Raw genomic sequence first — 221,830 nt, forward strand, 5'->3', positions numbered from 1 at the left:
GCTGAAGTGGGCCAGCCATATACTTCGGCGACAAGAGGTTAGAGCCTAGGAATTCTGCAGCAAGTAACTCACCTCCTGACTTCCCAAAGTCAATCCATCATCTATGAGACACAAGTCAGGAATGAAATGGAATATTCTACACTTGCCTGGAGGAGTGTCGCTCCAATAATACTCAAGCTTCACATCATCTAGAACAAAGTTGATTGTTTGTAGATGCAGTGCCATTCACTCCCTCCACCAATGCACAGGAGCAGCAAGATATACTGCAGCAATTCAGCAAGGCCCCCTCACCAGCATCTTCCAAACCCATGATCTCCACCACCTCAAAAAGGACAAAGGGAGTAAATAGGAATATACGAATTAGGTGCAGGAATAGGCCATTCAGCTCCTTGAGATACATGAGAAAACAATCTAAGTTCTCCCCCAAGTGAGAAACCATCCTGACTTGGAATTATATCGCCATTCCTTCACAGGCACTGGGTCAAATACCTGGAACTCCTTTCCTAACAGTACTGCAGTGTACCTGCATCACATGGACGGCAGCGGTTCAAGGCAGCAAATCACCACCTTCTCAAAGGCATTGGGGATGGGCAACAAATGCTAGCCTAGTCAGATATACCTACGCCCTGAGAACAAATAATAAGAATAAATTGATCAGTGTCTTCAAGTTGTATAAATCAATCTTTAAGCCTCAGACAGGGAAACCCACACATATTCAAAGCCATTAAATGATTAACTTGGCTGTATTAGAAATGCTCATTCTTAAGAACTTTGGTTAATCGTTTCAAACTTACATTTGACAGGTATAACCAGTTTATGCAAGGGAGAGAAATATGTGCATAACTGAAAACAGAGAACACATCTCATGACAATTAATAATGCTCGAAATTTCTCTCAAGTAACTTCAAAAATTTTCCAGCAGAGCAGTAACCACAAACCAAAACTACCAGGTTAATTTCCTAGGTTTGTTTCAATGCATTGGCTAGCAACGACCATCAGAATATTTAGTTTCTCGGAGGGGAGGTACTCGCCACTGGATTGCTAGACTCTGATCTGCTCTTGTAGCCACAGTATTTATATGGCTAGTCCAGTTCAGCTTCTGATCAATGGTAACCTCCCCCCCATATATTGATAGTGAGGGATTCAGCGATGATAATGCCATTGAATGTCATGGGGCGATGGTTAGATTCTCTCTTGTTGAGATGGTCATTGCCTGGAACTTGTGTGGCGTGAATGTTACTTGCCACTTGTCAGCCCAAGCCTGGATATTGTCCAGGTCTTTGCTGCATTTGGACATGGACTGCTTCAGTATCTGAGGAGTCTCAAATGCTGACAATTGTGCGATCAGCAGCAAACATCCCCACTTCTGACCTTATGATGGAAAGAAGGTCATTGATGAAGCAGCTGAAGTTGGTTTGGGACTAGGACACTACCTTGAGGGACTCCTGCAGTGATGTCCTGGAACTGAGATGATTGACCTCCAACAACAAAAAAAATCTTCCTTCATGCTAGGTATGACTCCAACCAGTGGAGAGTTTTCCCCGATTCCCATTGACTCCAGTTTTGCTAGGGCTCCTTGATGCCACACTCAGTCAAATGTGGCCTTGATGTCAAGGGCAGTCATTCTCACCTCACCTCTGAAGTTCAGTTATTTTGTCCATGTTTGAACCAAGGCTGTAATGAGGTCAGAAGCTGAGTGGCCCTGGCAGAACACAAACTAGGCATCAGCGAGCAGGTTATTGCTAAGCAAGTGCCGCTTGATAGTGCTGCTGGTGACCCCTTCCATCACTTTACTGATGATCAAGAATAGATTGAATGTCTGGATTGGATTTGTCCTGCTTTTGTGTATGGGGCATACCTGGGAAATTTTCCACATTGCCGGGTAGATGCCAGTGTTGTTGCAGTACTGGAATATCTTGGATAGGGGCGCGGCAAGTCCTGGAGCACAAGTCTTCAGTGCTATTGTCAGAATGCTGTCAGGGCCCATAGCCTTTGCAATATTCAGTGCCTTCAGCCGTTTCTTGATATCGTGTAGAGTGGATTGAATTGGCCAAAGACTGGTATCTGTGATGCTGGGGTCCTCCAAAGGAGACAGAGATGGATTGTCCACTCAGTACTTCTGGCTGAAGCGTATGCTGTTTGGCACAGAAATAGTCCAGTGTTGTAGCTTCATCAGGTAGACAGCTTATTTTTAGGCAAGCCCTCGTGCGCTCTTATTGAACCAGGGTTAATCTCCTGGCTTGATGGTAATGGTAGAGTGGGGGATATGCCAGGCCATGAGGTTAAAGATTGTGGTCGGGTAGAATTCTGTTGGTGCTGGTGGCCCACAGCACCTCATGGTTGCCCAATGAAGTTACTCTTGTTGGTTCCCTCACCACATGCTGTAGACCCAGTCTAGCAGCCATGCCCTTCAGGACTTGACCAACTCGGTCAGTCGTGGTGCTACCGAGCCACTCTTGATGGACATTCTGCACCCTTGCCGCCCTTAGTGATTCCTCCAAGTGGTGTTCAACATGGAGGAGTACTAACTCATCAGCTGAGGGAGGGTGTATGCAATAATCAGCATGTGGTTTCCTTGCCCATGTTTGACCTGATGCCATGAGACTTCAAGAGGTCCTGAGTCAACATTGAGGACTCCCAGGGCAACACCCTCCTGACTGTAATACTGTGCCGCCACCTCTGCTGTCTGTCCTGCTGGTGGGACAGGACATACCCAGGGATTATGATAGTGGTGTCTGGGACATTGTCCGTAAGGTGTCTTTCCATGAGTATGACTATGTCAGGCTGTTGCTTGGCTAGTCTGTGAGACAGCTCTCCCAATTTTGGCACTGGCCCCCAGATGTTAGGAGAGGAATCTGCTGGACGACAGGGCTGAATTTGCCATGCCTAGGTTGATGCCAGGTGGCCCATCCGATTCCAATCCTTTTTGACGTTTTAACAGATTAATAAAACTGATTGAAGTGGCCTCGCAAGCCAGAGGGCGGTTAAGAGTGAACCACAGTGCTTTAGGTCTGTAGTAACATGTATGCCAGACCAAGTAAGGATGGCAGATTTCCTTCCCTTGAGGACATTAGTGAACCAGATGACTTTTTACAACAAGCGACAATGTTTTCATGGTCATCATGAGACTTTTAATAGCAAATTTTTATTCAATTCAAATTTCACCATCTGCCATGGTAGGATTCGAACCCAGGTCCCAAGAGCATTACCCTGGGTCTCTGGATTACTAGTCCAGAGGCAATACCACTACGCAAACGCCTCCCCAGCTGGCCGAGAAGGCAGCCCAGAGAAAACAGAGGTTGATGAACTGTGCACCTTTTCAGGCCACTGTCTTCCTTTGCAGCAAATGAGGCAGAAGTTGTCATCCCAGAGTGGGGTTCCTGAGCCACACCTGGCAATGTTTAACCGAGTTGGCCACTGTGGTCCAAACCATTATCTTACGAGGCAGAAGGTTGTCATCAAGCAAATCAGAGCCAACAGTTTCTATGCATGTGACCAGAAACCAACTGCCCTGAATTTACAAAAGTTCAAAGGACACTCAACATTTCTTTTTTGGCAGAAAACAAATGCCAATGTTACTTTTATCAACTGCTTTCCTTAGCTATGTTAAAAGGAATCTAATCCTCAATAAAAATGCACCTAGCAAGTACCACAGCTCTTAAAGTCAGAATACAAAACAGGAAAGCATTTGGAATTGTAATTGAGGCTGCAATTCAATTAGAATTAGAACATTATAAATTGAATCTTGCTCACACTTAAGTGATGCCCAAACCTCTCATGTGTGATACAGCCCTGAAGTCACAGTAACCACATACATCTTTGTGTTTGTTACTTTCACAGTTTCCTGCATTACCAGGTTTATACTTTCCTAACCAACATATGAAATGACTGCTCGACCAATTCCACTTTAATTGGAACAACAGTGGATTAAGATGCAAATTATTTGTTTCTTCTTTCTCATAATACTAAAACAATAGCAAAACAGCAGTACACAGGTCAGCCAGCATCCATGAAGAGAAACGACTAAGCGTGATGGTTCAAGGTGCATGAGCTGCTTGAAAACTTACTTCAGATGTTGATTGGAGCAGCCCTAAAATAAGAGGCAAAAAGTTACCAAACTGGGGCTTCTGTGCAGGGATCAAATTTTCTTGACAACATAAGCAAAAATGCAACTCCTGAAGTCTACATATTGATTAAGCCAGCAACCAATTGAAAAATATTAAAATTCAGAAAAAATATTGTTACCATCAAATGCTACCAGGAAACCAACATATTTTTGGTGCACAATCCTAAAAGGGACTAGTGACTAGAAATTTCTTAATGACTTATATTATTTCATGGTAATCATGTACCTATGAAGACTATCCACAGAATAAATATAAAGCAAGAGAAATTTCTAGCTGTATGTACTTCAATTCTAACTCAAGGCCTTTTAAACATCCTAATACTTAAATACCATGCATTTGCATGATTCAGTTGCCAGTTCTATCTTCTAACAGTATTAAGGATTCAGATTTACCAAATTTGCAGGTTTCTTTTAAAAGACAGATTTATGATGCAAATTTAAAAAATGATGAGACAGCCTATTGTTTTGATTTGAGTTTTGACTACAATGAAAATGTTAGGAAATGATCAGATTATAAAGATACAGATTTATTAAACAAAAAGCTTCAGATTTTTAAATCATGCCTGGATATCAATTTGATTCCAGAGTAAAAAATACTGTGTTCTTGGAGTTCCCAAAGGAATAAGTGATGATTCATAGTAGATAGTTCCATATAGCAAAATTCTCAATAGTGCATACATTTTTCTAATATTAGAAATTAAGCAGCCGAATCAACTGCAGCAGTTTTAATGCTCAATTAGCTGCTGCCTCTGCCTTATCTGATGTCATATGCCAACTATGCATTAACTATTGTCCCAATTTGAAATGAGTATGCACCATGGTGGAAACGATAAATCTGTCTTTTTGAATATACTGATGACTTTAAAGACATTTGTCGATATTGTATTACTAAATATTTTACACTTAATACTTTCAATTCTGCAATTACCTAAATATAATGTAAAATTAAGATCACACTGCCAAAAGCAATTTCTAAAAGATACGTTTTCAGGAGTTTTTCTAACTTACTTATACAGAATTAAGCAAAATTTTTCCAGCATATTATTCATCAATTAGCTTTGTAGCACATTTATTATTTCAGCTTCAAATCAGTAGCGAAGTGCATCTCCAAATGAATTCTACAAACCTGAAAAACATCAGCTGCTCAATAAAGCCCTGTGCAAACAAGTTGCACTAGTTATTAGTGAGGCCTATAACCTCAAATTCTATTCTCACATTACTTACATGCTCTTCCTCATCATTTTGTTCAACAATTCAATTAATGTTTTTACTCTTGCATCTTCACCACTGTCCTATTATTTACTGAACAATAAAGTTACTTCTGTTCTTGTGTCCAAGTTTTGCATGTCAACAAGGCTCGGTTAACTGGCTGGCAATTAAAGGTTTCATGCCAAACCCACTTCAGAAAGTAATGCAAGTATTCTCATTCTTCCCTATGGGAATGAGCGTGAACTTCTACTCACTTTTTACACAAATAGCTGAGGTCACAGCCTTCAAATTGTGGAGATCATGATGAACCTCTGTCCTAACACTCCACTGCACATTACTTGAAGCTACCAGTTTAGTGCTGGGGAAAAAACTGCCAACTAAATTGAATTAGATTTAGTTTCCATCACCAATGCTAAAGGGCATTCCCAATCTTAATAGCCAGATTCTTGATCAGTGCTACAGATCTATCAAGATCCAAATGGATCAAGGTCCTTTCAACTTTAGTAACAAAGTGACCTACAAAGCTACAGAACCTTACAATGTACAATATGTTATGAAGAGCTTTAAAAGCAGCAAGTAAAAAGTTGCGGACAATTCCTTACACGGAATATTCTCTGATTCATCTGATAAATTCAAAATTTACACCCGGGGTCTCAATTACCTAAGTTTAACTGCGATTTGTTTAACATTTTCCCCACACGCTCCTACAATCTACTCAGTTTTAAAAGCATCACTTAACATTACCTAAATCACTAATACTTGATTTATGACCTCTTCACTTCTTTTCAACCTTGGTCCCTCATTTAATTTTCAGCAAAACAAGAAATAACATTTTTAAAATTCTAGGCTAGCCACATAGTGTATCTTAAAACTATTCTCAGGAGTTTGTCAAAATTAGTCTATACATTTTATAATAAGTACTGCAACAAACAAAACTCAGCTCAGAATACAGTGTAGTACCAGTTTTAACTGGCAATTCATCTCATTTCCAATTTTTGGGACCTTGCTGTGCAGACATTGGCTATCTCACTTGGCTATATTACAACTGAGACTGTACTTAAAATGTAGACCCTCAGTTGTGAAACACTAAGAAGTCTTAAGGCACCTGATAAGGTGTCATGCAAAGGCAATTTCTTTCTTCGTACTGAGCTATAGTACAATGACATTTTTCAAATTCGCTACTACATTCAAGCAAAAGACTATTTAAAACTTAACTTCCACTCCCTATATCTATTATCAAACAGAATCACACAAAAATAAATTGCACTCAGTCCGAAAAGCACATCCCACTATACCATACACTACATTAGAATATTCCAAATGCTCTCTTCAAATAATACCTCAAGCCTACAGCACAATAACTAAAAATGTTGCATCTCTCACACAACTACGTAACACAACTTCTACAAAAGCCAGAACTAACCTGAAGATTATCTGTACAAAAACACCCCAGTCAGCACGATCCTGTTTGACCAACCCCATCAACCATTTCCCCCCTCAGCCTCTGAGGAAGTAACAGCTGAAGTGAAACACATGGTATATCTAAACATCCAAAATCAAGTTCCACCTGAATGCCATTAGTTAAACTAAAAATTGTAGGGATTAAAAGTGAACCCTGGGAGTGGAATAGAAAGTAGTTTAAAGGTACACAAAGCTGACTCATTTTTTTGAATATCAGGTTGGGGGATCAATGAAGGACCTAGTAAGTGGGGTGCTCTAGTGCTTAGGTGTTGCAACTACATTTCCCAATTTACATAAATGACTTGGACTTTGATATTCAATGAAATTGATCAAGTTTGAAGATGATATCAAACTAGAATGGGAATCAACTCAAGAGGTTAGAAATTAGAGAATGACTTGTACAAATATGCAAGTAGGCAGCGTAACAATAGGTAAAATTTACCACAAATGTGAATTACAATTCAAGGGAGATAAAAAAAATATAAGCCTGTCCCACAAATGGTGAGAATTAGGTAAATAGAAATCCAAAAGGATATCTAGGAGTTTTAGTGGGCTCAGTGCTAAACACACCCAAACAATGTCAAGTAATAATTAACTAAGCCAAGAGATTACTAAACTAAGACGAATAGGTAGAAATCACGAAGAGGAAGCTGCGACCAAACTGTGCAGGATCCTGGTCAGACCGCATCTTCAATACTGTTTAAAGTTGTGGTCAAAATTACATAAGCAAACCATTCAAGCAAGGAGGAAGTGCAAAGACCCAAACGCTTATCCAAATTGCATGATCCTATAGTTATGATTTGACAATGATGTAGCACAGGAGAATATCATTCATCTCAACATGTCTGTGCCAACTCCTTCAAAGAACTATTCCTTTAGTCCCACTCCGCTGCTCTTTCCCAATAGCCTGACAATTTTGTTCCCTTTCAGTGGTTATGCAATTCCTTTTTGAAAGCTAATGAATCTGCTTCCACCACCCTTCAGGCAGTGCACTCCAGATCAAAACACCTGCATAAAAATAAAAGTCCAAGTTACAAGAAAACACTGGAGAAACCTTGGATTTGAGGGGTGAGCTTTTTAAGATATAAAGGTATATTGCAAGAATAGAACAAGGGGACATGAATTCAAACTAGCAAATGATAATGTTGGAACACAGTCCTGGAAATTCTTTTCCACAAGATGAATAGTCAATGTCAGGAATAGACTTTCAGTTATTGTATAACTTTTGTCATCACACAGTTGGGTGAACTGTGGTGGAGATTGAGGAAAAGAGAAAAAGCCATGCAAAGACTAGTCCAATCCAATCTCCACACACACATACTTTTTAATCTAAGTCTCCAATAATGTTTAGAAGCAGAAATCCTCAAATTATTCTCCTTCACCTCCATCAGTATGGCCAATTTGTTTATCTCATCATTGCCTCAATGATCACACAAAGAAAACAAAAAGTTGCATTGCACTCTCAAAGTGAGATGACATCCCCCTCTTGCCCATTAAGCTTCCTCACGTGGTAGCAATTTAAATAAAAAGCAAGTAAGTTTGTTGCAGCAAGTCTATCTAGCAGCTGACTTCAAAACAACAACTGGCCAGAAAGTATGAGATCTGGAGACACCAAAAAAACAAACATCTTTTATTTAGAAAAAAGAAAATCACATGATGGTTTTAAATGATAACACCATAATCTTTCAATATAATTACAGATACTATGTTTATAGCCATTATTTTTCAAAATAAACTAGAAGTGTCCACCTTATCCCAATATAGTACTCCACTGCAAAATGCAAATGTTATGTCCAAATTAAACTTTACAAGAGCAAGGAAAAAATTCAAACTCATTTTCTGACAGACCACACCCTCTTGGGACAGACCTCGACCTCCTCTTGGGAATTTCCCAAATTCCTACTTTCCCGATCTGAAATAAATCCATTCATATTCCTACTTTCCCGATCTGAAATAAATCCATTCATATTCCTACTTTCCCGATCTGAAATAAATCCATTCATAATATTCACTTTTATATTCTTCTCCAATAATTTATTCCAGAATTGTTTTATCCTTTCTGCAAAAAAAAGGTCCTGCGCATAGTGTTGAAAGTTAAGGGTTAGTAATTTATTCACTAGATTAGCTTGGGTCTGCAAGTCTACTGTTACTTTGTAACCAAGACCTTGTTGCAAATTTCAAAATGGATGATTAGATCACTTAATTTTGAGGAAAAATAATATTCTGGGATCAAATAGTTCATATTTTGAATCACAACATTAGTTACCCAGTATATTTACAAACATGTTCCATTATGTGTTTTTTCATTTTGTTCCCACAAAGACCACATTTATACACACAATTGCATATTTCAAGATAGCGAACAAGAATTCAGAGCAAAGAACACTGGAACCACTCTTGTGGATTACACGATGCCATTTGAATCGATCAGTGGGTTATTTACTTGCAACACATCCCTGGCATAAAGTGATGCATTTATCATCTGGCGATATTATGAGAAGACAATTATGGTCAATTAAGGCAAACTAATCAAGGCTTCAATGGCTAGAATGAACAGCAAAACTTGCCTCCATACCGTATCTGAAAAGAAGCAGCTCACTGACTTGCATGTGGGTCTGTGGTTAAAGTTTCAATATCTGGGTCAACATAAAGTTATGTTTAAAATGATGTTAGGACATAAAATGATCCTACTGGAAATCTTTCAGAAGGTTGTTGTGAACTCAACACCTAACCATAAAATCTTGGTTCTGGAGGTGGCTTTTTTTTAAAAAAGTAGTTAACTGAGGCAGGATTGCACACGGTATAACGTAGCTGCCAACAACAGCATCTTAGGACTTGTGAAACTCATTAAAATAAATGTTTGGAAGTAATTGGAGGCGGGGAAGAGGAAAGCAAAATTAAATGAATCGGATTGGGGGGGGGGGGGTGGAAAAAACGTATGAGATTTGCCTGGGGTTGGGGACTGGCAATGGAAAGCCGATATAAAAAAAATCTAACTTCTCCGATTAGAACATAAGGATTTTTTTTATATATAAGTAAAAATGTGTTAACATTATCGGAAGGGGACTTAGGTTCGTGCAGAAGAAGCTGGTTGAGGTTACGCAGGGCAATTCGGGAAAACATTATAATGTATTTTTAAAAAGATAGTTTGACTGACATTTGGCTCCTGCAACAATTCCCAAAGGCTCACCTGGCCTTTGGGCCTGGAATACTCCGCAAGCCATCCAGAGGCCCTGTCAGTGGCAGGATGCAAAATATATATATTTTTAAAAAAATCTCCTCCTCTTGCTCATACACGCCACGCCCGTCCACAAAAATCGTGGATTTTCCTCTCACTAAAAAAAAGGGGGAAAATATTCCATCAACAATTTATAAGCAAAGGAAACAAGGCGCCGCAATTACAGCCAAACTAAGAGCTACCGGTGAGAAATAAAACCTGGACACGCACAGTAAAACCCGCACTGAAATCGAGTGCTTTGATTTTCAACATTGACACAGAGATGGAGAAAAAAAAATGTTTACCCACTCACCGAGAAAATGCAGAGGAAAGGGAAGAGGATGTGGAGCGATGTTTATATTGTTTTTAAAAAAAAACCTGCGTCCACCTCTTCACTCGGTGTCTTCTTCTTCCCTCCTCCTTATTCAGTCGGTGGGTCGGGAGATTCTCCTAGGAGATGGCTTGCTTCTCCCTCCCTCCCTCAGCGGAAGGGCTCCTTCTTTCTTTCCTCTCCCTCCCCTGATCCGGGATCGATCGGACCGACCGACCGCCTCGCGCTCCGGCCTCCCCAACGGCTCCTCTCCCTCCCGGACCAACCGCCGCGCCTCGCGCTCCTCTCCCTCCCCGCGCTACCGCTCCGCCATGTTGCCTGAACCTCCTCTTCCCTCCCACTGATTTCACAAAACCTCCAGAGGAGGTGGCAAACAGAGAAATAGAGAGAGAGAGAGAGACGGCAAAACGCTTGCTTTCTTTTCAAAAAAAAGTCTCTTTTATTTCTACTGAGGTGTCCTTTTTTTTTCCTCCTTCCCCCCCCCCCCCCTCCTCTCTCTCTTTCTTTCCCTCCCTCTAATTTTAAACGCCACCGTCAGGATGCTCCAATTCACTGCAGGAATTTTTTTTCTCTCTTCTTTCCTCCCCCCCTCCTCCCACTTCCACTCTCCAAGATACTTTCAAGTCACAAGGATTGAATTGAGATGACTCAATGTGCCAAGAAGAGGAGATTCCGCCTCTTCCCCTCCCATCCCCACCTGGAAAAGTGGTGGGAACTGATTCCATCAATGAGCTTTAAAAGGGACTTGGACTGGGTGCCTGAGGATGGGAGACATACAGGGTTAAGGACAAAACAAAAAGAGATGTGGGACGGACCAAAACTGCTCCTTCAAAGAGCCAGCATCGGCACGATGGGCCAAATAGACTTCTCCGGGGCTGCGAGCGTCTGTAATTCTGTGACTATGCTGGGAGCGTAACCATGTAAAGGAGAAGATTCGTTCCTGATGAAAGGTCGTTGACCTGAAATAGGGATGAGAAATTTTTTTGCCGTTTGGCAGATTTCTAACTTTTCAAGTAATGGAAATCCGCCCTTGGAAATAATTTTCCAACCTCCACCTCTCCATTGTTGTTGATGATCTCGACCTCGATCTCGATGCCTGAAGTCTGGGATGTCCAGGACGCAATCACTGAACTCCAGCTCGCTGTTGCTGTAAGGCTGCTGGATCGGCCAGGCTGCCGAGTAAATGGGAGGGAAGGAAGATTGGGATGAGGGGGCTGCAGAGTGAGTGAGGGAGAGGGGAGGAGGAGGAGGAGGAGGAGGGGGGTTGCCCAAGTGTTTGGGAAGCGGGGCTACTGAGTGAGAGAGTTGGAGGGAAGAGGGTTGGCAAGAGTGGCGTGTGTGTCAGTGAGTGTGATGGTGTTTACAATGTGCGTGATGGGGCGCTGGGAAGAGGATCTTCAGAGTCTTCTGGCACTAGGCTGAAACCTACTTGAGCACACAAAATAACATTTTTACAAAGTACGTTGAAAGCACAGATTTTCATAAATAAAAGAACAAGATAGAAACAAGTGACAAGTCTTTGAACTCTGCACTTCAGACCATGAACTCCTCCATCACTCCTTTTTATCCATTTTAAAAATGTATTTTTTATTTTTCATGTTTTTATTTTTATTCATTTATTCGTTGTTTTATCCCCTTTTTTATCCTTCTTCCCCAACCACCGCCCCCTACCCCACCCCCAAAAGGGCCATCTGTCACTTGTTTCTATGTTGTTCTTTCACAGAGCTGACCCTTGTTCTGCTATCATACATTCTGCTTTCTTACCTTTATGCCACTATCAGCACCTTCTTCAGCCCTTAAAATTCCTTTTGCCGAGTGTCCGTGACATCTTTGTCAATCTCTCCTTAGCCCCCATCTATTGCTTACCTTCTATCCTACTTCACCCCCCTTAAACAGTATAAATTCCATCACTTTCTACTTCTCTTTAGCTCTGAAGATGAGTTATTCTGATTTGAAACGTTAACTCTGTTTCTCTCTCCACAGATGCTGTCAGACCTGCTGAGTTGTTCCAACATTTTCTGTTTTTATTTCAGGTTTCCAGCATCCGCAGTATTTTGCTTTTATCACAGATTTTAACACTTGTGATGTATATGTTGATCTATAATATGTAAAAAATTAATAAATATATACTGAATGTCACTATGCTGCTTTATTGCTGTTTTGTTTTTGCTGTCATCTGGGACCATGTTAATTTTCAAGAGTTTTTTTATATATTTGTTCATGGGATGTGGGCATCACTGCCAATGCCAGCATTTGGTCCCCATCCCTAATTGTAACTGATAAGGTGGTGGTGGTGAGTAAAAATGAGGTCACATTGGAAAATTTTCAAGCATTGCTATTTGCCTTTGCTCCACTTCACAGGTACATAATCCAGCAAGGTTTTGTTCTGTTGTTTGTATGGACTTCATCCTGTATTGCATGCACCAACTGCACTAAATGCTGAAATGTTTTTTTAGTTTTTCATTCATGGGATGTGAGCGTCACTGGCTAGGCTAGCATTTATTGTCCATCCCTAATTGCCCTTGAGAAGATGGTAGTCGCCACCTTCTTGAATCACTGCAGTCCACGTGGTGTAGGTACACCCAGAGTGCTGGCCTTTTTTTTAGACTTTGTAGCTGTTTGACACAACTGAAAGGCTTGTTCAGCTATTTCAGAGAGCATTTAATATTCAACCACATTGCTGTGGGTCTGGCGTCACATGTTGGCCAGACCAGGGAAAGACAACAGATTTCCTTCCCTAAGGGCTTTAAGAAGCAGATAGCTTTTTATGACAAAAAAAATGGTTTCATGGTCACCATTATTAAGACCAGCTTTTTAATTCCAGATTTGTTACTTGAAATTAAATTCCACCAGCTACAGTGGTGGGATTTAAACCCATGTCCAGAGTATTAATCAAGGCCTCTGGATGACTATTTCAGTAATATTACTACAATACCACCACCTGCCCTGGTCACTTTGCTAAGGTCACTTTGGTGATTTTGTACAAATGTATCGGTCCACAGTCTTGAAAGTAATAGAAGCTAATCAAAGGGAAAACTATTGTTTCTATCCACTTGAAGTCCAAAAATTCTACCTACTTGAAGTGGCCTCAAAACATTTGCATTTCACTACAGATTATAAAACAGTGCTAAAATTACATGGGCCAGGATTTTACCACCCCACCGCAGCGTGTCTTCCCTGCCTGCGCTGGCGATGCAGCGAGCTATTTAAATCTCCATTCCAGACAGGGGGCCATAAAATCCTGGCCATGATTCCTTGTCACAAAAAATGTTCAGACCTTTTTGTCTTTGGCCACTCTCACCTCTGCTTGTATAGAGTCTTGGTGAGACTACACCTGCAGTTTTGGTCTCCTTACCTAAGGAAGAATATACTGGTCATAGAGGGAGTACAACGAAGGTTCACCAGACTAATCCCTGGGATGGTGGGATTGTCCTATGAGGAGAGATTGAGGAGACTAGGCCTGTATTCTTTAACGTTTAGAAGAATGAGAGGTGGCCTCATTGAAGTGTACAAAATTCTTACAGGGCTCGACAGGGTAGATGTAGAAAGGACGTTTTCCCCGGCTGGGGTTGTCTGGAGCCAGGGGACACAGTCTCAGAATATGAGGTAGACCATTTAGGACTAAGATGAGGAGGAATTTCTTCACTCAGAGGGTAATGAATCTTTGGAACTCTCTACCCCAGAGGGCTGTGGAGGCTCAGTCATTGAGTATGTTCAAAGCAGAGGTCAATAGATTTCTAGATATCAATGGCATCAAGGGATATGCGGAAATATGGCGTTGAGGTGGATGGTCAGCTATGATCTAGTTAAATGGGGGGAGCAGGCTTGAGGGGCCAAATAACCTACTCCTGCTCCTAACTTTCTATGTTCCTATGAAAAATTAACTTTCTTTCTCCACAGATGCTGCCAGACCTTACCGAGTGTTTCCAGAATTTCGTGGTAGAACATGAAACCCCAAGGGGCATCACTTCCTGCTTTCTGCCACTTCAAGCAGCTTTGCTTGCTCAATTCCTATCCACTGCGATCTATTTTGATGTAAGTTCCTTTGGATCTAAATTGCTCATCCTCAGATACTTATCTAATTCCCTCTTTCAATCTACTCTGTTACCTGGCCCCCTATTTTTCCTGTCTGCATGGCAAGATAAAAAGCAATTGGTAGATGGATGCTTTCTAGGTTTCTTATTTCTTGGCATTCAACTTTTAGAGCAAGTGGGGATGGTTTGGAATTTCCTGACAGCATTGAATTCTTTATCAATTTACAAAATTGGATTTAGAAGCCCTTTAGAATTTGTTACTTTGAGCTCTTGGTCTGAAGAGCATATTTAGCCAATTATGACGTCCATCTAACTCTACTTATAAAACATTCAACACCCTCCCATATTGTTGGATCTGGAGAGTCAAGCTGATTTCACTCTGTATTCTTGGGAAGCCTGAGATAGCCATGAAGCCAGTGAATCTTGTAGCCTGACTATCTTCGTCCAGAGAAAACATCACATAGTGATGTGCCTTGCTGTAGAGGGCATCTGTGGCTTCCTTTGGGCATCTATGTGTTGTGGACTGCGAGATGCCACACAGGTTGCCTGTGCTTCCCTTGAGTAGCCCACAGACAAAGAAATTGAGCACAGTGATCACCTATAAAGCCACTGGCAGAGGATAACCCCCCCCCCCACCCCCCACTCCACAGGGCATCAGGTCTTCATGAAGAATGTGGCAGATGTGATCTACCATAGCTTGGGACAAGTGCAGGTGTGCGTGGCATTGTCACACTCATTTGTAAATAGGAGAGTCTTCTTCAACAAACTCTGTGTGGTGATTCGCCTCCGTAGTCTGTGTCTCTCCTCCTGAGCGTCTTGTTCTTGCTCTGATTCCCCTTGAGGTTGGACATCAGGTGGGGCCTCCTGGTGAAGCTGCACTCTGCATTGCCTCTCCATCCTTCGCCTCCTCCACTGCATTAGGACCCACAAAAAGGCAGCATTGACCCCTGGAGTCATTTCTGCTTTTGCCTTCTCTCTGAAATGCAACATTAAAGACCTTTATGAGTAATGGGTCCAGATACTGAACTGCACAATCTGTCACCGATAACAACTGTAGTAGTCTTAGTGGTTTCTGCCCTACTTGCATTGTTGCTGCTGCTGCCTTGCCTCTGAGGCACTACTACCCACATTGAAGTGACCAAGGGAGGTGGTGGCATAGTGGTATTATCACTGGGCTAGTATTTCAGAGACCCCCAAGTAATGCCCTGGGGATCCAAGTTCAAATCCCACCACAGCAGATGATAAAATTTGAATTCAATAAAAAATCTGGAATTAAAAATCTGATAATGACCACAAAACCATCACCAATTATTGTAAAAACCCATCTGGTTCACTAATGCCTTTTAGGGAAGGAAATCTGCTGTCTTTACCTGGCCTGATCTGGCTTACATATGACTCCAGACCCACAGCAATGTGGTTGACTCTTGAAAAAAATGCCTTACTTGCATTGAACAAGGGCAATTAGGGATGGGCAATAAATGCTGGCCCTAGCCAGCAATGCCCATATTCCATGAACAGATAAAAAAAAGATGCCATCCCAGAAACATTACACCTGAATCCCTCAATGCTATGAGAAGGTTTGAGCTACCTAACCTAGTTCAGTGCTTCAATCTCTGATCTGCCATTCTAATGAACAATAAGTTGCTGATGATTAATGATTGGATGTCCTTTGACTCATCAGGAATGCCAATTCCGGAGAGCACATGATGCCATATATGCTGCACCTGTGCCTCCTCCCTGATTGCGCGCAATCCCAAATTTTACATTCCGATGTGTTAATGTTAATATGCTTCAAATGTGACATGAAGCCATTGACTTATGAGTATCCCAGCTATGGTGCTGCTAAAGGTTTTGGCTTCCAATGACTTTTTTTAGCAAGGAGGTCTTCCTCCTTTCTCTGTAATAAAATTCCAGTTTACTCTGGCAGCACCAACAAGTTAGAAAGGGCCCCTTACTCAAGCAGTGCACTCCTCCCACACAGCCTCAGGCCCCTCCCATTCAGCTTCACTTCCACTTTCGAATTAAAGCTGTGCAATAACTCTGGTAGAGCAAGATGGTGGTTCTGCACTACTATTTCGAAATAAGCTTCACCGCTCCCTCACTGACTGTCTGTGTCCCCAACGTCTATCTGGAACCTCACAATGTGAAGGTAGAGCTTCTTCCTGTTATTCTCCACCCTCCCCCAGTAACACAGGATCCCATAGTTGTTGTGGTTGGCATCCCCTCCACACCCCACAAAACCTTCCCCCGAATCCATCACTACTGACGTGCCCATGCCCCATGTGGACCTGTACCCTCCCCATCTAAAGGCTGTGCGTACAGTCACTTACTGAGGTGGCCCCCAGGAAACCTTCACGTATCCCACCCCGCCCCCCACTCTATTATGTGCTCCTCAAATACAGGCTGCAGATGCTCCCATTACCATTACCATACCATCTGTAGCACAGTATAAAGACAGACAAGCCCAAGGCCAGCGACTATGAGACATCCCTGCGCATCAAGTTGTGTATTATTCCTACTGAGTACACAGCCCTTGCCTGTCCCAGGAACACGAGCACACCTAATGATTACTCCTGCAGCATGACTGCTGCACCCCACCACTGCCTCCACTCTCTGACTGCTGACTGTGAAGTCCAGAGAACCCCAGGACTATCTCCACTCTTTGACTGCTGACTGGGGTCCACTCAGTCCCAGGACTGTCTCTACTTTGACTCCTGACTGCAAGTCCCAGACAATGAATTTGCCTTTCACTGAGTTCCCCTTGCCCTCAGGAGTGAAGACTACACTACCAACTATTTTTTATTTGTTCTTGGTTTGTGAGCATTATTGGTGAGGCCAGCATTTATAGCCCATCTCTAATTACCCTTGAGCAGTGGTGGTGAGCCGCCTACAACCAAGTGGTTTGCTGGGCCACTGCAGAAGGCAGATAGGAAACAGCCAAATTGCTGTTGGTCGGGAGCTACAGGCAGGCCACATAGCAACTGCAGTTTTCCAGCCCTAAGGTACATTAACACTGGGCTTTCACAACAACCCAGTGATTTTATGGTCTTCATTGCTAATATGGGAATACAGTGCCGTAGTGGTAATGCCACTGGACCACATCTGAATCCAAATGCCCAGGCTAATTCTCTGGGGGCATGGGTTCAAATCCTACCATAGCAGCTGGTGGAATTTAAATTCAAATGAATAAGTCTGGAGTTGAAAGCTAGTCTCAATGATGGTGACCATGAAATGACTGTTGTAAAAACCCAACTGGTTCACTGATATCCTTTAGGGAAGGAAATCTTCTGTCCTTACCCTGTGTGGCCTACAGATCCACAGCAATGTGGTTGACTCTTAACTGCCCTCTGAAATGGCCAAGCAAGCCACTCAGTTCAAGGGCAATTAGGGATGGGCAACAAATGCTGGCCTTGCCTGTGATGCCCAAATCCCATGAAAGAATAAAGAAAAAAAACTAGCATTTTAATTTCAGATTAAGAATTAATTGAATTTGGGAACACCACCACCTGCAGGTTCTCCTTCAAGCCAGCTGCTATGGTGGGATTTGAACTCTTCCGGTCCCGCCAGAGGTGGGTGGGGGCACAAAAATTGGCGTGATAGCAAAAGTCAGTTTTCTGCCAGCAGGAAATTAAGTTGGTACTTTCCCCTCCCAATTTCATGTCAGTCTAATGGCAGGTCAACCTTCCGGCCAATCCATGTCAAGAACCATGTTTGCATGCATTTCCATCTCATGAATACTTATTTGGGAATACAGTGCCGTAGTGGTAATGCCACTGGACCACATCTGAATCCAAATGCCCAGGCTAATTCTCTGGGGGCATGGGTTCAAATCCTACCATAGCAGCTAACCCAGCCTAACAGAATCACATTCTCCCTCCAAATCTAATTGCCACGCCAGCAGATGATTTGGCCGGTCTGATTCATGAACGTATATAAGTGGCGCGCACTGGTGCTCTTCGCTTCACTCGCAACTTTGAGATTTGTATAAGCGGTGTTCGCCTACCTCTAACTGCGCTGCTGCCATGTAGCAGCTGATCCGATTCTGCGCCAAGCCTGCTCACCATCAGACAAAACCAGTGGGAGGGGAAGGGGTGCAAGGCAGAGGCATGACTGGTGGGCGGGGGAAGGGGGGGGGGGGGCGGTTGACCAAAGCCAGGGAGGGAAGGGGTGGACACAGACAGATGACTGGTGGTGGGAGGGATGCTGACTGGATCAAGGGAGGGAAGAGATGGACACAGACGCTTGACTTGGGTGGGGGGGGGGCGGGTGGTGGTATTTAAGTGAAGAGAGAGGAGCAGTGTGAGTCAGTCCTGGGGCTATGCGGACAACATTGTCGGGGGCAGAATGTTAAGGCAGTCCTAGGGCTGGGCGGACCATGCTACAGGGCTATGCCTGGCACACATGTCTTGGTCCCAGTCCAGGGAGGGGGAAGGACTGTCTGTGCACTGTCAATTGTGCACAGTTTTGGACGTGGTCAACCCTTCACACATTTGGGTACTGGGGATTGGTTGCTTGGTATTGGGCAGCAGATGGCACTGTCACAGTCAGGGGAGCCATCTGCAGCCTGTAAACGGGGGAACTGATAAGTTGGGGTGGGGGGTTTAGTTGATAGTCTCATGGAAGGGGGACCCTGTAGGTCACTGTGCACAGGGCCTCAAGATGGGGAGGAGTGAGGTCAAAATGAGTCATGGGGAAATCGACAGAAAACATTTTGAGGGGGAAACAGGAATATTGACAACAATGACGATGGGCTCTTGGGTTAAAGGGAGAGGCAAGAAAGTGATTGGAAGAATGGAAACTTGGACATGATGAGGATCAAGGAGGATAGGAGGGTCTTGGACAGTAACACCAGGAGGTTGGAAGCTAATCTCAAAGTTGAAACAAGGCAGTACCATTTCAACAGCCCCATGCAATGATGCAGTAGAAAAGTAACTTTGGAAAAGAATCACCAGGGGAGGAGTATGAGGGTGTTTGGGAGGAGTTGAGAACAGCAATTTTGGGCCAATTGAAGGGGCATCCTAATAATTACTGGCTGAAGACATGGAGATCAAGGTTCAGCTGAGACATGTTAACATGGGTCAAATGCCAGCTGAAGGATTTGGGCACATTAACTCAATGTGTACATTGTTCCAAGAATCCATTAAGGCTTGGGGCAACATTTGATTTGATGTCATTGGCCACTTGTCCAACACAGAGGAACACAGAAAGGTAATAAGAATCAAAATATTAGCACGGCACAGCCGCAGGACAAATGCAACATGCTCCAGATAACCCTACACATTGTAGTTGGGATGTTCATGGCCGAATGCTTGCAATCATTAAGTTAGTGCAAGTCTGGCTTGTAGTCTAATCAAAAGTAGGCAGCCTGACAGTAAAGTGACCAAGGTTAATAGCACATGCCTGTACTCACCCAGATCCAAGCTACTTTGTGAATGTGCTGTCATGTTGGGGACTTGGGGGGTTGCTCAGCTACCTGTGATCCTTCAGGATGTGCTTCAGCTGCAAGGGTGGATCTGGGGATGGCATGAATGGGATAAGGACAGCCCAACCACTTCACTTTCTTGCTTGGCGATGGAAGGTGATCATTGCAGGGTAAGGTGCAATCACGTCCCTAATCTATTTGCCCACAGAAACAAGGAAGGGTGCAGAATGCAGGCTGCAGCCAACTCTGCTTTCTTCATGGCTTGGATGCGATTAAGGAGGAGAAGTAGGGCCCGTCGCTGTCTGGTAGGGCTCAAGGAAAAGCCTTGCCCTAAGGAACCTGGGCTCACAGGGTAACATGAAGACCCAGATGTTGAGAAGGAGAGACAAATTCCATGGAGGCGTTTGACGCAACCCAGGGCATACAGAAGACACCTCCCATACTTGGAGATGAGCAGGAGACGGTGCTGCAGATGCCTTCACTTGTCAAGGGATGTGGTGGATCATATTTACCACTTTCTTCAACAGGATCTGAAGTTGCACGGTCTGGGAGGCCATCCATTGCCAATGACTCTAAAGGTGACTGCTGCCCTCAACTTTTTTGCAAGCGACTCGTTCCAGAGCCTCCACTGGGGATCCCTGTGGAATATCACAATCCTTGACTCATAAATAGATAAGGGAGGTCACGGGTAATCTGTGACCTGATTGGCTGGTAGGGAATCTACAGTGAATTTGAAACTAAAACATTGTTAAACTAATTAAAACAAATAAATTAATCACTTAACTAATAAGTAGAAGGTATCTTGATCAGAAGCAGGGGATTACTGTTCTTAGAACTTAGCATTTATAGTAGAAATCTAGCCCTAGGGAACATATAATTAATAAGGAGTCAATAAGCAGTTATTAGGTTTAAATTAATTTATTAAATAGTTCTAGAAATGGCAGTTGCTGGGGTGAAGTGCTTCACCTGTGGAATGTGGGAAATCTGTGACGCTTCAAGTGTCCCGGACAACCACATCTGCAGGAAGTGTACCCAATTGCAGCTCCTCACAGACCGCATGGATCAGTTGGAGCAACAGTTGGATGCACTTAGGAGCATTCAGGTGGCGGAAAGCGTCACTGACAGGTGTTTTACAGACATGGTCACACCCAAGGTACAGACAGATAGATGGGTGACCGCTAGAAGGGGCAGGCAGTGCAGAAATCCCCTGTGTCTGTCCCCCACTCTAACAGGTATACCATTTTGGATACTGTTGGGGGGAAATCAACAGCAGTAGCCAGAGCAGTGGAACCACGGCTGTCTCTGTTCTTCAGCGGTTGGGGGGGGGGTGGGGAGGGGGAACGACACCAGGATGGTATGTTGCCTCCCTGGTGCCAGGGTCCAGGATGTCTCTGATCGAGTACGGGACATTCTGAAGGGGGAGGGAGAACAGCCAGAGATTGCAATACATATTGGTCTAACGACATAGGCAGGAAGAGTGATGAGGTCCTGCAGCAGGAGTTCAGGGAGTTAGGTAGAAAGTTAAAAAATAGGACCTCTAGGGTTGTAATCTCAGGATAACTCCCTGTGCCACGTGCCAGTGAGGCTAGAAATAGGAAGATAGTGCAGCTAAACACATGGCTGAACAGGTGGTGTAGGAGGGAGGTTTCTGATATCTGGATCATTGGGATCTCTTCTGGGGCAGGTAGGACCTGTACAAGAAGGACGGATTGCATCTAAACTGGAGGGGCACCAATATCCTGGCTGCGAGGTTTGCTAATGTCACTCGGGAGGGTTTAAACTAGAATGGCAGGGGGGTGGGAACCAGAGCAATAGGTCAGTAGGTGAAATAAAGGACTGGGAACCAGTGAATATGGCCAGTAGGACTAAGAGGAAGGGCAGGCAGGGAGAAATTACTGAACACTGTGGGACTGGCGGTCTGAAATGCATTTGTTTCAATGTGAGATGTATAACAGGCAAGGCAGCTGAGCTTAGAGCTTGGATTAGTACTTGGGAATATGATGTTATTGCTATTACAGAGACTTGGTTGAAGGATGGACAGGATTGGCAGATAAACGTTCCAGGATTTAGATGTTTCAGGCAGGATAGAGAGGGATGTAGAAGAGGTGGGGGAGTTGCACTGCTGGTTAAGGGGAATATCAGAGCTGTATGACAGGAGGACACCTCGTTGGGCTCATGCAGCGAGGCAATATGGATAGAGATCCAGAATAGGAAGGGTGCAGTCACAATGTTGGGGGTTTACTATAGGCCTCCCAATTGCCGGCGGGAGATTGAGGAACAGTTATGCAGGCAGATTTTGGAAAGATGTAAAAGCAATAGGGTTGTTGTGGTGGGTGATTTTAACTTTCCCTATATTGACTGGGAATCACGTAGTGCTAGGGGGTTGGGTGGTGCAGAATTTGTAAGGTGCATCCAGGAGGGTTTCCTGAGACAATATGTAGATAGTCCAATTAGGGAAGGGGCAATACTGGACATGGTATTAGGGAATGAACCCGGCCAGGTGGTTGAAGTTTCAGTAGGAGAGCATTTTGGGAAAAGTGACCATAATTCAGTAAGTTTCAAGGTACTGGTGGATAAGGATAACAGGAGTCCTCAGGTTAAGGTGCTTAACTGGGGGTTGGCTAATTATAACAATATTAGGAACTGAGGAATCCAGACTGGAGGCGGATGTTTGAGGGCAAATCAACAACTGACATGTGGGGGGGCTTTCAAACGTCAGTTGGTAAGAATTCAGGACCAGCATGTTCCTGCTAGGATGAGGGATAAGCATGGCAAGTTTCAGGAACCTTGGATAACGAAAGATATTGTGAGATTAGTCAAAAAGAAAAGGGAAGCATTCGTAAGGGCTAGAAGGCTGGGAACAGATGAAGCCCATGGAGAATACAAAGAAAGTAGGAAGAAACTTAAGCAAGGAGTCAGGAGGGCTAAAAGGGGTCATGAAAAGTCACTGGCAACCAGGATTAAGGAAAATCCCAAGGCCTTTTAGACCTATGTAAAAAGCAAGAGGGTAGCCAGGGAAGGGGTAGGTCCACTCAGGGACAGAGGTGGGAATCTGTGTGTGGAACCAGAAGAAATGGGAGAGATACTAAATGAATACTTTTCATCAGTATTCACCAAAGAGAAGGAGTTAGCAGTCGACTCGTCTAGGGAAGAGTGTGTAGATAGCCTGGATCATGTTGAGATCAAAAAAGAGGAGGTGTTAGGCGTTTTGAAGGATATTAAGGTGGATAAGTCCCCAGGGTCAGATGGGATCTACCCCAGAGTGCTGAGGGAGGCAAGGGAGGAGATTGCTGGGGCCTTGACAGAAATCTTTATATCCTCATGGGTGAGGTCCCAGAGGACTGGAGAATGGCCAATGTTGTTCTATTGTTTAAGAAGGGTAGCAGACATAATCCAGGAAATTACAGGCCGGAGAGCCTTACATCAGTGGTAGGTAAATTATTGGAGAAGATTCTTTGTGACAGGATTTACTACCATTTGGAAGCAAATGGGTGTATTAGTGAGAGGCAGCATGGTTTTGTGAAGGGGAGGTTGTGTCTCACTAACTTGATCGAGTTTTTCGAGGAAGTGACAAAGATGATAGACGATGGAAGGACCGTGGATGTTATATACAGGGATTTCAGTAAGGCCTTTGACAAGGTCCCTCGTGGGAGACTGGTACAGAAGGTAAAGTTGCACGGGATCAGAGGTGAGCTGGCAAGATGGATACAGAATTGGCTTGGTCATAGAAGACAGAGGGTAGCAGTGGAAGGGTACTTTTCTGAATGGAGAGCTGTGACTAGTGGAGTTCCACAGGGATCAGTGCTGGGACATTTGCTGTTTGTGGTATACATAAATGATTTGGAGGAAAATGTAACTGGGCTAAATAGTAAGTTTGCAGATGACACTAAGGTTGAAGGAGTTGCAGATAGTGAAGAGAATTGTCAAAGGATACAATGGGATATAGATCAGTTGGAGACTTGGGCAGAGAAATGGCGGATGGAGTTTAATCCGGACAAATGCAAGCTAATGCATTTTGGAAGGTCTAATACAGGCAGGAATTATACAATAAATGGCAGAACCCTTAAGTGCATAGACGGGCAGAAGGATCTGGGTGTACAGGTCCACAGGTCACTGAAAGTGGCAACGCAGGTGGATAAGGTAGTCAGGAAGGCATATGGCATGCTTGCCTTGATTGGCAGGGGTATTGAGTATAAAAGCTGGGCAGTCATGCTGCAGCTGTATAGAACCTTGGTTAGGCCACACTTGGAATATTGCATGCAATTCTGGTCACCACATTACCAGAAGGATATGGAAGCATTGGAGAGGGTGCAGAGGAGGTTTACCAGGATGCTGCCTGGTCTGGAGGTTATTAGCTATGAGGAGAGGTTGGAGAAACTCAGATTGTTCTCACTAGAGTGACGGAGATTGAAGGGCGACTTGATAGAAGTTTACAAAATTATGAGTGGCATGGACAGAGTAGATAGTCAGAAGCTTTTTCCCAGGGTGGAAGAGTCAATTACTAGGGGACATAGATTTAAGGTGAGAGGAGAAAACTATAAAGGAGATGTGCAGAGCAAGTTTTTTTACGCAGAGGGTAGTGAGTGTCTGGAATTCGCTGCCAAAGGAGGTGGTGGAAGCAGGTACGATAGTGGTGTTTAAGAGGCAGCTTGACAAATACATGAATAGGATGGGAATAGAGGGATATGGACCCTGGAAGTGCAAAATGTTTTAGTTGACGGGCAATATGATCGGCGCAGGCTTGGAGGGCCGAAGGGCCTGTTCCTGTGCTGTACTTTTCTTTGTTCTTTGATGGCCTCCTTCATGGCTATCCTCACCCTCTTTCTATCCCCTCTTTTCAATATTCATTTTCATTTTCTAATTTTTATTTTTTAACTTTTTAGTTTTTATTTTATAACCATTTATTTTTATTTTTATTTATTTTCATTTTATTCATTGTTTTATATCCACCTTTTATCCTATTTTCAATCTTTATCCCACCACCGTCCCCTCCCCCCACCCCACTCCACAAGGGCCATCTGTCACTTGTTCATGTTGTTCTTTCCAGAGTGCTCACCCTGGTCCTGCTATTATCACATTCTGCTTTCTGATCTTAATGCCACCATCAGCACCTCCTTTAGCCCGTACCACTATCATTAACATCCCTTTATCTTTTTGTCCATGACATCTCTGGCAATCTCTCCTTTGCCCCCACCTATCACTGGCCTTTTATCCAGCTTCACCTGCTCCACCCCCCTTAAACAATATAAATTTCATCACATTTTTATTTCTCTTTAGCTCTGAAGAGTCATAAGGATTCAAAATATTAACTCTCTCCACAGATGCTGTTAGACCTGCTGAGTTTTTCCAGCATTTTCTGTTTTTGTTTCAGATCTCCAGCATCTGCAATATTTTGCTTTTATCTTAGTGTTTAATTCACTGCCACTTCTCTTCCAGGAAAGGCTACCTTGAAGAAATACTGCTCTTCTCTCCGACAGGATTTCCGTCTATCTCTTTTTCCTTGTTCACCTTCATTGCTTTCCATTTCTCTCCTGGTGTTTGACAAGGTGTTTACCAAAACTCGCTTTCACAGCCATGTTTCCTTCCTCAATGACTGTTTCCGTCTCTGACTTACCTCACGCGGATTCCAGCTGAAGTTCCATCTCTCATGTTTTGAATCCATCCAGGATTACAGGTATCTCCGGGACATACAACACTCCTCAGACTGCTATTCTCGCTGCACCCTGAGATCCACAGTGCCCTGCGCCGCCATATGAACACACTCGACCTCTACCTCCAGCAGCACCAAATCACCCTATCTTAAAGCTGTCCTTGTCCCCATTCTTCATCTCATCTGATGCCTTAACAGGAAACTTTGTCTTTTCCTTTCAAGTGCTAAGGAACACTAGCTCCAACAAGTCATTGATACCAACACCCAGCAAGGACCATCTATCCCTTCCCATCCCTCTGACCCCATCCCGTCTTCTAATACCAGCCCTTGCTGTGTATTCACCATATCCTCTGACCTTCCCCTCTCTGATGCTGAATGTTCAGTACTCAGCAAAGGACTCAGTTTCATACCCTTACGCCCTCACCTCAATGAATTCTGGGCTTAGCACGATGCTGAATGCTCCTTCCGCTGCCTTCGTCCCCATGCTCACTTCTTTGGGCAGGAGTCCTCCCTTCTTTCTACGGATCCTTTCACCCGCTTCCAGTATTCTCCCTCCACCTGGACCCCTCCCTCTGGCCTCTTACCTGCTCTTGATCTTTTCATTGAGAACTGTCGGTGTGACATCAGCTGTCTCAATTTCTCTACTCCTCTCAACCACTCTAACCTGTCTTCTCCTGAATTTGCTGTACTCCATTCCCTCAGGTCCAACCCTAACGTTGTTATCAAACCTGCTGACAAGGGTGGTGTTGTTGCTGTCTGGCGCACTGACCTCTACCTTGCGGAGGCTGAGCATCAACTCGCAGACACTTCCTCTAACCTCCCCCCAGCCCATGACCCCACCACCGAACAGCAAGCCATTGTTTCCAGGATTGTCACTGACCTCACCTGGTCTGGAGATCTTCCCTCCACAGCTTCCAACTTCAGTCTCCCCACCCTGGACAGCCTGCTTCTACCTCCTCCCCAAAATCCACAAGCAGAACTGTCCCGGTAGACCGATCGTGTCAGCCTGCTCCTTCCCCATGGAACTCATTTCTCCCTACCTTGACTCTGTTCTCTCTACCCTTGTCCAGTCTCTCTCCACCTACATCTGTGATTCCTCTGATGCCCTACATCATATCAACAATTTCCAGTTCCCTGGTCCTAACTGCCTCCTCTTCACCATGGACGTCCAATCCCTCTACACCACCATCCCCTACCTGGATGGTCTGAGGACTCTCAGCTTCTTCCTCGAACAGAGGCCCGAACAATTGCCATCCACCACTACTCTCTTCCGTCTGGCTGAACTTGTTCTCTCACTGAACAATTTCACCTTTAACTTGTCTCATTTCCTCCAAATAAAAAGTGTGGCAATGGGTACCCGCATGGGCCCTAGTTACACCTGTCTCTTTATGGGGTATGTGGAACATTCCTTGTTCCAGTCCTACTCAAGCCCCCTCCCACAAATCTTTTCTCAGTATAGCGATGACTGTTTTGGTGCTGCTTCATGCTCTCGTCTGGACCTGGAAAAATGTATCAATTTTGCTTCCAATTTCCACCCCTCCATCACCTTCACATGGTCCATCTCTGACACTTCCCTTCCCTTCCTTGAACTCTCTGTCTCAATTTCTGGTGATAGACTGTCCACCAATATCCATTACAAACCCACCAACTCCCATAGCAACCTCGACTACAGATCCTCACACTGTGCTTCCTGTAAGGACTCCATCCCATTCTCTCAGTTCCTTCGCCTCTGTTGCATCTGTTCCAATGATGCCTCTTTCCAAAACGACGCTTCTGATATGTCTTCCTTCTTCCTTAACCAAGGTTTCCCACCCACTGCGGCTGACAGGGCCCTCAACCGTGTCCGGCCCATCTCCCATGCATCCGCCCTCACACCTTCCTCTCCCTCCCAGAACCATGATAGGGTCCCCCTTGTCCTCACTTTTCATCCCACCAGCCTCTGCATTCAAAGGATCATCCTCCGCCATTTCCATGAACTCCAGCACGATGCCACTACCAAACACTACCTTCACCCCCTGTCGGCATTCTATAGGCACCCTTGTCCACTCTTCCATCACCCCCAATACCTCATCTCCCTCACACTGAATCTTCCCATGCAATTGCAGAAGGTGCAACACCTGTCCTTTTACCTCCTTCCTCCTCACTGTCCAAGGACCCAAACACTCCTTTCAGGTAAAGCAGCAGTTCACTTGCACCTCCCTCAATTTGGTCTACTGCATTCGCTGCTCCCAATGCAGTCTCCTCTACATTGGAGAGACCAAACGCAGAATGGGTGACCGCTTTGCGGAACATCTTCAGTCTGTCCGCAAGCATTACCCAGACCTTCCTGTCACTTGCTATTTCAACACACCATCCTGCTCTCATGGCCACATGTCCATCCTTGGCCTGCTGCAATGTTCCAGAATAGCCCAATGCAAACTGGAGGAACAGCACCTCATTTTCTGATTAGGCACTTAACAGCCTACCAGACTTAACATTGGGTTCAACAACTTCAGATCATGATCCTCCATTCTCACTCCCTTTATATCCCCTTTTTTCAATATACATTTTAATTTTCTAATTTTAATTTTTTTATTTTTATTTTTTATCCACTTATTTTTATTTATTTTCATTTTATTCATTGTTTTATCTCCACATTTTATGCTATTTTCAATCTTTTTTCCCACCATTGTCCCCTCCCCCCACCCCACCCCACAAGGGCCATCTGTCACTTGTTCATTTTGTTCTTTCTGGAGTGCTCACCCTGGTCCTGCTATTATCATATTCTGCTTTCTGACCTTAATGCCACCATCAGCACCTCCTTTAGCCAGTATCACTATCATTAACACCCCTTTGTCCATGACATCTCTGGCAATCTCTCCTTTGCCTCCAACTATCACTGGCCCTTTATCCAGCTTCACCTGCTCCACCACCCCTCAACCCGTATAAATTTCATTACATTTTTAATTCTCCTTAGCTCTGAAAAAGAGTCATAAGGACTCAAAATGTTAACTCTGTTTTTTTTTCTCTCCACAGATGCTTTTTGACCTGTTCAGTTTTCCCAGCATTTTCTGTTATTGTTTCAGATCTCCAGCATCCACAGTGTTTTGCTTTTATCACTGATGGCCTTTTCAATAAGGCACACAATTACGTCCAGTTCTCTATGGATGAAGCCAGGCAGGCTGCCAGATTAATGGGATTTGCAGCAACCTCCACCTTCCCACAAATGCAGGGTGCTATCAACTGCACACATTACAAAATCAGAGAATCACAGAATCTTTATAGTGCAGAAGGAGGCCATCCAGCTCATCAAGTCTGCACTGACTCCCTAAAAGAGTATTCCACCCAGTCTCACTCCCCTGCCTTATCCCCGTAACTCTGCACATTATTTCTTTTCAGCATGCAATCCAATTCCCTTTTGAATACCTCGATCGAATCTGCCTCCACCAACCTTTCAGAAAGTTTGTCCCAGACTCCAACCAACTTCTGGGTTAAAAAAGTTTCCCTCACATCACATTTATTCCTTTTGTCAATTATTTTGAATCTGTGCACTCTAGTTATTAATGCTCTCAGAGTTGAAACAGTTTCTTACTATTTACCCTGTCCATACCCTTCAGGATCTGGAATACTATATCAAGTTTCCTCTGAGCCTTCTTTTCTCCAAAGAAAAGAGTCTCAACCTCTCCAGTCTATCCTCGAGCTATTGTTTTTTATCCCTGGAATCATGTGGCCTTAAGAGCTCCTTGGTAGCAGTCACTAAGATTTTTCAATAAAAAAAAGGCTTCCACTCTCTCAATCTGCAGCTGATCTATGATGACTGAAAGCAGAAAATGCAGGTTTATGCGAGGTACCCTGGGAGCTCTCACAACTCTTACATCTTAAGTGACCCCTAGGTGCCACAGATCTTCAAGAGCCCTCAGTGCATTCAGGTTTGGTTCACTGGTGATAAAGGATATCCCCAAAAGATGTGGCTAATGCCACCTGCTCGGCTGCCACAAACTGCACCAAAAGAGAGGTACAATGCATCTCTACAACATGGTCCTTAATTGAGCAGACGCATTGTGAAGATGCATTTCAGATGTCAATTAGCTGGCACTCTGAAACGCTCTCCACAGAGCGTGTCCTGCATCATTGTGGTTTGCTGTGTCCTACACAACCTGGCACTGCAAAGGGGGATAGTTGCCACAAGAAGAGATGGAGGAGCTACAAGTCTCTTCGGATGAGGAGGACACAGAAAGCTATGACATCAAAGAGGGCAAGGATGATGACATCCCACAGGAAGAGGCCATTGCACAGGCAAGACATGGCAGCCATGCCCATGAGACCCTTATAGCATCAAGGTTCCAGGGTGATTAAGGTTAAACCTAACTCATACGAATGCATTTCACCTGTCCCTTCAATGCAGGATAGACATTAAAACCTTCTTGGTAATCCTCAAAGTCTCAAAGGAGGACACCAATCTCAGAATGAGTAGTCACAATCATGCATCACGCTGGCCTCATGTTTGGAAGGTAAAGCAGCCTATGGAGCATGAGCCATTCTGTGATGGGATAAGTACACGAGCACTCAATCTGAAGTGCCCAATCTGAAGCAAGTAGACATGTCATTTACCTTTCAAGCATTGCACCAACATTTCACTGGCTCTGGCAGCCTTCAAGATGCAGGAACTCCACTGCAAACCTCAATGCACTCATGGCAGAATTCCTGGAGCACTGCAAAGGCACCTCAAGAGGAAAATCATCAGTCACTGGTTCTCGCTTGACCATCTGAGGACGGATCTAAAGCTGGACAGTGCCATCTCTCCAAGTGCCATCTCTCGTACAGGGTTAATGTTCAGGCCTCATCTTGATACTGAGTCCCCAGGATGAGTCTGCTCTTTAGGACGTTGTGATCTGTCACTCTACAGCATGTAAGTGAGCCTGCGGGTCAGGTTACCTTTGTGTTTAGAGACAGAGCTTCAGCAAGACTATCGTGTGATCGTTGACAAGCACTAATGACCTTGCGTTTGTTAGGAGCTTCCCAAGTTCAGGTCCAGCATCGCCTTGGCATCTGGGAGGGACGTGACTCAGTCAATGATAACACAGCATTTAAGGATAACTTAGTATCCTCATAAATACTAAAGAGCACTCAGGAAATGCAGGAGCATTGCCCTCATCCCATTTGAATCCTCCACATTTTCATAATACCAGAGTGCGATGTGTATGAGGAAACCTAACACACTGATGGCACTATCATGTTCAGAGATCCATGTTGATTGGCCTTACAAGACCTAGCAGAGGCATTCCATAAAACCAAGCTAGCCAGACCTCCAGGTTGAAACTAGTATCCTCACATGTAATAGGCCGGCATTGTGAGGTTAGGCACACATCTTTAACATTGTATTCCCATTGCCGTCTAGCAGACATTCCAAATGCCAACAAGTACAAGCTACTTCCATTGACCTGCACCATGCATAGTGGAAACTAATATATGAGTAATTTTCAGGTGTAAAGGTGGCAATGAGTTAACACATCAGACAGACAAGAAAGGCTAAGGTCCTCAATGATTAATTAAACTGTAATCCTAACTGGCTGTCATTACATGGAGGCCATTGTAAAGGAAATATCATTTTTTCCCTAATATTACTGTAGGATTCTGAAGCATGCTTGTGGGGTCTGTGTGTTTGTGTTGTATGTGTGTGTGACTAATTTCATTAAACTGAAGACAGTCATACTGCAAGGTTTAAATCATCAAAGGGATCCGGTGCGAAAGCAGGCATTTTGAAACTGAAATGGATGAGCTAAAATTTGCATTTGTAGATAAGTTGAGAGATTTGAATCTCAAAGAGACATGACAGGAAGTTTTATAATTGGCAAAAATCATAAATAACTAAAGCAAAGTTAGTAAGTTTATTTTTCCCGAAAGTTCTGGCCATAAGGTAATTTCCAAAGAAAGTTTAGAACAATGGGTTTTAAAGATTAAAAGGGAAAAATATATTTAAGGAAATATTGAAAGCTGTATGGTGAGTGGCCATGTGAGATCTTGAAAGGCGGGCAACCCCTCAGCCTGACCTGCTGGAGTTGATGGGGTCACAGGCAGAGGGGATTTGGAGTGGCTGGACAACCTTGAAGTGCCCTGGGTGGAAGGCCCTGGGGTGTCCCTATGGGGGCCGACCAGTGCCTCCCTGAATCCTTGAGTAGAAAGGGCACCTGGAGGGAGGTCAAGGTACCCAGTCCTCATCTCTCCTAGCCACTGCTGGATCCCATTTATGGCTATAGCGATGTTACGTAGGCCCCAGTACATGTCTGGCAGAAACTGTTGGATCTGGGTCTCCAAGGTGGACACCACCCTTCCAATGTAGACTTCGATATGCTCACACTCCCAAGGCATGACATCAGACAGAACGTGGATGGTCTCCTTCATCCTCCTTTCTAATCTCTTTCAGCCTCTGACAACCCTGCCTGATGCTTCTCTGCCTGTTTTTGGAGCTCCAACATTTCTCTGAGCGTCGATTCCAGAGGCTCGTCATCGGATTCAGAATCAGCAGGGGCCGGGCCTCCGGCTTCTGAGTGCCACAGACCTTGGCTGTCTCTGCTTCCATCTGCTGTTGACCCGTGTCTGTGAGGTGCTCACCAGATAGTGACCCCGGCCCTACTCTAAAGTTAGGCCCCACTGAGGTGTTTTTATCTACGCTAGTGGAGGGTGCAGGTGAACGCAATGATGGGTCTTCCTTGGATGCTTTCTCATCCGAGGTGGTCTGTTGTCTTGGGCTGATGTGTTGGCTGACACCCTGCTGACTCTTTTCTTGCAGGTGGCTGGAATAGAGAAAAGAGATAATTCGTCATTGGCTAGACAGGCACCTACATTATAGGTCATTCACAGTCATTGTCCGCGTATGGCCAATGTATATTGGATAGACCCTCACTGGCTTGTTGGGGGAGACTGATCATGTCTTCTGTACAGGAATGGTCTCTGTCCTCACCAGCATGCTCCTCATAGGGGGAGAGCGGCCTCAATTCTGGTATCCCCCCTCCGGTCTGCAATCTCTCCCTCTTGTTGTGGGAGATCTTGTCCTGCATGCAATCAAAGATAATTGACTGTGAGTGGCACGGATGAAAGGGAAGATCAGAAGCATGCATGCCTGCTGTGCATGTGCTGAGTCCTCCCCAGTAAGGGCTGAAGTCGCCATTTGTGCAGGATCTTACAAGAGATGGTGATGTTAAAGTATCTGTCAGACAATTAGCACTGATGTTCCTTCTGCTGGCAGTGTGTGATATCCCTGTGGACTGTAACCCTTAGACTGCCTTATGACCTTATGAGTTTGGAGTGAGAAGGTTGACTTACACTGTCAAATTGGATGTGACCATTCATCCTCTTCCTGCACTGCAGGGTGATCCTCCTCTGAGGTCCACATGTGCTGACCTCCCTGGTGACCTCCTCCCAGGCCAGCATGGTGAGGATTGTGGACCTCCGGCTCCCTTCCCAAGGGTAGAGGGCCTCCCACAGTTCCTGGACTACCTGGAGGAACCTCTCCAGAGACTTGTTGCTGAACTTGGGGAAGGAGAGCTTGTTTCTTCTTGACAAGAAGACAACAAGTCCTGGGCTGCAGAGAGTGAATGTGTGAGTGGGTGCTGTTTAAATATTGCGTTAGGACATTCGACCTCATGAGGTAATGGTGGGCCGGATGAATCCCTGCCAGCTCTTCCCTGAGATTCGACAAGCTCCTTGCTGATGCATAACTAATGAGTTGAAAAGTGTACGATCTGGTGCAAGAACCCATCCCGCCATCCTGCAGGTATCATGCCCAGTTTCCTGCCCACCAACAGCCTTAGTATCCAGAACGGAAAATTCCACCCCATATCTGTGGAACTTTAGGCCAGGTCTTTGCATTACTAACCCAGTAACATTACCACTATGCTTTCATGCCCCTCTTTTTTCCACACATTCAAGTTTTTAAAATTTCAAGGCCTGGGCCTCTTTCAAAAGTCTCAACTTGGATTGATATTTTTGCTTGAAGCTATAGGAGAAATTATTTCATTCAAAAGGTTGTGAATCTTTGGAATTTTCTACCCCAGAAGGTTGTGAATGCTCCATTATTGAATACATTTAAGGCCAGCATAGACAGATTTTTGGTCTCTCGGGGAATTAAGGGAAATGAGGAGCGGGCGGGAAAATGGAGTTGAAGCCCAAAATCAGCCATGATCGTATTGAATAGTGGACTCGACAGACCATGTGGTTTACTTCTGCTCCTATTTCTTGTCTTCTTGTGAGCAGCCTGCTTCCACATCTGCTGCAGCCACACGGGGGGCACCATTTAGAAGCTTTGGTGGAAGGTGGAGAAGCAGCATTAATATCAAAAAGGGAGCATGTTAAAAAGGTTTTGTGGAATAAATTATTTTATTTTGAGTAAAAAGACTGGTGGAAAAGTGACATTTATTTGATGTTGGAGTTAGTGACATCATCACCAAGCCTTGACTGATGTGAGGGCTGACAGGGACATGTTGACCATGTGGTTTCAGAGAAGACACATGGTATTATAAGTGATGGTCCACAGCTGAAATGGATCTACCCTTGTATTCTGTAGAGAGGCCTCTATTTATGAAATGAATAATCGATGTAGACATTTCTATTGGAGGCTCTGCCTTGCTCAGGAGAAGTGTTCCTGGATCAGGGTGTCTTGGGCTTTCCTGCCATCATGGTCAGTGTGTCCCTGCATTGAGTCTGATCTCTGGGTTGTCTTGATGCACCTCCAGATGTTCATCCTTGAGATCCTCATCCTCTGATGAGGAGGCGTGTCCTTCCCATGGACCTTCTGCAGTTCCAGTCCTCTCTGGATAGTCATGTTGTGCAGAACGCATCAGACCACATAGGAATATAAGAAATAGGAGGAAGAATAGGCCATTTGGCCCTTCGTACCTCCTCTGTTATTCATGAAGATCATGGCTGATCTAATTATGGCCTTAACTCCACTTTCCTATCTGCCCCCCCAAAACCCTTGTCTCCCTTGTAGATCAAAAATCTACAACACTGGCAACCCTTGAGAAGGCAGAGTGCAACCATCTCTTTCACTGAATACCCGTTGTCCACCAGGAACCATCCACGGAGTCTGTGTGATGGGATGAATAGTTATAGCACCTGCAACTGCCTCAGAATGAATGAATTATGACAGCTGCCAAGAAACCTCCAGTACAAATCAGCCCGCTTGACCAGCACACCATACACCATCTTAAACATTCACTCCCATCACCAACAATGCACAGTGGAAACAATGTGTACCATTTACAAGATGCACTGCAGGAACTCTCCAAGGTTCTTTCAACAGCACCTTCCAAACAAGTGACCTCTACCACCTAGAAGGACAAGGGCAGCAGACACATAGGAAAATCACCACCTGCAAGTTCTTCTTCAAGCTACTCAACATCCTGACTTGGAACCAAATCATTGTCCTTCACTGTCACTGGGTCAAAATCCTGGAACTCCCTAACAGCACTGTGCGTGTACCTACGCCAACTGGACTGGCAGTGGTTCAAGAAGGCGGCTCACCACCAACTCAAGTGCAAATAGGGATGAGCAATTATGATGCTCAGATCCCATGGAAGAATAATAAAACCTAAAGGAACCAGTGAGGGTGGTCACAGACAAGCTGAATGTTTATTGATTGTAAATCCCTCCTGTTGATCAATGCTCCAGACTGAGATGATGGGGCTTTAATAACAACATGTGTGTATTTGACCACACCATGTATCTGAGGGAACCCTGCCATTGAGACAAAACCAATGGCCTGACTGGATGCATTGCAATGAAGGCGATGAAGGGAGCAAGTTGGGAGAGCGGAATTAATAACAAGTTAAGGATAAATTAAGTGCCAGCAGAGTGATGGGGAATACAGATGTTGAGCAGGTAGTTCAAAAGGAAAGAGGTAGTGATGACAGTGAGGGGAAAGGTAGCAGAAAGATGAAAGAATTGCAAATGCAACATGAGTGAGGGTGTGAGGGAAACATGAGTGATTAGAGATGTTTGGGAGGTGGACCACAATTCTTCCACAACCAACATCCTAAGTATAGCCCACAGCCACTGGTGCCTTTTTTCCTGCGACACCATACCATGCCAAGCAACACATTTCATCTGAAAGAATAGGATTCAGAAAGAAAGAGAAGAGGGGAGCGAATGATGTACGAAGAAGAGTTAGGGAAAGAGAAGCAGAAAGGAACTGAACTGACTTGTACCTAAAAAGCACATTTCGCGGCTTCACACCATCCCAAGACACTTTACAGCCAATGAAATGCTTTTGGCGTTTAGTCACTGTTGTAACATCAGAAACATTATTAGCTATTGCTTGCTAGCAAGGATGATTGTCTCCCTTAAGCCCGAAGATGGCTGACAAAGTTGATTCAGGATCTGTAGATTTTATGGCATGTATGGGCATTTGTTGTCATGTGGGATGTCTGGTTGTGTATTATCAGTTCAGGGTGCCAATTTTAACTCAATAAGTTCCAAAAAAGCAACAACGAGATAAATGACCAGATAATCTGGTTTAGTGATGTTAGTTGAGGAATAAATATTGGCCAGAAATCAGGAGAACTTGCCTATTCTTTTCTGTATAATGCTATGGGATCTTTTATGTCTACCCGAGACTGCTGATGAAGCTTAATTTAATGTCTCATCTGAAAGCTGGCACACCTGGCATTACAGCACTCCCTCGGTATGGCACTGAAATGCCAGCGTAAATTACGTGCTCAAGTCTGGAGCTTGACATTCTGCCCTGGAATGCTACCACTGAGCTGACACACAATAACACTTGCCTCTGAGTCAAAGGGGTACAGGTTCAAACTCCATTCTTTATAAGATTACAACCTGGGTGAACATTTTTTCATTTTATTTATATTTTTACATGCTTGCCTGTTTTATGAAGACATCACAGATCCTGTGATGGCTCTATTTGAAACCCTGCCAAGAGTACAATCTAACCATATCTCAGGTTCAACAGAGACTGATGTAATTGGCTAATCACTGCCAGGGCAGCAATGAAGTGCTAACATTTGGCTCAACATCTCAGGGCTAGGCAAGAGGCAAGCCAGCCAAGTTTCTTGCTCTTGATTGTTGTCTCATAACTCATTGGTTTTCATTGCCAAAGAAGAACCATTTTAGATTTGAACCATACTTCTGGTGTAAATTAGTTATGGCAGTACATAGTCTAAACTCGAAAATTTAAGGAAGTCACTTCTTCGCATACAAAACCCCAATTAAAACTTTCATCTGAAGGGTCCAATGTTCATTCAAAAGGAACTGGATGAAGGTTTACATTTATGATGTCGCCATCATGAATACTTAACCTCATTCTGAATATTTCTGGGATCTCGTACAAATGGGGTGTAAATTTGCAAAAGTGAAATTGTAATTATACTTTAAGTAAGACTGAGGGTTGTCTCTGGCGACCTGAAGATCAAAATCCATGTAATGCAGTTTACAATGTGAGTGTGAAGGCAAAGAGCAGCTGATAGAGTCTCCCAGCAGAGAGAAAGAAAAATCAGAGGGAGAGTCACACCTGATTGGTCACTGCGAGCAAACTACACAAGCATTAACTGTTGCCTGGCAACAGGCTATGTGTCTGCAATTTTGGCAGCAGGATCGTCAGGAAAAAATGTTAAACAAGTAGGTCGATTTGGATTTTGTGCTATAATGTAAAAGAAGTGTTCGGGCATTGATATCTCGTTTTACATCTCTCAATTTTTATTTCGATTGAATTCACTGGGAAAATACATAAAATGGGCTTCTGATTCATGATCACCCATCTTACACAATATCACAGTCAAAACCTACCCCTGGTGAGAATGTGGGAAAGTTAACCAAAATAAAGAAATAAATTGCATTAGTATAACACCTTATTTGGTTTCTCAGGTTATCCCAAAGCTTTTTAAGGGCAATTCATTAGTTTTTGACCTGGTTACTATTATTATGAAGACAAATGGGGCATTTTGCACCCAGCGAAGCTCACAAACAGCACCTCCAGGCAGCCTTCAGGACTCAGTTGAAGTGATTGGATGAAAAATGTCAGTACAAGTGACAATTTAGGCTACAATTAATGCCAGTAATTCAAAATGTTGAAACATTTTCAAGGTACCTATAGTTCAGCTATCACAAATCTTGTGAACTAGGACATAAGAAATGGGATCAGGAGTAGACCACATGGCCTGTCAAGCCTTCTTTGCCATTCAATATGATCATGGCTGATCTTCAGCTTCAACTCCATTTTCCCTCCTGCTCCCCATATCCCCTAAGAGATCTATCTAGCTCAGTCCTAAATATATTCAATGATGGATTATCTACCGCCCTCTGGAGCACAGATTTCCAAAGATTCACAACCCTTTGAGTGAAGAAATTTCTCCTCATCTCAGTTCTAAATGGTTGGCCCATTATCATGAAACTGTGCCCCTGTGTTTTAGATTCCCCAGCTAGGGGAAACAACCGCTCAGTGTCTATCCTGTCAAGACCCTTCAGAATTAATCAAAGTGAATCTGGAATGAAAGCCTCAGTAACAGTAACCATGATTGTTCTAAAAGCCCATCTGATTCACGAACATCCTTAGTGAAGGAAATCTGCCATCCTCACCTGGTCTGGCCTACGTATGACTCCAGAACTAAAGCAATGTGGTTGACTCTTAACTGCCCTCAAACAGCAACCTTTTAAAGATTCCTTTATAGGATGTGGGCTTCGCTGGCTGGGCCAGCATTTATTGCCCATCCTTAATTTCCCTTGAGAAGCTGGTGGTGAGCTGCCTTCTCAAACCACTGCAGTGCCTGTGGTGTAGGTACACCAAAAGTGCTGTTAGGAGGGGAGTTCCAGGATACTGACCCAGCAACAGTGAAAAAACGGTGATATATTTCCAAGTCAGGCTGGTGAGTGGCTTGGAGGGAACTTCCAGGTGGAGGTGTTCCCATGTATCTGCTGCTCTTGTCCTTCTAGATGGTAGTGGTCATGAGTTTGGAAGGTGCTGTCTTAGGAGCCTTGGTGAGTTTCTGCAGTGCATTTTGTAGATGATACACACTGCTGTTACTGTTCGGTGGTGGCGGCGGGAATGGATGTTTGTGGAAGGGGTGACAATCAAGCAGGCTGCTTCGTCCTGGATGGTGTCAAGCTTCTTGAGTGTTGTGGGAGCTGCACTCATCCAGGCAAGTGGAGAATATTCCATCACACTCCTGACTTGTGTCTTGTAGATGCTGGACAGGCTTTGGGGAGTCAGGGGGTGAGTTACTCACCACAAGATTCCTAGCCTCTGACCTGCTCTTGTAGCCATAGTATTTATATGACTAGTCCAGTTCAGTTTCTTGTCAATGCTAACCCCCAGAATGTTGATATTGGTGGATTCAGCAATGTTAATGCTACTGAATGTCAAGGGACAATGGTTAGATTCTCATGTTGGAGATGGTCATTGCCTGGCACTTGTGTGGCGTAAATGTTACTTGCCACTTATCAGCCAAAGTTTCGATATTGTCTGGGTCTTGCTGCATTTGGACATGGACTGCTTCAGTATCTGAGAAGTCATGAATGGTGCTGAACATTGTGCAATCACCAGCGAACATCCCCACTTTTAACCTTATGATGGAAGGAAGAATGAAGCAGCTGAAGATGATTGGGCCTAGGACATTACCCTGAGGAACTCCTGCGGTGATGTCCTGGAGCTGTGGTGATTGACTCCAACAGCCACTACCATCTTCCATTGCACTAGGTATGACTCCAACCAGCAGAGAGTTTTCCCCTAATTCTCAAGGGCAGTCTCTCTCACCTCACCTCGGGAATTCAGCTCTTTTGTCCATGTTTGAACCAAGGCTGAGTGAACTTGGTGGAACACAAACTGGGCGTCAGTGAGCAGGTTATTGCTAAGCAAGTGTCACTTGATTGCACTGCTGATGACCCGTTACATTACTTTACTGATGATTGAGAGTAGACCGATGGGACGGTAATTGGCCGCTTTGGATTTGTCCTACTTTTTGTGTACAAGACATACCTGGACAATTTTTCACATAGTCGGGTAGATGCCAGTGTTGTAGCTGTACTGGAACAGCTCAGCTAGGGGTGTGGCAAGTTCTGGAGCACAAGTCTTCAGTACTATTGCTGGAATATTGTCAGGGCCCATAGCCTTTGCAGTATACAGTGCCTTCAGCTGTTTCTTGATATCATATGGAGTGAATCGAATTGGCTGAAGAGTGGCATCTATGAAGCTGGGGACCGCCAGAGGAGGCCGAGATGGATCATCCACTCAGCACTTCCGGCTGAAGATTCTTGCAAATGCTTCAGCCTTATCTTTTCACCGAGGTGCTGGGCTGCCCCATCATTCAGGACGGAGGTATTTGTGAGGCCTCCTCCTCCAGTGAGTTGTTTAAATGCCCACCACCATTCATGATTGGATGTGGCAGAGCTTCGACCTGATCCATTGGTTTTCAGATTGTTTAGCTCTGTCTATTGCACGCTGCTTATGCTGTTTGGCATGCAAGTAGTTCTGAGTTATAGCTTCACCAGGTTGACACCTCATTTGTAGGTATTCCTGGTGCTGCTCCTGGCATGCCCTCCTGCACTCTTCATTGAACCAGGGTTGATCCCCTGGCTTGGTGGTAATGGTAGAGTGGGGGATATGCAGGCCATGTGGTTGAGTACAATTCTGCCTGTGGTGATGGTTTACAGCGCCTCATGGCTGCCCAGACTTGAGTTGCTAGATGTCTTTGAAATCTATCCTATTTAGCACAGTGGTGGTGCCACACAATATGGTGAAGGGTATCCTCAATGTGAAGATGGGACTTTGTCTCCACAAGGACTATGTGGCGGTCACTCCTGCCGATATTGTCATGGACAGAAGCATCTGCGGCAGGCAGGTTGGTGAGGATGAGTTCAAGCATGTCTTTCCCTCTTGTTGGTTCCCTCACAACCTGCTAGAGTAGCAGTTATGTCATTTACAACTTGGCCAGCTTGGTCAATAGTGGTGCTACCGAGCCAGTCTTGGTGATGGACATTGAAGTCCCCCACCCAGAGTGCATTCTGCACCCTTGCTACCCTCAGTGCTTCCTCCAAGTGGTCTTCAACATGGAGGAGTATTGATTCCTCAACTGAAGCGAGGGCGGTATATGGTAAATCAGCAGGAGGTTTGCCCATGTTTGACCTGATGTCATGAGACTTCTAGGGGTCAGGAGTTGATGTTGAGGACTTCCAGGGCAACTCCCTCCCAACTGTATACCACTGTGCTGCCACTGCTGCTGGGTCTGTCTTGCCGGTGGGACAGGACATACCCAGGGATGGTGATGGTGGTGTCTGGGACATTATCTGTAAGGTATGATTCCGTGAATGTGACTACATCAGGCTATTGCTTGACTAGTCTGTGAGACTGCTCTCCCAATTTTGGCACAAGCCCCCAGGCATTAATAAGGAGGATTTAAGGGTCAATAGGGCTGAGTTTGCTGTTGTTGTTTTCGGTGCTTAAGTTGATGCCGAGTGGTCTGTCCTGTTTCATTCCTTATAGACAGTTTGTTACAACTGCGTGGCTTGCTCGGTTATTTCGGAGGGCGCTTAAGATTCAACCACATTGCTGTGGGTCTGGAGTCAAATGTGGGCCAGACCACGTAAGGATGGCAGATTTCCTTCCCTAAAGGACATTAGTGAACCAGACGGGTTTTTATGACAATGATTTCATGGTCATTAGTAAACTTTTAATTCCAGATTTGCATTGAATTCAAATTTCACCATCTGCCATGGTGGGATTCCAACCCAGGTCCCCAGAGCATTACCATGGATTTCTGGATCTCTAATCCAGTGACAATACCACTATGCCCTTTAATACTAGAAACCCAAACCAAGCAAAGCATGTGGAAGGTGTGGCCTCCTGCATGCACCAAGGAATGTCCAGCTTTCCAGCAATTCTGCACGGCATGTGACAGAAAGGGCCATTGGCAGTGCAGTGCACCAGATCAAACTCTGATGCAGGTACAAAGAGCTTATTTGGTGTGCCTAGAGGCATCGTTATGGATAATGGTCCACAATTTATTTCAGGATATTTGTGAGAAGTGGAATATCGATCACACTACTTCTGCTCCTCATTACCCAAGATCAGCCTAGCTGAATGAATGATTTGCATGGTGAAATCCCTAATTCTTAAATGTAGACAGACTAAACAAGATCAACACATTGCAATTTTACATAAGAGAGTGATGCCTTTAAGTGCAACTATTCTATCATTGGCAGAGCTCATGTTTGGCAGATCAGTGCATACCAACTTTTCTACTTTTACCCATTCTATTCTCTCAGAAACTAGACAGCAACTTTTAAAACTGCAAGAGAATGTGACCAGTGTCCATGATAAAAGTGCAGGTACAGAATTGCCAAGTTTACAGTTGGGGCAACTAGTTCACATCCAGGGTACTACAGAAGGTAAGTGGCAGCCAGCCGAGGCGACAAAGATTTGTTCAGAACCAAGGTCCTATGAAGGCACAATGTTGAGGCACAACCAAGGACAAATCAGAGCCATTCCTGCTCCTCAATCACTGTACAATCCTATTGCATCGATATTAATGTCCCAAATGCAACCAGGAACAATATCCAAGAATGACAATCCCTTGGATCATTGTGAGCAATTAAAGAAAATTCCAGATGAGCATCACAAGATATGGGCATACCAGCAGATTACCTTAAAGCTTTAGAGACTCATAGATTCATCAATTCTATACACTTATATAATGGTAACTAAACACAAACATCTAATGTAAATAGTTCTACTTTTTTGGAACAGGGAAAATATTGTTAAAAAGGAAGGGAAATATTGTAATATGCCTTTAAGGGAAATATTGTAATATGCCTTTAAGGGAAATATTGTAATATGCCTTTAAGGGAAATATTGTAATATGCCTTTAAGGGAAATATTGTAATATGCCTTTAAGGGAAATATTGTAATATGCCTTTAAGGGAAATATTGTAATATGCCTTTAAGGGAAATATTGTAATATGCCTTTAAGGGAAATATTGTAATATGCCTTTAAGGGAAATATTGTAATATGCCATGACTAGAAGGGAAGTGGGAGGCGGGGAGGCTGCAGAAGGATTTGGACAGATTAAGAGAATGGGCAAAGAAGTGGCAGATGGAATACAACCTGGGGAAGTGTGAGGTCATGCACTTTGGTAGGAAGAATAGAGGCATAGACTATTTTCTAAATGGGGAGAGAATCCAGAAATCTGGAGTGCAAAGGGACTTAGGAGTCCTAATCCAGGATTCTCTTAAGGTTAATTTGCAGGTTGAGTCGGTAGTTAGGAAGGCAAATGCAATGTTGGCATTTATTTCAAGAGGACTAGAATATAAAACCAGGGATGTACTGCTGAGGCTTTATAAGGCTTTGGTCAGACCACATTTAGAATATTGTGAGCAATTTTGGGCCCCGTATCTCAGGAAGGATGTGCTGGCCCTGGAGAGGGTCCAGAGGAGGTTCACGAGAACGATCCCAGGAATGAAAGGCTTAACTTATGAGGAACATTTGAGGACTCTGGGTCTATACTCGATGGAGTTTAGAAGGATGAAGGGGGTTCTTATTGAAATGTACAGAATACTGAAAGACCTGGATAGAGTGGACGTGGGGAAGATGTTTCCATTAGTAGGAGAGACTAGGACCCGAGGGCACAGCCTCAGAGTAAAGGGAAGACCTTTTAGAACAGAGATGAGGAGAAACTTCTTTAGCCAGAGAGTGGTGAATCTATGGAATTCATTGCCACAGAAGGCTGTGGAGGCCAGGTCATTGAGTGTATTTAAGACCGAGATAGATAGGTTCTTGATTGGTATGGAGATCAAAGGTTACGGGGAGAAGGCAGGAGAATGGGGTTGAGAAACTTATCAGCCATGATTGAATGGCGAAGCAGACTCAATGGGCCGAATGGCCTAATTTCTGCTCCTATGTCTTATGGTCTTATGGAAGTGTGTCATGTGATTTAGCCTCATTTTCACGCGGGCCTATAAACAGGGAACACAGCACACAGCTCTGCTACTGACGTCCTCAGGCTTTCTATCCAAGTGTATATATCTTCTCAAGTATCTAGTTTAAACAAATGAATCCGCGACTTGTTTACGCAATCCCTTAAACATGATTTGTGCTTTTCTGTAATTATCAAAACATGACATTGACCAATTAACAGGCTGTTACCTGGGCCACCGTCTAATTGAAGATGGTGGCCTGCCTCCCGTAGCTGTCGGTCAGATGAGAGGGCCGGCAGTTTGGCAGCCCCTGCAGCACCACCACTAGTGGTGACCACTGCTAAGGCCGCAGCATGAAGGAGAGAGAGCGTCTCAATGCCAAGATTAGGGTGGGGAGTATAGAGTGATCCTGGCAGTGGCATGTTGGGAGTAGGCAGTGGCCATTGCCAGCAGGGGGCCCCTCTGTGGGCCATAGAGTGCCTATTTGGGAGGGCTTCTCTCCCGCCCTTGGGAACCCACTGGTAGGACCCCAGGGTTTACCTGGCAGTTTTGCCACATGTCAGTGGTGCCTACCAATGCCAGTAAAATGCTGGCATGGGCAAGGAGGTGGCTCTTAATTGCACAATTATTATCTCAATGAGTTGCCTGGTGGGTGGACATGCAACTGAGTTTTTCACTGGTAATCTGCCGTGGTGGCAAGAAGAAGTCAGGCTCCCCGCACTCTCCATAATGCCAGCCTTCCCAAGGGCTGGGAAACTTCAGCCAAATATCTTTCTTTCTCTCCACAGATACTGCCAGACCTGCTGAGTATTCCCAGCATTTCTTTTTAGCCCAGCCTGTCAAATCTTTCCCTCAAAGCTAAAAATTTTCCAGTCCTGGCAGCATTTTCATAAATCTGCTCTCTACCCTCTTGAGTATGATCACATTGTTCCTGTAATTTGCAGACGAGAATTGGATGCAGTACACCAGCCGTGGCCTAACAAGTATTTTTTTATAGTTCCAGTATAAACTCCTTGGTCTTGGGCAAAATTTTCTGCTCCAGAGACGAAGGGCAGAATTGTCCCAGATTTGCACTAAGCGTGGTAGCGGGCGTGATAAAAGAAGTTTACCCGCTGGCCGCCATAGTGGGTTTCCACCCCGTATTGTCCCCTTTCCGGTATATCCCACTTCATTAATAATGCATTCACGAGAAACTCACTGGATCGCTGGTGGGCGGCCTCTAATTTTGCCCACCACACCGCTACCTCACTGCTTCCTCATTCTGGTCACCATCTTGCACACTTCTCAACGCTTGCAGCCCAGGACTACTCTGGTGAAGACATGGCCCCAAAAGTCAAGCGAGTACAGCTCCTCCACCCCCGATTCAGTGACGCATCTTCTAGATGCCTTGGAGACCCACCGCAAAGTCCTCTGTCCCCGCCCTGGCCGCTCTACTCCAGCTTGGAAGGTGGTGACAGGGGTGGTCAGTGTAAACGTTATGCGCAAGAAGTTGGCCATCCAGTGTAGAAAAAGGGAGAATGATTTCATCGGTGCCACCAGGGTAAGGCAACCATCTTATCCCTTTCAACTCACCCACTCACCAGCCCTTCACACATTCACTGGCATCTCATTCACTGCCAGCTCAAGGGACATCACCACTCACACTCTCTCACACATACATACCCTCACATCTCCATCTGGCCTCACCTCCTGTGGAGACTGCTTCCACAGCCATCACCATCTTGAGGCCACTTGCACAGATCAACATGTGCCCCCACACACACACACATGCACACATTGGGATATCACCAGTACAGCCCTCAGCCTCTTCCCTTGCCTGAGGCCACATGTCCCTCTTGCCCAAGGAAGAACTAGCCCTGTGGCCGTTGAAAAGCCACCCCCGCCTTATGGCTGGTCTGCTGGTAGGGACCTGCCCATGAGCCCCCTAAAAGTGATGTGGTGCTGTCTGTGAAGCCTGGTGCTGATGACCATGAGTGCTGCCCAAAGCAAGGTAGGCAAACAAGCCTCAAAGTCCCAAGTGAATTGCAGATTGCCAAGTGGATGATCCATCCCGGTCTCCTCCAGAGGTCCCCAGCATCATAGATGCCAGCCTTCAGCCAATTCAATTCATTCCACGTGATATCAAAAAACTACTGAGGGCACTGGATACTGCAAAGGCTATGGGGTCTGACAATATTCCAGCAATAGTCCTGAAGACTTGTGCTCCAGAACTTGATGCACCCCTAGTCAAGCTTTTCCAGTACAGATACAACACAGGCATCTACCCAACTATGTAGAAAATTGCCCAGGTATGTCCTGTACATACAAAGCAGGACAAATCCAACCCGGGCAATTACTGCCCCATCAGTCTATTCTCCATCATCAGTAAACTAATGGTAGGGGTCATCAACAGTGCTATCAAGTGGCACTTGCTTAGCAATAACCTGCGCACTGACGCCCAGTTTGGGTTCCACCAGGGTCACTCAGCTTCTGATCTTATTACAGCCTCAGTTCAAACATGGATAAAAGAGCCGAACTCTTGAGGTGAGGTGAGAGTGATTACCTTTGATATCAAGGCCACATTTGACCGAGTGTGGCATCAAGAAGCCCTAGCAAAATTGGAGTCAGGGGGAAAACTGTCTGCTAGTTGGAGTCATACTTAGCACAAAGGAAGATGGTTTGGCTGTTGGAGGTCAGTCATCTCAGCTCCAGGACATCACTGCAGGGGTTCCTCAGGGTAGTGTCCTCGGTCCAAACATCTTCAATGACCTTCCTTCCATCATAAGGTCAGAAATAGGGATGTTCGCTGATGATTGCACGATGTTCAGCACCATTCGTGACTCCTCATACACTGAAGCAGTCCATGTCCAAATGCAGCAAGACCTGCAGTGCATCTTGTAGATGGTATACACTGCAATATCCAGGCTTTAGCTGACAAGTGGCAAGTAACAATCACGCCACACAAGTGCTGGGCAATGACCATCTCCAACAAGAGAGAATCCAACCATCTCCCCTTGACATTCAATGGCATTACCCCACTATCAACATCCTGGGGGTTACCATTGACCAGAAACTGAACTGGACTAATCATATAATTACTGCGGCTACAATAGCAGGTCAGAGGCTAGGAATCATGTGACAAGTAACTCACCTCCTGACTCCCCAAAGCCTGTCCACCATCTACAAGGCACAAGTCAGGAGTGTGATGGAATGTTCCCCACTTGCCTGGATGAATGCAGCTCCCACAACACTCAAGAAGCTTGACATGGTCCAGGACAAAGCAGCCTGCTTGATTGGCACCACATCCACAAACGTTCATTCCCTCCACCACCGACATACAATGGCAGCAATGTGTACCATCTACAAGATGCATTGCAGGAATTCACCAAGGCTCCTTAGACAGCACCTTCCAAACCCACGACCACGACCATCAGGAAGGGCAAAGGCAGCAGATAAATGGAAACACTACGATCTGGAAGTTCCCCTCCAAGTCACTCACCATCCTGACTTGGAAACATATTGCCGTTCCTTCACTGTCGCTGGGTCAAAATCCTGGAACACCCTCCCTAACAGCACAGTGGGTGTACCTACACCACATGGACTGCAGCGGCTCAAGAAGGCAGCTCGCCACCATCTTCTTAGGGAAACTAGGGATGGGCAATAAATGCTGGCCCAGCCAGCGAAGCCCACATCCCATGAATGAATTTACTAAGGTGCGCGTTGTGTATGTACATTTGTGAAACACGTCGGTGTAATTGCCTGATGATCCAGTGTGGCGGGGGATGATTCCTGTGAGCGGTGGCGGGAAACGCATCTGACATTGACAGGTGGAGTGGACAATCACAAACTGGTTTCATGAGGGCATTAAACTAATTTTTGGCCTTCTCACCATATTGTCTCCTGATACCTGCCATGATGCCTGCCACTAAAGGGACCAGACGAATCCGCCCTCATTGCGGAGGCAGGCGGGATCAACGGCGCATTTCCCGCTGGGTGGATGATCGAACCCCATTCTCCCCTTGAAAGCTCATTAACTATGCATTGACAAGCAGCTGTCCGAATCACACGGCAGGGCGGGCACTGATTTGCCCACCCTGCTGTCGTCTAATGGGGTCAAATTTCTTAGTGCCATATTTAATCGCCATCCGAACACACACATTCACTCTCTCCAGCCCACCTGTGTTCTCAAGTGACCCTGATATGGCCCCCCAGGACAAAGCAGAGTGTAGCCCCAGAGTTAAGCCACGACTCACATGATGCTCTAACCAGAGGTATCTGCTAACACTGAGTTGTCCATTTCTCAAGGGATGGCTCCAGGAGGTCCAGTAACCTCACCTCAGCGACCTGGGAGGCCATCGCAAAGGAGGTTTCTACATCGGGCACCAGACAGCAAAATGCCCTGCAGTGCAGGAAGAGGGTAAATGATCTCTCCGCTCTGCCAGGATGAGTCAACCTTCTGCTTACTCTAATCTCACGCTGTCATGCATTCAAAGGGTTACAATCCTCAGGGATCTCACCAATATTAGTGGGGGTGACATCAGCACTGATTGTCTAACAGGCACTTAACATCATCAGCATTTCACCTATCATCCTGCACAAAAAGCATCTTCAGCCCTTACTGAGGACAAACAGCAAGCACGCATGCTTCCTAGCCTCTCCTCCATCGCTTCTCATCATGTTCCATCCAGTTGTCTTCATGCAGGCCTAGCTTGCTCTCAATATGAGGGAAATCCCAGACTGGAGAAGGGACGGCCGATACCCAGGAGCTAACTAAGTTTGAGGAGGATGCTGCCGAGTTGGCAGGGGAGGACAGGAATTGTTTCGGTGTTGATGGCAAGATTGGCCTCTCCCAGCAAGCCCTCCATGAGTTGATGACACCTGACATTCACAGTGAGGGGCATGCAATGTTGTAATCTCCCTGCTCAGGATCTAAATCGATCTTCAATCTCTTACAGGCACCAGCAGGCCCAAGTCTAGCCAGATGATCAGCACCAGCCCCCAGGCCACCTCAGAGAAGGATGCTGAAGATGCATCTGATGAAGACCTATCACAATGTTGACCCGCACCCTCCATCAGTGCAGAGACACACACACCTCGGTGGGTCATAGATCTAGTTTAGGCTTGGGGTCACATTCTGGAAAGCACCTCACAGACACATCTCCGCAGCTGTCAGAGGCATTGACAGCCCAGGTCTCTGGCATGTGGAGGACTGCTGGAGAACAGGCACCTGCTGAGTCCGAGTCACATGATGAACCTCTGGATTGCACCAGGACTGCCTTTAATCTCTCAACCCGACAAGGTGGTCCCAAAGTGCCAGGTCTGCCTTTAATGTCTCTTCCTGACCCTTTTGACCTTTTGGCCTCAGAACAAGGATTATGACTGTCCCCCACTGAGTCCCCAGTTTGCTTCAGGACTGAAAACGCCACCCTTTTGTCCCCCCACCCCAGTCAGTGGGCTGCATGTACCCTACACTAATGTCCCCCCTTTCCCTTGTCTTGAGTCTGTGTGCACCCCCTCCCTCTCATCCCATATGAAGCCCATCCACTCCCCTTGTGAGTCTGCATTCACACCTTCCATGTCGGGCTCCAGCTTCCTCACCCCCCTGGTCATCCTGCTGCCTGCCTTCTTTCCTCCACACCCCCAAATGCTCCCTGGCTCCCTTCACCCCTAAGTCTCTGTCAACTCCGCCACCCACGCCCCCCCCACCACTCCCCATGCTGGTCTCTGTTGGTAGAGTTGCAGCACCCATTGCAAATGGTCCTACCTCAGACACGCAGCACCTACTGTGAGCAGCCCTGCCTCAGATCCACAGCCCCCATTGTGAGCAGCCCTGCCTCAGACACGCAGCACCCACTATGAGCAGCCCTGCCTCAGACACGCAGCACCCATTGTGAGCAGCCCTGCCTCAGACACGCAGCACCCATTGTGAACGGCCCTGCCTCAGACCCTCACCTGTCTTACCTTACACAGGGGCTTTGGCATTGGTGATGACTCGGAGCAGTGCTATTGCCGGTAGGCTTTGAATGTTGCACTAACCTTGAAGTCACGAGTGAAGTGAGGGTGGGCAGCTGCACAACACTTATATCTAGTCATGGTTCAGGCCGATCTAATTCTCACTGGTGTGGCACATAATTAAGAGGAATAACGTGATCCTAGTGACTTGTATTTTTCATGGGTATTCATGACATGCTAATACATACAAATGGGATTACTCACATGGATCAGCGGGAAAGTTGACCCCCCTTAGACGGCCACGAGAGTGCTGGCAGGAAATTTCCAACTTGTTTTCCATTGGTGGAAATCCGACTTTTGGCCTCACTCTGAATTTTCCTCTCCCGTCTGCCACTATTCCCACCACTGGCGGGACCGGAAAATTCTGCCCCCTATATTCTATGCCTCAGCCAATAAAGCAAATATCCCATATGCCCTCCCAGAAAGTGTCTGCAATTGGTTTAGAATGGTTATTGTATAAAATGTCTACTCGGCTTCTAAACACTTGAAAGGAAAAGTTGAGTTTTCCATGAAGAACATCACTTTTGTGAGGGTTAGCCTCAATAATCTGTCACAACTTAACAAGTTGAAGCCTCAAAGCCTAAACACCAGTGTTACACTTTCAGATTTCTAAGTGCTGAGAACCTATCAGCTGAAGGTCAACTGGGCGTTTTATAGGTCACATTTTGTCTTGCACAGCTGATGCAAGGAATGTGATATGAGTAATAGCAAATAAAATTAATGAGCTGGAGCTAGATTTAAAGACAATTAAATAATGCTAGAGAAGAAAACATTAACCAAATCTTGAATTCTTCCTAGAAAGGGTGCAAACAAATAGAAATTAGTGCGTAATATTGAAATCTAAGGAGTAAAGTGCAGATATCAATATAAATATAGAGGCAAAATATAATTGTAACAAAGCTTAAGGAGAAAAATATTGCACATTCGGTCAAGTAGGTGTGGTTGAGTCTGAAATAATGGGAAACATCAGAGCTGTTATGAAGTAAGTGAAGTGTCATATGTAATGAAGTGGTTCAAGTACCAAATTGATAATTGAACATTTTCTGCCATAGAGTTGAGGACACAAGATGTTATTACAATGTAATTGATTCATTGCATTAGGTGACATGAAGAACTAAAGGATGAATCATCCGTGGTAAGATATAGAATGTTGGGGGAGGAAATCACAGTGATTATTATGGAAACTGCACAAACAAGAGAACAAACATTATAACACAAAACCTTTTGTCTGAACAAAGCTTCTGCTATGTTTGTTGTTCCTTCTCTGTTTAAATTTAGACTTGTTATCAATAAACTAGAATTCTTCCTAGAAAATTAAGTCTGTTCATTTCACTGCATTCATGCCTGAAGCTCCAAATCCGCCATGCATTCTACATTGAAAGTATAGTTTCCAAAAGACCTCTAAGCAAGCAGAATTTCTCAAGAGGTCATATGCACACTGATCATATTGCGCCTGAAGTTTGTACTATCCACAGGATCCAAGGTTTCATGACAGCACTTCCCAAACTCGGAAGGACAAGGACAAATGGTACATCATCATCTCCAGCTTCTCTCTGAATCACATACCATTCCGACTTGGAAATATAAAGCTGTTCCTTCATCATGGCTGGGTCAAAATCCTAGAACCCTCTATCAGACTGCATTGTAGAAATAAAAGTTAATGCTTCACGTTGATGATGAAAGTCAGTTCAGATGATGGGTGGAATTTTCCATTCTGGACACAAAGTCTGGTGGTGGGCAGAAAGTTGGTGCGATTCCCGCTGGGCAGGTTGCCGGAACACACATGATTTTCCGCTGATCAGCTAATTAATTATGCATCCACAAGGAACTCAGCGAATCCTGTAGCAGGGAGTGCAGGAAGTTGCCCATGCCGTTGTTACCTCAAGGGTTCCTATCAGAGATGAAAATGGAAACTTGTATGTAGATGCAGAGGCTGTGGGAAGGGTTTTGAATGAATATTTTGTCTCCATGTTTACAAAGGAAAGGGAGGATGTAGATATAGTAGTCCAGGAGGAATACTGCAAGATATTGGATGGAATAGTCATAAAGAGAGAGGAAGTACTCGAAGGGTTGAAATCCTTGAAAGTTGATAAGTCACCAGGGCCTGATGAATTGTTTTCAAGGCTGCTGAAGGAAGTCAGGGAGGAGATAACAGATGCTCTGAGGATGATTTTCCAATCTTCACTAGAGACAGGGGAAGTACTAGAGGACAGGAGAAATGCAAACGTAGCTCCATTGTTTAAAAAGGGATCAAAGGAAATGCCAAACAATTATAGGCCAGTTAGTCTTACATTGGTGGTGAGCAAATTAGTAGAATCAATCCTGAGAGATAGGATTAATTGTCATGTGGAAAGGCACGGATTAGTCAGGGATTGTCAGCATGGATTGGTTAAAGGAAGGTCTTGCCTCACAAATTTGATTCAATTCTTTGAGGAAGTGACAAGAAGGGTTGATGAAGATAGTGCAATGGATGTTGTGTACATGGATTTTAGCAAGGCATTTGACATGGCAGATTGGTCAGGAAAGTAAAAGCCCATGGGATTCAGGGTAATGTGGCAAACTGGATAAAAGGTTGGCTTTGTAACAGGAAACAAAGGGTAAAGGTCGATGGATACCCTTACGGATGGAAAGTTGTCTCAAGTGGTGTTCCACAGCGCTCGGTGTTGGGACCCTTGCTGTATGTGTTTTTTTTAACGATTTGGATGTGAACGTGGGGGGCAGGATTGGGAAATTTGCAGATGACAAAAAGATTGGCCGAGGAGTGGATAGTGTAGAGGATAGCCATAATCTCCAAAACGATATAGATGGGTTGGTGGAGTGGGCGGTAAAGTGACAGATGCGTTTTAAGGTAGAGAAGTGTGAGGTCATACATTTAGGGAGGTCAAACAGTTACAGGGATTACACAATAAATGGGAATATATTAAGAGGGGTAGATGAAGTGAGAGATCTTGGCGTATAAGTACACAGGTCTCTGAAGGCAGCAGTTCAAGTAGACAAGGTTGTAAAGAAGGCATATGGAATGCTCTCCTTCACTGGCAGAGGTATAGAATATAAAAATAAGGATATAATGTTGAAATTGTGTAAAACACTGGTGCGACCACAACTGGAGTATTGTGTGCAGTTCTGGTCACCACATTACAGGAAGGACATAATAGCTCTGGAGAGAGTGCAGAGGAGGTTTACAAGAATGCTGCCAGGGTTAGAAAAGTGTAGTTATGAGGAGAGATTGGATAGGTTTGGGTTATTTTCCTTAGAACAAAGAAGGCTGAGAAGTGACTTGATTGAGGTGTACAAAATTATGAGGGGAATAGATGGAGTGGACAGGATAAAATTGTTTCCCTTGATGGAGAATTCTAGAACCAGGGGACATAGATTCAAGATAAGTGGCAGAAGGTGTAGGGGGGACATGAGGAAGAATTTTTTTATGCAGAGGGTAGTGGGTGTCTGGAATTCACTGCCCAAGTTGATGGTAGAGGCAGAAACTCTAAATTCTTTTATAAAGTACTTGGATCTGCACTGTAAGCTGCAGGGCTATGGGCTGGGTGCAGAAGATGGGATTAGAAAGGGTACCTGGGTGTCCTTGGGCTGGCATGGACAAGAGGGGCCAAATGGCCTCCTTCTGTGCTGTAACTTTTCTATGGTTCTATGGTTCAAAGGTCTGGGCACCATATTTAAAGAGCACCCGGACAGCCATCCATTCAATGCTTGGCAGGCCTCCAAAGACCTTGCAGCTCATACTGGAGAAGTAGATGTGAGCAATCCTGGAACGTACGAGCAATGCCTCTCGCTCATCTCTAGATAAGAGCACTAACGGTGATGCACCCATTGTTGGGCTAGTGCTCGCTGTTTAGTGGTCCATGTGCATCAGCCTCTTGACCTTCTAGAGGTGCCACTGCCTCTTGCTGCTCAGGCCCTGTGCCAACTGGGTTCAGTCACCCCCCCTTCTCCTCATCCCTCAGGATGGGCTGCCTGTAGCCTGTGTCATCGACACCTCAGTGGATGTGTGAACGAATTTAAGTGATAAATTAAATGAATATGTACTATGCAGGTTTCCCTCTACCTCTAAGCCAGCAGGCAAGTGCTAAGCTCTTCGCCTGGCCTCCATCTGGACATGGCATCCCCACCCCACCCCTTTCAGGTAAAGGACATCCTGGTAGACCAGAGTTAGGTTTTCCTCCTGTTCATATATGACTGTGTATGGAGACATTGCTCTTTGAATAGGGTGATGAGAGCCATGTGCAAGAAGCCTCCATCTGACACTAAGAAAAAAGCAAAATACTGCAGATGCTTGAAATTGGAAACAAAAACAGAAAAAAACTCTTCTTCAGAGTCATACGGACTCGGAACATTAACTGTATTTTTTTTCTCTCTGCAGATGCTGTTAGACCTGCTGAGTTTTTCCAGCATTTTCTGTTTCTGTTCCATCTGACACTGTTGCATTTACTTCCACTACCCTCAAGACTTTCGTGAGAATAGATGTGTTTTTTTGAGCATTTTTGAAGAATATTGTGTTATTCTGTAAAGAAGGGTGCGTGTGTGTGCATGTGTGTGTGATTTAATTAAGCTGGTTAAGAGTTTAATAGGAGTCAGGTTGTCTAGGGGGTTTAAAACATGAAAAGGATAAAGGTGTTAAGTTTGAAATACAAGTAAATAAGTTAGATCTAACGTTTGCATTTTTAGATAAGCTGAGAGTTTGTTTGAATATCAAAGGGGAGTCAGAGGTAACAATAAGCATGCTTGCATCTTTCAGGAATTCCATAGGTAAAAAGCAGTGAGGATATTATATTTTATTGTCCTGAAAGCAAAGACAAGATAGAGACATAAAGGATTTTATATTTTGGAAGGATTTGAGTTTCAAAGAGGTATGAGAACAATGGAAAGGGAGATGAGAGGAAAAAATGGCCTTTTAGAGTTACTGTGGAGAGCTTAGCTTGAGATAGCTGGTGCTGTTTGAGCTGTTGAGCTATAGCTAGAGCTCTGGGCCAGGAAAGGATGCTGTTTGAACCAGCCATTCCGTCAAGCCAGAAAAGTCTTGGGCTACAACAAGCAGTTTTATTCTGAAGTCGATTCCACTGCAGAGTTGGTGCCGGTAGGGGTCATATGGTATGCCTTTATTGAAGGTACAAAAGTTTGCCTTGTGTAATATTATGGATTTTTACTGTTAACATCTCTAAGGGAGTGTTGCCTGGAGGTGTTTATTGAGGGTCTGGCCAAGTAGAGAGTCTTTTTGGGGGATGTTTTGTAAGACTAACCTTAATTGTGTACGTGTAATCTTGTGTGTTTAAGCTTTCTTTTACTCTTGTTAATAAAAAAGTTTTACTTCTAATTTTTAAAATCATATAAGTGTTACTGGACCTCTTATTGCTGTGTCTATTTCTCATTTTCAGAATAGAATAGAAAAGGGTATGGCCCCTAAGCCAAGTTTCCCTCTCAGATTTAGTTTTCACAGCAATTAACGTCAGCTGTGGTCATAACACTTTTATAGAGAGACCATTGCCTTGGCAGCGTAGAATGACAAACCGCTTATGCTCTTGTCAGCCATGATCATTCACACGAGAGGGTAGAGGTTTGGAATTGTGTGTTGGCTGCCATCCACCAGCCATGCTCCTTGAAGTCATCAACCTCCCTCCCTGCCTTCATCCCGGCCTCTGACAGCAGTCAATAGTAAATGGCATAGAATGATCAGCAGCTCCAGACCTTGCTGGGATTTAAATATTATGAGACCCATGAGTCGGGGATAAACCTGTTGCCATGTGGGCTTCACCATAAGGAGGAGAACACAACTGAGGATGACTGATGTCCAGTTGCTTCAATTATCAGGGTGCCCCTTTAGTCAGCCACTTATGCTGACCTTGAACTCCAACCACCTGAAAAGACCCTCCTTCTGCTTCGAGGGATCTCACTGACTGACTAACAGCATGGTTAAGATCAGATTTGGAAAATGGTACGTATCACCTTTCAATCTCAGTCGGCCACCTTCTACCCGCCCCATGTCTCCACCAACTTCCCCCTATCACCCTTGACCCACCCGATATCACCATTCCTCTCCTCTTTGTCACCCTTGATCCTCCCTACATTACCTTGGTCTCAATCCACCTCCACACGTCGTCCTTCATCTCAGAGCTGACACCCATTACCATCCCTGCCCCTGCCCCCTCCCATTATCTGAGCCATCTGTCCAGTCCCACTCCATGACCCTTACACCACCTCTGGCCCCCATTGACAGCTATGCCTACCAAACTATCACCATGGCCTGCCACCCTACTGCATCCCACTCCCTCTTCTAACTGTGACTGTTCCCTCTATCACCAGTACGCTGAGCTCTCCCCTGAGGACACCACTGTTGACACCAGCAACCTTACTCTCTAAGACACTCCTCCCCACTTCCTCAGACACTCTCCCCCTCCCCGGTAAGCCCGCCTCCCCATAAAGCCTTTACTCCACCCTTCCACTCTATCCTCCTTCCACCTTCCAGCCTTCGCCTGCCTCCCATTTCCAGCCTTGGTGCAGAGTTTAACACTGGCACTCAAGTGAAGTTATGCGAGGTCCCCAAAGAAGCAACATCTGCTAACCTCAAAGCCGTGGAAGAGGTGAAGTTTGCCAGGTGCATGTCACATATATACAGGCGTAAAACTGAACATTCGAAATACTCGCTGGCGGGGAATTTAATTTGGGAGATGAACTTAATTCCGGTAAGGTGGCCTTTTAATTAACATGCATGAGATACTAACGAATGCAAATGGGCTTCCCGAACTGGACCTGCCTTTAACATGCCTTGAAAGTCGGGAGAACAAAATTCACACAGTTTATCCCGCTGTCGGGAAACAGGTCTCTTGCCTTGCACCAAATTAAGTGCCCTCACCTGCCACGATTCCTACCAGGAAAATTCTGCCTGAATGGTCATCGAGCTGAAATGTTAACTTTCTTCCTCACTCCACATTTGCTGCCAAAACCCACTGAGTATTTCCAACACTGTTTTTATTTCAGAATTCCAGCACCTGCAATGTTTTACTTTTGTAATAGAGAATTGTGTGACTACATAAACCATTAACTGATTCTAAGACAGATTTTGCATGTACCACACTACTGGCCATTCACTCAATTTGCACAAAATTCTTAACCAGACCAATGTGATTTTTTTTCCCCCTCTGTTATTATTTCCTCCCATCCCTCTTTCTTCCAAGACAGAATTATGATTATATAAAAAACAATCAATATATATAAGAAGCATTCCAAAAACAAGCAACATCTTTTTAAATTGTTGCAACTAAATTGCGTGGAAATAAATCAAAACGGCTTCTCCAAACAAAGTAATAGTTACCTGAACAATGAAGTTGTCAAAATGTAAATAACAACATAGTATTACAGTAACTTGGTATATAATGATGAGTATTATTATTGAGTATTAATGGCCTCTTACTTATTACCCTCTATACACTTGAGTTTATCCAAAACTCTGCGGCCCATGTCCTTACATGCACCAAGTCCCATTCACCTATTACCTCTGCACTCGTTGATTTATGTTGGTTCCTGGTCAAACAATGCAATTCCTTGATTTTAAATTCTCATCCTTGTTTTCAAGCCCCTCCATGGCCTCACCCTCCCCTATCTCTGTAATCTCCTCCAGCTTCACAACCCTCCAAGTTATCTGCACTCCCCTTGATTATCCCAAATTTTAATGCGCCCCCTTTGATGGTCGTGTCTTTTGCTGCCAAAGCCCTAAGCTCTGGAATTCTCTCCCTAAACCTCTCCACCTCTCTACCTCTCTTCCTTTATGATGTTCCTTAAAACCTACCTCCTTAACTGAGTTTTTGTCCATCTGCCTAGATATATGTCTTGATGTCTAACTTTACTTTATAACGCTCTTGTGAAATGCCTTGGGACATTTTATTCTGTTAAAGGCATTACATAAATATAGCTTTTTATTGCTGTTGTTGTTTATTGATAAATCATTAAAAAATGTACAGTTGGCTAGCAATACAGCACTGACTGGCTCCCAGAGTTGTTGCATACTGATCCTTAGGAGGTAAAACCTGCCATTGACAGACATGAGTATACATTAAAGGAGTAGCTCATTTCCTCTCTGAATCCAAGTTTCCTTAAAGTAGTGAGTCATTGTCAATGACTTATCAAAAGGTTTATAGGAAAAGACATGGTCTCATGAATGAAAATCAACGGTTCAAATAAGGTTAAGTTTAACAACAACAGTTTCCATTTATATAGTGCCTTTAGCATAGTAAAATGCCCTAATGTGTTTCACTGTAGTTTTAAGCTTATGTGATTTTCACTCATGATGAGAAATAGGAGGGAACCAAGGGTAGATCTTTGGGGAGCTCCAGAGGTAACTGTGCAGGTGTGGGAAAAGGAGCTATCCTGGCTACATCTGGATGGTTAGGAAAGGGAAAAGACCATGGCAGCCCCAACCACCAGGCAATGGTGGAAAGGCATTGGAGGAGGATAGTGTGGTCGATCACGTCAAAGAAACACAGTCTAAGAAGGATGAGGAGAGACAGTTTACCATGTTCATGGTCACTTGGGATGTTATTTGTAACAGTTATAAGGGGCTTTTCAGTTCTTTAGTGTGGGCAGAAACCTGCCTAGAAGTTGACCTGCAGTTATGATGGCCTAGAGATTCAGTGCACTTGCCTTTGATGATCCTGAGGTGCACCTGAAGGCAAGGCCCCAGGCACCCTCAATATTGGGAGGTTTATAGGCCCTCACATTGATCAGGCGACCGATCTGCAAACAGTTGCCAGCAACTTACTAGCAAAGCATGATTGAAGATAGAACCTCCAATGGTGTTACAGTGACAATTGGGTAAGTGAGAAAGCGGGGAAGCCAAGAAGTGGAATCCACCAGGTCAGCAAATGGGAAGGATCAGATCACAAAGTGGGGGCTACCATGTGGGAATGCTGACAAAGGTGTACAGAGCAGTTGCCTTTGTATGTGAGAAATCAATAAGCTTAATATGTGGGAAATTATAGATGCATCTGACTGCATAAGCAGTTATTGCTTGGTGTTGAGGTTAACAATCCATTCAATGGCTTCAGCTGACATAGTGTGAATGCTTTGATGCCACCAGGAATGGATCTCTCAGGGCAGAGAGTCAGTATGTGGGTGATGGTCTGACCTGGGTGGCCGCGGTCACAATTTGAGCTGTTCCTCATTTTGCATTTATGAAGCAGGTGGCCACATCTTCCCCAGCCTGTCCTCAAGCAGTTTAGGGTTGTCCACATTTTCCATGGAAGGTTGAAACCTGGGCCTTCACTACTTAGGTCAGTTACCAGGTTACAGTTGATGATGTGTGCAGTCATTCAGGAAGTGAGCGATCAAGAAATGGGACTGTTGTCAGTTTGTAGGATGTGGAGTGCGTTCCAGTGGGGACTAGGGGATTTCAAACAAGTGTGTGGGTTTTTTTTTTAAGGTGCTGTCTCAATGGGAATGCTTTGTTAGCTAGTGGTGCTCTTTGAGGAGGATGTTTGCCTTGCAGACACCAGGAGGTTCATTGTGTGCGAGCACAGGAAGCCATGAGAGTGGTGTTGCTCTCAACATTCCAGAAATAATCCTCATGATTTCCTGCAGGTGGAAATCTACCACATTTGTGTGGCAGTTCCTGAGCTATGTTGAGCTGTTCAACAGCCTCTGCTCTGTACTCTGCTCTATACTATTGGGTAGACCAGGGTGAGTGAAGCAGTGCAAAGTATTATGTCACCAAGACATGAAAGAAATCAAAATTGTGTACATCAGACCTAATTTTTTGTTTCAAAAACAAAAATAGCTGGGAAAACTCAGCAGGTCTGACAGCATCTGCGGAGAGGAACGCAGTTGACGTTTCGAGTCTACATGACTCTTCATTAGAACTAAGGAAATAGAGAAATGAGGTGAAATATAAGCTGGTAGAGGGACAGCTACAGCTGGATAGGGGGTCAGTGATAGGTGGAGGCAAAAAAGAGACTGCCAAATATGTCATAGACAAAAGGACAAAGGGGTGTCAACGGTGGTGATATTATCTAAGGAATGTGCTAATAGTGACATTAAGAGTAGAAAGCAGGATGAGCAAGTGACAGATGGCCCTAGTGGGTGGGGGAAGGGATTGAAATGTACTAAAAGGTGGAGATAAAACAATAGATCGCAATAAATTTAAAAATAGGTGGGAAAAGAAAAAGATATGTTTTAAAAATGATAAATTATTGGAAAAAGGGGGATCAGAAAGGGGGTGGGGATGGAGGAGAGAGTTCATGATCTGAAATTGTTGAACTCAACCTTAAGTCTGGAAGGCTGTAAAGTGCCTAATTGGAAGATGAGGTGCTGTTCCTCCAGTTTGATTTGAGCTTCACTGGAACATTGCAGCAGGTCAAGGACAGGCATGTGGGCATGAGAGCAGGGTGGGGTGTTGAAATGGCAAGTGACAGGGAGGTCTGGGCCATGCTTGGAGACAGACTGAAGGTGTTCTGCAAAGTGGTCACCCAGTCTGCATTTGGACTCTCCAATGTAGAGGAGGCTGCATTGAGAGCGGCGAATGCAGTAGATTAAGTTGAGGGAAGTGCAAGTGAAGCGCTGCTTCACTAGAAAGGAGTGTTTGGGCCCTTGGACGGTGAGGAGGGGGGAGGTAAAGGGGCAGGTGTTGCACCTTCTGCGGTTGCATGGGAAGGTGCCGTGGGAGGGGGTTGAGGTGTAGGGGATGATGGAGGAGTGGACCAGGGTGACCCGGAGGGAACGATCCCTGTGGAAAGCTGCTGGCAGGAAGGGGGGAGTGGGGGGGTGGTGACGGGAAGATGTGTTTGGTGGTGGCATTATGCTGGAGTTGGCGGAAATGGCAGAGGATGATCCTTTGAACGTGGAGGCTGGTGGGGTGAGAAGTGAGGACAAGGGGGACCCTATCATGGTTCTGGGAGGGAGAGGAAGGTGTGAGGGCGGATGCTCGGGAGATGGGCTGGACACGGTTGAGGGCCCTGTCAACCACAGTGGGTGGAAAACATGTCAGAGGAACTGTCTTGGAACTAAATTTTTTGTTTGCTATTTTTAAAAATGGACTTTCTGCTGAACCAACAAAATAGCTGCTACAAGTCACATGACCATAGGATTGGCCCTTTGTTCTGTAAGCTACCAACAGGAGTTACAAGAATAAAAGAATCCCCCTCTCATCATCGTGGAATCTCACACCCAATTGTCAGTGCATTATAATCACAAAACCAGGGTGTTGGTTGCCTCCCAAGCTGGATGTGAAGGATACAGAGAGACAAGGGTGCTGAAGTAAAGAGTTTTATTGTCCACTACAGAGCAAACTTCTTCCGTCTAATACACCAGTCAGCACTGGTTGACGCTTCCTTATATACAATTGAGTATAAATCAACACCCAGTACCTGTTGACCGGGTATTTAACATTTATTAAACAGACCCTATTAGATGCTTACAGATTCCCCTGTCTTCTTTAATTTAAATCAGTGTGCATTAAAAAAATTCATACAAAATGAAAATACATGTCATCTTATTACACAATCACTCTTTGACATAATCCAAATTCTCCCTTTACTTGAATGAAACAAAAAATTATTAAGGTTATAACATAAAAATTTCCATGTTGTCACAATCCATTATAACACAAGGAGTCCCTCCTCAAGGATATCCAACAATCTCTTTGGACAAGCAGTTCTTTTTGTGAAATATTCAGATAGCTGGTGACTTGCATCAACCCATTTAATTTAGGAAATTTCCTTCCTTTCCAACATCTCTTTTATACTCACAATCAATCGTCAACCTCTTTTCCGTGACACTCTTTGTTGAATGGACATTATCCCAGAGTGAATGATTATCTGTGTAGCATATTTTCCCTCGGTTGCCCCTTATATAGGAGTTCCTTTAAAATACATGATAAATATATAGACATATCTATCACCTCTACCATGTGTCACCGCAGCTAAGGTACTTCTAACTACTCTTTTTATCTTCTTTGATTCCCAAGCTAATGAGCAACATATATTGTTTCTTCTCACTAAAAATATAATGAATGCTGTTGTACTTGAATAACCATCGGGAAGGTTAACATGTGAGGAGTCACTAAAACGAACTAATTTTATCCCTTTCGTGTCACCCAGGTCTGGAAATCTGATCGTGCATTCCTCTGAACTTAATTTCTTCAATATCTTATTTGCTTTTAGCACTTCTCCAACAGTAGAATTGAGCACCATGCTGAAATATGCTAATATATTATAACACATCTGGTCTAGTTTACGTGCATAACCAGTTTTATTGCCCAATTAAGCTTCTTGGATGATCTGCTTCTTCCTTAGTTGTAGAAACTTCCTTTTAAGAGGATCTGGCCTGATTTATTAAAATCCTTTTAACGTTCTCTAGATAAGACTGTTGAGTAAATCCTCATGTAGTGTTTGCCCAACTTAGTCTGCTTAATATCGAACACAATGTACTTAAAAGCTCCAGAAGCCTGACTTCCATCCAGTTTGGAATTCCTTTATGATTTTATCTATAACAAATGTATCAAATGTTGCAGATCCCCCCCCAACAGGAAATCATCTACGTGCATTAAGAATATGCCTGCTAGTTTTCCTTCATACTACCCATAAGACATTGTTGGGTCTACTTTTAGCTGAACACAATTGGTCTTTAATAGAATGGACCTAACTGAAAAATACCAAACCCTGGATGCATCATTAAGCCCGTAAATGCACTTAACCTCCAGCTCCTTTTGGAGGCTTTAAGAATACTCCCTTTGAAATTTGCCCCTCTTGCAAAAAGGCTAGTTTGACAAGAATAAATTTACATTCCCCTGAGTATGTCGCTAGAAGTGAGAGAAAAATCTTCAAACTTATTTTTCCAGATGTTGTGGAGTCTGTTCTAACTTCCTGGTCACTCAGCTGTTCCTCGAATCCCTGAGCTACCATTCCAGCCTTAGTTTTATACGTCCCATTGGGAAGTACTTTCTCTGTGCACATCCATCTATGGGACAACCCTGGCTGTCCTTTATCCGGCACCTCCATGTAAACGCAAAACTCTCTCCAATTGTCAAGTACTTTTTTTTTTGCTTCCTTTACTAATTTACCATCTAACTTGTTAGTAACCATTAGACCTTCTCTATCATAGGGGCTCCTACTTCTTGTGTCACTCCTCACCTGTTCTGTGGTCCTTGTTCTGGTTAAACTACGTCCCCTACTAGATCTCCTGTCCCTTTCTGGACTGCTACTACTTGACCTGTCCCTCTTGCAATTAGACTTCCTTTCACAGGTTCTTGATCTTTTCCTTGGGTTGTGATCACCATTAGGCCCTGCTGAACTTACACTACATTTCCTGGCTTTCCACATTTTCTCTTCCTTCTGCCAGTCAATTGATCTGATATCCTGCCCCTTGTCTAGTGCATTCAGCCAGTTTTTGTATTTCCCCATGGCCTTTCCTGCCTGACCTACTTTGGTGGTTTCCCTCCACTCATTAGACCCTTCTGATATATATGTCATCCTAGTTCCAACTGCTGCTCGTTGATCTTAGTGGCAAATTGCCCTATCCTGATCTTCACTATCACTTGGTCTATGCTCAGTTGGAGTGTTATTTACTACAATCTCTTAATCTTAGAGGTCAGTCATATATGGGTGCATTTTCAGTTTCCATCATCTGTTCAGGTTCCATCAATTTGTAATCAGTGCCAGCAAGTCATGTGAAATGTACTCAAACAGTTTGGCTACAATGTTGCAAGTTTATCATCTTGCCTATAACTTTTCTTGGGCCTCTCCATTCTTTCCGTCCTTCTCTTTTATAATAGTCAATGTCCCCAGGCTGAAAATGCATTTCTGATGGCCTGATTCGATACCTCAAACCTCTCCTGATTTTTCTGAAGCCTCTGTCTTAATAAACGCTTTCTTCCCTGCATGCATGGCATTCAAATGTTCTGCAAAAATGGAACTGGTGGTAGTCTCCTCCAAAGCTGGGGGGGAATGGTCCCATATCAATAAGGAGAATTTGCCAATGAGGAATTCAGGAGCATGTGTGAAAATTTGAATATTATAATAATGCATACAGCAGCAGAAAGCCCATTTAGTAATGGGTTAAGTGAGAAAAATCACGCTGTGATTGATGAAATGCTCCGAAAAATTTTGGAGGATCAACCGAATTGTAAATTGTCAATTGCTTTAGCTTGGGTGTGGATTCCTACCATAAACTAATTGATAGGAGCTATAGCCCCCAACCATCTGAGGTGTATTTTTTGCATGCTCTGCCCACACTAAAGCAGTTGACAATTTACAGTTTGGTTAGTAATATATTGACATGGATAGAAGATTGGCTGGCTAACAAGAAACAGAGAGTAGGCATAAATGGGTCTTTTTCTGGTTGGCAGGATATGATGAGTGGTGTGCCATAGGGATCAGTGCTGGGACCTCAACTGTTTACAATTTATATAAATGACTTGGATGAAGGGATGAACAGGGTGGTTGCCAAATTTGCTGAAGGCACAAAGATAGGTAGGAAAGTAATTTGTGAAGAGGATATAAGAAGGCTAAAAAAAGATATAGGTAGGTTAAGCGAGTGGACAAAGATCTGGCAAATGAAGTATAATGTGGGAAAATGTGAAATTTCCCATTTCAGCAGGAAGAATAAAAAAGAAGCTTATTATTTAAATGGTGAGAGATTGCAGAGCCTAGAGATGTAGAGGGATCTGGGTGTCTTAATGCATGAATTGCAAAAGGCTAGTTTGCAGGTACAGCAAGTGATTAGGAAAGCTAATGTTATCATTTATTATGAGGGGAACTGAATACAAAAGTGGAAGGTTATGCTTCAGTTATACAGAACACTAGCGAGGTCACATCTGGAGTACTGTGTACAGTATTGGTCACCTTATTTAAGTAAGGATGTAAATGCGCTGGAAGCATTTCAGAGAAGGTTTACCAGACTAGTTGCTGGAATGGGCGGATTGTCTTATGAGGAAAGATTGGATAGGTTGGGCTTGTATCCTCTGGAGTTTAGAAGAATAAGAGGTGACTTGATTGAAACAGTTCCTGAGGGGTCTTGACAGGGTGGATGTGGAGAAGATGTTTCCTCTTGTGGGAGAATCGAGAACTAGGGGTCATTGTTAAAAAATAAGGGGTCGGCCATTTAAAAAAGAGATTAGGTGAAATTTTTTCTCCCGGGGTGGGGGGGGGGTGTGTGTGTGTGTGTGTGTGTGTGTGTGTGTGTGTGTGTGTGTGGGGTGGGGGGGGTGGTGAAAGTCTTTGGAACTCTTCCCGAAAAGGTGGTGGAAGCAGTGTTTGAATATTTTCAAGGCAGAGGTGGATACATTTTTGGTAAGCATGGGCGTGATATGTTATCAGGGGATGCACTGCAGGAATTCACCAAGGCTCCTTCAAAACCCTTAACCACTACCATCTAGAAGCACAAAGGCGGCAGATAGATGGAACACCACCAGCTGGAAGTCTCCCTCCAAGTCACTCACTATCCTGACTTGGAAATATATCACTGTTCCTTCACTGTCACATGGTTAAAATCCTGGACCTCCCTCCCTAACAGTATATTGGGTGTACCTACACCACATGGACTACAGCGGCTCAAGAAGGCAGCTCACTGTCACCTTCTCAAGGGCAACGAGGGGTGGGCAAAAAATGCTGGCCCAGCCAGCAAGGCCCAAATCCTGTGAGTGAAGAAAAAAAAAAGGCAAGTTGCAGATTTGAGGTTACTATAAGGTCAGCCATGATCTTATTAAAAGGCAGAGCAAGCTCAAGAGGTCTAATGACCTACTCCCGCTCCTTGTTCGTATGTTTGTTCACATATAAAATCTTTTGGAGCGTCTTCAACATATGGCCAGAGGGATATGCAAATTGTCAATGTAGTTTGGTAATAAATTGCTTCTTCTCTTTTAAATCCCTATTCCCAGCTGCCATAAATATCTTTTTAACATTCTGCCTAGAGGTGATAGGCCTGAAAGGATTACAATAATGTCCCGACTGTGTGAATTGCAAATCTACAAGATTTTCCAAAGACAGTGGTTTTATCATGCTCCATGTCTAACTTCATTTGGGCCTTTTTCATTGAAGGCTTCCTCAACGGTAAAGGTACTTCACTCGATACAACATCAGTACTGATAAAGTGATTTACCCCTGCTATTTTACACGGAATTACTATTCTTTAGCGATTTCAACATGTTTCTGAATCTGAAACAAGTAGAATTATCATATTCTTTGACTTTACTCTGGTCTTCCTTACTTAAACAATTTAACTAGTCCACTCCACATACCGTGGACATATACCCAATATCTAGAAGTGCACAATTTAAAGAATCTGCTACTAGGATACTCATTACTGGACTGAAGCTTTTGGTAGCTCACACCATTCTTTCTGATTGGGTGGTATTGTCCATCTTACCTTCTATATCTTTGATGTCATGCGTCATCTCAAAAACTCTGCCTTTCATTTCTGGGTAATTCAATGCATAATGATACTTAGACCCGCATCTGAATCACTTGTAGATCATCCCTTGGTTATTTCTAGGGCTCATCCTGCTTCCATACTTGCCCAATTTCCACTGTCTGTTATCGCTCCCAAAAGAGTCTCTGCCCTCAGACCCATAATTTGTAATTCTTCTGTCGTATAGATGTTTGGGCCCTATAGTCGAATGGTCCCAAAATGCTGCTAGCAGTGTATCCTCTATCTTTGGTGTCACTGCCGAAGAGCTAATTTGTGCCATGAAAGTGACTGGAAATGAATGCTTTCCCTGAAATTTTATTAAGGCTTTGCACACTTGATCCATAAGTGTTTCTCTCTCTTTGAATCTAATTCCGGTTAAAACGAGGAGCCTATCCATGTTTGATATCCTAACACAGTGCAACAATTTAAATGCAAATGCTGATTTAGGAATTTCCAAATGAAATCGCTGCAATCTCGCGTACAGTCAGTTAAGCTCCATGACGTAGTGTTCTAGGGATGAATCATCCAATTTTCTAAGTTTGTCAAAGTCCAACCAAGCCTCATAAGCATTCAATAAGTCATTCTTCTTATAAATTTTATCTATGAATTTTAAAAAGTTGTCCAAACCTTCATCATTGTTCAGGTCCTGAGTGTTTGGTTCCAAGAACACTTTGCAGCAGATCTTGCACCTGGCAAGAAGCGAGTGCCAGAGCTATCCCTTGGTTTCTTTTTGGCAGCGATATAATTCATGTCCATGTCTCAACCTCAATTTTCCATTGATCATAAGGTTCCACTACACAAAACAGAGATGGAAAATCATATCCTGCCACCTTATATCTGGTTTCAGTGCTCTTTCTTCAAAGAGTTTCCAAATGTCTTCTCTCAAAAGAAAATTTGCAATTCTAAGCTTCTGTCTGGAAGTAAATCTCAGCCCCCAATCTTCACTTTCAGGGAATCACCCTCTGCTACCAATGTTGGTTACCTCCCAAGCCTGGGTGTGAAAAATACACAGAGACGAGGATGCTTAAGTAGAGAGTTTTATTGTTCACTACAGGGAAAACTTCTTCCCTGTAACACACCAGACAGCCAGTACTCTCTTTTGATGAAACTAATTAAAGTAAATTAGGAAAAATGAGGGACAAAAACAAAATGCTGCCAGACAGCCAGTGCTTTTCTTTTGATGAAACGAATTAAACTAAGAAAGACAAAATAAGATGCAGCCCATTAAAGGGACATTGCAAACAGAAAGACAAATGTTAAAGGAAGCTTACAAACATCAAAAGGCCCAAATCCCCATGGTGCCCACCGAGTACAGAAAACAACCAGTGCTTTTCTTTTGATGAAACGAATTAAACTAAATTAGTAAAAACAAGGGGCAGCTGACTTTTCCTTGTATAAAATTGAATATAATTAACAAATCAACACCCAGCAACTGTTCACCTTATTACCTTCAAGTACTAGATGTGTAACATCAATTAAACAGAACCTATTAGATGCTATCACAGTGAACTCACAGATCAAAACTCGTTATTCCTGCAGAGGTGTTAAGAGACCCATCTCACACCTGGGATTGTCCAGGTCCATTTCAAAAGGGAACCATTCAGTGGACAATGGAAGTCATTTGCGTCTTGATAAGCTTACCTCTGTAGCAGAGTCAGAGAGTATGCCCAGACACTGGCTTCCTGACACCAACACCTCAACATGGATGGTAACTCTTTCAAAAACTAATGGCTGGGACATTATCAGTCCTGAAACCAAAACCAGTCCCAGATAATAGATTGTGGAAAAGGTCACATGACTCAAGTGACCATTGTGAAATCTCTATATTCCTTTGAGAATGGTGAAACCCTCGGTCTGCTGACTTAACACCAATTGGAAAGAGCCCCAGCAGCTGTCGGCTGAGCAAGCAGCCAGCTATCTTCTCTCAGCTCCTTGAGGTCCATTTGGTATTAAAAGTCTCTGATCAATGCCTACCAAACAGTTTAAGCACAGAAATCCCATTGTGCTGCATTGTCATTCATTTCAAGGATTTTCATGTTGCTACCTCCAACCAGAAACTGATCTGGACTGAATTCCACCATGAAAGAAACATCCTCTGGACTTAGACTTCTGGGACTCTGGAAATCATGTGAACTAATAATCATTTCTGTGGTTCTTTCATTGTTATCCATAGTTGTCAAAACTTGCTCTTTTCTATCCCATTGCTGTGTGTATTTGTGTGTGGTTGCAAACAATCCTGCCAGGTTTGAAAGTGAAATAAATGAACTTTCTGAATTTATCATAAAGGAAGCTTACAAACATTAGTAAGTTTGCAGATGACACAAAGATTGACTGTGTGGTTAACAGTGAGGTTGAGTGTCTTGGGCTACAGGAAGATATAGACGGAATGGTAAAATGGGCAGATAAGTGGCAGATGGAATTTAACCCTGAAAAGTGTGAGGTGATACACTTTGGAAGGAGTAATTTGACAAGGAAGTATTCAATGAACGGTATGACACTAGGAAGTTCTAAGTAACAAAGGGACCTTGGCTTATGTGTCCATAGATCTCTGAAGATGGAGGGGCATGTTAGTGGGGTGGTGCAAAAGGCATATGGGACACTTGCCTTTATCAATCGAGGCATAGATTACAAAATTAGGGAGGTCATGTTGGAGTTGTATAGAACCTTGGTGAGGCCACAGCTGGAGTACTGTGTGTAGTTCTGGTCATCGCATTTTAGGAAGGATGTGATTGCACTGGAGAGTGTGCAGAGGAGATTCACCAGGATGTTGCCTGGGATGAAACATTTAAATTATGAAGAGAGGTTGGATAGACTTGGGTTGTTTTCGTTGGAGCAGAGAAGACTGAGGGGCAATCTGATCGAGGTGTACAAGATTGAGGGGCATGGATAGGAAGCAGCTGTTTCCCTTTGTTGATGGGTCAGTTACAAGGGGACACAAGTTCAAGGTGAGGGGCAGGAGGTTTAGGGGTATGAGAGGGAAAACCTTTTTACCCAGAGCGTGGTGATGGTCTGGAATGTGCTGCCTGGGAGGGTGGTAGAGGGGGGTTGCCTCACATCCTTTAAAAAGTACCTGGATGAGCACTTGGCACATCATAACATTCAAGGCTATGGGCCAAGTGCTGATAAGTGGGATTAGGTAGGTAGGTCAGGTGTTTCTCACGTGTTGGTGCAGACTCGATGGGCTGAAGGGCCTCTTCTGCGCTGTGTGATTCTGTAAAAGTTTTCTGTATGGTACTTATAAAATTGGACCACATAAACTGAGGCTTTGGGGAAACACACCACAGCCTACTTAAAATTAATTCATAAACCTCTGCTAATGGACGGATGAGGAGAAGATAAAGAAGTTCAGTTTTCCTCTCTCTCCTGTCTATAACAGTAGTATGTTGTATCTGCTGCCCCAGGTGGTATCCATCATTTTCTGTCTGAGATTCTGCCTTGCTTCAGCCTTGTCTTTTGCACTGATGTGCTGGTCTCCTCCGTTGGTTGTGGGATTGTTTAGCTCTGTCTAGTGCCTGATGCTTCCACTGTTTGGCATGCAAGTAATCTTGTATTGTAGCTTCACCAGGTTGACACCTCATTTTTAGGTGTGCTTGGTGCCACTCCTGGTTTGCCCTCCTGCCCTCTTCATTAAACCAGGATTGATCCCCTGGTTTGATGGTAATGGTAAAGTGGGGGATATGCCGGCTGTTAGGTTACAGATTGTGGTTGAGTATAATTCCACTGCTGATGGCCCACAGTGCCACATGGATGCCCAGTCATGAGTTACTAGATCTGTTTGAAATCTATCCCATTTAGCACAGTGGCAGTACCACACAACACGATGGAGGGTATCCTCAAAGTGAAGACTCTGTCTTCACAATGGCTGTGCAGTGCCCACCAATACTGTCATGAACAGGGGCATCTGTGAAAAGTAGATTGAGGATAAGGTCAAGTAAGCTTTTCCCTCTTGTTGGTTCCCTCCACCTTCTGCAGTCTAGCAGCAGCTATGTCCTTTAGGACTCAGCGAGTTCAATCAGTCATGGCCCTACAGAGACTCAGTGAGTTCAATCAGTCATGGCCCTACAGAGCCACTCTTGGTGATGGACATTTAAGTCCTCCACCCAGAGTACACTCTGTGCCCTTAATATCTTAGTGTTTCTTCAAACTGGTGTTCAACCTGTAGGATAGGCTTTCAATGTCGAGCTGGTAAATTCTTGTTGCTGATCCTATTTCTCAGCTTTGTTGTCCCCGAGAGAATTCATTTTCCGGTGGGTTTTGCTGACTGGTCCATGTGCTTAGTAGCTGGGGTTTGGTCACCTTGCAGCATTAGTTCACAGGTTTTCAGGTTGGAAAACTTTCTCTAACAGGAGACCACATGAATGTTACTGTCTTCCATGTGAGGAATAACCATGTAGGTGAGATATCAGAGGACAGCTGGCATCTGTACCCAACATAAATCAGTACTTTCAGAAGAGGAGTGGAAAGTATCACAATTACATCCTTTTACAAGCCAATACCTCATTTTTACTAACTTAATAATAAGATAGCAATGTCCATTTCAAAATGATGATGGTATAAGTGGCAAAGCAGTCAGTTACTTTGACCTGCTGCAACATCAGGAGTGCTGAAGAGTTCAATTCTTGAGCACTAGGCCTGGCCCACATATGGTGGCTGCGTAAAGCCAAGAGCTAGATTATGAAGCCCGCATAGTATTAACTTCTCAGGCCTGCTGTGCTTTCTTCATTGACCTATTACTTTTCCTCTCTCCCTTCAGTCTCTTTGGTTCCACAATGCAGCACAATTCTCTCGTCTAACTCTATCAGTATTCAAAGTTTTCAAGTCCCTTGATCAGCCCAAAGCCCTTCAAACATCTGCATACTCTCTGCACAAAACTTGCTATGAATACACCCATTTTATAGATGACCAAACTATTGGAACAAGAACAAGAAAAAAAAATGACTCAGTGTCCTTAAATTCCAAATGCACATATGTGCTGCACACATCTTTTGTCATGTAATGCAGAACCTGAAGGTTCTTTCTCAATTCAATCCTTTCTGAAAGCACAAAATGATTTTTTTTTTGCTTTTCAACCAAGCAACCACATTATCTTTTGTTTAATTGGTGCTGCGTTTATCATACAAACAAAACGTGGGCCTATGGAGAAACCTAATTGCATAGCAAAGTAACTAAACTGCTTTGGCAGTTATACCCTCATTATTTTGAAATGGACAGTTGTCTTATTCTTAGGTTATTAAAGATGAGGTATTATTTGGAAAAGAAGGATGTAATAGTTCATTGTGATATTTTTCACCCTTCCTCTTCAGAAAACACTGGTTTATGCTGGACACGGATGTCAGCTGTCCAAATACCCTCAATACTCAGCCAATGTATTGTAAAAAAAAAATGACCCTCTAAATTATACCACTAAATGCTGGAAAAACCAAAAAGTTTGATGCTGGACAAAAGTAAAATACTGGATTGCTGGAAATCTGAAAAACAAGGTATTGGGAATAGTGTGGTAGGTCTTACTAAGGTATTCATAGTCTTAGGTAGTTCAACAGTAAATGTTTATTAAACACTAGAAACGGTATACATAGGTCCAAGCTAGGAGCTCTTTCTATGCTTGTTTCTACACACAGCTCTGTCCAACACTACACTGTCTCCTAGGTGCACATTGTGCGTTCTCTTATATCACTGTGTGGGCGGTACTGTACTCAGTCTCATATTAACCCTTTGTGTGCTAGACCTTTGTACTACAACAAACAGAATTTAGGTGAAATTCAGCTAAAGATGACTTCATGGCATAGGTTCTCAGTCAACTGGACAAATCTGTCAATAGGTAAATCACCGAGGATCAGCACGAGATGTGCAAAAAAAAATTTAACTTGGCACAAATCCAATTTACACACTTAATGGACAAGAGCTCTATTTGATAAAAGAAAAACAGCCAAGGATGACAAGAAATGTAAAGGACAACTAAAAGAATAGGCAACAGAAATGCAAAAGCCAGCACTGACCCTGGTGATTGGAAGAGACATGAAGAACAAAACCAGAATGTGACAAAACAGATAGTAAGAAATGCAAAATGGAAGTATAAAAAGAAAATATGAACATAAAAAATAGGAGCAGGAAAACACCATAAAGCTCTTAAGCCTGCTCCGCCATTCAATATGATCATGGCTGATCTACACCTTCAACTGCACTTTCCAACCCACCCTTCTATCCCCTGAGAGAGAAAAAAATCTGTCTATCCTAGCTTTAAATATACTAAACAATGCAGCATCCACAACCCTCTGGGGTACAGAGTTCCAAAGATACACAACCCTTTGAGTGAAGAAACTTCTCCTCATTTCAGTTCTAAATGATCGGCCCCTTATCCTGAGACTGTACCCACGTGTTCTAGATTCCCCTGTCATGGGAAGCAATCTTTCAGTATCTACCTTGTCAAGTCCCTTCAGGATCTTGTACATTTCATGAGATCGCTTCTCATTCTTCTAAACTCCAGAGAGTATAGGCTCAGTTTACTCAGTCTCTCATGGTAGGACAATCCTTTCCTCCCAGAAACCAATCTAGGGAGCCTTTGCTGCATTATGTCCAATGCAAGCTGTTACGATCTCCAAAAAGACCAATAACTTTTAAAAAGATATTGAATTTCCAGTAAGCAACTGAAAGGATCACGTGACAAGACTTTTACTTAATAAACAAACTAAAAGCAACATTAATTAAATACTATTTTTGTGTGCAACTTATACTCTAAACTACAGAAAAGTTTCCTATTTAACTTTTAAAAAGACTGAAAATCCACACCATGGTTATACTTTACTCTGTCCCTTAAGTGGATACTTTATTCTCCAGGAGAAAGTTTAAAGTTATTCCCAGCTCCCGAGGGAGTCCTTCCTTTTCCTTACCCTGCAGGTTGACTTACAATCCCAGAACTGACTTTCACTGTGAGGGTTACACTGGAGATTCTTTCCCTCTAGCCCAAACTACGAACATAGGAATTAGGAGGCCTTTGAGCCTGCTCTGCCATTCAATAAGATCACGGCTGATCTGAATGTAACCTCAACACCACATTCCAGCCTACCCCCGATAACCCATCACTTCCTTGTTAATCAAGAATCTATCTAGCTCTGCCTTAAAAACATTCAAAGACTCTGCTTCCACCGTCTTTTGAGAAAGAGAGTTCCAAAGACTCACAAACCTCAGAGAAAAAAATTTCTCCTCATCTCTGTCTTAAATGAGCAACCCCTTACTTTTAAAAAGGTAGGAAAATCTTCTAACCTCCCTTAAATACAAACGTCGCTGAAGACCACGGCCTCTAGTCTCACCATCGCCAACTGTCTGCCATGATGGCAGCCTAGCGATTTCCAGAGCTGCTTTTTCCTTCAGTGTCAGGTTGATCAGGTCTGTCACACCACCTCATGTTGGAGACAGCTCATGAATTTTGAGAGTTCTCTTTTCCTGCAGGGTGAGGAGAGAATGATATTTGAATAGCCTGGCCTCCCTCGTCTATTTCAGCCTGACGTCGATATGAGCTGTTGCACTTCTTAGTGATGCCCTCTTCTCACTGCACTCCATGTGTGAGGGTGGCTGACTTCTCAGTGATGCCACTGGTTGCTTGATCTGACAATGCTAGGGAAAACTCTGGGCGCTCAGTCTGCTCAGTCCATGTGCATGCTACTGTCACCGAAGTGCCGCTTGCCATTTACCTTTTGAGATCTTATCAGGTCATTGAATCATTTATGACATTGGGCCACATCCCTGGGTCTCTTCTTGAATGCTGTTCTCCGTAGTCACCTCCATCCAGGCCTGTTTGTTGTCTCTGGGCTGGTGCCATAGTGTTAATATTTGTGGACTAATGATGCAGAGGCCAAACCCTCATCCTGAGGGTAAGAGTTCAAATCCCACCATGACAATTGGTGGAATTTAAATCCAATTAATTGATAAGTCTGTAATTTAAAAAAAAAGATAATTTCAGTTATGGTGACCATAAAATTACCAGTTTGTTGTAAAAACCCATCTGGTTCCTTGTTGCCTTTTATGAAAGGCAATCTGCCGTCATTACCTGGTCTGGCCTACATGTGACTCCAGGCCCACAGCAATGTGGTTGACTATTAACTACCCTCTGAAATGGCCTAGCAAACCATCCACCAGTTGTAATAAATCATTCCTGACAAGTAAAAAAAAGATCATTTACCTAGACATTGTAAAAGACAATGGAAGACCTGCCCAGTTGACCCTGCACATTCCTCCTTACTAATATCTGGGGTGGGGATGGGGGTGGGGGGTGGGGGTGTGTGTGGTTGTGCCAAAATTGAGAGAGCTGTCCCACAGGTTAATGAAGTCACAGCCTGACCTAGTCATAGTCACCATATGATACCATAAAGCCAATTACCATTCCCAGTTATGTCCTGCCAACCATTTCCAACACAGGCATCTATCTAGCAATGTAGAAAGTTGCCCAGATATGCACTGCCCACAAAAAGTAGGACAAATCCAAGTCAGCCAATTACTGCCTCATTAGTCTATTTAAGATACATTGCAAAGTGATGGAAGGTTTTGTTGACGCTGCTATCAAACGACACTTACACAGCAATTGCCTGCTCACCAGAGCTCAGTTGAGTTTCGTCAGAGCAACTTGGCTCTTGTTACAGCCTTGGTCCAAACATGGACAAAAGAGCTGATTTCCAGAGTAGAGATGAGAGTGACTATCTTTGATATCAAGGCAGGATTTGACCGAGCCAAGGAGCCCCAACAATGTTGAAGTCAATGGGAATCAGAGGTAAAGCTCTCTGCTAGTTGAAGTCATACCAGCACAAAAGAACATGGTTGTGGCTGTTGGAGACCAATCATCTGAGCCCCAGGATATAGCTTCACGTGTTCCAGGGCAGTCTCCTAGGTCCAGCCATCTTCAGTTACTTTATCAATGACCTTCCCCCCCATTGTTCCCGATGTACTTCATCCTAGGGTCTTTAAAGAAGTGTCTAGTGAGATAGTTGATGCATTGGTTTTAATTTTCCAAAATTCACTAGATTCAGGGAAGGTTGAATTAGATTGGAAAATAATGAATGTAACTCCTTTATTCAAAAAGGAAGGAGACAGAAAGCAGAAAACTACAGGCCAGTTAGCTTAACATCTGTCATAGGGAAAATGTTAAAAGCTATTATTAAAGATGTTCTAAAGATGTTAGATAAATTCAAGGTAATCAGGCAGTCTCAACATGGCTTTGAAAGGGAAACCATGTTTAACCAATTTATTGGAGTTCTTTGAAGAAGTAAAATGTCCTGTGGATAAAGGGAAACCAGTGGATGTGTTGTATTTAGATTTTCAGAAGGCGTTTGAAAAGATGCTTCATTAATGGTTATTGTGGAAAATAAAAGCTCATGGTGTAGGGGATAACATATTGACATAATAGAAGAATGGCTAGCTAATAGGAAACAGAGACTAGGCATAGATGGCTCATTTTCTGGTTGGCAGGATGTGATGAGTGGTGTGCCACAAGGATCAGTGCTGGGGCCTCAACTCTTTACAATTATTAAAATGATTTGGATGAAGGGACCAAAGGTATGGTTGCCAAATTTGCTGATGACACAAAGATAGGTAGGAAAGTAAATTGTGAAGAGGACGTAAGGAGGTTACAAAAGGATATAGATAAGTTAGGTAAGTGGGCAAACATCTGGCAATGAAGCAGTCCATTTCCACATGCAGCAAAACCTGGACAACATTCAGGTTTGGGCTGATAACTGGCAATAACATTAACACCATTTAAGTGCCATGCAACGACCATCTTCAACAAGACAGAATCTAACCATTTACCCTTGACATTAAATGGCATTACCATCGCTGAATCCCCCACTAACATCCTTGGGAGCTTACCATTGATCAGAAACTGAACTGGTTCAGCCATATAAATAGTGTGGCTACAAGAGCAGGTGAGAGGTTGGTAATTCTGCAGTGGTTAACTCACCTCCTGACTCTCCAAAGCCTGTTCACCATCCAGAAGGCACAAGTTAGGATGTGTTTTAATACTCTCCACTTGCCTGGATGAGTGCAACTCCAACAACACTCAAGAAGCTCAACACAATCCAGGAGGAAGCAGCCCACTTGATTGGCACACCTTCCACCACAATAAACATTCACTCCCCCCACCACCGACACATAGTGACAGCAGTGTGTATCATTTACAAGAAGCACTTCACCAAGGCTCCTTCAACAGGACCTTCCAAACCCACAATCTCTACCATTTGGAAGGACAAGGACAGCAAGGGAACATGACCACTTGCACGTTCTGCTCCAAGTCACATGCTATCCTGACTTGGAACTATGTCGCTGGGTCAAAATCCTGGAATTAACTTTCTAACCGCACTATGGGTATAACTGCACCAGATGGACTGCCGTGTTTCAAGTAAGCGGTGTGCCACCACCTTCTCAAGGAGAATCAGAAATGAGCAACAAATGCTGGTCATGCCAATGATGCTCACATCCCATGAAAGAATTTTAAAAATTGTCTAACTGATGCTAGAAACAAGAACTCTTGCCTCTCAGTGATTGCCACAGTTAAGGCCTCAGGAGAGGTATCAGGGAATATTAGTGCCATCTGTGGATGCCTGTCTATGCCAACTCTGGCCCTCTGTGAACCATGCTGCACCATCTCCTCATCGATTGGCAAGCCCAGTCATAGTGCCACCCACCTTTTCAATGAGTTCCATGTCCTGCCCCCAGGTGATTTCCGGTGGCACCAGTTGTGTGCTGAACTCAACTACTGGCCAATTCCACACTTTACATTTCAACATTGAGTTACGTCACCGGTGCTATCATGTTGAGTGGTCAATACGCAGAAATGTTCCTGGCATCGTGTTTGCAACTTCAGATAGAAAACCCAGTCCTTGGCCTAATATGAACTATCTATTCAGATCACATGATCCATACATAATCTTAAATTTAACAAGCCTATATTCATAAAGGGACCAGCCCTCAGTCTAGTGATGGTACATATATTAGTCTATTTTCAGCACCATAATGTCACCCAAGTTTGCCCATGCCTGAGCTTATCTGCTCCAGAAACAATCATCCATACCTTTGCACCTCTGGACTTGACCACTCCAATGGTCTTCTGGCCAGCCTCCCAAATTCCACCCTCCATAAACATAAACTCTACCTAACTCAAACCAAGTCCCAATCATCTATCTCCCTCCATTGATTCCTGGACTGGCAAAGTCTCAATTTAAAAATTCTCATGCAGTACCTCCCTTCCCACCATCAAGGCCCCAAACACTCCTTTGAAGTGAAACAGTGATTTAGTGTGTTGAATTCACTATTTAAGTTCCAGTTTCCTGGACATAAGAAAGACCAAACCTAGATTTTGGTGATTACTTGTTGAACACTTCTGTTCAGTCCACTAGTATGTCCATGAGCTTCTGGTTGGCATGTATTTAATGCTCTGCACCACTCCCACTTTGACCTCTTCATCTTTGGCCTCCACTGTTCCAATGAAGCTTAAATGGAAACTCAAGGAATAGTATCTCATCTTTTGATTTACTGCTTTATGGACTCAATATTGAGTTCAACAATATCAGATCATAAACATTGCTTCCATTTTTCCAGACAGCAACTGGTGGGAATTATCTTGCTGTTATAATTTACAGTCCTAATAGTCCCATGTTTTGTTTCTTTACTAGTCCCATTACCATCCCCTTTTTGACTTAGACCATCTTCCCATTTGTCACTTCATCTTTCCTGCCTTTCATCCTATCACAGACCTTCCCTTCTTTGCTCATCTTCCCCTTTCCTTGTCTCTGTAGTTGCAAAAACCCTGTTCACAGAATCACAGTATCTTTACAGTGCAGAAGGAGGCCATTTGGCCCATCGAGTCTGCACTGGTTCGCTGAATGAGCAATCTACCTAATCCCACTTCCCTGCCTTATCCCGATACCGTTCTACATTCTTTCTTTTCAGAAAGCTATCCAATTCCCTTTTGAGTATCTCGATTGAATCTGCCTCCAGCACCCTTTCTGGAAGTTTGTTCCAGACTCCAACCACCCTTTGGGTGAAAAAAAATTTCCTCAAATCACATTTACTCCTTTTTCCCCATTATTTTGAATTTGTGCCCTTTAATCCCTGATGTACTCTTTAGAGGGAACTGTTTCTCACTATTTACCCTGTCCATACCTTTCAGGATCTTGAATACCTCTAACAAGTTCTCCTCTAAGCCTTCCTTTCTCCAAGGAAAACAGTCCCAACCTCTCCAATTTATCCTCATACCTACAGTTGTGAATCCCTGGAATTATTCTTGTGAATCTTCTCTGTACTCTCTTCACATCCTTCCTCAAGTATGGTATCCAAACTGGATGCAGTACTCCAGGTGAGACCTAACTAATGTCTTATAGAAGTTTAACATGACCCCCTTATTTTTGCATTCAATGCCCATATTAATAAAACCTAGGATACCAGGTGCTTTATTAACTACTGTCTCAACATGCCCTGCCACCTCCAATGACCTACATACATAAACACCCTTTGTTCCTGCACCTCCTTTAGAGGCTATCCTTTTATTTTATACTGCCTCTCTACATTCTTCCTTCTAAAATGAATCATTTCACATTTCTCCGCATTAAACAGCATCTGCTATTTGTCTGCCCAATCGATCAATACGCCTATGTCCTTTTGAAGTTCAAGACTATCCTCAAACAGTTGACAACATTTCCAAGCTTCGTATGATCTGTAAATTTTGAAATCACGCCCTGCACGCTACAGTCTCGGTCATTAATATAGACCAAGAAGAGCAAGGCTCCCAACACTGACCCCTGGGGAACTCCACTACAAACCTTCCTCCAATCTGAAAAAAACAACCATTTATCACTATGCTCTGTCTCCTGTCACTCAGCCAATTTCTTATCCAAGTGCTTACTTTCCCTTTTTTTCCATGACGTAGAATTTTGCTCACAAGTCTGTTGTGTGGCACTGTATCAAATGCCTTTTGAAAATCCATACACACCACATCAACAGCATTGCCCTTATCAACCTTCTCTGTTACCACCTCAAAAACTCCAGAAAGTTAATTAAACATAATTTTCCCTTAATGAATCCATGCTTGCTTTCCTTAATTATTCTGCACTTGCCTAAGTGACTATTGATTTTGTCCGAAACTATAGTTTCAGGAAGTTTCGCTACCACTGAGGTCAAACTGACTGGTCTGTAGTTGCCGGCAATAACCTTGCAGCCCTTTTTGAACAACGGTGCAACATTCACAATTCTCCAGACCTCCGGCACCACCCCTGTGTCGAAGGAAGACTTGAAGATTATCACCAGTGCCCCTGAAATTTCCATTCTCACCTTCTCAGTATCCTTGGATGCATCTCATCCGGTCCTGTACCTTATCAATTTTAAGTAAAGATAGCCTTTCTAACACCTCATCCTCAATTGTAAAATCCTTGAGTGTACCAGTTACCTCCTCTCTTACCTCAGCCTGGGTAGTATCCTCTTCCTTTGTAAAGACAAATGCAAAGTACTCATTTAACATCTCTGCTGCTTCTCCTGCCTCAACAAGCAAGCCTCTTCTTTTATCCCTAATTGGCCTTACCCTTCCTTTTACCACTTTTTTATTATTTACATGCTTATATAAGACCTTGGAATTCCCTTTTATGTTAGCTGCCAGTCTCTTTTTATGCTCTCAGCTTGCTTTTCTGATTAGTTTTTTAGTTTTTTCACTTTCCCTCTGGTCCTTCTATATTCAGCCTGATTCTCCCTTGTATTTTCTACCTGGCATCTGTCATACGCATAAGTCTTCCTTTTCATCTTCACCTATATCGCTCTTGTAATCAAGGGTGTTCTTGATTTATTCGTCCTACCTTTTCCCTTCAAGGGAATATACCTTGACATTGCCTGCAATACTATCTCTTTGAAGGTGGCCCATTGTTCAGCCACTATCTTTTCCGCCAACATTTGATTCCAACTCACTTGACCCAGACACATTCTCATCCCATCGGAGTTGGCTTTCTCCGAATTAATTATCCCTGTTCTGGATTGCTCCTTGTCCTTCTCATGGACAACCAAAACCTCATGATACAATGGTCACTATCTCCTAAATGCTCTCCCATTGTTATCTGATCCACTTGGGCCAACTCATCCCCCAGATCCAGGTCCAACAGTGCTTGCGCTCTCATTGGACGGAAACATACTGCTGCAGAAAATTATCTTGAATGCACTCCAGGAACTCTGGCCCTTCTTATCTCTTTGCACTATTTCTATCCCAGTCTATATTTGGATAATTGAAGTTCCCCATTATAATTACTCTATAACTCTTGCATCTCTCTGTAAGTTATTTGCAAATTTGTTTCCCTACATCCCTCCACTACTTTGTATTCTATATACCACATTGATCAATGTTATTGCACCTTTTTCATTCCTTACCAAAGAGCCAAAGAGATTTTGTCTTTGACCCCTCTGGAACATCCTCTCTCTCCAGTACTATAATACCATCTTTAATCAATACTGCCACACCACCCACCACCCCCACCGCCCCCCCCACCCCCCCCCCACCCCTCCCCCCCCCACACCCTCCCCCATCCCCCACCCCAGCCCCTTTTCTTCCTTTCTTGTCTCTCCTAAATACCTTGGACCCAGGAATACCTAATGCCCAGTCCTGCCCTTCTTTGAGCTAGGTCTCTGTTTTAGCAATGATATCATAGTTCCAAATGTCAACCTGTGCCTGTAGTTCACCAATGTTATTAGCCACACTCCATGTATTCACATACAAACACATTAATCCTGATATTTGTTTTTTAAACTTTCCCATTTGCTTTGACCCCATCTAATGAATCTACTCTAGTTCTATCAAACTCTCCAAGTATTCTATTTGCCTTAATATTACTCTCTGATATTTCCTCCTTATCAGTTAATACTTCTGTACTTCTCACTGCCAGTTTTTCTCCTTTACTCTCTGAATTTTCCCTCAGGTTCCCATTCCCCTGCCAATCTGGTTAAACGTTCCTCAACAGCACTAGAAAACGTCTCTGCAAGGGCATTAGTCCTTGACCTGTTGAGGCGTAAACCATCCTTCTTGTACAGGACCCACCTGCCCCAGAACCGGTTCCATTGCCGCAGAAATCTAAAGCCCTCTCTCTTTCTTCATTTCTCCAGCCAAGAATTGAACTGCTCAATCTTCCTATTCTTATGATTACTAGCATGAGGCACTGGGAGTAATCTTGAGATTACTGCTCTTGAGGTCCTGCTTTTCAATTTCCTTCCTAACTTCCTAAAATCTGCTTTCAGGGCCTCGTGCTTTTTTCTGCCTATGGTCCAAACATGGACCATGACCTCCGGCTGCTCACCCTCCCCCAAGATTACATCTCTAACTTGTTACATCTACCTGTTACATCTCTAACTTTTCCATTTCTGATAAGAGATCACCAAACTGAAATGTTAGCCTCATGTTTCTTTCTTCACGGATGTTGTCTGAACTGCTGAGTGTTTCCAGCATTTTTTGTTTTTATTTCAGATTTCCAGCATCCACCTTACTTTGCTTTTGTGTTAAAATTCTCATACTTGTTTAGAAATGTTATGGCATGACTGATGGTAAATGCCGAGTTGCCCAAATCCCAGAGAGAAACTTGAAACAGCTGCCAAAATGGTTTTTGCAATTTGTATGATATGAGGAGAGATTCTGAAATCAGAAAATGATGTCTGGGAAGAGTGTCCTACAGTCAGCATCACTGTGAAGCAGTCCGGGAAGAGTATCCTGCAGTCAGCATCACTGTGAAGCAGTCCGGGAAGAGTGTTCTGCAGTCAGCATCACTGTGAAGCAGTCTGGGAAGAGTGTCCTGCAGTCAGCATCGTGATGAAGCAGTCTGGGAAGAGTGTCCTACAGTCAGCGTCGCGGTGAAGCAGCCTGGGAAGAGTGTCCTGCAGTCGGCATCACTGAAGCAGCCTGGGAAGAGCATCCTGCAGTCAGTTCTTATTGAAAATAACAAGAGCGACATCAAACGACAGCACGAGAGAATGGTGGAGAGTTCAGAACCAGCACGAGTGCAGGGAAGATTCAAAAAGTGACATCAGCATAAAAGTGAAAGCTGATTGGTGAGTAGTGGGTAAATGTTTTTCTCCAGTTTAAAATAGATTAAGCTAAGGAAAGGTAAGATCTCTCATTTTTAAATAAAGTACATAAATAATTTAACTTTTTTTACTGGGTTTAAATTAAAGTAAGCGTAATTCCTTTCAACTAGAGGCAGCTCACTTCCGTGCTATATACCGCCTGCAACATGTGGGAAGTCCTAGACACTCCTTGTGTTCTGACCGACCACGTGTGCAGGAAGTGCGACCAGCTGCAGCTACTTGAGCTCTGAGTTTTAGAGCTTAAGCGGCAGCTGGATGCACTGAGGTGCATCCGCGAAGCTGAGAGTTTCATGGATAGCAGTCTGGGAAGAGTGTCTCTGCAGTCACCATCGCCGAGTGAAAGAACACAAAGAGTGACATCACAGGCAAACCGTAAGTTCATTGGTTGGTAAGTAACTGCTAGTTTGAACTAACTATTCCCAGTTGATTTCAGATTAACGGTGACTACCGGGGCCCAGGATCGGAGGCCTAACACCTCAGCTTCAATTCAGCAGAGAGAGCTAGTTCCAGTTGCTTTTAAAAAAGTGTATTTTGAATCTCTATTCTAACTTGCTTTCAGATTATAGGTAAATAGGAGAAATATTTTACAGATTGATAAACTAAACACCAGTCAGAAATTCAAAAACAAATTGAGAAACTAATTAAATAAAATAGAAATGCAGGGTCAGGCAATGTGCTGTAGCTGCATAATGTGGGAGCTGGTGGACCCCATTATGGTTCCTAGTGACCACATCTGTAGCAAATGTTGTTTGCTCGAGGTACTGCAGCTCAGAGTTGATGAGCTATTGTCTGAGCTTCGGACACTGTGATACTTCAGGGAGGGGGTGAGTCACCTGGACGCTGTGTTTCAGGAGACAGTCACACCCCTTAGATTAACTACCTTAAATCTGGCCAGTGGTCAGGGCAGGAGGGTGTGACCATGAGTGAGGCAGGTAGAGGGATCCAGAAAGTAGCACTGCAGGAGCCTCTGCCCTTGCCCTTATTCAACAGGTTCGAGATCCTTGCTCCCTGTGTGGACGAGAGTGGGGACTGTAGGGACGATGAGCAAACTGACCATAGCACCATGGTATAGGGAACCATTCAAGTGGGGGGAGAAAAGACAAATTTTTTTTGTAATCAGGGATAGTATATTTAGGGGAATATATCCCGTTCTCTGTAGCCAAGATCGAGTCCCGAAGGCTGTGTTGCCTACCTGGTGCCAGGGATAAGGATATCTCATCTGGGCTGCAGAGGGAGTGGGAGGGGAAAGATCCAGTTGTCGTGGTGCACATAGGTACCAACGATATAGGTAGAATGAGGAAAGAGGTTCTGCCGAGGGAATACGAGCAGCTAGGGGCTAAATTAAAAAGCAGAATCAAAAAGGTAATAATCTCCGGATTACTGCCTGAGCCACGAGCTAATTGGCACAGGGTCAATAAAATTAAAGAGGTAAATGCATGGCTCAAAGACTGGTGTGGGAGAAATCGGTTTGAATTCATGGGACATTACCACCAGTACTGGGGAACGAGGGAGCTATTCCGTTCGGATGGGCTCCACTTGAATCAGGCTGTGACCAGTGTCCTGGCGAATCGCAGAACTAGGGTTGTAGATAGGGCTTTAAACTAAATAGTGGGGGAGGGTTCAGTTGCATGAAAGTATAAAAAATCAAAGTTTAAGGAGAGGGTAAGAGTGCAGGTTAGTGACAAGGCTGATTGTTACCAAAAGGTGAAAGGAAGAGACAGAGTGTGTGAACGCCATATTGCACCAAAGAATCATATAAGATTAGGGAAAATTGACAATAGGGCAAACGTAAAGGCTTTGTATCTGAATGTGCGTAGCATTCAGAATAAAACTAATGAGTTAACAGCGCAAATAGAGATAAATTGGTATGATTTGGTGGCAATTACTGAGACGTGGTTACAGGGAGAATAGCTATGGGAGTTGAATATCTAAGGGTACTCAGTGTTTCGGAAGGATAGGCAGGGAGGAAAAGGAGGCGGTGTAGCTTTGTTAGTAAAGGAAGAGATCAGTGCTATAGTGAGGAATGATATAGGCACTGCAGAGCAAGACGTAGAGTCATTCTGGGTAGAAATAAGAAATAGCAAGGGAAAGAAGTCCCTGGTGGGAGTAATATATAGGTCGCCAAACAATACTTCAGCAGTAGAGCACAGTATAAACCAGGGAATACTGGGAGCATGTAAGAAAATCATGGGTGATTTTAGTTTGCATATAGTCTAGACTAATCAAATTGGCAAGGGTAACCTCGAGGGAGAGTTCATAGAGTATATTAGAGATTGTTTCTTGGAGCAATATGTTGTGGAACCAACCAGGGAGCAGGCGATTCTGGATTTGCTTTTGTGTAATGAGATGGGATTAATTAATGATCTCAGAGTAAGGGATCCTCTAGGGAAGAGTGATCATAGCATGCTAGAATTTCAAGTTCAGTTTGAGAGCGAGAAACTTGAGTCCCACACTAGTGTTCTGGAGTTAAACAAAGGTAACTACATAGGCTTGAGGGCAGATTTGGCCCTAGTGGACTGGGCAGGAAGACTACAAGGTAGGACAGTTGAACAGTGGCAGATATTTAAGGAGATATTCAATTCCCCCTAAGTAAAATATATTCTAAAGAGGAAAAAAGATGGTAAGGGGGGAGAAAGCATCCATGGCTAAGCAAGGAAGTTAAAGATAACATAAAGGCAAAAGCTATGGCATACCAAATTGCAAAGATCAGTGGCAGGCTGGAAGATTGGGAAACTTTTAAAGATCAACAAAGGGTTACTAAAAAAAATAAAAAGAGCAAAGGTAAATTATGAAAGAAAACTAGCGTAAAGTGTAAGAACTGATAGGAAAAGCTTCTACAAGTATATAAAAGGAAAGAGAGTAGCTAAAGTGAATGTTGGTCCCTTGGAGGATGAGACTGGGGAGTTAATACTGGGGAACGCAAAAATGGCAGAGACGCTTAATCAATATTTTGCCTCAGTTTTCACGGTGGAGGACACTAGTACCACCCCAATAGTAACAGGGAGAGCAGAGGGTATAGAGATGGAGGAACTTAGAACAATCACCATTATTAGAGAAAAAGTACTGAGCAAACTACTGGGATTAAAGGGTGACAAGTCCCCAGGACCTGATGGCCTACATCCCAGGACCTTAAAGGAAGTGGTAGCTGAGATAGTGGATTCATTGGTAATAATATTCCAAACTCCTCTGGATTCTGGAAAGGTTCCAGTGGATTGGAAAAATGCTAATATAACACCCTTATTCAAAAAGGGGGGCGGTGGGGAGGCAGAAAGTAGGAAACTATAGACCAGTTAGTTTAACGTCTGTCGTTGGGAAATTGTTGAAATCCATTATTGAGGAAGTAGTAATGGGGCTTTAGGAAAGTCAAAATGCAATCCATCAGAGTCAGCATGGTTTTATGAAGAGGAAATTGTGTTTGACTAATTTACTAGAGTTCTTTGAAGATGTGACAAGCAAAGTGGATAACGGGGATCCTGTAGATGTTGTATATCTGGACTTCCAGAATGCCTTTGATAAGGTGCCACACAAAAGATTAATACTCAAGATAAGATCACACAGAGTTATGGGTAATATATTAGCTTGGATAGAGGATTGGCTAACCAACAGAAAGCAGAGAGTGGGGATAAATGGGTATTTTTCTGGATGGCAAGCTGTAACTAGTGGGGTGCCACAGGGTTCGTTCCTTGGGCCCCAACTATTTACAATCTATATTAATGACTTGGATTCAGGGATATAAGATACGATAACTAAATTTGCAGATGATACCAAAATAGGTGGGAAAGTAAGTTGTAATGAAGAAACTAAGAAACTTACAAATGGATATGGACAGGTTAGGTGAATGGGCCAATATTTGGCAGATGGAGTTTTACGTGGATAAGTCTGAGGTTATCCACTTTGGTTGGAAGAATAAAATGGTGACTTATTATTTAAATGGAGAGAAACCTCAGAATGCTTCAATGTAGAGGGATCTGGGTGTCCTCGTGCATGAATCGCTGAAAGCTAGTATACAGGTACAGCAGGTAATAAGGAAGGCAAATGGGATTTTGGCATTTATTGCTAAAGGAATAGAGTATAAAAATAGGGAAGTGTTGTTGCAACTGTACAAGGCACTGGTGAGACCCCACCTGGAGTACTGTGCACTGTTTTGGTACCCTTACTTGAGGGAGAATGTAATTGCATTGGAGGCGGTTCACTAAATTGATTACAGAGATGCGGGACTTCTCTTATGAGGAGAGAATGAGCAGTTTAGGCCTATATTCGCTAGACTTTAGAAGGATGAGAGGAAATCTAAATGATGTATAGAAGATGCTAAAAGGGATAGACAAAGTAGACATGGAGCAGATGTTTCCCCTTGTGGGGCATTCTAGAACTAGAGGCCATAGTTTTAGGCTAAGGGCTGGTAGATTTAAATCAGAGATGAGGAGGAATTACTTTTCTCAAAGGGTTGTGAACCTGTGGAATTCACTACCTCAGAGTGCAGTGGATGCCGGGACGCTGAATAAATTTAAGGAGGAGATAGACAGATTTTTAATTAGTAACGGGTTGGAAGGTTATGGGGAGAGGGCAGGAAATTGGATTTGAGGCCAAAATGAGATCAGCCATGATCGTATTGAATGGCGGGGCAGGTTCGAGGGGCTGAATTGCCTACTCCTGCTCCTAGTTCTCATGTTCTTATGTTAACAGGCTCGGATAAAACAGATGGTGACCCAAAATAAATAAAAAGACATATTAAAATTGAGAGATAAAGGAAAAATAACTTCTCCATGTTCTGTAGGGAGAACTGGGAAGGGGCACACAGAATAAATACAAGAACATGATGAAAAACACCAAAAGAGTGAACAAAAAGGCAAAGAGGGGCCTATCAAAAAACTAAGAGGCCAGTTAATTTAACCTTGATGGTAGAAATGATAATCTAGGGCTAAATTAATAGTCATATGCATCAATATGGATTAATTAAGGAAAATCAGCATGGATTTTTTAAAGGCAATTTTTTTTTCATTCATGGGATGTGGGCTTCGCTGGCTGGGCCAACATTTTTTGCCCATTCCTAACTGCCTTTCAGAAGGTGGTGGTAAGCTGCCTTCTTGAACCGCTGCAGTCCATGTGGTGTAGGTACACCCACAGTGCTCTTAGGATGGGAATTCCAGGGTTTTGACCCAGAGACAGTGAAGGAATGGCAAACTATTTCCAAGTCAGGATGGTAAGTGACTTGGAGGGGAATTTCCAGGTGGTGGTGTTCCCATCTATCTGCTGCCCTTGTCCTCCTAGATGGTAATGTTTGTGGGTTTGGAAGGTGCTATCTAAGGAGCCCTGGTGAATTACTGCAGTGCATCTTGTAGCTGGTACACACTTCTGCTACTGTGTGTCAGTGGTGGAGAGAGTTAATGTTTGTGGATGTGGTGCCAATCAAGTGGACTACTTTGTCCTGGATAGTGTCAAGCTTCTTGAGTGTTGTGGGAGCTTCACTAATCCAGGCAAGTGGGAGAGTATTCCATCATACTCCTGACTTGTGCTTGTAGATGGTGGACAGACTTTGGGGAGTCAGGAGGTGAGTTACTCATCACAGGATTTCTAGCCTCTGACCCGCTCTTGTCGCCACAGTATTTATATGGCTAGTCCAGTTCAGTTTCTTGTCAATGGTAACCCAGGATGTTGATACTGTGGGCTTCAGTGATGATAATGCCATAGAACATCAAGGGGCAATGGTTAGATTCTTTCTTGTTGGAGATGGTCATTGCCTGGCACATGTGTGGCGTGAATGTTAGTTGCCACTTGTCAGCCCAAGCCTGGATATTTTCCAGGTCTTGCTGCATTTGGACATGGACTGCTTCAGTGTTTGAGGAGTCGTGAATGGTGCTAAACATTGTGCAATCATCAGTGAACGTTCCCACTTCTGACCTTATGATGGAAGGAAGGTCATTGACGAAGCAGCTGAAGATGGTTGGGCCGAGGACACTACCCTAAGGAACTCCTGTGGTGATGTCCTGGAGCTGAGATGACTGACTCCAACAACCACAACCAGTTTCCTTTGTGCTAGGTATGACTCCAACAGTGGAGAGATTTTCCCCTGATTCCCATTGACTCCAGTTTTGCTAGTGCTTATTGATGCCACACTCGGTCAAAGGCTGCCTTGATGTCAAGGGCAGTCACTCTCACCTCAACTCGGGAGTTTAGCTCCTTTGTCCCTGTTTGAACCAAGGCTACAATGAGGTCAGGAGCTGAGTGGCCCTGGCAGAACCCAAACTGGGTATCAGTGAGCAGGTTATTGCTAAGCAAGTGCCACTTGATAACACTGTTGATGGCCCCTTCCATTACTTTACTGATCTTGGAGAGTAGGCTGATGGGGCGGTAATTGGCCGGGTTGGATTTGTCCTGCTGTTTGTGTACAGGACATAGCTGTTTCACATTGCTGGGTAGATGCCTGTGTTGTAGCTGTATTGGAACAGTTTGGCTTGGGGTGCGGCAAGTTCTGGAGCACAAGTCTTCAGTACTATTGCCGGAATATTGTCAGGCCCCATAGCCTTTGCAATATCCAGTGCTTTCAGTTGCTTCTTGATATCACATGGAGTGAATCAAATTGGCTGAAGACTGGCATCTGTGATGCTGGGGACCTCTAGATTAGGCTGAGATGGATCATCCACTTGGCCCTTCTAGTTGAAGATTGCTGAGAATGCTTCAGCCTTATCTTTTGCACTGATATACTGGGCTCCTCCATCATTGAGGATGGTGAAATTTGTGGAACCTCCTCCTCCAGCGAGTTGTTTAATTGTCCACCACCATTCATAACTGAATACAGCAGGACTGCAGAGCATTTGATCTGATCTGTTGGTTGTGGGATTGCTTAGCTCTGTCTATCACTTGCTGCTTATGCTGTTTGTACAAAGGTGGTCTTGTGTTATAGCTTCACCACATTGACACTTCATTTTTAGGTAGGCCTGGTGCTCCTCCTTCCATGCCTTTCTGCACACTTCATTGAACCAGGGTTGATTCCCTGGCTTAATGGTAATGGTAGAGTGGAGGATATGTGACGCCATGAGTTTACAGGTGTGTTTAAGTACAATTCTGCTGCTGCTGATGACCCACAGTGCCTCATGGATGTCCAATCTTGAGTTGCTAGATCTGTTCAAAATCTGACCCATTTAGCATGGTGCAGTACCACACAAAACCATGGAGGGTATCCTCAATGTGAAGGTGGGACCTTGTCTTCACAATGTGGTCACTCCTACCGATACTGACTTAGATAGATGCATCTGCGGCAGGCAGGTTGGTGAGGATGAGGTCAAGTATGTGTTTCCCTCTTGTTGTTTCCCTCACCACCTGCCACAGACACAGTCTAGTAGCTATGTCATTTAGGACTTGGCCAGAGGTGGTGCTACCGAGCCACTCTTGTTGATGGACATTGAAGTCCCCCACCCAAAGTACATTCTGCCCTTGCCAAGTGGTGTTCATCACGGAGGAGCACTGATTCATCAGCTGAGGGAGGGCGCTACGTGATAATCAGCAGGAGGTTTTCTTGCCCATGTTTGACTTGAAGCCATGAAACTTCATGGGGTCCAGAGTCGATGTTGACGACTCCCAGGGCAACTCTTCCCAACTGTATACCACCATGCCACTACTCTGCTATCTCACCAACAGGACATACACAGGGATGGTGATGATGGTATCTGGGACATTATCTGTAAGATATGATTCCATGAGGATGACGATGTCAGGCTGTTGCTTGACTAGCCTGTGAGATAGCTCTCCAAATTTTTGCACTACCCCACATATGTTAGTGAGGAGGAGAATTGTGCAGGGTCAACAGGCTGAGATTGCCGTTGTTGTTTCCGGTGCCTAGGTCGATGCCGGGTGGTCTGTCTGGTTTCATTCCTTTTATGAGAATTACGTAGCGGTTTGGTACAACTGAGTGAATTGCTTGGCCATTTCAGAGGGCATTTAAGAGTCAACTACATTGCTGTGGGTCTAGAGTCAAATGTAGGCCAGACCAAATAAGGATGGCAGATTTCTTTCCCTAAAGGGCAATAGTGAACCAGATGCAAAAACAAAAACAGAAATACCTGGAAAAACTCAGCAGCTCTGGCAGCATCGGTGGAGAAGAGCACAGTTGATATTTCGAGTCCTCATGACCCTTCAACAGAACTAAGTAAAAATAGGAAAGGGGTGAAGTATAAGCAGGTTTAAGGGGGGGAGGGGGGTGCGTTGGGACAAGAAGAACTAGGTAAAGGGCCCGTGATAGGTGGAGATAACCAAAAGATGTCACAGATAAAAGGACAAAGAGGTGTTAAAGGTGGTGATATTATCTAAAGGAATGTGCTAATTAAGGGTAGAAAGCAGGACAAACCAGGTACAGATAGCTCTGGTGGGGCTGGGGTATGGTGAAGGAATACTAAAGGCTAAAAGGTAGAGTTAAAACAATGGACGGAAATACATTTAAAAATAATGGAAATAGGTGGGAAAAGAAAAATCTATGTAAATTATTGGAAAAAAACATAAAGGAGGGGGAAAATACAGAAAGGGGGTGGGGATGGAGGAGAGAGTTCATGATCTGAAATTGTTGAACTCAATATTCAGTCTGGAAGGCTGTAAAGTGCCTAGTCAGAAGATAAGGTGCTGTTCCTCCAGTTTGTGTTGAGCTTCACTGGAACATTGCAGCAAGCCAAGGACGGACATACGGGCATGAGAGCAGAGTGGAGTGTTGAAATGGCAAGCGACAGGGAGGTCTGGGTAATGCTTGCAGACAGACCGAAGGTGTTCTGCAAAGCGGTCACCCAGTCTGCGTTTGGTCTCTCCAGTATAGAGGAAACTGCATTGGGAGCAACGAATGCAATAGAATAAGTTGAGGGAAATGCAAGTGAAATGCTGCTTCACTTGAAGAGTGTTTGGGCCCTTGGACGGTGAGGAGAGGGGAAGTGAAGGGGCAGGGGTTGCATCTTCTGCGGTTGCATAGGAAGATGCCGTGGGAGGGGGTTGAGGAGTAGGGGGTGATGGAGGAGTGGACCAGGGCGTCACGGAGGGAACAATCCCTACGGAATGCTGCCGGTGTGGGGGGGGGGTGAAGGAAAGATGTGTTTGGTGGTGGCATCATGCTGGAGTTGGCGGAAATGGCGGAGGATGATCCTTTGAATACGGAGGCTGGTGGGGTGATAAGTGAGGACAAGGAAGACCCTATCATGTTTCTGGGAGGGAGGAAAAGGTGTGAGGGCGGATGCACGGGAGATGGGCCGGACACAGTTGAGGGCCCTGTCAACCACAGCGGGTGGAAAACCTCACTTGAGGAAGAAGGAGGACATGTCAGAGGAACTGTTTTTGAAAGTGGCATCATCAGTACAGATGCGCCGGAGGCGAAGGAACTGAGAGAATGGGATGGAGTCCTTACAGGAAGCGGGGTGTGAGGAGCTGTAGTCGAGGTAGCTGTGGGAGTCGGTAGGCTTGTAATGGATATTGGTGGACAGTCTATCACCAGAAATTGAGACAGAGAGGTCAAGGAAGGGAAGGGAAGTGTCAGAGATGGACCACGTGAAAATGATGGAGGGGTGGAAATTGGAAGGAAAATTAATAAATTTTTCCAGATCCCGATGAGAGCATGAAGCAGCACCGCAGTGATCATCGATGTACCGGAGAAAGAGTTGTGGAGGGGGCCGGAGTAGGACTGGAACAAGGAATGTTCCACATACCCAATAAAGAGACAATCATAGCTGGGGCCCATGCGGGTACCCATAGCCACACCTTTTATTTAGAGGAAGTGAGAGGAGTTAAAGAAGAAATTATTCAGGGTGAGAACAAGTTCAGCCAGACGGAGGAGAGTAGTGGTGGATGGGGATTGTTCGGGCCTCTGTTCGAGGAAGAAGCGGAGAGCCACCAGACCATCCCAGTGGGGGATGGAGGTGTAGAGGGATTGGACGTCCATGGTGTAGAGGGAGGCGGTTGGAGCCAGGGAACTGGAAATTGTTGATGTGACATAGGGTGTCAGAGGAATCACGGATGTAGGTGGGAAGGGACTGGACAAGGGGAGAGAGAAGGGAGTCAAGATAGTGAGAAATGAGTTCCATGGGGCTGACACGATCAGTCTGCTGGGACAGTCCTGTCTTTGGATTTTGGGTAGGAGGAAGAAGCGGGCTGTCCAAGGTTGGGCAACTATGAGGTTGGAAGCTGCGGAAGGAAGATCTCCAGAGGAGATGAGGTCAGTGACAGTCCTGGAAACAATGGCTTGATGTTCAGTGGTGGGGTCATGGTCCAGGGAGAGGTAGGAGGAAGTGTCTGTGAGTTGACACTTAGCCTCTGCGAGGTAGAGGTCAGCGCGCCAGACAACAACAGCACCGCTCCTGTCAGCAGGTTTGGTGACAATGTTAGAGTTGGACCAGAGCGAACAGAGTGCAGCAAGTTCAGAGAGAGACAAGTTAAAATGGGTGAGAGGAGCAGAGAAATTGAGATGACTATGGGTTTTTATAACAATCGACAATGGTTTCATAGTCATCAAGTTCCAAATTCATATTCCACCATCTGCTGCGGGATTTGAACCCGGGTCCCCAGGGCATTATTCTGGGTCTCTGGATTGCTAGTCCAGCAACAATATCACCCACCCAGGATTACAGGTATCTCCAGGACATAAAACGTTTCTCGGACTGCTGTTCCCGTCACATTCTGAAATCCACATTCAGTGCCATGCGCCGCCATATAAACACACTCGACCTCTCCCTCCAGCAGCACCGCCGCACCCTTTTTCAAAGCTGCGCATGCCCCCAGTTTCATTTTATTCTCCCTCTCATCCGACGCCTCAACAAGAAATTTTTTCTCTTTCTCTCAAGTGCTAAGGAACGCAAGTTCCAACAACTCATCGACACCAACACCCATCTAGGACCCTCCACCCCTGCCTGTCCCTCCGTCCCCACCTCATCTTCCAATCCCAGCCTCAGCCCTGTATTCACTATACCCCCTGACCTTCCCCTCTCCGATGCTGAGCGTTCAGTGCTCAGCAAAGGACTTAGTTTCATACCCCTACGCCCTCACCTCAATGGATTTCGGGCTCGGCACGATGCTGAACTCTTCTTCCGCCGTCTTCGTCTCCGGGCTCACTTCTTTGGGCAGGAGTCCTCTCCCCGTTCAACGGATCCTTTCATCCACCTCCAATATTCTCCCTCCACCTGGACCCCTCCCTCTGGATTCTTACCTTCTCTTGATCTTTTCATTGAGAACTGTCGGCGCGACATTAGTCGTCTCAATTTCTCTGCTCCTCTCACCCATTCTAATCTCTCTCTCTCTGAACTTACTGCACTCCATTCTCTCAGGTCTAACCCTGACATTGTCATCAAACCTGCTGACAAGGGTGGTGCTGTTGTTTTCTGGCGCACTGACCTCCACCTCGCGGAGGCTGAGCGTCAACTCGCAGACACTTCCTCCTTCCTCTCCCTGGACCATGACCCCACCACTGAACATCAAGTCATTGTTTCCAGGACTGTCACTGACCTCATCTCCTCTGGAGATCTTCCTCCCACAGCTTCCAACCTGATAGTCGCCCAACCTCGGACGGCCCTCTTCTACCTCCTACCCAAAATCCACAAACAGAACTGTCCCGGTAGACCGATCGTGTCAGCTTGCTCCTGCCCCACAGAACTCATTTCTCGTTATCTTGACTCCCTTCTCTCTCCCCTTGTCCAGTCCCTTCCCACCTACATCCGTGATTCCTCTGACACCTTACGTCACATCAACAATTTCCAGTTCCCTGGCCCCAACTGCTTCCTCTTCACCATGGATGTCCAATCCCTCTACACCTCCATCCCCCACAAGGATGGTCTGAGGGCCCTTAGCTTCTTCCTCGAACAGAGGCCCGAACAATCCCTATCCACCACTACTCTCCTCCGTCTGGCTGAACTTGTTCTCACACTGAACAATTTCTCCTTCAACTCCTCCCACTTCCTCCAAATAAAAGGTGTGGATATGGGTACCCGCATGGGCCCCAGCTATGCCTGTCTCTTTATGGGGTATGTGGAACATTCCTTGTTCCAGTCCTACTCCGGCCCCCTTCCACAACTCTTTCTCCGGTACATCGATGAATACTTCGGTGCTGCTTCATGCTCTCGTCGGGACTCGGAAAAATTTATTAAATTTGCTTCCAATCTCCACCCCTCCATCATTTTCACGTGGCCCATCTCTGACACTTCCCTTCCCTTCCTTGATCTTTCTGTCTCAATCTCTGGTGATAGACTGTCCACCAATATCCTTTACAAGCCTACCAACTCCCACAGCTCCCTTGACTACAGCTCCTCACACACCGCTTCCTGTAAGGACTCCATCCAATTCTCTCAGTTCCTTCGCCTCTGTCGCATCTGTTCCGATGATGCTACCTTCAAAAACAGTTCCTCTGACATGTCCTCCTTCTTCCTTAGCTGAGGTTTTCCACCCACGGTCGTTGACAGGGCCCTCAAACTTGTCCAGCCCATCTCCCGCGCATCCGCCCTCACGCCTTCTCCTCCCTCCCAGAAACATGATAGGGTCCCCCTTGTCCTCACTTATTACCCCACCAGCCTCCACATTCAAAGGATCATCCTCCGCCATTTCCGTCAACTCCAGCATGATGCCACCACCAAACACATCTTCCCTTCACCCCCCCTGTCGGCATTCCGTAGGGATCACTCCCTCCGTGACACCCTGGTCCACTCCTCCATCACCCCCTACTACTCAACCCCCACCTATGGCACCACCCCATGCCCACGCAAAAGATGTAACACCTGCCCCTTCACTTCCTCTCTCCTCACCATCCAAGGGCCCAAACACTCCTTTCAAGTGAAGCAGCATTTCACTTGCATTTCCCCCAAATTAGTCTACTGCATTCGTTGCTCCCAATGTGGTCTCCTCTACATTGGAGAGACCAAACGTAAACTGGGTGACCGTTTTGCTGAACACCTGTGGTCTGTCCGCAAGAATGACCCAAACCTCCCTGTCGCTTGCCATTTTAACACTCCACCCTGCTCTCTTGCCCACATGTCTGTCCTTGGCTTGCTGCATTGTTCCAGTGAAGACCAACGCAAACTGGAGGAACAACACATCATCTTCCGACTAGGCACTTTACAGCCTTCCGGACTGAATATTGAATTCAACAACTTTAGATCTTGAACTCTCTCCTCCATCCCCACCCCCTTTCTGTTTCTTCCTCCTTCCTTTTGTTTTTTCCAATAAATTATATAGATTTTTCTTTTCCCACCTATTTCCATTATTTTTACATACTTTTAGAACTTTTATACTCCCCCCACCCCCACTAGAGCTAAACCTTAATTCCCCAAACATCCATTCTTAATTAGCACATTCGTTTAGATATATATCACCAACTTCAACACCTATGTGTTCTTTTGTTCTGTTGTCTGTGACACCTTTTGATGATCAGCTTCTATTACTGCTTACTTGTCCCGACAACCACACCCCCCCTCCACTTCTCTCCCCCCACCCAACCCCACCCCCCCTACCACACACACACACACACACACACACACACACCTTAAACCAGCTGATATTTCACCCCTTGGATTCACCTAGTTCTGTTGAAGTGTCATGAGGACTCGAAATGTCAACTCTTTTCTTCTCCGCCGATGCTGCCAGACCTGCTGAGTTTTTCCAGGTAATTCTGTTTTTGTTTTTTTTCACTATACCATTGCCTTCCCCCAAATCATGCTTAACTAACTTGAGTGGATTTCTGATGAGGGAACAGAGAGGGTTGATGGGGAAAATGCAGTAAGTGTGGAATATATGGATTTCCAAAGACATTTGATAAAGTGCCACATAAAAGGCTTATTGTCAAAGCCAAAGCCCATGGAATAAAAGGGACACTTGCTGAATGGATAAGAAATTGGCTGCTGGCAGAAAACAGAGTAGAGGTGAACAATTGCTCTTCAGACTGGAGGAAAGTATCGGAACATACGAACTAGGAGCAGGAGTAGGCCAGCCTGCTCCACTATTTAATAAGATCATGGATGATCTGATTGTAATCTAAAATCTGCATCCCACCTACCACCAATAACACATCACCCACTTGCTTATCCACCTCCGCCTCAAAAACATTCAAAGACTCTGCTTCCACCGCCTTTTCAGGAAGAGCTCATGACTCTCTGAGTGAAAAAATTTCACCTCATCTCTGTTTTAAATGGGCGACTTCTTATTTTTAAACAGTATATAGTGGGGTTTCCCAGGGGGTTGGTACAAGGACCACTGCTTTTCTTGATATATATTAATGATCTAGGCTTGGGTGTACAGCGCACACTTTCAAAATTTGCCAGTGATACAAAACTTGGAAGTATTGTGAATTATGAGGAGGATAGTGACAGAATTCAAAAGAACATAGTCAGGTTGGTAGAATGGGTGGCAGATGAAATTTAATGCAGAGAAGAGTGAAGTGATACATTTTGGTAGGAAGAACAAGGAGAGACAAACCAAAATAGAAGGTGCAATTCTAAAGGGGCTGCAGGAACAGAGAGAGATCAGGGGCACACGTGCACAAATCGTTGAAGGTTGAGAGCATGGTTAAAAGGGCATTTTTATAAATAAAAGCATGGATTACAAAAGCAAAGAAGTTGTAGTGAACTTTTATAAAACACTGATTCAGTCTCAGATGGAGGAACGTGTCAAATTCCAAGTACCATACTTTAGCAAGAATATACTTTAGAGAGGGTGCAACAAAGATTTACAAAAATGGTTTCAGGGTTGTGGGATTTCTGTTATGTGAATAGATTGAAGAAGCTGGGGTTGTTTTCCTTAGAGAAGAGAAGGTTGAGAGGAGATTTAATAGAGGTATTCAAAATCATGAGGCGTCTAGACAGACCAGATAGAGAGAAACAGTTCCTATAAGTGGTAAGGTCGAGAACCAGAGGGCACAAATTTAGGTAAATGGCAAAAGAATCAATAATGATGTGAGGAAAATTTTTTTTACACAATGAGTGGTTAGGATCTGGAATGCAATGCCTGAGAGTGTGATGGAGGCAGATTCAGTTGTGATGTTCAAAAAGGAAATAGATTCAGCTGCTTCAATGACATTCCTTATATCATAAGGTCAGAAGTGGGGATGTTTATTGATGATTGCGCAATTTTCAGCACCATTCACGATTCCTCAGATACTGAAGCAGTCACTGTCCAAATGCAGCAAGACCTGGACAATATCTAGACTTGAGCTGACAAGTGGCAAGTAATATTCGCGCCACACAAGTGCCTGGCAATGACCATATCAGTGACAATGGCAATGACTATCTACCCCAGTACTGTGGTAGAAGGAAGCTGTTCCACTGGGATGGGCTTCACTTGATCCATGCTGGGACCAATGTCCTGGCAAATCAAATAACTTGGGCTGTAGAGAGGGCTTTAAACTAAATAGAGTGGGGGAGGGTTCTGGAGAGGGGATAAGTAGGCTTACAAAGCAAAAGGATATAGCAGCATTGCAGGGCAGCTACTCAGGTAGTGATACCCAGAATGTTACAGGAAGGGATAGAGTGTACAAACATAAAAAAAAGCAGCAAATAGGGTCAAAAGTGGAAAAAATGGTAAAAAAGCAAAATTAATGGCTCTTTACTTAAGTGCACGTAGTATTCAGAGCAAAATAAATGAATTAACGGCACAAATAGAGATTAATGGGCATGATTTTATAGCCATTATGGAGATATGGTTACAAGGAGATCAAAGCTGGGAACTAAATATTCAGGGGTATGTGAATTTTCGAAAGGACTGGCTGGAAGGAAAGGGTGGTGGGGTAGTTTTGTTAATACGAGATGGAATAAGTACGATAGCAAGAAATGATCTAGGATCGGAAGATGTGGAATCCATATTGGTCCAGGTAAGAAATAACAAGGGAAAGAAGTCACTGGTGGGAGTAGTCTAGAGGCCCCCTAACAGTAGCTATGCTGTCGTACAGAGAATAAATCAGGAAATGATGAGGGCATGTAAAAAAGGCAGTATATTAATCATGGGTGACTTCAATCTCCATGTAGATTGAGAAAATCAAATTGGCAGAGGTAGCCACGAACAAGAATTCATAGAGTGTATTCAGGACAGTTTCCTAGAGCTATATTGTGGATCCAAACAGGGATCAGGCTATTTTAAATCTGGTAATGTGTACTGAGGCAGGTTTAAAAAATGATCTCAGAGTAAAAGTTCCCCTAGGAAACAGTGACCATAACGTGGTGGAATTTAGCATTCAGTTTGAGAGTGAGAAACTTAGTTTGGAAACATCATCGCTAAACTTATATAAGGATAATTACAAAGAAATGAGGGCAGAGTTGGCTGGGGTGGATTGGGAGAGGAGTTTAGCAGAAAAGACAGTTGATGAACAATGGCAGATGTTTAAGAAAATAGTTCATGACTCACTACAAAGATATATCCCAGTGAAGAAGAAGGATTGTAGAAAGGGGATAAACCAACCATGGTTAGTCAAGGAAGTTAAGGATAGTATCAAAGTGAAAGAACAAACTTACAATGTGGCAATGATTCGTGGTAAGCCAGAGGATTGGGAAGTTTTAAAATCGACATAAGATGGCCAAAGTAATAAAGAGGGAGAAAATAAACTCTGAGGGTAAATTAGCAAGTAATATAAAAATAGACAGTAAGAGCTTCTCTAAATTTATAAAAAGAGAGAGGCCAAAGTGAACATAGGCCCCTTAGAAAATGATGCTGTGGAAATAATAATGGGGAACCAGGAAATGGCAGAGGAGTTGAATAAATACTTTGCATCAGTCTTCATGGTAGAATACACTAATAGCCTACCAAACACTAAATAATTATGCTGCAAAAGGGGGGAGGAAATAAATACAATAACTATCACTAGAGATAAAGTACTAGGGAAACTAATGGGGCTAAAGGCCGATAAGTCACCTGGACCTGATGGGTTGCATCCCCAGGATATTAAAGGAAATAGCTGCAGAGATAGTGGATGCACTGGTAGTCATCTTCCAAGAATCCTTAGATTCTGGAAAAGTCCCAGAGGATCGGAAAACTGCCAATGTAACACCCTTATTCAAAAAGGGAGGGAGACAAAAAAAATGGGTAACCATAGGCCAGTTAGCTTAACTGGGAAAATGTTGGAGTCTATTATAAAGGATGTAATAGCAGAGCATTTAGAAATGTATATTATAATCAAGCAGAGTTAGCAATGCTTCATGAAAGGGAAATCATGCCTGACAAATTTATTAGAATTCTTTGAGGAGGTAACAAACTGGGTCGATAAAGAGGAACCAGTAGCTGTAATATATTTGGATTTCCAAAAGGTGTTTGATAAGGTACCACACATAAGGCTACTTAATAAGATAAGAGCACATGGTGTTGGGGGTAGTATATTAGCATGGATAGAGGACTGGCTAATTAATAGACCACAGAGAATTGGGATATGTGGGGCATTTTCAGGATGGTGACCTGTAACTAGTGGAGTGCCGCAGAGATCAGTGCTAGGGCCACAATTATTTACAATATATATTAATGACTTGGATGAGGGAAATGAATGTACTATCGCCAAGCTTGCAGATGACACTAAGATAGGTGGGAAGACAAGTGGTGAGGAGATATAGACGGGATAGTCAAATGGGCAGATAAGTGGCAGATGGAATTTAACCTTGAAAAGTGTGAGGTAATACACTTTGCAAGGAGTAATTTGACAAGGAAGTATCTAATGAACGGCATGACACTAGGAAGTTCTGAGGAACAAAGGGACCTTGGCGTGTGTCCATAGATCTCTGAAGGCAGAGGGGCATGTTAGTGGGGTGGTGAAAAAAGCATTTGGGAGACTTGCCTTTATTAATCGAGGCATAGATTACAAAAGTAGGGAGGTCATGTTGGAGTTGTATAGAACATTGGTGAGGCCACAGCTGGAGTACTGTGTGAAGTTCTGGTCACCACATTGTAGGAAGGATGTGATTGTACTGGAGGGGTGCAGAGGAGATTCACCAGGATGTTGCCTGGGATGAAACATTTAAGTTATGAAGAAAGGTTGGATAGACTTGGGTTGTTTTCATTGGAGCAGAGAAGACTGAGGGGCAACCTGATCGAGGTGTACAAGGTATGAGGGGCATGGACAGGATGGATAGGGAGCAGCTGTTCCCCTTAGTTGAAGGGTCAGTCACAAGGGGACACAAGTTCAAGGTGAGGGGCAGGAGATTTAGGGGCGATGTGAGGAAAAACCTTTTTACCCAGAGGGTGGTGACGGTCTGGAATCCACTACCTGGGAGGGTAGTGGAGGCGGGTTGCCTCACCTCCTTTAAAAAGTACCTGGATGAGCACTTGGCACGTCATAACATTCAAGGCTATGGCCAAGTGCTGGTAAATGGGATTAAGTAGGTAGGTCAGGTGTTTCTCATGTGTCAGTGCAGACACGATGGGCCGAAGGGCCTCTTCTGGACTGTGTGATTCTGTGACACAAAGAATCTACAGAGGGATATAGACAGGTTAAGTGAGTGATCAAAAATGTGGCAGATGGAATATAATGTGGGAAAGTGTGAAGTTATGCACTTTGGCAGGAAGAATAGGGGAGCTGAATATTATTTAAATGGAGAAAGACTGAAGAAAGCTGCAGCACTGAGGGACTTGGGGGCCCTATTGTGCATGAATCCCAAAAAGCTAAGATACAAGTTCAACAGGTAATAGGTAATGCAAATATAATGTTAGTCTTTATTTCAAAGGGAATGAAGTATAAAAATAGGGAAGTCTTGCTAAAACTATACAAGGCATTTGTTAGACCACACCTGGTATACTGTGAACAGTTTTGATCCCCCTATCTAAGGAAAGATATACTGGCATTGGAGGCAGTCCTGAGAAGGTTCACTAGGTTGATCCAGGGGATGGAGGGATTTTCTTATGAGGAGAGGTTGAGTCGTTTGGGCCTGTACTCATTGGAGTTTAGAAGATTAAGAGTCAAACTTATCGAAATATATACGATTCTTAGGGGACTTGACAGGGTAGATGCTGAGAGGTTGTTTCCCCTTGTGAGAGAGTCTAGGAGCAAAGGGCATAATCTCAGAGTAAGGGGGTGCCCATTTAAAGCAGAGATGAGGAGAATTTCTTCTCTCAGAGGGTAGTCAATCTGTGGAATTCTTTACCACAGAGGGCTGTAGAAGGCTGGTTCATTAAGTATATTTAAGGCTGAGATAGACAGATTTTTAATCAGTAAGGGAATCAAGGCTTATGTGGAAAAGGCAGGAAAGTGGAGTTGAGGATTATCAGATCAGCCATGATCTCACTGAATGGCACAGCACTCGATGGGCCAAATGGCCTACTTCTGCTCCTACGCCTTATGGTCTTATCTCCAACAAGAGAGAATCTAACCATCTCCCCTTTACGTTCAATGGCATTACCATTATTGAATCCCCCACTATCAACATTCTGGGCATTACCATTGACCAGAAGCTGAACTGGACTAGCCATATAAATACTGTGGCTACAAGAGCAGGTCAGAGGCTAGAAATCCTGCAGTGAGCTTGTCCACCATCTAGAGGGCACAAATCAGGAGTGTGATGGAATGCTCTCCACTTGCCTGGGATGAGTGCAGCTCCAACACTCATGAAGCTTGACACCATCCAGGACAAAGCAGCCCACTGGATTGACACCCCATTCACAAACATTCACCCCTTCCACCACTGACGCACATTGGCAGTAGTGTGTTCCATCTATGAGATGCACTGCTGAAACTCACCAAGGCATCTTAGACAGCACCTTCCAAACTCACAACCGTTACCATCTAGAAGGACAAACGCAGCAGATGCATGGGAACACCACCCACTCACCATCCTGACTTAGAAATATATCATCGTTCCTTCACTGTCTCTGGGTCAAAATCCTGGAATCCCATCCCTAACAGCAGTGTGGGTGCACCTACACCACAGGGACTGCAGTGATTCCAAAAGGCAGCTTATCACCACCTCCTCCTTAAGGGCAACTAGGGATGGGAAATAAATGCTAGCCCAGCCAGTGATGCCCACACCCTGCAAATGAATTAAATAAAAATCTGAGGAGAAAACATTGCAGGGCTACTGAATAAAGGCGGGGGAGTGGGACAAAACTGAGTTGCCCGTGCAGAGAGCCCGGTGCGGACACCACAGGCTGAATGACCTCCCTTCTGTGCTGTCAGTATGGAAATCATTAACATTGCAACTAGCTTAAAATGGGCAAGCAGCATAGAATAATACAAAAATAAAATGCTGCGGATGCAGGAAATCTACAAAAAAGAAAAACAAAAGAAAAATGCTTCAAATTGCCGAGCAGGTCGGGCAGCGCCGGTGGAGAGTTCAGGTTGCGGGGTCGATGACCTTTTTTGCGAGACATCAGCCACGGTCGCTCCAGTCCTGTTCTTACATTCTATATATGGATTTGACTTGCCGAAACCCCTCCTTCGGCTGAATTCTTGTGGGTATTTCCTTACAAGACTGAGAAAGTAATAGGCTGCCAAGACTCTGACCGATGTGCGAGCTAACGAATCGGACAGCCGGGAAGCCAATGAGACTGTCTGTGTGAGCGAGGGCTCGGGAGCTGCCACCAGGCATTGCCTCTCAACTCAAGGTGACTTTACGGGGAATTGGGGCGCAGTCGGACAAGTGCAACCGAGGAACCAAGGCTGCAAGTGTCAAAAACATTCGTCACACTTTTACGCCAGGTCTGATTTGCTTTTCGTTTAACGCTTTCAGCACGACTCGTTCTTTATTTAGCACGGCCGAGATCCACGGGGTTAAAAGCTACATTTTGTTTAGGAAACATTTCCAAACACCGAGGCTTATTTAACTGGAGAATGCTACATATGCCAGAGGTTTCATTTTTGCAGCTCGATTTGTGCCGACGTTGCCTCTGCTCCAGCGGTTAATGGAGTGGAGGGAGCTGGAGTACGTGTGTGTAACAAAATATCGGTAATTGATATGAAATCATTTCATTTACGTGACTACTACAAAAAAGATCCGCCATCTCGGAAGATGCCCTATATCCGAGATCCACTTCCTGGTCGACTGTCTGAAACACGACTTCCTCATTTCTTTCTCTTGCATGCACGTAGTCGTTCGTGAAGATTTTGTTTTATTTCATCCTATGTTAAGGAGGCCAAGAGCGCTTTTCAGCTCCATGGTAAATTGAAGAACACGCAAAGTAAAATAAAAGCAAAATATTGCGGATGCTGGAGATCTGAAACAAAAACCGAAATTGCTGGAAAAACTCAGCAGGTCTGACAGCATCTGTGGAGAGAAAGGGTTAACGTTTCGAGTCCAGATGACTTCTTCAGAACTAAAGAGAAGTGGAAATGTGGTGAAATATATATTGTATAAGTGGGGGTTGGGACAGATGAAAGCAAAAAATTGCGGATGCTGAAAATCCAAAACAAAAATTAAAAATACCTGGAAAAACTCAGCAGGACTGGCAGCATCTGCAGAGAGGAACACAGTTATCGTTTCGAGTCCGTATGACTATGGCTAGTTGTTCTTTTGAAGTCATACGGACTCGAAACGTTAACTGTGTTCCTCTCCGCAGATGCTACAAGTCCTGCTGAGTTTTTCCAGGTACTTTTATTTTTATGGGACAGATGAAGCTGGATAGAAGGCCAGTGATAAGTGGAGGCAAAGGAAAGATTGCAAAAGATGTCATAAACAAAAGGTCAAAGGGGTGTTGGTGGTGGTTATACTGGCTAAAGGAGGTGTGAATGGTAGAAATAATGAATATATAAAAATTAAAAGTTTTTCAAGACACCACCCTGCTCTCATGTCCACATGTCCGTTCTTGGCCTGCTGCATTGTTCCAGTGAAGCTCAACGCAAACTGGAGGAACAGCACCTCATCTTCTGATTAGGCACTTTACAGCCTTCCGGACTTAACATTGAGTTCAACAACTTCAGATCATGATCTCTCTCCTCCACCCTCTCCCCTTTTTTCAAATATTTGTTTTTTGATTTTTATATATACATTTTTCCCACCTATTTCTATTATTATTTTTAAAATTTATTTCCATTCATTGTTTTATCCCCACCTTTTAGCCTATTTTGATTCTTGCTCCTGCACTGTCCCCTCCCCCCACCCCACCCCACCCCCACTTGGGCCATCTGTCACTAGCTTGTCCTGCTTTCTACTCTTAATGTACCATTAGCACCTCCTTTAGCCAGTATCACCACCATCAACATCCCTTTGACCTTTAGTTTATGACATCTTTTGCAATCTCTCCTTAGCCTCCACTGGCCTTCTATCCAGCTTCATCTGTCCCACCCCCTTTAACAGTATATATTTCACCACATTTCTACTTCTCTTTAGTTCTGTAGAAGAGTCATCTGGATTCGAAATGTTAACTCTTTCTCTTCACAGATGCTGTCAGACCTGCTGAGTTTTTCCAGCCAAGTAAAATTAAGGTTTTACAGGAAAAAAAAAACCCTCAAATCATTTTAGACCATAATATCCAAGAGGCGATCATCTATTTGTCGGAGGACCAACACCTGGGTGCTACAATGAGACACAGAATTGTTATTGTGCAGGATTCGACGCATCATGTCTGCACTGGCCCATTGAGCATTTTAACTTAGTGCCAATCTCTTGCCTTTTCCCCATAACCCTGTTTCTATTTAAATAATCATCTAATGCCCTCTTGAATGCCTCAAATTGAACCTGCCGCACCACACTTCAGGCAGTGCATTCCAAACCCTACCTACTTGCTGTGTGAAAAAGTTTATTCTCACCTCGCATTTACTTCTTTTGCAAAACACTTTAAAACTGTGCTCTCTTGTTCTCTATCTGTTTACGAGCGGGAACAGTTTTTCCCTATTGACTCTGTCCAGACTGCTCATGATCTTGAAAACTTCTGTCAAGTCTCCTCTTAGCCTTCTCCTCTCCAAGGAAAACAGTCCCAACTTATCCAATCTTTCGTCATAACTGAAGTGCCTCATCCCTGGAACCATTCTTGTAAATCTTTTCTGCACTCTCTCCAATGCATTCACAACCTACAGTGTGGCGCCCAGAACTGTACACAATACTCCAGCTGAGGTCTAAGCAGTGTCTTATATAAGTTCATCATAACCTCCCTGCTCTTTTACTCTATGTCCCTATTAATGAAGCCTAGAATACTGTATGCTTTAGAAACAGCGCTCTCTACCTGTTCTGCCACCTTTAATGACTTATGTACATACACACCCAGGCCTCTCTGTTCCTGCACACCCTTTAGAATAATATCCTTTATTTTATACTGTCTCTCCATGTTCTTGGTACCAAAATGTATCACCTCACACGTCTCCGCATTGAACTTCATCTGCCACATATCTGCCCACTCCATCAATGTGTCAATGTCCTTTTGAATTTCTACACTGTCTTCCTCCGAGTTTACAATTCTCCCAAGTTTTGTGTCGTCCGCAAACTTTGAAATTGTCCCCTGCACACCAAGATCTAGATCAGGAAAAGCAATTGGGGTACTCCATTACAAATCTTCTTCCAGCCTGAAAAATATCCATTAACCATTACTCTGTTTCCTATCCCTCGGCCAATTTTGTATCCAAGTTGCTACTGCCCCTTTTATTCCATGACCTATAACTTTCCTCACGAGTCTGTAGTGTGGTACTGTATCGAACGCCTTTTGGAAGTCCATATACACCACATCAATGGCCTTGCCCTCATCAACCATCTCTGTTACCTCTTCAAAAAATTCAGCAAATTAGTTAGACACGATTTTAGAGTTAGAGTTAGGCACAAGTTAAATTTCTTCCCATCCATTCTGTAGAGTTGGTAATTGTGCTGTTGAAACTCAGAGGCCAGGCACTTCTGGAAAACATTTCCACCAGGTCTTTCTTCATTCCATACTATTTTGTCTTTCATCTTCTATCAGTAAATTTTCTCGGTACAGCAGTTTTACCCACACCAGTGTCATTACCCCTGCTGTTTTTATAATGATTGTAATGCACAATACTATACATGGCAAGCATGATCTTTTTAAGATGACCATGTCCCAACCATTGGAGCACTTGTTTGCCCTTTCAGAAGGCTGCCAGAGCAAATCAGATCAGCTCATTATCTTAAATGGGCTAATTTGAACTGCTGCAATCCATGTGGTGTAGGTACACCCACAGTGCTGTTACAAAGGGAGTTCCAGGATTCTGAGCTGAAGTAATGTTGATATATTTCCAAGACTGGATGGTGTGTGACTTGAAAGTGGTGGTGTTTCCATGCACTTGTTGCCCTCGTCCTAGGTGGTAGAAGTTGTGGTTTTGGCAGATGCTTTTGAAGGAGCCTTGGTGAATTCTGCAGTCAATCTTGTAGAAGATACAGGATGGTGTAGAACTTCTTGAGTGTTGGAGCTGCACTTATCAAGGCAAGGGGAGAGTATTCCATCACACTTCTGACTTGTATCTTGCAGATGGTGACGAGGCTTTGGGGAGTCAGGAGTTGAATTAGTTGTTGCACAATTTCTAGCCTTTGATCTGTTCTTGTAGCTGTAGTACTTATGTGGCTGGTCCAGTTCAGTTTCTAGTCAGTGGTGACCTCTAGGATGTTGATTCTGGGGAAATCAACAACAGTAATGTCATAAATTGCCAGCAGAAGTGTTTGGACTCTCTTATTGGGGAGGGTCGTCTCCAGGCACTTGTGTTGCACAAATATTGCTTGCCACTCATTAGCTCAAGCCTGAATGTTATCAAGGTCTGCTGAATGCTGGCACACATGTCTTCATTATATGAAGCATTGCAAACACTGTGCAATTGTTAGTGAAAATCCCCACGTCTAACTTATGATAGAAGGTCATTGACAAAGCATTCGAAGATGGTTGGGCCTTGGATACTGCCCCGAGGGACTCTTGCAGTGATTCACTGGGGCTGATATGATTGACCTGTGATAACATGTGGTATAAATCATTTAGCTCATAGCAGTGCAAGTCTGACTTTTAATTGGTTCTTTCAGCTTTGCAGATAGAAGCTGAAAGCTGTTAGCACTGCAGAGTTTAACACAGCAATGGACTTTGGTTTCTCAGATCCATGTAATTCAGATTTATTTCCAATATAGTGATTCTTATTCTTTTGCGGGATTTGGGCATTCCTGGCTAGGCCATCATTTATTGCCCAACCCTAATTACCCTGATTCTCAGACTATCACTGTCAATGTGTTTACTCTGCATCAAAACTGCTCCCTTTCAAGTAATGCCTGAAGTTCATACTTTTAGATATAGGTCCTGAAGTTTGGATTTGTAATATTGCTTCTACAACAAAAGTCATCTGTAATACGGCAAGGTAATTCTATGGGGAGGAAGATTTCTGAGATTGATGGTAATATTTAGAGATATTAGGCAGAATTTTAACTGCCATGGGGAGATGGGTTCAGGTGTGGGTGGGGATTAAAGCCTTGAAAAGTGGGGTAGAGCCAGGATCCTGTCAGGATCCTGCCCACATTTGGGTTTACCCAGATGGGTATGCAGGCAAGTGGGAAATCTCCGGGTAACTGTTGGGTAAGTATTTTCAATATTTAAACCCTCAACAGTCAGTGCACAGGTTTGACAGAGCTGTGTGGAATTTATTGGGGTCAACCAGGCAGGGAGTTGTTGTTCATTGAAACATGCTGGAAAGCCTTTGAACAGTGAAAGTGCATTGATGCAGCCCTGCCTAGATGAGAGGCTGCTGCTCACAGCACTTCTTTTGAGAGTGTGTTTTCACTCCTTGACAAGTGAGTTCCAACTTATTGCAAGTCAAGTCACCTGTCATGGATGTCACTCACCTCGATGTGCACTTCCCTGCTGTTAGCCTCTACTGTGGCATGGAGGCAGCTTATGAAGCTCTACACTGCAAATCTGATGAGGAACATGAAGAGCAGCAAGAATAATACCAACTGTACAGGGAGCAGCAGGATCAACACCAGCAGCATCAGCAGCCTTCCATTCAGCCACATGCCACGTCATGCCACAGGACAGATGGACACACCTTTCCTGTCCTCTTGAGGTTGTTGAACCTCTTGGGGCACTGTATCCATATTGAAGAGACCACGCTCGTGCTGCTTGCTTCCTCAGCCACTTCCTCCCGTCCTTGGCAAACATCACCTTATTTCAGTCCTCAGATTCCGCAGCAGATCCCCTAGGTAAGAGTCTGAGAGCCTGGCGAAGGTGGGGACAGCCTTCCCAGGTATCCTTTCCATTCCTGTGGTTGTTGAAGCTTAGGGAATCAATGTACTGTTCAGCCCTGTACATTCTTCCTTTTCAGATAATGATCAAGTTCCCTTTTGAAAGCCGTGACGGAATCTGCCTCCACCACATTCTCAGGCAGTGCACTCTGGATTCTAACTACTCGCTGTGTGAAAACATTTTCCCTAATGTTGTCGTTGCTTCTTTTGCCAGTAATCTTTAAACCTGTGCTCTCTGGTTCTCAATCCTTCCACCAATGGGAACAGTTTCTCCCTATCTACTCTGTCCAGACTCCTCGTGATTTTGAATACCTCTTATCAAATTTTCTCTCCAGCTTCTCTTCAAGGAGAACAGCCCCAGCTTCTCCAGTCTATCTACATAACTGAAGTTTCTCATCCCTAGAACTATTCTCATGAATCTTTTCTGCATCCTCTCTAACCTCTGACCTTCCTAAAGTATGGTGCCCAGAACTATGTACAATACTCTAGTTGAGGACAAAACAGTATTTTATTCAGGTTTCTCATAACTTCTTTGCTTTCCTATTCGATGCCCCTGTTTATACAGCCCAGGATCCTGTATGCTTTATTAACTGCTCTCTTAGCCTGTCCTGTCACCTTTAATGATTTGTGCACATATAGCCTCAGGTCCCTTTGCCCCTGTTCCCTCTTTAGAATTGTACCATTTATTTTATATTGTCTTTCTGTTTCCGTCCCACCAAAATTAATCACTTCACACTTCTTTTCATTAAATTTAATCTGTCACTTGTCTGTATATTCCACCAACCTATCTGTGTCCTTTTGAGGTTCTGTGCTATCCTCCTCACAGTTCACAATTCTTGCAAGTTTCACCTTGTCTATACATTTTGAAATTATGCCCAGCACACCAAGGTCTAGGTAATTAATATATATCAGGAAAAGCAGGGGTTCTAACTCCGACCCCCGCAAAACTCCACTATAAACCTTCCTCCAGTCTGGAAAACACCCATTAACCACTACTGTCTGATCCTGTCAGTCAGCCAATTTCAAATCCACGTTGCTACTGTCCCTTTTGTTCTATGAACTTTGACTTTTCTCACAATTTGTCATGTGACACTTTATCAAATGACTTTTGGAAGTCCACGTACATCACATCAGCAGCATTAATCTCATCAAAAAGCTCCAGCAAGTTAATTAAACACAATTTACCCTTAACAAATCCATGCTGCTTTCCTTAATTAACCCACATTTGCCCAAGTGACTATTCATTTTGTCCCAATTTTTGTTTCTACAAGCTTCTCCACCACAGGGATTCAACTAAATTGTCTAAAGTTGCTGGGCTTAACTTTACAACCTTTTTTGAACAAGTGTCTGAGCTACTTCCTCTTTAACCATGACCTGGGCAGTATCTTCTCCCTTGATAAAGACACTGCGAAGTATTCTTTTAGTACTTCAGCCATGCTCCCTACCTCCCTGCGTAATTCCCTTTTTGGGTCCTTAATTGGTCCCATTCCTCCCTTTACCATCTTTTTTACCATTTATATGCCTGCAGAAGTCTTGGATTCCCTTTTATGTCAGCCCCTTCTCATACTCTCTCTTTGTTTCTCATATTTGCTTTTTCAATTCTCCACTGAATCTTTTATATTGAGACTGATTCTCAATTTTATTATCCACATGCCATCTGTCATAAACATACTTTTTCTGCTTCACTTTTCTATCTCTTATGTCATCCAGGGAGCTCTGGATTTAGAAACATAGAAAATAAAAGCATGAGTAGGACATTCGAGCCTGCTCCGCCTTTCAATATGATCATAGCTGATCCTCTATCTCAACTCCATATTCCCACTTTCTCGCCATACCCCTTGATGCCTTTAGAATCTAGAAATCTCTCTATTTCCTTCTTAAATATATTCCGTGACTTGGCCCCCACAGCCTTCTGTGGTAGAGGATTCCCCAGATTCACCACCCCCTGAGTGAAGATATTACTCCTCATCTCAGTCTTAAATGGTCTACCTAGTTCCTATCCTGAGATTGTGACCCCTTGTTCTAGACACCCCAGCCAGAGGAAACATCATCCCTGCATCCAGTCTGTCCAGCCCTGTCAGAATTTTATACATTTCATTGATGTCCCCTCTCATTCTTCTAAACTTTAAAACTTCTAAACAATGAATACAGCCCTAGTCAGCCCAATCTCTCCTCTCACAACAAACCTGCCATCCCAGAAATCAGTCTGGTGAACCTTCGCTCCACTCCCTCTATGGCAAGTATATGCTTTCTTGGGTAGCGAGACCAAAACTGCACACAATACTCCAGGTGTGGTATCACCAAGGCCTCTACCGCTGCAGTAAGACATCCTTGCTCCGGTACTCGAGTCCTCTTGCAATGAAGGCCACCATACCATTTGCCTTCTTAACTGCTTGCTGCACCTGCCTGCTTGCTTTCAGTGATTGGTGTAAAAGGACACCCAGGTCTCTTTGTACATCAACATTTCCCAATCTATCACCATTTAAGTAATACCCTGCCATTCTGTTTTTTTTTACCAAAGTCAATAGCTTCACACTTATCCATGTTATACTGCATATGCCATGTATTTGCCCACTCATTCAACTTGTCTAAATCACTTTGAAGCCCCTTAACATCCTCCTCACCACTCACATTCCCACCTACTTTTGTGTCATTAGCAAACTTGGAAATATTACGTTTGGTTCCCTCATCCAAGTTATTGATATATATTGTGAATAGCTGGGGCTCAAACACTGATCCCTGCTGTACCCCACTAGTCACTGCCTGCCATTCCAAAAAGGACCCATTTATTCCTACTCAGTTTCCTGTCTGCTAACCAATTCTCAATTTATGCCAATATATTACCCCCAATCCCATGTACTTTAATTTTAATTTTGCACACTAACCTCTTATGTGGGACTTTATCAAAAGCTTTCTGAAAAACCACTGTTTCTCTCTTACCTATTCTGCTAGTTACGTCCTGAAAAAACTCCAGTTGGTTTGTTAAACATGATTTCCCTTTCATAAATCCATGTTGACTTTGTCTAATCCAGTTGATATTTTCTAAGTACCCTGTTATCACATCCTTTATAATAGACTCTAGCATTTTCCCTACCACTCATGTTAGGCTAACTGGTCTTTAATTCACTGTTTTTTTTTTCCCCTTCCCATCTTTTTTAAATAGTGGGGTTATACATTTGCCACTCTCCAATCTGCTGGGACTGTTTTCCCTACTATTCCCTATGTGGGAATATACTTGGACTGTACCCCAACTATCTCTTTTTTTTTAAAGGCAGCCCACGTGGGTCAGATCCATTCTTGCCCAAATGAGGTTGACTTTCCCCCAATTAATTATTTTTACTTTGGATTGTTCCTTGCCCTTTTCTATAACCAACTTCAAACTTCTGATACAATCATCACTGTCTCCTAAATGATCCACTTCTGACATTTGATCCAATTGTGCCAATTCATTTCCAAGAACCAGATCCATCAATATCTCCTTTCTTGTTGGACAAGAAACATACTGATACATTTTCCTGAACAAACTGGGAACTCTTGCCCCTCTCTGCCCTTTACACTAATACTATCCCAATCTATATATTGATAGTTTAAGTCCCCCATTATAACTACACCGTAATTCTTGTACTTGTCTGTGATTTCCTTGAAAATTTGTTCCTCTACGTCTTTCCCACTAGTTTGTGGCCTATAGACTAGACTGCGCAATGTAATTGCACCTTTTTAGTTCCTTAGCTGTAGCCAAACAGATTCTGTCCTTGACCCCTCTGGGATTTCCTCTCTCCAGCACTGCACTGTTCTCCTTAATCAATACTGCCACTCCACCTCCTTTCCTTCCATCCCTATCTTTGCTGAACATCTTGTATATAGGAATAGTCAATACCCAGTTCTGCCCTTCTTTGAGCCAGGTCTCTGACGTCACCACAACATCATATTTCCGAGTGGTTATTTGCACCTGCAAGTCACTAACCTTATTTACCACAGTCCACACATTCACAAGCATGCGCAGTAACCCTAATTTAGACTTTATTACTTTCCCTCTTGTGCTGAATCTATCTCATATCCTGCTATTTCCTACTCTAGTGCTATCTGTCTCTCTCAATACAATGTGAACCTTAGTATTCTTCTCTGGTATTACCTCCAGGTTCCCACGTTCTTCCCAAGTTAGTTTAAGCCCTCCCCAATAATACAAGCAAGGGAATTGGTCCCAACTCTGTTCAGGTGCAACCTGTGCAGCCTTTACAGGTTCCACCTCCCTCAAAATGAATTCAATGTGCCAGGAATCTAAAGCCCTCCCTCCTGGACCATCTCTTTCGACATGCAGTCATTTGCTCGATGCTCCTATTTCTGCACTCGCTTGCTCGACAGCGATCTGGAGATTACTATATTTTAGGTCCTGCTTGCTGGTTTCCTACCTATTTCACTAAAATCTAATTGCAGGATCACATCCCTTTTACTAATTATGCTGTTGGGACCGATGTGGACCACGACCATTGGCTGTTCATACTGCACCCCCACCCCCATCACTCCAAGGTGCTCTGCATCCTTCAGCCTGGCACCAGGCAACATGTCGGATTCTTGCTTGCGGCCACAGAAATATTATTCCCTTAATTATTGCATCTCCTATCATTATGGCTCTTCCAGTCATCTCCGTCCCCTCCTGTTCAGATGAACCAAGTCATGGACTTGGCTCAGACTGCACTCTGTAGAACTGAATAGTGGCTAGAGAGTGAGATGCACTCAGAGAACTCCTGCATTACCGAATTGTTTCTTCGTGACTGTCTGGTGGTCACCCATTCCTTCTCTCCCTGCATACCCTACAGCTGCGGGGTAATCACAACTTGAAACATAAGCCCTCAACCTTACAGATGCATCACAGCTGCAACTGACAGCACTTCCTGCACACATGGTTATCCAGGATCCGGGAAGCGTTCTGTTGTTCCCACATGGAACAGAGTGTGCATTCCAAGAGTTTAAGATGCCCTGCCATTCCTCTATCTATCAGGTAATAAAACTTATTACTTGAAAAGAAAGACTCACCAACTGCTAACTTCTCTTTTGCTAACATTACTTAAATATAGGGAAATTAACTGAGATGTTTTACTTAACCCTTATTAACTCAAAAAAAAAATGAAATTCTCAATTTCCCAGGTCCTTAGCTGCCTAACTCCCTAGCTTTGGAGATATGGAAACACAGTTGCCATACTCACCAGCCAATCAACTCATGGCCTTCCTGTGGTGTTACAGTTCGAATTCTTTTTCTCTCTCGTTCTTTCAAACTTGCCTGCGTCTGCTCCTGACCTTGACTCTCTCTTCAGGTAAATCAGCCATTCTGATCCCAGCTGGGGTCCTTTTAGCTAGAAATCCTTCCTTTGACAGACTTGGCCCATCACCGCAGCTGCCCTCTCAGTTTGTTCGGGAAACCCAGAAGCTGGATGTTAATGGCTGAGTTCAAGAGCAAAGCCTGCTACTAAAAAAAGAATAGGTTCAGGAATGCTACTGACCTCCCCACTGCGTGTAGGACTGTTAACAGATAATTCTGCCCATTAATTGTGAATGCTGAATGGAGGGAGAGGCCAGCCAAATCTTCTTGCTCTGTTCTATGTGAGATGAGGAGAAATTTCTTCACCCAGAGAATGGTGAGCCTGTGGAATTTGCTACCACAGGAAGTAGTTGAGGCCAAAACATTGTATGTTTTCAAGAAGGAGTTAGATAGAGCTCTTGGGTGAAAGGGATCAAAGGATATGGGGAGAAAGCGGGAGCAGGCTATTGAGTTGGAAAATCAGCCATGATCATAATGAATGGTGGAGCAGGGCCGAATGGCCTACTCCTGCTCCTAGTTTTTATGTTTCTATGTATGTTTCTAGGCTGATAGTACTGCATCTGCCTTTTCCAGGCCGGTCCTTGAGTCTGTGAAAAGTACTTATGTAGCTGCAAGGCTTTTCTTTCACAATGAAACAAGAGTAGGCCATTCAGCCCGTCGAGCTTGCTCTGCCATTCAATTCATGACTGATCATCTACCTCAACGCCACTTGCTGCACTATCTCCATATCCCTTGATGTCATTAGTCTCCGGAAATCTATCGATTCTTGAACATGCTCAGTGTTTGAGCTTCCACAGCCCTCTGGGGCAGAGAATTTCAAAGATTCACCACCCTCTGAGTGAAGAAATTTCTGCTCATCTCAGTCTTAAATGGCCTACCCCTTATCCTGAGATTATGTCTCCTGGTTTTAGACTCAGCAGCCAGGGGAAACATCTTATCTACATTCAGCCTGTCAAGCCTTGTAAGAATGTTCTAAGTTTCAATGAGGTCACCCCTCATTTTTTGAAACTCTAGAGAATACAGGCCCAGTCTCCTCAATCTCCGCTCATAAGACAATCCTGCCGCCCCAGGAATTAACCTGGAGAACCTCCATTGTATTCTCTCTATGGCAAGTATATCCTCCCTTAGACAAGGGAACCAAAACTGTGCACAGTATTCCAGATGCAGTCTCACCAAGGCTTAATAGAATTTCAGCAAGACATCCTTACTCCTTTAATCAAATCCTGTCATGACGAAGGCCAACATACCATTTGCCTTCCTAATTGCTTGCTGCACCTGCCTGTTAGCTTTTAGTTACTCATGAACAAGGATGCCCATGTCCATTTGGACAACCACAGTTCCTAACCTCTCTCCATTTAAGAAATATTCTGCCTTTCTGTTTTTTCTACCAAAGTAATAACATCTCACACTTAGTCACATTATATTCCATCGACAATGTTCTAGCCCATTCACTTAGTCTGCCCAAGTCCTCTTGAAGCCTCCTTGCATCCTCCTCACAACTTAAGCTCTCAACCAGTTTGGTGTTAACAGCAAATTTGGAAATATTTCTATTTGTCCCCTCATCCAAATCACTTGTATAGATCTCATGCAAAAATCATTTATATAGATTGTGAACAGCTGTGGCCCAGCACTGATCCTTGTGGTACCCCAATAGTAACAGCCTGCCATCCTGAAAATAACCTGTTTATTCCTACTCTCTGCTTTCTGTCTGTTAACCAATTCTCAATCCATATTTCCCCCAATCCCATGTTCTGTAATTGAATTTACTAACCTCCTGTGTGGGACCTTTATCAAAAGTCTTCTGAAAATCCAAATACACCACATCCACTGGTTCTCCTTTATCTATGCGACAAGTAACATCCTCAAAAAGCTCCTACAAGTTTGTCAAACGTGATTTCCCTTTCACAAATCCATATAGTCTATTTTACATTTTACTACCATCTAGGAGGACAAGGACAGCAGATAGATGGGAACCTCACCACCTGCAAGTGCCCCTCCAAGCCACTCACTATCCTGACTTGGAAATATATCGCCGTTCCTTCACTGTCGCTGGGTCAAAATCCTGAAATCCCTTCCTAACAGCACCGTGGATGTACCTACACCACATGGACTGCAGCTGTTCAAGAAGGCAGCCCACCACCACTTTCTCAAGGGCAATTAGGGGTGGGCAATAAATGCCAGCCTATCCATTGATGCCCACATCCCATGAATGAATAAAAAAGTCTTGAGTCAGGTGTTCTGATTACATGTCTCAGCTGATTTGAGATTAGTTAGGCCTCTAAACTTGGCATATCTGTATCTTAGAGGATTCTTAAGTTTGTTCTTTTGTCCTCCCACTTGATTTGCAAGATAGTTCCAGGATGGCATTGATGATGGCCTTGACATGGTTTCTATAAGTTGTCCGAGCTTCAGCACAGTAGAGAGATGTGGGTGAAACCATGCCTGATAGACTTTGAGTTTAGTGTTTGGTCTGATATCATCATGATTATCAAATACTCGAGTGTACATAATAACAACTGTAGAACTTGGTGCTGCTATTTTTTTTCAATGTTATGACTTTTTCTGTCTGGCCTTTGTAGGGAGGGAATGAGGGAATAACCTTTAAAAATTTAACATTTTTTTCAAGGTTTAAAAACATATCACAATGTCGTTTGTGAGTGAAGAGCTATACAAGTACATAAGGAGGAGAACGGCAGATTTTTTTATAATAAACACAGTGGAATTGTTGCCACATCTTCCTTGCCTTTCTCAGATGGACCAGGTAATTTCATTTATTTTGCTACAGAAAGTTACAACGCATTTATAATAGGAACTCCGGTATCATCAATTTTGGTAGTTTTTCATTCCTTTGCACAAACTATATTCAATTCCTATTCATTTCATTGGTATAAGTTACCTATTATGTAGATTTTGAAAAATTATTAGCTGTGCTTATAGTAGCTGTTACGGCTGTGGAACTGTTGGAAGTGAAATTCACAGAATTATTCTGATGCTCCAATACCTGGATCATGAGGGACGATTTCAAAACATCATGGGCGGACTTTAAATCCCCCCCCCCACCACCTCCCTGGGAGTGGGCTGAGAAGCAGGGGGTCCTTATAATTGGGAAGGCACAGAATGGAGAGCCTGTTGCCTGCTGATTTTTGTCCCTCCTCCCCAGTTAAGTTGGGACGGGAAAGGTCAAGGTCAGCTTTCCTGCCCCTAGGCCAATGGAGGTCCTTAAGTGGCCAATTAAGGCTTTTAAGGATCACTGAAGGTGATCCCAATGCCATTGGTATTCTACCAGCTTTGGTGGTGGGGGTGCAAGTGGGCATGCCACGTGGGAAGACTCCCAGCTATTCCCTGGTGGCTGCCCTGGGAGCTTGGATGAGGTGGGGTTGGTTGAGGGAGGGTGAAGCAGGGCTCCTAATTGGGCACACTGTGCCCCAGGGAGGGCCCTACCCACAGCAGCAAGGACTTTCCCCCACTGGGAGCACGCAAACCCCCACCACCCAAAACAACCCACTCCCCCTGCATTAGGGCCTACTTGACTGGCCCTGGCAAGCCCTCCCCAATCACTTCCTCCTTGGTACTTCAGCTGGCTTCTGCTCCCTAGGCCTCCCATCTGATTGACCGTCAGCTCTTGGAAGCAGATTTTCACCTTCAAAAGCCAGGAACCTCAAAGGCAGGCAGTAAACTTCTGATAGGCTTTTAATTACCATGGCTGGGTTGCCACTGGCTTTCCGGCTGGTAGATGGAGTCCCTGCTGTGGCCATGAAATTCAGCCCCATATGTAACCCGATGTGATTGGAATGCAGAAAATATTTAAAGCTTAATGATATGATTTGACTCATGAGGTGAAAGTATGAATAAGATATATAGACTTCCCATTTCCTTCTGAGTCTGCCCCTGGAAGAAGCTCTTCTCCCAAGTAACTTACAATTGCACTTTCAAATCCCCAACAGTCTAGCCTCTAGCCCCCACCCCACCCCCATTTACCACAACTTTTCTGGAGCTACCAATCTACTCGATGGCATCCTGATTTGAGGAGGAGTTAATGTGTCATATAACTCGTAAGCCGCTTAATAGAAAATTGTCTTTTTAAATAAAAAGATCAGCAGTGAGGTGATGGAAAGAAATTAAAAGAAAATACAAATAGCTGAGGATGAAAAGATCTGCAAAAGATGGACTCGGACAAAAAAGGTGAGAAAATCAATGCGATTAGATTGAAAATTAGATGGCTTTTTCACAGGTGGAATGGAAAATGAACAATTATTTTCCCAATTCTTTTCCTGAAACATGCACGTCGGACAAAAAGCTCTCCCTTTCACCCTTTTAGGAGAAAATAAAGGCTGAAGCCAAATATGATGGCAATGAGGCATCTGTACCGACTTTATTGGATTCCATTAGAAGACGGAATAATTGGGAAAGGCAGCTAATAAATGCTTTACGGAAGAAAGACTACAATCATCTTGCAGACGATTTGGAGCGGAAACTTGAATCTCTTGCTCCAAGAAGAGGTGGTGATTCTTATGTTAAAACTTTACATTTTAATTATGATATGCTCAATATCTTAGTTTTGAAAATGGTATTACAATAAGTCCCCATTTTAAGTTGCCGCATTTATTGTCATTTCACTCTAGCGTTGTGGATACAATACACACTTAGTATCAAGACTTTTGCTTTAACATCTTTTCGTGGTGGGACCAATGGAAGTTGTATGACCCGATCAGTGCCATTTTGCAGTGGCATTTCCTGCTCCACGAGGCTGTCTCATGCTCCTTGAGACACTCCCTCCCGCTGGCTGTGACTCCCTCCTGTTCACCAACTCTCTCCCAGTTGCTGCTTCCCTGCCCCTTGCTCCCACTCGGCCCCTGTCGCTCTGTCGCTCATTTCCTCCTTCTTGCTGGCCCCCTGCTAAGCCCTCGCTTGTGACAAGGATTCGGGAGAGGGAAGCAGCTAGCAGGAGAGCAAGGAAGGGAAAGAGCCAGCAGGAGAGTTGGGCAGGGAAATGGCCAGTGGGATAGAATGGACCTGAGGGAGAGAGTCTGGGCCAGCAAGAGAGAATCTCACCCAGCAGGAGAGAGTCTCTGCAAACTGGAGAGAGTCTCAGCCTGCGGAGAGAATCATCTTGTGGGATGTATCCCAATAGTCTTAGTCAAGGTTGGTGCCCTTGACCTTATGCACTTATCCACAAACAATAGTTTTTTGGGTTTTGCTCTCCATTGAGACTGCAGCTTTACCACAGATGAACTGGGTGTAAAGACCTGAGTCCACAGTTGGAATAAATCTTGTGCCCTCCTTCATGGCAAATTTGGTGGTGGGGGGGGCATTTAATCAGGAGGGAGGATGGCAGGTTAGGACTCTGCCACCTTCCCGCCATCGCTCCAATTAAGTCCTTTCTGCCCCATATCCAATTGAGACCCTTAAGTGGTCAATTAGCTTGATTGGGCACAAGCAAAATGGGTTCCTTATTGTTCTACAAACAGAGGGCAAGACCCCCGTCGCCACATTAAATCCTGGCTTCTGTCTCCCTGGTTTGTTGTCCTGTATCTTTTGCATCTGTTGTCTTTTTCCTTCTTGTTCTTTTCACTTGTTTTCCTTCCTGTCTTCCTTCCCCATCTATGTGCTCTTTTCCTATCTCCTCCTTCCTTGTCCTCAAGCATTCCCTTCCTCCGGTTGGAAATTCAAGGAGGTGAATTATGCATGTGTTGTTGTGTATGTGACATTATATGGTAACTATGCCTTTAGTCAAAGTAATGAGATAACAGAAATTACAGTTGCTTGGATCATTGAAGGTTAAAATATTAATTCTGTGAGCACTTTCATTCCATTCAGTACTTCACTTGGTAAATTGCCATTATGAACATACAAATTAGGAACAGAAGTAGATCAGTCAGCCCCTCAAGCCGGCCCTGCCATTTGATAAGATCATGGCTGATCTGAATGTGGCTTCAGCCCCATTTTCCTGTCTGTGTTCCATAACATTTGACTCCTTTGTTAATCAAGAACCTATTTAATTCAGCCTTGAATATATTCTTAAAAATGACCCTGCCACCACTGCTCTCTGAGGAAGGGAATTCCAAAGGCCAACAACCCTCTGAAAGAAAAAAATTTCCTCATCTCTGCCTTAATGGGAGACCTCTTATTTTTAAACTGTCCCCCCCCCTAGTTCTAGTCCCTCTCCCATAAGTGGAAACATCTTCTCAGCATCCATGCTGTCAAGCCCCCTCAGGATCTTATATGTTTCAGTAAGATCACCTCTCATTCTTCTAAACTCTAATGGATACAGACCCAACCTGGTCAACCTTTCCTCATAAGGTAACTCCTTCATCCCAGGAATCAGTCAAGTGAGCCTTCTCTGAACTGCTTCTAATGCTATTATATCCTTTCTCAAGTAAGGAGACCAAAACTGTATCCAGTATTCCAGATGTGGTCTCACTAAGGCCATGTGCAGCTATAGCAAAATTTCCCTACTTTTATATTGCTTTCCCCTTGCAATGGACAACAACATTCCATTTGCCTTCCTATTCACTTTCTACACCTGTGTACTAACTTCTTGTGATGATTAATTAGACCAAAAGTGTTGCTATTATAAAAGATGCTACATGTGACTTAAATGTACTATCAACATAGCCTAATTTTTCAAAAAAAATATAATTTTACAAGTTATTAATCACCTAAATGTCTTTTTACAGGGAATGTTGGTGCTTCTGCTGTATCGCATCCCAATTGTGCTGCTGCTGACTCTTCAATGGTTCCTGTTGTTCCTCCCCCAAGTGCTCCAGTTCTTGTTTCACTCCCACAACATCTTTCAAGCTCAGTCACTGTTGACAATTCAGAATCCTCTCCTGGAGTCTTCCCTCCGGCAGGCTACTTGCCAACCCATCCCTCATCCAATCAGCCTGCGCTGCAGTCCTCGGCAAGCACACCTGTTGCGCAGACCTCGACTGGCACACCAGTAGTGCAGTCCTCGGCAAATGCACCCGTAATGCACTCCTCTGTTGGCACACCTGTAGTGCAGAACTCGGCTGGTACAGCTGTAGTGCAGTCTTCGGCAAATGCACCTGTAGTGCAGCCCTTAGCTGGCACGCCTATAGTGCAGTCCTCAGCAAATACATTTATAATGCAGTCCTCTGTTGGCACACCTGTAGTGCAGAACTCGACTGGTACAGCTATAGTGCAGTCTTCGGCAAATGCACCTGTAGTGCAGCCCTTGGCTGGCACGCCTGCAGTGCAGCCCTCAGCAAATACATATGTAATGCAGTCCTCTGTTGGCACACCTGTAGTGCAGAACTCGACTGGTACAGCTGTAGTGCAGTCTTCGGCAAATGCACCTGTAGTGCAGCCCTTGGCTGGCACGCCTGCAGTGCAGCCCTCAGCAAATACATATGTAATGCAGTCCTCTGTTGGCACACCTGTAGTGCAGAACTCGACTGGTACAGCTGTAGTGCAGTCTTCGGCAAATGCACCTGTAGTGCAGCCCTTAGCTGGCACGCCTGTAGTGCAGTCCTCAGCAAATACATCTATAATGCAGTCTTCTGTTGGCACACCTGTAGTGCAGAACTCGACTGGCCCACCTGTAGTGCAGTCTTCAGTTGGTGCACCTGTAGTGTCTTCCTCAGCACCTGCTGCCAACCTGCAGCCCGTGGTTTCATTAGCTTCAAACACTTCTACTGCATCGTCTTCTGTGTCTTCGACTGCCTCTAATTCCGTCCCTCAGTGTCCTTCCATAGAGTTTAAAATGCCAATTCAAGAAATGGGAAAGTCAGTGGATAGAGAAGGAAGCAAAGATGACAAGCTGCCTGTGCAGGTAATGTGGCAATTTATCCTCCCAGCCCTTAATTGATATGATATAAAACTCCACCATTCAGTTCTCATTCAGATTTCCATGTTGTTGGAAGGTGACATAGAATTCTTAAATGGATTTCTTTATTATTTGGTTTTTAAGTTTGTTTCTGGATGAATATTTGTACATGCTGACTCTATGGTGATTGAAAAAAAGCAACAAATTATTGCTGAGGGTTCATTATGCCTTTCTTTGCTTTTTGCACCTTTAACTAAAATTGAACTTTCAAAAATGGAGTGTTACAAAGGGACTGTTGTGAGCACAACTAATAGAATAAGTTCAAGTCATTAACATGGGGCCGTAAGGGGATAAAGCTGAGACAAAAGCAAAATACTGTGGATGCTAGAAATCTGAAATCAAAAACAGAAGATGCTGGAAAAACTCAGCAAGTCTAACAGCATCTTTGGAGAGAAAAACAGAGTTAACCTTTCAAGTCTGTATGACTTTTCTTCAGACCCTTCTTTAAATCTGCGACTTTTGCTAAGGACAGATTGTTCCGCGTCAGAGAGAGGGTAAGGTCAGAGGGTATCATTTAGAGGATTTAGACAGGTTAAGAGAATGGGTGAAGAAGTGGCAGATGGAATACAACGTGGGGAAGTGTGAGGTCATGCACTTTGTTAGGAAGAATAGAGGCATAGACTATATTCTAAATGGGGAGAAAATTCAGAAATCTGGAGTGCAAAGGGACTTGGGAATCCTAGTCCAGGATTCTCTTAAGGTTAACATGCAGGTTGAGTCGGTAGTTAGGAAGTCAAATGCAATGTTGGCATTTATTTCGAGAGGATTAGAATATAAAAGCAGGGATGTGCTGCTGAGGCTTTATAAGGCTCTGGTCAGACCACATTAGAATATTGTGAGCAATTTTGGGCCCCGTATCTCAGGAAGGATGTGCTGGGCCTGGAGAGGGTCCAGAGGAGGTTCACGAGTACGATCCCAGGAATGAAAGGCTTAACATATGAGGAACATTGAGGACTCTGGGTCTATACTCGATGGAGTTTAGAAGGATGAGGGGGAGATCTGATTGAAACTTACAGAATACTGAAAGGCCTGGATAGAGTGGATGTGGGGAAGATGTTTCCATTAGTAGGAGAGATTAGGACCCGAGGGCACAGCCTCAGAGTAAAGGGAAGACCTTTTAGAACAGAGATGAGGAGAAACTTCTTTAGCCAGAGAGTGGTGAATCTATGGAATTCATTTCCACAGAAGGCTGTGGAGGCTAGGTCATTGAGTGTATTTAAGACCGAGATAGATAGGTTCTTGATTGGTAAGGGGATCAAAGGTTACGGGGAGAAGGTGGGAGAATGGGGTTGAGAAACTTATCAGCCATGATTGAATGGTGGAGCAGACTCGATGGGCCGAATGGCCTAATTTCTGCTCCTATGTCTTATGGTCTTATCATGAATACATGGCAAGGTGTGAGATTAGAAGACGAGATGGGGTTAGAGGGAAGTGAAGGGGAAGAAAGATCTGCAGGGGTGTCGGTGCCCATGGAGCTTGCGATCCTTAACACCTGAAAGAAAGAGAAAAAGTTCCCTGTTAAAGCATTGGATGAGAAGAAAGGTGAAATCAAACAGTGGAGTAGATCAGCTTTGAGATATTCGGTGCTGCTGAAACTGGAGGTCAAGATGGGTTATATGGCAGTGCATAGCACTGAGTGTGGATCTCAGGATGATGCGAGAACAGGAGTCCGAGGAATGTTGAATGTCTAGGAGATACCTGTCATCATGGGTGGATCTGAAACATGAAGGAATCCATGTGGAATAAGTCAGAGCGGGACACAGTTGATGAGTGAGGAAATGTGGCTATGAGAATGGGTTTTTCTTGGATATCTGATCAAAATGAAGGGAAATAGAAAGTAATGAAGGCGAACAGGGTAAAAGAGAAAAATAGAAATCTCATCAGAGAAAAGAGGAGAACTTCTTCAGGATGGGCATTCCTAGAAGAGAAGTGGAAGTGAATTAGACACTAATCGAAAAGCAGAATACTGCGGATGCTGGAAGTCTTTGTCCTTGGTCTGCTGCAATGTTCCAGTGAAGCTCAGTGTAAGCTTGAGGAACTGCATCTCATCTTTTGCATAGGCACTTCACAGCCTTCCGGAGTCAACATTGAATTCAACACCTTCAGACCATAAACTCTGTCTCCCATTTTGTTTCCTTTGTTTTGCATTCTTCAGTTTTTCTCTTATTTTTGCTTTCAGACAGCAGTACATCTCTTGTTTCTTTGTTTCTTTTCTTGCCCCCATCTCCATTTCCTTTGGACTCATAGGACTAATTCTTCTGTCTTCCACCCTATCACAGACCTTCCTTTAAAGGTCTTTATCTATCCACCCCTTGTTCAAAACCTAATATATCTCTAACTTTTCCCAGTTCTGCTGAAAGGTCATCGACCTGAAACACTGACTCTGTTTCTCCCTCCACAGATGCTGCCTGACCTGCTGAACCTTTCCAGCCTTTTTGGTTTTTATTTCAGATTCCAGCATCCACTGTATTCGATTGGTATACAGGTACAGTGTCTCAAAACTGGCAATCATGGGACCTGAATCCACGCCAGATTTCAAATCTAGCTGGTTTTCGGGTTGGGCGTTTTGGGCCAGTTCTGGTCGGGTTAAGGGTTGCTCGAACCGCTCAGAGCGTGGAAAAGGCCTTAGCCAATAACTAGTCAGTGTGCCAATGCAACACCCAACTGAATTAGCCGGTAAGTTATTTTACACATCTAATAATAATTAGAATTCATGCATGGTAGCTTAAAAACTGCCTGTTTTTTGGACATTGCAGGTTTTCGGATAGGCAGATTTGAGACACTACTTGTAGTAAGTTACTCTGTCAAAAAAACAACCAGGAGTTTAGTGAAATGGTAGACGGGGAATCCAAAAAAGCTCTCGTGGAAAGCGAAATGTAAATCCTTATTAAAATTGAACAGAAATTGCCATCTATGCATAACTTGTAACCTTAAACATTATACGAATGTTGACAGTACATTTTTATATATGCTTAGACCTCAGAGAGTGTAGTGGAGATTTAAAAGAATGATACGAGGGATGAGGGACTTGGAGAGAACAGAGAAGCTGGGATTGTTCTCCTCCGGCTAAGGTTAGATTTATTTTAAGTGTTTAAAATCATGAGGGGTTTTAATAATGGGCAAGGAGAAAATTGACAAAAGAGCTAGAAGGGAGATGAGACTTCTTATCGCACAGTCAATTGTTATGATGTGGAATGTACTGCCTGAAGGGGTGGTGGAAGCAGGTTCATTAGTAACTTTCAAAAGAGAATTGAATGTGGGTTATTCACCATAACTTGTGTTTTATTGCGGTATAGAAATAGAAATTATGATCATCTTGATTCGTCTAGCTCTAAGTTGACTTCATTTTATTTTTAAAGGAGATGATGGTTCCTTTTGATCATTCAAAGCCCAATGGTGCTATCCAACCTCCAAAGAATCAGACCATAAATTCAGATCAGAACAACTCTGGTGAGAAAAGACAAGTGAAAGAAATATTCGTCCCCAATACTGATCAAGCTAAGAGAGAAATGAAAAACAGGCAAGATAAAGCAGAAATCCCTTCAACATGCAGACAAGTGCACCCACTTAGACCTCTGTATCAGTCAAATGATGATTCTCAGGATATTGATAAACCAGAAATATTGAGGAGTGATATTCAGAACACACAATCAGCAACTGAAGTTGCCTCTAATTTGTCTGAAGGTGGCTGTTCAATAACAAGTAGCGATTTACAGCTCAGTGAAAGTACGGTAGATAATTCAAGAACCAATGATGCAGACAGTTCCCTGCCGCTCTTCAGCCCTAATCAAAGAGAATTGCCTGAACAGGCCCACCCTTTGAGTTTGGGTGATGGTGGAGCTCATGTTTCTTGTGATTTCAGTGACAAAAACTCAATTAAGGAACAAAAGATTCAAGCACTACAAGGTTACCAGAATGATTCACATCAAAGGAGCTTTTATGATGTTCACCAACCATTGAATATACAGTTGAATTTTGATGCTCAGAATAAAATACATGGAATAGGTGAAGGTATAGACTCTCATCAGAAAGACATTTTAAATCAAAACATAAATGTTGAGTACAAGCCTACGGCTTTTCAGATGAGTAACATTAAAATTGCACAAAGTGTTCCTGCACCTACAGGAACACACCCTGTTGATAATAGGGCTGACTCCGAAGTTCAATTCATGAAAAATGTGCAAGTAAATAACACCATAGGTTCAATTTCCAGAAGTGACCAATTGCTAATTTCTTCTGATACTGGTAGCTCTTTTGGAGACAGTTCGGTTAATGATGACTCAGCCAATGAGCCAAGTGTTTATGTGGAACAAGGCTCCCAAAATGCAAACTTACTGAACAATAATCCACCACTTCAGTCATTTCAGTTACTTGGAATGCAAGAATCAGGTCAGATTGGTGACATGGATGCTTCTCAAGAAAATGCACTAAAACAAACTACTGAGCATGGATGCGAACTGGATCCTATTGGAGATTGGAATGTTCATTTTGATTGTAACGAGTCATATGCAAACAGGTTTACAGGGACAGAATTGGATAAAAATTCAAGCCTGGAAGTAAATGTTGTAAGGAGAGGAGGTCCATTGAACCCTTGTGAAGTGAGTCACAGTAAATGTGACACCAACCCGGATGTAGGAGATGCATGTATATGCAATGAGGATACTAAAGAACCTATTGGACATATTTATCAGGAACCTGATAAGAATAATGAAACGGGCAATGATCACGAATTTGAAACGGCAAACTTGGGAGATGTTTACAGGCGCGATGTTGGGAAGAGCTCTATTGATGCTTTGTCCACTGAGCATGTTTCTTTGGCCTCAAAGAAAAGGTCACAAGCCAGACAGCCGGTAAACTCAAACTGGGATTTACCACAGTCTAATTATCTATTTCTATCAATGTCAGTTCTGGTATTATCAGTTGTTGCTGCATGCATATGGAAGTGCTATCGTAATTAGGGACCAGTGTGACCTGAGCAATTTCATGAATTAAAATTTAATGTTGAAGTGATTTTAAAATTACAATATAATTTCAGTTAGTTGTTCAGGAGTAGGAGAATAATTTGCTTTTTGCCCTGGGAAATGTTCTTGCTCATTGCACTTTTACTGCAAATCTATAGTTGGAACCTTTTCAGCATATCCGACTCACACAGAAAACACCAATAATTGACACAAATGCCTCTTTTGTAGTTCAGTCAATTGTTTGCAAAAGTAAAAGCAAATTATAACAATTTAAAAGCAAAATTACCATGAACAAAATAATTATTCCAATTGGCATTTTTCTGCAGTTTGCTCGTACAGTTTCTTCAAAGATGTTGACTCATGCTTGACAATTTAGAATTTGAATTTTAAAGCAGCCTGCTTCCTTTCTCTAAATGATCATTTAAATTTGTTATCTTTTCCTTGGCATACCACTTCTTTAATTTGTATTAGTTTAAAGACCTGCCCTCGGGCTGAATGTCAAGAAGGTCAGTGCCATTAGTCTTGTTGAATTGCCACGGCTTGTTTCCATTCCAGATGCAATTCCTCAGGCTCAGCCAATCATGTGAAACGTTGGTGTTCTGTGCAACAGTGAGCCGAGCTGAGCTTCAAATCATATATTCGATCGTTGCCATGACTGCTCATTTTTATTTCTGTAAACTTATCCATCTCCATCCCTTCGTCAGCCCACCCCAATCCACACAGCTGAAACCCTTAGCCATGGGTTTGACACCTCTAGAATCTATTTCTCTTTCTCTTTTGTTCTCTGCATTGATCTCCCATCCTCCAACCTCCAGAAGCTCCAGTTGGTCCAAAAATACAACCACCTGTTCCAGGTCAAGAGCCAAGTTCTTGTCCTCACTGACTTGCATTGGTTTCCAATGCTCCAGTGCATTAAATTTAAAATTTTCGCCCTGTTCTTCAAATCTCTCCATGGCCTATTCCATTCTATTTTTGCAACTTCCTTCTGCCTTACAACGACAGCCACCATCGTTGCCATTAAAACTGTCCCATGGTCTCTGCAGAGGTTTGTGGGAAAACAAACAACAAGCCAAAAGAGGAGAGCTCAAGACCCAGACTTTTGCCACAACGGAGAGCCTCTCCATTGTAGTGAAAATAGCAGAACTGCCGGAAAATTGGAAGTCCCTCCCCCCGAACCCGGCATTTCCCATTTTTGCAGCGGGGGGGCCAGATGGATTTCACACATGTTTTTTACGGCGGTAGCTGGCCTTTTAAATCATCAGCTCCCCCACTCTAATCGGTTTTTGGTAGCCTCGGAGTGTGAAACCTGAAGTATGCGGAGTAGGCCTGGTAAGAGCAGGTCTGAATTTGGTGTTTTTCTTTGAATAGCCAGGAGAGCCCTTTGGAGAGGTAGGGTATCCCTGTGGAATGTGCCTTAAAATGTTATTCATAGCCCCAGAAGTGGCACAAAACTGTCTTCCCTTAACCCAAGGGAGTAGGAGAGTGGGTTTCTGGTCTAGCAAGGCAATTATTATTGCTGCTACTGACTCGTGCACCCAGGTGCTAGGAAGAACTTTGTGCTTGTGAAGGGCACATGGCGCTTCCTATGAAGGAATACTGAAGATGGGCGTGGCACCCTAGTACACAGAGGCCATAGAAGCCAGTCACCGTGAACAGCCAGAGGTCAGAGGGAGCACAGAAGGTCAGGAGGAAGAGGCCATTTCCTGCGCACTAGGAAAAAGGAGAGGCAGGGCAACCAGGTACTGCCCTAAGGCAGCGTGTATAGACCTGGGACATCCTATCTCAATATGATGGAGAACCAGTGCTGAAGGTGACTGAGGCCAAGTGGTGAGGTTGTGACAGACATATTTCGCATGGTCCATAACAACCCAAGTCACAACCCATCAATTCCTGTGCCCTGCTAGTGGCTGTGAAGGTAATTGTCACTCTCAACGTCTACGCCACAGGACCTTTCCAGGGATCCGAAGGAGACCAGTCTGGTATATCCCAATCAGCAGCACACAGTTATATTAAGGCTGCAACTAATGCCCTGTTTACTAGTGTTGGGGGGGGGTCACATTAATTTCCCTGTAGATTCGGTGTCTCAGACACAGAGAGCATGGTCTTTGCCCAATTGGCAGGCTTCCCTCAGGTGCAGGGTGTGATTTATTGCACCCATGTTGCCGTATAGGCCCCGACACAACATGTGGGCACTTTTATCCACCAGAGGTCCTTCCACTTGATCAATGTACATGTGGTTTGTGACCACAAGGTTTTCCTTCGTGTGTTTGCAAGGTTCCCTGGCAGCTGACACAACTTCATACTAATGAGTTCCCAACTCCTCTACCTGTTTCATCCACCAATGGATCTGTAGTTGTTTTCTAGAGGACAAGGGCTACTGCTTAAGAACTTGGCAAATGACCCCCTTTAGGAGCCCACAAACATTGGCAGAGTACAATTACAACAACAACAACCATGTTGTCACCAGGTATACCATCAAGCAGGCATCTTAAAGATGCGCTTCAGGTGCCTTGATCGCTCATGTGGAGCTCTACAATATGTTCCAACAAGGGTATCGAGAATATTAATGGTGTGCTGCATGCTGCACAACATTGTGTAGTGGAGGAGCCTACAAAATGATGACGATGACGGCGTGGGCAGAGCTCCAACCTCTGAGGAGGAGGAAGATGAAGAAGAAGCCCCGGTCCGTTAGTAGGATTCCGAAATGGATTAGGAGGCCGCTAATGGAAAAGCAGCTGGGAGGCATGGCCTGTAGCCCAGGCTAACTCTGTGCAGGTCAGGATCATCGCCAAATGGGCCCTTGTGCAAAATAGATTCTCATAAGGTCCTCCGATATCACAGTTGCCATCATCCAGATCCCTGGTGATGAACTTCCAGCTAAAGAATCTTGTACATTGATTCCACAATTACTCAAGGGACTCTCGATCCACCACAAGGGAGAGAATAAACATTAATGAGGTGCCTGCACCGATGCCAATGTGTAACACTGCATGAATGCACTGCACCCAGCACTCATGCTTGAGATATACCTGCTGCCCAGCAGCAGTTTGTGGACTCTGATCATTGAGTGTCCCTTAAAGTTAAGCTTGAATGGACAATGAAAGTTACAAGGAGCATCAGTGCTGGAGCTTTTGAACTCTGGAATCTCATGTGGTACAGCAGTGAAGGAAGAAGGCCCCCAAAGCATCACAAATCAGCTGACAATCTTGATCCTGTTGACGACACATCGAGATGGACCTCAGCATGCTGCCCTCATTACTACTGGTAAGAACCATCTTCATAAAGATATCATTCATTTTGAGCTCTAGTGTACAAACACATGTTGAGTCATGTACAAGTGTAGGTAAATATATTAAAGAAGTGTTCAAGTGTGCTATGTACAATGTGGAAAGTGTAACCATTAGTGCTCTAGACCGGACGACACTCTTTGCTCTTGCACACTCCTATGAAGTCCCTTCCATGTTGCCTCAGATGAGGTGGAGGCAGGCTACTCACCTCTCTGTCTAAACAACAATGAGGAGTATGGTGGCTTGTCTCATTGTGCAGGCACAGTTGGGGACCTCCTTCAGACTACAGTCTCTGCATCTCAGCATGGGCAGCCGTGATCACTGGCACATATGCAGCAAATGAGGGGTCTGGTGGAGAGACTGGGGAGGCGGAGGAAGATGAGGATGCTGAGGAGTTCTTGGTATCTTCACCTACCTCAGTGACCTGCACAGCCCTGGGTTGGCCTTCAGCTGGGCTGATGGGGCTGGATGCTGGTGCGCAGCAGTCGTGCATTACAGCAACTGCCGTGCCACCGGTTCAGGGTACGCATTCCATGGATGTCAGCACTCATACTCTGAGCTGACTGCTCCAGGCTACTATGGGAGGCCTGCACTCTTTCCCAGCCGAGATGCTGCTCTTGCATCCACTGCATGTGTCTCTCCATGAGATTGGCCAATCTGCTCATGGTCAGAGTTCGTGCAGTTGAGCGCTTGGGTCAATATGGAACTCATGATGGTGATGGACTCCTCCGTTTGCAGTCCAAGAGCTCCTCACTGTCCCACTGAACTCTGCCAGATGTTCACACAACTGTTGCTGATTATCTAAGTATTGTGCCCCAAAAGGTGACTCCTGAGGCTCCATGTTCCTGCCCACTGGAGCATCATCCTGACTTCCCTCTTTCCTCTGTGGGGGACCGTGCATAGATGTTGCTGACTCTGACACCCCCTCGTGCACTCAGGTGTGGTGACTTTCACCTGTGCCCCTGACTCGACACACATGCTACATCCCTCCAAATTGCTTATATCTGAGTTGGTGGAGTGTGAGCTAGTGTGATGTGATGCTGCCGCCTCAGACATCCCTTCCTCCCCTTGATGTTCGAAGCATGATCTGTCCGGGGGAGGTGAAGAAGCATACAGATATGACCTTTCCCTTGGAGCTTTGTGTGGAGAGCCAAACTACTCACATTGCTGGAATGCAGAAGGTCATTGAACCCTTTCCTGCATTGAATCCATGAGCACTGATGGTCTCCTGCTGCACTCACCGCAGCCGTTATTTGAATTCAGGTCATCTTGGCTGTTGCAGACGCATTACAGCGGCCAGCTGGGTCGAGGACTGCTCTCCCCTTCTGGACCTCTTCCATCAAAACATGTAGGTCCTGGTCATAAAAGCATGGAGCATCTGGACCCATCCCTTCCCCCATATCTCCTCTGTGTGTCTAGCTCTTCTCATTGTGAAAGCACCCTATGATGCGTGCCATTACCTTTAACTGTGCTCGCGCTGCCCTCATGATGCAACCCTATCCTTACACTCCCTCTCATGCTAACGTTTCCTTGTGATCAGTGAACTGACATGATGACCTCCACCTTTACCTCCATGTGACAAGGTGATTTCAACACCGCCTTTACCACCTGCTAACAGCGATTCACTATCGCCAACAGACAGCTGTTCAGGCACCCTGGAAATCTCATTGTAACCTATTCCATGGAATGGATGCATCTGAGCCAGGCTGATCCAATCCCAGTTTGGTCCATCTTTGTGGCATTCTTTGCCTTTTTTGACTGCAATGACATGAATTTATGTTAGCCTGATAAACAATGCACAGAGGAATATTTCTCTTCCCTCATTCATGTGTTCTGTGCGCACCTACATGAGCTGTTTTACACGTACAAGCCTCAGTGCTGAAGCAGAGGTATGTGCCAGGTCTCACACCTTAGATGCAGCAAGCTACTCACCTTGCTGGAACGCAGCAGATCATTGAATCTTTTCCTGTACTGAATCCATGAGCACTGATGGTCTCCTGCTGCACTCACCGCAGCTGCTATTTGAATCCAGGCCTTCTTGGTTGTTGCAGGTGGATTACACCGGCAAGCTGAGTTGAGGACTGGTCTCCTGTTCTTGACCTCTGTTGCCAAAATGTGAAGGTCCTGGTCAGAAAAGTGGGGGGCAGTTGGACCTATCCCTTCCCCTGTGTCTCCTCTATGTGTCATTCTATGAATAAAAATGTTAGGTGAAAAGGGTCGCCATTCAGATTACATTACTCTCATTCACTTTTGAGTGCTTACATGCACTAACCATTTTCATCATATCATCAAATACTGGTAAGATTTGGTGGAGAAAATGGTTCTGAGGAAATGATTGGTGCCATGGATGTTGCAGCTGTGACCCCAAGGTAGCATGCTGTTCTTCACAACCACTGACGCCTCTACTGGTTTAATCCCAACTAGTCACACTGTTGTGCCATGACAGTGTGCAGATGAGTGGGACCTGGTCAAGGGTCAACAGTGTAGGCACATCCTGATAGATGGGTGGCAAGAGGGCAAGCGGATGGGATAGTGAGCATGGCACTGTTCATCATCATTCATCCATCCATTGAATGCTAACCACATGACTGCATAATATCTGTAGCAGGTAGTGGTGGTAAGACGATGCTATCCCTATGGCTGTGTCTTGAGAATCCACTCCGTGCTTTGGGTGGTTCAGGACAGTACACTATGACTTGGCAGCAACAATGACAATTCCTCCTTGGAGAAAACCCACAAAGGACCATCCATTCCAGGGTCAACTAACAGTTGGACAACATCTACAGCTTGGATACTCACCTGACAAGGCAATGATGTCATTTTCGAGGCACAGGGACTTCACCATGGTTAACATATCTTTCAGATGTACTTTCTGAAGGCCCACTTTTTATCTGTGCCTGAGTCACCTGAGACCTACATCAGGCGCATTTATCACCCCTCACTACTTCCAGGCTTGCCCAATTTGAATCCTATTCTAGCCCATCTCTTTTCCACCCCTGTCCCCCCCCACTCCCCGGACCGAAAATTGGAAGTTTGGGCAGACATTTTTTAGTGGTCGCCTTTGTGATGCCGGGAAATTCACCTGTCTCTGCGCATCCAGCCTTGGGGTGAAAATCTGGGCCTAAGAATGGAAACCCAAAACCTGGTCAACAAGGTAGATTTTAAGGAAATGGAGTGGTAGGTTTAAAGGGGAAATTGCAGCGAGTGGGACGTACGTGGCAGGAAGCATTGCCGCCAGTGAGGAGCCGAAGGCTATATCTGATACCAGAATCAGGGACCGGGGGTGAGGGGATGGTTGAGCTCAAGTAGTCTACAAATATGGGGAGTGTTGAGGCAGGCCTTGGAGGGATTTAAAGATAAAGAGAAAAATTTCAAATGTGAAACATTGCGAGACCAAGAGTCCAGGTAGATCAGAGAGGATGGGGTGATGCGTGAACAGAGCTCCATTATCTTTTGGTCTTTCATCTGTGACCTACCAGGCATCCCCTTCTCCCTTTCCCCCACCATTAGTGGCAGTACCTTCAACTACCTCAGTCCCATTCTTCCTTCCCAACAGCTCTACCTCACCTTGCCCAGCTTTTGAACAAAGCTTTCATTTACCTCTCTCAATTCCTGCATCTATGGTTTGGCTTATGTTCCCTTATCTCTACTATTATTCCCTCAACTCTGTGAAGTGCCTTGGAGCATTTTTCTATGTTAAAGGTGCTAATAAATACAAGTTCGCTGCATGGTACCAGATTGTGCGACAAATTTGTAACAGAACTTTTAATGGAATTTGTAACAGAACTTTTAATGCTTGTTTTCAAGATTATAGATAATGCTTTTTTTAATAAGATGTTATTATTTTCCAGAATAATACCATAGATGAGTTACTTCAGATTTGCATTTATATAGCACCTTTCACAACTTTGAGATGTCCCGAAGCACTTTGCAGCCAATGAAGAAATTTTTGAAATGTAGTCACTGTTTTCACATAGGACTGCTGGTTCTGCAGAAGAATCTCATTCTGCAGCAGCCCTTCCAGTACAATGCACTAATGTTTCAGGAACTAACCAGGCATTGACACATCTGTGACGTAACTGCTTCAATTTGTAGAAGTGCACATAATGCAGCTTCTGGACCAGTTATTTTTCCCAAAGCTACTCTTTTAATACTGTAATAATAACAATTACTACTAACGTCGATGAAAAGAAAAATTATGCGGGGCGTATAGCAGCAACCAGTCCTCCGGTTTTATGATCCCTGCAGAAGTTGAAAGATCTGCCCAGCTGGAAAGTGGGTGGATGGCTCGTTTTGTGGCCGGTGCAGACATGGCCAAGTGGCCTCTTTCTGTGCCATAAACTTTCTGTGATTCTATGTCCCTGTTACAAGATAGTATGGGCCCATGTGACTCTCATATGGAAGAGAAACAAAGTACAATGCACTATTTTCCCCAGGCTGCTTCCACATGCCACTTGGAGGGCAACCCAAAGTAACAGTGACAATGACCTGGAGGGCAGAACCCCCTCTCCCACTTTTTGACTCCCCCAGGCATGTCGACACAGATGAGCAAGCAAAATGAGACATGTGGGTTCGTCTGCTCTTAGCTCACACATTATCTCAAAAGAAATGTGGATCTGGGAATCATTTTTGTGGATTGTGAAGTCATTTGGATCATTTGGTGTTATGTTGGATAAAGTGAATTTTCACCATCCCTAAGCACATGCTGAACTTTAATCTGTAATAAATGGTAGAAGTAGTTTAATAAAATGTCAGCTGTAGGAGTGTGGCTTATTTCAAGCAATGTGCTTCAAACTGTGGCAGCCCTGCCATCCCTAAGCAGAAGATTGTGCGCTTCTCACAAGCCTCCAGGCTGTTGTGAATGAAGGCAGCTACTGTGAGGGGTCCACACCAAATGTGAAATGTAATTTTTTAAACAAAAGGAAAACTTAGTCGCCTTGAAAGTAAAAGGGCTAGAATTTTGCATTATTCACTTTTGCAAAAGAGCTTAAAGCAATTTAGTGGCAATTTTTTTCTTTTCTCTTCAGTTTTCTTCCATTCTCCCCAAGTCCAATGATCCTTTCCCAATGTGCAGTTCAATGAATTCTCGTTGCTCTCTATACTTCATCCAAGTAGCTTTCATTTATGTGCTTGAGTGAATGATGCCTTTTTAAATGAAATCATATGGCATGCCGTTCCCACAATCCAATCTTTGTAACGTGCCTATCTGAAACTCCCTCCACCTGCTGGTTTTACTGTAGATTCAATTATTTTTATAATGATTAATAATCATTGGCGTTAGCTCTTAATACAATATTTAGCGGATTAGATCGTAATTTATACTATGAAATGTTATGTGGAAAACCTGGATTGGACAGAGATTTCACCATCGGAAAGTGCGTCACTGAAACTTTGTGAACAGTTTTACTTTACATAGTGGAAGGGAGGAGGTGGTAAAAGGAGCAATTTATTTTCATTGTTGGTGTTGCAAGAACTGATGTTGCCAGTTAACACATGTTCGCTGTTCTGTGATGTTAAGCCACATTACAAGAGCAATGTTCATTCAAGTAAGGACTTGGGTTTTAAAAAGAGAATGTTAAAAATCGACAAAATGTCAGTTTTTTTTTATTACCTGACATAGATGATTCAATAATTGAAATAGCTTTTGACTTTTCAGAGAGCTGGCGATATACTCTAAGGCTAGAAGTGCCAGTTTTGGACCTTTGTATTTGCTCACGGGATGTGGACATCACTTGACAAAGCCAGTGTTTATCATCCATCTCTATTGCCCTTGAGAAGGTGGTGTTGAGCTACCTTCATGAACTGCTGCAACCCCTGTGGTGCTGGGGGGGGAGTTCAAGGATTTGGAATCAGTGACAGCAAAGGAATGGTGATTCATTTGATGTGTGACATGTAGGGAAACTTGCAAATGGTTATTCTTCTTGATGCTAGAGGTTAAAGGTTTGGGTGATGCTGTTGAAGGAATCTTGGTGAGTTGCTGCAGTGCATCTTACAGATGGCACATTGCTGCCACTGTGCATTGGTAGTTGAGGGAGTGAATGTTTAAGGTGGTAGATGGGGTAATGATCAAGTGGGTTGCTTTGCTGGGGATGGAATTGAACTTTTTGAGTGTTGTTGGTGGCCGTACCGGTCCAGGCATGTATTCCATCACACTTCTGGCTATGCCTTATATATTGTGGACAGGCTTTGGTGAGTAAGGAGGTGAATTAATCATCAAAGAATTCCCAGCCTCTGATCTGCTCTTGTAAACACATTATTTATATGGCTGCTCCAGTAAAGCTTCTGGTCAATGAAGACTCCCAGGATGTTGATGTTCTGCGATGTAATGCCATTGAATGTCAAAGGGAGGTGCTTAGATTCTCTGTTTTTGGATGCCTGGCACTTTGTATGGTGTGAATGTTACTTGCCATTTATCAGTACAAGCCTCAATATTATCCAGGCCTTGCTACATATGGACACAGACAGCTTCAGTACCTGAGGAGTCGTTAATGTTGCTGAACATCATGCAATCATCAGTGAACATCCCCACTTCTGACCTTACGAAGGAAGGGAGGTCATTGATGAAGCAGTTGAAGATGGTTGGGCCTAGGACTGTTCCATAAGGAACTCCTTCATCTATGTCCTGGAGCTGAGATGATTGGCCACCAAGAACCACAACCATCTTTGTGCTAGGTATGGCTCCAACCAATGGAGATTTTTTCCTGCTGATTCCCATTGGCTTCAATTTCACTAGGACGCCTTGAGGCCACAATTGTTCAAATGCTGCATTGATATCAAGGGTAGTCATGCTCATATCACCTCTGAAATTCAGCTTTTTTTGCATATTTGGAATAAGGCTCTGATAAGATCAGGAGCCAAATAGTCCTGCAGAACCCAAATTGGTGAGAAGGTTTATGCTGAGTACATGCTGCTTGATAGCACTGTTGTCAACACTTCTATCACTTTGCTCATGATTGAGAGTAGAATGATAGAGTGGTCAGCGGCTGGATTGGATCTGTCTTGCTTTTGTGCAGAGGACATACCTGGACAGTTTTTCATTGCTGGGTAGATTTAAGTGTTGGTGTTTGTGCTGGAACAGCTCAGCTGGGGATATGATTAGCTCTGGAGCTTCAACGTTATAGCTGGGATGTTGCCAGGGCCCATTGCCTCTGCTGTATCCAGTGTGTTCAGCCATTTCTTGATGCCACGTGGAGTGAATCGAATTGTTGTAAAACTGGAATCTGTGTGCCGGGGACCTCAGGAGGGAGACAAGATGAATCTTCCAATTGGCACTTCTGGCTGGAGATAGTTGAAAATGCATCAGCTTTGTCTTTTGCACTGATGTGCTGGGCGTTGCCATAATGAGGATGGGGATATTCGTGGAACCTCCTACTTCTGTTAGTTATTTCATTATCCAACACCACTCTTGCCTGGATATAGCAAAACTGCAGAGCTGTTGGTTTGGGACTGCTTAACTCTTGTCTATTATGTGCTGCTTCTACTGTTTAGCGTGCATATAGTTGTAGCTTTGCCAGATTGGCATCTCTTTTTCCGGTATGCTGCTCCTGGCATACTCTCCTACATTTCTCATTGAACTAGAGTTGGTCCCCTGGTTTGATGGTAATGGTAGAATGGGGATATGCCAGGCCAGGAGATTACAGTTTCTGGATGAATATAATACTGCTGCTGATGACCCACACCACCTTATGGGTGCCAAGGTTTGAGCAACTATATCTGTTCTGAGTCTATCCCACTTAGCACAGTTGCAGCCATACATGATGGAGAATGTCCTCAGTGTGAGGATGAAACGTTGTCTCCACAATGACTATATGGTGGTCACTCCGACCAATCCTGTCACAGACAGATGCATCTGCAACTGGCAAATTGCTGAGGATGAGAGTCATATGGATTTTTCCCCAGTAGTGGTTCTTAGAGATGGATATGTCCCATCTAGAGAGTATTCTGTGTCCTGCTACCCTCAATGCCTCATTCAAGAGCTGCTCAACATGGAGGAGTACTGATTCATCACTTGAGGGAGTGGAATTGTGGTAATCAGCAAGAAGGTTACTTGGCCATGTTTGAGCTGATGCTTTGAGACTGCATGGGTCCGGTGTCAATGTTGAGGATTCCCAGAGCCACTCCTTCCTAACTGTATACCATAGTGCTGTTACCTATGTGGATCTGTCCTAGGACAATACATACACAAGGATGATGATGGACGATTCTGGGACGTTGGCTGAAAGGTATCATTTGCTGAGTATGACTATATTGGCGTGTTGCTTGACTAGTGCTACCATTTTGGCACAAGTCCCTGGATGCCAGTGAGGAGAACTTTGCAGAGGCTACTGGGTTGGATGCGCTAAGGTCGATGCTGGGTGATCCATCTGGTTTTATTCTTCTTCAACTTTTTTTTATAATGGTTTGACTCAACTGTGTGGCTTTCTAGGCCATTTCAGAGGGCAGCTAAGAGGCAATCATATTGCTGTGGGTCTGGAGTCACAGGCCAGATGGGTAAGGATGACAGATTTCCTTCACTCAAGGATGAGCCAAATGGGTTTTTACAACAATCCGTTATCATTACTGAGACTATTTTTATTCCAGATTTAATTGAATTTTCCCACATGATGGGATTTGGAGCAATAATTCATCCCTCTGGATTATTAGTCTGGTAACATAACCACTATGTTATCATTCCCAAGTTAATGGAATATTAGTTCAATGAAGAGCACAGGAGGGCACGCCAGGAGCAGCACCAGGCATATCTAAAAGTGAGGTGTCATCTGGTGAAGCTGCAACACAGTACTACTTGTGTGCCAAAATCACCATGTGATAGAGCAAAGTGACCCCACAACCAATTGATCAGATCTAAGTTCTGCAGTCCTGCCACCTCCAGCCATGAATGGCGGTGGACAATTAAACAACTCACTGAAGGAGGAGGCTCCACAAATATCCCCATCCTCAATGATTGGGGAACCCAACACATCAGTGCAAAAGATAAGGCAGAAGTATTTGCAACCATCTTTAACCAGAGTGAATGATCCATCTCGGCCTCCGGAGGTCCCCAGCATCACAGATGTCAGTCCTCTGCCAAGTTGATGGACTCTATGTGATATCAAAGAACAGCTCAAGGCACTGGATAGTGCAAAGGCCAAAGGCCCTAACAATATTCCGGCAATAGTACTGAAGATTTGTGCTCCAGAATTAGCTGCACCCTAGCCAAGCTGTCCCTGTACAGCTACAATACTGGCATCTATCCAGCAATGTGGAAAATTGCACAGGTATGTCCAGACCACAAAAAGCAGGACAAATCCAATCTGGCCAATTACTGCCCCATCAGTCTATTCTCGTGAAGGAAGGGGTGATCAACAGTGCTAAGAAGCAGTTTTTGCTGAGCAATATCCTGCTCACTGACTCCCAGTTTGGGTTCCGCAAGGGCCACTCAGCTCCTGACCTCATTACAGCTTCGGTCCAAACATGGGCAAAAGAGCTGAACTCTGGAGGTGAGGTGAGAATGACTACCCCTGACATCAAGGCAGCATTTGACTGAGTGTGGCATCAAGGAATCTTAGCAAAACAGAAGTCAAAGGGAATCGGGGGAAAATTCTTCACTGGTTGGAGTCATACCTGGCACAAAGGAAGATGGTTGTGGTTGTTGGAGATCAATCATGTCAGTCCCAGGACATCACTGCAGGAGTTCCTCAGGGTAGTGTCCTAGGTCCAACCATCGTCAGCTGCTTTGTCAATGACCTTCCTTCCATCATAAGGTCACAAGTGGGGATGTTCGCTGTTGATTGCACAATATTCAGCACCTTCTCAAGGGCAACTGGAGATGGGCATTATATGCTGGCACAGCCAGCGAAGTCCTCATCCTGTGAATGAATAAATGAAAAAAAACATTCGCGACTTCTCAGACACTGAAGCAGTCCGTGTCCATATTCAGCAAAACCTGGTCAACCTTCAGGCTTGGGCTGATAAATAACACTTGTGCCACCCAAGTGCCAGGCAGTGACCATCTCCAACAAGAGAGAATCTAACCATCTCCCCATGACGTTCAATGGCATTACATCACTGAATCCCCCACTATCAATATCCTGGGGATTTACCATTAACTAGAAACTGAACTGGACTAGCCATATAAATAATGTGGCATTAAGAGCAGGTTAGAGGCTAGGAATCTGCATTGATTAACTCACCTCCTAACTCCCCAAAGCCTGTCACCATCTATGAAGCACAGGTCAGGAGTGTGAATGAATACTCTCCACTTGCCTGGATGAATGCTGCTCCAACAACAGTGAAGAAGCTGGACAACATCCAAGATAAAGCAATCTGCTTCATTGGCACCCTATCCCTCAACATGCACTCCCTGTACCACTGAGGCACAGAGGGTGCAGTATGTACCATCTACAAGATACACTGCAAGAATTCACAATGCCTCCTTCAACAGCACCCTCCAAACCCACAATCACTACCATCTAGAAGGACAAGGGCAGCAGACAGATGGAAACACCACCACCCAGAAGTTCCCCTCCAAGTCACTCACCTGACTTGGAAATATATCACTGTTCCTTCACTCTCGCTGGGTCAAAATCCTGGAACTCCCTTCCTAACAGCACTGTGGATGTACCTATACATGGACTGCTGCGGTTCAAGAAGGCAGCTCACCATCACTTTCTCAAAGGCAACTAGGGATGGGCAATAAATGTTGGCTGAGCCAGTGAAGCCCATGTCCCGTGAATGAATAACATAAAAGCTAGTAAAGCAACAAAAGGGCAGAGAAATTCCAGGCCAAGGAAGGTAATACCCAAATCACCAACAAGATGGTGGGTGACCATGCCAGTGCTGTGGAGGCAACTGACCACATCGGAGAGAGCAATGTCCAGCAGTCTCAGTGCAATGTTTCAATTGTGTCTTCAGAAAGCAATGTAAAGCTAAGACACCCATATGGGTAGAGGATCCCAAGACAATCCATGAGATTGAGGTACCATGCCAGGAAGAGACAAAACCGTGCATCTTAGTTGATATCAAGGATCCTGGATTCTCTTTTTGGATTGCGGACATCTCAGTAAACTGTCACCTCATCAACTCCACATTGGAGAAGAGGGCCAAAGTTATGGTCCTCTTGGATAAAGGACCGTGACTGAAAGACCTCTGGCTACGAGTGACGGACACACCACTCTATGGGCCTGGAGGACGTCCAGTCAAAGGCACGATCCCCAGACCACTAAGGTATGGTGACAAGCAGATATTCAAAGTCATTTACTTCATCCGAAACCAATCTTTTTCTCTCCTGAGCAGAGATGCCTATGCTGACCTTAACTTTCTTAAAACGGCAGAAGACGTTGAGACAACACTGTTATCAACTACACAGAACTGCAAGCTCCTGAGAGGCCCACCAGTAAAGAGATTCTCGACTGGGACTTCAGTTCTGAATTGTCTTCACTCTTCGCAGAGCCAGTTTGTTCAATTTCCTTGCAGAGAGCAGAAGCTCCTCTGGTCAGGCCAGCCAAACCTTCAGATAATCACTACTGTACCTCAAGTGGAAGACCCACAGGAGAATGACCAGCAACAGAAGTATGAGCCCCAGCCCCCGACTCCAGTGCCTGCTGTCACACTACCTGTAAAGACCACGGCACAAGCACTGCAACCTCCAGCCTGTACGTAAAGTTGCAAGACGATGTTGGAGCAAGGAACGAGTGACCATCAACATGCCAGAGCACACCTCAGTGAGGCACGGAAACACATGGAAGATCACAGGGTCGCAATAAATGCCAAACTGCAAGGTGAGCCCACTGATGAAGAACATCAACGACAGGGACAGCCATCTTCAACTCCAACAAAGATCATAGCGGACCACATGGAAAAAGTAAAATTGGGTTTGTACCATGAATGAACGGAGTGAACACTCTCTCCAGAAGGAACGGGTCAAGCTGCTATCCCTGAGCAGAACAGATGGGGAGTTGACAAACAGAAGTTCAATTCCAAGGAGTGGAAAGAGCATATCAGAAGAAGACAACTAAGTGCCAGAAACACCGATTACAACTGAAACTCCAAATCAGCAAAGGTTGCCCCAATCAACAGAGCCTACCATTCCACTGAATGTGACCACAACAAGATCTTAAAGAACTGTTAAGCCTCCAGACCATCTGAATTTATGAAGTCAGAGACTTGAGGGGGGGATGGTGGTAGTGGTGGTGGTGGGGTGAAGGGATTATAATGTAAATATAGTAGGTAAATACTCAGTGCAGGGTGTGTAGTGTAAGGGTATGTGGCATAGCAAGGTTTAATGTGGGACTGGGAAACAGTGCTGCCCACAGTGTGATGTAAAGAGACACATAACCTGAGACTAGGGGCAGCTGTGGACTGGGCAGAGACCTTGTGAAGGAGCAAGCATGGAGTTAGCTCATATATGTAGGTTATAACCCCAGCTGTGTACATAATTATGTGTTATCAATAAATCCTTAATATTCAACCATACAAGACTCAGAACCTCTTTGTGAGACATACTGAACATACAACACTCCATTCATTTTGAGGTGATCTTAAAATTTCAAAGAGAACTAAGAGGAAGAGATTAATTAACATGCTCCAGCAGGCTGAATGAGTGGATGCTGCAAATCACCTCTTTTTTTAGGAAGATTGCTTGCTTGAAATTTTATTAAAACACATTAACTTCACATGGAGCACAGCAGGGAACTGCAACATAATTTATCATATATGCACCTGCCAGCTATTGGGCTCCATGTTAGATGAATATCTTCTTGATACGGCACACAACTTGCATCTTAACTGGGATATTTCTCCTGGAGTTTCACTCAGAAATTTGAAGATGGGACAGGCAATTGTTTCTCAGCCACAAAGAGTCGGGGTGGGGGTCGCGCATGGCGGTAATAGATCCATTGATTTTAAGCACATGGAAACGATGCAATATGCTGCATTTTGCGCAGAATCAATTTTTTTACATTTTGAGGAGAAAAAAGGTCACCTGTACTATATTCAAATTAAAATCAGACAATAAGGAAACAGTATCACTCCTGATTTGGCACCAAGCCATTTGAGAAGTTATTTAAAAAAAAAAACAAATTGATGAGAGCCACAAAAATCTTCACATGGAGTTCAGAGGTCAAAAGGAGGAGAGATGCCATGTTTTCACAGCAAGTCCTTAAGGTACAGCCTGACAAGGGAATGGGAGTAAGAAGCCAGGGAGGTCAACCCCAAGAGTCCGGTCCCGACAACCTGGCTATAGTGCCAGACAATGTTCAATAACCTCACACAAGTGGTCAAGGTCTGTCAATGCATCTTTAAAGGACACCTACCCACCGCACTACCAATGTCTCACACTGCTCAATGTACCACAGCACCATCAGTCATACATCAGCAATCAGAACTCACCACAACATTCACAGACTCCACATTACCCTCACACGCTTCCAACTGTGGCCAGCCTCAAACTCTTATCTTGATACTTCCACATATTTCAAATTATTCAGCTTTGGTAATCACATCGCTCAAACTGATAACACTGCACCAATTTTTTTGTGAAAAATATGTTTTATTTATAAAAATTGTAAAAGTACATTCCAGAACAATTCAAGAGTGAAAGTACATAAAGTGCATTACAGGTGAGTTATGGTCAACACAGTCCATAACACTCAAATACAACATGTATTGCAACTGGAGTGAGGCTTTTAAATTCACTTTAAACAGTATAATAAGTGCATTACAGATCATTTTCATTCAATAAGATACATGACACAGTGAATGATCCATCTCGGCCTCCTGTGGAGGTCCCAAGCATCACAGATGCCAGTCTTCAGCCAATTTGATTCACTCCACGTGACATCAAGAAACGACTGAAGGCACTGGATAGTGGAAAGGCTATGGGCCCTGACAATATTCCGGCAACAGTGCTGAAGACTTGTGCTCCAGAACTTGCCACGCCCCTAGTCAAACTGTTCCAGTACAGCTACAACACTGGCATCTACCCGGCTATGTGGAAAATTGCCCAGGTAGGACCCTGTACACAAAAAGCAGGACAAATCTAACGCCCGATCATCAGTAAAGTAACGGAAGGGGTCTTAAGAGTGCTATCAAGCAGCATCTGCTTAGCAATAACCTGCTCACTGATGCCCAGTTTGGGTTCCACCAGGGCCAATCAGCTCCTGACCTCATTACAGTCTTGGTTCAAACATGGACAAAACGGCTGAACTCCCAAGGTGAGAGTGACTGCCCTTGACATCAAGGCCACATTTGACTGAGTGTGGCATCAAGGAGCCCTAGCAAAACCAGAATCAATAGGAATCAGGGGGAAAACTCCCCAGTGGTTGGAACCATGCCTAGCACAAAGGAAGATGGTTGTGGTTGTTGGAGGTCAGTCATCTCAGCTCTAGGACATCATTGCAGGTGTTCCTCAGTGTAGTGTCCTCAGCCCAACCATCTTTAGCTGCTTCATCAATGACCTTCCTTCCAGCATAAGGTCAGAAGTGGGGATGTTTGCCGATGATTGCACAATGTTCAGTGTTTGCAACTCCTCAGATACTGAAGCAGCCCATGTTGAAATGCAGTAAGACCTGGATAATATCCAGGCTTCTGTTGATAAGTGGCAAGTAACATTTGCGCCACACAAGTGCCAGGCAATGATCACCTCCAACAGGAGAGAATCTAACCATCACCCCTTGACATTCAATGGCATTACTGTTGCTGAATCCCCCACTATCAACATCCTGGGGATTACCATTGACCAGAAACTGAACTGGACTAGGTATATAAATACTGTGGCTACAAGAGCAGGTCAGAGGCTAGGAATCCTGCGACGAGTAACTGCCCTCCTGATTCCCCAAAGCCTGTCCACCATCTACAAGGCACAAGTCAGGGGTGTGATGCAATATGCCCCACTTGCCTGAATGAATGCAGCTCACACAACACTCGAGAATCTTGACACTGTCTGGGACAAAGCAGTCCACTTAGTTGGCACCACATCTACAAACATTCACCCCCTCCACCACTGACAGTGTGTACTCTCTGCACTGCAGGAATTCACCAAGGGTCCTTAGACATCAACTTCCAAACCCACAACCAGCATCATCTAGAAGGACAAGGGCAGCAGATAGATAGGAACACCGCCACCTGGAAGGTCCCCTTCAAGTCACTCACTATCCTGACTTGGAAATCCTCACTATCCTGACTTGCCGTTCCTCCACTGTCGCTGGGTCAAAATCCTGGAATTCCCTTCCTAAGCACTATGGGTGTACCTACACCAGTTGGACAGCAGAGGTTCAGGGACACAGCTCACCACCACCTTCTCAAGGGCAACTAGGGATGGGCAATAAATGCTGGCCCAGCCAGCGAAGCCCAAATCCTGCGAATGAATAAAAAGAAACTCTGAAGTGCCTCACTCTACTTGCAATTACAGGTCATATTTACAATTTATATTTTTAAATAATATTCTCTGGTACATTATAGCCTGAAGAGTTTTACATGGTCTCCAGCCCCTCGGTGTACTATAGACTGTGGTCTCTCATCGTTGAGCCTTTGCAGTGGCTGCTCCATGCTTTCATGCATCCCTCAGCAAGTCGTCCTGGACCTTGGAATACACCAGTTTGCAAATCTCAGGCATCGGCAACTTTTTGCACTGGAAGAGCAGAAGGTTTCAATCAGACCAAAGCAAGTCTTTCAGCGAGTTGGTGGTCCTCCAGCAGCACTTGATGATCATCTCGGCATGAATCCCTGGAAGCAGCCTGTACAGCACAGAGTCCTGCTTTACAGACTGCTAGAAATGAACCTCAACAAAAATCACTGCATCTTCTTCCAGATCCACTTCGCAAAGGCACATTTCAGGAGGAGGGAGACAATGGCCCCGTCACCACTGCAGCTGCCTCGAGGACAGTGTGTGGTGGCTCTGAGGCTTTGGGTGTTCATGAAGGATCTGTTGGGGAGAGCCCTTCTCACCACCAGACAAACGAAATCTTGGGCCGGGATTTTTCCCTCAGCGGGGCGGGCGAGAGCAGTCAGGAAGCCGACCGCCGCCTGCGATCGGGGCCAATTGAGGTCCACCCAGCATGAAACATGTGCTTCAGCGCTCAGCGCTGCCTGTGTAGGGATGGGAGGAGGGCAATAGTGCAGGTTCGTGCATGCAACCGGGTGTGCGTTGGAAAAGCTCCCTGAGGTGCAGAGCTGCCTCAGGGAGATGAAGAGCTTTGACAATTAAAAATAAAAATCATTGAAATGTTAAAAAAAAATGTCCCCTCATGTGAGTCTGTCACATGAGCAGGGACATGTTAGTAATTAGGATGAAAATTGAAATTTTTTTTTAAACGATGGATGAGGTTTCGCAAAACCTGGCCTTTTTGCCTGCTAGCCAACTGTAAGGTTGGACGAGCAGCAGAAAATTTAAATCAATTATACTGTTAATGGCCTTTTAATTGTTGGCGGGTGTGCTGTTGATTCCCGTGCGTGCCCACTGACCGAAATATCGCGTGATGGGCTTGTGATCACAGATATTTTTCTGCATAAACTTTTCCATGAGGGACAGGTGGTATGGCATGGTGCAATTGAATAGAATGCTCCGTGGCAATGCGGCCAGACTCATCCTTCACAATACCAGAGACAGATAGAACCTCAGCACGTAGGGGCACTTGATGTTTGCATATTAAATGTCTATGCACAGCTTAATGCAGCCACAGACAAAGGTAGCCATCAGGATGAGGATTTCCTCTGCCTTTATCTTTTCACTTTGTACATAGTACCCCTGGGGACACAGTCCATTTTCAATCTCCAGATAATGCGGGAGATGGCCCAAGAAACTACCGTTGCTCAAGAATGGGTTATAGGCCAGACCTGCACCATTCACAGCAACACTGAAAGCACCTGGCACTTGATGACCAAGTTCTTATTCACAATACAGAGGGAGCATTGCTCCTATATTTCTTTCAAAAATATACCTTATTCATAACATTTTTAAAGGTACATTTCATAGCAGTTCAAATTTGACATTACATAAAGTGCAATACAGATCATTTTCTTTCAATACAGGGCATGAGGTGCCTTTCTACGCTTGCCATTTCAAGTTATATTTACAATGTACATTTACATTTCATATCAAACATTCTCTGGTGCATACAGCCCAACAGGTTTAACTTGGTTTACAACCTCTTGGTGTATTATGCCATAAGGGCCTTAGACAGTGGCCTTTCCCCATTGAGCCTTTGTGGTGGCTGCCCCAAGCTTTAATGCATTCCTCAGCACATCGTCCTGAACCTTGGAATGTGTCAGTCTGCAACACTTGGTCATATTCAGCTTTTTGCACTGTAAAGCTAGCAAGGTTCAGACAGGCCATAGAGTGTTTTTCACCAAGCTGACAGTCCTCCAACAGCAATTGATCTTTGTCGTGGTGTGCAAAGTTACCACATGCCGAATTTCTGCCTGACTTTGGCTATTTGCTCTTCCCACTTCTTGGTGCATGCCTTGGTCCCTCTGAGACATATTGCCAGCACCTTCAGGTAGGTTGACCTAATGATGAAGGGGACAAAGGATCGGTCAGTGAAGTATTGAAGTAGACTCTGCCTACTTTAAGCAGCTGCTGAAACCACATGGGCTACTCCTGCTTCTGTTTTTTATTATGTTTCTCAACCCATTTCAAAATCCAAGTGGCCTGGATGGAAGTTGTGTCATATAATTTCTGGCCTACGTTGGCCCCCTTGCCAGCTGAAAGAAGGAAATGAAACTTCTCCTCAGTGGGTTAATTGATTGGTAGATTCCAATTAACTCTGCAGTATGCCACCACATTGAGGTCTTCATCTGAATACTCTGCAGAAAAGCTCGTCTGCAATCTCACCCACTGCTGACCTGGCAAATGATCCATCCTTTTTCCCGGCCAAATGTGCCTGGATGGCTCACCACGTGCTGATCCCAAGTCTATACTTGCCCTTGAGGTAGGTGCAGTGCCTGATTCTAAGTTGATGGCTGTGAGTGTCAGATCATGTGACGTGGCTTTTACCCACTGCTGTGCTGTTGCTCTCTGTCTTTCTGCTTGAGCTGCTGTGGCTAGGCGGATAGGAGTTCTTGGTGTGTGAAAACAGTAAATTGGATTGGAAAGGTTGGTGTGAGGGAGGATGATGGAAGGGGAAGCAAAATGTTATGGTTACACAATCGTAGAAGGCTGTGGAAGCCAAGTTACTGAATATATTTATGAAGGAAATAGATAGATTTCTGAACTCCAAAGGCATCAAGGGGTATGGGGAGAGCATGGGAGTATGGCATTGAGATAGAGGATCAGCCATGATCATATGGAATGGCAGAACAAGCTTGAAGGGCTGAATGACCTACTCCAGCTTCTATTTTCTATGTTTCTGTGTGTCAGCAGCATAAATCAGTAACAGACCATCATCCTCATGTCCTTAGTGATGGTGGATGCCATCGGCTCTGTCACACCTGGTGCTGTGATGTAGAGATCCATCTCCTCCATGGAGCTCAGCAGATGCAGGAGTCTTTATGTGTTGTTAGTTCTGATCTGCTCCCTTTTATTGTATAATAATGTCCTGCAAGAGAGATGACAGAATGTCAGCGAATGCTTAGTGCTTTATCTAGGAGATCAATCTATCATAGCTGGAGGTATTTGGAGGTACCAAGAGATGGGGGTGAGGTTGGGAGCATTGGTAGATGTGTGACAGGGAGTTGGGGTATCTGGATTTTAGGCATGGATCCTGAGTGCCAGAGAGTACTGCTTGGTGAGTGAAGGGGATGTGGTGTGAGAGGTTGGTGATGTGATCAGTTGGAGATTTCATGAGAAAAACCATGCATTGACCTTGATTACCCCACGTGGGATCATTAGACTGAATGTGGTCCTTCTGCCAGGTCCTTGGGTCCAGATTCTGACAGTTGACCTCTCTGGCCCACTGCGGAACTATGGCTTCTGCCCTTTGGCCCAACTCCACAAATAATGCCTCCAACATCAGGTCATCGCCCTGGAAATCTCTCTCTGTCCTCCTGTTCCATTTTCCATCTTTTAAATTCCAGCAACATTATTCAGTGCAACTTCCCTTTAAGAGGGATGAACTGCCTTGAAGAAGAAAGTGCTGATCACATCTCGTGCTCTCAGCACAATTCTTCAGCCTTCTGCTGAGCGCAGGGGCAGACAGCAGGGCATGGAGGAAGTCAACAGTGAGGAACCCTCTTAGCCCTAAGTGAGCAGCATGCAACTAGCGTGGGCAGACAGTGAATCACATCCCTGCATCCAAAAAGAGGGCAGACACATTTTTTGGCCTAAGTATATGGAAGTTGTGCTCAGACTTTACAATGGACTGGTTAAACATATGTTTAGTGTTCAGTTTTGGTCATACAATAGATATGAGTGAAAATTTGCTTTGTTAGTGGATATGTTTTTTTTTAGACAAGGGTATTAAGGGTTACAGAACAAAAGCTGGTAGTTAGAGTTAACCTCCTCCAAATTTCCAAAATTCGCTAGATTTTGGAAACGTCCCAGCATACTGGAACACTGCAAAAATAACATCCCTATTCAAGAAAGGAGGGAGATAGGAAACAGGAAACTATCGGCCAGTTAGCCTGACATCTGTCAATGGGAAATGATGGAATCTATTCCTAAGGAAGTAGTAGCAGAACATTTAGAAAACCATAATACAATCAGGCAAGGTCAATGTGGTTTTATGAAAAGGAAATCATGTTTGACAAATTTATTATAGGCCTTTAATATAATAAGCAGGATGAATAAAGGAACCAGCGATGTATATTTGGATTTCCAAAGGCTATTCGGTAAGGTGCCACATAAAAGGTTACTGCACAAGATAACAACTCATGGTGTTGGGGGTAATATATTTGCATGGATAGAGGATTGGCTAATGAACAGGAAACAGAAAGTCTGGATAAATGGGTTATTTTCAGTTTGGCAAACTGTGCCCAGTGCTGGGGCCTCAACTACTTACAATCAACATTAGTGACTTGGAAGAAGGGACCGAGTAGCCAAATTTGCTGGCAATACACAGGTAGATTGGAAATAAGTTGTGAGGAGGGCAAAAAGAGTCTGCAAAGGAATTATAGATAGGTTAAGTGAGTGGGAAAAAATTTGGCAGTTGGAGTATAATGTAGCAAAATATGATGTTATCCACATTGGTAGGAAGAATAGAAAAACAAAATATTATTTAAATGGAGAACAGATTACAGAATGCTGAGGTACAGAGGGATCGGGTATCCTTGTACACAAAATGTTAGCATGCAGGTACAGCAAGTAATTAGGAAGGCAAATGAAATGTTGACCTTTATTACAAGGAGGGTGGAGTATAAAAGTAGGGAAGACTTGCTGCAGAGAGTTTGTGAGAGCACACATGGAGTATTGCATATAGTTTTGGTCTCTTTATTTAAGACTTGCTTGGAGGCACTTCCTAGAAGGTTCACGAGGTTGATTCCAGGGAAGAAGGGTTGTTTTGTGAGGAAGTGTTGAGCAGGTATGGCCTATACTCACTGGATTTTAGAGGAATAAGAAGTTATCTTATTGAAACATATAAGATTCTGAGGGGGCTTCACAAGATAGATGCTGAGAAGATCAAGAAAGGAGGGAGATAGGAAACAGGAAACTATCGGCCAGTTAGCCTGACATCTGTCAATGGGAAATGATGGAATCTATTCCTAAGGAAGTAGTAGCAGAACATTTAGAAAACCATAATACAATCAGGCAAGGTCAATGTGGTTTTATGAAAAGGAAATCATGTTTGACAAATTTATTATAGGCCTTTAATATAATAAGCAGGATGAATAAAGGAACCAGCGATATATACTTGGATTTCCAAAGGCTATTCCTTATGGGGAATCTAGGACAAAGGGGGCACAGTTTCAGAATATGGGACCTCATGTTTAAGACAAAGATGAGGAGGAATTTATTTTCTCAGAGGGCCCTTAATCTTTGGAATTCTCTACCCCAAAGAGCAGTGGAGGTTGGGTCATTGAATATATTCCAGGCTAAGTTACACAGATTTTTTGATCTACTAAGAGATTCAAGGATTCTGAGCTGCAAGCAGGAGAGAGGAATTAAGGCAACAATCTGATGAGCCATGATCATATTGAATGGCAGAACAGGCTGAACAGGCTGAATGGCCTATTCCTGCTCCTATTAAGTTTTTATTCAGATCAACCACGCTCTAATTGAATGGCAAAACAAGCTCAAGGGGGCTGAAGGCCTACTCCCATTCTGATGAATGTTTAAGGTGCGGCGGCATTAGCCCATTTAAAGTAAACAGGTTGGTATCTGTGGTAAACGCAGCACAAAAAAAATGACTGACATATGAACATATTCAATTGGGGCACACTAGGAAGACAAACATTTCTGGAGATATGCTGAACATTGATTCAAATTACAAAATATGAAATAGTAGCAGAAGTAGGCCATTCGGCCCCTCGAGCCTTCTCCACCATTCAATAAGATCATGGCTGATCTGTTTGTGTTTCGCATTCCCATCTAATTCCGATTACCTTTGATTCCCTTTGATACGATTTCTCCTCATCTCTGTCCTAAAAGGGCACCCCCTATTTTTAAAACAGTGCCCCCTAGTTCTGGAATCACCCACAAGAGGAAACATCCTTTCGATATCCACCTTGTCAATACCGTTCAGGATCTTATATGCTTCAATCAAATCACCCCTCACTCTTCTAAACAAGCCCAGTCTATCGAGCCTTTCCTCATAAGACAACCCACTCATTCCAGGTATTAATCTAGTAAACCTCCTCTGAATCACCAATACAATGGTTCAGATTTGCCTAACATTACCTGAGGGAAACTGGGGCAGTTCACCTTGGAGAAGAGAAGGTTGAGAGAAGATTTGATAGCGTGTTCAAAATCATGAGGGGTCTACACAGAGTAGATAGACACAAACTGTTCCCATATGTTTAAGGGGTGAATGCCATAAGACACTCAAGTGAATTGCAAAAGAATCAACAATGTGATGAGGAAAAGCTTTTTTACGCAGCTAGTGGTTACAATGTGGGTGTGGCGGAGGCAAATTCAATCTGGGTTTTCAAAAGGGAATTGGATAAGCACCTGAAAAGAAAATGTTTGCAGGGCTATGGGGAAAGTTGGGAGAGTGACACTGGCTGAGTTGCTCTTGCAGAGAGCCAGCACAGTCATGGTGGGCTGAGTGACCTTCTTCTGCAGATGTAATCATTCTATGATTCTACGATTATCTTGTAATACCAAGAAGACCATACTGAACACTGACAAGAAAGAAACCATTCATTGTCTGGAATTTTAACTGGTTTATTATTAGTGTTTGCAGGTACAGGATTGTGATCCCTGCTCACAAAACCCCTATCCAGTTCTTGATAAGCTGAAACAAACAATCAGATTCACAGAGAGAAACAAATTTAACGTTTCGAGTCGAATATGACTTCTTTGGAACCGAAGTTCCTAAGAAGAGACATATTTGACTTGAAATGTTAACTCTGTTTCCCTCTCCACCGATGTTACCAGACCTGCTGAGCTTTTCCAAAACTCTCTGGGCAGGTTTTTCCAGTCGGTGAATGGGGGCGGGGCCTGCTCGCTGACACGTAAAATGATGCGGGTATATGTTGGGATGAGGTTTCATGAGGGTCTTTAAATGTGTACGAAAGCTTTCAATAAAAGTTATGGACATGTCCCAACTCATGTGACAGTGTCACATGAGGGGTCATGGCAGGGAAATTTTTTAAACCTCTTTATTTAAAGTTCTAAATCGGAGACAATTTCCCTGAGGCAGAACTGTGCCTCAGGGAGATCTGTGCACTCTTTCGCGTGCATGTGCGAAAGAGTGTAATCCCGGCTGAGGGAATTCCCCCCGCCTGCACAGGGAGCGCATAGCACTTCCTGGCGGACGTCATGCTGGACGGGCGTTAATTGGCCCACCAACATAAAATGGCGGCTCGCCCCTGACTCGGGGCGCCGATCGGAGGCCTGCCTGCCCGTGTCCGCTTCCACTCTTCCACCGGGGAGGAAAATGTTGGCCTCTTTTTATTTCAGCTTTCCAGCATCGGAGTATGTTGCTTTTATATTAATCTGATTCTCACCCTACCTAGCAATGAGGCAGATGAAGTGATTCTGACCAACCATTTTAAATATACAGAACTGAAGTGGATAGAATTCATCTTATATGTCCTTTTTTGGAACCTTAAACACACACATTATAAACCTAACAAAATTCTTGTGTTTGTTAAACTGATGAGGGAAGATTAATTGCTTTGACCCAACATCTTCTAGGAATTAATGCACGGATTCTGTCGTGTATTTTTTAAAAGTGAGAGGAAATGACCCCAAGAAAGTAATGACACAGTAAATTTAAAAGTTGCTGGTACCTCCTGTATAACATTCTATGTATAAGACCATAAGACGTAGGAGCAGAAGTAGGCCATTCAGCCCATTGAGTCTGCTCCACCATTCAATAAGATCATGGCTGATCTCATTAGAAAATGTCTCCTCATTAGAAAATCCCACCATACCCGGGATCAACCTAGTGAACCTTCTCTGGACTGCCCCCAATGCCGGTATATCTTTCCTTAGATAAGGGGATCAAAACTGTTCACAGTATTCTAGGTGTGGTCTCACTAGTGCCTTGTATAGTTTTAGCAAGACTACTCTATTTTTATATTCCATTCCCTTTGAAATAAAGGCCAACATTCCATTTGCCTTCCCTATTACCTGCTGAATTTGTGTGCTAGCTTTTTCGGGATTCTTGCACAAAGAGCCCCAAACTCCTCTTTGCTGCAGCTTTCTGCAGTCTTTCTCCATTTAAATAATGATAATAGAATATCCTCTATTCTTCCTGCCAAAGTGCAGAACCTCACATTTTTTCATATTATATTCCATCTGCCAAATTTTTGCCCACTCACTTAACCTGTCTATATCCCTCTGTAGACGCTTTGTGTCATCCTCACCACTTGCCTTCCCATCTATTTTTCTGTCATCCGCAAACTTGGTGATGGTACATTCATTTCCCTCATCCAAGTCATTAATATATATTGTAAATAACTGTGGCCCCAGCACTGATCCCTGTGGCACTCCACAAGTTGCCATCCTGAAAATGCCCCTCTTATCCCAACTCTCTTGTCTTCTCTTAGTTAGCCAATCCTCTATCCATGCTAATATACTACCCCCAACACCACGGGCTCTTATTATGTAGCCTTATGTGCGGTACCTTAGCGAATGCCTTTTGGAAATCCAAATATATTACATTTTATTTGGTATTGCTAGAAACAGTATGTAAGAGGTGAACTTCAGGGAGGCGGTGGCATGCTGGTATTGTCACTGGAGTGGTAATCCAGAGACCCAGGGTAATGCTGTGGGGACCTGGGTTCAAATCCCACTGCAGCAGATGGTGGAATTTGAATTCAATATCTGGAATTAAAATCAATTGATGGCCATGAAACCATATTATCCTGCTTATTACCTCCTCAAAGAATTCTAATAAATTTGTCAGGCATGATTTCCCCTTCATGAAGCTGTGCTGACTCTGCTTGATTATAATATACATTTCTAAATGCTCTGCCATTACATCCTTTATAATAGACTCTAAGGATGTAATAGCAGAGCATTTAGAAATACATAACAACAATGAAAATTCTTGCAATAACAATGCGTTGATTTTGATCATTCTTGCTATTTCTTTGAAGCCTAGAGTTGGAGCTAAATCTGACTTGAGCTTTTATAAGCATGGAGCAAAACAAAGTGTCCCGTCTTACTTTGTTTAGAGCTTGGAATGTCCTTGATACATTCAGTGGAAAGGAAGGTGCAAAAGGAAACCATGCTATTCTGAACAATATGCTGATGACTCCAGTTCCTGTTATAAAGGGCACTATGATCAGCTTTATTTTAGAAAATAAATACATTTGACCAATTTTTTTTTGAGGTCATTCTTTTACCTCTCCTCTTCGTTTTCTCTGCTTGCCTGAAGGTGTGGGATGTCGGAATATCTACAAATCCACTGTCTCATTCTTGGGGCCATTTTTTAGTTATGAGCTTGAAAAGGGATTGTTGGCAGTAATTGTCTATCAGGGGAAGAAGAGGTAATAGACATAATTATAAGCAAAGACACACACACGAAACAGGCAGTTTACGTCAAGTGTTAGTGCTAAAAATGGATTTTTGCCCAGCGTGAATTTTTAATTGATATTTATTTGGTATTGCTAGAAACAGTATGTAAGAGGTGAACTTTGGGGAAGTGATAGCATGCTGGTATTGTCACTGGACTGGTAATCCAGAGACCCAGGGTAATGCTCTGGGGACCTGGGTTCAAATCCCACCACAGCAGATGGTGGAATTTGAATTCAATAAGTATCTGGAATTAAAAGTCAGTTGATGATCATGAAACCATTGTCAATTGTTGTAAAAACTCATCTTGGTCACTGCAGTCCTTTAGAGAAGGAAATCTGCTTTCCTAATCTGGTCTGGCCTACATGTGACTCTTAAAAATGCCCAAGGGCATTTAGGGATGGGCAATAAATGCTGACCTAGCCAGTGATGCCCATATCCCACAAATGAATAAAATTTAAAAAAACAAAAGGTTTCTTTTCAACAGAAAGCCTTCCTGTCCTGGTAGCTTTGACAAACGGACCTCAGGTACATGTTACGATCGTTTATTCAAGCAATTACAAGGAGAGATCCACCTCAAGCAGCTTGAGGTAGCACTCCAAATCACAAGCATACAGCTTATTTATGCACTACTGATCATGTACAAGAACATTGTTTGAATTCCAATCTTGTCAGCATATAAGTTTACATTAAACAGATATCTCTGGTACCAGGTACATACATCATACATCCCCCTTTCACCCAGGTAGAGACCTTTCCCCCTATCTAGGCTGGGACCATCTGTCCTTTTCTTATCTGTTGAAGTGCACACTTAATCTATCTTGTTGTCATCCTCTAACTCCAATCTCTCTCCCAAGGCCTCTCTGGTGCTTGCAGGCCCTAACGGTATGCAAAATTCATCTGGTAACCTTTAACTGTTCATGTGCTGTTGCACTGGCTGCTGGAGATTTTAAGTAAATCTCTTTCAATCAATTTTCACAACATAGCCCCGAACACTTCAACTCAAAGCAGTGGAGTTGTGTGGGAATGATTACACAAACTGAGAGTTTAAAATGCTCAACACAATTGTTGACTAAAGGATTAATTGGTAAACTAGGTCTAAGAACAGAATGACCCGGGGGCATATGTTCACAAATCGCTGAAGATGGGAGGGCAAGTTGATGAAGTGATTCACATACAGACTCCTGAGATATGTAAGTAGAGCCAGAGAGTACAAAAACAAAGAAGTTATGATGGAGCTTTATAAAATACTGGTTTGGGCTCAACTGGAGTATTGTGCACAATTTTATGCACCTCATTTCAGCAAGGGGATGAAAGATTTAGAGAGGGTGCAGGAGCGGTTTCTGAGGTTGGTTCCTGGGTTGAGGGATTTCAGTTACATGGCTAAGTGGAATCACAGAATTGTTGCAGCGCAGAAGGAGGCCATTTGGCCCGTCATGTTTGCACCGGCTCTCTGAATGCGTAGTTAACCTAGGTCATTCCCCTGCCTTCTCCCCATAACCCTGCACGTTCTTCCTTTTCAGAAAACAGTCTAATTTGCAGTCTAATCGAATGCCTCAATTGCCACCACTCTCTGAGGCAGTATGTTCCAGACCTTAACCACTCGCTGCATGAAAAAAATTTTCCTCGTTGTTATTTTAAATCTGTACCCTTTCACTCTCGATCCTTTAATGAGTGGGAACATTTACTCCCGATCTACTCTACCCAGGTCCCTCGTGATTTCGAATAGCTCAATCAAGTCTCCTCTCAGCTTTCTCCAAAGAAAACAGTTTCTCCAAACTACCTTCATAACTGAAGTTCCTCATCCCTGTAAGTTTGTTATGGACAAAGAAATAGACAAGTTGCAAAAAATGTTTTGGATTGGGGGGAGAACGGATTTTAGTAAAATAAGGCAGGATCTGGCCAAGGTAGACTGGGAACAGCTACTTGTGGGGAAATCTACAGAAGAGCAGTGGGAGGCATTCAAAAAGGAAATGGGGAGGGTACAGGCTCAACATCTAGGGTGATAGGAAGGAGTAACAAGCCCAGAGAACCATGGATGACCAGAGATATTCAGGATACCATGAGAAGAAAAAGAGAGGCTTTTAGCAGGTACAAGGGGAGCAAATCAGTGCAGGCATTAGTGGAGTACAGAAGTGCAGAGTGGAGCTTAAGAAAGCAATTAGGAGAGCAAAGAGGTGATATGAGAAAGCTCTGGCCCTCCCTCTTGCACTAACTCTTAAGCCACGTATTCATCTGCACTATTCTCCTATTTTTGTGTTTGCTAGCACATGGCACTGAGATTACAACCCGAGAGGTCCTGCTTTTCAGTTTACTGCCTAACTCCCTGAATTCTTGATGCAAGACCTCGTCCCTCTTTCTCCCTATGTCATTTGTACCAACATGTACCATGACCTCTGCCTTATCACTCTCCCATTTCAGGATGCCCTGCAGCTGCTCAGTGACATCCTGGACCCTGGCACCAGGGAGGCAACACACCATCCTGCAGTCATGTTGATGGCCACAGTGGTGCCTATCTGTTCCCCTGACTATAGAATCCCCTATTACAATTGCTCTTCCTCTCTTCCTCCCCTCTTGTACAGACAGGCTGCTTGTGATGCCAGAAGCTTGGCTCTGTCTGAACTCCCTGGAAGAACCAATGCCCTCATCGGCCTCCAAAATGGAATACTGATTTGCGAGTGGGACCCCAGGGGACTCCTGAACTACCTGCCTGTTTCTCTTGGACTGCCTGGTGGTCACCCATTCCCTTCTTTCCTCAAGTCCCTTCAGCTGCGGTGTGACCACCTCTCTAAACGTGCTATTCACGACGCTCTCATCAAGACTTGCGGATGCTCCATTGTGTCCCCAGCCGCCGTTCCAGCTCTGAAACCCGAGCTTCCAAGAGCTGCAGCTGGACACACTTCCTGCACACATGCTGGTCCCGGGCACTGGAAATGTTCCCGGCTTCCCACATGGAGCACAAGGATCAAACCACGGCTTTGAGCTGTCCTGCCATGACTTATCCCTTTAAATTAATCCTTTTAAATTAATTACTCTAGGGCCCTTCTCTCCTGATCCTCGTTACTACAGAATATTCTAACTATTAATCACAAAACGACCTTAACCTGTAAACAATAAAAGTAGTAAATACTTACCCGACCTTACCCATTACTTACCAGTCATTTCTCTCCCTTGCAGCCTCTACTGCTGTAGCAGGGCACGATCACTCTCTGAGGATTTAAGAAGTTGGATAGCAAGGAAAAAATGCGAAGATCACCTCTTCCCCTCTGCACTGATTTCCCACTGAGAACCCAATTGCCAATGCCCACATTCACTCTGGCTGTGTCTCACTCAGGATGAATTCTCACCCCTGCTCGTGTGCAAGTTACTCTTGAGGAGGTGGTGGTGAGCTGCATTCTTGAACCACTGCATTCCATGCTGTGTAGGTACACCCACAATGCTATTCAAGATGGACTTCAAGATTTTGACCCAGTGACAGTGAAGGAATGGCGGTATGTTTCCAAGTCAGGATGGTGAGTGGCTTGGAGGGGAACTTCACGGTGGTGGTGTTCCCATGTATCTGCTGCCCTTGTTCTTCTAGATGGCAATGGTCATGGGTTTGGAAGGTGTTGTCTAAGGAGGCTTGGTGAGTTCCTGCAGTCCATCTTGTAGGTGGTACACACTGCTGCCACCATGCGCCAGTGGTGGAGTGAGTAAATGTTTGTAGATGGGGTGTCAATCAAGTGAGCTGCTTTGTCCTGGATGGTGTCAAGCTTCTTGAGTGTTGTTGAAGCCGCGCTCATCCAGGCAATTGGGATCAAACTCCTGACTTGTGCCTTGTAGACGGTGGACAGGCTTTGGAGAGTCAGGAGGTGTGTTAGTCACCACAGGATTCCTAGTCTCTGACCTCTTGTAGCCACAATATTTATATGGCTAGTGCAGTTCAATTTGCAGTCAAAGGTAACCCCCAGGATGTTGATATTGGGGGATTCAACAATGGTAGTGCCATTCAATGTCAAGGCCTAATAGTTAGATTCTCTTTCGTTGGAGGTGGTCATTGCCTGGCACTTTTGTGGCACAAATGTTACTTGTCACTTGTCAGCCCAAACCTGAATATTGTCCAGGTCTTCCTGCAGTTAGACATGACTGCTTCAGTATCTGAGGAGTGGCAAATGGTGCTGAACACTGTGCAATCATCAGCGAACATTCCCACTTGAATGCGTGCCTCAAAGACTGGTGTGGGAGACGTGGGTTCCAGTTTGCGGGGTACTGGCACCAGTATTGGGGAAATTGGGATCTGTACCATTGGGATGGTCTGCACCTGAACTGTGTTAGAGCTAGTGTCCTTGTAAGCCGCATAACTAGGGAAGTAGAGAGGTTTTAAACTGAATAATGGGAGCAAGGGATCAAATTTGGGAAGATGTGGCAAACAAAAGAGTAGAGACAAGGCAAGAGAGAAAGGTATCAATATGGGAAATGATAAACAGACCATGATAGGAAGGGACAGAGAGTACAAATCTAAGAGTAGATCAGCAAATAAGGCTAGATGCTACAAGAATAACGTAAGGATAAAAGTAAAGGCTACGTATCTAAACAAAGGTAACATCTGAAACGAGACAGATGAACTCAGTGCAAATTGAAATAAGTAAATACGATCCGATACCATTATGGAGAAATGGCTACAGAATGTCATAGATTGGGACCTGAATATAGAAAGGTAAGTGACATTTAGGAAGGACAGGAAGTTAGGAGAAGGTGGTGGGGTGGCTCTGTTAATTAATGATGGTATTAGCACATTGGAGAGGGATGACCTAAGTTCAGGAAACCAGGATGTAGAAGTGGCTTGGGTTGAGATGAAAAATGATAAAGGCAAGAAGTCAATTATGGGAGTGGTGTACAGGCCCCCTAATTGTACTAAACTAGGATAGAGTATAAAAGAAGAAATAATGGGAGCTTGTCAGAAAGGTACAGCAATAATCATGGGGGATGTTAATCTACATATAGACTGGAAAATCAGATGGGCAATGGTAGTGTAGATGAGGAGTTCATAGAATGTTTTCAGGATAGTTTCTTAGAACAGCACATTCTGGAGTCAACCAGAGAGCCGGCTATACTAGACCTGATATTGAGCAACGAGGTAGGGTTAATTGATAACCTCATTGTGAAGGCACCCCTACGTAGCAGCGATTATAGTATGATTGAATTACGTTCATTTCGAGAGAGAACAAGTGCGTCCAAGACTAGTATTTTAAATTTAAATAAAGATCAATTATGAGGGCATGAAAGCAGAGCTAGCTAAAGTGAACTGGCAAATGGAGTTAAGGAATAGGTCAATAGAAGTTCAGTGGCAGACATTTAAAGAGATATTTTAGAATACACAGAATATATACATTCTAATGAGACGGAAAAATTCCAAGCGGAGGGCCCACCATTGGTGGTTAACTAATACAGTTACAGAGAGTATCAAACTTAAAGAAAAAGCATATAATTATGCAAAAATGAGTAGCAGGTCAAAAAATTGGAAAGAATATAAAGAATAGCAAAGAATGACAAAAAGATTAATAAGGACGGAAGATTAGTGTACGAGAGAAAGCTAGCTAGTAATGTAAAGACAGATAGTAAGAGTTTCTACAGATATTTAAATAAGAAAAGTGTTAACAAAGTGAACGTTGGTCCTATAGAAAGCACATCAGGGGAATTGATAATGGAAAATAGAGAGATAGCGGATGAATTAAACAGATATTTTGCTTCGGTCTTCACTATAGAGGACACAAGTAGCATCCCAGAAGTAGCTGTAAATCAGGAAATGGAAGGAAGGGAGAAACTCAGGAAAATTACAATCATCAGGGAAGTGGCATTGAGCAAACTGTTGGGACTGTAGGCTGACAAATCTCCAGGTCTGGATGGATTTCACCCTAAGGTCTTGAAAGAAGTAGCTAGTGAGATGGTTGATACATTGGTTTTAATTTCCCAAAATTCCCTAGGTTAGGGGATGATACCATTAGATTAGAAAATAACAAATGTAACTCCTTTATTCAAAACGGAAGGAGACAGGAAGTAGGAAACTACAGGCCAGTTAGCCTAACACCTGTCACGAGGAAAATGTTACATGTTATTATTAAAGATGTAATAGCAGGATACTTAGAAAAATTCAAGGCAATCAGGCAAAATCAACATGGTTTGGTGAAAGGGAAATCATGTTTAATCCATTTATTGGAATTCTTGTGCATGGATAAAGGGGAACTAGTGGATGTACTTTACTTAGATTTCCAGAAAGCCTTTAATAAAGTGCCACATCAAAGGTTATTGTGGAAAGTAAAAGCTTATGGTTTAGGGGGTAACATATTGGCATGTATAGAAGATTGGCTACTGAACAGGAAGCAGAGAGTTGGCATAAATGGGTCTTTTTCTGGTTGGCAGGATGTAACAAGTGATGTGCCACAGGGATCAGTGCTGGGGACTCAACCTTTTACAATTTATATAAATGACTTGAAGGTACCGAAGGAATGATTGCTAATTTTGCTAACAACACAGATAGGTAGGAAAGTAAATTGTGAAGAGGATACAAGGAAGCTTCAAAGGAACATAGATAGGCTAAATGAGTGGGCAAAGATCTGGCTAATGGAGTGTAATGTGGGCAAATGTGAAATTGTCCATTTTGGCAGGAAGAATAAAAGAGAAGCTTATGATCTAAATGGTGAGAGATTGCAGAGCTCTGAGATTCAGAGGGATCTGGGTGTGCTAGTGCAGGAATCCCAAAAGGTGAGTGTGCAGGTACAGCAAGTGATTAGGGAAGCTAATAGAATGTTAGCATTTATTACCAAGGGAAATTGAATACAAAAATGGAGAGGTTATGCTTCAGTTATACAGAGCACTAGTGAGACCAAATCTGGAGTAGTGTGTACAATATTGGTCACCTTATTTAAGGAAGGATGTAAATGGAAGCAGTTCAGAGGAAGTTTACCAGACTAATAGCTGGAATGGGTGGGTTGTCTTATGAGGAAAGGTTGGACAGACAAGGCTTGTATCCGCTGGAGTTTAGAAGAGTAAGTGGCCACTTGATTGAAATATATAAGACCCTGAGGGACCCCTCCCTTCCATTTCTTGATTTATAGTTGCTTCTTATAGGATGTTACTTATATCCTCTATAATGAAGACTAATGCAAAATACCTGTTCAATTCATCTGCCATTTCCTTGTTTCCCATTATTAATTCTCCAGACTCACCTTCTGTAGGACCAATGCTCATTTTGTTAACTTATTTCTTTTGTAAACATTTATAAAAACACTTACTTTCTGTTTTTATATTTCTGGCTAATTTTTTTTTAGTACTCTATTTTTTCCCTCCTTATTAATCTTTTAGTCATCCTTTGCCGTTCCTTATATTCTGTCCAATCTTTTGGCCTTCCACCTATCTTTGCACAATTATATACTTTTTCTTTAAGTTTGATATCTTTAACCTTTCTAGTCAACCACAGATGGTGTGTCCATCCCTTGGTCATTTTCTTACTCATTGGAATGTATCTACTCTGTGTATTTTGAAATATCAGCTTAAATGTTTGCCACTGCATCTCTATTGACCTATCCCTTAGCTTTACTTTAGCCAGCTCTGCTTTGACGCTCTCATAATTGCCCTTATTTAAGTTTAAAAACAAAGTTTTGGACCCACTCCTCTCTCCCTCAAACTAAATTTTATGGTCACTGCTACCTAGGGGTGCCTTCACTATGAGATCATTAATTAATCCCATCTCGTTGCACAATACCAGGTCTAATATAGCCTGCTCTCTGGTTGGATCCAGAACAACCTGTTCTAAGAAACTATCCTGGAAACCTTCATTTGGGCTATCTTTACCCATTTGACTTTTCCAGTCTATATGTAGATTAACATCGCCCATGATTATCACCATGTCTTTCTGACAAGCTCCCCAAATAATTTTCTTCATTTATGCTGCATCCTATCATGTGGTTACTATTCGGAGGCTTGTACACGACAAAAGTCAGGAAATCATTGTTAACCCAATACAAGGCTCTAGTTCAGTCCCAGCTGGAATATTAGCTGGAATCTTTTGTTCTGGAGTCTAGGTTTGGTGGCGGGTATGGAAGTGGGAGTGATTTCCACTAGGGAGGGAGCAGGGGGGTGCGGAGGGTTGGCTTGACCATGCACAATCTTGTGCCGTTCAGCTCATTAACTCTGCACTTGTGAGGTGTTCAGCAATTCTTGTGCCGGGGGCAGTCTGGAAGTCTCCGTTCCCACCATTACCTCATGGGGTCGAAGGTCCAGGTGCCATATTTAATAGGAAATGGGATTAGAATAGTTGGGTACTTGTTTGACCGGCGCAGACTCGATGGGCCAAAGGGCCTTTTTCTGTGCTGTAGACCTCTATGACTCTATGACTATGAGCATGCACTATCCCTTCCACCTTTGCAAGGCCACTGCTGCACCAGTGCCCCCTAACTCTTCCTCCTTTTCTTGATCATCCTCTACTCAACTTGCACTGCCGCCAACTGGTCTCAAGCATAGACTGGCGTTTAAAGATTTTCCCCAAAGAGGACAATGCAGTGGCAACTCGCTATTAATCATGGATGAAGTCTACCTCGCCAGGTGCACGCTCCCTATGTGCAATCGTAAAAGCGAGTGTTCTAATTTCTCGCTAGCAGGGCACTTAATTTGGTGGGGAACTTAATTCTGGCAAGCTGGCATTTTAATGAACATGCATGACTTGCTAACGCATGCAAGAGAGGTTCGATATTGTTCGTCGGAAGCTCGACCTGCCTTTAACCCACCTATAAAGTCCCAAGAACTTAATTCCTAAAGTTCATCCCACCGTTGGGAAACTGATTTTCGGCCTCATGCCAAATTAAGTTGCCCCGCCTGCCAAGCTTCCTGCTGCTGGCGGGACTGTAAGGTTCTACCCATTGTGTCTAATTCTGGGCACTACACGTTAGGAAGGATGTTAATTCTTTGAAGAGTGTGCAGAAGAGATTTACTCGAATGGTTCCAGCGATGAGGGAATGAGACTGGGAAAGCTGGGATTGGTCTCCTGAGAGCAATGAAGATGAAAGGGAGATTTGATAGAGGTGTTTAAAATCATGAAGTGTTTAGAGTAAGAAAAGAGAAAATGAAGGGTGGATAATGAGAGAGCACAGATTTAAGGTGTCTTGTAAAAGAACCAGAGGTGACATGAGGAAAAGCACTTTTATGAGGATCTGGAATGCACTGCCTGATGGAATGGTGGAGGTAAATTCAATAGCAGCTTTCAAAAGGGAATTGGACAAATACTTGAAGGAGAAAAAGTGTGCTGTGATATGGGCAAAGAGTAGTGGCATGGGGTTGTGAGCCAGCATAGACCTGATGGGCAGAATGGCCTCCTTCTGTGCTATCTTATTCTATGACTTCATGATTCTATGCATTTATGTTTCGATTTTGGAATTTAATCATTGAGAGATTTGGATCTTTGCGAGATTTTCAAATGCTTGCAATTTTTTGCCAGTCAGGGTAGTTCAGCCAAACATATTGGACTGTTCAGAATACAATACTGGGAAAGAACAATGAAGGGATGAGTTGTAATGTGCCAAATGGTATTTTCTTGTTCCTAACTTTTTCTTCTGTTTTTAGGCAAAATTTACAATTGGTGGCTTAATTTCCAACAGCAGAGGAAATATTCCATCAGACTATTGGACAGCACAGCATTTGCTGCAATCCAGTCATCAGATACAACACAGTGCGAATCAGAAGTAAAATCTGAGTGTTGGATAAAATCCATCCAGTAAATAATTCTGATTGGAGTCAGTATCTGTTTTAAGGCATGCACTTTATTATTCAGAGCTGAATTGTAGCAATTGCATTCATGAGTCATGCAATCAAAAATAAATCTGTCTGTGGAAGAGAGGCAAGTTGTGCAAGCAGCTTACTCTGAATTTTAACCATGGAGAAATAGAATATAAAACTTTATTGGCAGAAAAAACACTGAATGGGTTCAGGAGGGCATTTTCACATAACAATACAGAGGAGAAAGTGAAGGTTTGACATCGGATAGAATGGGAATAATTGCAAGGTCAACACAAATGCTGATTGTTAATAAAGGCAAAACCAAATTTACAAAGTATGACAAAACATATGCTTCAGCTAACAAACTTCCTGGCTGTGACATTATACGGTTGCAAATGTGACCACTGAAAGGATTGCAGGAAAGAACGAACTTGCATTTACAAGGGTTCTGACAAAAAGCCATTGACTTGAAATGTAAACTGTTTCTCTCTCCAGAGACCCTGCCTAGCCTGCTGAGCATTTCCAGCATTTTCGGTTTTTATTCCTCAAATAAATTCCTACCCTATGTATGCATCTGTCAATTTTCCTCAATTGTCTACAATCTGATTCATTACTCACCAAATGTGAAGTGCCTCAGGGTGTTTTATTACATGAAAAGTGCTAAACATATGCATATTATTAGAGAAATGATTGAATGTCAACTAACCTGCAGCTTAAATTATGACAACCCATGCTTCATTTCACTATCAGTATAATAGCGTCAAGGAATTATTTTCAGGGCCATTGTTCAGTCGTCATCTTTTCTGAAGCTGTCAGCGTTTTTGAAGCTTTTGGTCAACCTTTGCTAATTTTCCAGATTGACATGTGCATTTACCATCAGCAGTTTTTGTTATATTTAGCACAGTGCAAAACTGGTAGGAGAAGGTTCGAGATTATGATGTGCGTTATGAGGTTTGCTTTCATGATGATGATAAATTAATTGACAATCTTAATTCTTAATCTCTCTGCATAGCATCAGGGGCCATAAATATAAGACAGACGCGAATAAATCCAGAGAGAATTCAGGAGAAGTTTCATTACCTAGAGAGTGGCTAAAATGTGGAACTCACTCTTGGTAAGAAGTAGTGGAGGAGAATAGCACATAAGAACATAACAAATAGGAGCAGGAGTTGGCTATTCAGCCCTTTGAGTCTGTTCTACTCTTCAATATAAGCATGTCAGACTTTCTACCTCAACGCCACCTGCCTGCATTATCTCCATACTGTTAATTCCCTCAGTATCCATAAGTCTATTGATTTCTCTCTTGAATATACTCAACAACTAAGCAACCATCATGCTCTGCAGTAGAGAATGCCAAAGATCCACAACCCTTTGAGTGAAGAAATTTCTCCTCATCTCAGTCCTAAATGGCAGACACCTTATTCTGACCCCTTGTCCGAGACTCTCCAGCCAGGGGAAGCACCCATCCAACATCTACTCAATCATCTCCTTAAGAATTTTAGGTTCTTCAATGAGATCACTTCTCATTCTTCGAGGGAATGTAGACCTAGTCTACTCAATCTCCCTTCATGGAACAATAGTCTCTTCAAAGCAAATATATGCTTCCTAAGATAAGGAGACCAAAACTGTAGACTCCAGGCGTGATTGCAACATGCCGTATACAATGATTTCTTCACCCTTATACTCCAATAATAAAGGCCATTTGCTTTCTTAATTGCTTACTATATCCCCGTTAACTTTTTGCAATTCATGTACAAGGACATCAAGGTGCCTCTGAATATCAATATTTGCCAGCCTCTCACCACTTAAAAAATATTCAGCCTTTAACGGGAGGCTGGATAAACATCCGGGGGAGAAATGAATAGAAGGATATGCCGATGGCGGTTAGTTGAAGAGGGATGGGAGGAGGTTCCTGCAGAGCACAAACATCAGCATGGACCTGTTGGGCAGAATGGCCTGTTCATGTGATATAAATACAGTAAGTGGAAAAATGTTTAATATATTTTTTTGGTGCAATTCACATTTTTTTTAAATGTCTAGATTCTCCACAACAAAACCTGGCAAGTGTACTGTTTCGCTGAACCACACATTAATGGCTACGCAATTTGGGAAAAGTAATGGGATGCCCCTGTACCAACCCTGAGTTTAGCCCCGCCTCCTCTCTGTCACTCACCCGGAGCTTTGGATCAGTCCCACTTTCTGCTGCCCATGACATCATTGGTTAGCCATTAGTAAAACGTCATTAAGGACAAACTAAACAGTCTGCGTCACAAGTTCCACATGAAACGTACCGAAATAAAAAATGTTTATAAGCGACTATCGCTTCAATAACGATAAATGAAATGTTATTAACGTCCATGAGAACCTTCCTCCCTTTCACCCATCTCGATAAGCACCGCCTCTTTGTGCACTGATTGATTGGGGAGCTGGTGACGAGTCAGATCCTCATCATCTATTGGCCTGTCGCCACGTCCATCATGCGCTTCCCCACCTCCCCCCCCCCCTCCCCGGGTCCGTGGAAAGGGAGCAGCTAGAACTCGAATTTTCAAAAAAAAGGCCTCGGCTTTAAACCAAGAAAAACAACTATCATGATTGTATTAGTATTAAGGTAACATACACATAGACAGGCATGTAAAATTATCAAAACGTGTTTTTAAGATCCAGTTCGTCGTATTTAAAAACAATCTATCCCGCCCGCCCCCCCTTTTCTCTGATTGGCGGGAGAGCAGCGGTGGGAGAGTGTTGATTGGGGGGAAGTGTCCGTCAATCAGGCGTTATTTCCGGTATGTTGTTATGGGCGGGTGGCGATGTTTGTGGGATCCGGGGGTCGGTTGAACGATGATGCTGATGATGATGAGCAGCAGCAGCAGGAGGAGGAGGATGATAACGGACAGCGGAATGGCCGCGGCTGCTTATTAAAAGAAAAAAAAAAGGCCGTTGCTTTCTTCCCTATCCCCATGCAGGCCTAAGAATTGATTTGAGGCTATTTTTATATTATATACATTTTAGATATTTTTAAACCCCTCCCCCCCCCCCCCCAAAAAAAAGATAAATCCCGATCGGTGATGGAGCCGGTGAGCAGCGGCCGGGCGATGGTCGTGAACGGTTACCATGGAGGTGGCTGCTCGCTGCAGGAAGAGCCAGAGGAGAAGCAGCAGCAACACCACCAGCACCGAGGGAAAAAGGCTGCCGGCCAGCAGAAGCAGCAGTGTCACCTCCACCAGCAACCACAGGAGCCCGAGGCGGAAAAGCGCAGGGCCGGCTGCTCGGAGAGGGAGAGGGACAGGGACCGGGCGCCGAGCACTAGCCGGTGGCTACAGCAGCGTCGGGAGACGGTCAAGAAAAACAGGCCCCGTAAGTAGGGTATAAAGTTCCGTTGATAATCTGCCCGCCCGCCCGTGGTCACAAGGTTACGCAGATATGGCAATGATCTGGGCAGCCTTTTGAATTGCACTGAGTGAGCGATGCGTTTTTAACATTTAAAAAAAAAATAAATTTTCTCTTAATCAATGTTTTAAAATCACCAAGTGCAAAACCGAGGCTTCCCATTGTGTAAACACCCACCGTATCTACATCGCAATCTATATCTAATCCAATGATCCTGGTACCGTCCAGTAATACAATACCCCTTCAAACTCTCTCGAGATCGTTTTACTCTTAAATGGTCAAATTGTAATTGATGGTTCAAGCCCTCTTATTTTTTTTAAAGCCGCTCATTTGTCAAAGCAGAATCTTGAAAAGACTTAAAGCCGTGCAGTAGGTGAAATAAATGCTAACCGGGCTTGCAGCTCAGTCAGGCTCTGCTTTTTTTTTTCGTCGCTTGATTGGATTAGTTACCCTGTAATTCACTGAGGGCTGTCAATTATCTATCATGTACTGATTAGTGTGTGAATCGAGAGAACTGCCCCGTTGGGAAATGTGGGACGGCACTTGATTTCGTTTTTCCGCGTGTGTTCATGTTCAGTCCAAGTGGTCCCTTGACGTCCTGATAATTGTAACGTTTTGTGGAAATCTTAAGGTTGTTTGACTACAGTTCTCAACCTTTTAAACATGACGGACGATTGGTCAACTTAAAATTTATTAGTCAACACCTATTCTGAAAGGAAGCTTAGGAGAAATTTGTCAGGAAAATGGAGAAAGAAGCCTTTTGATCTAATGGTTGCGGCAGTGATCACTGCATCGTTTCATATCGATATTTGGAGCGGAGGTGATCGTGGGACAATGGGATTAGGTTTAGATTGCTCTAGTAGGGCTGCTGCAGATGCAACAGATTCAATATTTTCAATTTTAGAATTACAGATATTTGTAGTGCAGTATTGGATATAGTGCACGTCATTGTTACCTAAGATGGGGACAGAGAAATTAGGGAATTCTAGACCAGTTAGCCTAACATCTGTTAGTCAGGAAATTTATTAGTTTTTAATTAAGGGTAATGTGACAGAGCTAGCCTGGATAAAGATGAGATCATACCTGATGAACCTGGTTGAATTTTTTCAAGGTGACTAAAGTAGTGGACATGGGAATGTATATGGATGGCATTTACATGGACTTCTGTAAGGCATTTTTAACTCATTCATGTTGGCCAGCATTTATTGCCCATCTCTAATTATCCTTGGTGGTGGTGAGCTGCCAATTGTTCTAGTCCATGTGGTGTAGATACACCCACAGTGCTGCTTGGAAGGGAGCTCCAGGATTTTGACCCAGCGACAGTGAAGGGATGGTGACATAATTCCAAGTCAGGATGGGGAGTGACTTGGAGGGGGACTGCCAGGTGGTGGTATTCCCATGTGTCTGCTGCTCTTGTCCTTCTAGGTGGTGTGGTCGTGGGTTTGGAAGGTGTTGTCTAAGGAGCCTTTGTGAATTCCTGCAGTGCATCTTGTAGATACTGTGTGTTGGTGCAGGGAGTGAATGTTTGTGGATGGTGTGCAAGCGGACTGCTTTGTCCTGGACGGTGTCCAGCTTCTTCAGTGTTGTAGAAGCTGCACTTATCCAGGTAAGTGGGCAGTATTCCATCACACTCTTGACTTGTGCCTTGTAGATGGTGGACAGACTTTGGGAGTCAGGAGGTGTTGCTTGTCATAGGATTCCTAACCTCCGAGCTGCTCTTGTAGCCATAGTATTTGTTTGGCTAGTCCAGTTCAGTTTCTGGCCAATGGTAAGCCCCAGAATGTTGATAGTGGGGAATTCAGTAATGGTAATGCCAGTTAATGTCAAGAGGTGATGGTTAGGTTCTCTCTTGTTGGAGATGGTCATTGTCTGGCACTGAGGTGGCATGAATGTTACTTGCCAATTGTCAGCCAGATCTTGCTGCATTTGGGCATGGACTGCTTCAGTGTCTGAGGAATCGCAAATGGTGCTGAACATTGTGCAATAATCACTCATCATCACACATCCTCACTCAGTCAAATGCTGCCTTGATGTCAAGGGCAGTCACTCTCACCTCGCATCAGGAATATAGCTCTTTTGTCCATGTTTGAGCCAAGGTCAGGAGCTGAGTGGCCCTGGCAGAACCCAAACTGAGCATTAGTGCGTAGGTTATTGCTGGGCAAGTGCTGCTTGACAGCATTGTTAACCCCTTTCATCACTTTGCTGATCAAGAGTAGATTTTTGGGGTGGTAATTAGGCAGGGTGATTAGTCCTGCTTTATGTGCACAGGACGTACCTGGGCAGCTTTCCATATTGCTGGGTAGATACTAGTGTTGTAGCTGTACTGAAACAGCTAGGGGTGTGGCAAGTTCTGCAGCACAAATCTTTCAGTACTATTGCTGGATTATTGTCAGGGCCCATAATCTTTTCACTATCTGCTGCCTTCAGCCATCCTTGGTATCATGTGGACTGAATCAAATTAGCTGAAGACTGGCATCTGTGATGCTGGAGACCTCCAGAGGAGGCTGAGATGGATCCAAAGTAGATTCCCCCCCATTTGTCACCGTTCTTCCATGTACACTGCTTACAATGCTGCCTGTCCTTATACCATCAGCATAAGGCACTTCTGCCTGAAATTTCTTGCAAATGCTTCAGCCTTATCTTGTGCACTGATGTGCTGGGCTCCCCCTTCATTGAGGATGGGGATATTTGTGAAGCTGCCTCTTCCAGTGACTGGATGTGGCAGGACTGCAGAGCTTAGATCTGATCTGTTGGTTGTGGAATTGCTTAGTTCTGTCTATCACTTGCTGCTTCTGCTGTTTGGCATGCAAGTAGTCCTGCATTATAGCTTCACCAGGTTGACGACTCATTTTTAGGCATGCCTGGTGTGCTGCTGCTGGCTTGCCCTCCTGCACTCTTCATTGAACCAGGGTGGACCCCCTGGCTTCATGGTAATGGTAGAATGGGGGATATGCTGGGCCATGAGGTTACAGATGGTGTTCGAGTATAATTCTGCTGCTACTGATGGCCCACAGTGCCTCATGAATCCCCTGTTTTGAGTTGCTAGATCTGTTGGAAATATCCCATTTAGCACGGTGTTAGTGCCGCACAACACAGTGGAGAGTATCCTCAATGTGAGGGCGAGACTTGGTCTCCAGAAGGACTGTATGGTGGTCACTCCTACTGATACTGTCATGGACAGATCCATCTGCGGCAGGCAGGTTGATGAGGATGAGGTCAAGCATGTTTTTCTCTCTTGTTGGTTTGAAGTTCATCATAAGACACTGTTAGTTGAAATTGCAGCCCATGGAAGTGAAAGCAAATTATTGACCTGGTTGAGTAATTGAGAGGCAGGACACAGGAGGAATAATGACAAGAATGTGACTAATGGTGTCTTGCAAGGATCTGTGTTAAGGCCTCAACTAACGACTATTCATTAACAACTTAGATGATTGAATAGGAGGTCGCTTCTAAATTTACTGATGGCATAAGGATGGGCAGCATTGAAAGCAGAGTAGGTGGAAGCATAAAATTAGAGATCATGATGGATTAAGTGAATGGACAGAACTGCAGCAAATGGAGGGCATCCACTTTGGATTTTATGTGCTGAGAAACTTGAAACAATGAAGGTCCAAAGAAACTTTGGAGAATACTGATGTACACTAGTCCTCCAGATGTAAACAATGGGATTGTTATCATACTTCAGCCAGAAGGGCTGAGTGGATGATCCATCTCGGCCTCCTCCGGAGGCCCCCAGCATCACAGATGCCTGTCTTCAGCCAATTTGATTCACTCCACGTGATATCAAGAAATGGCCGATGGCACCGGATAGTGCAAAGGCAATGGGCCCTGACAATATTCTGGCAATGGTTCTGAAGATTTGTGCTCCAGAACTTGCCATGCCCTTAGCCAAGCTGTTCCAGTACAGCTACAACATGTATTTGCTTGGTTATGTGGAAAATTGCCCAGGTATGTCCTGTGTACACAAAACTGGGCGAGTCCAACCTGGCCAATTATCCTACTACTCTTGATCATCAGTACAGTGATCGAATGGGTTGATCAACCTTGCTATCAAGCGGCACTTGCTTAGTAATAACCTGCTCACTGACACCCAGCTTGGGTTCTGCCAGGGCCACTCAGCTCCTGACCTCATTACAGCTTTGGTTCAAACATGGACAAAAGAACTGAACTCGAGGTGAGGTAAGAGTGACTACCCTTGACATCAAGACAATATTTGACTGTGTGGCATCAAGGAACCCTCCCAAAACTGGAGTCAGTGGGAATCGGGGGGGAAAACTCTCCGCTGGTTGGCATCATATCTAGCACAAAGGGAGAAGATTTTGTGTGTTGGAGGTCAGTCATCCCAGTTCCAGGATGTCACTGCAGGAGTTTCTTGGGGTAGTGTCCAGTGCCCAACCACCTTCAGCTGCTTCATCAATGACCTTCCTTCCATCATAAAGTCAGAAGCTGGGATGCTCATAGAAGCATAGAAAATAGGAGCAGGAGTAGGCCATTCGGCCCTTCGAGCCTACTCTGCCATTCGTTATGATCATGACTGATCATCCAACTCAATAGCCTGCCCCAGCTTTCTCCCCATATCCTTTGTTCCCTTTGGCCCAAAGAGCAATATTTAACTCCTTCTTGAAAGCATTCAATGTTTTGGCTTCAACTACTTTCTGTGGTAGTGAATTCCACAGGCTCACCACTCTGGGTGAAGAAATTTCTCCTGATCTCAGTCCTAAATGGTTCACCCCGTATCCTCACTGTGACCCCTGGTTCTGGACTCCCCCAGCATTGGGAGGGAACATCATCCCTGCATCCACCCTGTCTAGTCCTGTTAGAATTTTATAGGTTTGAGATTCCCCCCTCATTCTTCTGAACTCCAGCGGTCTTCTCCTAACGAACTCCAGCGGTCTTCTCCTAACGAACTCCAGCAGTCTTCTCCTAACGAACTCCAGCGGTCTTCTCCTAACGAACTCCAGCGGTCTTCTCCTAACGAACTCCAGCGGTCTTCTCCTAACGAACTCCAGCGGTCTTCTCCTAACGAACTCCAGCGGTCTTCTCCTATGTCAGTCCCACCATCCCAGGAATCAGTCTAGTAAACCTTCGCTGCACTCCTTCTACAGCAAGAACATCCTTCCTCAGATAAGGAGACCAAAACTGCACATGCTATTCCAGATGTGGCCTCACTAAGACCCTGTATAACTGCAGCAAGACATCCCTGATCCTGTATTCGAATCCTCTCGCTATAAAGGCCAACATACCATTTGCTGCCTTTACTGCTTACTGCACCTGCATGCTTACCTTCAGCGACTGGTGTACAAGGACACCCAGGCCTCGTTGCACATTTCCCCCCTCTCAATTTATAGCCATTCAGGTAATAATCTGCCTTCCTGTTTTTGCTACCAAAGTGGATAACCTCACATTTATCAACATTATACTGCATCTGCCATGCATTTGCCCACTCACTCAGCTTGTCCAAGTCACACTGAAGCATCTCTGCATCCTCCTCACAGCTCACCCTCCCACCCAGCTTTGTGTCATCTGCAAATTTGGAGATATTACATTTAGTTCGCTGATGATTGCACAATGTTCAGCACCATTTGCGACGACACAGATACTGGAGCAGTCCATGTCCAAGTGCAGCAAGTCCTGGACAATATCCAGGCTTGGACTGAGAAGTGGCAAGTAACATTCATGCCACAAAGTGCCAGCAATGACCATCTTCAACAAGAGAGAATCTAGCTATTGGGCCTTGATGTTGAATGGCATTACCATTGTTGAATCCCACCCCCCCCCCCCCCCCCCCCCCCCCCCATTAACATTCCGGGGGGTTACCATTGACTGGAAGCTGAACTGGACTAGCCCTATAAATACTGTGGCTACAAAAGCAGGCCAGAGGCTAGGAATCCTGTGACGAGTAACTCGCCTTCTGACTCCCCAAAGCCTATCCACCATCGATAAAGGCACAAGTCAGGAATTTGATAGGATAACCCCACTTGCCTGGATGAGTGCATCTCCCACAATACTCTAAGCTTGACACTGTCCAGGACAAAGCTCACTTGATTGGCACCACACCCAGAAACATTCATTCCCTCCATCACCTACGCACAATAGCAGCAGTGTGTACCATCTACAAAATGCACTGCAGGAATTCACCAAGGTTCCTTCAATAGCACCTTCCAAACCCACGACCATCTAGAAGGGCAAGGGCAGCAGCCCATGAGAACACCACCACCTGGAAGTTCCTCCCCAAGTCACTCACCATCCTGACTTGGAAATATATCGCTGTTCCATCCATGTTGCTGGGCCAAAATCCTGGAACTCCCTTCCTAACAGCACTGTGGGTGTACCTACACCACATGAACTGCAGCGGTTCAAGAAGGCACCCTGCTGCAATGCTCTGAAGGGCAATTAGGGAAGGGCAATAAATGCTGGCCCAGCCAGTGAAGCCCACATTCCTTGAAGGAATTTTTAGAAGTCCTGGTTAGACCACACCTCGTGTACTATGAGCAGTTTGGACACCACTCTTAAGGATGGATATGAGTGCAGTGTAGATTTGCCAGAATGATACCTGAAATTCAAGGGTTAAATTACAAAGAGAGATTATGCAAACTCGTGTTCTGTTCCCTGGAATTTGGGTTATGTGGTGATTTGATCAGAACTTGGGAGAACAGAGGTTAGATAGAGAAACTATTTCTGCAAGTTGGTATGTGTTAGATTAGGGGGCATAGTCAACAAATTAGAGCCAGACCTTTTGGGTGTGAAATTAGGAAACACTTCACACACAGGCTGATAAAGTTTGGAACTCTTGTCCACATACTAGGTTAGTTGTAGATTTTAAATCTAAAATTTTTGTTATCCAAAGATATTTAAGGTATTTGGGGAATTAAGGTGTACAGTTTAATGCATTCATCATGGTCATGATGGAACATGCTCTGGACCTCGTCCTCTTCCTATGTTTCTATCATGCACTAAAATGAGGGCTGCTATTCATGATGTAATGTGAACTAACCAATTATTATATTGTCAACTGACAGCCTTCTACAACCACTTACCTGCACTGATGCCTATTAAAGAATGGAGGCTCAAGTGTTTTAAGAAACCTTGTTGCTCAAGCTTGTATTTGTTTTAGTCTGTGCACTTTCTAAGATGAGGGTGGATGATATTTCCTCAGCATAGCTGTCTGGCCTGAATGGCGCTTCTCTTAGTATTTCCAGCCCTGACCTATCTGTAAAACCTTGAGCATGAGTTGATGCTGTTGTATGTGAGTTTTACTGATGCACAGTCAATGAGTTGGTGGCTGTTCAAAATTTCACAGAGCTTCAGAACTATTTGGAAGTTGATAGCTTCTGCACAGTTTCAAGCTGATGGTGCCAACTCAATAGAATCGAGCTTTTGATGTGCAGGAAGCTGCCAGTTTGCGAGTAGCTCTTGAAAATCTGAGAAAGGAATTAACTGGTTAGGACTTGAGGAAGAATTAGCTTGGATTTTGAAGGCCTGGGAGTGATTGACTTGCTTGATGGGGAGGAGTGTAGCACCTTGCTCCCCACTGTCACCTCTTTCTATGTTTTTAATACTTGATGGAACGGGAGAGAATTGGAGCGAAAGCAAATTTCCAAATTGTTTGGGGTAAGGGAAGAAAGAGCAGAATTAGGTACTTTAAATCAATTTTCTCTGCTTATGCTCTGCAGTTGCAGGAACTCTGTAATGGGTCCATAATTTCCTTCAATTTGTCTTTTATTCAGTGTCTACGTTTTCCAGTCGTTCTTGAATATGAAGTCATATTTGAACGTGCAAGTTTGTGAAATCAAGTCCTTTGGTAGAAAATAATTTTAGGAAACAAAATATTTCTCTAATTGGTTGAGCTTCATGCTTCCATAATTGGAGGCAAGCTTCTATTTTAATGCTGAAGGAAAGAAATCAAATACAAAACTGTTTATTTTGGCAATTAAAAGCTTTTGTCGTATTTGAAAACCTGATCAGTTTCATTTTTGTTCAAAGAATAAAAATTTGCAGTTCATACTAGTTTTCTGCCTTTGTTTGTGGGATATTTCCAACTGCTGAGGAAGTGTTCTTTGTTCTCGAAATAAGGGGTTCTGATGTCAATAACATGACTTGAGAAATAGCTATTCCTGGCTTTAGATAGTCAGCTAGAACATGGCTGATCTTCTCCCTCGGTGCCATTTTCCAGCACACTCCCCATATCCCTTGATATCTTTATCTGTCGATCTGCCTTGAATATACTCTGAGCCTCCACAGTCCTCTCGAGAATTCCAAATGTTCACCACCTGAGTGAAGAAATTTCTCCTCACCTCAAACTGAAATGGGGTATCCCTTATTATGAGACTGTGTCCCTTGGGTCTATACCACACGTGCCACTCCCCCCCCCCCCCCCCCCCCCCCCCCCCCCAAAAAAAAAAACCAGGGGAAACATCCTTCCTGCATCTACCCTGTTGACCTCTTTAAAAGATAAGCACACAAAATTATTATTTTTTTGTTTATTTCCCTTTTTGTTTTTTCCCTTTTTGTTTTTTCCCTTGAGAAAACTGGGATTATTTTTGATTATGTATAATTTATATTAAATTTAATATTTTTTTCTCTTCTGTATAATGCTACACTGGTATTATTCATACTAACTATTCTTAAGACCATCCTTACTTGCTGGAGCAGTAGTCGATTTCAGAAGAAAATTATCAATTTGATTTCTAATTTATAGAGGAGAAAATCTATTCACTTGAGTTTGCATTGAAAGCCAGGATCAAAATATCCACATGGCTTTGTGTGACACGCTGAATGGATTTAGCAGAGGAAGATCAAGAAAGTCTATGTGTAGCTGCAGAGTTGGGGCATGAGCTAAGTATCCATATTCTTTTGACATGGGAGTGAGTGCTGGTCCAGAAGGCTACAACTGAAGGGGCTATCTTTGCCTGAAAAGAAATGAACGCCACATTCTTGCACTAGGAGCATAAATAAAACAGTAGGGGAAGTCTATCATGAGGAAGCCCAGAGATGAGGCTAGAGTGGAGGAGCAAGTTGATGTGTTGTAACAGAAGCAGAAATAAATGACGACATTTTTATTCTTTTGTGGGATGTGAGCATTGTTGGCAAGGCCAGCATTTGCTCATTCCTAATTGTCCTTGATACAGTGGTGATAAGCTGCCGCCTTGAACCACTGCAGTACACCCACAGTGTTAGGGAGCTCCAAGGTTTTGACAAAGCAGCAGTGAAGGAACGGCAATATAGTTCAAAGTTGGGATGGTGTGGCTGGGCGGGGAACTTCCAGGTGGTGGTTTTCCCATTCGCCTGCTACCCTTGTCTTTCTGGATGGTAGAGGTTGAGAGTTTGGGAGATCCTGTCAAGGAGCCTTGGTGAGTTGCTGCAATGCATCTTGTAGATGGTACAGACTGTCTCTGTGCAGTGGTGGAGGAGGGTGTGGTTGTTAAAAGTAGTGGATGGCTGCCAATCAAGCAGGCTGCTTTGTCCTGGATGATGTCAAGCTTCTTGTGTTGTTGGAGCTGCATTTGTGCAGCCAACTGGAGAGTATTCCATCACACTCCCAACTTGTGCATTGTAGATAGTGGACAGGTTTTGGTGAAGTCAGGAGATGACTTTTCTCCTTAGAGTTCCCAGCTTCTGACCTGCTCTTGTACCCACAGCATTTGTATGGCTGTTCCAATTCCGTTTCTGGTCAATGGTAACCTCAAAGCTGCTGTTAGTGGGGGAATTCAGCAATGGTAATGCCATTGAAATTCATGGGGAGATGGTTGAATTCTCTTGTTGGAGATGTCATGGCCTGGCACTTGTGTGGTCCAGATGTTACTTGCCACTCAGTCCAAGCTTGAATATTGTGCAGGTCTTGCTGCATATGGGTGCAGACTGCTTCAGAAGTCACGAATGCTGCTGAACAAAGTCATCAGTGAACATCCCCACTTTTGACTTTATGATGGAAAGAAGGTCATTGATGAAGCAGCTGAAGATGCTTGGGCCTAGGACACTACCCTGAGGAACTCCTGCAGTGATGTCCTGGAATTAGGATGACTGACCTCCAACAACCACAACCATCTCCCTTTGTGCTAGGTATGTCTCCATCCAGCAGAGAGTTTTCCCCCTGGTTTGCATTGACTCCAGTTTTGCTAGGGCTCCTTAATGCTGCACTCAGTCAAATATTGCCTTGATGTCAAGGACAGTCACTCTCACCTCACCTGTCCTTTTTGTGGGCAGGACATACCTGGGTAATTTTCCACATAGCTGGGTAGATGCCAGTGTTGTAGCTGTACTGGAACAGCTTGGCTCAGGGCATAGCTAGTTCTGGAGCACAAGTCTTCAGTATTATTGCCAGAATATTGTCAGGGCCCATAGCCTTTGCAGTATCCAGTGCCTTCAGCCTTTTCTTGATATCATGTGGACTGAATTGAATTGGTTGAAGACAGGCATCTGTGATGCTGGGTACCTCAGGAAGCTGAGATGGATCTTCCACTTGACACTTCTGGCTGGAGATTATTGCAAATGCTTCAGCCCCATCATTGAGGATAGGAATATTTGTGGAGGCGTCTCCTATTGTTTAATTGTCCGTTCACAACTTGATGTGGCAGGACTGCAGATATATTAAGGGTGCAAGAATCTGTCCCATTTAATGCCACACAACATGATGGAGGGTGAGTTGCATGGGATAATAGTATGGATAAAAGATTCTATAAGTAGTGGATGTGAATAGTGTTAAGGAAGTGGTACATGTGTTACAAGCGGCAAGACAGTGGCAATATTGTAGAGAGGTTTACGGACAGTTGAGTGAAACATGCAAGAACAAGGTGATGTTGTGGATTTCATTAAACAACCCCAACATTCACTGGGATTTTATTAGTTATTCGTTAAAGTTAGTAGTAGTGCATTGTTTTAATCATAGAATGCAACCAAGACTTTCATTCCAGGAGCAAGTCCCCCTCTAATTTACACACCATCTTGAATTGGAACTATAGTATCATTCCTTCATGTCACTGGGTCAAAATCTTGGAACTCCCTTCCTAACTGCAGGGTTCAAAAAGATGGCTCATTCCACTGTCTTGAGGACAGTGGGGGAACAGCAGTAAATGTCAGATTTGCCAGTGGCACTTTCATCTCATGAGCAGATTTTTAAAAAAAAACTGACTTCTTAATCAACAAGAAAATGAAGAGTGGAAATAACTCGAAAAAGAACAATTATTAAAAAGTGACCCCCACAAGTTGGGTCAATGTAAGATTATTGAAGAATAGTAGATTGCACCCTTATCTGTGACTAGACATGAAAAAGTAACTTTTTGATTAGAAGCCAACGTTAGCATTGTAACATAGCACTTGGGAGCAGGAGTAGGCCATTTGGCCCTTTTCAGAGCTAGCTGTGCCATTCTGTAAGATCATGGCTGATCTGGCTGTGGTCTGAGCTCTACTTTTTTGTCTGCCCTCCCCCCATAACCCTTGATTCTCTTGCCTGTCAAAAATCTATCCGACTCAGCCATGAATAAATTTCGAGACCCTGCCTCCACTACTTTATGGGGAAGAGAATCCCACAGACAAACAACCCTCTGAGAAAAAAATTCTCCTCATTGCTCTTGAAAGGGAGACATCTTATTCTTAAACTGTGTGCCTTAGTTCTAGTTTTTCCACAAGTGGAAACATTCTCCCAGTATCCATCCTATCAAGTCCCCTGGATCTTAAATGTTTCATTAAGATCACCTCTCATTCTTCTAAACTCCAATGCATATGTGCCCAACTTGTTCAGTCTTTCTTCGTAAGTTAAGCCCTTCATCCAAACAATGAGTCGAATGAACTTTCTCTGAACTTCTAAAGCGGTTATCTTTTTTTCAAATAAGGAGACCAAAATTGTACATTGTACTCCAGCTGTGGTTTCACCAAGGCCTGTACAGTTGGAGTAAAACTTCCCTACTTTTATATTCCATTCCCCTTGCAATAAATGCCAGCATTCCGTTTGCCTTCCTAATCAGTTATACAATCTCTCATTTAATTAATATACTGTTATGTGGCAGATGTGTGCCAGACAGACCAAATCCATAAGGGAAACTTGGTCATGCTATCATGACAGTTTTACAATTTGTATTTATTATGAAAAGATATGTACACTGAATTCAGAAGTGATGAGACCATCAAGAGATTTTAAAAATTAAATTAAAATATTTATTAACAAAATGAAAGATTTCAACACATACATAAAACTACAAATTACTCACTAATATAAATACTCCTAAAGTTCCTAATTAACCTGATTCCCTGTTACCTTTAAGGCAACAGCCCAAAATGGGTTTTATATTTAAAATAAACTCAAAGTTAACACACTACCCTGAATGGTGGAATTCCAAATGGCTTTTCCCCAACTTTACTTTCATTAGATAGCAGACTTATGCACAAATGCTGGAGGCTTTATTAAGGCTATTTCATATACTCCTTTTAGATCTTACATAGCTCTTTTCACACAGCCTTTCATTCTCCTTTTATATTTGTTTCTCTCTGTAAATTCTATTGTTCCATATGTCTTTGGAACTGTATCTTCCTCATACAAAAGCTTTCATGTTGCCAATATTGTCAATAAACTTAGGGAAAAAATAACACACTACTTAGCCTTGCTTGTCTGGCTAGTTGTAAATGGACTAAAATCTCTTCATTTATCTATCAAAAAAAAAAATGCAAATTCCCTTACGTGCTAAGCCAGCATCCATGTTTACTTATTAGCATTTCAAGCACACCCTACCAATTTTCGTGTCATCTGTGAACTTCTTGATCATACCTCTTATATTTAAGCCCAAATCATTTATGTACACCACAAACAGCAAGGGCCCCTGCTGGAACCTCACTGGAAACGGACTTCTAGTCACGGAAGTATCCCTCGACCATCACCCTCTGCTTCCTGCCTCTCGGCCAATTTTGGATCCAATGCACCAATGTTGCCTTGGATCCCATGGGTTCTTACTTTCTTGACCAGTCTGCCATGAAGAATCTTATCAAAAGCCTTGCTAAAGTCCATGTAGACCATGTCAAATGCATTACCCTCATCAACGCTCCTGGTTACCTCCTCAAAACATTTGATCAAATTTGTCAAACGTGATCTTCCCTTAAACCCATGCTGACTATCCCTGATTAATCTGTCTCTCTCCAAGTGCAGATATATTCTGTGTCTCAGAATTCTTTATAGTAACTTCCCCACCACTGAGGTTAGACTGACTGGCGAGTAATTTCCTAGTCTATCCCCTCCTTTTTTTAATAATGGGACAACGTTAGCAGTCCTGCAGTCCTCCAGTCCTCTGGCACCTCACCTGTGGCAAGAGAGAATTTGAAGATTACTGCCAGAGCCCCTGGTATCTCTTCCCTTGCCTCCCTCAACAGCAGGATACATCCCATCCGGGCCTGTGGATTTGTCTGCTTTTTTAAGGCTGCTAAACCCGCTAGCACGCTCTCTGTTAATTTCCTGTAATATTTCGGCTCTCCACCCTGATGTCCTTACCTGCGTCATCCTTTTTCATTATGAAGGCCAACGCAAAGCATTCATTGACAACTGTATCCACGTCTTCTGGGTCCACCACATAGATTGCCTCTATGGTCCCTAATTGGTCCTACTCTTTCCCTAGTTATCCTCTTGCTCTTCTTATATTTTTTTAAAACCCTTGAGTTTTCCTTTATTCTGCCCACCCATACTTTCTCATGTATTCTCTTAACTTTCCTTTTTAAGGTCCCCCCCCCCTTCCACTTTTTACGCAGCTCTAGAGACTCTGCAGTATTGAGCCCTCGGTATCTGCCATAAGCTTCTCTTTTTTCTTAATCCTAACCTTTTATGTCCTTATTTCTCTTATATCCAGGGTTCTCTGGACTTGGTTCTCCCCCACCTTTGTCTTTCTGGAAACATACTTGCCCTGTACTCTCTATTTCCTCCTTGAATGCATCCCACTGCTCTGATGCAGTTTTATCTGCAAGTGGCTGCTCCCAGTCCACTTAGGCCAAATCATATCTCACATTAGTAAAATTAGCCTTTCCCCAACAAGAACTGAAAATGCTAGAAAAACTCAGCAGGTCTGACAGCATCTGTGGAGAGAAAAACAGAGTTGACGTTTCGAGTCCGTATGGCCCTCCTCCAGAGCTGCGGAGCTTCAGTAGCTCTGAAGAAGGATCATACGGACTCAAAACGTCAACTGTTTTTCTCTCTACAGATGCTGTCAGATCTGCTGAGTTTTTCCAGCATTCCCTGTTTTTGTTTCAGCTTTCCAGTATCCACAGTATATTACTTTTATCTTTGTCTTTCCCCAGTTTAGAACATTTATTTCTGGCCCAATCTTATTCTGTTCAATAACTGTCTAAATCTAACTGAGTTATGGTCACTATCTCCAAAATGCTCCCCTAATGGTAAACCTTCCACCTGCCCAAGCTCATTTCTGAATATTAGGTACAGAACTGCCCCCTTGTTGGACTTTCTACATACTGACTAAAAAAAAGTTCTCCTGGATGCAACTTGAGAATTTTGCGCTCCCCCTACCTTGCACACTCAAACTATCCCAGTTAATATTTGGGTAGTTAAAATCTGCTACTATTACTGCCTTATTATTTCTATACTTCTCGGCAATTTGATTAAATATTTGATCCTCCCTCTCTCCCTGACTGTTTGGCGGCCTATGGTACACACCCTATGGTGTGTTTTCCCCTTTTGTGTTTTTTTACTTCTATCCACATGGCCTCATTAGATCATCCTTCCAAAATATCATCCCTCCTCACTGCTATAATTGAATCCTTGATCAATATCGTGATTTCCACCCCACCTCTTCTATCCCCCCTCTAGCTGAATACCCTGTAACCTGGAATGTTGAGCTGCCAATCCTGCCCTTTTAGCCAAGCCTCTGTTATAGCTAACTTAATAGTTTTCTCTCTCACTCTTCTTTCTGCCTCTTTATTGTCTTTTTACTCATTCTTTGCTGGTTCTTAAAATCTGTCCAATCCTCTGAGTGGCCACAAATCTTGGTAGATTTCTACAGCGCTTCTTTCAATTTAACACTATCCATAACTTCCTTATTTCGCCATGTGTATCTTTCTCAGAGTCTTTTTCTCACTGGGATAAATCTTTATTGAGAGTTATTAAATATCTTAAAAGTCTGCTATTGGATCCCTACTGTCCTACCTTTTAACCTAGTTTCCCAGTTCACCTTAACCAGCCTGCCTTCACACCTTCATAGTTACCTTTTATTTAGCTTTAAAATACTACCTGTGGACCCACACTTCTCCCTTTTAAACTGAACATGAAATTCTATCATGTTGTGATCGCTATCACCTAGAGGCTCCTTTACCATGAGGTGACTGATTAATCCTGACTCATTGCACACTACCCATGTCAAGAATAACCTGCTCCCTGGCAGGCTTTAGAACATACTGCTCTAAGAAATTGCCCTGAAAACACATTCTGAACTCATTTTCCAGGCTACGTTTGCCAATTTGATTTCCCCAATGATTGTTGCGGTACCTTTCTTTCTTACCCCGTTTATTTCTTCCTGTATGCTCTGTCCTACAGTGTAACATCCTGATCTTTCAAGCCAAAGTCATCTCTCAGTACTGAACTAATGCCATCCTTAATTAACAAAGCTATCCTGTCACCTTTTCCTAGCTTCCTGTCATTCTAATATGTCAGTAACCTTAAATGTTCAGGTCCTAGCCTTGGTCACTTTTCAGCCATGCCCCTGTAATGCCTATTGGGTCAAACATATCTATCTCTGCTAACAATTCATCCCTTTTGTTACGATGCTGTGTGCATTCAGATACAGGGCCTTAAACTCAAACTCTTTTTTTTGCAATCTTTGGTATTATCTGCTGGCACACTCACAATTGTATGTTCTGCCCTTCCTGTCACACTCTGATACTCAGTACCCAAATTGCTATCCTGCTCTATAACATAGTTGTTTCCCTTTATTCTATCTCCCCTCTCATGATCTCCTCCCTCTACTATTTAGTTTAAAGCTCTCTGTTGCCTGAGTTATACGACTTGCCAGAACAATGGCCTCAGCATATTTCAGGTGTTCCAAAGGTACAACTTCTGCTTTTCCCTCATACTGGTGCCAGTGCCCCATGAATTGAAACTTATTTCTCCCACATCAATCTTCATCTCTAATGTCAGTTACCCTGTGCCAATTTGCTCATGGCTCAAGTGATAATCCAGAAATTATTAGCAACCAGTTCACAGATCAATGTAAGTTCTCTAAATAAAGGCAAAATACTGTAGATGCTGGAAATCTGAAACGAAAACAATAAATGCTGGAAAAACTTAGCAGATCTGACAGCATCTGTGGAGAGAGAGAGACAGAGATAAGATTTAGAGTCCGTATGACTCTTCAGATCGGATTTCAGATCTGAAGAAGAATCATAGGGACTTGAAACGTTATCTCTGTCTCTCTTTCTCACCACAGATGCTGTCAGACCTGCTGAGTTTTTCCAGCATTTTTTGCCTTTGAGTTCTTAGTGGGAAAAATACAAAATTGATATGCCCCAAGAAAGCAAATGTGGTGTTTCAGGAATGCAGATTTTTGAATAAATAGATGATAACCTAATTTAAGATTTGAAACACCACAAAATTAGGGGTAACAATATGAAAAATCATGAATATGTGGTGATCTGAATGCACATCATTCTACTTCAGGCAAGTGAAATCTGAAGTCCTGCTTCAGCACTGAAATGGCTCCAAGAAAAAGTTGCAAATGCCCTTCTCTGTGACCTTGACCATGGCACTCCATATCTCTCCTGATCATTCTGAACCCTTTGAAATGATTGACCACACCAACTACTGTTCAGCTGAGTGGGACACTGGTTCTACTCCTCTTATCCATCTACCTGTAAGCAGACAATCTCCTGCAATGGCTTCTATTCTCACCACCACATTGTTACATCTTGAATTACCTGCAAATCAGCCTTTGATCAATTTCTATTTCTCATCTACGTGATTCCCCTTAATGACATCATTCAAAGACATAACATCAGCTTCCACATATACTGATAACATCCAGCTCTACCTCCTCATCGTGTCTCAACCACTCCACTGTCTGTATTTTTTATCATGCTTGGCTGGCGTTGAGTCCTGAATGAGCTGCAGTTTTCTTCAGTTAAACAGAGCAAGACTGAAGCCATTGGCCTGTGCCACAAACTCCATTTCCCTCCATCACTGATTTCAATCCCCTCTCTGGCTGTTGTATTGGATTGAACCGGACTCTTGACAACGTCGATGCCCAGAGCTGATTATCTGACACGATATCCATTCATCCCAAAGACTGCCAACTTCCACCTTTGTAATATCGCCTGCTGAAATCCTCACCCATGTTTGTTACTTTCAGATTGACTATTCCACTGTTCTCCTGGTTGGCCTCCATAAACTTGAGCTTGTGCAAAACTCTGCATTCTAGCCTGCACCAAAACCTGTTTGCCCATCTCACCTCGGCTAGCTTAGCTACATTAGTTCTTGAACCACCTACGCCTTGATTTTAAAATTCCCATCCTTATGTTCAAACTCCTCCATAGCTTTGACTTTCCCTCTTTGTAATTTCCTTCACCCATGCATTCTTCGAAGAATTCTGTTCATCCAAATCTTGCCTTGTGCATTCCCTTTATCCCACTGTTGATTGTTATGACTAAGTTTTAAATTCTGGAATTTCCTCCCTCAACCTTTCCATCTCCTTTAAGAGTCTCCTTAAAACCCCCTTTTCCCTGTTCTAAATGCCAGTTCTTTGATTTTTGTCACAGGTGGATATGTTTGCCTTTTTGCGACAGAATGTAATTTGATGGAGTTACCTAAATGCACTGTTATATTGTATGATTAGTATTATGTCTGACAATTTCTAGTGCATTAAATCATGCTTTGGCAAGATTGATGGTTTCCGATGTCCTGCAGTTTCTACACTATCCATACTATGACTAACCATTGAGATTTTCAAGTTCCAGTTGAAAACATTAATTTTTGAAATAAAAATTGGTCTTTTATAGAAGGAGCAATATTACCTTTTTAGATACTTATAATTTAATAATACCTGAGTAATTTCAAAGAATTAATGAAGTACATTCTTGCATGTTTTGGAACATTGTTTTGGATTTTAATGCCCACATACATAAAATTTGAAGATAGTTGGTTTAAATTCCTGAGAAACTCTTTGTAGCTGTTCACCAATTTTTTCCAGACAGAATTCAGTCAGTCAGTACCAATCTCTTTCCAATTTGAAATTGGAACATCTGTTCTAACAACTTTTTAATATTAAATCACTTTGCTTTTAAATTGACAGCCAATAGCTTTCTATCCAATGCAAATCACATTAGGAGTAAATGTTCCAAATGTGCATTTAGTATTTCATTGAATATCAATCATCTGTTTCTTAGTGTAATTTTATTCAAGTCATCTTAGTCTTTAATGTGACATGTCTGAGGATAGTTGGGATTGGATAAATTCGCATTTCATAAATATCAACTTGCACTAACTTCCTGCAATTGTTTTAGTTCTATCATGTTAAAAATGCCTTCGAGTCGAAATAGGTTCGCTTCTAAATCTCATATTTAAATGTACTATCAAATTTATTTAATAGTTTTCTCCTATTTCATTAGCATATCATAAAACGTGTTGCAGCCCATTGAAAATGAAGGCCCATTGAAAATGAAGGCAATGAGTTAGAATGTTAGTTGTAATCGATTAATTCGATACGAAATGTTTAATTTTATTAAATCTGCATTCTTGGATTAAAATTTGGGATTAATCCCAAATTTTCAGAAATGCCTAGAATACTACATGAAATTATCATTCCCTTGTACTAAAATACATTTATTCCTTTTTCGTTCATTGGTATCAGCTAATTCTCTGAAAGAAAATATTAGCTTTTTAATAGTGAATTCTTCAATATATAGCAGTTTTCTACATTTAGTTTTTAAAAAGCTAATTTATTTTAAACTTTGGACCTGCACTGAATGGAACACAGTGCTCTAAGGGGGTGAACAGATGCTTAGAGCTAGTTGAAGTGACAGCATGAAAACAAGCCAATCTGCTTAGGTGACAAGCCAGGGGAGAAATAAGACTCTGAGGAAGAGGGGTGTGTAGGGGTTTGGGTAAGAAGGATTTGTTTCATTTTCTCTTCACTGGTTATGACTCTGCAGCATTGACCTTGGACTTATAATTCCTGCACGCTGTATTGAGAATGGTTTGATGGTTTACTTAAAAGCATTTAAACTGTAAGGCTAGTGTTCACCAAACTACCAGAATAGTCCACTACCAGAATTGGCAAGCAGCCAAAATTTTCTGTTTCGTATTTCAGTGTTTAACTAATTTAATTATTTTTCAGCATACTTGCAAATTAAGATGAGAGTTTTCAAGAAATTATTTAGACTATTTCTGATAATGGTTCTATAATTTGCAGAGAAAAACGTGTGTATCAAAAGTTGGAATTTAGTGCTTTGATTTGAATAACCTAAAGTTAAATGAAGTGATCTTGAATTAAGACTAGTTGATATCTACAGACTTAATACTTTAGAAAGCTTCAAGAAGCTTGGGAATTTCCAAGCTATTTGAGACTTTCCCCCAAAGACATGCCCTCACTGAACACTGATTTTAAAAAAAAACTTTTATTTTTTATTCATTCACGGGATGTGGGCTTCCCTGGCTTGGCCAGCATTTATTGCCCATCCCTAGTTGCCTTGGAGAAGTTGGTGGTGAGCTGCCTTCTTGAACTGCTGCAGTCCATGTGGTATAGGTACACCCACAATGCTAAACTCATTGCCTCTTGCAAATACAGATATGGTGCTTTTGTCAACTTGATGCTCAAAATGAGTAATAAATGGGACACTTAATCTATGTGACTAACCATATACAGAAAAAGTTTGCTTGGACCCCAGGTGCAACTTTTTCTTCTCTCGCCAATGCAACATTGCTCGATTATGACTAGTTGACAGTCTCTTGTGTTTTTTAAGCAAAGGCTGTTGAGAATCATCTGGAGAACTTCTGGCCAGCCTTCATTTTTCACCCTCTGCAAACCTGAGCTCATCCAAAACTCTTCTGTCCATGTCAGAATCATCAGATCTCCTTCACCCATTATCCCAAGATTCTGTGGCTTACGTTGATTTCCACTTGGCAATATGTCAAGTTTAAAATTCTCCTTGTTTTCAAATCCCTCTGTGGCCTATCTCTAACATCCACCAAAACCTCTGCAGTCCTACAGTTCTAGCCTCCAGCACATCCTAATTTTAATCACTTAACTCCAGGCCATTGTGCTTTCGGAAGCCTTGGCCCTAAGCTCTGGAATTCCTCCCTTAGCTCTTCACCTCCTCTCTTAAGATGCTCTTAAGTGGCTCAATGCTAACTCTAATTGAAATGGTCCTGTGAAGTGCTTTGGCACCTTTTGTTAGTTAGAGGTACTATACAAATGCATGGTTTACACAGAAATCCTGGTGTTTGTCCAACTAATCTGTATGTTTACTTGGAACAAATAGTTCTAAACACATTCACCAGCCATATTCCTATATCCCTTTAATCCTTTTCACTTATTTCTGAACCAATCAGTAGGTCTGACTTAGAGTATTGTACTTGTGATGTTCTTTTAAGCAATCATGAATTTATTTTTGAATTTTGCTTTTTACATGTAGCTTTTCCATGGTTTGGCATGGACATTGGTGGAACTTTGGTAAAACTGGTTTATTTTGAACCAAAGGACATCACTGCTGAGGAAGAGGAGGAGGAAGTGGAAAATCTGAGGAGTATACGGAAATATTTGACCTCCAATGTGGCCTATGGATCCACAGGCATCCGTGATGTTCGTCTTGAACTCAAAGATTTGACAATTTGTGGACGCAAAGGCAATTTGCACTTCATAAGGTTTCCTACTCAGAACATGCCAGCATTTATTCAGATGGGCAAAGCCAAACACTTTTCTAGTCTTCACACAACACTCTGCGCTACTGGAGGCGGGGCATACAAATTTGAGCCAGACTTGCGTACAGTATGTATATCTTAATTTTGTTTTTCATGTATCGAAATTTGGGACTGCAGAACCATGTGCAGTCATCTATTAAATTGTTTTCTCTGCTCATTTCAGGATTGAGATTAATTTAGAAATGAGGCGGTCATTCACAAATACATTTTCTGCTTCAGAGATCTGTTCTGGTAGATGAGTTTTAAAATGTGTGCAGTCTCTTTAAGGGTTTAAGGATCATGTTTTAACATTCTAGAAGTTTGAGCGCTGAGGATGTAACCAAAACTATCAGTGTCTAAAACTCCCATAGTTTTCTTCACTATCAGCCTCCTGTCCTGACCTATACATATCCCTTGAATACTGCCACTACCGCTTTCCTCTAGTTCACCTATTTCTTGCGTTATGTTCCAGCCTTATGCATGCGCTTCCTTGCACTGAAAGTCACAAACTGGAGTCGCACAATTTCCTGTAACTCTTTGTGTGTACCAGAAGCGCAGATTTGTAAAAAGTAGTGCACTATTAGTGTTTTTGCTGATTTATACCAATCTTTGATAGGCATCAGTTTCCTTCAAGAAAAATGACACACAATTCATTACCACCTCCAGGTTTTTATAGGCGTACAAAATTTTTGAACCAGGCAAGAGTTTTTATAAGCTAAATATTTAATAGCAATCCATTCTCTAAAGGTTTTTGTTTTGTCTTCTAACCATTAACAAAGAAATCACAAACACAGGTCTTACAGCCCACAGGCATTGCCCATTGTTAATACATGCTGGAGTTGCCTGAAATCAAAGTTTATTTATTTTGAATTTGTTTTTGAAGACCAGTGGCTGTTTGGGTATGCTATTTTACATGTATTTGTGTTTAAATCAGCATGTTGCTTGCATATTAAATATACTTGTTGTTTTCATTCTAAAACGCTCCTCACCTGTGGCATGGTCCACTGGGATCACTAACTATAAATTTCTGATCTAATCTCCTATATTCTATTCAGTGGAATTAGTGCAATATCACTAAAGATATTTAGTAAATTGCAGTTTTTGCATTTTTAGCTGAAGTTGAAATTTTAATGGGGAGGAAGAAGGTTTGGGTGCCCAAGAGTAGCTGTAGATGACTCATGGCTAAATTCTGGGATCCACTGCAATGATCTCTGTGTAAAAGCAAAGTAATTTCTCAATCAATTCGTCTTCTGTTCGTTGATCTGTCCCACGTACAGTACAAGTTTAATAAGTTGGTACTTGTCTTTGAGGTAGCTCACTTCCACCTCCAAGGAGGAGGTGTTTTGCAATGGGACAGGAAGGGAAGATAGCAAGACCAAATCATGTGACCATATTTACTCACGTTTGAGATGCTTTCAATAACCTAACCGTCCTTCTATACTTGCTGTAGGAATATTCTACCACATACCTCCCTCAGCTGATGAATCATTGCTCCTCCATGTTGAACACCACTTAGCGGAAGCACTAAGGGAGGCAATGGCACAGAATTTACTCTGGGTGAGGGAATTCAATGTCCAAGAGTAGCTCAGTAGCCCAGCTACTGGCCAAGCCCTGAAGGACATAGCTGCTAGACTGTGTCTGCGGCAGGTGGTGAGGGAACGAAATAGAGGAAAAAACATACTTTACCACATCCTCACTGACCTGCGTGCCTCAGATGCACCTGTTCATGACAGTAAAAGGATAAGGTTGGGCTGGGAATAAAAGTTCTAAACTAGGGAAAGGTTAATTTTACTCAGTTGAGATACAATTTGGCCAAAGTGGACTGGGAGCAGCTAGTTGCAGATAGTGTCAGAGCAGTGGGAGGCACTCGAGGAGAAAATAGCCACCATATAGGGCAAATATGTTCCCGTAAGATAAGTGGGGGGGACCCAAATCCAGAGAACCCAGGATTAAGAAAAAGAGGAACTTATGGCAGATTCCAAGGGCTCAATACAGCAGAGTCCCTAAAGGAATATGAAAATGGAGGGGGAAAATTTAAAAAAGGAAATTAAGAAAGCTGAGAGTGCATGACAAAGCATTGGTGGGTAGAATATAAGAAAACTTCTTTTTAAATATATAAAGAGCTAGAGAATGACTAGGGAAAGAGTAGGGCCAATTAGGGATCATAGAGGTAATTGTTTGGACCTGGAAGATGTGAGTATAGTCCTCAATGGATACTTTGCGTTGGCCTTCACAAAGGAAAAGGACGGTGCAAGCATAGACATAAGGGTGGAGGACTGTGAAATATTAGAGGAAATTAACATAGAGAGGAGGTACTGGCAGGTTTAGTGTCCTTAAAAATGGATAAGTATGCAGGCCCAGATGACATATCTCCCAGGCCGTTGAAGGAGGCAAAGGAAGAGATATCAGGGGCCCTGGCAATTTTCAAATCCCCTCTGGCCAGAAGTGAGGTGCCAGAGGACTGGAGGACTGCTAACATTGTCCCATTATTAAAAAAGGAAGGGATAGATCAGGAAATTACAGGCTAGTCAGTCTAACGTCGGTGGTGGGTGTTAGTAAGAATTCCGAGGGACAGAATGTATCTGCACCTGGGAAGAGACAGATTAACCAGGGATAGTCAGCATGGATTTTTATTAATTCACGGATTGTGAGCTTTGCTGGTTGGGCCAGCATTTATTGCCCATCCCTAGTTGCCCTTAAGAAGGTGGTAGTGAGATGCTACCTTGAACCACTGCAGCCCATGTGGTGTAGGTACACCCACAGTGCTATTAGGAAGGGAGTTCAGGATTTTGACCCAGTGACAGTGAAGGAACGATGATATATTTCCAAGTCAGGATGATTTGTTAAGGGAAGGTCATTTTGACAAATTTGATCAAATTTTTTGAGCGTGTAGCCAGGAGCGTTGATGAGGATAATGCAATTGATGTGGTCTACATGGACTTTAGCAAGGCTTTTGCTAAGGTTCCTCATGGCAGACTGGTCAAGAAAGTAAGAGCCCATGGGATCCAAGGCAAAGTGGCACATTGGATTCAAAATTGGCTAAGAGGCGGGAAGCAGAGGGTGATGGCCGAGGGATGTTTCTGTGACTGGAAGTCTGTTTCCAGTGGGGTTCCACAGGGCTCGCTGCTGAGGCCCTTGCTGCTGTTTGTGGCGTACATAAATGATTTGGACTTAAATGTAGGGGGAAAGCACTGAAGATCAGAGGGACCTTGATGTACATGTCCACAGATCCCTGAAGGTAGCAGAGCGGGTAGATAAGGTGGTTAAGAAGGCATATGGGATACTTTGGAACTCACTGCCTGAAAGGGTGGTTGAGTCAAACTCGTAACAAGTTTTTAGATATTCACTTGTGTTTCCATAGCCTCCTTGGCTATGGGCCAAGTGCTGGAAAATGGGCTTAAGAAAGTCAAAATTTGACTGGCGTGGACATGATGGGCCGAATGGCCACCTGTGCTGTAAACGTCCAAGTCTAGTATCGGAAGGAGTGACCACCACACGGTCCTTGTGGAGACGAAGTCCCCCCCTTCACATTGAGGATACCCATGAGCGTGATGTGTGGCACTACCACTGAGCTACATGGGATAGATTTTGAACAGATCTAGCAGCTTGACTGGCCATCCATGAAGTGCTGTGGGCCATTAGCAGTAGCAGAATTGTACTCTAACACAATTTGTAACTTAATGGCTCAGCATCTCCCCCACTCTCCAATCAAGCCATGAGATCAACCCTGGTTCAATGAAGAGTGTGGAGGGCATGCTAGGAGCAGCACCAGGCATACCTAAAAATGAGGCGTCAACCTGGTGAAGCTATAACACATGCTGTTCGGCATGCAAATAGTCCTAAGCAGCAAGTGAAAGACAGAACTCAGCAATCCCACAGCCAACAGATCAGATCCAAGCTCTGCAATCCTGTCACATCTAGTTGGGAATGATGGTGGACAATTAAACAACTCACTGGAGGAGGAGGCTTCGCAAACATCTCCACTCTCAATAATGGGGGAGCCCAGCACATCAGTGCTCAAGATAAGGCTGAAGCTTTTGCTATAATCTTCAGCCAGAATTGCTGAGTAGATGATCCATCTTGGCCTCCAGAATCAAGTGCCAGTCTTCAGCCAATTCCACTCACTCCACGTGATATCAAGAAACGGCTGAAGGCACTGGATATCACATTGGCAATAGGCCCTGACAGTATTCCTGCAATAATACTGAAGACTTGTGCTCCAGAACTTGCTGCAACCCTAGTCAAGCTGTTCCAGTACAGCTACAACACTGGCATCTACCCAGCTATGTGGAAAATTGCCCAGGTATGTCCTGTTCACAAAAAGCAGGACAAATCCAACACAGCCAACCACCACCCATCAGTCTACTCTCCATCATCAGTAAAGTGATAGAAGGGATAATCAGCAGTGCTATCGAGTGAGACCTGCTTAGCAATAACCTGCTCACTGATGCCCAGATTGGGTTCTGCCAGGGACACTTGGCTCTTGACCTCATTACAACCTTGTTCAAACATGGGCAAAAGAACTGAACTTCTGAGGTAAGGTGAGTGACTGGCCCTTGATGTCAAGGGTGCATTTGACTGAGTGCGGCATCAAGGTGTCCTAGCAAAACTGGAACCAATGGGAATCGGGGAAAACTCTCCATAGGTTGGAGCCATACCTAGCAGAAAGGAAGATGGTTGTGGTTGTTGGGGGTCAGTCATCTCAGCTCCAGGACATCACTGCAGGAGTTCCTCAGGGTTGTGTCCCAGGCCCAACCATCTTCAGCTGCTTCATCAGTTACCTTCCTTCCATCATAAGGCTAGAAGTGGGGATGTTCACTGATTACACAATGTTCAGCACCATTTGTGACAACTCAGATATTGAAGCAGTCCATGTCCAAATGCATCAAGACTTGGACAATATCCAGGCCTGGGCTGACAAGTGGCAAGTAACATTTGTGCTACACAAGTGCCAGGCAATGACCATCTCCAACAAGAGCGAATCTAGCCACCGTCCCTTGATGTTCAATAGCATTACCATCACTGAATCCCCCTCTATCAACAACTTGGACGCTACGATTGACCAGAAACTGAACTGGACTAGCCATACAAATATTGTAGCTACAAGAGCAGGTTAGAAGCTAGGAATCCTGCAATGAGTAACTCACCTCCTGACTTCCAAAAGCCTGTCCACCAAGAACAAGTCAGGAGTTTGATGGAATACTCCCCACTTATCTGGATGAGTACAGCCTCCACAGCACTCCAGAAGCTTCACATCATCCAGAACAAAGCCTGCTTGTTTGGCACCACATCCACAAACATTCAGTCCTTCTGCCACACTAGCAGCAGTGTGTACTGTCTGCAAGATGCACTGCAGGAATTCGCCAAGCATTCCTTAGGCAGCATCTTCCAAACCCATGACCACTACCGTCTAGAAGGGCAAAGGCAGCAGATAGATGGGAACACCACCACCTGGAAGTTCCCCTTCTAGTCACTCACCATCCTGACTTTGAAATATATTGCCATTCCTTCACCATCGATGGGTCATAATCCTGGAACTCCCTTCCTAACAGCAGTGTGGGTGTACCTACACCACATGGACTGCAGCGGTTCAAGAAGGCCACTCACCATCACCTTCTTGAGGGGAACGAGAGATCTGCAATAAATGCTGACGCAGTCAGCGAAGCCCACATCCCGTGAATGAATAGAATAAAGGTCCCCAGATGGTGTTATTCTTGGAGGTGAACATCCAGATCATGGTGTTCCAATATGTCTACTGCCCTTGTCCTTCTAGATGGTAGAGGTCGTGATTTTTGAATATGCTGTCCAAGAGGCCTTGTAGAGTTACTGACTCTTGTTGGTGGACAGGCTTTGGGGAGTCAGCAGGTGAATTACTTGCCACAAAATTCCCAGCATCTGTCCTTTGACAGTGTTTATATGGCTTGTCCAGTTCTGGTCAATGGTAACTCCCTGAATGTTAATGGGGGATTCACCGTTGGTAATGCCATTGAATGTCAAGGTGAGATGGTTAGATTCTCTTGTTGGAGGTGGTCATTGCCTGGCATTTGTGTGACATGAATGTTACTTTAGCTGTCAGTCCAAAATTCATTTATTTGGCGTGATTGATTATTATTGATGCTTTTTTTATGGGGGGTTTCGAAAGTCATTCGAAGTTCTTTGCCTCCCAGTGGAGGGAGGTTAGTTCCCTCCATTATTTTAAGTATTTAATAGTATCTAAAGTTGTAAACAAATGGAGGAAGGGACTGGTGCTTTTAAGCTTGCAGGAAAACAATATTACTTGTCTTGATATTTAATCTGGTTTTGTGTCATTTTTGTAGATTGTTAATCTGCAGCTTCGAAAGCTGGATGAACTTGAATGCCTTATCCATGGAACGATATATATTGATTCAATAGGCTTCAATGGGTGTCCAGAGTGCTATTATTTCGAGCACCCAACAGATCCAGAAAGATGTCAGAAGATGACATGTGCTTTGGATAATCCGTTTCCTCTCCTGCTGGTGAATATTGGATCAGGAGTTAGTATTCTTGCTGTGTACTCCAAGGATAATTACAAGCGGGTAACTGGCACCAGGTGAGTGTCAGACATGGCAGAGTCATGTTGAAATGTATAACCAGACTGATTTTCCACCCTGTGCACTAATTTGACTGTTTTGGGCAGCTTGAAGTCTTTTATCTATTGGATAGAGAAAATGTGTTCCTCAATCTTTATTTTGCCTTTCTATGTAATATATTGTCTTAAGTCTGGTTGTTGTGCCTCAATTATTTTCATGAAGTTGGTGTAGTCTTTATCCTTTATTTTAAGCCTATGACTGCTGTATTTTTTTTGCCTTCTCCCTACTCCCTCCTCCCTGACTATTTTGATCAGTGTATTTTTTAAGAAGCAAGCAGCAAAATACTTTCTCATAGTTTTTCTTTGGGTATCTATTTGTTTAAAAAGTATCACAAGTAAAACTAGTTTGAGAGGAACCAGTTGATTGCACTTTGTTTAATCAGGCTTCAACGCTTTTAACAGGAGTTCAAAATTATGCTGGTCTTCACCAAAATAACTGACTACTCAGTGAGCTATAAAAGCTTTCAAGAACATAAAACTAACTCCCTCCACCTCCCACACTTCGACAGCAGTGTGTACCAGCTACAAGATGCACTGCAGCAACTTGCCAAGCTTTTTCTGACAGCATCTTCCAAAACTGCAGCCACTTCCACTGAAAGGGAAAAGGGCAGCAGATGCATGGAAACACCATCGTTAAGTTCCTTTCCAAGTTTTGTACCGTCCTGACTTGGAAATAATTGCTGTTCTTTTTCACTGTCACTGGGTCAAAATCCTGGAACTCCTGCCTTAACAGCACCGTGGATGTACCTACACCACATGGACTGCAGCGGTTCAAGAAGCAAGCTCACCACCTTCTCCAGCAGCTGCAGATGAGCAACAAATGCCGACCTTGCCTATCATGCCCTCATCCAGAGAACAAATTTTTAAGAAAAATGTACCCTGCCTGCTAGCTAATTTCTAACGTATCACCGTTGAAAAATTTCACACTAAAGCACCACTAAAACATGTTATCTTGTGTCTGTTCCTGGCTTGTTGCTCTTCCTTAACTGCTCTTGAACTGAGTGGCTTGCTAGGCCATTTCAGAAGGCAGTTAAGAGTCACTACATTGCTGTGTCTGGAGTCACTTTTATTCATTTATGGGATATGGGTGTTGCTGGCCAGGCCAATATTTATTGCCCATCCCTAATTACCATTGAGAAGGTAGCGGATGAGCTGTGGGCCAGACTGGGTAAGGATGGCAGATTTCCTTTTGTAAAGGACGTAGGTGAACAAGATGGCTTTTTACAAAAATCAACAACGGATTTATATTACAAGCAAAATACTGCGGATGCTGCAAATCTGAAATAAAAGCAAAAAATGTTGGAGAGAGAAGCCCACATCCCATGAATTTAAAAAAAGTCACCCCTTATCACCATTCAAATTGAGGTGCCTAGCCTATGGTTGCATGGGAATGTAGTTGCCTCTACTTGCTGTTCTGTACTTTTAGTTCAATTAGCCGTGTTACCCATTACCTTTTAAGTGTCCCACTTCTTCTCTTGCCACTCCTGCCCTAATGTTATCTTTTTCAGCAAGGCATAACAATCTGTTAGGTTAATATAAAGATAAAATAAAATTGTGTTTATAAAACTTGTTCATGCCATTCCTGGTTTAAAGCTTTACATTATCACTCCCAAGTTTGCGGGCCATAGCACCTGCTGTATGATTGGTTAAGTTGTGCAGTGGCCGATTTGGCTTGATCACCCCACTCCAAAACAAGTTTTCCCTACTCATTCAGGAACTTCCTAGACATCATGGATGTTTTCCAGATTCCTCTACCACCACTATTTGGCTACCTGCTCCCTCTAAACTCCCCTCACAGCAAGCAGGCAGATTGACATGTACTGAGACTGTTGACACACCTGCCTCAATTGTTCTCTTTGTTTGCGCTTGCCCCATTACATTTGCAGATTCTCTCCCATCTCCCTTCCTACCCAATACCTTCCTTGTGTATGTGGCTGGACAATGTTTCTTGGTTTTTTTATCCCTTCTTCCTAAAAGCCCAGCCTGCTTTCTCCTCCAGCTGGTGCCCCATGTCTAACTTCACTTTTCTATAGTGCCTTTTATTGTCTTCTCTTACCCCTTCCCTGTTGGTGGGATTGTCCTTGCTTGGCTGCACTATTTGTTGTATTTAACCCACAGCGCTTCCACCTCTTTCTGTCTCTACATTTTTGCTTCCCAAGGATCCATACTTGGCCCCCTCTATTTCCTCATCTATGTGCTACCCTTTGTGCCATCAACCGCTAACATGAGGTCAGTTTTCACTGACCCACATGATGGTCTTTAATATCTCTTAGATTGCTTGTCTGACAATCCAGTCTTGTTTGACCCACAGTTTGCTCCAGTTAACCATTGGAAAATATTCAAACCATTGGTTTTGGCCCATGCCGCAAGCTCTGTATGCTTGTGATTCCTTTCACTGTCTCACTAGTTTGGCCAGCCTCTTTATCACCCTCTCTAGCATTATCATGCACAAATTTTAATTTGTCCACAATTCTACCACCTGATCCAGTTCTCCATCACTACTGTAGTTGACGGTCTCCACTGCTTCCCCATCTCCAAACACTTAGGGAAGGAAGTGAAAGCCCTTGAATGGGTGCAGAAGTGATTTGCCAAGGATTAGGGATTTTAGTTACAAGGTTTGGTTGGAGAAGATGGGGTTGCTCTCCTTGGAGCAAAGGAGATTGAGGGGAGATTTGATGGAGGTATACAAGGTTATGACAAATTTGGATAAGTAGACAAATAAAAACCGTACCATGGGCTAATAATATGTAAAGAGCATATCTTTATTTCTGTTGGACTGTGGATTAAAATTACAATGGCTGCAGTTTGAAAGACATGTCCGCTGGAACAGTGTGAGGGATATATACAACGTTGCTGTCCTGGAACAGTGTGGGCCATGAAAAGGAGGATCGTGCTGAGGAGGAGCCTGGTCTAATGGGGAACTGCCTGACAATGTTTTGATTGGCTCGTGACCAGGGTTTCTGTGAGCAGTGGAGCAGAATAGCTTCTAGCTAGGAAAAAGACCTAAAACCCCCTTCACCTGTGAGTATAAGATTCCAATAATGCTATGATAACAGCTAGCTGGCTGTTTCTTCTCACATTTCTATAACCTGCTCTCTCTGAAAACCCCTGTCAAGAGGCAAAGGGGAAAATCACTGTTGGAGACATTGAAAGGCAAGTGCTCAACCAGTGAACTAAATACTGAAAGTACTGGAAGATCACATTGTGTTATCAACAAGAACTGAAAAGATTTTTGAAGACCGTGATCAACATCAACCCATCAAATCCTATACTCTGGAATTGGTGTTATTGATCTGTTCTATCCCATCCTTAAAATCCATGTTTTTGTATATGTGTGTGCATGGGGTTTAAGAAGGGTTTAGGTTATAGAGTTAGAAGTTAGCAGTTCATATTTCTTTTGCCACTGGTTAAAGACAGTTTGTTCAATAAACAGTTATTAAGTTTACAAACTTGGTGCTCATATTCTGTTAATCTAAATTATACAGTTAGGTGGGTTGATCAAACTTTTTCACATTTGTCGTGGCTCAGGGAGTAGTGGGGCTTGATATTGCAGTGCACTATCCCCAGTGAGTCGTGACAAGGACAAGACCAGGGGACACGGATTTAAGATTTGGGCAAGAGATGCAGGGGGAATGTGAGGAAGAACTTTTTTATGCAGTGAGTGATGATGACACAGATCTCACTGGCCACGGAGTTGGTGGAAGCAAAGACAGTGATTTCAACAGGAAATTACATGTGCATTTGAAGGAAATTGACTTCCAGGGCTACGGGGATTAAGTGGGTGAGTGAGACTGACTGGATTGCTCAGGACAGTTGCCATAGATTTAATGTACCAACTGGCTTCATTCTGTGCTGTAAATGACTGACTGACTATATCATTTCAAAAAAATCTTTATGCTCTTTATAAATCCCTCAACTTGCTTGGCCCGGCCCCTTTCCATCTTTGCAACCTTCTCCACCCTATGTACTAGCCCATGGCCTCCAGCTCTAACCTTTTGTGGACTCTCCACCCAAACAATGTGATAGGTCACCTCAGCCCTGCTCGCTGAGCCTTCTTCCCAAGATACCTCTGACTTTCTGCTTTGTAAATATCTTTAAAGTCTTGTTTTAACCATGCTTTTGCATTTTTCATAACTCTTCCACTTGTATCCTTTTCTCCCTTTTTGAAGTGTTTCGGGCGGTCTCTGCATCCTGAGGATGTGGAAAGGATGTTTGCTGTTGTGGAAGAATCTAGAGCTAGGGGTCACTGTTTAAAAATGAGGTGCCCATTTAAGACTGAAGAGGAGAAATATTTTTTCAAGGTCGTGAGCCTTTGAACACTCCCTCAAAAGACAGCAAAAGAGTCTTGAATATTTTTAAGGCAGAGGTAGAAAAATTCTTGATAAGCAAGGGAGTGAAAGGTTATTGGGGGTAGGTGGGAATGTGGAGTTGTGGTTAAAATGAGAACAGTCATGATATTGAATAGAGCAGGTTCAAGGGGCCGAGTGGCCTACTCCTCCTAATTCATGTTTATATCCAGGATGCCATCCATATGCAAGTTTTTTTTTCATACTTCTGGAATAGTTTATCATCTATAGTACTAGGATAATTGCTTGACACAAATAAACCTTTAACCTTTACTAGTGATAGGTTTATGTTGCTTCATACATCAGTTCTCACTATGGAGAATCACAGAATTTCAGTGCAGAAGAGGCCCTTCAGCCCATCGAGTCTGCACTGACATGAGCGAAACACCTGACCTACCTACCTAATCCCATTTACCAGCATTTGGTCCATAGCCTTGAATGTTATGACGTGCCAAGTGCTCTTCCAGGTACTTTTTAAGGGATGTGAGGCCATCACCCTCCCAGGCAGTGTATTCCAGACTGGGTAAAAAAAAGTTTTTCCTCACTGCACCCCCCCCCACCCCCCTCTCCCCCAACCCCACCCCAAACCTCCTGCCCCTCACCTTGAACTTATGTCCCCACGTGACCGACCCTTCAAGTGAGGGGGACAGCTGCTCCCTATCCATCCTGTCTATGCCCCTCATAATCTTGTACACCTCGATCAGGTCACCCCTCGGTCTTCTCTGCTCCAACGAAAACAACCCAAGTCTATCCAACCTCTCTTCATAACTTAAATGTTTCATCCCAGGCAACATCCTGGTGAATCTCCTCTGCACCCCCTCCAGTGCAATCACATCCTTCCTATAATGTAGTGACCAGAACTGCACACACTACTGTGCTTTGGACATTAACTCAAATTACTTTGCATGCAAAGTAATTAGCATTGGAACAAAGACCACATATGCAAGCTTGTTATGTAGTTTTGATTTTTTTTTACCTGTGATCTGTCAAAACCTTACATGCTCACATGCAGCCTAAATGTCCCTGCTACACCTCCAGCATCAATGTGACTGTTGTGACAGTGGCACCACTGTAAACTGACTCTTCAGCAGCAGCAGAACGTAGTAAATCACAAGTTTTGTGTTGCTTTTGACACACTAAATGAGAAACCGTGTGAAGGCTCAAGAGGAAATGAAAGATTCATGGCAATGGTTCCAGGGCCATGAGAGTTCGGTTACAGATTGGGGAAGGCCTCAAGAAGATTTATTAAGTGTTCAAAATCAGGAAGGGTCTAGACAGAATAGAGAAAAACTGTTTCCAGCAATGGAAGGATTGCGAATCAGAGGACACTGATTTAAGGTGATTAGGAAAAGAAAAGAGCCAATGTTGATATGAAGACAAGGTTTTTTGTGCAGTGAATGGTTAGAAACTGGAATGCACTGCCTGAACGTGTGGTAGAGGCGGATTCAATTGTGGCTTCTAAAAGGGAATTGGATAAGCATCTGGAGGGAGGAGAGAATTTGCAGTGCTACAGTGAAAGAATTACTGTTGCCCTTGCAGAGAGCCAGCAAAACAAGACTGGCAGAAATGCCTCCTATGCTGTTACCATTTTGTGATCCTATAATTCTCTCAATATGCTCTCACCCATGTTGAAATTTTCCCTGCGTTCCCTGCTGTTCCCTAATGTGCAAAAGAAACTTCAAGTCAGCAGCCTGATTACAGATGTGCACCTAGCCAACTCAGTGGTGAAATCTATGACAAACAGGACTAGATGATTGTACCCCCCTGTCAACTGAAAACATGCCACTAGGGGGTGTGAGTGGTTCAGTGAATGTACATTGTTTAAAAACATTATCTAGGCTTAACTTCAACTGTAGTTGGCAAACATGAAATGGTAAGTAATTGGCTTCTACCTTAACCTGACTTTTGGAAATATCCTTTTCAGTCTTGGAGGTGGGACCTTTCTTGGCCTGTGCTGTCTGCTGACTGGTTGTTCAACCTTTGAAGAAGCCCTTGAGATGGCATCACGTGGGGAGAGTACGAAGGTGGATAAATTAGTAAGAGATATCTACGGTGGAGACTATGATAGGTTTGGACTTCCAGGCTGGGCTGTGGCATCTAGGTGAGAACATTTTTTATTACCCACCTTTTTAATTTTTACCTCTTGGATTAAGTGGTGTAATGCATTTGTTTTTCAGAAGGAAAACCTGGGGGCTGAATCTTAACTCCCAATAATGGGTGGATTGGCATTGCCAGATATTAAAATGTAAATTGTAAATCAAGAAAGAAGCAGGTGACCAACCTGATGAAAGGGAATAGATTGGTTATTTAACTATTATGAGACTGCCTTCTTCATTCTATTAACCGCAAGCAGCCAGGTTTCTCAGGCCTTGATGAAACTCGACAGGTAAAAGGATATTGAGGAGGGCTGAATCCTTGAGTTAAGTGATTTACAGCACTGCTTTGGGTGAGGAAGAGCAGAATTATTTACTCCAGGCCCAACAAATTACTAGGGAGCACACATCCCTTCCCCCCCAAACGTTCTCTCTCTTTCCTCCAGTACAACTACCTGCTCTTTTAGATTTTGGCCCTGTGAATCAGTGCTAAAAAGCCACCTAACCTTTCACTTGGTAGAAATAGCCCTGAAGAAGTTAAATTCTGCTAAACATTCAAGAAACTAATTCTTCTTGGTTTCCTGACCCCTTTGCAGCTCAGAACACTGCTCCAGGATAAAATCCTGGCTTAGTTTTTTAAACTGGAAAATATACCCATTTAATATTTTTTTCTGTGTAGGTGACCTGCTCGGAATCCCCACCCTTGAATCATGTAGGATACTTTATTACATTGGGTTTCCTACCCCCAAAATATTTCCATTTCCTTTGGAATAGGAAAGAAAATCAAGTTTTTTTTGCATTGTATAATATGCATTTGGAACTTTTGGTCTTTGATGTGAACTTTAGTCAGCTGATGCTTAATGAGTTTTGGTCCTCTTCCATTATTCTCTATCTGTGCTGACATATCCTGAAATAGGTACTGTGATTTTCTTTGATTGACATATGCATTGTTGCAGTATCTTTCCCAAGTAGCCGTTCTTTACATGTCAGCCAGGGTAGTGTATGTGGTGGAAAGCTATTTGACCATGGCAGACATCACAGCTGAGCCAAACCCTGTTTCCACGTGTGCGCTGTATCCATCAGGAGTAAGGAAATGTGTTTTATTTTCCCTTCCTAGTTAATTACAGCAGTGCTTCCCAATCTTTTACCCACAGTGGCCCCATTTTTCTGCTTGAAAGCTGACATGACCTCATGGAGAGAGACCATGTGGATGACCGTCAGAGTAGGGTTGGGGGGGTTGGGGAGCATGGGTGATTGGCAGGCAGCAATGGGGTTTATTTTCCCCCCCCCCCTTTCCCCCTACAGCTTGATGAAGTGATTGGAGCTCATTGCCTTTTGACTCACCCACTGAACGACAGGCAACAAAAATTGTGCGCACATATCATATAGCCCGTGAATGGATCCTATCATTGTCCTGCCAGTGTCTCCTCTCCACAGTTGCCATCAGTGTCTCAGAAGGGAAAGTTCACGTCCCCAATTGCTCGTCCCAGGAGTCGTGACCCAGAGTTTATGAATCCCTAAAATTCTATTTCAACAGCTACCTGTCTGAGATCAACTGACTCAACACTAACCTAAATTATAATTTCAGGTTTGTCAGCCTTTGGCTTTTCTGGCAGGAGCACAATAATAATTGTAATGGTCCAAAGAATAAGTGATGATACATCATGGGGGAGGAGGGGGGTGGGTACAATCATTGATAAAGTAGCTGTCATTGTGGTCTTTGAATTAAATTTCTGATTAGTGCCTTGAAAAGGGATGTTGCTAACATTAAAAATTGAGAATGGATGGAGTTAAATTTTAAACGTGTGATCAGTGGAGTGAAAATTGTTTACTTACCTGAGAGGGGGACGGTGGGTACTGACTGTGTATGAGGCAATAAATATTAACTATTTGCTTATCAAAAAAGTAAAACATAGTTTGGAATGGTGTACAAGCTTTTTGTTTCCTCCTTCAGTTTTGGGAATATGATGAGCAAAGAAAAACGGGAAGCGGTGAACAAAGAAGATTTGGCTAGAGCTACTTTGGTCACCATCACAAACAACATTGGCTCCATAGCCAGGATGTGTGCACTGAATGAGGTTGGAACTTAGTTTGGAAGTCCTGTTATATGTAATCCAAAGGAGAATTGGCACATGGTTGTCCAATGTTCTGAGAGCTTTTAAATGTGTATGCATTCGTTGCACGGACTTAACCTAACAGAATACATTTGTTTGCTTGCCACAATTGAAACCAGCATGTAAGGGGAAATGTTTATATAACTGAAACAAAAAAATTAAATATTATTCCTATGGTATTGATATAGGGAAAAGTTAAATGCTGAAATCATGCAGAAGGCTGACAGTTTGTTCATTGTCCTATCCTTTTCTTATGCAGAGTGCTTGTCACATGGAAGGAAATGATGCTTTGTGTTTTCAGCTTCTTTACAGTGCTGCCTTGTAGCATCCAGATCAAGCAGCATTGTACAGGGCTATGAAAGCACTGAGACATGTACTGCAAATGTTTTCCTGCCTTTAGTATTTCATATGCGTGTTTGGACCTTTCAGAAATACTGACAAATCAAGAAATGTAATGAAGTTGTAAATAATCAACAGTAAATGTATTATTTTCATTGTATATTTTACAGATATAATGTGTAAACCTGCAGAATTGTAGTCCAATAGTTATAGCATATTGAAGGATGTTTTCTTAACCCCACTTAGCAAGTTCACAAGTAATTGTGAGGCCATTCAGCTCTCCAGCTCATTCTTCCATGGAAACACCTGATTTCTAACTTTCTAACTCCCACCTAATTGTTTCTTAAATGACTCTAGAATGTTTGCTTCCACTTGAAGATTATTCCAGGTACTAATTACTATGCATGAAGAAGTGTTACCTATTTCTCTGCTGGTGTCAGGACTGTTACCTGATATAGGTCCTGAGCTTGACTTTTATTAGGCAGAGCTTGTATCTTCTTGTCTTGAAATTGAGATTTAACCTGGAATAGTCCCTAGATAAAGATTGTGATACTCTGTCTGGGGGCCTTATAATAGCTTTAAACCAGTCATTTACCCTTCCAAGATTGAAGATTCCACATTTGTTTTCAACCTTTCCTCACAACTCTGTCCTCTTGAAGCTAAGGAACGTGTGTGGCTTGTCCCTTTTGGACTTCCAACATTTGAATGCTCTTCTTGTGCTTTGGTACCCAACATGGAATGCAGTAGTCTTGCAGTGAACATCCACAGATCCCTGAAGGTAGAAGAACAGAAAGTTTAAGAAGGCTTATGGAATCATTTTATTTGTCAAGGCATAGAATGTAAGAGCAGAGAGGCTACGCTGGAGCTATACAAAACATTAGTTAGGCCACAACTTGAGTACTGTGTGCAGTTCTCATCACCTCATTACCGACAGGAGGTAAGTGCATTAGAGAGAATACAGAGGAGATTTACAAGGATCTTGCCAGAACTGGAAAATTGCAGCTATGAGGACAGATTGGAAAGTTTGCTCTCCTTGGAACAGAGGAAGCTGAGGGGAGATTTGATAGATACAAAATTGAGGGGACTGGATGGGAAGGACCTATTTACTTTAGTAGAAAGGTCAGTGACTAGGGGACGTAGAGTTAGTGATTGGTAGAGGATTAGAAGGGAGATGAGGAAAGGTATTTTCACCCAGAGGGTTGTGGGGCTCTGGAACTCTCTGCCTCAAAGGGCAGCTCATTTAAAAGGTGTCTGGATATGCACCTCAAGTACTGTAACCTGCAGGGCTACCGACCAAATGCCAGAAAGTGAGATTAGGCTGGGTGGTTCATTTTACAGCCAGTACAAACCCGATGGGTCAAGTGGCCCCTTTCTGTACCATAAACTTTCTTTGATAGTTTTGGACTTAGCCTTCACTGATTTGGTAGTATCTGCTCAGTATGCTGTTTGTTTTGATTGAATATGATCAGTTTTGAATCTTCTATCACTCCTGGACTCCTAGATATCTATTGGGCTTTCTGTGGTTTGATCAACATTTGGGGGGGGAGAGAAACTGTTCCCAATGGTGGAAGGGTCGACAACCAGAGGACACTGATTTAAGGCGATTGGCAAAAAAACCAAGGGTGTAAGATGAGGGAAAGTTTCTTAAGTAGTGAATGGTTAGTATCTGGAATATAGTGCCTGTTTGTGGTGTGGTGGAGACAGATTCCGTTGTGGTTTGCAAAAGAGAATTGGATAGTTATGAGGAGAGAAAATTTTCAGTGGGGAAGGGTAGGGATGGAACTAGCTGAGTCCCTTGTGCAGAGAGTTGGCATGAACATGATGGGCCAAACAATCGCCTGTGTTGTAACCACTGATTCTATATTACACTTATCTTAAATGTCATCTGTCTTAGTTTTCCATATTTTCAATTATTTAGGATTTTCTTGTAACTCCTTGTTTGACCACACCCCTCACCTGATTTGCATTGTATATGGATATGGTAAATGCATGAGCATATGGCTGACTAGGAACCAGAAATAGTATATAGATGATATATGTGAAAGATCCCAGTACCAATCCCAGGGTACCTTTAATATACCTCCTTAACCCTGACATCACTGAATCACTTGCCTTCCTCTTTCTGCCAACTCCTTATGCATATCAATTTTACCTAGAAACTGCATTAAGTCTGGCAGCAGCCTTTCATTTGCAACTTCATCAAAAGCATTCTGGTAGCCTGTGTATAATATAAAGTGGACTTTTATAATGTTCACTTATCACTTCAAACAATAACAATCTCTGTAATGGTGCTGCCTGCTCAGCAATATGTGTTCTCTTGAAGGTATTTCATTTGTCCAATTTTCCTGAGGCACTCGAGAGCAAACCCAGCCTGCTCTTTCTAGTTAAGTTGCTTGAGCACTTTGTTCATTGCTTTGAAGCTGCCAATTTTAAAGTTTTATATCTAAGTATTATCAGATTGTAGATTATATCAAATTTAAGGCCTGATTGCTGATGCCCAGGCATACTACAACTATCATTCCTGGTATACTGCATTGATCATTTGCCATTGGCTGATCAGGGTGAGAGCTAGCCCTCATGCAGACAGAAAGCAGTCATGCATTATATTTCTACTTATGAACTAATTCTGAACTGTTTAGGCATTACTATTACATAATAGTCTGGTTTAAACTTTCTATTAGGATAATTTTGCACATATCCTTTATCTATTAACCTGTTAACTGGGCCTGTCTCACCCCGCCCTCGATTTTGCAACTTTTTCCAACCTTGTGGCTCAATCTTAGCACTCCAACCTCCGATCCCAACCTTGGACCATGAAGGGAAAGAGGAGAGCATCCCACAAGTGTTCCTTAGTGCTAAAACTGTCAGTGACCTCTGCTCTGTTTTGATCCCTCTCTCAAACTCCCTTTCCACTTCATACTTGGAGTCATCTTTCACACCCTTTCTACTAATATCCTAAGGTGGCCATTCTGTCCTATTTCTTCCAGTGTTGGCATACAACAATTGAAAAACATAAATGCTTCTTCTAAGAAATGTTTGGAAAACTTATTTTAAAGTTGTGTAATTTGTAATTTTCATAGTTCACTGCACTGCTCAGAGCTGATTCTTTTGGAGAAATTAAGATAGATTGTGCAATTTATTTCGAAAATCTAGGCAGTAAATGTTTTTTGCACATTTTAAATATTTTACAATCTAATTTGGAGTTTATTTTGCTCTTAAGAGTTGTAATTCATTAATTCTTGTTTAGAACATTAACAGAGTGGTGTTTGTCGGTAACTTTCTAAGGATCAACACTTTGTCCATGAAATTACTGGCATATGCATTGGACTACTGGTCAAAGGGACAATTAAAGGGGCTCTTTATGGAACACGAGGTGAGCTATTTTGAAGAAAGTCCTAATTATTTTGATTAAATTCGAAGACTTATTTTTGTTTCTGTTTGAGTGATCACAATCCAGTGCATTGTCATCCTGACATGCTATGCAGCACGATGAGTACAATTCCCTATGTAACAACATCCTTAATGTTGAGCAGGCTATCAGGTAGGTACCTGTCTTATTGCCATAGCATCTGGCCTATTGAATTTCTTGCATGAAGGCTATTGTCTTGTTTGGAAGGAGTGGCTGTGTCACTAATTCTTAACCTGGATAAATGACAAGATCAAAGAATAACTAAACAAAATGTGAGAACATTCGCAGCAAAATTTTGTACCTGACATTTTTCCATTTACTTTCCTCCATTAAAAACCAAGTGGCAAGTATGCTTGTTTTTCTGTGGCTTGGTTCGGTTGATAGCACTTGACTAATTCAGGAAGTAGTGGTTTGGAGCTCTGTTCTAGGATTTGAACATGTGCTGTAGCGTCGCACTTTGCAGTCCTGAAGGAGTTCTACACTGTTAGAATGCTATCCTTCAGATGAAAATTCCATGGCTCTATTTGAAGAGTAGGTAGTTCTTAGTGTCCTGTCTCAACTAACGTCACCCCTCAAGAAAAACACAAAATAACTGGAGATTGCTCTCACTATGGTCAGATCTCGCTGTGAAGCACTGAGACATCTGAAAAAGCATGGTGCTGCATAACTACATAAATAAAGCATTTCTCCAGGTAGCCCTATGTGCGATTCCTAAATGCAGAAGCACAAGTTATGCCACACAAGTATTATTGTTGAAGGAGGTGAATAACCCTTCTATTTGCAAAAGTTGCATCGTAAAATCCAAAAAAAATTAGAGTATGCAGAAAGTCTATTTTACATCTACCTTTGCAGTTTCATCTCTTAAACTGCTTGGTGGATCTGAACTTGAAGACAGTAATCATACTGATTATATGTTTGGTTTTTTAAATTGTTTCCAGTTGTAATTCTCCAATAATATGTAGCACAAATTTTGTTTAAGTTCCTGACCTTGTTTGAACCAGACATCTTGTGGTTAAGATTTCATCATGCTGCCCTGTAATTGGTAACTGATGTGCTGGAACAGACAAAGTCTAGTTTTTGCTTGGCACCTCCAGCCTGAAGTCATTATGGATACAGTCCTTGACACTCCAAACTTGGGGGACATCTCAGATTTATTTAGATTATCTCATGTATGCTATTTATATTTAACTAGTTGCCCAAAACTTGTCTAGAGTTTGTTGGGAATGCCTTTGCATTGACTGTAGATATGATGTATTTAAAAACTTTTTTCCTGAGGGCTGATTTTTCCATAAATTTTGCAGGATTTGCTTTTCTTGAAGCATGATTTATTTGGATGTTGGGTCTGCATATTTTATGGACTGTGATCTTGAAAGTTTATGGGTGTCCTTGTATGAATTGTAAAGTTACCATGCAGGCACTGCAAGTATTTAGGAAGGCAAATGGAATAAATGGCCTTCATCCCCTTTGCAATAGAGTATAAAAGTAGGGAAGCCTTGCTACATCTGTACAGGGCATTGGTGAGACCACACCTAGAGTACTGTGTACAGTTTTGGGGTCTCATCTGAAGCAGTTCAGAGAGGGTTGACTAGGCAGGTTGCTGGGATGAAGGGGTTGTCTTATGAAGAAAGGTTGGGCCTCTACTCATTTGTGTTTAAAATAATGAGAGGTGATCTTATTGAAACAAAGACATTACCGTGGCTGGGAAATTTAGAATAAGGAAGCACAGTTTAAAAATACGGCATCTCCTATTTAAGACGGAGGAGGAATTTCTTCTCTGAGAGGGTCATTAATGTTTAGAATTCTCTTCTACAGAGAGCAGTGGAGGCTGGGTCGTTGAATACATTCAAGGCTGTGTTCGATTTTTTGATCAACAAAGAAATTGAGGGCTAAGGGGGGGCCAGGCAGGAAAGTGGAGTTAAGGCAACTATCAGATCAGCATGATGCTGAATGTTTGAGCAGGCTCCACGGGCTGAATGGCCTGTTCCTCCCATTTCTTATTTTATGATCTTAGTTATGTCTTTGTCAGGCACTACATTTACCATAGTTCTTAAAGTTCGTGTGATCCCATGATTAGTAATTAACTGAAGCATTGTCAAATTCTGTCTGGTTTCTGTTGGAAAATACCGTACAAGTACTAAATAACAAGGCATCCTAGTCTATAATGCATAAGCCCAGTTCTCTTCTATATTGGCCCATTTTGTTCACAGCTCTCCATTTCTACATGCGATTTTTATCAGCTTGTTCAATGATTTTGACAATATGCCTATTTTAGTGTGGAGGAGAAAAAATGTCCTTGTTTACAGTTTGAGTTCAATCTTTTTCTGTTTCAGGGTTATTTTGGAGCGGTGGGTGCCTTGTTAGAGCTTGTCAACTCCATTTGAATCTTCAGGAAATTTCCTTATGCCTTATGTTCACTTAGTTTGCAGTTCCTCCAACATGGCTGCACTTGAAGAGAAACCACAAGTATTTTAATTCAAGTTGTAATGTTGTGAGATTCCTCCGAACTCTGTTTTTTAGGGAGGAAGGGGCTGTTTTTAATCTATTTTAAATGAGCACCTTTATATAGTTTGTAAGCATCTGCACTTCTGCCTTTATATTTATTTCTGCAAAGTTTTTCCAACTCAAAAGAGGCAGTTGGGAATTACATTATGTATGCGTCTTACATTTGTTTTCCTTCTGTACTTTTGGGAGTCTCGGAGAATTATTTTTCTAAACTTAAAAAGCTATTTTGTTAAATATTAGCTATGTTGTTAAATATTACATGTGGACATCTGCATTTGCAAGAAAATCCTAGCAGGATTGAAATAATTTAAAATTCAAGTGTTGTGGGGGATAGCAATGTCATTTTAGCCCTTAATTAAATTAACTGGTGATTTAAAATTTTAAGTATTCCTTGAGTTTGAAACTTCACTGAACCGGTGTGGTTTATGATGAATGGTAAATTGAAATTTATTTATATAGATATAGGAAATATAAATACAGCTTGTATACTTGTGATTTTATCATGCATCCGTTCATTAATATTTCCAGTTTTCTTTTTGACTTAAAGCCTGTCAATTCCCACCATCGTATCACTGTCCTATCCCCATCAAATACAGTGGGGTCCAGAACCCTGGCATTGCTGTTGGCATGTGGGAGATGCTTGGGTTCACTGAGCTCTGAACTTCAGTCATGCATAGAATCAAGGCTTCAAGTTTGAAATGCAGTGTGGCTCCATTGTACCCTGCTTCATTTCTCTTTTTTTTCTATGAAGAAGAATTGACTGGCCATTCCTTTTTAATAGTCATTGCTATTTAAACATGCAACAATGACACAAGTTGTTAACTATGTGTTAGTACTCTATAAAGAGAATGGAATGTATTACCAGCTCCCCATTATATAAGTGGTAGAGCCAGCCTCAGATTGACCAATGTCAGGGCTATAACACATTTATAGATTTCTGAGAACCACTGCAAGCTGCTTGAGCTCTGTTATGGCTTATGGCTCTGAACCCCTTGCTTCAATTACTGTATTGTAATTGCTCCTAGGTGTCTCATTTTATTCTCTATAATTTGGTTGTTCTGGAAAAAAGTAACGAGTCAAATGTTTAAAGTGTGTATTGAAATGATGCTGCGTATTCCACAACACCTTTATTTATTTGTACTACACGTTAAAAAAAGAATAAATATATTTTGCACATAGGAATTATTGAATGTCATGTTTTTTTATGTTTGAGTGGCAGCTTTCACACTTCTGGTTACTGAATTGCTAACGTGGGGTAATCTATCAAAAGCAAAAATGGAAATTAGAATTTTCTGCCCTCAAAGTTGTTCCAACGTAGAACACAAGTATGTATTGAGGCAGAGGAGAAAAATGTGAATGGACCCAGTGAATGTGCAAGGAAATGACCATGTTCAGAGCTGTGAATTCCTTTTACCAACTGTGGCTGGGAGGGGAATCAGATCTTAGACTTGCACCATTTTGAGTCAAGATTTGTGGTTGTATAGTTCTTAATAAACTGAATTTGGAAGAGTATCCATTCATTTCTTAGCACAAAGGAATATGGTTGTGCTTACTGGAGGTCAGTCATCTCAGCTCTAGGACATCACTGCAGGAGTTCCTCAGGGTAGTGTCCTAGGCCCAACCATCTTCAGTTGCTTCATCAACGACCTTCCTTCCATTATAATGTTAAGTGGGGATGTTTGCTGCTGATTGTACAATATTCAGCACCATGTGTCTCCTCAGATACAGAAGCAGTCCTTGTCCAAATGCAGCAAGACCTGGGCAATATCCAGGCTTGGGCTGACAAGTGGCAAGTAACATGCATACCACACAAGTGCCAGGCAATGACCATCTCCAACAAGAAGGAATCTATCACCCCCTTGACAATCAATGGCATTGCCTTCGCTGATCCCCCACTATCAACAGATAAAAACAAAAAAACTGCGGATGCTGGAAATCCAAAACAAAACAGAATTACCTGGAAAAACTCAGGTCTGGCAGCATCGGTGGAGAAGAAAAGAGTTGACGTTTCGAGTCCTCATGACCCTTCAACAGAACTAGTTCTGTTGAAGGGTCATGAGGACTCCAAACGTCAACTCTTTTCTTCTCCACCGATGCTGCCAGACCTGCTGAGTTTTTCCAGGTAATTCTGTTCTGTTTTGCCCCACTATCAACATCCTGGGGGTTACCATTGACCAGGAACTGAACTGGACTAGCCATATAAATACTGTGGCCAAAAGAGCAGGTCAGTGGCTAGGAACCCTGCAGCGAGTAACTCACCACCTGACTCCCCAAAGCCTGTCCACCATCTACAAGGCACAAGTCAGAATGTGATGGAATACTCCCCACTTGCCTGGATGAGTGCTGCTCCAACAGCACTCAAGAAGCTTGACACTATCCAGGACATGCAGCCCACTTGATTGGCACCCAGTTCACAAACATTCACACTGCCCCATACCGTGTCAGCAGTGGGTGTACCATCTACAAGATGGACTGCAGGAGATCACTAAGGCTCCTGAGAAAGCACCTTCCTACACATGCCCACTACCATCTAGAAGGAGAAGGGCAGCAGACAGTTGGGAACACCATCTGGAAGTTCCCTTCCAAGCCACTCCCCCTTCTGACTTGGAAATATATCACCATTCCTTCACTGCCACCAGACAGTAAAAGCACTGGGCAGGTAGTACGGGTGGAAGGTTGATGGTGGACTGAGTCCATATCCCTCTCTAATGGATTTTCCATTTTGGATACTGCTCAAGGAAATGATTTCTTAGAGGAATGCAGCAAGAGCCAAGTCTGGTACCAGCTCAGCTGCATGGAGGGTGGGAGGGGAAGAAAGAGTGGAAGAGCAATAGTGACAGGTGATTCTCACGTGAGGGGAACATAGATGTTTTTGTGGCTGCAGATCTGACAGCAGGATGGTATATATCCCTGGTGCCAGGGTCAAGGATGTCACTGAGTGGCTGCAGGGCATTCTGAAGGGGGAGGGTAAACAGCTAGAGGTCATGGTCCATATCGGTACCACGACATATATAAAAGAGGGATGAAGCCTTGAATGCAGAATATAGCAAATAAATTAAAAATCAGGATTACTCCCAATGCCACGTGCCAGTGAGATCAAGGAGAATAGACCAGATGAATGTGTGGCTGGAGCGAATGGTGTTGGAGGGAGGGATTGAGAGTCCTGCAGCATTCCGGACCAATCCTGGGGAAGATCGGACCTGTGCAAGCTGGATGGGTTGCACCCCAGCAGGACCGGGATGTTATGGCACAGCCAATAGTAAATGCTGAGTTCAAATCCCAAAGAGAAACTTGAAACAACTGCCACAACTTGTTTTGCAGTTTGTATAAATTTTGAGATGCGTGCCTTGAATTCAGTAGTAATAAGACTGCGAAGTCTTATAGGCTTTTATAAAACTAAATTAAACATTTATTAATAAGAGAAATTATTTTACATCAACAAATTACTACTCTGATAACTTCTAAATTCCCCTAATTGATCTAACTCCCAGTTACTTTTGTTAAGGTAACAGACACAGATTTTAAAGACCCAGGCAAACATGACACCCTGAACAAATCAAATTAAAGACAAGTTTTCTTAACTTCAGTCCTTTTGAAGACAACAGCTTGAGGCATAGATGCTGAACAAAAATTAAAAATACCTGGAAAAACTCAGCAGGTCTGGCAGCATCTGCGGAGAGGAACACAGTTAACGTTTCGAGTCCGTATGACTTCAACAGAACTAAGTAAAAATAAAAAAGAGGTGAAATATAAGCTGGTTTAAGGGGGTGGGGTGGGGGGGGCTGTCAGTGGGACAGTAGAGCTGGATAGAGGGCCAGTGATAGGTGGAGATAACCAAAAGATGTCACAGACAAAAGGACAAAGAGGTGTTGAAGGTGGTGATATTATCTAAGGAATGTGCTAGTAAGTGACACGACACCACCTTCAACACCTCTTTGTCCTTTTGTCTATGACATCTTTTGGCTATCTCCACTTATCACTGGCCCTATATCCAGCTCTACCTGTCCCACCCCCCCCCCCCCTTAAACCAGTTTATATTTCACATTTTTTATTTTTACTTAGTTCTGTTGAAGTCATTCGGACTCGAAACGTTAACTGTGTTCCTCTCTGCAGATGCTGCCAGACCTGAGTTTTTCCAGGTATTTTTATTTTTGTTTTCGATTTCCAGTATCTGCAGTTTTTTTGCTTTTATCATAGATGCTGTTGGCTTTTTCACACTTGGAAGATCTCAAAAATGCCTTTCTTACAAACAGACTTCTCATATTTATTAATATATATTTTCTTTGAATGCAAATACTCATTGTTTCACTATCTTTGGACTCTACCTTCCTGAAAATAAAAGCCTTTCCTAGCACTAAGTTTTACCAGTAATCTTTGGGGAAAATTAAACAGTGTTTCTAAACACACACACACACACACACACACACACACACACACACACACACACACCTTAAACCAGCTTATATTTCACCCCTTCCTTGGATTCACCTAGTTCTGTTGAAGGGTCATGAGGACTCGAAACGTCAACTCTTCTCCGCCGATGCTGCCAGACCTGCTGGGTTTTTCCAGGTAATTCTGTTTTTGTTTTAGTGTTTCTAAACTCCACCTGGTTAGGTGACACATTTCACCCCTCCTTTGAAAACAGCCTATACTGGTTTATTTAAAAATGCAAATGTCCCCTTGACATCCGTTTCTAGAATTCCCCATGTTTACCTAATTAACATTTCAAACCTAACTTCCCTTCCTGCATCAAAGCACCCAGACTAGCTGCCTCCAATTCTCCCACATACACATATAAACACATCACACTATTACACTTTTACAATAAATTCCAATAATATTGAGAATTATATCTTCCCGACATACCCCTCTGTATTGAAAAATGAGCCATCATAATTTTAAAAGCCTGCTTCCTTTTTATTAAGATATGTCCGCAAGCATGACACGGACCTCCCTGTCACTTGCCATTTCAACACACCACCCTGCTCTCATGCCTACATGTGCATCCTTGGCCTGCTGCAATGTCCAGTGAAGCTCAACATAAACTGGAGGAACAGCACCTCATCTTCCGATTAGGCACATTGCAGCCTTCCGGACTTAACATTGAGTTCAACAACTTCAGATCATGAACTCTCTCCTCCATCCCCACCCCTGTTCCAATCCCCCTTTTTCCAATCATTTATATATTTTTAATATATATTTTTCTTTTCCCACCTATTTCTATTATTAAGAGTCATACGGACTCAAAACATTAACCGTATTCCTCTTCGCAGATGCTGTCAGACCTGCTGAGTTTTTCCAGCTATTTTTGTTTTTGTTTCATTTTTATTAACCCATCTTATATTGTCTCCTATACTTTTATTACATTACCAGATGCATGCATTAACATAACTATGTATACAAATCCTTTGCATCAACAAAAATCATTCTAGTTCAGAGTCTATGGTTTTAAATGTCCAATTCTCCCTTTAAGCTTCAAACTCTTAATAACAGCATCTGCAATTAGATTTTCTCAGCCAGCGACATGTATAATCTGTAGATTACATGGTTGCAGTAATAAACTCCATCTGAATAGCCTTGCATTTCTGTCTCAAAATTTGTCCAAAAACTTTAAAGGTCTGTATAAGCAATTGTTCTTGACTAATTGTTTGCCACATATATTTCAAAATGCTGTAATGCTAACACTAAACCCAAAGTCTCCTTTTCAATTGTTGAATATCTTCTCTGTTGTGCATTCAACTTCCATGAAAAATATCCCATCAATTTTTCAATTCAAGTGTCATCATCTTGGAACAGTACAACCCCAATGCCTATCACTTGCGTCAACAGTCAAATTGATTGGCATAATTGGGTACTGTCATAAGTGGTGTCGCAGTTAATATAGTTTTCAAATTATCAAATGCCTTCTGATCCTCCTGTGTCTATTGGACTTTTTTTTAATAATTCAGTCAGCGGAGTAACCACACTGCTAAAATTTGCTACAAATTTCCAATAAACACACACGGCCAGAAATCTCAAAACTTTTCTTTGTGCAGGCACTGGGAAATCCACGATCGCCTTAACTTTCACATCTCTCAGAGCCACCTTAAAATGCCCAATGGTACGGCCTAGATACGTAACTTGTGCTTTAGCAATTTCACTTTTAGCCAAGTTCATCACCAAATTAGCTGCTTGTAATCGAGTAAATAATTCTTCCAGGTGCTGTAAATGCTTCGCCCACATAAGACTGAAAACTTTCAAGTCGTCAATATAAACAGAACAATTGCTCAGAATTGCAATTACTTTATGTCAGTCTTTGAAATGTCACAGGTGCATTCTTCATACCAAGTGGCATGATTTTAAATTGATATGGTCCATTTGGCGTCACGAAAGCTGGTATCTCCTTTGCTCGCTCCGATAACACCTGTACTTGCCGATATCATTTTAGCAAGTCAATCTGTGATAAATTTTGATCGTCCCACTTAATGCAATCTTCCAACCTTAGTATAGGATATGAATCTGCTTTTTTCACTGCATTCACCTTTCGATAGCCCACACAGTCTTTGTGTTCCATCTGGTTTCAGTATCAGTACCATAGGCGAGCTCCAGTTACTGCAATTAGACTCCATGATATCATTTTGAAGCATGAAGTCAATTTCTTTCTGTAATTGTGATAACTTTACTGGATTTAATCTATAAGGATGTTGCCTTACCAAAGATTAAACTTCTACAGACTCACCATGTATAGCTAAACCTATCTTCCCCAACTTATTTCCACAAATACCCTTATGTGATTGCAATAGCTTTTCCAAATCACTTTGATACTTGTCTGGAAGGTAATTCAATACTACATTTAAATTTTCAAGTACCCCCTCATTATCCAATTTGATTAGAGGAAAATCAATTTCAGAATCCTGCATTTCTACTTCTCATTACTACCACTAACACCTTTTTTTGGTTGTCTTCCCTGTCAAATTTTTATATGACATGCAAATATTTATATGACATACGCTCTGCTTTATTCTATCTGGAGTATTTATTAAATAATTTACTTCACTCAGTTTTTTTTTCAATCCTTTAAGACCCATTAAGCTTGACTTTAATGGGTCACCCAGTACTGGTAACAGAACTAGCTCTTTATCTCCAGAAACAACGTTCTGAGCTGTAGCTTCCCTGTCTGCTTTCACTTTCATCACTTACTGTGATATCTTTAAATGTTGCTCAGCCAACTCTCATGCTCTGTCCAGTCTCTCTCCGAAGTTTGATATGCAATCCAGGAGAGAAGTTTCTGAATTTTGACGCACCAATTTTTCATGAATCAATTTCAGTGGCCCCCTTACTTCATGACCGTAGACTAGTTTGAAAGGACTAAAAACAGTAGATGCATAAGGAGCATCCCTAATAGCAAAAAAAGGGATGGAATTCCCCAAACCCAATCCTGTGGTTAATCCTGACTCTACACTTTCATCATAGTTTTTAGAGTTTGCCATCTTTCCAAAGCCCCTTGTGACTCAGGATGATAAGCTGTTGACTTAAATTGACCTGATTGTATTTCCTTAGGTAAACTATATCCTAGAAAAAAATTAGCTAACTTTTCCACAATCTGCTTTGTTGTAATGTTTCTCAAAGGCATTGCTTCAGGAAATCTAGTAGACACATCCATTATTGTCAGTAAGTACTGATTTCTACTTTTTTTCTACTCTCTCTTAGGGAGAGGTCCTGCACAATTAATCATGATCCCAGTAAAAAGGTTCTTCAAATGTTGGAATTGGAATTACAAGTGCCAGCTTAATCACTGGTTGTGGTTTCCATATCACCTGACGTGTGACATGTTTTACATAACTTGACTAAATCTATGCAATCCACTCCAAAAAAAAATGTTTATGTAAGTTTGCCTGTGTTTTTATAATTCTTAAATGCCCCTCCATTGGAATTTCATGAGCTATCCTCAACCTCATTTCTATACCCAAATGGGATAATAATCTGATGCACCTCCCTCCAGCTTTCATTTGCTGAAACATGATGCGGCCTCCATTTTCTCATTAAAACATTACCCTTAAGGTAATAATATTCTGGAATTCATTTTGCTTCTGTTTCTGAGTAAGTTGGACCCTCACTTTGGTCTGAAGACTGCACAAAGCACAGGGAAGAGGCCCTTGACTGAGACACCTGCCTTTATCTTGTGCAAGAATCAAGGTTTCATATCTGAGTGACACGAGTACTGGTCATCAGAACAAGGAGCCATAGGCAGGGAGACATTCTTGGGAGTTTATTTACAATAGTGAACGTTATGTACAAGTGATTAACACCCGTGCCCAGGCTGTGCAACAGCATCTTCTTAACCTTCCTAACCTTGCTGCTACGTCTTGGTGCTCCCCCGACATCCACAGTGGAGGTGGAGGCAGCCTGCTGACTGCTACGCCCTGTCTGCGATGACCTTGGCAGGCATCCTCTGGAGGGCCGAGACCTCAAGGGCCCCAGCCTGTTTTCGAGGCTCTGCTGTGCCGCAGAGGCACTCTCCTCGGCCTGTGGAGCTAAAGCTGCTGGGGCCACAGGAAGAGGGGATTTGGTTGGGCCAGACAATCCCGGATATGCCAGCGTGGATGGCCCCAGGGTGTGCACATGCTGATCCTCCTCCATATGGGTGCCCGAGGGCCCCTGGCTGACTCCTTGTGGAGAAGAAGAAGCTGGGGTGTTGCCCCGCACCCCTCGCCTGTTGACGCTGTTGGAGGCCAACTATGGCATTAGCAATGAAGTTCAGTCCACGCAGCAGTATAGGACCAATTAGGGGAGGTGGTGGCATAGTGGTATTGTCACTGGACTGGTAATTCAGAGACCCAGGGTAATGCTTTGGGGGCTGGGTTTGAATCCCTGAAGGTGGACAGACTCCTCCACCGTGCCTTGCAATCTGAAGAGTGCTCCTGATGTTCCCGAGTTTGCTTTTGCAACTCCAGCAACTGAGGTATGTGCGAGTCCAGAGGCTCGTCATCTGACTCAGACTCAGCAGATTTCTGGCCTCCAGCGGTCCTCCGAGTGCCAGAAGCATGGGAAGCCCCTGTCGCTGCCTGCTGTGAATCAGACAGTGCGATGTGCTCACCAGATGGTGAACCCAAGGCCACTCTAGTGGGTGAGCGCAGATTCCAATTCTGAGGTGTCTTCGGGGCTTGAGTCGGGAACTTGGGTGGTGGACTCACTCAGCTGTTTCCCAGACGTGCCTGCCAAAGCAAGGAGAGATAATTTGTGCATGCCTGTGTCCTGTGAAACAGGACACATCACTCACAGCATGGCTGTCTGATGGATGTTGCACTGCTGGATCCACACTGGTCATCCTCTCGCCATGCCTCTGTAATGGCAATCAGATTATACTTATTGAATTCAAATAAGTTCATCAGTTTTGCCATTCCATTATTTTTGCAACTTCTAGCCTTATCTGCTGATTTACTCTAAGGTTTGCACTCCCTGCACTCTCTGTCCCTTCCACTCATGGTCTGTTTATCATTTCCCACATTAATACCTTCCTCTCTTGCCTTTTCTCTATTACTTGATTTACCACATCTTCCCAAATTCGATCCCTTGCCCCCAGTATTTAGTTTAAAACTCTCTCCACTTTCCTAGTTCTATGGCTTGCTATAACACTGGTCCCAGCATGGCTCAGATGTAGACTGTCTCAAAGGTACAGTCCCCACTTTCCCCAGTACTGGTGCCAGTGCCCCATGAACCAGAACCCACTTCTCCCACACCAGTCTTTGAGCCACATATTCATCTCTCTAATTTTATGCACCTGTGCCAATTTGCACATATCTCAGGTAATAATCTCTAGATTATTACCTTTGAGGGTTTGCTTTTTAATTTGGTGCCTAGCTCCCCATATTCTCTGTACAGAGCGTCTTTCCTAGCTCTAACTATGTCGGTACCTAGATGGACCCCAACAACTGGATCCTCCCCTCTCAGTGCAAGTTCCTCTCCAACCCTGAGCAGATAACCCAAACCCTGGCATTGGGCAGGCAACACAGCCGCCTGGACTCTTGCTCTTTGCTGCAGAGAACAGCGCCAATCCCCCTCCTACTGCCGCTACATTCTTATTTGCTCCCCCGACTTGGATGGCTTCCTGTACCACAGTGCCATGGTCATCCACCCTGCAGCCCCCATTCTCATCCAAACAAGCTGAGAAAACCTCAAAGCTGTTGGACAATCACAGAGGCTGAGGCTGCTGCACTCCTGCTGTCTGGATCTTCTTACTTGCCTCACTCGCAGCCACACTTTCCTGTCCCTGACCACTGACCAAATCAGAAGACCTTATCTTAAGTGGTGTGACTGCCTCCTGCTATAAAGCATCCAGGTAACTTTCCCCCTCCCTGATGTGTTGCAATGTCTGTGGCTCAGTCTCCTGCTTAATGACTCTGAGTCAAAGCTCCTCGAGCCACAAACATTTACTGCAGACGTGCTTGCCCTGGATCACACTGGCTCCCAGGAGCTCCCACATGCTGCAGACTGTGCTGCCACCCTTACCGTGGTTTATTTAATTAATTATATTATATCATTCACTTATTTATTTTCCTTTTATATTTTTTATTAACTTTACCACCAGTTCGTGGACTATTTTAAACCATAGGACCTTAACATGGATTAATTAATTAATTATATTATGTTATATTATTCACTTATTTATTTTCCTTTTATATATTTTCTTAACTTTACCACCAGCTCGTAGACTATTTTAAACCATAGGACTGGAATAGGTCTTAACTACTTATCTGGCACTCACCAAACTTCTAGCTCCTTTCCCTGTAATAGAGTAAGAACCAATTTATTGCTCCAGGGTGAAAAGGTAGAAAAAGCAAAAAGAAAGGAACACTCTCTTCCCTTCCTCACCAAACTCCCCCACTCACCAAACTCTGAGTGTGCACTCAGTTCCAAAGCTGCACTCATTTGCCTTAGCTGCGTTAAAGAACCCTGAATTTATAGTAAACTGAACTGGAGCTAGAGAAACCAGATTCAACTAGTTAGCTAATTAACTACTCAGCTCTCTCAGCAGAGTGTGGTTACCCTGCCTAAGGCTGGAAGAAAGTAGGAAACTTAGGGCAAGATTTTTAGTTCGGCAGGCCTGGCAGTGGCCGGGGAATGGACCGCCGACTGCGATCGACCCCCAACAGTGATTTTATGTTGGCTGGCCAATTAACAGTCAGCCAGTGTGAAGCGCATGTTGAAAGGCTCAGTGCTGCCAGGGCGCAGGGCAGGCACTGATGTAAGCGCAGGCATGGGGAAGCGTGGAATGTAAGCTCCCTGAAAGCAGAGAGCTAGTTCAAGGAGCTGAAGAATTTAAAGGTAATCAATAAAGATTTTTAAATCCAGAAAAAAATGTCCATGCATCCGAATCTGTCACCTGCACATATAGGTGATGAAAATTTTGTCCAAACATTTTTATTTCTTTTATTTAATAATGGAAACCTCATCCCACCCTTACATCAAAAATGCAAAGTCCGCCTAGTAGATTCGTGGTTGGCGGACCATGAAAAATCAGAGTCAATTGGAACTTTAATGGGCTTAATTGCCCTCTTAATTGTTAGCGGGCGTACTTCCGGCTTTTGCACCCGCCTGCTGACAGAAATATTGCATGAGCGTGGGATGACGTCATCACACGCTATTTTACACTTGAGTGGGTCAGGCACGTGCCCACATGCTGACCTAAAAATTTGCTCTTAGCCTACTTACACAGTACTTTCCAATTACTGCTAATTGCAGACTAGACTAGACTTTTCAATAACAAGATTAACACTTAAATGGCGAGGTATGCACCCAGTTCCATAGCTGCATTCATTTGCCGATTGCTCCAGTTAATTTTATGGTCAGTGGTAACTCCCAGGATGTTGATGGTGGGGGGACCTCAGCAATGGTAATGGCATTGAATGTCAAGGGAAGACATTTAGATTCTCTCTTTTGTTGCCTGGTACTTGTGTCACACGAATGCTACTTGTGACTTATCAATCCAAGTCCGAATGTTTCCCAGGTCTTGTTGCACGTGGGAGGGATTGTTTCAGTATCTGAGTAGTCATGAAAGGTGCTGGACATTGTGCATTGAGATGGTCATTGCCTGACACATG

The 221,830-nt window shown here is 43.5% G+C and overlaps 3 protein-coding genes across 7 annotated transcripts in view; 2 read left to right on the forward strand and 1 right to left on the reverse strand.

Moving 5' to 3' along the window:
• The window catches only part of ptpra (protein tyrosine phosphatase receptor type A), a 316,897-nt gene extending 306,074 nt beyond the window's left edge, over positions 1 to 10,823 (reverse strand). For all 3 annotated transcript variants that reach the window (XM_041187767.1, XM_041187775.1, XM_041187757.1), the window contains exon 1: positions 10,327 to 10,823. The gene's annotated coding sequence lies outside the window, so the exon portion shown is untranslated. The remainder of the gene's footprint in view (positions 1 to 10,326) is intronic.
• A 91,474-nt stretch (positions 10,824 to 102,297) lies between these two features.
• On the forward strand, positions 102,298 to 164,650 carry mavs (mitochondrial antiviral signaling protein). 2 transcript variants are annotated; one of them, XM_041215465.1, is made up of 6 exons: positions 102,298 to 102,432; positions 115,831 to 115,965; positions 117,523 to 117,703; positions 119,882 to 120,996; positions 124,410 to 129,275; positions 163,929 to 164,650. In XM_041215465.1, the coding sequence occupies exons 2-5, from the start codon at positions 115,849 to 115,851 to the stop codon at positions 126,006 to 126,008; spliced, it is 3,012 nt and encodes a 1,003-aa protein (XP_041071399.1). In that variant the 5' UTR covers positions 102,298 to 102,432; positions 115,831 to 115,848; the 3' UTR covers positions 126,009 to 129,275; positions 163,929 to 164,650. The 2 variants fall into 2 exon arrangements, with proteins under 2 accessions (XP_041071399.1, XP_041071472.1); XM_041215538.1 differs by lacking the exons at positions 102,298 to 102,432; positions 163,929 to 164,650 and adding an exon at positions 117,297 to 117,386 and having other exon boundaries at positions 115,890 to 115,965; positions 124,410 to 126,060.
• A 2,244-nt stretch (positions 164,651 to 166,894) lies between these two features.
• On the forward strand, positions 166,895 to 210,929 carry LOC121279701 (pantothenate kinase 3-like). Of its 2 annotated transcripts, none has more exons than XM_041190951.1 (7): positions 166,895 to 167,435; positions 188,073 to 188,425; positions 194,655 to 194,908; positions 201,218 to 201,394; positions 203,341 to 203,464; positions 207,125 to 207,212; positions 209,579 to 210,929. In XM_041190951.1, the coding sequence occupies exons 1-7, from the start codon at positions 167,147 to 167,149 to the stop codon at positions 209,665 to 209,667; spliced, it is 1,374 nt and encodes a 457-aa protein (XP_041046885.1). In that variant the 5' UTR covers positions 166,895 to 167,146; the 3' UTR covers positions 209,668 to 210,929. The 2 variants fall into 2 exon arrangements, with proteins under 2 accessions (XP_041046885.1, XP_041046881.1); XM_041190947.1 differs by having other exon boundaries at positions 166,900 to 167,435; positions 207,087 to 207,212.
• Positions 210,930 to 221,830: the final 10,901 nt, after the last annotated feature.

The sequence above is a fragment of the Carcharodon carcharias genome, chromosome 1, assembly GCF_017639515.1.
Source record: "Carcharodon carcharias isolate sCarCar2 chromosome 1, sCarCar2.pri, whole genome shotgun sequence".
NCBI classification, from domain to species: Eukaryota; Metazoa; Chordata; class Chondrichthyes; order Lamniformes; family Lamnidae; genus Carcharodon; species Carcharodon carcharias.

Excerpts from the sequence above, each read along its gene's own strand:
- mavs (XM_041215465.1), top strand. The coding sequence starts at position 115,849 with ATGTCGTTTGTGAGTGAAGAGCTATACAAGTACATAAGGAGGAGAACG. Across the intron at positions 115,966-117,522 it reads GCCTTTCTCAGATGGACCAG|GAGAAAATAAAGGCTGAAGC; the intron begins GTAATTTCATTT and ends TCACCCTTTTAG. Across the intron at positions 120,997-124,409 it reads ATGACAAGCTGCCTGTGCAG|GAGATGATGGTTCCTTTTGA; the intron begins GTAATGTGGCAA and ends TTATTTTTAAAG.
- LOC121279701 (XM_041190951.1), top strand. The coding sequence starts at position 167,147 with ATGGAGCCGGTGAGCAGCGGCCGGGCGATGGTCGTGAACGGTTACCAT. Across the intron at positions 188,426-194,654 it reads TTGAGCCAGACTTGCGTACA|ATTGTTAATCTGCAGCTTCG; the intron begins GTATGTATATCT and ends TCATTTTTGTAG. Across the intron at positions 207,213-209,578 it reads GGCTCTTTATGGAACACGAG|GGTTATTTTGGAGCGGTGGG; the intron begins GTGAGCTATTTT and ends TTTCTGTTTCAG.